This window comes from Corvus moneduloides, chromosome 14 (assembly GCF_009650955.1).
Source record: "Corvus moneduloides isolate bCorMon1 chromosome 14, bCorMon1.pri, whole genome shotgun sequence".
NCBI lineage: Eukaryota > Metazoa > Chordata > Aves > Passeriformes > Corvidae > Corvus > Corvus moneduloides.
The window spans coordinates 5,479,095-5,754,749 of NC_045489.1; the positions used below are offsets into that span (position 1 = coordinate 5,479,095).

Below are 275,655 nucleotides of genomic sequence, written 5' to 3' on the forward strand. Positions count from 1 at the left end.
AATGCCAACTGGCACAGGCTATTTCTGGCTTTTCAGTTTACTTTCCAAAAGAAGATTAAAGCAAATTTTCTCCATGAGGAATGTTTGTTTTTGTACTGTTGAGATTTCCGGGGGGGATGTTTGCGTTCTCATCTTCCAGTGACAAAGAATTCTGTGGGGTTTGTGGCGAGAAAACTCTGCTGTCAAAGGATGAACATCAGAGAGTTAAAATGTTGCTTTTGTGGGTGAGAAAGGCTCCCATTAGCCCCCGTCGGGAGGGTTAAAGTCACTGGTGACTTGCAAGGACCCTCACACCCAGTTCCAGCCTGAGGGTCAATAATGCACCTTTAGGTCTGTCCCATTCTGGAAAAAAATACTAGGGTGAAAGAGTAATTTGGAGAGATTTGGACATAATACAGATTTTCCATCAGTTCTACAAAACCAGGAGCATTCATAGAATTTCCCAGCTCCTCATAAAGGAACCATCAGGAATGGGAAAACGTTTTCAGGCTGTTTTTCCTTGACTGTTCCATCTGAGAGGGATGCTGCACATTCCCTGAGCCGTTGGGACTTGTGAAAGGCTGGAGGCAGAGCTCAAACCCAGCCCTATCTGCCCCATCTGCTGCAGCTCTCGTGTAAAAAAACAGGAAGGGGAAGCAGCAATGGGCTCTATCAGAACAGCATCTCCTGCCAGAGTGGCTCTTTGTTCTCACAGGCTGACACATTGGAACCACAAAAAAACCCCAATCAAGGAAATGCAGCTTTTCAAGTCAGCAGTTCAAAGGTTTTTGTGAAGGCTTTAACATTTTTCTGAGGTGGTCGATCAGGGACTTGGGATGCTTTTCCTGGCACCCAGCACTGCTGGACTCGGAGGTGTTCAATGCCCGGTGCAGCCCATCCCATAATGACACTGGAGAGGTACAAATTCAAGCCTTCTCTTTCAGGAATCCACATGTAGAGTGTGACCAGCTGGTTGCACATGGGTCAGTTCCCGTGCTACGCTGGGTCCTTCACCAACCCAACCACAGCAGAAGGATGGCTCAGGGTCCTTGTCTGGAGGTTGGCCTCACGAATCATCCTTTGATTGCAACATCCTCTCCATTTGCACAAGGTGACAGGATCGGAGCAGGTTTGAGGGTCCCTAAAAGCCCTATTTCCAGAAGTTTTCTTTGGCAGAAGAACCTGAAATGTCTGTCCTCTGTCCCAAAGCTCCCTCCAAACTTGGAGGGGATCAGTTTAGGGTGGAGTGGAACTGCAGCACCAGGAGCTGTGGCAGCGGGGGCAGCCCTGTCCCTGTCCCCACACCCTGTCAGCTCCACTTCCCAGAAAATGCAAACTCTCCCTGTTGGGTTTGCATTTTGAGAGGAAACCCTGTCAGGGAAACAGAAACAATCAGTTATCCCTGATGGATGCCCTTGGTCCTTTCCCAGACTTGTCATCCATCCCCATCCCCACCTCTTTTCCTGGGGAGAGATCAGTGCCTGTGACAGAAGAGCATCATTCTCCAAATGTTTGGGATAACAAGGGTGGGACTGCTGAATGTGGTCTTTGCACTCGGTCTTGGGAACAATTTATTTTATTCATCTCAGTAGAGCAAGAGCTTTATCCCAGAAAATGCTGATTGGAGACCATGCTGAGGGTGTCCAACCATCTCCCCATTTTCTCTCAGTCCTCTTTCCTCAGCAGCCACTCAAAAAGTTGTATTTGTAGTAGGACTTGAAGGGCTGAGTGACAAGGGCTGAAGTTCCCTTCGTAGGAAGTTCCCCAGCTCTGGTCTCCCACAAAAACCAGGGAATAGGGAGCTTTGTCGGCCTCATGGCTTGGGATGGAGCAGCTTCCTGCAGCTGCGAGGGTGGGTCACTCATTAATATCAATCCCTAAAAACCAAGGGGAGATGGGGGCAGTGTTGGAAGTGCAACATCAACTCAGATTCCCTCCGTTAGAGCCAGGTGCTGATAACACCAAGGCATGGGTTTGATCCCTGGATAAGCCATTCCCTTAAAAGCTGGGCTCGATGATCCTTGTGGGTCTCTTCCAGCTCAGAATATTCTGTGATTCTGTGAATTCCCTGTGCTGAGCCCAAGGAACAAACAGACCCACGTTCAGCTGACAATAAGGGCTGATCCACTGGAGAAGCAGCTCCCACTGAGGGACGGGAGCCGTGCAGACTGATACAGCAAAGGGATTCCACATCCTTGGCAAGCAGAAATGACTTCCCCAAATAAGGGGAAGCACAGGAGGAGGGAGCCGAAGGCATCGCACAGCAGCTGCTGACAGCGTCGTTCCTCCGTGTGGTTTTGTGTCACCCAAACGCCGACTCAGGCAGCCCGGGGCGGACTCCGGGCTCGCCTCCGCGCCGGGGGGGATGGCCCTGAGCCAGCACTTCCCGGAGCACAGCGCACCTGTTTCAGAATGACTGCGGGCTGCCGGCCTTCAGGACACAGGATTCATTGCATTGAAAGGCTCTTCATCTCCACTCACACTGGGGGGACGCCTCCAAACCTCCCCTTTCTCTCCGGTTTCCCACCCCTTTGCAGTGGAAGCGCATCCCTGCCAGATCCAGGGGCGCTGTTCCAGTGCACTCCCCTCATTAACCCCCACCAAAAGCTTTCCATCCTCCTTCCCTCTCTTTTTTTCCCTTCTGCTTTCCTCCTGTGCTTTACTTCACTTCCAGGAGGGACATTCCTGGGATGACGACTGAAGCCACGCACATTCCAAGTGGGGATGGCTGAGTCCAGCTGATCAGGGCAGGCAGAGCATTCCCAGGTCTTCATGCCCGATTTCAGGCATCACCACAGTCCTGCTTTTCTGGAGAAATCCTGCAGCTGACATTGCCACTGGGAGTCCCCTGCCGGTGTCACACAGCCCAGCCCACGCCAAATACCTTGGGGCAGGTCTGAAGCTGGGACACCATCCTTATCCCACAAGATTCCAAGAGAAAGGACTTATTTTGGGAAGTCACAGGAGCGGAAAGAGAATGCAACATCGTTAACAAGGTGTTTGCTTCCACACTAAACCCCACCTTTCTGCTCTCCCCTTCTTAAACAGCCAGAGTGGAAGAAGTTGCCAATGCTGGAGGGATTTTTCATTCACTCTGGGAAGCATTTGGGCATTTAGGAAGTTGTCTGGAAGTCCTGCAGTAAAGAGATAAGCAGTGTGCTGGATCAATGGCGTTTGGGATACTTGAGGAAAGGCTCAACTTCTTGGAATCTGGTGCCTGGCTGGAGCTGCAGGAATTTGAGGGCCAGGGGAGAAGGCAATGGAGGGTCAGTCAGCGCTAAGTGACAACCCTAAAGCATGGTCAGGTTTTTTCCAGATTTGGATGGTCCCAGACAGATTTCCAAAGCCTCATTTGTGCCTTTATTCCTTATCCCATTGTCCTGTGGAAAGGGAATCAGAGGTGTTACAGCCTCAGCATCACATTTCTCTTATCAGAACTGATGGGGATCACTTTGTTGGGGTCTTCTTCACCCTCATTCCTCCAGGAATTCATCCATCTGGAGCAGCAGCAGCCTCCTTGATCCCACAGCAACCTCAGCCTGACTTTGCAACTAGAAATTTTCCTGTTCGTGAGAGTGAAAGGCAGAAAAGAAAAGAGAAAAGGGAACCGCAAAAAAAAAAAAAAAAAAAAAAAAAAAAAAAAAAAAAGAAAAAGAAAAGGAGAAGGAATAACTGAGCAGCAAAAAGCAGAAGGAATGGCCAAAAAAGGTACCAAAAAAAGCAGAAGGAATGGCAGAATGGAGTAACAGCAGAATGTGCACCACAAATAAAGCAAACTCCAGAGGCAGCTCCCAGCACAGGAGATTGGAGGCAGTGCAAGGAATTGTCCAGTCTCGGAGGCTCTTGGACCTCCATCCTTGAAAGTCTTCAAAATCAGGTGGGACAAAGCCCTGAGCAGCCTGGCCTGGCCTGGCCTGGATCAAGCAGGAGTTGCACTAGAGATCTCCTGAGGTCCTCTCCTGTTGCAGTGGGGATCCTGCAACACGCATATATCAAACCAGGAGTCCCGTGGAAAGGAAATATATATGGACAGACAGATTCTTGATAGCTGTTTCAGAGATGTTTATTTCTCCAGCCGCATGGCCGGGGCTCTGCTGAGGAACTGTCCCAGTCACGGGACCAAGGGTCCTTCTGCCCGCGCAGGGAACACAAACCAACCCATGGGAACGAGGCTGAGCAGGGGCAGGGAAGCCCCGTGTCTGTGCCCTCAGGGCCCCTCTCCCAGGGCTACACGGCAGGGGAGGGACCCCAACACCTCACCCGTTTTATTTTAATAAAAGGAGAATGAAAACAACTGGATAAACATAACAAGAACAGTTTCAAAACAAAACAAGCCACCCTCCTGAGTCTTTAAATGTCCAAACAGATTCTCTGGAACATCTTAGGGCTGACAGAAGGGAGACAGAATTCTCTGAGCATGCTTTGTGGGGAAACTGAGGCAGGAGAGGGTTTAACTTCTTCCCTCCCCCTTTTCATCCCCCACTCGGCATTGGAAAGGGATTTTTGGGGAAACAACTGGCAAAAGCATGGTTTTGTGAGGGAAACCATGGATGAAAAAATGGATTGGGAATACACTGGGGGTAATAGGACATAGGGTAAAAGGGAAAGGTGGGATTAGGAAAGGGAAACTGTAGGGGGGGCTTACAATGGAGATATTGTCTAACATGACTACGATTTTTTGCATATATACTGCCTTTTACAGGAACACCATCAGGCCCAGTGACCTGCGATGCTTGTAACCCTTTTCTCCCTAGTACAATATTAAATTCCACCACCTCTCCATCTCCCAAGCTTGGGATGCATTTTTCAGGGTTATTCTTTTTAATAGCAGTTCTATGCACGAATATGTCTTGCTGGTTGTCACACCTTGTTATAAAACCATAATTTTGCTTAACATTATACCATTTTACTATCCCTAAGGTCTTAGTTACTATGATCTTTTTCCGAGTGGCTGCTGTTTTTTGTCTCGCTGCGTCTTTGCTCTCTCCTTCGGTCGCTCCCGTGTTGGAATTGTCGGGGCTGCTCGTGCCTGCGCGCTCTTCCCGGGGTCGCGTTCGGGGCTGCGCGGGCCGGGCCGGGCCGCGCCACTCAGCTCTCCGTGCGTCGCCTCCTCTGGTCGCAGCTTCGCTGCCGCTGCCGGGCGCTGCATCCACATCTCGGCCGGGCCCCCGAGCGACGACCCCCCCGCACTCTGCTCCAGCGCGCGTCTCGGCTGGGCGCGGCTCCGTTCCACCGCCACCGCCGCCATTGCCGCCCGCCGCCGCCCGCGTGCCGCCCCTCTCGGTCGGGCATTCACGGGGCTCGCTCCACCACGCGCTGCACAGGACCGGGCGGGCACCGCCGGGTCCCGCCGCTCCTTGCTCCGCCACCGACACTGCGGCTCGCGTGGCTCCGCCCGCGCGCGGGAACTGCCTCGCTGCTGCTCGCAGAGCGCTCGGCGCACGTGGCCTGGGCCGCACAGTCCCTGCGCCAGGACACAGCTGACATTGCTCAGCAGTCTCGGTAACTAAATAATATTCACGAAAATATTCTTCCATCGGCATATATTTTGACTCAAATATTAACTGTGTCCAAACGGTTTTCCAAAAGCCCTTGGTAAGAATTAAATCCCAAGAAACATAGAAAAAGTTCTTAAACAACCATGCCAGGAAGTGTTTCAGTTCTTTCTGAGCTTGAATCAAGCTAAAATTTACAAATCGTTGTTCAAGAATCGTTTTAAGTTTAAGATAAATGTCCATATGCGGCTCTGAGAGCCAAGAGTCTTCCCACGGTTCCTCCATAGTTTAGATACGGAATAGCAAAGCAAAACCAAGAAGAGGAATCCAAAGTTTCCAGGGTTTACTCACACAAATCAGTCGCTTAGGGATCGGGGATCGTTCTGCTCTCAATTCTCCACCATTTGTTGCAGTGGGGATCCTGCAACACGCATATATCAAACCAGGAGTCCCGTGGAAAGGAAATATATATGGACAGACAGATTCTTGATAGCTGTTTCAGAGATGTTTATTTCTCCAGCCGCATGGCCGGAGCTCTGCCCCAGGAACTGTCCCAGTCACGGGACCAAGGGTCCTTCTGCCCGCGCAGGGGAACACAAACCAACCAATGGGAATGAGGCTGAGCAGGGGCAGGGAAGCCCCGTGTCTGTGCCCTCAGGGCCCCTCTCCCAGGGCTACACGGCAGGGGAGGGACCCCAACACTCTCCAGCCTGCATTATCCCATGATCCTGTGATTTGACTGTTTCCAGTATGCTGCCAAGCAGCTCTTGGGAGCTGGACAGGCTTCCTGGGCATGGGTATGTGAGGAAAGGTGGGAAACTCTTGGGAAGGGCAGAGGGAAGAGGTGCATTTCCTTCCCACACATCTTCACTCTTCATGGAGAGCGAGGTCAGAGAGAAACTGCCACATCCACAGCACCGTGGCTTGGAAACTCCAAAAGCTGCCATAAAAATGGAGTTGGGGCAGGAAAATGGCTGGGAATCCTCCCAGCAGGTCACACAATGGCAGCACTGAGGGAGAGCTGGGCTGGGGTGGCTTCACAGCAGGAAAACGTGGCATCACTGCTGCCAACACTTGGAACAGAGCTGGGCAGGCTGAGCCTGGGGACACCAGCACCAGGTGGGGACCAGGGATGTCCGTGAGGACAGGGAGATGTCCATGAGTGACCCACAGGGTGAGTTGAGCAGGGCTGGCTTAGCTCATGGAATCATGGAATGATTTGGGTGGGAAGGGACCTCAAAGCCCATCCAGTCCCACCCCTGCCATGGGCAGGGACACCTTCCACTGGACCAGATTGCTCCAAGCCCTGTCCAACCTGGCCTTGGACACTTCCAGATGCTCCAGTGCCACTTGGAGCTGTTCCCACATGGATAAAGGTTTCTTCCTCCAAAGAATTCCCCACTGCCCCAGAGAAGACAAAAGCTGCTGTGTCCCCCTACCCTGAGGGCTACAGCTCCCTGTGACCATCCACATGCCAGCCAAATCCACTGGGGATGGAAGAATAGAAGAATTCCCTAACTCCTGAGCTAAAGGTGGGAGCAGCATATCATATATCCTCAGAAGAAAGCCAATATAATTAATTGAAAATTCAGGGTGGGACAGCCCACACTTAAAATATTCGAAGTTGAGAAAAGTAATACTTCATTTGATACAGCCTTGGAGTTTGTTTGGTTTTGTTTGGGGTTTTTTTTTTTTTTTTTTTTTTCGGGTTTTTTTGTTTTTGTTTGGTTGGTTGGTTTTTTTCTTGCAAAGCCACAGCTGTTTAAAAAAAGAGAGACAAATAAACTGTATTTTGGGATGCTGGAAGAACAGACTGCTAAATTCATGAGAATTCTGGTTTCCCTCCGATGAGACCAAAATCGAAAAGTCTCATAAAAACTATTTCTAAACAAGGTTGCTAGCTCTGATATCAGAGATGAGCTCCCTGCCAGTTACAAGCAGGAGTAAATTACTCCCAGAACAAAACCAGGGAGGGGACCCCGTCAGTTCACACTAGACTAGGGGGCGTGGGCACGGCTGGGATGCTTTCAAGTGTTATTTCCTAGGAAGGTGGGAAAACTCTGGAAAAGCTGAAGGTTTCGGAGTCACGATGGGGCCGGGGCGGGGCCGGGGGCGGGGCCGGGGGCGCGCCCCGTTTTAAGAGCGGCGGGGGCGCGCCTGGGACCGATCGCGCCCGCTCCGACCCCGCAGCGCTCCGGTAAGGGCTGCATTGGGGCTGCACTGGGGCTGGGGCTCTCGGGCTGAGGGGTGGGCGCTTTGCCTCGGTGCCCCCCGCTTGGCCATGTCCCAGTTTGAGCCGCTCTATATCCCCCGGAGCGCAGCCGCGCCGCTAATGAGCTGCGGCGTTAATTAGCGGCTGATCGCTCCATTCCTGTCCTGTGCCCCCGCTCCGTCCCCTCGCAGAGCGGATTTGGGGCTTGTGAGGGGCGTTTGGTGTTTTGGGGCATTCCCGTCCCTCTCCGAAGGGGGAATGCAGCGCCCGGAGCGTTCCTCGGGATGGGGACGCTTCGTGTTCGTGCTTGGAACGAGCGACAGCAGCGATTTTGTGCTTTTGAGTTGTGCAGTTAAATTGAGTGTAATCTACAGAGATGCTCCGAGGGCTGGAGCCCCTCTGCTCTGGAGCCAGGCTGGGAGAGCTGGGTGTGCTCACCTGGAGAAGAAAAGGCTCCAGGGAGACCTCAGAGCCCCTTCCAGTGCCTAAAGCGGCTCCAGGAGAGCTGGAGAGGGACTTGGGACAAGGGATGGAGGGACAGGACACAGGGAATGGCTTCCCACTGCCAGGGTTAGATGGGATATTGGAAAGAAATTTTTCCCTTTGAGACACTGGCACAGGGTTCCCAGAGAAGCTGTGGCTGCCCCTGGATCCCTGGAAGTGTCCAGGGCCAGGTTGGATGGGGCTTGGAGCAACCTGGGCTAGTGGAAGGTGTCCCTGCCCAGGGCAGGGGTGGAATGGGATGAGCTTTAATGTTCTTTCCAACACAAACCAGTCTGTGATTCTATGACAAACTCTAGATTTATCTGTGCTGCATCAGACTGGGAGAATAGCAGTTGTTTAGGGTTTTGTTCCCTTTGGGAACATTTTCTCATCCATTGCGGTTCCCTTTCACTTGTGCACATTCCCAGTGAGCTGAATTCACCAACACACAAATAAATGGTTTGGTGAACCGTGACTGTAGAAATAAAAAAGTGGCAGAAGCAATATTTGCCTTCAATTCACGTTGCAAATGTAAATATGATTTCCCTCAGCTGGGAAATGCTGTTTTGTGGGATTCTTGTTGTTTTTCACAGATACATTTCTGGATGTGATGTTCTCTCACACTTGAGCAGTTTGATTGTGATCACCAGGTTTCCTTTTGGTTGCAAAACTCAAATTGTGTTTAGAAATTCAATAGAAAACAAGTCTTGCTTGTCTTTTGGACAAATACCTTGAGTCGTTTTTTAAATTGTGGGCTGGTTGCTGGACTTAATATATAATGGCTATATATAATATATATAACTTTATATATTAAAGCATAAAAGGTCCTTGACACATGGACTGGTGGCTTTGTGCAGTCCAGTGAGGATTTTTAATGAACATCACCCCCTGTACCCTCGGTGGTGACAGTCCCCTCACTGACACCTGCTGAGCTTTGGGTCATTTGTGCATTGCAGATAACCAAAGGACTCTTTTGAAAGAGTACAAACACCAAAATAGCTGAAATTTGACTGACACGTGGAAGCCTTGAACATCCTAGAGGGGTTCTGAATCCTGACTTCAGTAAATCCCAGGGACAGACAGAAACTCTAATGCTGCCAAGTTATTTTTATGGATGAAAATACATTTAACAGCAAATTTGAGCATTTTCATGGTACAGTTGTGGGTTGTCATGGCTGATCTTGACCCAGCTTCTGCTTTTGTTGTTGTTGTGGTGTCGTGTTTTTTCAGCTGGCTCTTTTCCTGCAGTTCTGATCTTGCAGCTTTTTCATGGTCTCAGGCTGCAAGGGAGGTTCCACGTTTGAACCATTAGAAACTGAAAATTAATAAAAAAAAGAGGAGAGTCAGGGCTGAACAGTTATTAGGGTCCAGGACTGCTCCTCCTATTTTAAATTCCATAGTGCTGTTGTCACCTTCATTATCCCTCTCTGCTGTTTTACTGAGTAGCTGCCTCAGTTTGTGAGGAGTTAAGAGATTTCCTGGTAATTTAATGTCCTGAGGACTTGGCCTTGAGTTGCACCAGGGGAAGTTTAGATTGGATATTAGGAAAAATGTCTTCAGCAAAAGGCTGGGCAAACCCTGGAACAGGCTGCCCAGGGAGGTGCTGGAGCCACCATATGTGCCAAAACACATGGATGTGGCACATCAGGACATGGGTTAGTGGTGATCGGGGTGGTGGTGCTTGATGGTTGGACTTGATGATCTCAAGGGTCTTTTCCAGCTGTAAGGATTCCATGGTCCTGTGATGCGATTCCATGACTCTGTCACATTTTGTCACTCATAACCAGTTGTTATGAGTGAAGAAAGGTGGATGTAGTGGGGGATGGATCAGATCCACATCCCTTCCCAGCTCTCTCGTTAGTGGGATGACAGGTTTTTTCCTCTTATTTCATTATGGGTACTTATTTTCCTGTGCTGCTTTGCCTCACCTGAGTTTTCACCCCCAGGCCTGACACCATCCCCAGGAGGAGCTGGTGCCTCAGCCGGGCACCATGACAGCGCTGTCCCCCAACCTGTCGTGCCACCACTCCATCGACGACTTCCGCAACAGCGTCTACTCCACGCTCTACTCCATGATCAGCATCATGGGCTTTGTGGGAAACGGCGTGGTGCTGTACGTGCTGATCCGCACCTACCGGCAGAAAACGGCCTTCCAGGTCTACATGCTCAACCTGGCCCTGTCCGACTTCCTGTGCGTGCTCACCCTGCCCCTGCGCGTCATCTACTACGTGCACAAGGGCCACTGGTTCTTCAGCGACTTCCTGTGCCGCCTCTCATCCTACGCGCTCTACGTCAACCTTTACTGCAGCATCTTCTTCATGACGGCCATGAGCTTCTTCCGCTGCATCGCCATCGTCTTCCCGGTCCGCAACATCAGCCTGGTGTCGGAGAAGAAGGCGAAGTTTGTGTGCGTTGGCATCTGGGTGTTTGTCACCCTGACGAGCGCGCCCTTCTTGCGGAACGGGACATACCAGTATGGCAACAAGACCAAGTGCTTCGAACCGCCAGAGAACTCCCAGAAGACAAACCTGGTGGTGATCCTGGATTTCATCGCCCTCTTTGTGGGCTTCATCTTCCCTTTCATTGTCATCACCATCTGCTACACCATGATCATCCGGACCCTGCTGCGGAACTCCCTGCGGAAGAACGAGGCCAACCGCCGCAAGGCCGTGTGCATGATTGTCATCGTCACCGCCACGTTCCTGGTGAGCTTCACGCCGTACCACGTCCTGCGCACGGTGCACCTGCACGCGCTGCGCCTGCGGGGCCCCGGCTGCGGGGACACCGTGTTCCTGCAGAAAGCCGTCGTCGTCACCCTGCCCCTGGCCGCTGCCAACTGCTGCTTTGACCCCCTCCTCTACTTCTTCTCCGGGGGCAACTTCCGGCAGAGACTCACCACGCTGAGGAAGGCATCTTCCTCCAGCTTGTCGCAAGCCTTCAGGAAAAAGATCTCTGTGAAGGACAAGGATGAGGAACCCTTTGGAGAAAGCCAGAGGGAGAATGGAAGGGCAGCAGTGGCCCCTCTGTAAGGAGGTTAAACCTTCCCCTCAGAGTTCTGGTGGGGGATTGAGATCTCAGAACTCTTCCAGAAGATGGGATGGAGGCTTGCAAGCCTTTGTTGATGTTAAATAACTGTGGACAGTCCCTGGTTTGTGGTACTTGGTGGCAGAGCCACTGCTGGGGCTGGGCAGCCCCTGGAACCCCCAGAGCTACATGGGACAGAGCAGCCACCACCAGCAAACTGTGGAGCTGCTGCTGAACTCCCAAAGCCCCTTCCAAGGCTGTATTTGGGCATTTGCTTCGTTCCACAACTCTCCAAGAGCATTAATTCCCCGAGCCAGTGGGAAATGTAAACAAAGCTTGCAGCAGGTGGGGAGCTCCTGACAAACGAGGGCAGAGTTTTCACTGGATCTTCAAACAGCCGCCAAGTTATTTACACAGCGAGGTCGGGATAATTCCTGCCCTGCTCCCAGCTGCCTCTGCATTTTGGTTTTTATGATCATTATGAGTGTTTTAGGCTCCCAGGGCTGTGCCTTGGCTGCAAATCAGGATGGGCCCCTCTCCCACCCCCACCAAGCAGCTCGAGATGCTTTGGTGGGCAGCACATTTGCCAGTATTTTCCCGATTTCTAGAAAAATCTGTGGGATCAGTTGTAAAATTGCAGTATCCTACTGTGCAGGGTAACTCAGGAAGAAGGATAAGAGGGAAACTTATTTCAGTGGGACTGGTCCTGAAGTGATGGCTGCACAATTCAGAGTATCGCTCCAGTTTTTGGGGAAGTTTTAGGTAAAAGTGGAGCTCTGCGTGCTCAGAGTCAGATTTGCCTTTCTCAACTATTGGCCAAGGGTGTTACATTAATAATAAATAAAGCTCTCTCTAGGATGTTTGATCCTGTTCCAGAGTGTTCACCTCACCCACACCTGGCAGCAAAGAGGCAACACGAGGCCCTTGGAAAGATCTTTAGGAAGAGCTGGAGATCCAAAATCTGAGTCTGGATGAGATGTAATGCTGAAAAAACATGGGGCCATGTTTCTTCTGTAAAGAAAAACTTCAAACTCTTAGATGGAGAGAAACATTCCCGTACTTTTCCAGGAGATCTGCAGGAAGGTAGCACTCCTGCCTCTGCTGGAGCAGAGCCTGGCCAGAGATCTGCAACACATCCCAGCAGAAATAGAAATTCTTGTAGGATTAAAGCTCTCAGTTGGAGGAGTTGATAAATGAACAGCAAGTGTGTTTGGATATGGTATTTATGATTATATGGTTACTCGATGTTATCTGGAATAAAGAAAACAGTTTTAGTAGTGAAGAATAACAGTGAGCAAAAGGAGTTTGGCTTGGAGAAATTATCTGCACACATAATTAGAGTGTGAATTCACAGCCCTGGCTCAGAAAAGGCACTTAAAAAACCAAATTCACCTGCAGGACAAATGTGAATTTCCAAGGAGATCTGAAATTCCTTTGTTAAATTTGAAGGATAAAGTGGCAGAGGGCTGAAAGCTGCTGCTGTAGAAGAGAGTTAGAGACCCCATAAACCCCCAGAGGGCAGAGCCAAGAGTTCAAAGCCAGAACTGCAAATCGTTCAGGGAAAGGAATTGGAAGGATTTCCAATTTTTTCAGGGAAAAAGTGGAAGAATTGGCTAAAACTCCTTTTCAGGGGTCAGCATTGAGTAGTCCACTTGTGTCTCAAGGCTTTAAAGGCATTGTGCAACTGTAAATAAAAATCCTCATGGGAAACAGAGTTTCAGAATATGCAGGAATAATATGTCCATTCCTAAAGTTTAATATACTGAACAGTAAAGCTAAATGTGTATATATATATGTATGTATATATTGCAAAGCATTTTTATTGTACCAGAGGTATTTTTTTAACCCTTTGCCTTTTTTTTTATTTGAATGAGACAATGGTAATGGCAAAGGAAATGGCAGCTTTTTTCTTTCTCTTTTTTTTGTGCAATAGGAAAGCCTGTTTTAAAAAACATTCCTGAAAATGAAATGGAAACATTGCAAGTGAAATTTTAATGACTGTTTTTTCTATGGCTTGTTATAAAGTCTCTGTTAAAGATTCTTCTTCCCTACAATAAAATTTTACTTGCACACAGCACCAGGGTGTAATATTTGCTAAATAATAATAATTTATGGTGGTGTAATAAACACTTATAGAAGCACAGATGTTGCTGAGATGTTGGGGGAGTTACTTTGCTCCAGTCAAACTGGCCTTTGCCGTAGCCCAACTTCCCTGGATTCAGGCCACCACTTGGAGCTGCTGTCTGGGGATGTGTTAGCGCCAAAACTTCAAGGGCTTCAAGACTTCTGATGGTCTTGGTAGCCCTTGCAGAGGTGGAGCAGCACAACAAAAAGCAGCTGGAACCTGGATAAATTGGGATTTACAGCCAGAAAACATTTGGAAGAAACTTGGAGGGCAGGGATTCTCTTGGTGAGGGGGATTTTTTGTCTGTTTTGTGTGGTGACACATCACAAATCCAGGTTCCTGCACAGAAAACTCTGCTGAGGAAACCTTCTGAGGGAACGTTTTCTCCTGGGCTTTTCCCAAAGCAGGTGCAGGGGCTGCAGGGGCTGTTCGCTTATAAAGCTCCAGCCCAGAGCGGTGAGGAAGGACTTTGCCATCAGCTGTGGGTGCCAGCCGGGCGATGTCCCTGCCCTGGGGACACAGAAAAGTGCCACCCTGGCGGCACATCCCGGGCAGGTTTTGCTCAGGAGTAGGAACCTGGAGAGAAAGCTGTGCAGAGAAACAGGAATTGTTACTGGGATGAGGCAAGTTAGGAGTTGCGGTGGTTTTAGGGGCTGCGCAGCGTGACAGGAGCTGGGAAGAGGGGACCAAGTGTCACCCTGGTGCAGCTACAGAGAAAACGAAAGTGAATGGGTTGAGTTTTTGCTTGAAACTGGGCTTTTTCTGCTGCAGTTTCTGGTCCGAGGGTGTCCCCTAGTGCTGAGCCACTCCCGGAGTGGCTGCCGAGGTTTCCTCTTTTTATTTAGTCCAGCCCCAGCTCCTCTCCTGTCCTGCTTCCTCTGGTGTTGACCCCCTCGTTCCTCCCCTCCCACCCCTGCCTGCATTTTATTTCACAATCTTTGGGTTTCCCTCTCTGCTTTCCTTTTGGTTTTTCCTATTTTTCAGGATGGATGCTCCAGCTGGGAAAGACACAGCCATGGGAGGACCCAGTGTCCTCCTCCTGCCTTGGGCTCCAACTGCACACTTGACTTTGCCTAAAAACCACTGATTTTCCATAGGATGACTGTCCCAGTATGGATCTGGGAGCTGGTGGTGAGTACAGCCCTTGGGCATCACCTCCTCATGACAGTTCGGCCTGGGTGTGTCTGGGAGGGTTATTTCTGACCAAACCAGTACAGCTGTGGGTGAAAAGCTCTGCCAGACACTGGTTATCTATATGGCAATGGAATGGTCCTGCCTGTCTCCCACCAAAGGAAAGGGAGCTGCCACACAGGCACAGCTGGGAAGTTCAGAAACTGCCCATGGGATGAGCCCACCCTTATTCCATAAACTGCTTCCCCATAAAACTCCTGCAGGATGTGAGAAGCCAACAGCCCTTCAGTTTAATGAGCAATAAAATCCAAGCACTAGCAATAAAGAGAGATTTCCTCTCATTCCCACTCTGAGCATGGTGCCTCCTGTCCCCCCTTCCCACCCCCCCATCCCTGGGCACGTATTTTGGGGCTGGAGGGGCTCAATCCATTCCCACTGCCTGGATTCCCCAGAGATCTGTGCACTGAGAAGCTCTGGGTCCCTTAGCAGGAGTTAATTCTCCAGCTGAATCTTAACTTAGCTTTTTGTTCCCCATTTCCACTGTGGTCTGACATTGGGAAAGGGGTTTCTCCCACGTGGCAGCAGGGAGAACACCAGGCCCTTTAATCCTTCACCTACACAGGGTATGACCTGGTAAGGGGCAAAAATTAAGAAGCAAAAATGAAGGAAAGCCCATCAGATTCTAAAATACCATCAGCACTAAAATGTCTTTGAAACATTCAGTAAGCAATAAAATGTCTTAGAAACATTGCTGAAAGCAAACCCGAGGATGAAAAGCCCAGCCTGATACTTGGGGTTACAAATCCCTCTTGGGATCAGCAAGGTTGGGAACTCAATCCTGCTTCTCCCAAACTCTTAATTCCAGCTCTGCGAGCGGCCACACGTACAAACAGCTATTTGGAATATTTGCAGACTTCACTGGAGGGGGAAATGTGCCCGTTTTGTTCCTGTCAATGTGGTTTCTTACGCTTCAGAGGAAACCAGGCTGCTCCGGGAGCAAAGCAAGGGCCCTTTGTTAGGTCAATAAATACATTCCTATGGACCTTCACCGGGTTGGGGATAGAAGGAGGTAGCAAAATCCCACGATGTTCATCATGAATAAAAACTCCAAGTCCAGGATCACTGCTGCAGGTCTCTGCTGGGGGTGGCAAAGACTAAACAGAGTTCGGTTTGGGTTTGGCCTGTTAAAATCCCTTTATTTGTGAGGAGCATGACTCCCTGGTGATCTGCTTGAGTTTAAATTCAGCAAGGCTGAGGTCACTTGGGTTGCTCCACCTGGAGAAGAGGGGACTGAGGGGAGACTCCTCAGGAGCTGCAGCTCCTCCTGAGGGGCAGCTCCAATCTCTGCTCCCTGTGAGAGGGGCAGGACCCCGGGGAATGGATGGAGCTGTGTCAGGCCAGGTTTAGGCTGGATTCTAGGAAAATGTTCTTCCCCCAGAAGGTTCTGGGCACTGCCCAGGCTCCCCAGGGAATGGTCACAGCCCCAAGGCTGCCAGGGCTCCAGGAGCGCTTGGACACCGCTCCCAGGGGTGCACAGGGTGGGATTGCTGGGGGGTCTGTGCAGAGCCAGGAGCTGGACTCTGATCCTTGTGGGTCCCTTCCAGCTTAGGGTATTTTATGATTCTAAGGCTCCCTGCAGCCCCATGAGCCCCCCAGTAACATCTGCAGGGTTCTAGGACAATGTCACCATGTCTCTGCTGTGGGAATCTCTCTCCACACAGGACAGGAGGTTCCTGCAGGTGTTTTGTCCGGCCAGCCCAGGACGCTGCAAAGGGCTGACTCGAAGCTGCTGGGTTTGGGAGCAGTTATTGCAAAAGGCAGCCTGTGGCTGGACTGTTAGAATTGCATCTGTCCCAGGATCACAGAGGCTTTATTTCCTTTCTGAGTAACCCTGAGACAGCCCCTTCTCTCTGCCCTGTCCTCCCCACGTTACTCACAGCAGGAAGCTGCTTACATGAGTAAGGGCTGGAAAATGCTACACTGCCCTTTCACCACGAATTTTCAAGGAAAGTGGAATGAAAAGTTCCCCCAAACTGGCCTTGAGCCGCTGCCTCCTGTCAGCAGCATCTCCTCCCACAATCCTCACGTCCTTCGTCACCCCGACTCACTGTGCCAGAGGTTCACAGGACTCCAGAGCTGCTTTGGGTTCCTCCTCGCCCTTTCCCAGTGCTCTGGTGGGAAGGGCAGGGCAGCAGCTTCCCTACAAACCTGGAGCAGCATCCTCACCTGTGGGGAAGGGCTTGTGGTCCCCAGCTCCAGAGAAGAGACTGGAGCAAGGCTGAGACCCCTCAGCGAGGGCAGCCCAGCCCCAGTGCTGAGGTGGTCCAGACCTGTCCCGGAGAAGATTCCCAAGCCATGCATGAGGAATCCCAGACTGGGCAGGACTGGAGGGGGGCAGAGGCTGAGCTCAGGTGGATTTTCCTCTCGGGATGCAGTGTGATGACTCCAGTCAGGGTTAATCACATCCTGTGGGAGGAAAAAGAGCCCTCAAGGATGTGAACTAATGGAACAGAGGTGCTGAGGAACGGATGTCAAACCCTGGGGGACAGTCCTGCACATCCTCAGCTCCCAGGGTAGATCCTCCTGGGATCTGTCAGGAGCCTGTTCAGATCCAAATTGTGCCACTCACATCAGCTGACGGTAGAGTTTGCTCCCACTGTAATTAAAACTAAAACTAATCAATAGAATCCGAGGTTGTTCTGATGCACCAGCAGACGTCCCTGGTGCATCTGCCCGTGGCAGAGGACACTGGAAGCACTGGGCAGTGCTGAGCAGGAGCACCCAGAGCCGCAGAAAGTGGCACCAATGATTCAACTCAAATTAAATGTCTAATTATGGTGACTCTCTCCCATGGTGGGGATTCTGCTGATGAAACAACCCCAGCAAACCTCCGATATTACACTGAGCTTATGTAAACTCAGGCACGGATCTCATCAGCCTCCACAGCTTCCAGCGAGGTGCCTGAGCTCGTGGCCTCCTCCACCAGCACTGACCCCTCAGCAGAGCTGTATATTTTGATTTTTCCCTGTTTATTTCTACTGGATGTTCCTCTGAAACAACTATGTTTCAACAAGGACTGCTGGAGGAGGAGGCAGCTCTTACACTTCATACTCAGAGAGGGCACAATTCATGGGTAAAGTGACTCTTAGAAGGAAGCTGAGAAAAGTAGAAATATGGTTGATTAGCCACCAAAGCTAGAAAAACAACACAGCCAGAAAAATACTGCCCTCCCATGAGCCAAGGAGAGTGATAACGCAAAGTTAAAGCTGAAGTTTCTACCCCAAATGTAATTCCATAAATGCTTCATCCCTGCTTTCCCTGGCAAATTGAAATTTTGACAAAATACCAGCTCTTTATCCAAACTACAAGAATTATGTCAATACAAGCTGCAGGGGTTGTAGGGAGAGGGAGAATTTGGGCTGAGAAAATAGTAAATTGGGGAATATTTTTGTTTCTATTTTATGTTGAACTTCAGGGGCTTTTCCTTAAGTTCAGTACAGCGACACCACAGGAGAGCACCACCTTGCCATCCTAGCTCACACAAACACAGTTTGGGCTCCTTTTGGATGGAGAGATCTATATTTAAGGACTTTTATTGATTGATTTTGTTTGATTTTATATATAAATACATTAATAGGACAACCACGGGCAGCGGTGAAAAGGCAACGCTGAGCAAGACCCTGATGTTGGTGAGGCATTTTCCATCCCTTTTCCCAAAGCTAAAGGGGTCAGGGCCCCCTAAGGAGGCGCTGACAGCATTTTATCCATCAGAAGGAGGATTTTAAAGCCACGTAACCTTTGGGAAGAGCAGGGATTAACAAACCTCGCTGAGTGACACCGTGACAAAAGGCCAGCCCTGCGCATGTCCCACACGCGCTGCCCGAGGACGCTGCTGGCACTGTTTGGGGAGAAAAGATGAAGTAACAGCAAAGAGGGGAAGTGAAAAGCATGTTGCTTCATTTTTAATGGAACAAGAGTCCTGTAGTTCTCTCAACGTGTGTTTGTTTTTAGAGAAACTTTTGGAACAGGCACTGAGGTGACGTGTCACTGGGGGAAGGATTTGGTGGCTCTCCGGGGTGACCGGTCACAGGAGACCATTCCCAGGTACAAATATTCCATGTTTGGAGGCTTTCCCCTGGCTCCAGTAGAAATGTTGAGCATGAAAAAGATCAAAGAGAGTCATTCCAAGCTTTTTACTGCACGAGGTGGTTCAAACACATTGTCTCAAGAGGTGGGAATAGGGCAATGCCACTGCTGGAAGCCACCTCATCCCTTGCCAAGGCAGAGGAACTCTGGGATCAGAGGTCCCAAATCCCTTCCTGGCACACAGGAGTTCTCACCCCCCACACAAATTTGCCCTCCTCCTGTTGTGCTTATCTCACCCATTATCTCACCCCTAACAAGTCGGGACTCCTGAGTGCCCTGGGAAGTGACTTATTCCTGGTGTGCAAGTGAAGCAGAGGGGCAGGGGTTGATGCTGGAGCACCAGGCCACTCTCCACCACCTTGTCCAGCTGGAAAGTTCATCCTGAGCTCACCACCAGCTCAGGATGAGCACCAGGGGTGGTGGCCAGGAGCACTGCCCTGCAGAGACAGCTTCAAGGCACATCCCAGGAAATGTCACAGCTCCATACTCCACTTCCACCTCCCTTTATTCCTTCTGCTTTTCTCACAGATGATTGGAAAATTCACTGCTGGAGCATCACAGACAATCCCCACATCCATCCCCATGGATGACCCCAGCTGGCAGCTGCTCCAGTCCCATTTGCAGCCTCTGGAGCCACCAAGTCCCTTCTCCAGAGCAGGGGAATGGCAAAGCCAGCGCTCCTGGAGCAGAGCCTTTGGAAGGGCTTCCCAAGCTCCCCGCTCCCAGCAGCCTCCAGCACCAGGCACAGCAGCAGGGAAGGCAGCGAGGAGGATTTTTCATAGCAAGAGAAGATGGGGAAGGTGGGAAGGGGCCAGTGTGGGGTTTTTTTCTGCTTTCTCTCCTAAAGTGTCCTCGATAATTCTACTCACAGGTTGTCTCCCGGAGATCTGCTCTGCCAGCTGAGAAATGCTCCTCGTGCCACCACCTCACATGGAATATCAGTGCTTGGACCTTCCCTCTGAGGGTGGGAAACCAGATCCATGCCAATCTCAAACTGGAGATGATTACCCCCAAACAAATAAGTAGGTTTGAGTAATGGAGACAACGTGGAGGTTTCCTGGAGGAGCCAATATTTGAATTCTTCACAGCTGCATCTCTGTCTTTTGCTGGGTGGGTTGTTTTTTTTTTTTCCTCTTAGCCTGAAGTGCTCCCAACTGCCTCATGCCATATGGCTGCTTCTTATTTGCATCCCAGACCTGATTCATGGCTCTGCACTGATATATATCAGATATAAAATGCTTGTTGGAGTGGGGAGAGTCCCTTCTGCAGTGCTGAGGACACCGATCCGATGGTGCTCCAGCTCCAACGTCTTCGTGGCTGGAAGAGGAGCCCCCAGTGCAGAGCAGGGGCCCCCAGGCCTCCATCAAGTGAAAAATAAAAAATAAAACAAAAAAAAGGGAATGGAAACAATCATGAGGAATGGGGTTATTGTAGGAGAGAGCAAGTAAAAGAGGTTGTTTGGGGACAGGGAGGAAAATGCCAGATAGGAAAGAAATAGAGCTCTGAAGAGAGACAATGGAGAACTGGAGTGAAACAATTGAAGTCCCATGTGGACAGGGAGCAGGCAGATCATGGAGCATGGGCAGCTTTTCCCGAAGGTGCCGCAGCTTCCAGCACTCTCAGCCCAGGGATGGACATCAAACCTTCCATGCACAGAGCTGAGGGAAATTTTGCTGCCAGTGTGGTGGGAAATGGGTTTTCACTCCCTAAAAGTCAGGTGGGGGGAGTTAAAACAAGGGCAGCAACCAGAAAAACAAGTGAACCTGTGGAAAGGTAGGAAAGCTGCTCCATGTGCTCAGCAGGAAGGAAACAGCCCAAACAAAGGGAGGAGCATCACATTGCACCTGACACAGGAACACTTCAGGTTGTATCAGTCCTCCACTGCTGAGGGCTCACCTGCAGCTCCCCTGGATGTGCCCTTCAGAACAAGTTAAAGAAGAGATCAGGGTTTCAACAACTGAACCCTCAGCCTTTTGTCTGATGGAAAAAATCAATTCCAAATGTGGAGATTTCAATACAGGCTGTAATTTTTGTTACAATTCAGATTTATTCTGCTTGTTTTCTTTCCTTTTTTTTTTTTTTTTTTTTTTTGCCCTTCCCCTCCTCTCTGTTCTCCAGACATTGGCTCTGGTGCCTGTTCTGCTCGCCAAAGACCTTTCACAGCTGAATTCCATGCAGGGAAACAAGCCCCTGCCCACCCCAGGGAGTGAAATCCCCTGTTTGGGATAAAAACAGAGGATTCAGGTGCTTCTGTAGCATCCTGGAAACATTCTCTTCATGCAGAGCAGCAGGAAAGCACATCAGAGATGGTTTGTTAAACAGCTTTACTCTGATTTATAAGAGCCTTATAAATGAACTTATTTTGGCTTTCTCCTTTCATCACCAGAGCGAGGACGAGGATCCTCCAGCTCTAACGTGTTTAAATGATGGTTGTTTTGGTTTCTGAGGCTCTAGTTACTCGGAACTGTGAGCACATTCCCAGGTAAGCAGGCCTGACCCAGCCCTGGTGTCCCTGTGGCTGGGTCAGCTGGAGCACTGTCCCTGTATCCACCTGGGAGCAACTCTGCTCCTGCTCCTGAGCCATCCCGCTGCTGCCATGGCTGCTGCCTCTTCCCTGTGCTCTGGGGGTGTTGCAACACCAGGGAGCGAGGCAGGATGGGCTCCATCCCACAGGAGATCCTGTTTTCCCCAGCAGAACGTTCTGCTCTGGAGCAGAAGCCCCAGCAGGTGCCACGTTGCTTCCCAAGGCCTCTGCTTGGACCTGCCCGTTCCCAACACTTTCTTGAGGCACAGAGTTCTTCAGCCTGTTTGGATTTGGGGTTTTTTTGTCTTTCTTGTTTGCTTCTTGGCTTGGTGCAAGAGTTCTAGAACTATGGGTAAACACAGCCAGTGTTTGGAACTGGACTGAAATGAGATGTTTGATTCCTATCGGGGCCTTTGCTGGATAAATTGAGGAGAAACGGAGCAGAAAGACCTTGCAGAAAGTAGGAAAGGTGTGTGGGAGAGATCAGGCAGGTGTTCCACAGCCTTCTCCTCACGTGACAGCAGCTCCAGACTGGGGCTGAGAGAAGTGAGGAACAACCTCCCTACTCTAGGTTTTTACCATTTACAGGTATCCAGTGGCAAGGTGGGGGCTCCACCCTCCCTCCTGCACAGGAGAGGGATGAGGGTGAGCTCAGCTTTTCCTCCCTGCTCACAGAAAGATCTTCAGTGGGCCAAGGTTTAATTCCCTTTTCCAAACAGCCCCTGCTGTGCTTCCAACCTGCAGGATGGGGCAGAGGGAGGTGTGGGAGCAGCTCGAGGTCAGGACATGCAGTGTTTGCTTGTGGGCTCTGCCACATAAAGAGTGAAGGAATCATAAACCAGGTGTTCCCCAGCACTGAAGTTCATCCCTCGCCACCTCCAGCAGCCATAAATACCGGCAGCGTTTGTTGTGGGCTGCGCGGGGCTCTTGGTTTGGTTTTTATGGTGACTTTGTGCCAACAGGTTTGTGGATTCAGGGCTGATGTTCAGTGGGGTTTTATGGGAGAAGGTCCGTGCCAGGAGTTCCTGGTGTGGAGTCAGGGTTCTCGGGCGGTTCTGGGTCCTGCTTGGAGAAAGAAGCACAGACAGCAAAATGTGGTGTCCACCTCCATCCCCCGCCAGGCTTCCCTGCCAGGCCATTCTAGCCTGTCCATACTGATGCCAAGCACCTGTATTTTCTTCTTAATACACCTCTTGTTTTGCTGTAAGGCACCACCAGAACTGAACCGGGGCTGAAAACCACTGCGAGGGCAGAGAGTCCTGGCCATATTACTGAACCCAGAAGAAAATCTCCAAACTCGGTGTAATTTCTTCCATTAAAATGACATCAATTTTCGTTACACAGAGGACAAAACCGGTCATGGGTGCTGGCACCACCCTGTTCCAGTGTCACCTGCTTGTCCAGTGAGTGTCTAATAGCCCTAAATCATTTCTGCTGCTGTTGATTTGCTTCTGTGGTTCAACAGCAAAGAAACAGCAGCTGGATGGGGCTTGGAACAACCTAGGGTAGTTGAAGGTGTCTCTGCCAATGGCAGGAACTGGATGGGTTTTAAGGTCCCTCCCTACCAAACCATCCCAGGAGCCTGCGATTCCGAGGAACAGGGATGAGGGCACCTGCAGAGGAGAAGGCATGTCCTGGCGACCTTTGAGGAAAACCCCCTCTCCCAGTGCCCTTCAGGCTTTTCCCATTCTGCTGCTTCCCAAACGCACAGCCCACAGTGCTGGTTTGCTCCCTGTGGAGCCGATCCCCCCCTGGAGAAAACACTCGGGGTGTGGAAGGTGCCGTGCCAGCACACAGGGGTGGAAAATCTGCTCCAGCATCGCTGTTTGCTCCTGCAGATGCCAGCGCAGCTCCCAGCAAAGTGCTGCTTGAGGGAAGTTTGTTTGCCAGGCTGCCCTGCCCCGCTCCCTCCTGGAGAGCACACAGCAGGAGTTTGTGTGTAGCCAGGGAAAACCGAGGGAATGTGTTCTGAGGCCGCGCTCGCAGCTCCCAGCGAAGGCAGGCGAGGGGAGGCTTTGCTAGACACGAGTTCAAATAACCAGCATGGTTATTATTGTAGTCCAAGGATGGAAAAATAAACATTTTTATTATGGGCTGGAACTCAAACTCCAGGACGGCTGCTAATCCCCCTGATAAGTGGGGTGTTGGCGTGGAGGGGGGGTGTGCATCCAGGTTTTTGTTGTTCAAGCTCCCCAACCCACGTTCAGACTGGGATATGTTGTAGTTGCAATATTCCTCTTATCTTTCTTTTCTCCCCTCTCTGTCAAAGGCTTTTCTTTTCCACTTCTTTAATATTTTTCTTTCCCCTTGCCCGTTTATTTGTATTAACTCACCTAGAGCAGTTGAATCAGCAAATTAAAAAAATGAAATTGCAATTCCAAATTTTCTAGTGGAAGAATGAGCATGTTTTTGGCACTGCTTCTTGCCATTGTTTTGTAAAGACAGATTCTCCTTAATTCCCCTTTTCCATTTCAGAGCCGGCCCTTCCTTTATAAGCCCAGATTTCTTCCCATTTGTCCTCTCTTTCCTCCCTCCTGACTCATTTCCACTTCCCATTTCTTTTCTCTTTCCCTTTCCTTTCACCGAGTGTTCTCTGATCTTATATTCTGCTATTTTTAATTCCTCCTTCCCAGGCCTGGATCCACCCTCGACTGGATGCCCTCTTCCTCTCCAGACTAAAGGACAGTCTGGGCAAAAATTTCCTCAAAATCCAACTTTTCCCAATCCCGTTGCTGCCTCTGTGTGTGGAACCTGCTGTCCTCACACGGTCCTTGTGGCTCTCCAGGAAATTCAAAATAAAGTTAAAGATGCCCTCAGCCTTGTTCCATGTAATTCCTGACCCATTTAATCAGAGCCTTCCTCCCAGGCAGTTTGGTCTCTGTGCTCCTCACGCCAAATATTTCCTCCCGTGCGGCTTTTCCGTCTGGAACATCCCGCCTCTGCCTCCAGCCTCACCGCCCTTTCCAGTTCCAGCTATAAAAAAACAGCTTTCCTCCACTGTCATCCCGTGGCAGTCTGGGTGTAGGCAGCAAACTTTGGGTCATTTCTTTTCCATGGTGTGGGAATCGTTGTTGCACTTGGAGCAGTTGGAGTTTTAAAGGAGCCCTGGAGCCTGTGGGGCGTGCGCAGCTTTGAGACCTTTCATCCCGAGGCTCACTGGAAACGAGCTCCAACTCCAGAAGTTTTTGCACCGCTTTGCTGGAATGACCAGTGAGCACCTTGTTAGGATATAAGAGCCATTTTAAATGGAAATGGAAGGGGGAAAATTTGATTCAAGGAAAGCCTGGGGGAAAAGGATTTTTCCGCACTGTGTTATTACCTACAAAGGGATTCTTGTCCTTATCAAAGCTGGGGGGTCCAGGAGCTTTCAGAGCAAAGAATGCTCAGCATTCCCTCCCAAGGACCTCCTTTATTCTGGATATCAGGCACAGGACATCACCACAGGGGATCACAACCACCACCAGTCACAACATGTAAGGTTTAGCTGGCAATGGATAAATACCGAGCCTGGGAAGTCAAAACAGTCCTTGAAGTTCTGCTTGCAGCAGCAAAGTTCATTTGGTGCAAAGCGTTTCAGATTTCCAAATCCCATCTGGTGGGTCTCTTTCAGAAGATCTCCCAAAAATTAAGCCCAAATATTTCACTTCAGAATGAAATCCTCAGGGCACTGCAGATTAGGTAGAGCCTGTGGAGTTCTAAGATTCCTGAGATGCAGTGCTGAAGATTCCAGGAATTCTCTCAAAGGTGAAATTATTAACCAACTTTTTGTTCCTAAAGCAGGCCTGCACTCACCGGGTCCTGTGCTGGCCTGGTCTTCCACATTTCCTGAGGTGTTTCCAGACTTAAATGGGAGCTGGAATTAAAGAATTCCATTTGGGATCACCGGTGAAAGTAAGAGTTTAATATCAGGGACAAAAGCATGGTGAGACTCAAAACAAAGGAGCAGATTATTTTTCCCCTAAATCCTTGTCTGAAGGTTTCAATCTATTTTACAGGCAAATTTATACGTTCTTATCAACCAGAATAAAACATGGGATGTGCTGATCCACACTGTTCCACAGGGCAAAGAATCAGGCCAGGAGTCACACGTGTGCTGGAAAACTGTGGAAGGGGCAGAAAGAAGAGGAAATTTCAGTGCAGAGATTTTTTACCCATTATCTTCTTAGGAGGAAAAGGTTTCTCCTGCCTTTTCCACCTGGAATTGGCCATGGATTCAGCTACAAAATTTTGCTTTTCAGATGCAACAGATTTTATGTTCTTTCACAGTTTGCTCTCAATTAGCAGGGAATATATTCATCATTTTATGGGTCGATATGAGTAAAATAAATGGTAAACTTATTCTGAGAGCTTTTTGGCCTTTATTTAACAAGGTAAACTATTAATTGCTTAAAAATTCAGCAGCCACCAGCACTTCTGGCCTTTCTTACCAGGGCCTGCTTGTTGAAAAAGATGGATGGGAACTTATTTTAGTCCTGTCCAGCACAGGGTGTTCATTATGGCAAACCAACTCCTTCCACCAGTCTCCAGAGAGAAATTCATTAAGGGGCAATTTCTTCTATTTGTCATAAAATTTTCTACATTCATTATGAACACATCTAAGATCAATCCAGGGGTAAACACAAGCCCATTCATTTTAAAAGGTTAGTCTTTCTATGTCTATTATATGGATATATATACACACATACACATTTATTATATTGCATATAAATGTCAAGTGTGACCTTTGTCTGCTGTGATCCACGGTTTATGTGGGGCTTGTATAAAAGCACAGCTGTCACATTTATTTTACATCCACATGGAGCTGAATTCCACACAAAATATCCCTGAAATCGGTGCTTTAAGCAAGTTTGAGGCACATTTTTAAAAACACATCAATGGCAATATATTGGTGTAAACTGCTTGGTGGAAATAAGGTGAAGAGAGTAAGATTTATTGGTGCATTAATTGCCAGGGAAAAAATGAATGTGCCAGAGGGGCTCTGCAGCCCAGGAGGGTTTTTTCAGCCCTTGCCCTTGATCCTCTTTGGAGCAGGGCTCGGGATGCTCTGAGGCTGGACAGGGGAATGGAGCTGCCTGTCAGGATACACAGGATCATGGAATAACAGGGATATTCAGGTTGGAAAAGACCCCCAAGACCATTGAGTGCAACCATTCGCCAGCACTGCCAAGGCCACCACTAACCCAACATCCTCAAGTGCCACATCCACAGGGATCTTGAATCCCTCCAGGGATGGGGCCTCTGGGGTGGGATGGTGCCCTGGACAGCCTGTGCCAGTGCTTGACAATGTTTTCCGCAAATAAATTTTTCCCTAATATTCAAGTAAACCTCTCCTGGCACAACCAGCAATGAAACATCTCCTCCTTCTTCTCTTTGCCGGTTCAGTCGGGGTGATCCCCTCACTTTCATGCCGTCACCATGGATGCTTTTCGTGTTATGACACAGTTTTAGGGTTCAGGCACGTGACGCCCCAGGCTGGGAGGTGGAACCCCCCACCCATCCTTGTCGTAGCACGGGGGGGATGGAGACTGGAGACCCCCGAGGGGGCCAGAACGCGGCTCGGTGACACAGGTGGAGCACTGGGCTGACTGGTGGGTGACAAACAGTGTCTGGGGGTGACACTGCCCAAGGGGGGACAGGCAGTGACCAGGGGACGGTGTGCAGGGGTGGCAGTGCCCAGGAGCGACGGGCAGTGCCCGGGGGGGACGGGCGGTGTCCGTGAGGCACAGACAGTGCCCAGACAGGTCACCCGCCCCCAGCTGCCACCACCCCCGGCCCGTCGGGGCCGCCCCCCCGCGCAGCTTTCGGCGGGCGCGAGTGTCCGGGAGCCGCGGATCCGCGCCGGCTGTGGTTGGCGCGCCCGCCCGCCCCCGGCCGGCGGCGGCGCAGGCGCGGTGCGCGCATTCCATGATGGCGGCGCGGGCGGGCGGTGGGCGCTGAGGCGGCGGAGCCCGCGGGGCACACGGTCAGTGCCGGGGGGAGCGCACGGCCACCGCCGGGGGCCGCTCTCCGGGGCCCCTTCCCCGGTCCCCGCTGCTCCCCGGGACGGCGGAGAGCGGCGGTGCCCAGCCGGGGCGCGGTGGGCAGTGCCGGGAGCGGAGCCCCGCGGAGCGGAGGGCGGTAGGCGGCGCGGAGCCGGGCGGGGGCGGCTGGAGGGACAGGCGGGACCCCGGGGACGGGAAGGGTGTTCTGAGGCGGGGGACAGCCCCGAGTATGAGGCAGGTTCGGGGGTGGACGTGGCGCACGGGGCAGGTGGGGGCAGGATCCAGGGGGATCCGATGTCCCGGGACATGGGGCGGGATGTGGTACCGCGAGGAGGATGGGGTGACCGGGATGGGATGGGGTGCTGGTGGTGGGATGGGGTGTGCCTGGGATGGGGTGTGGTGGTGGTAGTGGGATGGGGTACCGAGGATGGGGTAGGATGGAGTGCCTGGGATAGGGTGGGGTGCCCGGGGTGGGCTGGAGTGCCCGAGGCGCATGGGGTGCCGGGCAGGCAGGGCTCAGGGTGTCGGCACAGACGGCCGGGGTCTGTCCGGGTGCGCTGCCCTGCGGGGCGCGGGCATCCCCCCAGGAGACCCGGCGGGTGCGGGGTACAGGGGTTCTGGGGAGCAGCTGCTAACCGGACCCCCGGTGCTGGGGGGGCCCGGGCGGGGGCTCCCGGCTGAGCCTGCCCGGATGGGGTTAATGCCAGCCCGCGCCGCGGGTCGCGCTTCCCTCCGCTCGTTCCCGCTCCGCTCCCCAGCGCACAGATTCTCGGTCTCCTCCTTTCCCTCTCCTCTCCTTATCCTCCTGTTTCTTAGGCCAGGAGGGGCTGCGATGTGCAGTCGTCCCCCCCCAGGTCCCCCCTGGCCGCCCCCCCGTGCTCCCTCCCCGGCAGCCGCTGCCTGCGAATGCCACGTAGCCTTGTAGTTGTTCCCCTTGGCTGCTCCGCAGCTCCGGTCCCAGACACCTCCCCCGGCTCCTCCTGGGCTCGGGGCAGGGGGAGGTCACTCCTGTCAGCCCCTGCCTGGCTGGTGACCATCTTTTGCCCTCCCCCTTCCCGCTGTGTCCCCCCCCCCCGCCTTGGGGCAGCAGCAGTGCGGACCCCACTGGGGCCACTTTGTGCCCACTCCTATTTATGCCTCTCACAAAGGGCTGGGGACTTCAGCAGCGGGTGCTTCCCTTCGGGGACAGTCTCCAGGAGTTCTTTGCCCCCAGACTCAGCAGCCCCTCTACCACCTCAAATCTGAGGTGTTCCTGTGCAAATCTCCGAAAACAGGGCAATAATGCATTGCTGGCAGGTGTATTTGCTCCCTCCAGCAGCTCGCCCAGCTGGTTTCTGAGTTTCGTTTCTCTTCAAAACTTGGTTGGAATTATGGACATCTTCTGTAATTAATAACTGAGGTTTCAGTTTCTCTCCGTTCTGCTGATACTTTATGTCTTCCCTCTGTCCTGTGCTAGTTAAATTTTTTCATGCTGGCAGCCCTTCCTTGCTTTCCCTGCTGCCTGATTGGGAATATTGACACACAGATAAATTCCCCAACAGCCCGCTCCACGTATGGCTGTGGCCTGCGATTCCTGATGTTTTCCTAATGTATTTATCTTTACAACATTCAGTTCAATAGGGAAATACTATCTCAGTCACAGATGGAAAGACTGAGGCACCGAAATATTTATGGCCCAAGGTCACACAGGAAGTATGTGGTGAGGCAGGGAATTGAATCTAGATTTCCTGAGCCTCAGATTAGCATTTGAACCAGGGAAGCATCCTCTCTGTATTTTAAGCCAATGAATTGACCTTGGAGTTAAGATCCAGTGTAGAAGAAAGTACTTTGTGTTTGGTTCAGTATCTCCGTGAGTAAGAAGCAAAGCCCAAGTTGCTTCCCACATTCACATTCCTTCCCTTGGTTTATGTATTTTGTGAAAAAGGATAAGGTGGTAAAATGGGAAAGATACTGACTTTCTCAGGGCTCAGTGTGTGATCATGGGTGTTGAAAAGCAGCCAGATATTACACTCTCCTCTCCTTTTGGGCTTTTTACCTTCCTGTTTCCAAATCTTGGAAAGTTTTGGAGCGTTCTCGTTGTGTGGGAATCATTTGTTCTCAGCTAGGATCAAATAAATCTCTTTTTCTATGGAGCTGAACTAATTCAACTGGATCCCAGATCTCAGTTTGGGATTCTTCATGGAGCAGCCTGTGGATAAACAGAGCTGGTACTGATGGCTCACACACCTCCTGGAGCAAGCTCTTACAAGTGATTCACTCAGCTGTAGCTCAGGATTGTTGCAGCAAGTTTTTGGAAAACCTGGCTTTAGCTGGAATGAAGCAGCACTTTGACAATGCAGTGGAATGATTTCAGCTCCTTGGGCTGGGGATGTGCACAAATACCAACTTTCCCTGCTTGGAACAGCTGGTTTTTGGTGGTGATTTGGTAGTTCATTTTCCTACAGTGGTTTTGAGGAATTGGATGTTAGAATGGTTTAAAACAATAGCTCCTGGTGGATTCACCTTTAGAGAGAATAAAGGTAACTTGGTCTACACAAATCCATTTCCTGCCACAAGCCTTGATCACAAACTGCACCTCTCTTTGATGTTACACTGACACCAAATCTGGATATAAATGTTCTATATGACTCTTTTCATGACCTTTTGTTTGGCATTTTTGGAGGTTGGCATTGGCATTGTGTTAACTGTGGGGCTTGTCCCACCCCTGCCAACAATTGTCATCTTTTATGGTTATTTTTAGGAAGGGTTTTGTGAGTCCTTAAAAAAGCCAAGATTTCATGTGGACCGTGCAGACGGGAAAAATTCCAGCATTCTGCTCCCCCATTCTGCCTGGCCTTGGGTGAATTTCATGCAAATTAAAATGTATCTTTTAAGCTTGAAAGAGTGGCATTTTTATTTGGTGACTTGCTATTTCCACAATTGGGAAACTTGTCAGATTTAGAAGAAAATACGTGACTGGGAAGACATTCCTACAATATTGTGCATCAAAGTCAGGAGCGGGTATGAAATATTGTAAGAATTCCTTCCCTAGTTCCATATTTTCTTAATTTCCTGTCATGATTTCATTGACTCGGAGAAGAATTTTAAAATTATCTCTGAAAGCAGATGAGAAAACCTCAATATTAGTAATCCTGCAACAGGGAAGAGGCTTGAGGAAAAAAATGACGTTTCTCACTTCTAATTTTGGTCTGTCTGAAAGCGTCAGGTCTGAACTCTCAGTATTTAAACCTGGGGTTGCTCAAGGCTCTGGGCTCGAGGCTGGGGGATGTGGGAGCAGGAACCTGTGCATTTTTTCACCTGTTTTTTAGCACATTGTCATGAAGCTTCCCGAGGTCAAGATGGTTGGTTTTCAGCTGTTATCTTTGCTGCAAGCCAGACCTTCACTGAAAAGTTTTGGATTCCTGAGTGAGGAGCACACACTGAACTCTTTATTGCATTCTTGAAGAGCTTATTGTAAAAGCAGCGATAATTTATTCTTTCAGTGGTGCTAACACAATCCTTTCTGTGTATTGACCAGCACAGACAGACCACTGGCTCCCAGCCCTTCGGCTCTTTCAATCCTAATGTAAATCTCCCCTTGTTCCCAGGATCTTGATTGATGTGGAAAATGCCTTCTTTTGCCCAAGATTCACTCTGGGCCCTGATGCTTTATATTCAATATTTTTCCGGTGTATCATTTAAAGTAGTTCAGGAGGAACATTTGTTAGGTTGAGACTTCAGAAGCATCTTCAAGTGATGTCATCGGTGTGACTTGAAGACAGTATCACCTTTTTGGTGAGAAGGACAATGGATTGCTGTGTGGGAGCTTCTCCAGGCAGCCTCAGGAGCCACTGAGGACTGAGATTTCTTGTGGTGTTCCAGTAAAACTGCAGAACACACTGCACCTGCCTGGGCTTTATCTTTAGAGATTCAGGAGGAATTTCTCCATGGAAAGGGTGGCCAGGCATTGGCAGGAGCTGGCCAGGGCAGTTTGGAGTCGCCACTCCTGGAGGTGTGCAAGGAAGGACTGGATGTGGCACTCAGTGCTCTGGGCTGGTGATGAGGTGGGGATCAGGCACAGGTCGGAACTGGTGATCTTGGAGACCTTTTCCAAAGTTAATAATTCTGTGCAAAACAGTATTGGGGATTGACTGATCCCTGCAAAAATTTCCTATGTTTGGACAGCCAAAAGAGGGCTCAGTGTGTGAATATTTTAGGAAGTGTTTTAGTGCTGGATGCAGCTTGAGAAAGGTGATGATTTTTACGTTATTAAATACATCTTCAGTGGTTTAACTGTCTCCTGGAGCTGTTCATGTCCTTCTGCTGGAGCATCTTTAGAGAAGCAGTTTCTAGAATAAAGCTGTGCTGCCCCATAGCAGCAAACTGGGATTGTATTTCCATCTTTATGTACAATTTATGTCTTTTCATGTCCCTTACCAGAGGGTGAACGTGTGCATGACAGTTTAAATTTTGGTATGTTTGATTTTTCTGTCCTTATTGCCGTATAGAGGAGTAGAGCAGATAGAGCAGATACATAGAGTAGGTAACTAAGTAAATACAGTTATATCCAAAGGACTCCCCACTGCCTGTCCCCTCCTGGCTCCTGCTCTTTCCATGAATCTCTGGTGTTCTCTGCACCTTGTTTTCCTTCAGATTCCATGTTTGCCAAGGCACTAACATGATAATGTGGGGTTTTTTGCCTGCAGAAAGAAGCTTGAGGACAGCACACGTTGCTCACTCTGCAGCAGGCACTGGAGCACTCACCAGGAGGAATTCCCGGTCAGGAGAGTGACAACGGTAATTACACAGAATTTAGGATTCTCCCAGATTTTATGAAGTGTTTATTTTCTTATTAAGTCTCTAAGTAACACTTCAAGATGAAATTAATGTATTTGACAGACTTCTAAACTTAGGACTCTTTTTTTTTTCTGGAAGATATTTCTGGATGACTTCTTATCAAATGGAAAAATTGAATTAGGGAAGGAAGAATTGATTGAGTTCTTGAGGTAAGAAGAGTTTCAGGTTCCACAGGAACATTATTGATTTTTTAAGGTGTCAGCCTTATCTCTATTTTCACATTTCTCTTTCTCCTCCCTTCACCCACTTAGCTGGAAGTTTTCTCTTGGAGAAACTTGGAGAATTGCATAATTTGCTTTGGATAAAGACAGTAAATTCTGTTTTTAGCCAAATGCATTTCTTGTGTAGAGAACAGCTGGAGTGGGTGACAGCATTCTGGTAGTGCCTTGCTCAGATCCTTTGGTTTTAGTTGGAAATCATGGAACTGAGTTCCTTGTCATGGAACTGGTCAGGTCATGGAATTGATCTGCTGAAAGAGCAGAAAGGAATCTGTCAAAAACTTGGCGAGGAATGTTGGAAAGCAAAACATGATCAGCAGTTGGATTTCGTACAAGAGATAAAGAAAAAAGTGATAATCATGCTGTATTCCCTGGAGCTGTACAGGTGTTTCAGGAGGAAAATCATTTAAGGAGGTTAAATGCAAGTTTATAAATTCAGATGAGGTTTTTTTAATCTGCTGTTCCATGCCCTTTATTAAAGAACTTCAGCATTAATGTCTTTCATGGAAATCAGTTGCTTTCAGTTCTGCTACGTGGTGTTCGGGTGAGCACTGATGTGTCACTTGGGTTTGTCCTCTCCAGTTACTTGCAGGAGTGAAGGCAGAGTTTAGTGTTTGCATGGGAGGAGTTCTGGTGCTCCTGAAAGACTTGCAAGATGTTCATGTTGGTTTTGAGCACATTCTGCTGTTCCGGGAAAAGCTTTAATCTGGTCACCCAGCTGTGTACTTTTGTCCATTTGGAGAATTATTTTGAGGAACTGTTTAGGTTTGGAAGATATTATGTGAACAGCATTCTGGTGTGTTGTAAAATGTCACTTTGCTTTTTAATGCCTGGGTTTTTTAGAATATGAACTTGATAAAAACTTACATAAACTGTCATCCTTAGGTTTTCCAAAACTGCTAATTTCTACTTAGGCAGTGACATAAAATTGTGATTAAATCCCCAAGCTTCCAGCAGGTTCATTGATTTGCAAATAAATATTCCTAGCTCAGAAACAGAAGCAAATGATTTCAGTGTGTTGCCACCCATCAGCTGAGCTGTGGCTGTGGTTCTGGGCTGGTCCCGGCCAGTCACCCAGACGGAGGGAAGTGTTCCTGCTCCAGCCTCATGGCAATGAGCTCACACTTGCATTTTCCCCTTGCATTTTCCATGAACTAAAAAAATGCACGTGGTCCGATGCCACGAGACTGCTCAGCTGTGGTAATTACAGTCATTTATTGGTGTGTTTTAGCCCTGAGTTTAAGTATAACCTGTTCTGACCGGCCTAATTTGACCCAGTGCTCAGCTAAAGTGTTACAGCCCCAGCCTCTGGTGTTGTGCAAGGAAAAGTCTTCAGCTGCTGTATCGAAATAATTCCTTCTTGCTCAGAGTTTGCTTAATCTGCTCCACTTTGAAGAAATCCTTTGCTTTTGCTGGGTTTTTTTTGCTTGGTTTTGAAGTCCTGGTTTAAAAGGGTTGTGACATGAGAGAGGCCTGTTTGTGCTGCATCCAGCGCTCCGGTGATGAGCAGATCAGAGCTGGTGGAAAATCAGCCTTTGCTTCCTTAGAGCCTGCAGAAACCTGGGAACAAACTCCTGCTTGTGTTCCACCTGTGAAGTCCTGATTTTCCTTCTGGTTTTGGGTTAGACAGCAGCTGACTGCTCTGAGCTGTCTCATGGTAGGGAGCCTTTCCTGGAAATTATCTTGTTGCTGTTGGTTTTAATAAACTGCGTGATTGCCCTCCCTGAGTTGAGTTTAAAGTAAATAAATTGGTGGAGATACAGAATGCAAACATTTGGAAAAGAGCTTTTGGATCACCTCTGTCTCATAGCAGCTGTGAGTGTGTCTTCTATCCCATACTGCTCCCTAAATTCGTGGAGGTATCACCCAGATCTGGCACTAAAAAGGCTCAGGTTTGGTGCTTTCCTGGCTCAATCCCAGGAGGTTTCAGTCAAGTTTGGCATAGGACAAAGCAGAGCAGCCCAGCTCAGGGTGCACTTAAATTCCCCAGTTTTCCTGGTCCTCACTGGAAGATTCTTTAAAAAGCTTTTAGATATCCTTAATATTTATTCCTTGCCATGAGCTGGGTGTTCTGGCTGGAGGGAGGGGCTGGGATGAACCAGGTGCTGTGGAATGATGTGTTCCTGTTGGAGGGAACGTGCCTGCACATACAGCAGCCATTCCTTTGGGTTGCTTCCAGGCTTTCAAATAGAACTTTTCCCCTGGAATCTGGTAAATGGGCAGAACTCCTTTTGTTTTCAGGGAAAAAGTTATCATAAAATGGCTTCGATTTTAACTTCCACTTTATGACAAATTTGTCTTGTAGGGGGGAGTTGTGCTCAGTTATGCAGATCCTTCTCCTGAATTTCACAGCCTTGGGAGCGGGTGCAGCTCCCTGTAGGAACTTGCAGTTCCCAGCTGGCAAACCTTGGCACACTTGGAAATGCTTTGTTTCATCTGCCCAGCTCTGTGTTCCTTCCAGGTGTGAATTCCAGCTGCCTTTTTGCTGACCAGTTCAGGTCCAAGAGAGAATTCCAGGCACACACCAGGGCTTGTGCTCTGTCTTGTGCCTCTGGGCAGAAGTTTTTTGGGATTACTTTTCCATGGACTATGGTGTCTACTGCTTCCATAGCTTCCACGGGATTTAGAGAACCATTTGGATACAGAATTTCCATGGTATATGGTTAGTGTGTAAATATACTGGCTTTCTTCAAGGCCTAAAAAAACCTAGAATAATGTGGCTTTAAATTCACAGTTTTAAACTTGGAAAATCATATTGAAAATAAGTACATTGTTAAATTGCATTTAATAAAGGTTTTTTCATCTAAGCTTGAAAGTTTTTTGCTTTGTTTAGCTTTAAGACATTGAAATGAGCACCTTGGCTTATTCCAGAAAGTGTCCCCTTCCTGACAGGTGGAAAAAAGGTAGTTTTACTTTTTTTTTTTTTTGGTAACAACATTTTTGCAGCTAGAAAATTCCTTAATCCCTTTATTTTTTTAAGTTCAAATAAGAATGAAGCACCTTAATGGTTCAGTCCTTTGAGGTGCTCAGTTCTCTGGAATATTTGTAGAAGCAGGATTTGGATTGGGACAGGAATATGACCTTTCAGGAACTCCTCTGAGTTTTGGTTTATGGGACTGGTCACTTAGGAAGCAGCACACAAGTGCTCAGAATTCAACTCTGCTTTTCTGGCAATAAGAGAAAAGCCATAAAAGAACTAAAACAACGAAGGAAAATATTTATCTAAAAGTTATGTCATGTTTACATTACAGAAACTGTTATTGCCAACTTTACAGGCCTCCTAAATGAATAATTCTGAGGACAGGCATGGCCTTAATGTGAACATAATATTAAATAACAGCTCAAATCAAATCTAATGCACTCTGAGCACTGACAGAGCTTTTCTGCCCAGCTCCCAGCTCTTCCCAGTAGAGTTTCTCTTAGGAAGAGCAGCAGAAAGTTGTTCAGCCCCTGGAAAAACGTATGTACGCCTGGAGGGTGGGCACTGGCCTGTCTGTCCCCGGAATCCTGAGGGATGGAGTTTCAGGCTGGAAAACAATCCTGAAGTGCTGGGGAGGTGCTGTGGGTGGATGCAGGGGACAATTGTTTGATTGCTTTCCTGGCACGCTCCCTCAGGAACCCGATCCAGAGGGATGAGGGAGGGAGGATGAAAGTTGATAGGATCCCTCAGGTCGGTGGCCTTGGTTTGTTGGATCTGCTGTTTGTGGGTGTTTTTAGGGATTTTGATATCAGGGAAAGGAGGGCTTCCATCCCAATCTTAACCCTCCTCCAGGGAGAATTTTAGGAGCATTGAGGCCTGAGAGATGAGCATTAATACTTAATTAAAAATCATTTGTAATTTGGTCAGTGCTGAAAGCAAATACTTGGAGCAGAGTGTGGAAGCCTTGTCCTGTGTGTGTGGAGCTGGGGTGGAATTTTGTTGAGGTTTTTTGTTTTCCTGGGGTCACAGACCTCACCAGAGTCAAAGCCATCCCTGGGTCAGGCTCTCGCAATAGTCACAATATTTGAGCCCATTTGTGGGGTAAATCATGAGGGACATTTTCAGGTGAGCTCTCTCAGTGTTAAGAATATTTGAGCCCATTTGTTGGGTAAATCGTGAGGGACATTTTCAGGCTCAAGGCTGTGTTGCCCTCCTGGCTGGAAGCCAAATTTCCCACAAGATGCTGCGACCTAATTCCCTCGGGGGTCGTTACAAATGATTTCCAGGATTTTAATCAAAACATGGATTTAGTGGGGAACAGATGACTTATGGAGTGGGGGTGGTCCCTCCAGAGCTTGGGTTGTAACTGAGCTGCTGTTAAATCTCTCCTTGCCTTGATCTTGCTCAGATCTCACGTGTGGTCCTGGGGCACAAACTATTTTAGGACTGGGATGGTACCTCCAACACCTTGTTAATGCTGTTTATTGGAAAAGCTTGGGTAGGAGAGGGCAGCTTGGGTCTTTTTTCCCCGATTTTTCCTGCTTCAGAATTGCGTGGGGCATATCTGGGGTTTTTAGGAGTGATAATTAAGGTTGGATCTTTTTGGCAAGGTTATTCCTTAGCCTGACGTTGGGGATGGCTTTGGGTTGGCTCTGTGGTTGTTCTTTCTAACAGCCTTTGGAGCTGAGTGATGGAAAGTTGAACTGACAGAGTGGAGTGTGCGTAAAATACTCAGAGCCTCAGTTTGCAGGAGACCTGGATTTTAAGGCATGGCAGTAACACTTCTTTATCAGAGAACATGGGATTTTTCCTGCCACTTAGAGAAAATAAATTGGCTATACTTTTTATATATTACATAATATTTATAATAATAATTAGTAATTCTGTCAGTATAAAAAGGTGTAAGTAAAGCTTTAGGTGTTTATACAATACTGGTTTTAGTAAAGAGCAGTATGAGAGTAGTTTACTTCAGGCTGGCAGGTTGCATAAGGCACTGAACCTGGAAATCAGGAAGTCTCTGCTGAATTTCATTCTCTCCTTCCTGGACACATTGTTCTTTCTAACTCAGGCATACTGTATTTAAAAAAAAGATAAAGTTGCCATTTAAGTAATATGCTCCTTTCTCATCTTAAATCCAGCACTTACTGTAATGAAAATCCAGCCTTTGGGACAGTTTCTGTCTGGGATTATAAACTTATTTTTCACTGTTTATGAAATCTGTTTGGTTTCTGCTCTGGACAGTGGAATGGAGCTGATCCACTCCTGTCTGCAGTGTTCCTCCCATTTAGTCTGTGTGAGATCATGCTGGAGAGAGGTTTTTAATATAATAGGAAAATAATATGAGACAACAGGAACTTTGAAACTTGTTAAATCCATAATGCTGCAACACATTTGCACAACAGATAATCTCACGTTCTGTTAACAAGACTAAAGGATACAATTCAAATGAAAAAGTTATTTTTTCAGTTTATTATTCTTTTTTTTTTATATTACGATTAAGAAATAAACAACCTCTTTGTTCTTACATGCCCTGCAGTAAATACTTGCAAATTCATTGTTAGTGCCTAAAGAGAAACATGTCTGTAAATTGTAAATTAAAACAGGAATGATGTGTTTATCTTGGAAAATTCTTCTGGCCATAACCTTTCTTCCAGATATGGCTGTGGTAATTTTGATGTTGTTTCTCCTGTGCCATTCAAGTGGAAGTGACAGAGCTGATGTGCTGCCTCATCCTGAGCTGCACACTGGAAACGGCTGAAGGAGGCTTAGGAATACTGGGAGTTCTTCCCAGAAGTTTACAAAACATTGATGGAGTCGTTATGGTTGGAAAAGACCTCTAAGATCCCCAGCTCCAACCATTTGTCTGTAACTGCCCCCATGCCCTGGAATTACTCATCATTCCACTTTGGATCCAGACCATCGGAGACAATTTTAGAGTTTCCGACTGTCTTGTGTGAATCCCTGCTGTTTTCCAGACCTGAGGCGGGATGATCCCATATCAGACAGCCCTCATGAGCTCCCTTTCCTCTGCTCCATCCGTCAGGGAGCTTAAGAGCTGTTTTCCATGGAAGTGGGAGCCCGGAATCAATGAACGCTGAGCGGCTCCTCGGGAGCTGGCCGGGCTCCAGCAGCTCTGCCGGGGAGGAATTTGGGCTGGAGCAAAGGGAAGGCCGATGCTGGAGCCTTCCAGAGGCTCGGCATTTTTACTATGGCAGGAAGTGAGGTCAGGCCCAGCCGCTGTGGATGGGAATTGTTTACTGGAAGGGCAGTCCTGGAGATTTTCTGTTTTTCTTAGAAGCCTTTGTAGGGTGAGTGTCCCTGGAAAATGTTGCCTTCCTTTGAATATGGGAACCATGACCATGTTACATGAGACTGTTGAATTACTCTAGAACACTTCTCAGAGCCCATTTTTACAACATGGATTGGGTTTATTTAGTTCAAAGTATGTTTTATTGGGAAAAATTACCGTATTTCAGCTTTTTAGATGTGTGTGTGTTGAATAATCTTTGAAAACAAAAGCTCAAGCTGTTTAACTTAGAAATGTGTTGCCCGCTATCACTTCCTTCAGCTTCAGGTTTGTTTCTGAGATGATTAATCCCAATTATTTTATTTTTTTATGGCTCTCATGCTCTGTGGGCTGAATTCATCCCTCAGCTCAGCCAGGTTTGGGAATGACCTTTAGCTGATGTGTAGTAAAAACCACTGCAAAGAAATGAATCAGGCCAGAAGTGCCCTTGCAAAATGTAACCTTTCTAAAATTTAATCAGTTTAATTCCACACTGAGTCAAAAATCTCCAGGACAGGGTGACAAAGCTGTAGAGACACCTCTACAAATTCTGCTACTGATTCATATTTAATGAGTCACTAAACTTCAGTTCATTCCTATAAATTACAAAGTTTGCCTGGTCTTTAATGCTTCCAGATGGGATTTTTCCTGGTTTTTTTTAGTTATTTTGGTTTATTTATTATATATTATTTAGTTTATTGTTATTTTTATTTATTTAAGATTTTTATTTATTTAATTTAAGATTTAGTGTATTATCTCATCTTTAATGTCAGCGCAGCCTCTTAATTCCCAGGATTGTACTTTTTTCCTTGTTTTTTTTTCCCCCTGACCACTTGAATAGTTCCTGGGGATGATAAATCCCTCACTGCCAAGAACAGACCACGGCAAAAGCAGTTTGAGCTGCTCTTCCTGAGATTTGATGGAATAAAGTGGACCAAGCAGCTCTTGGATGCAGTTCTCCCTGTGGGTGGGTTGTTCCTTCTGGTCCATGAACACCCCCAGCTGGGTTTGCCTCTCCAAGCTGACTTGGTTTGGGGGAAATCCAAGGCTTTAGGGAAGCCTGGAATCAATGACAGAGTATTAGGGATGATGTGAAACTTGGGAACTCGGGAGTGTTGGTGGAGGAGAGGCTGGACATGCTCTGGTCCCCAGGAGCCCCAGATTCCAGGGTTTGTTCCCAGCATGGGCAGGAGGAAGGGGGGAGTTCTGCCCCTCCGCAGAGCTGCCTCCAGCCCTGGGCTCCCAGCACAGGAAGGATGTGGAGCTGCTGGAGAGAGTCCAGAGGAGGCCACGGAGCTGCTCCAAGGGCTGGAGCTCCTCTGCCCTGGAGCTGGGGGTGCTCGCCTGGAGAAGAGAAGGCTCGGGGGAGACCTCAGAGTCCCTTCCAGGGCCTGAAGGGCTCCAGGAGACCTGGAGAGGGACTTTGGACAAGGACCTAGAGGGACAGGACACAGGGAATGGCTTCCCATTGGCAGAGTGCAGGGTTGAATGGGATATTGGGAAGGAATTCTTCCCTGTGAGGGTGGTTGGGCCCTGGCACAGGGTGCCCAGAGAAGCTGTGGTTGCCCCTGGATCCCTGGAAGTGTCCAAGGCCAGGTTGGACGGGGCTTGGAGCAGCCTGGGATAGTGGGAGGTGTCCCTGCCCATGGCAGGGGTGGAACTGGAGGAGATTTAAGGTCCCTTCCAACCCAAACCATCCTGGGATTCCGTGATGCCCTGACTGGGAGTGTGGATGGAGGTGGGTTCGGGATGCTGGAATCTCCCCTCTGCCCCTGTGGTGATTGTCCTCCACCTTTCCCTTGGGAGCAGCCTTGCCCTGCAGGGAGGGCTGAGCAAGACTGGATTCCCTGCTCCAGGCCAGCCGTGGGAGGGTGTTGGGAAATGGCTTTTCAAGATAGAGCTCTGTCTTTGTTTTGTTTTGCAGGAAATTGTGCTGAGTATGTAATAACTTTTCAGGAATTCTCTTTTTATTTGCCCAAATACCACCTACTTCCTCGAGTTAAATGGACGCTTTGGGGAGGTGAATCTGGGAATTCATTTCCCTGGAAAAGTTTTACCTGTTGAAGTGGGGAGGGGTTGAGTCCCACATTCACTGACTCTGTTCCCTTGGAGGGCAGGGTGTTTTTGCTGCTCTTATCAGTGTTTTCAAGGAATGAAGCAGTGCTCAAAACCCAAAATAACTTGTTTTTTTCTAATCTGTCAGGACGTCCTTCTTTGTCCTCAGTGTTCTGCCACTTGCAGCCACCCCAGCCCAGCTGCACAGGAAAATATCAACGTTCTGAGCCAGGTGAAACTGCCCAAAAACCTCTTTAGATGGTTTTGTTTCTGTCACTACTTCTATTTTCTCTGACCATGTGGCCATTGCTACTAAGACACAAAATTGGCTATTTTTGGAGTTATCATTAACAGTTTAAAACCAATTGTATCCTGATACTCCAAATACTAAATTCTTCCTCTGAAAAATGAAGTCACAGCACTAAGCAGGCAGAAACTGTGTGGAGTTGTCCATGTAAATTAAACCCTCCCTGTGTCATTAGGCAGGAGATGAAGGGTTCTAAAAACCACGGGAATGTTGGGGTTCTGCTCTACAATTTGTCCTAAGGAGAGAATTAAATTCAGCCAAGGCAGGGGACGAGCAGAGAAACTCCGAACCTTTATTTGAAGTTGCAGAGGATGAGCACAGAAACTCTGAACGTTTATTTAAAGTTGCAGGTGCCTTTGGGCCCTGTTTCAGAACACGTTTTTCTGCAGCTGCTTATTTGGAGTAGTTGAATTTCAATGCAGATGGGGTTGCCTTTTGGTAAAGGGGTTTCCCCTTTATTTTAAGTACTAATTTCTGGTTTTTTTGACATTCAGAGATTCAGGGAATTCATATGCATATATAAAATAAAGAATTTTCATTTTGCCTGTGTGTTGTGAATTCCTGTTACGGCTCTTAAGGCTTAGATCCAGCCTCAGAAAATGGGAGAGGTGTAGAGGAAGAAACCTTTGCCTGAATTTTACTGTTCCAGGCAGGGATTTTTAAGTGGAATAGCTAAAATTTGTGTCCTTGGCAGAGGCAATTCCAAACCTGACAAAAAGGAGATTGTGTTATTCAGGAAACAAATAGCATGCTAAGGCAGTTCAGTATATTTATTAAGTGTATTTAGGCCAAACTTGGTACAAATTTGATCTTTGAGGTCCTGTCCAGCCCTTGCACGTTGCAGTGATGTTTGGCTTCTTAAAATTGTTACTGGAGCTGCCCTGGAAAACAATTTCCTTGTGAAAGGAGCTGGGTTTGAGGAAGTCTTGAGGAGTTTGCTGTGCTGCATTTTGTGTCTGTGTGATTGATTGTTATCTCTGATTTTGAGATGCTTTTGCAAAGAAGGAATGGGGGTTTTATCAGTGGATTCCACGAGCTCCTTTGCCTTGACTTGATAACACGGGAAAAATCTGTAATCTCAGCTTTCTTACTGATTTTTCTGTACAAAGTGAGTTAAAACCAGAAGAAATTATATTAATTCTATTTCTCCTATTGTTTCTAATTTGCTGGAAATTGAGACCTACGGGTACAGAATTAAGCTGTTTTCCTCTTTTTTTCTTCCCCAAACACTGCCCTTTCCGTGCTGCTTGTGGAGAACTGAACAAGGATTTGACATTTTTAAACAGCCTGACTTGGTTCATGCACAGATTTAGGGGGGTGTTTCGTGGTTTGCTTTTTATTTTTAAGGAATTGGCCTCTCCTAACCACATTTTGCCTTCTGGTTTATGGGAGGTAATGGGAAAGGAGAAGGAAGTGTCAGCATTTCCTGTATCCTGTTATCTTGTGCTTTTTATGGATGCTGGATTAACTATACACTGAAAATTCCCTACCATTTGGAGCTTGTAGCTTGACTTGCTCTAATGACTATAATTAATTTGTGTCATGTGTATTTTGACTTGCTCTAATTACAGATTATTCTTGGAAGCCCACGACTCTGCAGCACTTTTCCATTCACATTTCTCCATGGTGCTCAGTCAAAGATTTGGGGACAGAGTGGGGTTTTATGTTGTCTTCAGCTTTGTTTTCACCATGACAGATTCTGTATTGGAGAAATTGCATGGTTTGGGGGTTTTTTTTGGTCATCACTAAAATGTAAATGTGCTATGTGCATTAGTTAGCCTAAAGCTTGGGGTCTGGAGTGGAAGCAGTTTAGGAATTTGAAGTGCAAATTTAGGAATAAACTGCTGTATAAATGTAAATTCCTCTACTGTGTAATTGCTGTGCTGAGGTACCAATTCCAGCACTCGTGGCATGGCAAGCTGAATATTCCTGATGATTTAAGGGGAGAATTTGGGGAGAAGGATATTTATTGCTTCCATGAAAGGAGTTAGAAGTGCAAAAGAGGATAATATTGGACTGTTTGGGTGCACTGGGAATATTCTGAGTTGGCAGGGCCCCACAAGCCGAGTTTGTCAAACAAACAGGGAATGATTTAAGGAAGGAAGAGCCGGATCTGACCCTATCCCTGTGTTTTCTTGGAGCAGGTGGTTGAGGTGAGCAGGTGTCCATGAACAATCCCAAGAAATGATGGCTGACCAGCCGCCCCCCCTGGAAGCTACACCTCTGCTGAATGAAGTGCCACTTCTACCTCACATGGTCAACGGAGACAGCATCCAGCAGGCAAGTGAGCCCTGAACTGGGAGCACTGGGAGCAACTGGGATCGTGGCTCCACAAAAACCAGGCAGCTCTGCTACTGATCTGCAAAACTGGGAATGGATGTGGTTCTGAGCACTGATGTCAGGAGTTAAACAGAAGTGCAAATGGAGAGAGGAAAAAATCATTCAGCTCCAAGCCAGGGGACAGGTCTGAAAGGAGGGCTTTAAAATGGAGCTGCACACTCCAAAAATCAAAGGAAAAATTAGGGGGTTAATAAAGGTTTGGAAACTCCTGTGAAATAATGAATAAAGATTAGCAAGGGATTGCAGAGGAAATCTATTACAGGAAAATGAAAGGAAAGACCTTGGCTTCCTGGTTTTAAGTGTCATCATTAATAATTACGGTGCAGTGGTGAAACCTGAGTGTATTTAGTTGAAACTTTAGAGCTTTGTTTAGAGCTTTGTTGAACACAACCCTTCAGAAGTCCCTGGTAGTATTAGACATGCAGGTAAAAGTGGCAGCAGAACAATTTTGAAGCCCAAGTATGTGTAAATGGTCAGTAAATGTGAATTTAGTGTTTGGCAGTAAGAGCTGAGTGCTTTGTACTACAAATACTGGGAGCTCTTCCCATCCTTTGAGGTCTGATAGGCCATAAATGCAAAAGTTTAAATGAGATCTCCTTCAATTTGTCATTGTTGCAGATAAGAAGGATAAATCTGTGTTGTTTTGGTTGTGTGCTTGGAAAAATGGGCTTTATTGAAGAAAAAGTCCTTTTCCCTTTGTGCCTCAGACTCTGGAGATGGAAGTACAATGAGGGTGTCTGGAAATGAGCAAAGTCTCTAAGATGTTTCTGAAGTTCTAGTATTAGAAGGTGAAATTTCAGCCCTGTCCAGCTGGGAGGTGACTCAGGTGGTTCAGGTTTCATGAGGAAAAGAGATCAAGTAGATTTAATTGGCCCCTGTCCCCAGAGCTGTGTGTGTGGGACATGGAGGTGACAGTCACTGGCATTTTTAGAACCTAGAGGAGACTTTGCAGTCAGGTGAGATTAAAGAAAATGGAAACAAAAGTGTTGTGTCGTGGAGATGCATTTGAAGAACAGATTTGAAGTTTAAAAGAATCTTTTAAAGAGAGTCTTAACTTAGAATCTTTATTAATGCAGAGGATTTTTAATTATTTCACTGCCAGTGCTGTGAAAGACGGGGCTAATCCTTAATTGTTGTACAGTGATTTGTTTTGAGAAGTCAGACTTGTGTGTTTGGCCAATTCCAGTTAATCCATTAGTTTCATTTCACTTTAAGCTGAAGTTGGAAGTTTTCTGGAAGGGTTTCTGGTTCCAAAAATGTGTGTGGATAAGGGATAAAACCAGAGCAGTGGCTGATGCTTGGGAACAGCTTTGGCTGTGCTGGTGCCACCAGCCCTGGAGTGGTGCTCGGGACATCTGGAGGCGTTGGCAGCTCCTGGGCTCAGCACTCCCCGTGTCTCACTTGGCTCAGATCCACTCCGTAGCAACACTGGAGCTTCCTGGAAATTTTTCCTTGTTGGAAGGTGGCTGGGGCTGCATTTGCTTCATTAATTACAGTGAGTCACTGCTCTAAGATGTTGCCTGTGCATTCCTGGAATTCCAGGCTCCCAACTGCTGCAGCTCTGTGATTGCAGCACTCAATTGGGATCCTTCCCTCAGTTCTCCTGAGCTGATTCTGAGAACTGGAGTTAATTGAAACATTTTCTGAAGATGTGACACCCTCAGAGGCTCTGAATCTCTTAAAGGATCCCTTTCTTGCCTCTGAATTTTGCCCTCAAAGATGAGCCTTTTCCTGGGGTCAGTCTCTGCCTGTGGAATCCTGGGTCCCCAGCAAATCTTTTTCCTGTTCTTTGTGCTCTGGCAGATCCCCAGCCCATTATTATCAGTTTTCTTCAAACAATTAACACCGCTTCTCTCTCTACCCCAAGAAATTCATTAGCATTAAAGTCATACATTTACTTGTATTCTGAAGTGACAAATCTGCATAAATTTCATTATTAATGCGAATTATGCCACTTCTAAAGGCATTCTCTGCCATCTCTCCTTCTCCTGGAGCCATCATAAAAATTACTGAGTGCTTAAATGGGCTTTTCAGGGGTTTTGGTGGCTTACTTATATCCAGAAACAACTCATCCACCCAAAGAAAATCTCCCCTGTACAAGGAGCATCGATTCTCCCCTACAAGGGAGGTTATGAAAAATAAAATCAAAGATTAATACACCAATATGCAGAAGCTGCAAAAAACCCCAGTGTTAAATAGAATTTACCAGTTTATCCTTGGAGTCTGCAGTGCTGAGAGCAGTGAAACTGTGGTGTCTGGGGAGCTCCATGACTGAAAATGTGGCAACACAGAACAGATTCATTTGTTAATGTCATGTGTAGCTCATTTTGCCAGGAATTAAATGATTTCTTTAGGTCCCGTCTACCTGCTACAACTGTCACTGCATGAATGACATATACTTTGTAAAAATTGAATGAAAGAAAATTATACTGATTTTCACAGCTACTTGAACAAATACATTTTATTTCCATTTTTACAGCAGTGCCAGCTGTCAACAGGGTGGAATTTTAATTGTGTGCTTGCAGTTCTTACCTAGTCAAACCCTCCTTTTATTAAAGGATTAGCTGTGTAATATCATAGATGTTACAATAAAAGTGCAGCTGTCAAAATTCCCCTGAAGCTGGGGCAGGGTGAGGGGATGGTTTGGGATCCCAGCACTGCCAGAGGAGTGAGCCTGGCACAGCTCCACTTGGATTTGTGTGCACAAAGACATGGCCATGTCCAAAGGGACCTGCAGGATGTCACTGGGGGTTGGATTCCTCACACAGTTACGCAGGGAAAACACACACCTGGGCTTACAGGAGCTGCAGGGCAGGGGTGGTGGGAAGAGCCTGGAATGCAGTGTGAATCTCAGGTCATTTATTGCCTCAGTAAAAGCAGAAAAAGCAGTGGGAAACTTGAAATTAGAAGCTTATTTCATGTGTATCAGGTGACGCACTTCTGGTAGTAACCAGAGAAAAAATACAAGGATTTTTTGTCAAAAGTATGAAGAAATCTCATTCTACCCATCAGTGTCTCATCTTCCTTTTTTACTCCAAGGTTGCCAAAGCTCTGTTGTTGTTTGTCTCTGAAGAGAAGGGGTTTCCCCCACAGAGAATTCCTGAAATTTAAAAAGCCCCCAACCCCTCATTTTTGTTTTATTTCCTCCAGGTGATTCTTGTCCAGGTAAACCCAGGTGAAACATTTACAATTACAACTGAAGATGGACACATTCAGTGCATTCAAGGTAAAGAGAAGCTGAAGTCCTGAATCCAGATATTTTGGTTCTAGAGTTGTTCCATTGGTTTTTTTCTGTGATGTCAGATACGTTTTCTGCACTGGAATACATCAGATTTTTCAGTTTGTGTCCAAGCACAAATGAGGCAGCACTGGGAAGCTGCCAGGATTCCCTGCATCCTGCAGATTTTCATTTCCAAAAGCTGGGTTTGCAGTGATCCTTGAATAAGTGTCTTCCCAGGCTCTTCACACATGATTTATATGGCATTTAATCCACAGTAATCTAAACAAATTTCACGGGCATTGGGGCCTCCCTGTGCTGTAAGGTGGGGGAATCATTGCTCCACTCCGTGCCTACAAATTCCTTTTTACCTTCTCAGTAAGTGACAGAAAATCCGAGTCAGGGCAAAATATCTCCTGTAAGTCAAGTTGAATTTATCAGTATTTCCATTTTTGGAGTATTTCTCACCATTTTACATGACATTATATAAAATATGTCCGTTCTGCTTTCATCAAATCCCCTACAGGAATACTTCCCTTGAGCTTAACATGAAAAATAATGTATTTAAAATATTTTTTTTAAAGTTCCTAGATCAGCTTTACTCCAATACATGCATTTGCCTGCATTACTACAGATTTTTAGCTGTCACAAATTATTTATACTGATTTTTGTGCAATTAAAAAGACACTGTCGACCAAAGTGTGGTGGTTGGGCTAAAGCCAATAATCGAGCAGAGAATAGGATGCAATTCCTGATGTTTCAGGCTCCAGGGTAAGCTCCCACCTTTGGAAAAAGGTGTCTCCAGGTGGGAAAAGCCGTGGTTGTTAAAAAGTGGCCCCTTGTCCTCCCCAGGTCCAGCACATGTCCCTATGATGTCACCAAACGGTTCCATGCCGCCGATTTTTGTGCCTCCCGGTTACGTATCTCAGGTACATTTATTTATCCTTCTCTTGCAGTGTGTTTTTTGGGGGGGGGAATTTTATAATGTTTTTGTTACTTGTTGATGATTGTAGCTGTGAAAAAAAGCTGTTTTTTCCACTGAACTCACCAGCTATTTCTCTTTATTTTTGTGGGCTCTGTCACCTCTGTTACTGTGTAATGTTTGATCCGGTTTCCAGGATTTTTTTAATCCTACTCCCAGCAGCAAAAGACACTTGTAGTAACAAGGACAGCTCTGAATTGACTGACTGAGCTCCATGAACAGGATCCGCGTTTATTTTTCATCAGTCCTGTTTGCAGGGTGAAGCTGGGTCATGTGAACAGTCCCAACTGGCTTCAGGTTTTCTATTTTAATATAAAAATCCATCAGAGTTTTCAGTGCCCCTTTCTTTACCAGCCCTGATCTCCTGAAAATCCAGCAAAGCAGCACTGCTGGAGCAGAGTGCAGAGTGTGGTAGTGATGCAAACACTGATTCCGGTGACGTGCCTGGGAAATGAGCAGGGCTCTGGGCTCTCCCAGCTTTGCTTTTCCACTCCCATGGATTTTCCACTCCTGGGTGTTGTTCAGCCACAGCAGGTCAGATCTGTGTGTTGTTACCAGAGATACTCCCAGTTCCCAGTGTGATTTATTTCTAAATTAATGCGCTTTTAAGGGAAATAATTAAAACCAAATGTGGAAATAGGACTCATGTTGTAGTGACGTTGAAAATCAGGAGTGTTCTGAGTAGGTTTGAAACTTGCAACTGTGAGTTCTTGGGTTCTCCAGGCAGTTTCTTTTTGCACACAGCTGCATTTCAGGCTTCTGCTGTTCTCAGCTCTGCAGACCTTGAGGAAAGATTCCCCCAGACAATGTCTGATCCTGTGAAATGGAGCCCTGAGTGCAAACACTGAGCAAAGCCCTGGCAGCGCTGAGCTGCTCAGCCTGAAAACCACATTTATTTGTTCTGTGTTTGCTGTCACGTGAAACCTGCAGGGTTGGGTTGTTTTCCCTTGGTTGTTGTGACAGGGATTGACAAGTTGCAAAGAAGCTTTTAATCAGAGCTTGAGTTACTTGGACTGTTCTTGTCAGATGAGGGGATAACTTTGTGTTCCCAGTCTCTGGAGGAGCCCAGGGGTAGTTCTCTTGGATTCTGCCAAAGTGGAGTGAAATGATGCGGGAGTGAACAGGTTGTGGACTCCCATCCCTGGAAGTGTTCCAGGACAGGTTGGATGGGGCTTGGAGCAACCTGGTGTGTAGAAGGTGTCCCTGCCTATGGCAGGGGGTGGGATGGGATGAGATGAAATTTGAGGTCTTTTCCCACCCAAACCATCCTGGGACTCTGTGATTGTTCAGCACTTTGGGGTGTGAGGCTCAGCTTCTCACAGCTGACTGCCTCAAACTCCACTTTATCCCAGCAGAACATGCCTGGTTTCCATGGAATCCAGTCTGGTGTGCAAACCCCTGCTGTCAGGTGCTGGGTGTGACCTGGAGCAGGGAAATTCCTTGTTAAATGTACAGTGTTTTATGGGATTCTCTCTGGACTCACAGCTGATTTCTCCCGCTTCCCGGCAGGTGGTGGAAGAAAATGGAGTTCGGAGAGTGGTGGTGGTGCCCCACTCAGGGGAATTCCATCCTTCCATGCATCCTCCCCCTCCTCCCCACGTGCCCCATTATATGCACCACCCCCACGCCCTGCTCCCACCCCCCCCCCACCCCGTGTTCCCCGCGGTGCCCAGCGCAGGAGAGCTCCCACCCCAGTTCATCCACCAGCACCCGCCACCACACGTGTTCCAGGAGCAAGGTGAGAGCCCGGGAATGCCCCAAATCCCAGGAAGCAGCCGGGAGGGACAGCTGGGGCTTGGCCCTGCCTCCTCCACACATTCCCAGGGGTTGTGTTATTAACGTAGAGCACCCCTGTGGATCAGGTACTCACCATGTGCTAAGAGTGGTTGTGTAAAGCTTAAATCCTCTGTTTTCAAGGAATTAGGCAAAAGCAGTACCTGATAAATGTTGTCTTTTCCATGCATCCCTACTTTTGCCACTGTAAATCCCACAGGAGTGGCTCCTACCTTTCCCTAAAACTCTGCTCTCTTTTTTTTTGTCATAGCCTTGGCATGAAGTTTATTGGAAATGCGTTTAATTTGATACATGAATGCTTTTTTGGTTTTTTTAGTCCCACTATGGCTGAAAAGTGAACAAAAATAACCCCAAAAATGTCGTTATCCATAGTGGAGGGTGAAGTGCAAACCCACTCCATTTAAAAACTGAACAAAGCAATAAATCAGTGAAGGACTGGGGTTTTGCTGAATTAAACCAAGCTCTAATCCTTATTTTATAACCAAGAGTTAGAACACAAGTTAGACTTAGGAAGACCTTTCATTGTCTCTCAAGCTTAAATTGGTAATTAATTATTTTGACTCACTTTAGGGTAAAACAGCGCCCAGGCTGTGTTTGAAGAATTCAGTTTGGGTCCTAAGTTTGCTTAATTTTTTGCAAATGTGTCTGTAGCAGGGAGGAAAGGCAGCTGTAAAGCAGGATCTGGAGCAGCTGACAGGAGAAAGGCCCAAAAAATTCAGTTTAAAAAGACCCCAAACTCTAAAATCCGTGCACTTACAGGTGACAAAGCACAGGGAAGTTGCAGGGGCTCTGATTTTAGTGATTTTTCCAGCTTGTAGATTCAGATGTCAAATGAATAATACAGAATAATGAAGTAATTTCTCCCTTTGTGCAGAACCTCGTTCCCATGGAAGGACAAACTTCATCCAGAGGGATGAGAGGAGTCTCAAAATGCAGGAACACCTCAAGAAGAGACTAAAGGACAGACAAGCCAGTGGTCACACCAACAATAAACTGAACAGCCCTCCCTCCTCACCACATAAAGTCCTTAATTCTTCCAATGCCACAATTCCCAATGGGAATGGAAAGGCACAGCAAGGGGCAGTTGGAGCACTAAAGCAGAAGCAGATAGGAAAAACAAAGGGCAGTCCAGAGGCAGAGATGGGAGGTAGGTGGCATGGACAGGGGAAATCTCAATTATTTTCTTATTTTCTATAAATCCATTGCAAAACAGGTTCTGAAAAAGCTGGATTTAGAAATTTCTTTGGCTGCTCAGGATTAGAGGAAGCCTGAAATCTGTTATGGTTAGATTTTTTTTTTCTCCAGAAATCATTGTAATACCGAGTTCTTTCATTTGATATTTATCAAATAAGGTCTTCAGGAAGATTTAATTTTAAACCTTTTTACTTCCCTGCCATTTCTGACCCAGGACTTACCAAAATTCCCAGCGAGGATGACCTGTAGGTACTTCCAGAACTTCTGGTGTCGCTGTTTGTGGTACTTTTTGTTTAACTGGGAATTACTTAAACCTTCAAGAAATAGGAAAATTTGAGCAGTTGTAGAGGCTGCAGTTTAATTAATTCTAATTCCAGCTTTTTAATACCTCATGGTTACTAAAAACCTCGTGCAGTGTCATTGTCTTTGCTTTGGTTTGAGACAGTGTCAGGCTTCTTCCAAACTGGGAATGTTTTGCCATAGAAATTCCAGGAAAATACATAAGACGGAGATAAGATCATATTGTCGTTTTTTTAACACCTTTCATTTTTGGAGGAATGTTTCTGTGTTGTCAAAGAAAACCTATTTCTGCCCATTAGGAAAAGATCCCCTTTGTGCAGGATGTACTAAAAGGGTTTTTGTAACACTGTTGCTTTTGGATAGTTGGTGTTTCTGCCCCTCATGCAGCCAAAACAAACAGGGGAAATTAACTTTGCACAATAAGAGCCATTGTTCAAGTCCTAATGAGGCCAACTCCATCTCGTGGTGGCCTTTTGGTAACAGCCTGGGTTGCTCTCAGGCTTTGGGATAATCTGGTTTGTGTTTGAATTGCAGAATCTGACACAGAATCCAAGAAATGTGATACTCACTTGAGCATTGGCAAGCCAGTCGTAAGTATTATCCCTAAAATCCCATTATTTCCTGGGCCTATGCTTCCTATAAAATAACTTGTGTTTTATCGATCCCTTTTTCTTGGTTCTTAATGGTTTATTTTTTTAATAGAGAAGATGAATACAGTTTAGTTGTCAGAGTTTATGGAAATTCACTGTTCCTCAGTTTGCCAGGCTGTAATCCCAGAATATTCCACTGTTGCAGTTTTCCAGAGTATGTGAGGGCTTTACCTTGCAAGCCAGGGGCCTGCTAAACTCTTGGAAGTTTGTCCACTCTTGGAACCATCCTTTGCTCAGCAGAGAGGATTTAGGAATATTGAGGATAAAATTTACACAAATAGATCCTCTTTTTATGTTATTTTGAGAAACTGGAGAGTATTTGAGTATTTAGGGACTTACTTAGGAAGGTGGAGTCTGATGAGGGTAATTTAAATGTCTGTGTTTGATCTTGAGCATGTGTAATGAGCTCTTCTCTGCATTATCCACACAGCAGACGGGTTGTGTTCCTTTACACCAGCTTTTGAGGGGTTTTTTTGGTCCTTTAGTACTTTTTCCTTGCTGCTTCTGACATCTGTACTTAAAGCTACCACAGGGCTGTGTTCCCTTGGGCAGAGAAAATTTGGAGTGTGGGAATTAAGCAGCAAAAAAAGTCAGACAAGATTTTGAGTCTTGAAAACAGAACACTTTGCTGTCCTTTGGATCAGTGGTTGAATATTGTGTGAGGGAGCTGTCAGAAAATGAGGTGTCTGTGCCTGAATCTGATCTGGGGTCCTGCCCAAGACTCCCCAGCTGAACATTTGCTCCAAATGAGTGATGGAAACATTGATACAGGAATTTTCTCTTCCTGCCCCAGTGTGGTGTTGGTTTGGTGTTGGAAGGGAAAGCCTTTAGTAATGAAAAGAGGAAATCATTGCAATCCAAAGAATGCCTCTATATTCCCACTCCAAAGGTAAAGAATTCCTCCAGTGAGGAGCTTCCTAGGCCAATTAGCAACACCATGTTATTGACTAATTAACCTTTTCTTGCAGAAAGCAAACTTACTTGCATTATTTATGCTTTTAATAGGTTTCTGATATACAAGCAAGATCAGCCGTTCTGTCCTGGAATCTCCCAGTTAGTTCACAGAATGGAGAGAGCCATAGTCATAGTCCAGCAGCATTTACATTTGAAGTAGCAATATCCAACAGTGGTAAAAATGGAAAATTTAAATCTGTCTATGTGTAAGTTTAGTTTCTTCCTTTAAGCACAATGTTTAAACCATTAACCAATCAGCAATCTCTCTATCAGGAGCTGTTTGTTGACTTGCAGACCTTCCTACTTCACATGAAATAAATTTTAAGTAATGTCACTAAAGAGTTACGTGGACAGTGGGAAACTTAAATGTGCACTACGTGGTTTTGCTTTTCAATGAGCTTTGAGCCCTGAGGTTTGAGGAAGAGCTGTAACTCTGCTTTCTGTTTGTTTTTGCCTTTTCACAGTGGGGAGGAATTAACAATTACACTTCCTGATCTCAGACCAGCCACTGATTATCATGCCAGGTATGCTGCTGGGGAGGAAACAATGCTTTGGGGGATATGGGAATGACAGGGTTATTGTGGCTTCATGGAAAAGGTGTGACACAAACAGTTAAAGAATTCTCTGAAAACACACCATGCTGTGGACACTGGGTTTGCTATCTAAATTCCCATTTATCTTCTAATTTCATTAAAATACCACCTCATTTTCTTCCCTGCCACCTTCTCTGTCTTCTCAGATTTCTCAGTTACAAACATTTTTCTAGAACAACACTCTGTAGATTGTCGTAGGCTGAAGTCGGTGGTAAATGAAATAATTTAGCCTTGAATTTGGGTCTGAAAGTCTGACTTGTCAGCTTGGTTTACAAAGTTGCTTGTCTGAACTGCAGCAGTGCAAGCATGGAAGTGGGAATGGGCTGGAATGGGAAGTGGGATGGGATGATCAGGAGTAAATGATCCTGACTGGAGGTGTTGGGCTGGCCAGGGAGAGAGCAGCTGGTGAAGCAAACCAGGGGAACAGTGGGAAGAGTCACACAGGGCTGGGGCACTGGAGCAGATGAGAGTAAAGATTCCCTGGAGCCTGCTCTGAAGCTGTGGAAGAGTTCTGAGTGTGGGAAATGCTGGGCACAGCTCCACCTGCACAGTGTGTTGTGTTTTCCAGAGAAAGGGGCAGGACTGCTGCAGACATGAAACAATTACTCTGAAACAATGGGATTTTATGATTTAGCCTGTTCTAGTGCCCATGCTCCTGCACAAGTGTTGGCTGTATTTGAATTTTAAGGTGTTTTTAGCAAAAGGCTCATGTCCAGTCAGGTATCCTGTTACCATTTGGGAACACCTGCCATAGTTTTCATCCTGTATCCCACATGTATCTCAGCACTAAAATATCTCCCTGTGACAGAGGGTAATGGCAGAGTAAATGAAAGATGAGAAATGGGGGTTTGGGGTCAGCAGGTGAACCTGTGTGACCCCAGCACTGCTGTGTGCACACACCGTGAGCCACTGCTTGGGATTAAATTCCTGAAGCTGCCAGCTCTTCCCTTAAATTTCCAGGTGCCAGTGCAACAACCACATCATTAATTACCCTTTGTTTAGAGTTTCAGCAACCAGCAGTTCCATCAAAGAAACCATTTCAGAACTGGTGAGCTTCACTACAGAGAGCTGTGAGCCAGACTGTCCAGCTGCCCCTAAACTGATTAACAGAACCAAAAACAGCCTGAGCTTGCAGTGGAAGGTAAGAACCAAACCTGGGGCTGAGTAGATCTGCTGGATTCCTGTGCAGTGTATTTAAATCAGCTTGGTCAGTAATTTAATGCGTACTGTAGGCATTGCCTTTTAAGTTGCCCAGTGAAGATTGATAATGAAATTATTATTTCCTTCCTCTTCCTTTCAATGTTTGCTGAGTTTCTTGCCTGCAGCTTTAGTGTGACAGAGTTGGTAGCAAGGCTCTTCTGAACTGGCAGAGAGGAGAAAACAGAGCATTTATATCTTTGCCTGAGATCCTGGATGATAAATAGATATAGCTTAATGTTCTTTTAGTTATTCTGACCCATTCAGACTATATTTGTTTGGATGGTTTTATAGATTTTCATTTTTAATTTGACTTCTGATTGTAACCACTATCCGTGGAGACTTTTATCTGTGTTTTCTTGGGTTTTCATATTTTTCTTATGATTTTGCTGAAAAATGGTTCCAGCTAAATGACTTCAGTGAAATTATTTGTATAATCTGTCGTTAGAAAATGAACAAGTTCCCATTTCATGTGTCAAGTGTTGTTTGTGTGAACCCTTAGATTGCTCAGGCAGGTGGTGAGCACACAGTGCAAGGCACAAGAAAAGAGCTCTAAGAATATAATTTGCTTTCTTCATAGAATAAAACCATTCAAAAATTCATATTCTAATCAGAACTAAAAGAAGTAGCACAGCAGCCTTGTTTTAAAAGGCAGTTGGAGTTTATAATATTCAATGTGTAAAAATATTTATAAAAGTACAACCACTTGATTTTAACTCTTTTTTTCATTGTTTCTTTCTTTTCAGTCCTCAAATGACAATGGTTCCAAAATAACTAATTTTCTTTTAGAATGGGATGAGGTAAGAGCTTTTCTAGTACAAAAAAAAAGTCATAATGACATCTGTGGAGCAATTATACTTAAAAATACTCTTTGCTTAGGCACAGCAGCTATTTTGGTGCAACTCTCCAGACAATTTTAAAGGGACAAATGATCAGTGTGAGGGGACAGTGTAAAACTGCCTCATTTGTCATCCAGAGCATCATTAATTCCTGTGTTCTCTATAAATGGATGAGCATTTGGCATCTTTGGGAAGTGTCATGAATCTCCCTTAGCTCTTGAGCATCTTGCTGAGATGTATTACAAAGGGATAAATGTGTTTTCTTCCAAAATGTGTTCTGTTTTCAGCTGCAATGTTCTTATCACCATTTGATCAGATCTACAGTACCAAAAGTAATCAGATATCTCAATCCAAATGCGGTTTATGAGCAAGACTGCTTGGGGTGACAATCAGCAGACTCAGGATAACTATGATACATTAGATTTGGCATTTCCAAGGCCCAGTAATTTCTTTTTGAATTACTGTTAAATGAGTGAAATTACATTTCTCCTGGGAGATGTCCCTGCCCATGGAACAAGACAAGCTATGAGGTCCCTCCCAACCCAAGCCAGTCTGAGATTCTGGGATTTAGGAAGATGTAGAGTGAAGAGGGTGACCTTGGCAGGGATCAGGGAGTGACTGTGGATCCCCCTTTTTTCCAGGGGAAGAATGGCCCCTTCAAGGAGTGTTACTACGGGCACCTGAAGCAGTACAAGCTCACCAGGCTCACTCCCTCCACCAGATACTCCCTGAGACTGGCTGCTAAAAACGACATTGGAATGAGGTAACCAGGAGCCCAGGGGGTACCAACTGATGCGTTTCCCCCTGGATTACATCAGCTGCTGCTCACCCTTGTTCCAAATCTCCTCCCCAGTGGGTTCAGTGAGACGGTGACGTTCGGCACGGCCGGGGTGGTGCCGCCGGCCCCGGCGCCGCCCACGCTGCTGGAAGCGGGGGTGACCTGGATGGCCCTGGCATGGAGCCCTCCTGCAGGAGTGGCCTCGGATGACTCCCTCACCTACAGCCTGGACATGGAGGAAGAAGGCTCTGTAAGTGCTGGGCTTAGTGTGGAAGCTTTGTAGTGCTGAAATAAAAATGAACTTTTTTTTTACCTTCCGATAAATGGTCGGCAAGTATTGCATGGAATTCATGACAGACATGAAGTATTGCATGGGATTCATGGCAGAGAGAGAAAACATTGCATGGAATTCATGCCACAAAGTATTGCATGGGATTCATGCCACAGAGATCAAATATTGCATGGAATTCATGGCAGAGATAAAGTATTGTGTGCAATTCATGGCACAGAAGTTAAGTTCAAGCTAAAAAAAATGGGATTGACCCACTCTGGGTTTTGTTTTATCTTAAAAATCAGTGATTGTCTTCATCCTTATTTTCTCTCTTTCCCAGGGCTATGGATTCCAGCCCCAGTACAATGGAGATGAGCTCTCATGCACTTTAAGAAACCTGAGGAGGAGTACATCCTATAAGTTCAGGGTTTGTATTATAGTTTGTTCCTGATTTCATGTTTCATTCCTAGTTTCCTGGGCTTTGGCATTTTCCAACAAATTTTTTACCTTGGTATGGAGACAGCAGGAATTCACCAGTTGTCTCAGCAATTATGTGTTGTTAGAGCAGGTTTTGGTGAAGTTCAGATCAGATTTTTTGCACCACCTAATTTTGGTTTAAATGGTTGTCTTTATTTTGGTTGGTTTTTTAACAGATTTTTTTTTTTTGATCAGCAGCATGTTTATCCTCATGTATTGTCAACATATATTATTGTCATTAAACAAACCATTGTTTGTCTATTCTGTTCACTCCTCCAACAGCTCTTTGCCTACAACAGTGAAGGAAAGAGCAGCCCCAGTGAGGTGGTGGAGCACAGCACCAAACCTGACCGGCCCGGAGCCCCGAGTAAACCTGTTGTAAAGGGCAAGATCCATCCCCACAGTGTGAGAGTCACGTGGGGTAGGTGCCTTGGGGTGTTTCAGTGCTGCTGGGGTGGGACAGCCTCTCTCAGATTACATGAGAAGGAACTCAGGCTGATTATTTCTCTGCAGGTATTGTTATTGCAGGAGAAATACTCAAGATTACCCAAAAATTGTTTATTTTGGGCCTGTAGTAGCCCAGTGTTGTTTGTTCATTTTAGGGAAGCAGTAACTGCTGTCCTAATACCCTCTGGGTTTACTGTGATGCTGAAATAATTCTTACGTTCACTTAAAAAATAAAAGCTGATACCTGAAATTGGGAGTGTTTTCCCAGTTACTCCTCCTGGCATAATCATGATTAATAATAGGAGAAAAATTGCTCTGAAAATTGTATTGTGAATAATTAAGTACACTGGTTTCTGTTGCTGGTTGACTTTTCTGTTTGAATGAATATGTTCTCTGGAAAAGCTGATAACAAAACAATGCCTTGATACTAAATCTTCTGTAACTTACGGTGTTGATTTCTTTCAGAACCCCCCAAGGATAACGGAGGATCAGACATTTCTAAATACTTTCTGGAAATCTCCGAGGCATCAGTTGGTAAGGAATCACCTTTGGCTACTAATGCAGTACTGAGTCTCCATCCCTGGAGGTATTTAATTCACATTTAGATGTGGGACATGGTTTAGACTTGGATTTTGGAAATGTTTTCCAACCTAAATGACACTTTACTCCCACAGTCACTTCTGTTTTCACACGTGTGTGTTGTGTTATGCATGTTCTCTGCATAATTAATAATTTCAAATTGATTCTGTGGCTTGACTACCTTAATAATTGTGTGAGAGAATTTTCAGGTGGGTTTTTAGAAAGGTTTGGAAGTGTAAAGTGCTTTTCCTTCCCTCAGGAGGGAGGTGGGAGCCCATTTACAGCGGAGCCCAGCGGGAAAACGTCTGTGACCACCTCAGGCCTGGCACCTCCTACAGACTGCGAGTGTCCTGTGCCAGTAAAGGTGGGGAGAGCCAGGTGAGCAACAGGAGGGGAAAGGTGCTTCTGGAAACCATTTCTGTTTATGTTTGAGCCAAATGCTTTGTGTTTGTGCTCTGCAATGACCTGTGTCCCTGGCAGGCCTCTGATGTCACGACTGTCACAACGGCGGCCGTTCCCCCCGGGCCTTGTCCCGCTCCGGCCCTGGTGGGCAAAGCCAAGCCCAAGGAAATCACTTTGCAGTGGGGTAAGCACCAGAGTTTGAGTAAAACACTGCTCTGATTTCAGTCATCCAAATTAAAAATCTTCAGGGGGAAAAAAAGTAAAACTAAAAATATAGAGATGCTGTCCATAGCCTTAGAGGTTTTTTGGGCTTGGGGTGGGGTCTTTGGTTTGTTTTGTGGGATTTTTTTAAGAAGACCAAAGCTTCTGTCCACCTCTGGTAGGGTGATACTTAAGTGAGACTTAAGCAGACATAAATATTTTCCAGGCAGAAAGCTTCCTGCCTGCCCATGACTGACACCTGCATGGCAATTAAAAAATCAACTCTTGTTTTCTTACTGTTACCTCAGTAAAGGAGATAAGCAAAAATTAGTGAAGGTACACTGTTTTGTGAAGAAAACAGGGAAAAAATGAAAAAAAAACCCTGATTAAGGCCATCTTAAACTAATTATCAGTATCTGGGGGGGAAAAGCAAGCTTCATGAAGTGCTTCTGCTCAGATATATGACAAAGAGCCTGCCCTAACAGGGAATTCAGAAGCTAATAGGAAAATCCAATCTCTTTTTGTTTCCCAGGCCCCCCAGCTGTGGATGGAGGCTCTGAGATCACAGAGTATCTCCTGGAGATGGCCAGCTCGGAGCAGGAAGAGCGTAGGGTGGTTTATCAGGGCCCAGCAGCTGAGTTTGGAGTGACCAACCTGCTTCCAGGGAGAACCTACTGCTTCTGGCTCCGGGCAGGGAACAAAGTTGGGGTAACCACTGCACTCACCACATCTCTGCTTGTACACGAGGGACAGGAGTGATGGTGCTGAGGGGGTTTTGTAGCCTGTGTTGTGTGAACCTCTTGATGTTTGTGCCTTTGGAAGTGTTGGATGTGTTACCCCCAGCTCAGGGTCTGCAGATGGTGGGGTGGGAACAGCATTGTGTGGAGAGGGGTGTGTGCAGGCCATGCCAGGTTGGGACAAGGGTGGGATAAATGTTGGTTGCATAAAAGTCTTTGTGAAACAGTCCCCAGCTGCTGCTGGAAGGCAGATCCTGGCTGGGGGAGGGAGGAGTTACACAACGCTGGCAGGGGGAGGATCTCAGATATCCTGTGGGAGCGGGGCCAGCTTCAAGTACCTGGAAGGAATCTGAAACTGAGCCCTGAACTCTGCTGTTTATTTCCCTGTCAAGTGAAAAAATAGTTTGTTTGTTTGACTTGCACATCAGTTTTTGCCCTGGTGCTGTTGCTGTGTTCATACAGTTGTGTTTTCCTGCAGTTTGGCCCCCACTCTGAGAAGGCAGAGCTTTGCACTGCTCCAGGACCCCCTGAGCAGTGCTGCAAACCCCTGATAACCTGCAAAAGTGCAACTTGTGCTGTGGTGTCGTGGGAGGTAGGTGTTGGTGGCTTCCAGTGCCACCCAAATTAGTGTTAGGCTTTTAGAACTGTAGTGACACATTTATGATACACAGAAATGAGAGAAATGGTATGTGTAGAGCTGGAATATTTTAAGCCCATTTCTTTATAGATGTCTGTGTTGGGTTTGTAAACTTTGGGAGTTATTAATTGGAATTTTAACTGGACAAATTGGGTGACATTTAATCCTCCTCATGTTGTGGTAATTAATATATAGTGAATTAATTCTTCTGAGTGGTAAGAGATTGTGAGTCAGTCAAAGTTCTGGTGTGAACTGTGGTGGTGTTACAGCCACGTGTCACCTTTTCACTTCAAGTCCCTTGGAACGGACCTCAGGTTTCAACCCCAGTGCTTCTAAAGGTTGGATTTGGTGATCTTGGAGGTCTTTATCAACCTTTTCTGTGACTCTCCCCCAGTGTCTCAGTGTAACAGAGCTCCCCCTGGGTGCTGTTGGTGTGTAAGTGCAAGAGCTGAGCAGAATTTCTCCCTCACCCCGCAGAGCCCGGCGTGCAACGGAGCAGAAATCACCGAGTACAGGCTGGACTGGGGCCAGGTGGAGGGGTCCATGCACATCATCTACACTGGCCCCTGCCAGAGCTATGAGGTCAAGGGGCTCACACCTGCAACCACCTATTACTGCAGAGTCCAGGTAGGAAAAGCTTTTTGGTGCCACTGGGCACTTGCAGTTTGGGGAGAAACTCCAGCTAGAGAGGAATAAAGTCATGTGCTGTCACCTGCTCATGCAGTAGAGAAGGTAATTGGGAAAAACACTTCCCCTTCTCCCCAGTCCCTCCTCATTCCCTGTGTCTGGAAGAGTTTAGATCCAGTGTGCTGTGAAATACCAGTTGCTTTGCCCTGTTGACATTTTATTCAGGAGGTTTTCCATTCTCTTCCATGTTGCTTTTAAGAACACATGGAAGGCTGTGAGAGCTGTGCCTGCCTGGCTGGGTAACAGGGATTTGGTAACTCCTCTGTGGTGTCTTTCAGGCTGTGAACGTGGCTGGGGTGGGGCTGTTTGGGGACACAAGCGTGGTGAGCACCCCCCCATCCGTGCCTGCAGCCGTGGCCGTGCTCCACTTACTTGAAGAGGATCAGATGGAAATTTCCCCTCCTTTCTCCACGTGCCTTGCAATCCAGTGGGAAGAGCCCTGCTGCCACGGGGCAGAGATCACAGGCTACAACATCGAGTATGGGGAAAAGCAGCTGGTCACTGTGGGGAGAAACACAACCCATGTCCTTGAGAATCTGCTGCCTGACACCCTGTACAGGTAAGAATTATTCTGAAACCACATTTGTAGGATTTAAAAGTCCTTTGAGGGTAGTGCTTTAAGTTTTTAGAGCATTTTTTCATGCAGCTTACAGACTATTTGCTTGATTCACCCTGCAACTCCAAAACTCCTAAAATTGTCACATCCAGACTCAAAACGTGTTGTTGGCAGGAGTGAGATCGTGGTTGGTGTTAAGGTTCATGTTCTGTCTCAAAGCCAAGACTTTAAGGTTTCTGGGTTTAGAATTTTTCATTGGGATGTTCAGGTGTGTGGCCAAAAGAGGATGGATGGACAGGTAAGAGCAGAGCAGGTGTTTCTGTGACCTCAGTCTTGGTTAAAGCTGAATTCAGATTTAATTTCTAACTGCATCTTAATTGCTTTACTGTTTGGAGTTTTATTCTGTACGCATTTTGTTATCCAGCACTTTTCCTGACCATGTGGCTGCTCTCTCCCATTCCCAGGATCAGGATACAGGCCATCAACAGCTTTGGAGTCGGTCCTTTCAGTCATTCCATGAAAGCCAAAACCAAACCACTACCTCCTGACCCTCCCCACCTGGAATGTGTGGTCTTCAGCTACCAGAGCCTTAAACTGAAATGGGGAGAAGGGCCCAGCAGAGCTTTAATTCCCAACCCTACACAGTTCAACCTGCAGATGGAGGACAGGTTTGGCAGGTGAGACCAGCAGACCATGAAGGATTTTGTAGTTTTACCACTTCATGTCAAGTTTTTAAGGTGTTTTATGTTACTCTCCCTTCTGTTTGCACCACTGAGTCATTTGGGCTTCCCAGAGTTTGCCCTTTAGTTTGCAGTTTTGCCTCCCATCTTTCAACCAGAAATGCTGTCAACAGCTTGCACCTCTGCTGCTCGTAAACAGTAAATACTATTGAAATAATAACTAATAAATACCTTGCCACCATCCTCTGCTGGCAGGGTTATTTTTGGACATTCTAAACTAAAGTCTGGTCAGCATATAAGAAACAGGGGATGACCAGCTGTGCTTTACCTGGAAATTTCAGTTTAATTTGGACATTCAAGGGTTGTTCTCTTGATTCAGAGGAGTTGGGTCCTACAGCCTCAGTGGGATGCCCAACAGGGCAGGGGAGAAACTTGGGACACCCGGAATGCAGCATCACTTCTTTGTCCTTAACTCAAATCTGGGTGTTCCACATCTGATACTGACCTTTGGTGATTGCTGGGTAACTCTGTGTGTGTTCTGTGTCCCCCAGGTTTGTGACAGTCTATAATGGTCCCTGTCACACCTACAAGGTGCAGAGGCTCAGCGAATCCACCACGTACCATTTCCGCATCCAGGCGTACAACGACGCTGGGGAAGGAGCCTTCTCGGAGGTCTGTGCTTTCACCACCACCAAGTCTCCACCTGCACCTCTCAAAGGTGAGCTGACACTGCCCTGGCAACTGCTGAAAGCCACTGATGGGCAGGATTGAGTCCTACAACCTGACCCTCAGCCAGTCTTTGCAAGGACAGAGACACAAACTCGCTCTGAGGGGCTTTGTCTGGGTGTGAAAAGGGCCCTTCTGGTGTGATCACCTGCTGCACTGCAGCTCTTCCACCCCTGAACTGAGCATTCCTACCTTTTCCCAGCTGAAAAGGCATTTTGCAGGTTTATCCATTGAAGTTACAACAGTGTGTAGGCAAGGGAGGGCACAGTTAATTCCTCTGATCTTCACTTTTTAACGTGGACATTAAAGGTCATCATTAAAGTCGCTGTGAAGGTCAGTGCTGAGTGCCTGCAGCAAAATTAATTGACTGAACCATGGTTAGGATATAATTTCAGCTCTGCACATGGACAGAAATGCTGGTTTTTGTAGTGACTTGAAAGTGCTGCTCCTCTCTGCAAGCATCATGGGCTCATCTTGGCAGCTCAGAAAGACCCACAAGTGTAACCTACACAGAACACAATAACCTACACAGAACACAATCATCATTTTTTAAGCTCATGTCATCAAATAGAAGAAAAAGAAAGAAAGAAACAAATCTTAATTGCTTAAACTTATTGGAATGAGTTGCCTCTAAGCATGACAGCTGTACATTTGTAGACTCCATTGTTCTTTTTCTAAAACACCAACAAATCACTTTATTTTCCAGCACCCAAAGCAATTCAGCTGGAAGAAAACACTTTTGAAATCACATGGGAGCCTCTACAGCCGATGAAAGGAGATTCCATTGTTTACATCCTTCAGCTTGCTGCTGGCAGAGAGTTTGATCAGGTACCTTTTATGTAGCATCAGGAATGTGAGGGGTTTTTACTGGGAAAAATTATTACAAAAAAAAGATGTGGATATTTCTTGTGGAAGGCATCCCTGCCCATGGCAGAGGGTGGAATGAGATGGGCTTTAAGATCCCTTCCAACCCAAACCATGCTGTGATTCCATGATTTGAAGGTTGAAATTCTGTTTGGGAAGGTGACAGGGAGTATTTTCATTTCAGAAAATGTGAAGTGGGTAAGCACTGGTTTATCCTGTTCTCCCAACAATTCCTTTAGCTCTTGATTCTTAAATCTGCTGGTGTGTGGTACCACTGCCTCTGTTAATCGGAGTCGACACTGGTGGAGGAGCTTTAGGGAAGAAAATGCAGGATGATTTTTTCCTCCTTTCTGAGCCTCCCAGCCCAGGTGAGGCCTCAGCATGGGGCGTGGCAGGAAACTTAAATGAATCATGAATTGGGCAGAAATTTAAGCTGCCGTTTTATGAAGTTGAGTCAAGGAGGGCAACTCCAGGATGGAGCAGGACAGGCAGTTCCAGGTGCTGCTGCTGAGTGAGGTGCTCCTGACTGAAGTGGCTCCTGTCTCCTGCAGGTGTACAAGGGCCCGGAGCCGTGGTTCCGGCTGCCGGCCGCGCAGACGAACTGTGAGTACCGCGCGCGCGTCTGCGCCGGCCGCCAGTGCCACGACCTGCCGGGCTGCCCGGAGCTCTACGGCCCCTACAGCCCCAGCGCCGTGTTCTGCTGCCAGCGCCGCGAGCCGGGCCCCGCCGCAGCCCAGCCCGGCGCCGAGCTGGCGCAGAGCGGGAAGCGGCTGCGCGAGGAGCGCGTCATCGCCATCGCGCTGCTCTGCGGCTTCGCCGTGGTCGCCATCCTCTTCGCCGTGGTCATCCAGTACTTCGTCATCAAGTAGGGCAGAGCTGGCCCCGCTCAGCTGTCTGTACAGAGCTCTCTGGGGTATTTATGGGTAGTTCAATGGAATCCTAGCTGGGAACCCCTCGCTCCGTGCGTTCCCGCTCCTGCTGCTGGCTGCCGGCGAGGCTGGCTTGGCAGATCCTTTCCAAATGCTGGACACAGATTTCCTGTAGAAAGGGTGATCCTGGGGCATCTGCAATCAGGGTGAGCTGTTAGAGAACAGCAGTCAGCTGCCTTACGGTGCACACTGGGGGGATGTGCACGCTCCTCCTCTCTCCCCATCCCAGCCAGTTGGAGAGGGAAGGCATTGCTAGAGCAGTCCTTTCCCAGCACCACCAGAGCAGCGGGAGGCGATGGCTGTTCCATCAGGTTTCGCTGTAGTTTGATATCCATGAAATCCAGCAGCACAAGTGCTTGAGCTTAGAGCAGAACTGCAGAGCCTACTAGAGCATACCACATTTACTAGACTGTAGAAGGAAAGCAGAATATTGACTTAGTGATATTACTACTTTACAGTTATTTTAATACTTGGGATTCAGTAATAATCATTTCGAGTGTTGGAGTAGAGGGTGCCAGGGTTTTTTAGGGTTTTAATCCAAACCAATGCCAGCAGGACGTGGCGCTCTGCCGGGATGCCCAGGAAAGGCTCTGCCCGGAATGTTCCTGCTGTCCTGAGCAGCTTTGGCCCAATCCACATTTCACTCTCAGTGCCTGAGAGAAAAGTAATTCCCTGTGCAGCATGCTCAGAACGGCACAGGAGTTGTCTTTAAGGAGAAAGAGTGCATTTATGATAAATGTTACACTATTTGGCTCAAACTGAGCAAATGTTTTTGTACTATTATTAACCTAAAAAATAAAAAGTTCAGCCTGCTTTGGGTGCCCTTCTAACTTAACCCCAACAAGCAAATTGTACGTGAGAGAACTCTTTTTAGATAACGTTTATAAAATGTTTTAAACTTGCTATCCCAGTGGTAGCAGCTTCACATTCCATGGTTTTCCTGTTGGGAATGTTCAGCCTGCTATGAACTTGTCTGAAACTCGTCCTGGTCAGCTGGGGGATATTTTTGTGGACACTGTGCACTACATTTGACTGTTGTGTTCCATCTGCTTGTGAATCCCTGAGGAGGAGCCTGGCAGCTCCTGGCTCCATTAGGTCAAAGCTTTTGAAAGCTGGAACTCACAAATTTCCAATGTTTCAGGATGGGTCTTGCCAACAGCGTTTGGAATATGCCACAGAACGGTAGATTTTAGGGTATTTTGCAAAGTCTGTGGCTCCACTTGGGCCATCAGAGCGATGCACTTGTAGGTGGGAGGGTGGATGTGACAGAGCTACAGGCGACGTGTTTCCAGTAATTAATTAATCACTTTAAGGGTCTTTCTCCTAGAGCAGTTGAGGAATAACGTTGTGTTAGAGTTTGAGGCATTGTGTTGTATTTCACATGTGGAAAACCTAAATTATGACCTAGTATCACTTAATCCTCTTCACAGTAGATTGATGGTGCAATCTGAAATTAATCTTTTCAAAGTGTACTCTTCATTTTTGTACTCTATTTATTTTGATTAAAAGTCCTGGAAAGAAAAAAAAAAAGTATGTTTGAATGTATTGTTCTACTTGTAGCAGAACTTTAAGTTAATCATTTATTATATCATAGAAATCTCTCCCTCCAGTGTCAGAAAGAGTTTTATACAGATATTAGTCTTTAGTTTGCAGAAGAGTTTACAATCTGTCTTTATTTTCCTCATAGTCTCCCTTTAGCAGATAAACTGCCTGCAGCAGGTCTCCGTTGCCAAAGGGTTTTTCTTAACTCCTTAGAACCAACTTGTAGAGAGGTTTATTTGGCAATAATAGTCCTGATCATTTAAAAGAGAAATTAGGATTGCAGAGTAAGTACTAACAAGTCATGACTGCTAAAAAATGAAATCAAATCCTTTTGTAATTGCCACAAAATGCTTATATTTCCAGAAAATACCCAGGATTTATACTGCAGTAGGGATTTTCCATCAGCTGTTGTCCATTCCAGAAGGATGTACCCTCGTGGCATTAATGTATTTTAGGTATCTTCAGTTTTCTTGTATTGTCATTTTTGAGGTATCTCAAATGTATGTTAAAGCTGCCATGCATTGTATTACTAAATTGTAACTATCAAATAGATAATATATTTAATACAGCCAATAAATAATACAAATGTATTCAAATTTGACTCCGGGCTCCTGTAGTTTTTGGGATTTAGTCTTACTTGTGTCATGTGTGATTTAAGGGGAGGGAACACGATCAGTGTCATCGAGAGCTGAATTAACTTTTCTTCCAGGAAAATGGAGCCCTTGGAATATCACTTCCATTTCCCCTCATGCTGCAGGAAGGACCTGCAATTCCCAGGTGAGGTGGAGCAGTTCTTTGATACTGGAAATTGAATTGTTTGGGGCAGTTTTCCATCATTTTGTGTTGACTCAGGGCCTTTCCCCCTCGAGCTCTTCCCCAGCGTTTGCTGCTGAGTGTGGAATTTCTCCTGATGGTGCCTTAATGAGCTGATGAAGGTAAGATGGGAAAGGCTTTTTTTGACCATCAAGTCTTTCCAAAGAGACAGCTGGACACTCAGCCTGGATTTACTTTCCACTTCAGGAAAGATCAGGGATGAGTAGCTGGAAAACGCTGGGGTGGAGGAGGCAAGGGGAGTGGGGACCAGTGTGAGAGGATCCCAAGGGAAGGCTCTGGGAAGCTGGAAGCACACAGCCAGAGGGAGCAGGAACACCCAGCAGCAGGATCTGTCCTGCCACAGTCCTCAGAAATTCCTCCAGAACCCGGGAATGGGGCTCTTGGCAGAGGCAAGAGAGGTATCAGCTACAAAACAAACCTCCTCCGCCTCCTCGGAGCTCAGCTCTTTGCAGCTCAGCGCTTTGCAGCTCTTCTGCTCCCAAGGACTGCTCAAAAGCCAGTTTTGTGGAGCCAAATCATGTGGGATTGGGGCTGGAAAGGTCAGAGCCGAGCACAGGCACTGCATTGTCTGGCAGATCCCGGCTCTGACGTTAGGGAGATTCCTGCTGCCCTTTCCAAGAGGCAGAAGCTGTGGCTGGGGTTGTTCTTGCAGATTTAGGCACTTGGACACCTCTCAACAACAAAAGCTGTCCGTGTGCCAGGGCTCTGCTTGGCTGCACCCGAACACCTCCACACATCCCATCTGGGAAGAAATCCCCAGTGAAGTTTCATACAATTATGGAATGGTTTGGGTTGGGAGGGACCTTAAAGTTCATCTTGTTCCACTCCTGCCAGACAGGCAGACAGGGATACCTTCCCTTTTCCCAGGTTGCTCCAAGCCCCATCCATCCTGGCCTTGAACACTTCCAGGGATTTAAAATCTATGGGATTTAAATCCTGCAGCCTGAGCAGAGCCACGTGCCCAGGCTGTGCTCCCGATTTCTCCAGCAGATGCCTCCCAGCTGGCCGGCAGCTGCCTGGGATGAACGACCCGCGGCAGGCGGAGGAGTCGGCGCCGGGCCAGGACACGCCGTGGCCCCATTTCCTGTTTTCCGATGCTGAAAAGAACCCCAGTGTCTGAGCAGGGAGGAAGGGTGGCTGCTCTTCCATTGGGCCGGCGTGTGGTGCCCATGGAATGTGTCTGCATTTATCCTGGAGCAAAGGGGGCTCAGGGGGCACCTTGTGGCTCTGCACAACTCCCTGACAGGAGGGGGCAGCCGGGGGGATCGGGCTCTGCTCCCAGGGAACAGGGACAGGGGGAGAGGAAATGGCCTCAGGCTGGGCCAGGGGAGGCTCAGGTTGGACAGCAGCAGGAATTTCTTCATGGAAAAGGTTGTTAAACATCGGAGCTGCCCAGGGAGGTTTGGAGTCGCCATCCCTGGAGGTGTCCAAGGCATGCCTGGACGTGGCACTCAGAGCTCTGGGCTGGTGACAAGGTGGGGATCGGTCACAGCTTGGACTCGATGGTTTTGGAAGGCTTTTCCAACCTCACTGATCCCGTGATTCCCAGCACAGCTGTGCCCCAGAGGACTGTCCATGAGGAGAAACGTCCATGGCCAGGGTGATGTTTGTCTGTCCTGTGGGAACTGGCTCTCCCTGTCTTCTCGCTGCTGCTTTCCTGGCAGAAATCCTGCAAGTAGCTCCTGGTTGTGCTTCCCAGCCTGAAAAGTCACCTGTGGGTGGGGAGGGTGGCACAAGGGGGACAGAAGAGTCTTGCACTGGGTTTAGGGATAAATCCCGAGCCCCGTGGAAATGAAAACCATAATTTTCTTTCCTGCCTCAGGAATAAATGGTGTGACAGCCCACAGCTCCATGTGCTAAGTTCCAGCCTGATCCCAGCCCATGGAAGAGCTCCTCTCCCCCTCTTTCCTAAAACAAGGGGAAAGAAAATGGATTTTATTTGTTGTCTAAGGTCAGTGGCTGGAATTCCTCCTCCCTCCCTCCCTCCTCCCAGGATGTTTTTGTGTAACACACTCTGACTCACGGAAGTCAAATGACTTGGCCTTGGAGCTGCCTCAGCACAGGGATTCTGGTACAGGAATTCTGGCACAGGAATCCTGTACCTGCCCCTTGTGCTGGGTGAGGGTTTTCCAGCTCCTCCAGGTGCTGCTGGAGCTGTGGGGCTGCTCCTGTTCCCCCCCAGCTGATCCCAGCACCCCCAGACCCCCAAACCCAAGTCAGGGTTGGGATGTGTGTCCATCCAGGTTGGCTGATCCAGGAGCTGAATGCCCTTCTGGCTGTGGGTGGGGAGCACCTGAGTATGGCCACTGCTGGAGTGGATCAGGAGGAGCAGCTTTTGGTTTCTCCCTGTCTGAGGAGCTGGGATGGGAGTCTCTAGCACAGCCTCTTCCTCCAGACCTGGCTGCAGTCAGACCATCCTGGATAATAACAACACATTGCAACTGCTTCTGGAACATTGCTGATCCCCTGCCTGACAAAATCACAACAAAACTTTATTTTTGGTTCTGTTTTGCCTCAGAAAGTGAGAAACTTTGACAAAACTCACATGGAATGTACTCTAAATGTCTTCCGAATCCAGTCAGCTGCCATGAAAACCAGCTTTAAAAAGCTTCTAAATTTGCTTCTGAAGTGGAACCTGTTATTTTCAGAACAGTGGGAACAGTGGGATTTAGTTAATCCTGGGAATGCCGGCAATTTAAAAAGTGGCTTCAGAACTGTTAATAAAATAACAAAACATCCCTTCCTGCATCACCACAGGGCAGATGGGCTATCTGCAGCAGAGGGAGTGGGGAAAGGGTCACTGAATCCAGCAGTGATGGTTTGTGCATCAGTTGGCCTATATGAATATTTCTAGTAAAATGAATTTCTGCCCTGCCAGGCCGCATCTCCATGGTAACCGCGCTAGGCCGCGTCTCCATGGCAACCCCGCTGGGCCGCGTCTCCATAGTAACGCCGCCCTCCCGGCTTCCGTAGCCGCGCCCCCGCGTCACGTGGCAGGAAACTATGGAGGCAGCCAAGATGGCGTCCCCCAAGAGCGCCCCGAAGGATGCGCAGGTTCCGCGGGGCTCGGGGGGTCCAGGCGGGACCGGGGGGTAACGGGGGGCTCGGGGGACTGAGGGGTGCCTGTGTCCGCCCCGCAGGTGATGGCGCAGATCCTCAAGGACATGGGCATCACCGAGTACGAGCCGCGCGTCATTAACCAGATGCTGGAGTTCGCCTACAGTAAGCGGGACCGGGCGGGAAGTGCGTGGGGAAACGCCGGGGGGAGCAGGGAGGTGTTGTCTGGAGCAGGGAAGTGCTGTGTGAATCCGTGTTTCCACGGGGGCTCCCTTGTCAGACTTGGTGACCGTGGAGATCTTTTCCGACTGTAATTCTGCGATTTTAAAAAGTAAACAGAGAATCACAAATCCCAGAGTGGTTTGGGTTGGAAGGGACCTTAAGGAAAATCCAGTCCCACTCCCTGCCATGGGCAGGGACACCTTCCAGTATCCCGGGTTGCTCCAAGCTCTGTCTAACCTGGCCACAGCTTCAGTGCCCTCAGAGGGAAGAATTCCTTCCCAGTATCCCATCCAGTTCTTTCCCAGTATCGCATCCAGCACTGCCCTCGGGCAGTCTGAGCAGTACCCGGAGGCCGCAGAGTTTTCAGTGCCAGCTCGGTGGGGTCGGGATCGGGCTGGGGAGGACTTCATTTAACCCGGCCTCAATCCAGAGCCTGTTTCCCCCAGGATACGTGACCACGATCCTGGAGGATGCCAAGATCTATTCAAGCCATGCCAAGAAGTCCAGCGTGGACGCGGACGACGTGCGCCTGGCGATCCAGTGCCGGACTGACCAGTCCTTCACGTCCCCCCCGCCCCGGGATGTGAGTACGGCCAGGACTGGGCGTCCCAGAGCAGGCTGGGACACAGGGATGAGGCCGGGACACAGGGATGTAGCCAGGACACAGGGATGAGCCTGGGACACAGGGATGAGGTTGGGACACGGGGATGAGGCCGGGACACAGGGATGAGGCCGGGACACAGGGATGAGCCTGGGACACGGGGATGAGCCTGGGACACAGGGATGAGGCCGGGACACAGGGATGAGCCTGGGACACGGGGATGAGCCTGGGACACGGGGATGAGCCTGGGACACAGGGATGAGGCCGGGACACAGGGATGTGGCCAGGACACAGGGATGAGCCTGGGACACAGGGATGAGGTTGGGACACAGGGATGTGGCCGGGACACAGGGATGAGGTTGGGACACAGGGATGAGGCCGGGACACAGGGATGAGCCTGGGACACAGGGATGCGGCCGGGACACAGGGATGAAGCTGGGATACAGGGATGAGGCAGGGACACAGGGATGAGCCTGGGACACAGGGATGAGCCTGGGACACAGGGATGAGGCTGGGACACAGGGATGTGGCCGGGACACAGGGATGAGGTTGGGACACAGGGATGAGGCCGGGACACAGGGATGAGCCTGGGACACAGGGATGAAGCTGGGATACAGGGATGAGGCCTGGGACACGGGGATGAGCCTGGGACACGGGGATGAGGTTGGGACACAGGGATGAGCCTGGGACACAAGGATGTGGCCGGGACACAGGGATGAGCCTGGGACACCGGGATGTGGCCGGGACACAGGGATGAGGCAGGGGCACAGGGATGAGGCAGGGACACAGGGATGAGGTTGGGACACAGGGATGAGCCTGGGACACGGGGATGAGCCTGGGACACGGGGATGAGGTTGGGACACGGGGATGAGCCTGGGACACGGGGATGTGGCCGGGACACAGGGATGAGCCTGGGACACCGGGATGTGGCCGGGACACAGGGATGAGGCAGGGACACAGGGATGAGGTTGGGACACAGGGATGAGGCCGGGACACAGGGATGAGCCTGGGACACAGGGATGAGGTTGGGACACGGGGATGAGCCTGGGACACCGGGATGTGGCCGGGACACAGGGATGAGGCAGGGACACAGGGATGTGGCTGGGACACAGGGATGAGGTTGGGACACGGGGATGAGGCCGGGACACAGGGATGAGCCCAGAACACAGGGATGAGGTTGGGACACAGGGATGAGCCTGGGACACGGGGATGAGCCCAAAACACAGGGATGAGCCCAAAACACAGGGATGAGGCTTGGACACAGGGATGTGGCCGTGTCTCTGCAGTTCCTGCTGGACATTGCCCGGCAGAAGAACCAGACGCCGCTGCCGCTGATCAAGCCGTACTCAGGCCCGCGGCTGCCACCCGACAGGTACTGCCTGACTGCCCCCAACTACCGCCTCAAATCCCTGCAGAAGAAGGTAAGGATTGTTCAGGGATTCAGACTTCACCCCTGGGGGGTTGGGAAGGGTTTTGGGATTGCAGGTTTGCGCGCCTCTGGAAGGTGTGGGTGAATATTGGCGTGTGCGTGTCGGTTTGGAGCCAGCGGTGCTCTTTGTCTCCAGGCTGGATTTGCAAATTGTTGGTGGTTAATTTTAAATGGAAATTTTAAAATATGGGAAATTTTAAAACGTGGGAAAATTTAAAATACGGGAATATTTTAGTGTTAAAGAAATACTGCAGAATCCCTGAATCATTGAGGCTGGAAAAGCTGTCCAGGATCACCAAGTCCAACGTGTGCCTGATCCCCACCAGAGCACTGAGTGCCATGTCCAGCCATTCCCTGGACACTTCCAGGGATGGAGACTCCATCACCTCCCTGGGCAGCCTCTTCCAATGCCTGGCCAGCCTTTCCAGGAAGAAATTCCTCCTGCTGTCCAGGAGGAACTGTCAGGTTTAATACCAGGTTGTCAGAGGCTTAAGTCAGGCTTTGGTGTAGCTATTAAAGGGTATTTTTTACTTCCACCTCAGTTGTTTCTGCTTTAGAGGGAAGATATTTCCTTTGCTGGGAAGCACTCATTGCCTCAGTGGGGGGGGACTTTCCTGTTTATTCCAAGCCATTCCCTGACTCCCTGGTTCTCTCCCCACAGGTCTCCTCCACAGCAGGCAGGATCACAGTGCCTCGCCTGAGCGTGGGTGCCGTGAGCAGCAGGCCCAGCACTCCCACTTTGGGTAGGAAACAGCTCCACTGTGGTTTTCCACCTTTATTTTAGGAAGGAAAAACAGAGAGGAATAATTTAAAACACTTTTCAACTCCTGAGGGAATGTAAAGGGGCCTCCTGACTTTATATTGTTTGACAGCATCACAAAGTTAATTTAATAAATTAATATAATGTTTATTGTTATAATAACATTTATACATAAATGCATTACGGATGTTCTGTATTTGTGATAAATCCTTTATTTAAGGGACTATTCAAGAACTTTACTTAAATTTAGGGTTGTTTTCCTCAGTGCCAGCATGGTGCTGAATTAAATAGCACTGGGAAAGATCCATTTTTAAAAGGGTCTTAAAATTTAGGGCTGTGACCTAAAAATTAGTGTATGTTGATAGTCTGGAATTCTGTAGGGCTGGAGTAAATGTGGGAAAATGAGCAAATGTGCAGCTCTGCCTGGAAATCTGACTCCTTGTATCCGATGTCATTGTGTTCCTGGGCATTCCCACTGTGTCTAATAACAGGTGCCACTGGGAAGGAATTTTAGGAGTGTTTATGGATTTATTTTGGTTTGTTTTGGTGGGTTGTTGAATTGCAGGTACCCCCTCAGCCCAGACCGTGTCGGTGTCAGCCAAGGTGGGAGCGCCGGTGTCGCTGGCGGGGCAGCGCTTCACCGTCCAGATCCCGTCCTCCCAGCCCGCTGGGAAGTCAGGTATTCCTGGGATTCCTGGGGCTGGATACAGGGATAATCCCACAGCCACAGGCTGCTTGGGTCGGGAGGGAGGAGCTCATCCAGTCCCACCCCCTGCCATGGGCAGAGACGCCTTCCACATTGCTCTTCCAGGGATGGGGCAGCCACAGCTGCTCTGGCCAAGCTGCTGTGGGAATTGCTTCCCTTCTCCCTCATTCTGGGATCTTCCAGTGTTAATTCCCGTTCCCAGCACAGCAGTGGCAGCCAGAGCATTGCCATCCTGGCTCCTGTTTCCCTCTCCCCCTTGTGTCCTCACCCCTCCAGCACTTCCCCATCCTCCCTCTTGGGATGAATGCCCTGGAACGTTCTGGCAGCACGGCGCTTTATTAGCCTGGAACAACACAGGGAAAACGCAGGGATCACTCCAAGCTTTCACTGAACCCTTTCCACGATTCCCACAGCCACTCCCACCACTCCCACGGTGCAGAACGTCCTGATCAACCCATCCCTGATCGGCCCCAAGAACATCCTGATCACCACCAACATGGTCCCGCCCGGCGCCGCCGACCCCAACCCGCTCAAGAGGAAGCACGAGGACGACGACGACTACGACGCCTTGTGAGGGCCTGGAGCCCTTCCCATGGGACTCAGAGGAGCCCTTCCCATGGGGTCCATAGGAGCCCTTCCCATGGGATTCACACGGACTCCAGAGGGTGGGGATGGGTGGGAAGGCCCCGGATGGGCCGTGGGAGTGTGGAAATAAAGTGGAGAGTGTTTGTAACCCGGCCTTGGTGTCTTGTGCACACACCTGGGGGAGGGGGCAGGGGTTTTTCTATAGCTTTTCTAGGTATTTTTAATATATCATTTATATATATATATATATACACACACACATGTATACATGTATTATTTTTATATATACGTATCTTTCATCTATATGTATGTATTATTTGATATCTATATTATATATATATATATTATGTGCACACAGATGTATTTGTACACTCAAAACTCTCCCAGACAGTTTTCGTATATATACACACATATATATACATCTATATATTAATAATTATATTTATATATCCATACGTATTTACACAGATGAAATATATAGAATATAGTGTATGTATATAGAGAATGCACAGCAGTTAATTATGCATGCACACAAACAGTTCATATATAATATATCAATTATTTCACGTATGCATTATAAAGTATACAATGATATATGCTAAATAATTTAAGCATATAATGATATATTTTATATAATATATAAATACCTTTTGCATATAACATCTGTATCATACAAACACGACAAATACAAACACAAACCACAAAATATGTAGACTATAGTGTAAGTAGATGTAGTATATACCCTAATTAGTTATGCATGTTTATTTTATATATATTTTTATATGTCATTATGTCTACGTTATATATCATAATGTATAATGTAAAGCATGTAACATATATTTAATGATATATATATAAATTAATTTTTCATATATATCATATGCAACACATAAAATATAGAAAATACATAGACTATAGATTATATAGAGAATATACAGTAGTTAATTGTGCATGCACAGAAACACTTCATATACATTATATTTTACGTGTATTTATGTGCACATCATATACAGTTATATAATAATATACTGTATAATGTAAAGCATATAATTATATATTTTATATCCCAATAGATAATATATATCAATATATAATAAAGATACAAATATATAATATATAAACATATAAAATACATATAAATATATATACTAATACATATAAATGTATAATGATGTAATATATATCAATGTCTTTTGCATATAATATATAATGCCTTTATATAAACATCTTTCATATATAATATTCCTATACACTTGTGTTATACACCCACCTATTGATGATTTCTATAGGGCCATATGTTTACATTCTCAGACCCCCTCCCACACCAATGTTTAAGTTGCAGCACTGACTGTTTGCCCATATAAACCAAATGTGGATTGTTTTAATTAACCACCTCCATGCTCTCACAGACCCTGTTCTCACACACTGTTTATATATATATATATATATATATATATATATATATATATTCTGTATACTAGAACTATATTATACCCCCTCATGTTATATTTATGTGTATAAACAGCCACACCTCTAATGCACTGCTCAATCATTTCCATCTGTAACAACACCTCCTGTAGAGCAATCACAGCAGAGTTGAGAGCTGCCCCCATCACTGCTATATTATAGATAATATATATAATATAATTATATAATATATATTATATACATTATAGAATATATATCATATAATATTATATAATAATATACTATAACATACTATACTGTTATATTATATTATATTATCTATAATTATATATTGCCTCAGACACCATCCTCTAACCGCTGTGGGTATGGGATGTGCTCCCATACCAGAACATTATTTATCATTACAAGTTCCATATAGAACCAACCCTCCCAGTCTGGTTTCTGTACAGCTGGATATCCACCCCCTGCACAGGCTCACACCCCTCCTGTTCTAGAGACCAGAGTACATAAATGTATCTATTTTGTGTAATATAGGCAGTATATCACATTATATATTCTATACTAGGTATTGTATAATCCACAATATGCATACAAAGCACAGTGATAATGCACAACAATCCTCACGTTTATCAGGGACAGTTGTCTTTTATACACACACACATCTACAGCTATACCTCTATCTATAGATATCTTACATATATATTTTATATAAATATATAATTTTTATATAAATAATGGCCCTGCTGTCACCTCTGTCCCCTCCCCGTTCCCGGGGGATGCTCCCTCCTCCCACAGGACAAGTTTCCCTCACCACCCGCTGTTTATCCCTGTCTGTTCTTCAGCACAAAACTCCTGACTCAGGATTGAGCCTAAAGAGTGGGATGGAATGGGAGGGCCTGTAGGATAGGATGGGATTTGGGATGGGACAATTGTCTATTAGGGCATAAGCCCTCAGAACTTCCATGCTTGTTTAAATCACTCGGAAACATTTTACAGCTCTCGGGGCCTTTTTACACTTGGAAAGCAGGGAGAGAACTGAAATCCAAGGTGAAGTGGGATTTTGGGAAGGAATTCTTTCCTGTGAGACTAGAGAGGCCCTGGCACACGGTGCCCAGAGAAGCTGTGGCTGCCCCTGGATCCCTGGCAGTGTCCAAGGCCAGGTTGGAGGGGGCTTGGAGCAGCCTGGGATAGTGGAAGGTGGCTCTGTCCTCGGCAGAGAGCAGGAACAGATGAGCCCTAAGGCCCCTTCCAACCCAAACAATCCTGGACTTGCCTAAGGTGGCCAAGGCCTCATCCAACAGGTAAATAAAGACAGTTCTCAGCTCAGGGAACTACAGCCCAAATCCCACATCCCTGTGCATGCCCCAGGGCACAGCTGTATCACCACCCTTGCCCCTGAAGGAGAAAGAAATTAAAAATAAGTTATATTTATCACCTTTTCTTTCTGCTGAGACTCAAAACTTAGGGCTCAGGGCAAGGAAAAGCAGCAGGACCGTGTTTGGGGTGTGTGGACAGAAAGACCTGAGCAGGTCCCAGTGGTGGCAACTCCTGGACTGGTTTTGAGACCAAGTTTAAGTGCAGAGAGCCCAGGGGGGCTGGGGGTTGTTGTGCACAATAATTCCAACTCCAAGCCAGGTTTCTTTAGTAATTCCTTTATTAAAACTACAAACCAGAGTTAAAATTCCTGCATTATTCACATAGGTTAGGTGTCTAAGTTCATAGAATAAGGACAGTCCAGCAGCCAAAGAGGCCAGAAACTGGTCAGCTGAACTGAACTCTGACCAGTTCAGAGCTGCTGGTTTAAGACTTCAGCCAGGGCCTCCTCGCTCCATGGATCTCCCAGGGCAGCTGGAAAAGTTCCTCCAGGCTCCATGAGAAGAAGCAGGAGCAGAGCTCCAGTGCAAAGGCAAAGTTTGTTCAAGATTACAGGTGAAACCGTACCCAGCGTTCACAGCTTGGGAGGAGGGAGGGAACTGGCAACAAGCACCGGGAAAATCACCTCCATTCACTCCAGGAATGCCAGAGGAAAGATTCTTACCCTGCCCCTGGCCCCAACACACAAATATTTACAGAGACATGACCAGCAAGAAGCAGGGTTTGACTCCCTTGCTGAGGGGCAGGAGCTGCTGCTCCAGCAAGAGAGTCCAACTCCCTCAAAAGTCACCAGGAACATGGCCTAAAGGGATGGGAAAGCTCCAGGTCAGTTAAACTCCTCCTTGATGGGGGTGCAGCCTGAGAAGAAGCTGATGTTACTGCTCAGCATCCTCTTCTTCTTCTTCCCAAAGGGGTTCTGGTTCTCCTGGGACTCCTCATCCCTCCCAAGGAGGGAGGCTGCAGCACTGGGAATCTTCAGGAGCACCTCCTGGTCTGTGATGTCCTGCAGGACCTGTGGGAAACAAGGAACAATCTCCAGCATTAGTCACTGCTGCAGTGACCCACCAGAGGCAGCAGGACACAAAGTGCCAGGCCAGCCTCAAGAGTTGCTTCATTTTTTTACTCAAGTCAAGAAAAAGACAAACTTTTGGACCAAATATCAAGATTCAGCAGGAAGACACAGCAGTTGGAATGGTGAGTTCCAATGGGACAAGGGAATTTGTTTAGCTGAGGCAAAATGAGATGTGCCAGGTCAGAGAGCACAACAGCTTAAGGTCACTTTGCACACGGACAGATGTGATTTTACCCTGCTCCTCACTTCCCCTCTCTCCTCGCTGAAAGTGCTGCAGGAAAACTTGGCAAGCCTGTGGCATCATTTCAGTGTGGAAACATAGGAATACAGCAAACTCAAACCTTCCACACGAGCTGCCTGCAGTTGTGCAGAGTTTTCCAGCAGCAGCTTCTCCTCTGGGGGGATTTCCCTCCAAGATCCCTCATTCAGCAGCTCTGCTGTCCCTGCTCCCTGGGAATACCTTTGTGGTTGGAGTGACACACACGGGCTGGAAGAAGCTCTCTCCTGCTTTCACCTCTGTGGGGTCTTCCAGCTTCAAGGACCCTTCTGAGTCCCTTTTGTGCTCCTCGCATGCTGTGGTTTCCTGAGGGGCAGCAGAGGGTGAAGCTCTTGTAGAACATCCATCCCATCCCTTCCCACCACAGCCCCCTGCTCTCTGGCTGGGAAGTATTCCACAGGATGCTGCAGCTCAGGCTAGGGCTCCATAGGCAATAATTAAAGCGCTGTGGGATGTCCCCACTTGATTTCTGAGATCCAAGAGCAGAATTCCCACTAGGAGCAGCTTCCCCAATGAACATCAGTTTCTCATGGACCTTCCTGCTGCTACAGCCCCCTCCCCAAACCATCTCTTCCCTTCTTAAAAATAAATCCGGGAATGAGTCGAGGTTTTGTGTTGTCTGAAGCCAAAGACACAAGTTTAATTTACTGAGTCCAAAAGGAAAATTGAAATTATTTGTCCTCAGATTTGTGGATGAGAAGTGGGAACAGGAAAATCTCTGCTGTGAATCTCCACATGTCTGCGCTCAGTGGCAGAGCCTGGTCCTGCAGTGGAAAATTGTCCTCAGTTACCAGAGAGGCACTAATTAGTGATGTTCACAGAGCTTCAGCAAAGTGCACGTGATCTGTCTGGACAAACTATGCTTGTGTGGGAATTATCCCTTCATCCAGCTCTGCTCCAGCCCCAGTCCAGGCCCTGCAGCCCCTCAGGCACCCCCAGAGCCAGCAGCACTCACCAGGCCGTGGTCCCTGTTCCTGCACGTGGCCGCGGCGCAGCTGCAGCTGTCGGTGCATCCCAACTTCTGCTTCCTGCAGCCACACTGCCTGTTCCCACAGCGGCCCTTGCACGAGCACTGCAAGGGAAGGGGGATCCAGTGGCCAGGATGCTCCTGGAATGCTCCAGCTCCCGCCAGCTGTGGCATCTCAAGGACAGGGACACCCCCAAGCTGCCCCAGAAGTGTTTCACTGCCAGTCCTACCTCCCAGCATAATTCTCTTCCTAATACCCAGAATAAAATCCTTCCGCCTACAGATCCATCTTCAGGATCTATAGGATAAGCACCTCCAGCTACTCAGTGCCTGATTTCAGGTGATCTCAAAGGATCCCAGTTTCTGTGCCACACTTCCACAAAAGGAGGGAGTCCCCATCCCAAACGCCTCAGGAATTTTCTGAGCCAGAGGCTGAAGCTCCAGACTGACACAGACAGATGGAAGCCGAGGCTCTGTCAGGACTGGAAGCTGCAGATTCCCAGAGGGAACAGGGATCCACAACAGGCCATCCCTTTTTTTGTTTGTTTTCTCCCTAAAATAGGCTCCCTGCAGGGATCTGGCTGCTCTTAGGGCTGTTCCTGAAGCAGAGGCCAGCTCAGGCACAGGCAGCAGGACACAACACATCTCTCATGGGAGAGGGTGACTTGGACAGGGAAAACCTGTCCAGGAAGGTGTTGCTGACTGCTGACCTTTGCTGTGTCTGTGGGAAGGTCACAAATATCCTAAGGCACCCAAATAACCCATTTCTGCCACTCAGAGCAGTGGAGACACCACATCTCCCCACTCCATACCCAATCCTTGGACACAGCAAGTGATTCCCCAGCAGACACTGGACCAAGGGCAGCTGGATCTTACCCCCATGAGGTTTTTCCTTGCTCCTTTGCCTGCTTTCCCAGGAAGCCAGTCAGAATCATTCAGTTCCCCAGAGTCAGAGAGCAGCTCCTCCACATCCACCTCGGGGCTGGGTGCCCGGGGCTTGGCCGTGGTCTGCCGGCGGCTCTTGGGCTGTAACACAGGAGCACGAGGGGTTAGGCCACCCAAAAAAAAATCACACTGTTATATTTTATTAATAATTTTTATATTTTAATAAGGTTTTATTTGATTTTATTAAGGTTTTCAGAGTCCCTCAGAGCCAAGAAGGTTGGGGGAAAAAAAAGATCCAATTATCAGGATTGAAAATTCAATCGATTTAAACTATTGATGACAAATCCTTGGAAGTCTGAGTAGTTGTCACATCACGTGACAAAAAACAAGTGTCACACTCCTGTCCAAAGAGTCTTAAATCATTTCTTCCTCCCGGCACTAAGATTTGTCTCTTTGCAAAGCAGCAAACCTTGCTGTGACACACATGCCTTGCTCCACAATTTAAAGACTGGGAACGCTACAGAAAAACAACCTGGGTTGTGAAGGAGGATACAGAGTCAGAACTACAATGAGGAAACAGGTTTGGGGGTTTGTTTGTTAATCAAAAAACTAATGCAGGTATTTGGGTCTTCTGGAAAGGACAGAAGGGGCCACTTCAATGAGCAGAACAAGTGCCTGGCAAAAGCAGCTTGGGACAAAGAAAAAAACCACATTATCAGTAGGCAAGATTAACTCTAGCAAAGAATTCAGGTGCAATACAAACTGTGCAGCCTCTTACTTTGGGTGGAACATAATCAAAAGAAGAGTCTGGAGACTCAGGTGGCCTTTGCTGGATGTGCCGGAGCTTCTGGCCACTGGCAACTTGGAGGAGCAGCAGTTTCTGTCAGAAGAGACAAGAATCAGCTCTGCAAAATCCACAAACCCAACTGCCAGAGGGCTCTGGTGTCTGTACAAGGCTCTACCTGTTTCAGAGTGTCATTTTCCCGGAGCAGTTCCTGGTTCTTCTCACACATCTCCTTCATTTTCTCCAGCTCTTCCTCCTGTTTGTAGGTCAAGAGGAAATTTATTTCCTTGGAGAGAAATAAGAGAAAATCCCCCAGGGCTATTCCAGCCTGCACAGCAACCACCCCATGCAGGCTTCTGCAAAGGGAATACACAATCCTGCTCCTATTCCAGGTATCCCAAAGGATCCCAGCCACACCCAGCCACTGCACCTGGAACTGGAGTCGCTCCTGCAGTTGTTTCTCCCGCTCGTTCAGGGAATCTTCCAATCTCTTATCTGCTGCTTCTTTCTGCTGGAATTGGCTGAGCAGGTACAGAACCTACAAGCAAGTTGGAATAAACAGGAGTGAATTCCTGAAAGAAACACTTGGCATCAAAGTCCAGGCTCAGGGGAACTTCCTGCCACTTCCAGCACAATTCCCCCCTGACCTACTTGAAAAGTGATCTTGTAACATCCTCACTTAAAGTGGGAGGAACGTTACTGAGTAAACCAATTTGCACAGGATAAATACAGGGATTTCTTTGGCTTTTAATGGACCATCTGCAAAAATCCAGCAAAATTTGACTTGATATTCAGCACCAGCTTCCTTTCAGCACATCCCCTTTGCCTTTCTCCCTGAGCAGACCTGGAGATCAGTCCCAGACTCCCAAGATTTCCATGAGCTGTGATTCACCTTTTCCTGGTGTTGCTGTTCCTGCACCAAAATCTGATTTTGGAAGGCTGTCTCCAGCTCTGCTGTGTGGTTTCTCTCTTCCATCAGCATCTTCTGCACGTCAGAACAGCTGGCCTGGCTCTGCTCCAGGCTGCTCTGCAGTTTGCTCTCCTGCACCTTGGAGGAGACCAGCTGGAAAACAAGAGCAAGGGATGGCTTGGGACAGGGATTCCCTGCTGGCACAGGGATTCCCTGCTGGCACAGGTGCTGCAGTATGGAGGGGAAGCCTCCCTGTAACTTCCAGCCACCCCAGGAGCTGGACCAGCCCTCAGCACCAAGGAGGGCAGGGAGATTCAGAGCCAGACACTTTGGAAGGGCAAACCAGGGAGCTGAGGGTGTTGTTCACAGCTCTGAATTCACCTCCCTTTCCTGCAGCACACAAAGTGTTTTTCTTTTCACCCTTTTCCTTTGATTTCCAAGCACCAGGGAGCAACAGGTAATTCTGTCCTTAGTTGCTCTTTCCCTGATCCCACCACACCCCACTTCCTACTCTTCCCCATCACCAGTCTTGTGCAAGTTTTTCCCAGCTCAACACCAATTCCACTGCTCCCCTGACCTCAGCCAGCACTGCTCTCATTTCCCTGCTTGTTCAGGAAGAATTTTTAGTATTTTTCTCTTTTCTTCCACTTCTGAAATTTGTCTTTTCCTATTTGCCCATTCCCATGTAAGTCACCCATAAGCTCAGCTTTAGCTGCTGTCTCCAGACCCTCATCTATTCCACTTTCCCCTTCCCTGTTTTTCACATTTCTCTCCCCAGTAAATAACATTTTAATCCAAACTTGTGAGGGGAATAAACCTCATCCACTACAGGAGAGCTCCACTCAAATTCCTTTGGTTCCTTCCTTTCATTTGTGGCTAAGCAGACTTAGAGCCTTTGCTTTTAGGGATAAAAGAAGAAAAGCCAAGGTTTACCTCTCCCAAGAGATACTTCAGAGCACATTTGGCCTCCAGGATGGTGGCAATGCTATCCCAGCGCTGCTTGGCCCGATCTCCATTGTCTGCATCCAGGAGTTTCTGCTGCAGGTCTGCTATCTGGGCACTCCTGGGGAAGAATCCATGGATTTGGAGTTACAACACAGGAGAAATCCAGGGCTGGTGTCTGGGCTAATGTTACTGTTCCCAGAATACTAAATAAAATAGTTTAAATTGAGATTTTTGCTGCTCAGTAGAGCACCTGGAGCCTGCATTACTCCCCTGGGGAGTTTTGCCTCCACTTCACATTCCCAAATAAAAGTGGAGGTTTTTCCCCCAGAAGTGCTCACCAACAGCTCAAGAACCCCAGTCTAAGTGACTGAGTATTTTCCCCACATTTTGGAAAAATTCCAGCCAGGAAAACCCACACCTTTCCCTCATCATTTCCAGCATCAGCCTGCGTGTTTTTCATCCTCTTCCATCTCCCAGGGAGTTGGGATGGAAAGGAGGGGAGAGCCAGAGGCAAGGCTGTGTGGATGGGCTGTGTGGCAGTGCCTTACCTGAGCTCCATCTCCGTTTGCAGGCTCTCGATCTGCTTGGAGATGGAGAGATCCGTGTCCGGGGCCTGCAGGTCGGCCAGGCAGTACGTGCGCCTCTGTGGGGTCACAGCACGGGTACGGGGCAGGAGCAGGGGAGGAAATCCCACAGTTACAGGCATTCCAGCTGGAAAAGCCTCCAGGCATCTCCCCACAGCTGCAATTCCACTGCTCCCTCCCAAAAGCCTTCGCTAAGGGGTGTGACCCACTCATGTCCCTCACAGTCCTTGAGGGTGGAAAAGCTCCCCAAGAGTGTCGAGAACAACCATTGCCCCAACACTGACAGGTCACCCATGTCCCCAGGTGCCACACCCAGATGTTTTTTGGACACTTCCAGGGGTGCTGATTGCACCACTTCCCTGGACAGCTGCTCCAAAGCCTGACTGCCCTTTCAGGGACAAAATTTTCTGTAATTCCATTAAGCAACAAGTTCCTTCAGCACCTCTTGTCCCTGACATGTCAGAGCACAAGAACATTAACCCTTTCTCCCACAAGGGCAGCCAAGGATGGGCTCCATCCCTATCTCCTAAGGGAACAGGTCAAGTAGGAGTGAGAATAATGAACCCAATATTGCTGAACAGCCAGAGGTGTGGGGTGGGAAAAGGAGAGTTTCCCTCTTACCCGGAGCTTTGGAGGGGGGTTTTCTCCAGCCTCCTTCTTCTCTTTCAGCTGAAGGAGCTCCTTTGCCAGGATTTTCCTGTCCTCCAGCAGGTCTGCCAGGTGTCTTCGAGCCTCTTCAGTGCTGACAAGAACCTCGACTTCATTTGCAAGCCAGCTCTGGAAAAATAACCCCCAAAACCCAGCGGCTGATCTCAGCTCCAGGTCTGAATCCTTCTCCGTGAAGGCATTTCAGAGAAACTGAATAATCCCAATGAAATTCCCTGTTCCTCCTGCTGTGCTCCAGCCACCAAGGCCAGCAGCACCCACCCCAAATCCCAGTTTGCCCAGTGCTGGGATGCAAAAACGCTGCCACCCACTTTGACTCGTGCAGCAATTCCTTCCATGCCCCGATTTTGGGTCTCCTTCCGTTTATCCGCCGCCTCCTTCTGTTTCTGCAGGGCATCCTTGAGGCGTTTGTTGGCAGCTGCTGCCTGGAAGAGATGCCACAAAGAGCTGAACAGGGACTGCAAATCATCTGCAACAGCTGGAAACACGAGGGACTCCCAGCCCAGGGCAAACACTGGGACAGTGACAGCACAAGGTTAATAAATCTCAATTTATCCTCCTTTAACTCAAGGACTCCTCTCCTTGATTTATTTCCTTTGCTGCCATTCCTCCTTTACAGAGAAGATGCTTCTAGGCCTGAAGGTAGAAGAAAACGCCCAAAATGAGGGGTGAAAGATGCATTTCTTTTACAAAGCCATCCTGAAAGGATTTGGAGCTGCAACCTTGTAGATCCACCACCCAAACTCATTTCCCACGTCCTACCCTGGGCATCCACATGGATTTGCCACAGAAGCCTGGGACTCAGAGTCATCTGGTACCCAGAGGTATTTGGCCTCTAAGGAGCAAATTTAACTGGGATGCCTCAAAGGCTACAATGCAGAAATAGGGATTTCTCCACAGAGAGAAAAGCTTTTCTTTCCAGCTTCTAAATTCCTTTAAGAGGTTTCTGTGTATCCTGTTCCATCCTCCAGCCCCACCTAGCAGACTTTAGGGATTGGTTGGGAATTTCCAGGAGATGTTGGCTCCTCACCTCCTCTGTTTTGCGCCGGAGGACATTGGCCTGTTTCTGGAAATCCCTCTCCAGCTTGAGGAGCTCATATTGCCTCTTTCGGTCCTGCAAGGAAAAACAGCTGGAAAAGTCCCATTTTCCATGACAAAGGAAAGGCTGCAGCCCCAGGGTTCCAGCCCCAGCACCGTGAGGCACTGAGGGGCAGGAATTGCTGTGACACCGAACTCCAGGTGTTTGCTGCCCTTTGCACTCAGCCACCACAAGCAGCTGGATTTCATCAACCTGCAGGTCCAACGTTCCTTTGGAAGTTTAAAAACCTCCCATGCTGGGGCCAAACCCTACAGCTTTAAATCCTTCAAATATTGACTATTTTTGCCTTCTGCCTTAGAGCTGATTCACAGCTGTGGTGAGCTTGAAGATCTCCAGCCATGAACAAGTTCAGGTGGTGAAAGGTGGCAGCCACATGAGCCAAGCTCCTCTTCAAAGCATTCCCAGCACTTTTCCAGTGCTTTAACTGATGCTTCCCAGTTAAACAACCTCACAGCACCCCTTTGGAGGGAGGAACAGCAGGAGGGGCTTGTTTGCTCACCTTTTCCTTCAGCTGGATCACTTCCTTGTCCTTCTGCTGCTTCCACTGCCTGAATTTCTCAGTGTCTTCTTTCATCTGACGCATCAGCTGCACCCTTTGCTGCTTCATTTCCTGAAAAACACCAGTGGCTGGAAGAATTATCCAGGATTTACATTCTGAGGAGCTCCAACCTCCATTCCCCCCATCCCTGCCAGGTGTGGGGAGTGGCAGGTAGGAAATCTTAAGAGTGCTCCCAACACAGGACACTCTCAAAGTACTAAAAAACAGGGATTTTTTTAGGCATAAAGGGAAGACCAACATAGGCACAATTTAGGGAAATCAAAGTGGAGTCAAATGATTTGACTGAGGCAAGAAATCAGAAGTGCCAGAAGATACTTTGGACTTCTTTTCCTCCCAAATCTCAGTAGCCACCTGCCTATTGTGGTCATGTAGCCAAGTGAATCTTGCCAAAAACTGCTGTTTTCAGTCTGACTAAACAGAAAGTGGATTCCTGTCTGGGATTCCTGTTTGGGATTTCTGGGACTCCTGCCTGGGAGCTGCTTTGTCTGCAGAGGCTCAAGTCAGAGGTGCCTGTTGGTTACCCTGATCTCCTGGTTCAGTTTGGACACCGTGCGCTCCGTGGATTCCTTCAGCTTCAGGAGCTTGGATTGCTCATTCAGCTTCTTCTTGAGCTCATTGATTTGTGCTTCCAGCTCCTGGAGCCTTTTCCGGCGCCGTTCGCTCAGCCTGGAGAGAAACCACAACAAATCCTCTCCAGCTTCAGAGACACCCCATGAAAAATGTCACCTCTGTCCCCTTTGCTGCTGCTGAAAGCCCACAGGAGGCTTCTCTGCAGCTCCTGGCACGTTAAAGGGACACTTTTACATCAAAAGAGCTTTCACTGATCATGGAAGTGCAAGACATTGGATTTTCTGACACATTAACACCCCCCAGAGCTGCAGTCAGTGCCCTCTTACTTGGCCTGGTTGATGTCCTTCTTTGCCATGTGCAGAGCAAGGACCAGTTCCTCCTTCTCCTTCTGCAAATTGCTGACCTCCAGCTCCAGATCCTTGATATTGGTCTAGAAAGGACAAGAGGAATAAATCTCTAAATAAAAACCTTGAAAAGACACCCTGAGGCAAAGCTTTAAGACAGAGAAGGCTTTAAAAACCCCATTCCTCTGCAGCAGGCACACCTTATCTAAGAGCTGTGTGAGGGTCACAGGGGCTGGTCCAGCACCCTCTGGAGCTTTGGTGTGCCCAGAGTCACTGTGGCCACATCCTGACTGAATCCTTTCAGAGATGGGAGATCCCAGCACAGCAGGGAAAACTGCCCAAGGGAGCAGGGATCCAGTTTAAGGAATAAATAGACCCAAATCAGAACAGGTTCCTTAGGACAGATCTCCTCCCTTCCCTCCCCAGCGTGAACTGGGGAAAACAAACTGAACAAGGAGGATTTCAGCTTTACCTGGTACTGGGACTGAATGGGCCCCAGCTGAGTGTCATTTTGAGACATTTTTTTGGCCAGGGCCTCTTTCAGAGTCAGGGCTTTGTTGAGCTCCAGCAGCTCCCTGGAGAGCTGTGCTTGGCGCAGGGCGTGCTGCGTGCTGAAGTCGTTGGAGGCTCTCTTGGATTCCTGGCCCACTTCTGCTTCCTGCAGGAGACACAGCCATGAGGAGAGGCCAATGCAGAGCTCTTCAACAACATCATCTCTGTTTCTACAGAGCACTTCAAATGCATTTTTATGTAAAAAAACTAAATATTCAGAAACGAGAACAGGTTCCTGACCTTGAACACATCGAGTTTAAAACAGCACAGACAGGAGTGATGATTTATCAAGCATTTGGGCTAGAAAATTAGCAGCAGGGAGCAGATAAAAGTGATGAGGAGATAAAACCGTGCCCCAGTGAGGTGTGCACTGCTGAGCCCCCACTTACACCTGCAGAATCCTGTTCAGAGTTTGGCAGCTCTGCAGCAGCTTCTGTGGTCGCAGCGTTTTCACTCTGTTGGACAGAGAGAAGAAAATTTGGGTGAAAATGGAAATATGAAGTAAAAGGAAGGAAATAACAGACTGTTGGCACATCATGGCAAAGCACAACGTGATTCTCCTCCGGCCAGAACCTCTCTGGAAAGAGGAGACCATTGTCCTCCTCCTGGAGGAGAGGGAGGAAACTCCTCCTTGTCTGGTTGGAAAAGCCATTCCGTGAAATCTTCCCTGAACTCCAGCACTGGCAGCTACCTCCTCACAGGAGAGGACAGAGGAATGTCCAGTGAAGGAGAGCTGAAATTCCTCCATTAGACAAAGCCTGGAAGCTTCTATTCAACAATTTCAGGTCCCTGCAATTTATGTTGTCCATAAAAATCACCAAGTTTACAACACTCCATCCAATTTAGGGATTGTAAATCCATTCTGATCTCCAATATCAGGTCTTTTCATGGAGACTCCTCCTTTCCCCCCCCAGCCAGGAACAGCACAAGTGGCCTTTCTGCAGCACTAAAGCACAACAGGACAGTTTTGAAGTGGATCTCAAGAGTCACTTCATACTTTTAATTCCTGGGCTCCTTGAGGGAAGCTGTTGGAGTGGAATCCCAGATTTCCTGAGTAACTTGGCACAACTACCCCTTCCCTGGGCTCAGCCTTACCTGCAGCTCAGCCAGCACCTGCTGCAGGTTCCGGATCACCTCCACGTTTTCCTTCAACTCCTCATCCTCCACAGTCTCCACCAGCTTCTGCAGATCCAACTTGCACCTGGAAACGTGGGAACAAGTCCATGGCATGTTTGTGTCAGTTTGTGTCACACATGCCAGGGAGGAACAACTTCCCCCACCCAACCTCTGAATTAATTCTGGCTGAACAAACCCCAGCAGATTGGATCCAGTTTATCCCACTAAAACCATCAAATTCCCAAGGATGTTTTTGCAGGAGAAGGGTGTGGGGACACTCACACAGCATGGTGCTGGAGCTGCTCTAGCTTGGCATTCATCTTCTCATTCTCTTGCTCTGTCTAAGAGAAATCAGAATTATAATGAATTGTAGAAGAAGCCAGGACTCAGCTGATTAATTTGCACCAGAAGATTTGCAGTGTGAAAATCAATGCACTGAAAGATCTTTCATGGTCAGGGCCACCAGTTGGGATTTAGCAGCATTTTTTCAGGGATGGACACTGCAGGCAGTAGGAAAAAAAAGCATGGTGGGGAAGGGAGAGCACAGGTGTGCAAACACGATTTAAAATATTAAAATAAAATATTTAAAATGTTAAAAACTGAAAGATTCAGGTCTCCCTTTCCCCATTGAAGTCACAGATCTAAAGGCCAACAGACTCTGGAAGGCTCTTGGTTCTGACTGACTTGGAATCAATGTGAAAGGAAGATTAAAGAGAGATTCCCAATGTGCCACAGGGACAGGAGCTGCTGTTGATTCATTCCCAGCAATTCAGAGCTCTCCTGGGACAGCTGAACTTACCAGGATGATCCTCTCCAGCATCTGTGCTGTTTGCCCAGCAGCCTCACTCAGCCCCTGGCTCAGCTTCTGGTTCTCCTCCTGCAGGGATTGGTTCTTCTCCATCAGGGACTGGAGGCTCTCCGAGGGGGCCAGGCCACTGCAACAGCGAGGCGCAGTTTGGGTGTGAGCATGGCCTGGCCAGGGCTTTGTGACAGCACTGAAGTCACCTCCAAAACAATGATTATCCCCTAAATAATTTACAATAACTAGCCCAGAATGGGGTTTGAGTGGGAAGGATCTCAAAGCCCATCCAGTCCCACCCCCGCCATAGGCAGGGACACCTTCCACAGACCAGGCTGCTCCAAGTCCTGTCCAAGCCTTGGACACTTCCAGAGTGCAGGAAGAACCTCCAAACAGAGGTTGTGAACTCCATGCACGTGGTTTTGAAACATCCCCAGAACACAACAGCTGCACAATCCAACTCTGTCCCAGATTTTGTGCTTTTAAGGATAACGGAGGTGGAGCTGTCCCACCTTCAGGGGTACAGGGGTGAGGAAAAGAGGGATGGATGGGTACTTATTTACACAGAGAAGTATTTATTCAGGAGGTGGTTCCTGGTTCCTCTTTTACTTCCTCCAACAGATTTTTGCAATCTTGAGGTGTTTGCTACAAAATTAAATATCCCAGGGAATTCCAATAAGGATGAAAAAAGAGGGGGGGAAAAAAAGCAATCAATTTATTCTCCCCTCACTCCACAGCACTGCCCAGAGCTAAGGTGATCCAGAGGCTCCTCTGGAGTGGGATAAGCACAGATCCATGGGACATGAAATAACAAATCTTACTTGAGAGACACAGGCAGGGTCCCTCCGTGGGCCTGGAGCAGCAGCACCTGCAGCTGCTGGACCTACAGAGACAAAGAATTATTGCTTGTAAATGTAGCAACTCCATGGATGATGGGTCTTCCTGACTCACCTGCTCTGTAATTCCCACTTTACCACTGCCTGTGGAAAGGAGTGGTGTTGTTACAGTATTTCAAGTGATTTACTCCTCAAATAAAAGGTTCTTCTCTTCCCTCTGGGATCACCCCAAGGAAAACTCTTCCCCTTCCCACTGCTGGGTGCAGGCAGGAGATGCCAGGAGGGCACCAAACCATCTCTGTATTTCGAATTCTGCCTGTAGCCCACCAAGCAATGATTTGTTGGGTGGAAGGGAAATTTAAACCACAGCAACTGCTGCAAAATTCCAAGAAATATCCATATATTCCCCTCCCAGCCACCTCCAGAGACAGAGCAATGCACATTAGGGATATTTTGCATACTTGAGGAGGTTGTGCCTTCCCTGGATGTTTGCTGAGCTCAGAACCAGAGGGATCCCCCAGTACCTGCTGTTTCAGCTGGTGCAGCTCAGCTGCCTGGGGGTCCACGTTGACAATGGGTTTGTTTTTGATCTTCCTGGCCCTGTCAGCGTAACGCAGAGTGTTCAGAGTCTCCTCCAGGTTGGAGTCTGCTGGGCTCACACAGGCAATCATCAGCGTGTGGCTGTTCCCACCCAGGGAGTCTGGGGACGAAGAGAAACAGCATCAAAGCTGCCACAGAGCAACAACGACAGTGAAGTGTCATCATTCAAGGATTCCAACCCCCAAAATGCAGATTAAACAGCTGGACTTTGGTGCCACTCATTACTTTCTCCTCTGCTCAGTCAGTTCTGTACTAAAGGGGGTTTTTAAAAGCCAAAGTTGGGCTTTGAAACCATAGATTTCACCCCAGAAGCCCCAGCTGTTGCCCTAATAATTTCCTTCTGCCATTGCTGTCCTGGTTCTTTTAGGCTTGCCCCTCCCTTCTCCCCTCCAGTAACAAGACCTCCACGAATATCCAGAATTTTCTCCAACTTAAGGAATTATTGGCTAAGAAGAGATCACAAAGCTGCATGAACTTCATCCTTTGGTTTTACACAAATTGGCTCCTTAAAGCTACTGACCAGAAAAACACACATCCAGCCCAACCCACCCCCCACATCCAGCCCAATCCAGGTTTTTAATGAGGTACTTTCAGACATGGAAGATATTGAAGAGCTTTTGCACCAAACGATGTAATTACCATAAAAAACCCAGTGATTTCATTACCAAAGCTGTGCCCAAATTAAAGGGTAATTTCAATAAAATGCATTAGAAGACAAATCCCAGCTACTGAAAAATAAAGACCGGATATTCAGACCAAGAAAACAAATCCCAGGGAAGGCACAGACAGTTGGAGCTGCATTCTGGCTGTGGCACCACCCAGGGAGTTGCTATAATTAATAGATCTCTGCTCCCAGACTTCTCCTCCTCCTTCTCCCCACCAAAAATATGCCCTGGATTTGTCTTGTTTCCTCCTGTCACACAAAGTGCAGGAGAGCAGGACTCCTTTTGAGCCCATCTCACTGCATTTGCAACCTCAAATAAGAGTCCAGGAAAGCTCTGGCTTCAGTGAGGAATTAAATAAATGAATCCCTTTGCAGCAGCAGCTCTGAGCTGTGGGGTTTTCTCCTGCTTTGTTATTTAAAAAGCACCTGTAAATTTAGGCTTTGTCATCATCTTCTCTCACCTTGCAGCAGCCTGGTCAGCTTGGAGTCTCTGTAGGGGACAAACCCCCCCTTTTTATTTTCTTCTCCCAGAGCACTGATGACATTCCCCAGGCACAGGAGGCCTCTGTTGATGTTGATTCCTGCAGACAAAGCTCAAAGTGAGCACAGCCACCTCAACAGCTCCAAACTCCTCATTTCCTGCTCTTATTAAAACTTCAGCAAGGTTAAAAAGGCAGATTAAAGGGTTAAAGAAGCACTTTGCTCTTTTATTAACTCCCAAGTGAGAAGACACCCAAACTCCCCCAGTGCCAGCCCACAGACCTTCTTTGAGTCTGTCTCCCTCAGCCTTGGTCTTCTTTTGTCTCTCAGAGCCAGCAAGATCCACCAGGTGTAGCTTGCAGTGAAAACTGCAATTTCTAGGGCAGAAAGAAACTGTTTTATTCTCCCAGGTAAACTCCCAGTTGGAAAAGGAGCAGCCCAGGAGCTGAAAATTCAGAGAGCCAAAAATGGAACTGCCCTGAGAAGTGCAGCTCAGGACCGCGATGAGGAGATTTTGGGAAAGTCCCTCTTACCAGCTGCACCATGACACTCACTTGTCATTTTTCTTCTTCTGATCAATGCAGATGGTGAAGATGGCATGGGACCTGGAGGACTGGGAATTCATGGCCGTGGATCCCACAGTTCTGGAGTTGTTCCCCTGCTCCAGGCAGGACACGGTCTCTTGGGCACAGGTGACACTTCTTTCTGTCAGCCCCACAATCTGTAGCCAGGAAGGAAACATTGCTCATCCTCTGCTTCCTCTTTGTCCCACCTGGGATCAGAAAAACCTCCCTCGGCCTCAGGCTGTGCCAGCCCATCCCCAGGAATGTGTGTCACCTCCGGCCAGGGGCCTGGAATGGAGACTCCCAGGGAAAACTGCTTCTGAATTTCACTTTGGGAACGTGGAATCACAGCACCTACTCCTAAACACCCCCCAAGTTCCTCTGCCTGCTCCAGAGACAAATCCATGGATATCCCAGGCCAAGCTGGGAGCTGTGCCAGTCACAAGAAGGGGGAAACTGGCAGATGGGGTGAGGATTTGTGTGGATAAAGGGATGGAGAGGCAGCTCCCAGGGACACAAACCACAGAGAGGATGAGCAGGAAGGACTGGATGTGCTCCTTGGCAAGCTGTGCTTTCCCTGAGAATCCATCCCCTCGGATCCCTCTGCGCTGCTCCCAACACATGGATGAGCCCCATCCCACTGCTTTAGGGATGACAGAAAATGACACCTAAACCCCTTCAGTCCCCAGCCCTGCCACCCCCTCCTGCTCCCACAGCCAGCAGGGCAGACCTTGATGCCTTCCTTGGGATCCTCCCGGATGCTGATCGGGGAACGTTCCCGAGAAGGGCACAGCAGGTCCAGGATGTCCTCGTTGTAGATCTGGAAGCAGCAGAGGAGCAGCTCTGGGTTACCAGCCAAAGAAAGGTGCAGTTATGCTGAAATTAGGGCTAATTTGGCATCACATTCTACTCGTTTCCCCTTTAAGGAAAGATGCCTTGGACCAGAATTCTGTTCCTGACAAAACCTCCTGGACTCTTAGGGATTGATTTAATCAGTATCTGTTACCTGAAGGAGGTGACCTCAAAGCTCCCTTTAGTCATAACTTGACAAAAACCAAACTTTTACCTCTAGATAAGAAACTTTGAGGACGAAGTCCCAATCCTGCCTATGCTGTTTCTCCTCAAAGAGCAGCTTGATGACCCTGGGGATGACCCCCACGCTGGGCTCATGCTCCTGGTTGGCTGTGTAGGTGCCTCCCATGGAGTAGGTTTTCCCAGATCCTGTCTGTCCGTAGGCCAAGACAGTGGCATTGTATCCTGGGGGAACAAAGGGCACTTAAGTGAGTCATGTGAGGACAGAAAGCTGCATTTTTGAAAACCACCCTTCCAGAAAATTCTCAGTTTACATCAGCTTAAGTACAGATCACAGTCAGGAACTCAGACGGGGAAAAAAAGGCAATGAAAACTCTGTAAAGCACAGATAAAATGATTATTCCAGTTCTTTTTTTAAGGCTGGATGTTGCTTTATTAGAGCTAAATGGAAACACAGCACAAGTTCTCTGCCACCCCAGCACCACTGCAGCATCCCCAGACAGGATGTTTATCAATTCATTGTGTTATTCTTAAAGAGGGACAAGGGCTTTTTATAAGGGCCTGGAGTGACACGGCAAGGGGGAATGGCTTCCCACTGCCAGAGGAAAATTAGGAAGGAATTCCTCCCTATGAGGGTGTTGAGGCCCTGGCACAGGGTGCCCAGAGAAGCTGTGGCTGCCCCTGGATCCCTGGCAGTGTCCAAGGCCAGGCTGGACAGGGCTTGGAGCAACCTGGGATAGGGGAAGGTGTCCCTGCCCATGGCAGGGGTGGCACTGGTTGATCGTTAAGGTCTCTTCCAATCCAAATTATTCTGGTATTCCATGGAAACTGCCTTACACAGGCAGCCTCGGGAACCAGAGGGCTCAGAGAGCACACCCCACTCGTTTTGTGGAGCGGAGCAGGTTCCGAACGGGCAAGATCTGGGACAAACCTTTGAAGATGCCTCGGACCAGAGGCGACACCGCTGTGTTGAAAACCTCCTCCTGCTCCACGGACGGGTCGAACACGTAGTCGTAGGTGAAGGCCTTGTCATTGCCCACCACGACCTGCGGAGGAGAGGGACGGGGCAGCGCTGGTAACCGCGCCCGGGCTGCGGGATCCCCGGGGAGCCCCCCGAGCCTCTCACCTGCGGCTCCCCGGGCACGAAGGACAGGCACATCTGGCAGCCCTCGCTGGTCTCCTTGGGCACCAGCGGCCGGCAGCGCAGCGCCACGCGCACCGGGATGCCCTTGTCGTCCTCCCGCACCATCGCCGGCCTGCGGGACACGAGCGCCGTGAGGCGGGCCGGGACACGGGGCGGCGGCTCCGCCGGGGGAGCGGGGACGGAGCGGGGACCCCCAGCGGCCCTGCCGGGGCTCGGGGATGGAGCGGGAGCCCCGGAGCGGGAGCGGGGCGGGAGCGGGCCCGGCCTGGCCCTGCCCGGTGTCGCGGGGCGGCCGCGGGACTGACCTGGAACCGCCGCTGCCCGTGCCAATGGCGGCGCCACAACGGCCGCGGTTCAAACCGGGCCGCGCGCCGCCACGGCCAATCACCGGGCGGGGTGTCAGGAGCGGCGGAGCCTCAGCCAATCGCGGGGCGTATCGTCACCGAGGGGCGGGGCAGCAGCCAATCGCAGAGCTGTGCGTCAGGCAGAGGCGGAGTCAACCCTGGGGTGGGGTGGCACAGCGTGAGGGGCGGGGCGCAGGGCGGAAAGGAACCAATCGCGTGCGGGTGCGTCAGGAGAGGGGCGGGGCGAGAGGCGGGCCGCGGCCAATCGCAGCCCGGTGCGGCCGCGGGGGGCGCGTCCCGGCGGCGCGGCCGAGGGGCAGCATGGAGGGCCGGGTGCCCTACGACGACTTCCCGGTGGTTTTCCTGCCGCCCTACGAGAGCCCGCCCGCCTGGGTCCCGCCGCACGAGGTCAGCCCGGGACGGGGGGAGCGGGGGGATGGGCCGGGGGCGGCGGCGGCGGCCGCGGGGCCCCGCGGGCGGGGTTGCCCGGGCCGGCCCCGGCTGAGCCGCCGCGCGTCCCCCGCAGCGCGTCTATCACCCCGACTACAACAACGAGCTCACGCAGTTCCTGCCCCGCACCATCGTCCTCAAGAAGCCGCCCGGGGCTCAGGTGAGGCGGGCGGCGCCGGCCTGGCGCTGCCTGGGCGCGGTGTCGCGTTCCCGGACGCGGTTCCCAGAGCGTTTCCTGGCATAAAGCGCGCTGGAATTGCGATATTCCCGACTGGCAGCGTCCTGGCACAGGGAGCTGCTGTGACAGGCGTGGGACGGGCAGGGTGGCAGATTTCAGGCCGGTGGGCAGGGGGAGGGGTTGTTCCTGAAGTCGTATCTCGGGATGTGGAGCTGCTGGGGAATGGGAGCGGGGGCCCCTCAGGTATTCCCGGTGGCAGGAATTAGAAGAGAGGGACTGGTGCTGCTGCCTGGCTGAGCACTGCAGCACCCACGCCTTGGATCCATCTGGGAGACAGCAGGGAGAAGAGTCCTGGGGAATTGGAAGGGTCCTGGACAGGGAGAAGAGTCCTGGGAAATGGGAAGAGAACTGGGCCAAGGGAAGGGTCCTGGTGACTGCATTTCCCTGCTGGTTTTTCCCACAGCTGGGCTTCAACATCCGGGGAGGAAAAGCCTCGCAGCTGGGAATCTTCATCTCCAAGGTGTGTCCATCCTTGTGCCATTCCCGCCCGGACCCTGCCTGTGCCCGTGGGAGCTGCTGAGCCAACTGGGTGTGCAGGAAGGCTCTGGCTGCCTGACACCCTCCCGAGCTCAGGGCTGGGATTTGTCACAAAGCCATCAGAGCATCTTGCACCACTTCCTGGTCTCTTCCCAGCCGCTGGAATTGCTCCCCGGGGCCGTGTGGGAGGGGAGCTGTGGGAGATCCGCTGCTGCCATCCCTGCTCTCCCTTCCCAGGTGATTCCCGACTCGGACGCTCACAGGGCCGGGCTGCAGGAGGGGGACCAGGTGCTCTCGGTGAACGACGTGGATTTCCAGGACATTGAGCACAGCAAGGTGAGCGCTGGGATGGGGAATCCACCTCCTTCCAGCCTCTCAGCCCAGCACAGAATGTGTGGAATCCTCTTTCCATGTTTTCCAGGCTGTGGAGATCCTGAAGACAGCGCGGGAGATCACGATGCGCGTCCGGTACTTCCCCTACAGTAAGTGCCTGGTCCAGGCACCTGGGATGCTCCTTGGGAAGCAAACTTCCATAAATCCCTGCCAATTCCACCCGAGTTTAGCAGCCCAAGGTCACTGACACTGCTGATTTGGGATCAGGCACCACATCAGGATAATGAGGCCTGGCTTCATCTGCCCACACAGGAAAACTCGGGGAGCAGGAAGGTGGGATGGCTGGGGAATGGGAAAGTTAATTTAGAGCTGGAGAAGTAGCTCATTATCCTTGAATAACATAGGGATGAGCTCTGGCACAAGTGCCAGTGGTGGATATCCCTCCCTAAGGATGTTTGAACTGTGAGTGAAGGGAAGGACTGGGTTAACTCCCAGTGTCTCCTTCTGCACCCATAAAGTTCCAAGATTTAAGGGATTAAAAAAAGGGAGAAGTCAAGCCAAACAAGGATTCTTCATAAAATGGAAAGCGGCCATTAAGAAGAAAAACATGGAGTGGGGGAAGAGGGGATTTCAAACAAATCCTTTTGTTCTAAATGCTGTAAAATCACTTGAAATTACTGGTGGGGGTGCCCTTTTACAGCCAGAGGGTCTCAAACGCTGCCTCCACTTGGAAATGTGTGTTTTCCTGAACATTTTGTGTAATTCCCCCTGGCCATCATCTCCTTGTCCCTCCCTCCCAGATTACCAGCGGCAGAAGGAACGGACAGTTCACTAACAGGGAGCTTCATCCTGCCAAAACCTCTCCACTCCTTTTCCCCAATGTCTGAGATGACACCTCACGTTTCAGCTGTCACTGGAGGCACCACTGTCCTGCACAGGATCATCTCTTTCCCACGTGGAGGGATGCCAAGGGGCTCATTTGGCTGGAAGATGGACGGGGATTGAGGCTGTGCTCCTGGGAATGGGTGTTGGAACAAGCTGGTGTGAAGCGGGTCCTGGGGGGCAGCTGCTCCAGCAGGATCCAGGTTTTAGCAAGGCTTAAATTGAGTGAGTTCTGGGCTGGTTCTGGATCCCTTGATCCTGGATCCTTGGTTGTTGAGCATTCCTGAGCACGGGCATTGTTCTCCAAGAAATCCACCTGTTGCACCCTCTTGTGCCATGGAATTCTTTCCTTCTCTGTCCCACCTCTGCTGTGCATTGCTGGGAACTCCAGGAGTAAAATCCAGCCCCAGTCCGTGCCCAGCTCTGGCTGTTTGTGCCTCTTTGCTGATAAAGACCCCACAATCCAGGGCTGGGATGTTTGGAAATGTTAATTACCAAGGAAACATGTTCATTTTCAACAAATCCAGGGGCAAATGCCTGGTGAGATCATGCTGTAATGGCTTCCGGACAGCCCTGGCTCTGGCCTTCTCTTCCTTGTGGTGTTTTCCACTTTTTCTGTATAAACAATCAATAAATCAAGTACAGCAACCTGAATTTAGCTTATTCCCACTCAGGAAGTCTGGGTGGGGGTTGGGATGGACCCACCCTCAGCACTATTCCAAGGAAATGCTGGGACAAGGCTCGGCTCCAGCCACCCTTGCAGCCCACAGGAGGAAATTCGGGATCTGCAGCTGTTTCAGGGTTTTTTTCCCACTGGCTCTGCTGGAAGTCAGCCCCTGATTAATCTGGAGTGTTCCAGCACTGCCAGGAAAGAGCAAGGCAGGACTGTGGCTGTGGTGGCACCAGCACAACTCCAGGAGCAGAGCACGACACTGAGCCAGGCTGGGGGTGAGGAAAAGATGCTGGAAAAGAGATTTTCACTCTGAATTAAAAGTTAACTTTTCCACCAGGGGAATGAACATCCTGGAAGCCCCTGCAACACCCCGGGGAGGGGAGGGAGAGCTCTTCTATCACCTCTCTGGTCTAACTGGTTTCCCAGAATCTCTGTATTCCATAGGGAAAGAGGAGCTCTCTCCACAGGAAGCTGCAGATACAATTTCAACGTTGAATTCGTCCCTCCTGCTTCAGAGCATTTCCTGGCAGGAGCTCCAGGAAGGTCTCCCCTGCCCTGGGCAGTTCCTCCCAGGGAATGACTCAGGTGTTTTCCTGCTGACCTGGCTGACAGGAAGGAGTGGATTCTTTCCCAGGGCACAACCATGTCTCCGTTATGTTAATTAGCAAAGCATTAAGGCCACCACAGTCCACTTCACCCTCCAGGACTCAAGCAGTTCCTGATTCCTGGTGGGAAAACAACAGCTCCAGCAACGTTGGATTTTTTTCGTGACTGACAAAACTGAGCCAAGAGGCACAAATTTATAAAATCATGGAATGGTTTGGGTGGGAAGGACCTTAAAGACCATCCAGCCCCACATCATGCCATGGGCAGGGACACCTCCCACTATCTCAGGCTGCTCCAAGCCCCATCCAGCCTGGCTGGGGACACTTCCAGGGATGAAGGGAGCACTGCCAGGGGTTCAGGCTGCAGTGACTCCCCGGGCAGGGAAGCAGCACTGGCAGAGGTCCTGCAGGTCCTTCTGGAGCAGCAGGATCAGTCCCAGGCATGTTGCAGGGCAGGGCTCAGCTGAGGGCTCCTCAGGGCTCTGTGCTCCTGGCTCCCTTCAGATTCATGTTTGGATCCACAGGGTCCTGTTGTTATCCCAAAATAGGGATCCTTCTTCCCAAGCTTTGCTAACCTTCCCCAGGGCTGAGGTCATTGAAGCATGTCCTGCCCTAACCCTCAACGAGGCAATTCCGCCCACAAGCCACTTGTCCGTCCGACACCTGGACATCACTTCCAGCTCACTGGCTGCTCAATTTCTTGGATTAAATCTTTTTTTGCTGATAAGGCTTGAAAATAACAAAAGATCAAACATCAAAGAGACTTCCTGAGAAAATCATTACCTATTCCACATTTTCCAACATGTCAGCAAAGACCTTTCTCCTCCGTCCCTTCTCCCCCTCCTCCATCCTTTCTCCCTCCCTCTTCCCTCTTTCTGCTCCTCCGTCCCTCCTTCTCCATTCTTCCTCCCTCCTCTGTCCTTCCTCCTTCTCCATCCCTCCTCCTCTTCCTCCTTCTCCATGCCTCCTCCTCCATCCTTCCTCCTCCTCTGTTCCTCCTCCATCCCCACTCAGGCCAGGAATGTCACAGCTCGGAGCAAACCCGTTTTAGCACCCCAGCCCCAGTGTGGCAGCAGGAGAGCGCAGTGTTGGTGAAATAACTTTATTTATTTAGTGATACACTGTGGCTGTGTCACACAGTCCTTACTCAGAGTTACAGTCACACTTACTCGCTACAGCTACAGGACAGCGGGGCCGGACACACGGCAGGAACACATCCAGAAAAACAGTGGGAAGGGAACTATTGGATTCCACTAATTACCCCCCGCCCCGGAACTGGGGTCTCCCCCCTCCCGCCCCGTCCGTGACTCGAACAACACGAAGGGACAGCAGAGCTGCCCGTGAGGAGGGACAGCAACACCTGTTCTACAGACACGGACACCGACACCAGCAATTCCCACAATGGGCTATGTACAGGGAATGGGATCAGCTTCCCGACGGGGGCGGGGAGTGGGGAGTCACATCCCAGCTTCCTCCTGCAGCCAGCTCGCCCGGACACGAAGGGACTGGGGCACTCAGTGACCTGCTGCCAGCCCAGGGCTGCCACATCCCAGCCCGGGGCTGTCCCTTCCTGCCCCCAGGTGCCCACACGGTGTCAGGGACCGAGGGACACCCTGCAGGGGAGGGGAGGGGAGTGTCACTGACCCCCAACCGTGGTCACACCGTGGTCACTGTCCTACCCCCAGCATCCTCTGTGTCACACAGGCCAGGTGGGGAAAGGACAGTGAAATTCTCCTCTCTGCCAACTGACAAACCAACATCTGGTGAACCCAAAACCCCAAGAAATCTCTGAAAAGCTCTATCAATTAATGCAAAAGCAGGGGCTGGGGGAGAGGAGGCAATTTCCAACCTCTAAGGTTGGGAAGTGACAGCAGAATTCCCTTCAGCAGCGTCCAATCCTCCAATCCTCCACCCATTGTGACAGGAATTCCCTGCCACTGCTCCCCTCAGCTTTGGCAAAGGTTAAAACTCTCCCAGGAGTGAAACAGCTGCTGATCCCATCCCAGAGCATCTGCTCCAAGGGCAGAGGCAATGGGAATGATTCCAGCAAGCAGCAACCTGGGAATGAGAGTGGAATGTTGCCCTTCCCTCTGCTGTGGCTCTCCTTCTCCACGTGAAGCAGCTTCCGTGAGGAGGAATGGGAGAACGGAGACCAGGGAAGGAGCCTGGGGAGCATCCATGACTCCCAGGGCAGGTACTGCCCCCGCAGTGATGGATTCCAGGCCACTGTTTGCTTCCAGAGTCCCTGAGGATCTCTCCCCACCCAGCTTCAGGCTGCAAAGCCTCTGCTCCCTCCTCCTCCCCCACATCTGCAGCCAACACTCACCAACATCCTCTGGATGGGAAGAAATTCCAGCCGAGAGGAGCAGGCTCTGGGATGTTCCTGCCACACAAATGGGAGCAACAAGGCCAAAGCTCTCAGAGTTTGGGGCTTTCCGGGGCCCTGTGTGACACGAGGGGCAAAACTGGGAAGTTGTGAGCAAGAGTTAGCCAGGATCATCCACGGAACGGAGAAACCAGGGAGCTAACGGGGTGTGTGCCCTGCGGGAAGCAAAGCCTGGGAACAGGGAACCTGCACAGTCCAAAAAGGCAAGTCCAAGTGACCGGTTTAAGGAGCAGCCTTTCACCAGAGGAAGTGGGGATGCAGGACAGGGGGCTGGAGAGGGCAGGGGGAGGATGCAAGGCAGGAGGGAAGGTGGAAAACCCACCCCCCAAAGCTTCATTTTTGTCTTCCCTAACTCGGCAGCTTTTCCATGGCATTCACAAGATACATCTGAGCAGGGAGGCTCCAGGTGGGAACAGGGGGAGAAAGGGAGGAAGAGAGAGAGAAAGGGAGAAAGTGTGAAGGGCACCGTGGTGCCAAAGTGCTACAACATAAAAAAATAAACTCAAAAGACAGGACACTCATTCTGCACTCAGGGCTCAAACCATGCAGTGAGAGGGGCGGCCGGGGCTGCTCCCCACCAGCACACAGGGATTCGCTCGCTTAGGAATGGTTTTCCAGCCCCAGAGGGGTGGCAATGAGCGGGATGTTCTCCGGGGAGCCCGGCCGGGCGGGGGTGCTGCTGGCAGGGGCTGTTAGCAGGAGCACCCGCTCTCCGTGACTGGCTGCTCGGGGGGCTTCTCTAGTTTGATGTCAATCACTGCAGGGACAGTCAAGGAATCACCCAGAACAGCATCTGGAAGGGTTGGTTGGTGTCTCTTCATGGCCTGCCTGCACAGGGTTAACTGCAAAGCCAGGGACATGGTGAGACCTTTCAGAGGATGGAGCCCAACTGGACAGAAGGAGTAACAAACTCTGGCATTCTAAAACTGCAAATTCCAGCCTCAGATCAACTGGAAAAGCAGAACTTGTGCTGGCCATTAGTTGTGTACATTCGTATCTAGCCCATAAACAGGGTCACACGATCCCACCATGGTCTGGATTGGAAGGGACCTTAAAGATCACCCGGTGCCACCCCCTGCCATGGGCAGGGACACCTCCCGTAATCCCAGGGTGCTCCAAGCCCCGTCCGGCCTGGCCTTGGACACTTCCAGGGATCCAGGGGCAGCCACAGCTTCTCTGGGCACCCTGTGCCAGGGCCTCACAATCCTCACAGAGAAGGATTCCTTCCCAATATCCCATCTAACCCTGCCCCCTATCAGTGGGAAGCCGTTCCCCCTTGTCCTGTCACTCCAAGCCACTGTAAATATTCCCCTTCCATTCTCCTTGTTGGCTCCTTCACATCCTGGAAGGCCCCAGTGAGATCACCCCAAAGCTTCTCTTCCCCAGCCTGAACAATCCCAATCCTCCCAGACTTTCCTCATGGCAGAGCTGCTCCATTCCCCTGCTCATTTTGGGGCTCCTCTGGACACACTCCAACAGCTCCATGTCCTGTTTCAGCCACATCCCTGCAAAACCCATCCCCACAATATGCCAAAGAAAGTCAGTAAGCCCAACTTAACACCAGATAATTCCAATTCCATGGGAAAGCAAGGATACTGTCTTCTTTGCTCTTCTCTGGTGTGCTGTCCATCCCAGGTAAGGCAGCAGCCACACGGCGGAAAAGCTGGAAAGCAGCAAGAGAGAAGCTCAAGGCTTGTCAGAAAAAATTCCCGTTAAAAACATTGTTTTACAGCAGGACTCGGAGTCTGAGTTGTATAAAGTCATTAAGGGGGTACTTCAGCAGGCAGTGATCAAAAATGCCGTGAGAATTTTATGCAGGAAATTTAACAGGTTTGAAAGAACTTATTTTAAAGAACTTGTTCAGTACCTACAAAGCCCACAGTTTTATTTTACCTGGTCCTGCTTGAAGAGAACATGGAATTAATTACTAACATTCTTCCAGGGATCCATGGAACTCCCTCCTGCACTCACTAAACACTATTTACCATGTCCAGCCTCTGCTCGTGCTCACAGGGTGAGCACCTGGGGATTTCTGATCACTCACCTGGCACTGAATATTCCCCTGTGGAATAACTGAGCTTTTACAGCCCAGCCCTTCAGGTCGGTCCTGCTGCCAAACAGCCATTCCTGAGCTGGTTCCAGGGAGCTGCAGTTACACTGGCAAGGCTGTGCTAGAGCTGGGAAGGGCTATTTATCCCCAGAAAATCCAGAAAATGGCTTTGGAAAATTTCTCAGTGTTTGGAGCTCATCCTGCTGCCCTCACACAGCACAGACACTGCCAGGCTGCTGAACTCTACTGCACCAAACACCAGAGCAATCGCTGCTGCTGAGGATTTTCCTCCTGGCAGCTTGGCAGGGGCTCCTCAGCCACCCCTCCAAAGGGTGTTCCTTGGGAAACCAAGGTCCCAGCGAGCTGCTGGAGTTTGCAGCCTTCAAATCCCAGCTCTCCCCACAAACACCCGCTGGGCAAAGAAGGCAACAGGAGATAAAATCAAACACTAAAGAGGGTTTGATCCAGACCAGCCACAAAAACCGAGCCCAAAGCCTCCTAATCCCACTGTGAGGTTGCACCAAGCTGCTGGTGTGCAGCAAACTCCTGAGGATGTTTCCCAACTCCCTCCAGGGCTCACAGGTCCTTGTTCCAAACTCTGTCACATCCAGAACAATCCCTGAACCAGTGGAGATGGGAGTCACAAGCAAGAGACAAAGGGCACAAGCAGAAATCTGAGAAATTCTGCTTAAAACAAAAATGTAAAGGGTTTTTTTTTGCTGTTTGGTCGATCAAACACTGGCACCTGGACAGTCCCTATCCTTTGAGATATTCCAAACTCAGCTGGAGTCAGCTCTGAGCAGGAGGGTTGGAAGGGAAGATATCCAGAGATCCCTTCCAGCCTCAACTCTTCTAAGATTTCCAAGATTCTCTGGCTGGCAAACAGAAGGAGGAACTTCTACTCCAGTGCATCAGCAGAAACAATTCTCCCCCCTGATGTCAGCAGTGATTTCAGCAAACAGTGCATTGACTGTGGACCACACCAAACCAAATTCCAGCTGATGGGCTGCACAAAACTATGATTTTTCCCCTTTCCCATCCCTCAGCACATTCTGGAGTGAGTTCTCCTTTCTTTCAAGGTTTAGCTTTGACAGGGAATCATTGACTCAACAGGAAAGGAGCTTCCACTACACAAACCAAGACAGGGGTTGGCATTAAACAGGAGGAAATTCCTGCAGGATCACAAACCCCACCCTGGAGCAGACCCAGAGCAGTGAGGGACAGATTCCTGGCTGGAGAACAGCACACGGATGTACCTGTTTGACATTGTACCCAGTCTTTGCACTGGTCTCAATGAACATCACATTCAGCTCTTTGGCTCTCTGTTCCCCTTCCTCTGTGGTGATCTGCCTGGAAAAGGTGGAAAACGGAGACACAAGGAACAGGAGGAAGAGTTAGAGATGGCCCTGAGTGAGTGGCTGCTCCCCCTCCAAGAGGCTACAGCCCACCTCAGGACCCTCAAGGCTGCACTACAATCCAGCTCGGAGTGAAACCACCTCAGGGAAGCTCCCCAGGGAACACCTGGAGTTGTGGTAGATGAGCAGCACAGGATGAAGCTCGTGCAGAACATCTGAGCCTCATCCACAGCATTCCACAGAAGGAAAAATCCCCACACCGAGACAGGGAATTTCTCAAACCTGACAGAGAGAGTGTTGTGAGGTGACACAAAGGCTCCAGAAAGGCTCCAGCAGCAGGGACAGTGCAACAGCTTGGGAATAAGCACCTGGAACTGCCCCTCAGAGCACCACCCTGTGTCCCACTAAATCCTGCTTCAGCACTGCTCTCAATACACAGCACATCTAGCTCTTGGGCTTTTCCCTCCCCATCCTTAACAGAAACCTGTCTCCAGCAATGGGAACAAATCCCAGAGCACAAAAACCAAACCAAAGCAAAAGAGTTCAAAAATGAGAGAAAGAAAACTGCAGGGAGAAGAAAAACAAACAAAAAAATAAACCAGCCACCAACTGAAGCAACATTGAGAGGAATGAAAAACTCAACAGGCTGCACTGAACAGGAACAGAGCTATTTTTAGTGCTGCTTTTCGGCCTCAGAACTTGCCTCATCCCCGGCTTTTATCAGAGGATGAATGGCTCCCCTGTATTCTGCCTCAAAAAATGTCACCTTTGTGACACCAGTGGTGGCTTTGTCCAGCCTTACAGGCCCAGAATTTCAGCCTCACACAAATCCAACTTCCTTTGAAAAGAAAGGCAAGGCAGCTCCTGTTCCTGACACCCGGATATTCCCTTCCCCATCATTCCAAGTGCCAGCCCGGGAGTGCTGTCACATTCCCCTCCTAAAATACGAATTTCCAGTGCTGCACGAACTTCAGCTGCAGCTGCTTCAAACCATTTTCTGGTACTTTGAACTCTTCCAGCAGTGCTGGGCCAGCTGTTGTGCACCATCAGGAAACACTCCAAGGCTGAAATGATCCCACTGGGCTTTCCAGTTTCACATGAAACTGGACTTTGACAGGAATTAGAAATGCCAGGTTACTCAGTCAGGGAGCTGCAGTTATTCCCAGCTCCCAGAAGGGCATGGGAAAGGCTCAATGGCCAAAATCCAGAGCTGGCTCAGGGAGAACATCTTGGATTTTGCTTTTGTGAATGATTTCACAGACAGACCATGAGTTCATCACACATGGAATTCTTAAGCAAAATGAGCTGGACATACTTTATTGCATTCCTGAAGCCCTGAGCACCAAGTTTTAGGAATATTTCCAAAGTGCAAGGCATAGGACACCTCAAAATGCTTCCCAGTGAAGTGGGAAAAGCCAAGTAGAATTATCCCTGCTTTCCCTGCTGGGGATGAAAACTAAAAACCTGCATGGCAAACAGCCAGGGATGTAGGGGATGTTGGGACACAAAACCACCAGAACCACAGGAGAAAATATACATCACAGCACATCCTGAAGGAATGTTCAACTGCAGGAGTGAGTAAAGCTGGGGCTAGAATTTAAAATGTGGGAATGTCCCACAATGAAACACTCAGATCACTCTGCCCATCATCCCAAGAAACAGAGTGAACAATGATACTCAAATAAAAGTGCAACATTTTGCTGAGAAAACACGAATTTCATCTATAAATTGTTCTCCTTTGATCAGGAAAGTCTTGTGAACAGCCAAAGGAAAAGGATTTGATATTTTAAGACTATTTTGCTGTGAGATCCAGGTGTTTCCCTGTGAGGTGTGATTTTCTTCGCATCAGATCAAAATCCCCTGTGGTTCCAACCCCTCACACATCCCCTGACACCCAAAGCCCACATTTTTGGGGTGTGTGAGGCTGTTTCAGCTGGAAGGGTTGGAATTGCCTGGTTTACTCCATCTTCCCTTTGCCAACTGCTTCTGGCACCACCCACTAGAATAAAAACCTTCCCTTATCTCCACTGCTCCTGATACCTTCCTAAGGAACAAAAATCTCTGAAAATATTCAACAAAATTATTGTTAAATCAACAATCCAGAGAAGGATTTGAAATAGGAACACAAAGTAAAGCCTGTGCTCTTCTAAGAACCCATTACATCGGTTATTTTGGTTGAAGTGCTGGAGAATTAAGAGTTTTAAAGCGAAACATTTTATGGCACCTCCCAAAACATTAAGTCTGTGTCATTTTAGGAGTCTAATTAAACTTTTGGGTCTCTTGGGGAAGTTTAGGTTTTGCTGATCTGGCTTCCTCACACACATCCACAAGCTCAGTGTGTGCTATGTGTGTGACATGAAATTTATACCCAGAGAAGTTCGTACTTTTAGATCAATCCTACAAAAGTTCATGCTGCATTTTAACGAGGAGAAACTGTCATGAACTTCCAGCTGCACATGCAGAGAGAGAGAGGGAAATTAGGGAAAATCAGCTGATTTCCTCACTTTTGCAGGCACCTTTTAGCCTTTACCTCAGTGTGAAAATGAAAATCAGACAAAATACCCCACTGAGAAAATGCTGTGGAACCGCTTAGGTAATTTTTTTAGGTGGGTTTAGGTGAGTTTAAAACTATTTGTAGGAGAGAAAAGGGAATAAGTTTTGCTGAAACCAGAAATGTGAATTTCCTGACAAGTAAATGATGCTGTGTTTAAAACCAAGCCTTGTTTCAAGCCCAGACTGGCCCCAGTCCCTCTGGTGGCTCTGGGCAGGGCAGCAGGGCCCAGTTTGCCCCGTTACCTCTTGTCTGCCAGGTCGGTTTTGTTCCCCACCAACATGATGATGACATCACTGCCTCGCTCTGTCCTGACATCATCGATCCACTTGGAGGTTTGCTGGAAAGAATTCAAGTCTGCAGGGAAGAACGAAACAGCAAAGCTGAGGATAAAACTCCTTCAGGAGAGGGAGAATGCTTCACTTGTACTCAGGTGCTTCTCCAAACCTCCCCCCCCCCCCAAATGATTTCCCGCCCAGACGGAAAAACAAGGAAGGGGGGAAAACATTTCTGATTTTAATGATCTTTGCAGAACTTGTGGTTGTAACTTCTCAGTTCTGCTCGCATGGGGTGTTTCCAACAAGGCCACAGCAGAGCACCGCTGCCCTGGGCTGTCACAGGGCCACACTCACTTGTGATGTCATAGACCACGACAGCGATGGTGGAGTCGCGGATGTAGCTGGGGATGAGGCTGCGGAACCGCTCCTGCCCCGCCGTGTCCCAGAGCTGCAGCCGGACCTGCTGGGGCCAGCCCGGCCCACCAGGGAGAGGAGAGAGAGCAGGAAAACCCTTTAGGGAAAAGGCCACTTCCACAGCCAACTGCAGCAGCTGAGGTGACCTCATCATCTCGCCCCAAATCCAACCACTGCAGAGCTGCTTCCCAGATCTGTTTGTAAAGGGCTTTAATTCCCTCCTTTGCTTGCCCAGAGATCCTGCTACTCCCAAACATCTCTAGGATTTGGCTACCACCTCATTGCTGGGGGTAGCCAACAGTACAGCACTGATCTCCCAGGATTATGGATGGGAACTCCACAGGACTCGTAGCCTGGAGCATCTCTGATCAAAGCTTTTGGGGCAACCCCCACAGGACAGACACCAGGCAGGAAAACGGCATCCAACCTCCAGCACGGAGCATCCAGATGATGGCAATGGAGATTTTCATGTGAGATTAAAGCAATGGTAACTTAAATCCCAGCAGAAATGAGAGCAAATGTTACACACTGCAGGGTTCAGGTGGTGCAAAGGGCATCGGGTTCTCCCTTCCAGAGCAGCACAGGAGTCACAAAGATGCTGGGCCAGGTAGAGTTTGACCCCAAACACAAACTGTTGTTATTATATACTATTATATATTATTATATATGACAGCTCCAAGGTCTGGGACCTGCCTGGCTGAACCAGCACTGCTCAAAAACCCCCAAAATGCTCCAAACAAAAAGCTTTCTGCACTGGGAGTGCCTCCCTTTCCTTCACCCCACAGTGCCAGAAAACAGGATTGCTCCTCACTCCCAACAGTTTTATGGAGGCAGCCACCGGTTCCCAGTTTACAGCCAGGAAAAATCCCAGCAGGGAGGCAGAGCACTGGTTAATGAGGCAGCCCATCAAGGAAAAAGCAACTTCTCCAGGACCAATGATTGCTTGTTTAGAAGAGGAAGAGAAGCTGATAAAGCACAGGGCTGCAGCCAGATTCAAAACATCATCTTATCTACATCAGGGAATGTCGAGCTGATGCTCTGGGGCTTAAGGAAGATTAGGGTTTATAGTTAAAGCAATTAGCTCTTGCTTCATTTTGAATGCAGGTTTGATTACAGGAGCAGAAGTCAGGGCTCTTCTCCACGCCAGGAAACTCAAGGTGACAAACTGTGAGCACCTGGGCAGTGTCACAGCAGAGCTGGAAGATCAGATTGATCCTGACAGCTCCTGGACTTCCCAAGCTTCCACACCCTCCCTGGACAGTGCTGTTACACTGGGATATCCACCATGAACATTCACCCAGGTGGTGACTGAACCACCCCAAACCTTCAGACTCACAGGCACAAGGCAACTGGAAGAAGCACCACAGAGCTGGCCCAGGTAATTCGTTTAATTTGTCATTTGTGCAGGGTGATGCTCTTTGAGGGAAGGTCTCCAGTGAGCAGGAACCACACAGACACTCCTGAGGTGACCCAGGTTTGCTGCATTTCTACAAGTCCAGGTTTGTGTGCACCCATCTTAGAAGGGAAAATATAAATAACCACCGTGGGACACCAGGAATGAGCCCAGCCTCGCTTAGGAACAACCTTCAGGAGAGGCCTGAGCTGAGTATGGACTCCCCCCATGGATCTCTCCACCTGCCTTTTGGGATGTCCAGCACATCAACAATAACTAAACAATTTCCTTGTGCCCCCCAGAAGTACCTGAGCATGCTCCTTCTGCAACACATGAGAACTTTAAACCTCTCTGTCACTAAGAGCAGTGAAAAAATGAAATTATCTGCAAAGATCAGCCCATAACTGAAGAATGATGAGATCAGCTGTCACTTAATTACTTCTGACATGGCTGGGAGCTGTTAAGAACAGCCTGGACTGGCAAAATGTTGCCAGCTGCCTGGATAAACAGCATCCTGTACCTGTACAGTGGGAAAAATGATGCCAAGCTGTGCATCCTGCCCTGCTGCCTCAGCCAGGAGAGTCCCCAGCACAGGCCACCACCTGCACATCTCCGTGCTCCCCACACAGGCCAGTTTGACATCATTTGCACCAAACCAGGAACTCCCCCAGAATTCTCTCCAGCTTCAGGACTGGGAGAAAGACCAGGAAATTATTTGCCCTGAATAGTGAGGATAAATCACAACCTATTGTTTGCTAAGCACTTCAGCTTAGCAGAGTGAAACAAACACCTGGTCCTCATTCAAAACTTGTTGGTAAAAGAATAAAGCTGGGCCAGAGCTTTTCCACCTCCGCTGTTTTCTTTACTGAAATTTATATAAATCCTGATACTGGAGATTAACAAAACCCCCACCAGATCAAGTGGGATCAACAGCAAGGAGTTACAATGAAATAATTCTCTTCATGATTTCCTATCTTGTACTAAAACATTCATGTCAAGAGTCACAGAGAATTTCCCTCTAAGCTTGTTTGTTCTTTAGAAATTGTGGTTGTTGCATCTCTCCTCTTTCAAAAGCTCTCTCATGAATCTCCAGGTCTCTTTTCCAACTAAATGGGAATCTTGAATCCTCCTAAGTCACTCCATGGCTTCTCTGTTTAAAAGGGTCTTGTCCTGTTTTATCTACTCTGACAACGTTCCTTTGCTTTGGCACCTGAAGCTGTTACTTGTACAACCTATCTCATTACCCAGAAATGAAAAAAAAATTAATAATTTTGAAGTTAAAAAAATAAAAAACACAACAGAAAAACATAAAGCTTTCCAAAGGCTACCAACAACCAGCACAGACACAGGAATTCCCAGTCCTGGGAATGAGCTGTTTTAGCTCTTTTTAGGTACCACCACCACTTCCAGAGTAAAGATATGTGTTACAAGCAAGGTCCCTGCAGACCCTGGGCTCGATACCTACTTGTGATGTCAAAGACAATGAGAGCCACAGCAGAGTCACGGATGGAGCTGGGAATGAGGAACCTCTCCTGGCCGGCTGTGTCCCACAGCTGCAGCCTGATCTGGGAAATGGAAAAGTGTAGGGGAAGGGGAAAGGGAACAGCAGGAAAATGGAGAACAAAACCAAAACTCAAGTGAAATAAAAACAAATAAATAAAAATAAGTTGCAAAGCAAAACTAAGGCAACAAAAGGAAAGTTCAAATGGAACAGAAACATGAAAAGAGGCAGCGACACTTCCTGAGGTCTGGGAACATCCCTCCCTCCACACACCCGGGAATATCTCACACATACCAACACCAGAAACCAGGAGAGCCCTACAATCCCTCCTCACAGCACCTGCTAACGAGGGAAATGCACAGGCAGGCCTCAGGGATCCTGCCAGAACAGCCACACGAGCAGCTGGCCAGATGTGGGACTCCTGCCCCTACGGACCACCTCACCCTGGTCCGGATGATCCCACTGGAAAACTGGAGGTGGTGGAACACAGAACAGTGACCACCCTCCAGGCTGACTTCTCCTGCCCTGCAACCCAACAAGGCTGGGAAGATACGGACACACAGAGAAGGAAATACTGCTCGGTCTTTCAGGAATGAGGGGAACTGGCACATGGATGTGGCTCGTGACAGCCAGGACTGAGCATGGGGCTTCTGGTGGCTCCAGCTCACTTTATGCCACACATACCAGTGCTGGGAATGTCACACAGCTGCCCTTCCTGGGAGATGGTTTTGAAGAATCAAATGTATTCCACATGTATTTCATGGAATCCCAGAATGGTTTGGGTTGGATCTTAAAAGTTCATCCCATTCCCACCCCTGCAATGGGCAGGGACACCTTCCACTGCCCCAGGTTGCTCCAAGCCCATCCAACCCAGCCTTGGACACTTCCACAGATGAGTATCCCTTCTGCTGGCTTGTCCAGGCCACGTTTAGAGCTGAGTGACGGAGCACAGGTACAATTTCAGGATGCATTATTTGCTGTAAGGCCACATCAAATCCACCAAAGCACACATCCCAGCTGGAGGCTCAGCATTCCTCATTTCCAGCCCAGAAATCAAAGCCTATTGCAAAATCCAGCATTAAGCACATCTGAGAAATTATTCCAGTGTCTGAATTTTCCCAGCTTGTTTGCTTGTATTTGTCCCTCCTCTTATCTACACTCCACACCTCTGTTATTTGAACAGGCTTTGTGGGCTCTGTGGACCACTTACACAATCAGGAAAGCTAACAGCATTCCAACATTGGCAGGAAAATGGTATTTTGGGGATAGCAGGGCAGCAGGTGAATGGCATCCTGACTTACACAACCATGAGAAACCCACAGCGCTACAACAGCACACAGGCATCCACAGGTGTCAAGCAGCATTCCCAGGATCTCTGCCTTAAACAAAGGTTAAGGAAGGGCTTTTCTAAGAGTGAATCATTGGTAAAATGGCAGAGAAGCTCTCAGGAAACGCATCACACATGCTGGGAAGAGACTTCTTTGAAGCAGGAGGCCCAAAGCTCCACACAGAGCGTCCCCTGCTCCCCACAGCTCTGTCACACTCCTCACACAGCAGTAAACTGGGAAAAAGGCAAATACTGGCAAAACATGAGCAAACCCACAAATACTGAGAGGAAATCCAGGAGAACGGAATGAGGAGTCTCTGTGCAAACAGGAATCTCATGCAGGCTAAATCCTAAATTGCTTTATTGCAGCAGGTCAGAGCTGTGTTATTACTCGGAACACCAACTCCTTGGCTTTTTATTGGCTTCAGGACCTGCACTGGATGATCCATGTGGGTCCCTTCCAGCTCAGAATATTCTGTGGTACCTGAGGTCTGCTCAGCCCTTTGTATCCTGACAACCCCAGAGGCAGAGTTGCAAATTCTGGGAGCAACCCACACCTAAAGCAGGTACACACAACAGGCAGCACGATCCCTGGGGAATGGCAATTATCTGGCACCAGTTTTCCATGGAAGACTTTGACTTCCTCATAGGGGTATCAGATCTTGTACCAGTGATGGGATTCAAGCAAGGCTGGCTCTCAGGTGGCTGCTGGGGGATTGCAGCAGCTGCTGGAGGAAGGGCCAGGGGGAAGAGCCCTCCCAGCCATCCCACTCCCACCCCACTCACCGTGCGGTCCTCCAGGTACATTGTTTTGGACAGGAAATCAATTCCAATGGTTGCCTGGAAAGAGGAGAAGCATTAGGAGCTGTGACTTGCCTTCCAGCATCCCCATCTTTCTGCACAAATTTTCAGAAATGTTCACAAACTTCTTGTGAAGCTGGTGAAGTGATTTGCCTTCAATCGCCTTCAATTGAGATGATAAAACCAAAGCAATCTGGGGATCTGCACCAGCTGCATTTCACAGCGTTCTTCAACACTTCTCAGCTCCACAAGAACCTCAGAGTCTGGATTTTAACCTCAGACATTCCTGTATCTCCACACAGATCATACCTGAGCTGGCAGCTCCTTCTAGCCTGCCCCAATTCAGTCTGGTAAGAATTATCTTGTTAGAAATACCCAAAAGGTAGAATAAACGAGATCTATAAAATATGGGCAACTGAAAGCTAAAGAGCCACGTTTATCCAGGCCTTTCCACTTCAGCATGTGCTTCCAGTGACACTCAGCAGCTTCATTTCCCTGGCAGGTCTGCATCCACTCCCATTCCCATTGCTCCAGCAATTGCAGCACAAAGACATTTAAAATAATGCACTCAGTTAGGTGCACTCCCAGGCACTTCAGTCAAGGAGCTGTCCCGGCCCATCAGAACCCCAGGAAAGAGGAGAGAGCTCCTGATGTAACAGATTTGAGCGTTTTAGGTAGATTATCCCCACTCTTAACACACACAGCTTGTGCTGGGAGGGTTCCAGCAGAACGTGGACCACTGGATAATTGGAAAAGAGCAACACAGTCGGTTTTGGGAGGGAGAATTTATTTCTGGGAGGTCTATTTTCCACCCAGGCCATGGTTTATAACAGCTACAGTAAGCAATAAATAAATCTATGAGAGCATCTTACAAGAGTCAGGAAAAGAATGGAAGCACAGGAAAAGAAAAAACACAGGAAGCACAAGAGGATTCAGTTCCAGTGAATGACTTGTCCTCAACTTCAAATCACCCCAATCTAAACCAGTAACTCTTTCAGGCTGAATTAAAAGAGGAAGCCCCAACCTCATCTGCTTTACAGATATTTGATATTCCCCTGAAATATTTCTGAGTGCCTTTGATGCAATTAATTCTTCCCAAAATCTTCAGGCCTCTTACACATCTTCTGCTTTTCATCTGCAGCCTCTTCATCCCTACCCCCTCTTTGCCTGCCAAGACTTCCCTGGCTTTTCCTATCTTTAGTCCTTCAGTCAAAAAATAGGAATAAAAAAATTGAGAGACAAAGTATACCAAGCTGACTTCTGGCAGATCCATCTACACACTCCAGACTCAACTATTCCAACTTAAATGGAAGCTCTAAAGATAACAGACACCAAGAATGTCAGAGGATGTTGGCATTTTATTCATTCCTCGTCTCCTGAGGCTCCCATATCCATCACCAGAAATCCTGACTGTCATCTTCCCATAAAACAATGTTCTCCCCATTTTCCTCAAGGTTTCTCACTGGATCTATCCCACGTCCAAAGGGAATCTACCCCACATCCAAAGGGGATCTATCACCCATCCAAAGGGGATCTAAACCTTGCTGCCTTTCTGGACACTGCGCTTCCTGACATCACACTGGATGCTTTCATTTAATCATGAAGCTTCATCTCCATTTCACGGCACATTTTAACCTCTCATCTGATCTTGAGCTGACATCTCACAAAGAAATGGTCTCCCAGGCATCCATCTGAACAGCAGGGAATAGATTTATGCATATATATATATATATATATATATTTAAAAAGCAAATACATACTATCACATACCTGGTATGTATTGTCAAAACTGTCATACATAAACCTGGTGATCAGGGAGGTCTTCCCAACTACAAGAGAAGAGAAAAATTACTTTCAAGCAGCAGTGGAAAAAAAAATTAGCACTGCTTTGGGAGTGGCACTGATCTGACAGCAGCTGCCAATCTCAGGCCATTCCAGCTACACCTTCCTGGGAAATAGCCAGCTGGAAACTTCATTCCCAAAATGACAGAGGCAGATCAACCTCTGCAGGTCCAAAATTAATCATGGAGATAACCTAGCCCTCAAATCAGGTGTGTGGATAACAAGGAACCAGTTGTTTGCTTTGGGCAAGCAGTAAATCTGCTTTGTTACCCTGTTCTGCTCCTTATGTAATCCCCAAGTCTGGGACATAAACATCAAAACAAAGCAGGTGATACCCCAGATGCTGTTCTGCTGCCTCTGGCTGCATGGAAAAACAACATTCCACACTCCCACCCTTCCTTCGTAACAAGATTTTAGATACAGAGCAAACTCTGGTGGCTTGCTTCAAAACTTTAAATTTACATCTCCAAATACCATCAAGAGACAAAGTGCAGAACTGACAAGAAGTGAAAAACAAAGATAAAGCTCCAATTCTCGCTCAGGAAGCTGGAGGAAGCCAAGAAAAATGCAAAGGACGTGGATGGAAGAGGAAAAAGGAATAAATTGCCGCAAAACGTTGTGAAATTATGAACATTGGAGAGGGTTAAAAACAGATTAGACAAACGCGTATCAGCAGCAATGTCAATCCTGCATTGGAAAGGCTGGCAAATTAGAGAACTTCTGGAAAACCCTCCAGTCCCAGGCTCAAGGAGAAGCTGAGCAGTAACAACCCAGGGATGGTTTAGATTGGAAGGGACCTTAAAGCTCATCCAGTTCCACCCCTGTCATGGGCAGGGACACCTTCCATAGCCCAGGTGGCTCCAAGGCCCCTCCAACGGGCCTTGGACACTCCCAGCGAGAAACACCACGATTCCAAGGAAAACACACAACTCATCCATCTATTCCCGGGGAAGGGGCACAAAAGGGAGGCCATTTGAGGCAAAACAAAACCCCCGCGGGTGGAAGGGAGGCCGCGGCCAGGGGGGCAGCGCAGCCGCCGGGAGCCCCCGCAGCTCTGGGGCCGCCTCCCCGCACGGGCTGCGGGCGCACTGCGGGCCCGGGAGGGCGGAACGGAGCCCCGGCCGATGGGAAGGGCCGGGAACGGAGCCCCGGGCCCCGCCAGCCCCGCCCGCCGAGGCCTCAGGCAGGGCCGCCCCTCCCCGAGCCCTGGCACGGCCCCGCCAGGCCCGAATCGCGTCCCCCGGCCCGGGCACGGCGCGGCCTCGGCCCCGCACGGTCCCGGGCGCTCCCCCCGCCCCGCCGGCCCCTCCCGGTTCCGCCCGGGCCCGGCCCGGCGCTCACCGCTCTGCTCGCCCAGGAAGACGAGCTTGAACTTCCTGAGCGGGTTCCCGAAGTCGCCGCCGCTGCCGGGCGCGGACATGGCGGCGCGGGGGGGCCGAGCGGGAGCCGTGATGGGGACAAGGAGACAGCGCCGAGCGCTCCGGTACCACCGCCCCGCGCGTCACCTCCGCCGCGTCACCGCCGGCCCGCCCCGCGGGGAGGCGCGTTGCCATGGCGACGGGAGGCGGGACGGGACCATGGCAACGGCGAGGGCCGTGGTGCCGGGGAGGGCGGTTGCTATGGCGACGGGAGGGGGTTGCCGTGGTGCCGGGGAGGGCGGTTGCCGCGGCGACCGGGCGGCCTCCGGGGCGAGGATGCTGCGGCTTGCAGCGGGATGTGCCCGGGCTGTAGCGGGGATGTTGTACCGCGAATGGAGCCGGCTGTACCGGGATGCACCCGGCTGTGGTGCGGCTGGACCCCGCTGTACCGGGGATGGTTGCAGCAGAATGGGTCTGGCTGTACCAGGGATGGTGGTACTGGGATGTACCAGCTGAAGCGTGGATGGGCCCGGCTGTAGCAGGGATGGGCCCAGCCGGGACTGGCTCCACCAGGTCCTGCATCACCTCATCCGCCCCTGCACAGGATGCTCCCCCCCAGGCACAACACGGAGCCTGCACCGGGCCACCGGGTGGGTTTATTGGTATCAGTGTCACAGAGCTGTGCACAGCACGGGCAGGTGACAGCCACGCACTCGACTGGGGCCATCGCACCTGCCCTGTCCCTGTGCTGGTACCCATGGGAACAGGGAGTACCGTGGGGCTTTTCAGCGTGGTGGGCCCGGGATGAGCTGCAGCAGCTCTCACCACCACTACCAGGGCTTGGAGTAGGTGCCGGGAGCCTGGGGAGGAAGGGGGACCTATGGCGACTGTGAGGGGCTGAGGGGGCTGTGCCAAGTGTGGCACAGTGGGGACACTACAGGTGGCTGCAGCCCAGACTGGGGCGTGGGGGGCTGGCAGCTTAACTCTCCTCTTTCTCAGCTTCCTCCTTCTCATCTTCATCATCCTTCTCTCCCTTGAGCTTCTGGCGAGCAAATTCCTCAATGACAATGTCCTCCTCGCTGGAAGGGAGAGCAGAGCACAGTGAGCCCGCAGGAGGGGAAATCCCTGCTGAGCCCAAACCCTGCTCCTAATGGGACAACGCAGTGGCCACTCCGCCCTGTCACCCCCCAGGGAACACTCAGGTCACTGTGAGGCAGAGCCTGGCCCCAGCACACAAACCCAGGCCCCATCACTGTGAGCCTGCATGACCCAAGGAGCTGGGCCTGCAGCTTCTGGTGGTTTTTAAGACAATATTTTGCATTTCCAAGGGAAAAGAAGGAAAGGAAAACAAAGAGCTGAGTTACCTTCTGGAGAAAGGTGAGCAGCGAGTGACAGCAAGGGAGAGCATAAAGTGAAAAGTAGGGGAGAAAACAGAAAAAAGAAGTCAGCAAAAGAGATCCCAAAAGCTTGGAAATGTGAAATGATTTGGCAAAACCTACATGGAGCCATGGTGGGTACAGACCAAGAGATTTGCATGACAGAAGTTTAAATAGTCTCACTGAGCTGGGAAAAGGATGGTGTGAAAGGGATAGGTGTGAAAGCCTGGAGCTGCAGCCTGGTTTTCCAGGCCCCAAATCCCAGTGCTCGTGTCCTGTTGCAGGGTGTAACCAGACCCGAAACCTTTGGGGTTTTACAAGGCAGGGCCGTGGCTGTCAGGAATGGATTTGGCACTGCAGCTTCCCAGCTGTGGCTTCAGACGGAATAAGCTGATGTGGGAGGAGAAGAGGCCTCTGGTGCTGGGGAATGGGCAGGGGCAGAGGGATGTGACTTCCAGCAGCCCAGGGATCTCTGTGTGGGGACCAAGACCATGGGGATATTGGGTCCAGTGGTGGCATTTGTGGCTGGAAGACACTGCCAGCTGCTTTTGAGGGACAGGGCAAGGCCTGGGCTTGCAGCTGCTGTGGTGGCAGCAAGAGTTGTTGTCAAATAAGCCCTGGAAGTTTGCAGAACACATCCCAATCCTAGGATTTGATCCCTCCTGCTGCCTCTGGGAGTGGCTGCTGTGACGCAGGCTCAGGGCTTTGAGATCTGGGTGGTTTAATCCAAGGATGTAACCTCAAGCTGAAATGTCACATCCATCTGTGATGGATCTGTGTGGTTTGTGTGTTAGAGGGAACGTCTCTTTACCTGGGCTTAGCTGTACTCCAGTGAAAAGCACAGGGAGAAAGGGATGGGGAGAGAAAAGTTGTGCAGGTTAATACAGAAAGGACATTTCAACTAACAGCTCTCCTTAGTTCTTGTGTGTTTTCCTGGAAAGAGGAACACTGGGAAGGGTGCTATGGGGAAGACATCTCCCACCCTGCTCCAGGACACAGGGTGGGTGCAGCACAGCTGGGAAAACTGCTCCCACCCCGCTCCAGGACAGCTGGACAGCTGTGCCCATCCCCTGGGAAAACTGCTCCCACCCCGCTCCAGGACAGCTGGAGCTGTGCCCATCCCAGAGAGGGCAGAGCAGGGCCCTTGGCAGCTTCCCCCTGAACCAGAAGTGCCTCTTCCCCGCTGATTTTCAGCAGCATCCCACACGCAACTCACTGTCTTCAGGCTTCGGGTGCATGAGGATGACGGGCATCTCCACCCCAACATCACTGGAAGGAAAAGAAGCTCAGTCAAGGATCCTGCCCAGCACAGCCCCGTGCTCAGCCTCACAGGCAGCCCCCCTTACCTGGCAGTGAGATCCCCCAGAATGCTGTGGCAGCAGGAGAGAAGAGACAGAAATGAGCCAAGGCAGAGGAGGGGAGGTGTTAGACTGTGCTTTATAATGAGGTGGAAGATGGTTGATAATAGGGGTGGTGGGGTGGGGGTCAGAGAGCAGCCCAGTGCCCGCAGGAGAGCAGGGCAGGGATGAGGGGGCCCATGGTGTGAGTCCTCTCTCATTTCCCTAGGGTACAAAATCCCCCCCAGCACAGCCCAAGATGATGATCCCTGATTCCCATGCCCACAGAGCCTCACCCTCCTCGGGACACCACCAGGTTGACCTTCACTTTGTAGGACACCAGGATGCCCAGCACCTCCTTGTCCATGCCAGGTCTCAGGCTGTGAAAAAGGCAGAGGGGAACAGTGAGGGGGCAGTGCTGCCTGCAGACCCCATCCACTCCCCCCTGGCAGTTCCCAGGATTTATCTGTGTCCTGCCCTACATGGGATGTGCTGGGGATTAGCAGGAGAGGAAAACAGGAGAAGAGAGGAGAGGGCACTTGGGTGAAGCCACAGAGCAGCTTCTGGAGGCCCCTTCCAAGATGAGGCCCAGCTCTGCAGAGGGATCCAGGAGCTTTGAACAACACTGGAGCTGGGAAGCTACATCTCTGCTATGGGATGGAGAGGTGGGTCTGTGACAGTGTCACAAAATGCCTACATTTTCCAGCTGGATGGGCTGGGCTCAGGGGCTCTTGGTGGGAGCACAGAGCATCCTGAACAGGGGGAAGTGAGGGGAAGGTGGTGGTGGGGGGCAGGGGGAGCCCACACAGCCCTTACATGGTGGTGGAGGCCAGGTTGGTGTCCTCGTGCTTGAGTTTGCCATCGAGAGCGAGGCCTCGCTTCTGGCGGTTGGACGAGAGCAGGGGGGTCAACGAGTACGTTTTGGTGAAGGTGGAATTGGCGGCCACAGTCTCACTGGAAGGGTGGGAGAGGAGAGCTCAGAGCCAGCCCCAGCCTCGGGGGGCTCAGCATCACGGCAGGCACCTGTGCAGGGCCAGCCCTGCCCTCCCACAGCTGCTGGGCCATTTCCTCCTTTCGTTCCCTCCTCTCTTTCCCCTCTACAACCACTTCTTTTTTCTCCCCGCCGCCTTTGCTCCCTCCCTCCTCATTCTCAGCGGGGCAGAGGCTTTGTCTGGCCTCAAAAATGCAAAGTGAGGAGATGAAGAAGCCTGGGAGCAGCTGTGCACCTTCCCCAGGGACCTTCCCAGCCACCACCAGCTTGTGCTGGGGGGACGTTGTCCACAGCCTTCCCTCTCCTCTGCTTCCTCTGCACCTGCACTTCTAACCCAGAGATTTTTGCTGCTTGGTGTGGAACTGTGTCACATCCCCTCTCCCCATCACTCGCCCATCCTCCTCCTCCTTGTTTCTCTTCCTCCCTCTCAGAGATGCCACATCACCTCCAGCCCCTTGTCCCTTACTTTATCTCCTCGATGCACACAGTCTTCATGTATTTATCCAGGGAATACAGGACCACGTCTGTGATCTGATCCACTGGGGACAGACAAGGGGGAGCCATGTTGGGGACGTGGCAGGGGCTCACAGTCCCCATCTCTGACAGTGATGGGTGCTGGGACATGCCCCTTCTTCCCCCTCTCACCTGCAATCTTAATTTTTTTCACAACCTTGTTGGTGGTGTTGTTGATGTTGACAGTCACATTGATGGGTTCTCCGTGGTAGTAGATCTGCAATGGGAAGAGGCTCAGTGATGTGACCAGAAATCCTGGTCCCTGGCCTTGGGGGGACAGTGTCCCTACTGACCTCCCTGTCCAGGGAAGCTTCGAGGTGCAGAGGCTTGTCTGACATCATGAACTGCCGGGTGGTCTCGGCTCTCGGGGCTGGCCCCGTCTTCGTCGGGGCGAACTGGACCTTGCGGATGATGAGGCGCACAGAGTTCCTGTGGGGACAAAGGTGGCACCCCCAGTGTCCCCCACAGCGTCAGCAAGGCCTTCAAGGGGGCACAGGGACTCTTCGGGGACATCACAGGGTCTCCAGCCAAAGGGTGCAGGTTTCAGCTGGCTCCTAGGACATGACACGGGGACCACTGCCCCAGTTTCAGGCAGACTTCCCCATCCAAGCACAGTACAGGCTGACAGAAGGTCCTCGGCCCGACCCCTGTCTGGTCACCCCAAAAAGATCCTGTGGTTTGGTTTTAGGGCCATGGAGCAGGAAAGGGATCCCCTGAAAATACCTTTTGTGAATTTTCTCCTCCAGATTTTCAGCACAAAATCCTTTGACCTCGAAGTCCACGCCACAGGCCTGGGGGAACATGTATGGTCACTGAGCAGGAGGGGCTCAGAGCTGCCTGAGCTTTAGGTTCCGTTCCTTTCCTTCCTTCCTTCCTTCCTTCCTTCCTTCCTTCCTCCACTGCATTCCCAGAGATCCTGGCGCTGACTCCGGCCATCCTCCCTTCCCACCCCTCACCCCATGGGCCATGAGAATCAATTCTCATTTTTAGCACCCCACAACTCAATCCCCTGCCAGGGAAGACAGTCCAGGGGACACAGGCTGGGGGCAGCAGTTCACCTTTCCCACATCATCTGGCCCGGGCTGGAGGGTGATGGAGCAGGGCAGGTTGGTGGCAATCTGGGCAGAGAGAGAAAAAAGGGAATAAAGGGCGTGTCCAGAGCTGAACCCCAGTGACACCGCGGAGCCATGTGGCCGGGAGGGGCTGACCAGCCCCTACCTCAAAAGTGAAGGGGTAGGCGTTCTCCCCGAGCTTCTTCATCAGCTTCTCCTGCAGAGGAGTGAGGGTCTTGGGGGCCTGGTCCGGCACGGGCGGGTACAGCTGGGTGGTCAGCACGTAGATGTCCTTCCTGAAGGTCAGGCCGATCACATCGAGGTCATCGCGGCCGTAGCGGAAGGCGCAGGTCAGCGTCACATACACTGAGCCAGGGAGGAGGGGCAAGGGTGGGATGGAGGGAAGGCACAGGGGGTAAACAAAGAGGGAAGAAAAACTATTTCAAAAACTCTTCAGCAGAAATGAGACTTCCCAGGACCTCAGACACTAAATATGAACAGGATCCCTTGTGTCCTTTGTTGCCATGGGCCCGAGGGACAACGAGCTGTAGGTGACCTGGAGCAGCTTTAACCTGAGCACAGTCCCAGGTTGCTGCTGACCTTTGAACCGGTTCCATCCCCTTCCCCCACGCTGTATTTCTGTATCAATACCTTTCCTGTCCTTTAGGTACTCCGGGTCGATCAGGCAGACACCATCTGCAAACAAGCAAAAGGAGAAGGACCGGTGAGCTCAGCTGCCTGGGAAGATCTTTGCTAAAACACAGCTTTTTAAACCCAAATAATCCACGTTGAAGGTGACTGAGAGGACCTGCTACCAAGGGGGATGGTGATGCCTCCTCCAGCATCTCCACCAGCAGTGTGGCTGGGTTGTTTCGCAAAGGGGCTTTGTCCCGTTCCCCACTACTCTTCCTAAGGATACTTGCAGGAAAACATGGCATTTGCTCCTGCTCCTCCTGCTCTACCAGCAGCCCCCAGCACTGGGACTGGTCTCCCCAGCCTCTCCTGCCTGTACTTCTCCCTCAGTGCTGGGCACAGCCCCACTCACCTACAGAGTCCACTGAATCCACATGATCCACAAAGTCTCTCTTCCCCAGGTAGAGGGAAAGCTGGAGGCAGCACATGGGGAAAGGGAGGGAGGAAACAAGATCGTGTTTGTCATTGAATTGGCCCAAATTTCAAAGCCCTGAGTTGTGTCGTGGGGTTTGTTATCAGGTTGGACCAGAATCACCTTTACGGGGTCCCATCAGAGTATTTTTTAATGTCTGTTTTGAGAAGCCAGTCCTGCAGTGACATTGTGGCAGGTCTGAGAATCAATCAGGTTTCAAAGGCAAGGCAGACCCAGCCTGGATCCTGTGGGTAGATCCAGCCTGGAGGGATCCCAGCACAGCCTAAACCTTGGGCTGGCCACACGAGGGGACAGGGCACACAGACTCACCTTGCTGTTGGGGCTGGTCTTCTTGAAAACCCTGTGGAGAAAACAGAGACGGATGTTTGGGAATGCCTTGGACAAGGCTGGATGGTGCACAGGGGGATGACGGACTGCCCTGCAAATGTGCTGCATCCCCAAGAGCTATGCCAGGGTGTTCTGTCCCTGGGGAAATCCATGTCCTGCAAATTCAGAGCCAAACCCACCTTGTGTAGCTGCCCCAGGATGTGCTCCTGAGCTCAGGGTGACCATGTAGGGGTGGGTGGATTTTGTGTCTTAAGGACAAGTGAGAAAGACCAACACAACAGAGAAGGGGCTTTGTTGGCTCCATGACAGCTCCATGGGAGCTCACATTCCAGCCCCTGGGAACAGCAGCTGGGGGGAGCTTGGGTCTCACTTCCTCCCTCTGCTCCTGCCCTGCAGTGCCCTGCTCCATCCCAATTCCAGATAAATAAATCAATAAAGATACTTACTTTGCTCCGTCTGCCATTTTAAGTCAGCACAGGAATCTCCAGGTGGAAGTCTGTGGGGAGAAACAGGGAAAGTGCTGGATGAGGTCCTGGGGAAGAGGCAGCCCCAGCCATGGCCACCATCCAACATCCTGCATGTCCCAACAAACTGCAGAGCCCTCGGGCTACGGTGCTGCCACCTTTGCACAGCTCGGGAGCTCCAGGTTGGGCTTTGGAGTGGCACACAGGAGCTGAGCCAGCTCCTTGTTCCAAGTCAAAAAGGTGATGGAGTGTGAGAGAAAAAGGGAGAGTGTTGCTCCAGAAAAGAGGGAGCACAGCGGTGATTCCCAATGGAGCAGGTTCAAAACTAGGAAAGGCAAGGAAATGAAAAAAAGGCCTTACAGAGTCTCAGTTATAAGAACTTTTCCAGTATGCTGGAAATTGTCAGTCATGGCTCAGTGGTAGGAATGGGCTTGTTCTGTCCTGTCATCCAGAGGAAAGTGAGGAAAACACAGGGAGAAAGGTCAAGGGAAGCTCAGCTGCCCCATGGAAAGAGGAGTCTTGGGGCACGCAGTCCCTCCATCCCCATCCCTTTATGCTGGGAGTGGGGCCGGAGCTGCCCAGCCTTGCCCAAGCTCTACTGGCTCGAGCCTGTGTCCAGACGGAACCTGTAAAGATCCCACTGATCACCAGCTGATTCTCGGGATATTGGATGGGATGAGCTCAGCCTCTTAGGGATAGACAGCTCTGACACGAGCACAGCTTAAGCCCCGGCAGGATTTTAAGCCCCAGGGGCACGTGGACAGATTTTCCTCTGTACACAGCCACAGGAAAGCTGGTGAGAGAGAAGAAATGGCCATGGGGGTGAGGGGATGAGTCTCTTCCCCACGGGAAGACAAGGGAGTAGTCCCAAGCTCAGGATCTTTGAGGCCCTTGGGTGCTGTAGGATGTGAAGTTTGGGAATCCTCGCAGGGTGAGATGGTGCAAAGGGAGTGGGAGCAGAGCTTGGCCCCTTCCAGACTCTGGGAACTGGGGATGAGGCAATGAAAGGTGGAGGGGAGAAGAGCTCCTGCTCTGCATCTCCCAAGCCCCAAAGAGGGGACTCGGACCCTCCCTGGCTGGGCTCAGCTGTCCCATACCACTATCCAACCCTTGTGCCATGTCCTTTGGCAACACTGGAATCCTTTTTGTCCACGTTTTTCAACCATAAACCACCCTCCTTCCAACCACAATCCAGCAGCAGTGTCCCTGCCCTGAGTGTTTTCCAAACCCTCAGAACCCCGAAGCACTGGCAGGGCCCAGGCAGCACTCACCTGGCAGGTGGATGGACAGACAGATGTTCTCCTCTTCCTCTCCCAGCACGTCCCAGTGCCACCCAGTCACTACGGGCTGCTCCCAGTCCTGCAGCTTCTTATATCCCCCCGGGCCGTCCCTCCCCTGGCATCTGATCTCGCCCACTCAGCCCTGGCCAGGGGCGCAGGGCGGGTGTGTCTGTGTGTGAGGGCTCCGTGGGAGAGGGACTTGCGGGAAGAATCCTATTAGTTGATTAACTGGGGAGACGCTTCATGAGTAAGAGTGGGCTATAAATACATCTCTTGTTGGAGCCCTGGGAAAGCAGCTTAGGGGGATTGGCAAAGCGGGCTTAGGAGCAAGGTGATGGTAATTGAGGTGGAAGCTCTGCTCCTGGTGAGAAGGGGTGTGGATTCCCACAGGGGCTCTCTGCAGCTGCTCCCGTGGCAAGGGGAGATGGGCCGGGCCTGGGCATGGGGTTGGATGGAAATGGCAGAGAAGGAGGGACCGGCCTGGAGTTCTCCCTCCCTCACACACCTTTCTGGCTGGATAACAGATGGATGGAGGCACAAGCAGCTTCCTGCATGGCCAACATGCCCATGTGGTCAGTCACCTAGAGGTGACCTGCTGTGGCCCAGGGCACACAAGACACCCTCCCCACAAGACACTGTTGTGCAAGATGATGGGGTGAAGGCAGGATTCACCCTCCCTGAACCATGAGGGAAGGACCAGCCACCCCTGGGGGTGGGACACAGAGCTGCCACTGTCCCCAGCACAGCCTGCCCAGCCCAGCGTCATTTCGTAACTCCCAGGCTGGCCTGGCCTGACCCGATTAGCGCATCATTAACTCCAGGTTTGCTGCTGCAGAGAGAAGACTGTGGAAAGCCCAGAGTGGCTCTACCTTATGGCTGCCAGGCAAGAAGAATTCCCACTGCAACCCCATCCCAGCCACAGCCATTGTGTGGGATACCCCTCCCATGGGAACGGTCGTGGGACTGGCTCTAGGGATGGGGCACAAGGACAGCCCAGGGCAGCTACAAACTGCTCCAGCAAGGCCCCACTCATCCTCCTCACCCCCACCATCCCTCAAGCCCTTCCTTTGGGGCTGCGCTTGGTTCTGGCTCAGCCCCCAGAGCGGAGCACCAGGATCAGGATATCCCTGCTAGGAGCTGTGCCTCCTCCCAGGACCCTGCATCAGCTCAACAACCTCCATCACCTGGGTACCAACTGCCCCCAAACACAGCTCACCTGTTCCCCCATGGCCACTGGGAGCCACTGGGAGACACCCTGGCATGTCAGCCCCAGCAGCCCCACTGCCAGGGCTTTAGCTGCCAGCACACGTTCCCCGGGGCCAGGACCTGTGATCTCTTTAATTGCACACAGGAGAGCTGCTTAGGTTCCAGATTAACGGGCACTATTTCTGCCGCAGTCAGGGGGACACGTGAACTGTGACCTTCACACTGGCGGGTGAAAGAGGAAGAGGAGGAGGCAGCCCCACCTGGACACCCTCAGCCTGGCCAGGGCCCCCAGCACTGTGCCCGGGGCATCTAATCCTGGGTTTTGTTTGTGGCTCTTCCTTACGCTCTCAATGAGGGCCTGTGATGGGGGCCGCTCCCCAGCTCTGCAGGGTCTGCACAGTGAGGTGAGGATGGAGAGCAGGGCTTGTTACAGGCCCCTTCAGCTCAGCCTAATCCAAACTGGGTGGATTCAGCCCTGCCCAAGATGAGGACCAGATAATTCCCCTCCCCAAAACAGTGGGGAGATGGTCAGAGCCCACATCCCTTCCCACGTTCATGCCGTGCTCCAAACCAAGCACTGCGGAAGGAAGAGGGGCGCAAAATAATAGGGAAATGAAAGAGGCCTTCTTCCTTTTTCCTGTGTAAATGAATGGCCAGAGGTTCCTCTCATCTCCTTATCCCACCACCCCTCCAGGTGCACGTACTGTGAAGCACAGCTCAAGGAGCCACTTCCAGAGGGGCAGGACACCAGTGGATGTGGGTCTGGTGTAGGGTGGGGGGGGGCCTGGCTTCATCCTTCTGTCCCAAGGGACAGTGCCCTGGAGTGTCCTGCCTTCCCAGGGAAGGGCCATGGGGCTTCCTGCATCCACAGGCTCTGGAGGGAGCCTTGGTGCAGCCAGAGCCCCTCAGCAGTCTGGCCCCAGTGAACTCACGTTGTCCTCCCAACCTCACCTGTGCCCAGGTGCTGGCACAGCTCCCAGGTGCCTCTGGCACGGTCCCAGCTCTGCCTCTGGCACTGCACACCGCAGCCACCTTACATAAACACTCACAGCAGGCTCTGCTGATTTCCCAAAGCCCCTCAGAGCTCCAGGGCTTCCTCCCCTGATCCGGATTAAGCGGCGTGGATGGCATTAATCGGGAGACAGGCTACTCCGCACCTGCCAGGAATTACTGCCGTGCTGTTAAGCAACGGGAGCGAGCAGCACTGGTGGACTGGGGCTCCAGCAGGATGGGGGTCTCCAGCCCCACACAAAGCTGCCACCTCTGTGTATCCCCACGGCAGGTGCTGGGCAGAGTTGCACCTGCTGCTGTGTGACCAGAACCACCAGCCCAAAACCAAGCAGGTGGCCCAACTTCTCACAGGCCTGGCCACAGGTTCCTCTTGAGGCTGGGAACGCAGGAGGAAGCCTCGCAGGGGGTTTTGGCACATCTGTGCTGGTGGGCTGGGGCAGGAGGGGGGGGCACCATCCCTTTGCATTGGCCCAGGGCTGCAGGGATGTGCAGGGGTGCCAAGGGTGGTGGACAGCCAGGAGCGTGGCTTGGCTCCATCCTCATCCTCCTCCAGCAGGACTCTGATTCTCCAGAATCTCTATCCCCCTGGAGCTGCCAGGCACTTGGACAGAAGACGGTGGCTGCTGCTCATCTGTAATTAATTGCTGCTAATCACCCTGGCAGCTCGAGCCACCGCACGCGTGTGGCCCCGCTCCCGCCCGGCCACGAGGAGTAAAAGCTCTGCGGCTGCACCCAGGAGCTGCGGTGCTGTCCGAACCCTGTCCTGCTGGGAAAAGTCTCCCTGCTTCCCGACCCCTACCCGGAAGCCCCTGACCCCCAATTCCCTCCCACCTGCAGGCAGGGCACACACAGGTGGGGTGACATGAGTGCCACTGTGGGTGCCCGGTGCCCGCAGCAGCTCTGTCTCTCTCTGCCAAGGGCAGAGCTCGGCCCCAACGCAGGCAGCAGGTCCCCAGGAGTGGGCCGCCCAACCCATGCCCACCGCCCCAAACACATTTCAGGGGCTTTCTGCCATCCTGCACCACTGGCAGTCCCTTGTCCCAGGGTTCTGCTCATCCCTCAGTCCCGAGGAGGGAGAGCAGCGGGAGCCGGTGGAGGCGGAGCGCGCTCCGGGAGCGGCCCCGCTGTCCCCGCCGTGCCGAGCCCGCGGGGCCGCTGCCTTGCCCCGGTAGCGGGGCTGGAGGAGGAGCGAGGAGGCCGCTCCCGGGGCTGGGGAGAGCTGGGCGCACGGAAGGAGGAAGAGCGCGGCCGCCGCGGTGCCGAGCGAGCAGCACCGAGCGGGGGAGCCCGGCCCGCGGGACGGGGACCGAGGGCATCGCGGTGGGCACTGCGTGACCCCGAGCTGCCGCCCCGATGGGCAGCGTGGCGGGCAGGGGGCCGGTGTGACGCACCGGGGGAAGCCCAGCAGCATCAGCGCTCCGCTCCCGCTCGGCTGAACCCCAAAAGCTCAGCTCGCTGCCCACAGCACCCCACAAGGGCCACGGGAGCCCCGCACGGCGTCTGTGAGGGACGGTGAGTGTGTCGGGTGAGGTCGGACCCCCGGGTGCCACCAGCGTGGCCTGTCCTCGCCGTGCACCACGGCAGGATGGTAGCCCAGGGCCACCTTTCCTGTAACCCCCCACAGGAAGGATCCGCTCGCTGATCTGCCCCCGTGTTCCCTGCAGGCTGGAGCCTCCGTGATGAGGATCATCCAGACCTCCAGCCTCCCCCAGCTGCCCCCCTGGTGCTCCTGCCACGCTGCCTGCCCGCAGGGTTCCCCGTCCCTATGAGCATCACCTCGGTGGCTCCCTGTCACCCGCCGAGACCTGCAGCCAGCACCGCTCTCGGGTACCGGGGGCCCGGTGTCCCCACGCCACCCCCTCCTTTACCCGCCCCAGCAGCCCCCGTGACTGCCAGCAGCCCCTGCTGAGCTGGATGTGGGGCTGGGGCGGGGACACGGCGCAGCAGGATGGCGGCAGCAGGATGGTACCACCGCGACATCAGCCAGGTGGTGGCCGAGGGGCTGCTGGCCAAGGCCGGGCGGGACGGCTCCTTCCTGGTGCGGGACAGCGAGTCGGTGAAGGGGGCATACGCCCTGTGCCTCCTGTGAGTCCCTGCCCTGCTTCTGCGTGTGGCTTCTGTCTCTTGTCCCTTGCCTGCCTTCGTCTGTGCCTCTCCCTGCGCCAGGCACTGCCACAACCTCATGGAAGGGCCACCTGCAGGGATGCCAGTGGGGTGAGCAGGGTGGCAGCTCCCTGGCGCCGGGGTTTTGAGTGATCCCCAGCTCAGGCCAGTAGAGAACCCTGTGTCCTTGGGAGCAGAATGAAGGTTGGGCCCGCAGCCCTGCCAAGCACCGTGGCTGCTGAATGGATCACCCCAAATTCAGGGCACATTGAGCTGTTTGGAGCTGCCTGCTGGCCTGTGAGCATCTCCCATGCTGGGGCTTTGGGGCTACAATCCCCAGTATGGGGGCCTCTTGCCATGCCTACACCTGGAACCAGGTGTGCAGCCCCTGAGAACACTGCTGCCTGCATCCTTCCTGCTGCCTGCACCCTTCCTGCTGCCTGCACCCCTCATGCTCTGCCCCCTTCCTGCCTGCTTGTCACACATCTGTGTGGGCAGGTTTGGCAGGATGCACCTCCTTTCCTTCACTGGCCTGGCCCTTTTTGTGGGACAAATTGTAAATACATGGTGCCAAAGGGCACCAGGCATGCGGGGCACTAGCCAGAGTCCAGGTTGGTGGCACAGGGTGGTGGCACAGGCAGGGATGTGCAGTGGTCCCACAGGCAGCATGGCAAGGGCTCTGTCTGGCCAAAAGCCACGGAGCCATGGCACTGTGGGTACCCCAGTGAATGCTGCTGGAGTCACGGCTGTCCCACGCTGTTTGGAAGCAGGGAGACACTGCACATCCTCCCACAGACCCCGAGCTGAGGGTGATGATTTATTTCTGGAAATGCTTGCTCAGTTCCTCTCTCTGTGGAGGGGATGGGGTGTTTGCCTCAGAGCCGGGCCCCCAGCACTGCCACGGTGTCGTGGGCAGCCGGCGGGGGCCCCTCACCTGCTCTTTCCAGGTTCCAGAGGCACGTCTACACCTACCGCATCCTCCCCGATGACGAGGGGCTGCTCTCCGTGCAGGTGGGTGCAGGGGGGGTGCACCCCCGGCCCCGGGCGGTGCCTCGGAGCTGGGCGTGGGCAGGATGCAGCTGCGGAGGGCCCGGGGTGCTCGTCCCCGGTGCGGTGCCAGCAGCCTGTGGTTTGTTTTCTGCACGAGCTGCAGGATGCGGGCGCTTCGCAGCCACTCCTTCAGCTCGGGGCCGTCGGAGGCTGCCTCCCGACAGCACAAAGCATCCTGACACTGTCCCTTCCTGCCACTGACCTCATCACTGCCTGTCCCCACGGGGTCTGTCCTGGCCTCGCTTCCCCTCCTCGAAGTCCCCTCAGGGTTTCTTCTGGTCCCCAGCCCTCTGCAGCTGCCCTTTCTGTCCCCTAAAAGAGCATCCTGGGTGTCCACAGGGAGAATGCCTGTCTGCTGAAGGAGGCCGATGCCCCCATGCTCCTCACCCCACGGGTCCGGTGTCCAGCTGGCACTTCCAGCTCACCACGGGCACATTTTGGGGGACAGACCCCCTGCACACGGCAGGCTGGGGCTGCCCTGGCAGAGGAGGGGATGTGATGGTGCTTCCCCTGCTCTGCCTTCCCAGACCATCCAGGGCATCCAAGCCAAGTGTTTCCGCACCCTCCCCGACCTGATCGGTACCTACCAGAACCCCAACAACGGGCTGGTAACCCCGCTGCTGCACCCCGTGCACCGGGCGAGGCCGGACGAGGACTCGGGTGAGCTGGGGAGGGCCCGGGGGCTGTGCCAGGCTGGGAGAGGGGAGGATGCCGCTGAGCTGGTGACTCTGCCCACAGACGGGGAGGATGCCCGAGGCTGGGGGCACACGGTGCCGTGTCCCGGCGCTCCCCCCTCCAGCCGGACCCACATCCCGCAGCAGCTGCACCAGAGGCTGCAGGAGCAGGTCCACAGCAGGTAACGCACCCCTGCCCGCTCTGGGCGGTGGGATGGGCATGTCCAGGGGCGATCTTTATGTCCACCTCTCTGCCAGCCCGGCCAGTGACTTCATGGGTTTCATGGCCGAGTACCTGACCCACCACGTGCAGCTGGACCTGGAGGCTCTGTGCCACGGGCACCCGCAGCTGCGGCACCTCAGCACCGCACTCGCCACTGCCTGCCGGGCACTGCACAGGTCAGTGGTCTGGGGACAGTGGGGTTGGAGCGGGGACACTCCCCGGGGCCACCCACCTTGTCCCCGTCCCCTTTCGGTGGCTGAGTGTCGCGTCAAGGCACGGAAACGCCCACACCGCCTCTCACCCGCTCTCTCCTCCTCTGCAGTGAGATCGACTTCACGCTGGCAGGTCTGGAGACCCTGGCCAGGGTGTTCGACCCCCCTGTGTCCCCTCGCAGCCCGGCCAGGGAGCAGGTGAGTGCCCCTACAGACCCCAGGGACCTCCACATCTTGTGGTGCAGCCCGGACCCACAGCGAGGAATCCACAGGTCCAGCGCCGCTGTGCTGCTCCAAAAATATCCATCCTCCCCCGCAGGGTTTCCTGAGCAGCGATCCAGACTTGGAACTGCTCCTCAACAAGATATCCACTGTCAACCAACTCCTCTCTTCGCTGGAGAAGAAGGTGCCTGACCCAAGTCGGAGGCACAGCTACCCCTCCCCTAAATTAACCCCTCTGTCAAACCGAGCTCTGGCAGCAGCACAGCCCAGGGCTCCCCGCTGGCCCAGTGCCCCCAGCACAGTGCCCGTCTCTCCGGCAGGTGCTGAAGTCGCTGCAGGAGACGGTGACAAGGCACAACCTGGCACTGCCCAGCGTGGCCGTGGCCCCCCCACCAGCTGCCAGGCCCCTGGCCGTGCAGAACTTCGAGGTGAGGCTGGCAGTACGGTGGGACCCCAAAGTCACTGCTGGGCAGGGCAGGTGTGGGCACAACTCCGGAGCCGTGCCCCTGTGTGCAGGTGAAGGTGGGGAAGTCCCAGCGTGCGGCCCTGACGGTGGACGTGGAGTTGGGGACAGTGACCGTCACCAAGCGGGGCAGCGGCTCCCCGGAGGAGGTGATCCCACAGGATAAAAGTAAGGGGCTGCTGCATCCCTGCTGGCTGCCAGCAGGATTTTTGGGGCTGTAGGGTTCCCTGCACAGGCCTGATGCCACAGGGATGGGCCACATGCCCCCTCACACCCCAAACCCCCATCTCACACTGCCCCGTGGTGGGAGGTGGGGGCCACCATCGCCCCCCTGACCCCCTGACCCCCTTCAGTCCTGCAGCTGATCAAGTACCAGAGTGTGCAGAGCAAGGTGAGGCTGATGTGTGCCCGTGACAACCAGAAGAGCGTGAGCAGGGATTTCATCTTCCCCAGCGCGCGGGTGAGCGGCACTGGCCATGCCCACGGCGTGTCCTCGGGGAATATGAGGCCCGTGGGAATATGGGACACAGCAAATCAGTGGTCTCAGGGCTGAGACCACCCCTGCAAGCCGGTTCCTATGCCTGGGGGTGATGTCCACCTGATCCTGGGGTGCTGTGCCTCCCGTCTCCCTAAGACACCCTCACCACCCCACAGAAGCGAGAGGCCTTTTGCCAGCTGCTGCAGCTGATGAAGATCCAGCATTCCAACCTGGATGAGCCTGAGCTCATCTCAGTGTATGTCGGGACATGGAACATGGGTAAGGAGCCAGGAGAAGGTGGCCTTGTCCTGGGAGGCTGCTGTGGCTCCTTGTGAGCCTGGATGAGTTTTGGGAGGTGTCCCAGGAAACCTCAAGTCTGAGCTGGTCAGTGGGAGGAGGAGGCTGGGGAAGATGCCAACCTGGCTGCTTTGGGCTTTGTCTGTCCTGTTGTGATCCGCTCACTTGGAGGGTGCTGGGGGTACAGAGGAGCTGGGCTATCACGAGAGTTTTGGGCTTTAAATCCCAGCAGCAGTCTGGGATGCACACGGCTGATCCATGGGGCCGGCATGATGCTTCCCACCCCTGGCAGCTCCTGGAGACAGGCAGGGCCTGTGCCGGAGAGGAGCTCGGGAGCTTGGCACGTCCCCTCTGTGTGACCCGTGTCCCTGCCCGCAGGCAGCACACCCCCACCCCGCTCCCTGGCCTCCTGGCTGACCTCGAGAGGTTTGGGGCGCACGCAGGATGAGACCACGGCCTGCATCCCCCACGACATCTATGTCATCGGCACCCAGGAGAACTCCCTGGGCGACCGCGAGTGGGTCGAGTTCCTCTGCGCCTCCCTCAAGACCCTCATGGCCATCGACTACCGAGTGGTAACGGCGGGCACAGCCTGGGCCCCGGCAGGCCCGGGGGGCTGGGCACCAGCAGCCACTGCCCCATGGCTCCTACCCCAGCCCTCAGGTCCTCCCCCACCCCAAATCACCCCAAATCTGTGCCCCACGGACTCCATGAGTGCCATCCCCAGGAGTCAGGGATGGGTTGCTGACCTACCTGCATGTCCAGCCCCATCCCCCGTGGCCGTGGGGCAGGATGGGGGCCCGGCAGGCTCACCCCCTGCCCCACCACAGGTGGCCCTGCAGTGCCTGTGGAGCATCAAGATCATGGTGCTGGTGAAGCCAGAGCACCTGCGGCGCATCAGCCACGTCCACACCTCCAGCGTGAAAACCGGGATCGCCAACACACTGGGTAGGGATGGGATGGGGCAGGGAGAGGACCCCGAGGGAGGGGACAGCCTGAGGGCCAGGACAGGACCTCTGGGTCCCCCCAGAGCTCAGTGGTGGCGCATCCCTGCAGGGAACAAGGGAGCTGTGGGCGTCTCCTTCCTTTTCAACGGGACCTCCTTCGGCTTCGTCAACTGCCACCTGGCCTCTGGCAGCGAGAAGACCCACAGGTGATGCAGGGACGGGGAGGATGGGGCTGCCCCGGGGCAGGTGGGTGTCTCAGGGTGCTGGAGGTGCCTTGAGGAGCTGTGGGGCTGTCCCTGTCCCCAGCTGGCAGGGGCAGAATGAGGGTGAGGTGTCCCCGGGGTGGCTCACACGGTGCTGCCGTCCCTCCTGCAGGCGTAACCAGAACTACAGTGACATCTTGCACTCCCTGGCCCTGGGGGACAAACGTCTGGGGGGCTTCGACCTCACCCTGCGTTTCACCCACCTCTTCTGGTTCGGGGACCTCAACTACCGCCTGGACATGGACGTGCAGGTGGGACCCCAGAGGCGCCAGGGCGGGGCCAGCGGGGGGAGAGGAGCCCCGGGGGTCACCATCCCTTCCCCTGGCACAGGACATCCTCACCCACATAGTCAAGAAGGATTTCCAAGCCCTCCTGGCTGTCGACCAGCTTAACCTGGAGCGGGAGAAGAACAAGGTGTTCCTGCGGTTCAGTGAGTGTGGGGACAAGGGCACTGCTCCTCCCACTGGGACAACGGCACCAGGTCCCCACAGCCCTCCCCAGCTCTCGGGGGTTGCCTCTCCTGGCACAGCCCTGCACGAGGTGCCCAGAGCCTGGGAGACTTTGGCGTGCACCAGGCCAGGGGTGCCAGCCATCGGTGTGAGCCTCCTGTGGGGACCATGATACCCTGTGGGGACAGGCAGGGACCATGGTCCCCGTGCCACCTGCGTGTCATGATTACAGGTGAGGGTGACATCTCCTTCCCTCCCACGTACCGGTACGAGCGGGGCACCCGGGACACCTATGTGTGGCAGAAGTCCAAGCCCACAGGGGTGAGTTCCAAAGGCTTCCCACCAAGCAGGACATCTCTGGGGACAGGGACAGCAGGGTGCTGAGGGGGCTGTCTGGTGATGCTCAGTTCCCACATCTCCATCAGCCTGTTCCCTCCCAAAACAAGGTCTGGACAGGAGGGAACTCACTTTTTGGGGTGCTGGGATGCTGGGCTGGGGGAGCCAGACCCGAGAGGCCACTGAACCAGCTGCTTTCCCCATTTCCAGGTGCGGATCAATGTCCCCTCGTGGTGTGACCGTATCCTGTGGAAGTCACACCCGGAGACCCACGTGGTCTGCAACTCCTACGGTGAGTGAGACCCCGGGGACAGAGCAGCCAGGGATAGCTAGTGCTACCCAGGGCCCCGGGGCTTGGGGGCTGTCTCCCAGCTGCCCCTCCCACCATCCAGGCTGCACCGATGACATCGTGACCAGTGACCACTCACCTGTCTTTGCCACCTTTGAGGTGGGAGTGACGTCGCAGTTTGTGCCCAAGGAGGGTAAGGGCTGGGGTCTATCACCCCCTGGGCCAAGTTTGGGGTGAGCCCCGGCACGCTCTGACCTGCCAGGACCTGCCTGCAGCTCCCGGCTCCAGCCCCGAGGCGCTGGCCTGCATCGAGTGGGAGAGCATCGAGGTGATCCTGAAAACCACGAGCCGCAGCAAGTGCTACATCGAGTTCCACTCCTACTGCCTGGAGGGTGAGGGGGTGCCTGAGGTGCAGGGGGTGGCTGGGAGGGTGAGCTGGCCTGGCTGGAGCTGTGTCCTCCTCTGTCCCCCACAGAGATGCAGCGGAGTGGGGAGAACACCTTCCAGAACTGTGACATCCCCGGATTCCTCAAGCTGGGCTGGTCCTCCAAGCATCTGCCTGTGGTACGCAGCCCTGGAGCATCCTTATCCCTCCTCTTCCCCATCCCTCTCACAGGCTCTGTACCCTGAGCCCCATGGGGGGCTGGAGCTGTCACCACACCCCAGGGCAGAGCCACCCTGTGCCCCCTACCCTGCAGCAGCCTCCCCAGAGCACCCCCTCTCTGTGCACAGCTGAACCCCATCCTGCCCGACCTGGAGTACCTGGGGGACCAGCACCTGCTCCTCAGCATCAAGGGCGTGGAGAGCTGCGAGTCCTACGGTACGTGGGGATGGTGACACTGGGGCCACCATGGTGGCACGGTGGTGCCAAGCACAGCCCCCCAGGTTACAGCCGGCTGAGTGTGAAGTTGGCAGCTGGAGCTTGGCAGGAGGGACCGTGGCACCCACCCCGCTCCGGGTGCTGCTGCACACGGGGGGCTCCCGTGCCCCCCGAGCCCCGGGCGCTGACGCTGTGCCCGCAGGCGAGTGCTGCCTCGCCGTGAGGTCAGCGATCGGCACCACGGCCCAGCAGTTCGAGACCTTCCTGTTCCACCGGGGCGAGGAGACGGGCTCCGTGCGCGGCTGGATGCGGGTCCGGGTCCCCCGGGGCCGCTGCGGCACCCGCGAGAGGCTCTACGGTAACGGCGGCCGCACGCAGCCCCCTCCCGGTGCCTTGGGCTCGGGGACACCCTGGGCCACGTTGTCCTCTGGCCCCCGGCCGTGGGGTGAGGCCAGACCGCCCTGTCTTTGCAGAGTGGATCAGCTTTGAGGAGGATGATGCTGAGCCGGCGGCAGAGGCCCCGGTGTGCCCCAAGCCACGCCCGCAGCGCCTCAGGTACCCCGGGTGGGCTCAGCCCTGCCGGAGCCCCAGAGGGGGGATGCTGAGCCCTTTTCCTCCCCGTGCTTCGCAGGAGCCGCCCCCGCAGCCTCCCGGAGCCAGCCACCGGCTACACCAACCCCGCCTACTTCATCTTCGAGGGGGTCCCCAACGCGTGGCTCCCGGCCCCCGGCGCAGCCCCCAAGAAGCAGGCGGAGGGCTCGGCCGGGGGCCAGCAGAGCCGGAGCCCCACTGGCCCGCGGGTCCCGTTGCCCTCAGAGGAGGAACCGTGTGGTGGCCGGCCCCGCTGTGGGCCACCGAGCCCATCCCGTGGGCACCCACTCAGCCCCCCCAGAGTGGGCCACCACAAGAGACCCAAGTCGGCCGTCCTGACGAGGGACACGGCGGGGCTGGGCGACTGCTCGCTGTATGTGGCCACTCACCTGAGCCAGCTGGACCAGGTGTCACCGCACTGCAGGGGGGACAGACACGAGGTCCCACTGCGCCAGACCCACCCCGCCCTGGAGCCGCCGCCGCGGCCCTGCCGGGAAGCGCCGAAGCCCCTGGGGAAGCGGGGAGGGCTGGGTGCTTTGGAGCTGGAGGCTCAGGCTCCTCCTCCCGCCGACCTGCAGCCTGCCAGGATGCAGTGACAGCTGTGCCAGGCCTGAGCACCCTCGTGCCCTCGGCAGCTGCTCCCTCCTGCTCAGCCCTGCTCAGACGGTGTTCCCGGAGGACTTTCCCTTCAGCACAATTCCCGAGGCTGCTGCGCTGGTTCCTTACAGGATTCCCTTTGCTATCACTGTCCAGAATAAAGCGTCAGGGACTTGGGTGCGTGTTTGCACACCTGGTTCTGCGCAAGGGCAAGGAGGGAAAGTGCCGAGGCAGGTGAGAGAACACCGGCTCCCGGTGTCCTGGATGGTCCAAGGAATTGCTCCCCACCTCCTCCTGTTCCATGGGAACCCTGCACACCGACGCCTCGAGGTTGCCCTTGCCCGTCGCAAAGCTCTCGGTTGTCACCGCCCTTGTCCCCTCCGCTCTGCTCTGCCCGGCACAGGGAGCGGGGTGCTCCCCAAAAACATGGGGACACCCCGACCCGGCAGTGTCCCGGCTGTGCGACACCCGAGGTGGCCCCGACTCTGGGAACACGATGCCCGGGCTGGCCTCAAGGTGGCAGTGGCCACCTTGTCCTCAGGATTGCCCCTCAGGGCTGGAGGCCAGCGGGACAGCGCTGCGGGCTGCGGGACCCAGCGGGGCAGGGGGGCTGCCCTGGGGCGGCCGAGGGGCCACGGGACCCAGGGATGGGGGGCTATGACCCTCGTGGCTGAGGGACCCATGAGTGAGGGGCCGTAGTCCCCATGGGCTGAGGGACACAACCCATGGGTGAGGGACTATGGACCTCGTGGTTGAGTGACCACGGCCCCGTGGGTGGAGAGGAATGTGGTAGCCACGGGCGGGGGGACACGGTGCCCGAGGATGAGGGGCTATGCCCTCGTGGTTGAGGGGCCGTGATCCTCCTGGGGAAAGGGCTGTGACCCCACGGGAGAGGCCACCATGCCCCATGTCCAGGGGCTGCAGGTGGCCCAAAGCCTGCGAGGGCAACAGAGGGATGGGAGCGCAGTGGGGCTGAACCCTGCGGCAGCTCCTGCCTCCGCCTCCGCCCGCCTCCAGCCCTGCCTTCCCTGGGCACTTTGCTCCCGGCCGCGGGAAGCGGGCACACTCGGCACGGCAGGGCACGGCCAGGGCCGCCCGCAGCCCCCGGCATGGCCCTGTCCCGCGTGGGGAACAGGCTGTCCCCGTGGGGGCCCCACTCCTGAGAGCCGCCCAGGTCTGCAGGTGAGCCGGGACAGCCCCTGTTTGGTGACAGCCGGGACAGCCCTGCCATGGTCACGCAGTCCCAGCTGGGCTCCGGGGACGAGGGACAGAGGTGGGATCTGCAGGGCTGGATGCGTGCAGGGTGGGGTCAGCCAGTTCTCACCAGCCCTCCGCCACCCTCAAATCCCTCTGTACAGCCTCCTCTCTAACACGCCGCCTCCTTCCTCTGTCACCGAGGGCCTTCATCCTCCCCGGTGTGGCCCCCTCCTCTCCTTCATCCTCCTCTCCATCCCCCAAATCTCTGTTTCCTCATGGGCTGAAGCTGCCCTGGTGCTGCCGTGGCTCAGCCTGACACCGTGGGCTCCTGCCCCTTCCCAGGGGGACAGGGACAGCCCAGCAAGGGTGGAAGGGACCCCTCACCCCCACCCTGCCCAGGGTCACCTCGGGGCAGGGGATGGGGTGGACAGCGAGGGAAATGCCCGAACCTACTGGTGTCCCCGGGGAGGTGTCCCGACAGAGCGTGCCTTGGCTGCTCTTCCAGGCGAAGGGAAGGATTGGAATTAGGTCACATCCCCTTGTGCCGGGGCTTTGGCTGCATCAACCACGTGGTGATTAGGGACAAGGGTCCTTTTGCAGGATGTTTTGCATAATTTCCCCTTGTTTTGCAATTTCCAAGGGCTTAGTCGAGGAGAAAAGCCCTGTTTTTCCCATGCTCCAGCAGCAGCCAGTCCCAGGCTCACCCATCCCTTGGCAGCTGCTCCAAAATCCGCTCTCAACTCCCCTCTCCGAGCTCCTGCCTGCTGCTCTATGATCCCCAACACCACGATTCCCATCCTGTCCCACCAGCAGGGCTTTGGCTCTGGGGCAGAGTCTGCTCTGGTGTTGTTCCTCTCATTCATTTTATTGGAGCCTTTCCAACATCTCCATGAATCCCCAGGGCTGGGGGAACCCTTGGATGTCACCAGGACTGGTGCTGCCAGTGGGGCCAAAGGACCGTTCTGGCTGGGCACGTCTGCAGGACCAGGAGCTGGGGAAAAGCTGCCATTCCTGTGGCAAGGGCATCACGTGCCCTCAACGTGTGCCCCATGGCTGGCCCCTGCCCCTTCCCACTGGCCCATGGCTACTGCTGTGTTTTCCAGGACCCCTGGCTGCTTCCTGGGGAACACCAGGGGCCAGTCCATAGGCACCATGGGGGGATGTGTCTGTCATGGGCAAGGGATTCCCCAGCATTCCTTGTGGATCCACAAAATGGGCAGAACAGGAGCACCACCTCTTCCTGCAGCACCTTCCATCTCCCTGCTCCAAGTCCTCTTCCTGCAGGACATTCCATCTCTCCAGCTCCACGTCCTTCTCCTGCAGTGCCTTCCATCTCCTGCTCCAACTCTTGGCTCACACCTCGATCCCTCCTCAAAAACCCACGGCCAAGGATAGTTTTGCTTGGAATGTCTGCAAGGAATAGGAATGGGGCTGGTGGTGATGTGTCCTCAGGCTGGACTGATGTGAATCAGTAATTTCAATCACTGATTTTAGTTGTGACTAAGATGAGGAAGCAAGAAACCTGTTGAGATATAACTTGCCAAATGTCATCTTCTTCTGCATTTCTGTTTTTTCGGGGGTTATCCTCAAAGGAATGTGCTTGGGAATGGTTAAATCCCACTGCTGACTGCGCTCAGGCTGTATCAGCTGCCAGAAGCTGGGTGCCTGTGCTCTCCTCTGAGCAGTCCAGCACTCCATAGCTGCTCAGGATTTTTCCCTATGCATTTCTCCCACTCGATAGTTAATTTTTATTTACTGTCTTCTCCATATCTTAATTGTTTGGTGACCTGTGTCAGGGATACTGATTTTGGACACTGAACCTGCAGCAGCTCCACTCTGGTCAGGCTCAGGGCTTTGTGCTCCCTTGCACTCAGAGGTTGGAAGAGGAAATTGAATCTCCTGGTCCCTCATGTCCTCAGCAGCTTGGGGACATGTGGCTGCTGGGCCAGGACCACCACTGGCACCTCGCTTGCAATCTCAGGTTTTCCTACCGCTTGTTTTCCCTCCTGGCTCTGGAAAAACAAACCAAGTTGTTCCCCACTGTTAATATTTGATCAGGACCTGCCTGTTGCTCTCTGAACTCATCCCTGTGATAACGGCGGGAGCTGTGGCGGGCCGGCAGCCGCAGGGTGTTGGATGTGGGCCTGGAGCTCAGCCCGCAACTCAAACAGAGCCCCGGGAGCGCCGCTGGAGGGGCCCGGCCCCGCTGTCCCATCTGCCCGCTGAGTCATTTATGAGCACCTCTGTCAACCCCGGGTGTCTCTGCAGGCAGGGCGTGGCAGGGATGATCCCACAGATACACCCTGTGGGATATTCCTGCTGGGAGAAGCCTGCTCATCCTCACGGCAAAGGGAAAGGGGAGGGGGATGATGAGGGAGCCAAGGGATGAAGGAGCCTGAGAGGACATGTCCTTCCACCTTGTAGCACCAGCTCCAGCCAACGTGCATCCCTGAGCTCCGAGTCCTCCTCTGTCCTGGTGCCTGTCACCTCCTGGGTGAGCTCTGAACAAAGGGAGCTAGAAGATGCTGCAGCATTCTCTCCATCAAATATGGTTTTGGCTACACCGTCATCTCCACCAGCAGCACAGCAGCTCCTGCTCTCCCGTTACTCATGCAAGCATCCATCCTCGGATGGATGGAGGAATTGTTTCACCAGGAATGGTGGAGGGTGTGGTCAAGGCACAGGCAGCCCTCACCAGTCCTTTGCTGGACACCATGGTGGTGGCAGAACCTCCCTTTTCCCTCGAGAGTTCTGAACTTTGACAGCTTGTCCTCATGCCGACTTCCCAGGAGTTCCCAGATCCCAGCCTTTGATCCTAATGCTTGCAGGAGGGAATGTCCTGCCGGCCTTGTGAACTTGCTCTGCCATGAGCTGGGACATGGCTCCAGCAGCTCCTCTCCACAGGGCTCAGTTCATCCCTTCCCTACGGACAGCACCCGGCGGCTCCTCGCTGTCCAGGGACACTCTCTCCCAAAGGCTCCTTTAACAGCCCCTGCAGGACTTCTCTGGGTCACAGCATTCCCCCGGACAAGCCTTTCTTCTCCTCCCGCCTTTCTTCTCCCAAGGAGCCCTTCGGGAGCAGCGGCATTGTCAGGATGGTGCCAATTAGGCTGCGGCAGCTTCCAAGAGGCTGCGCTGGCCCCGGCCGGGGGCTGCTGGTGCTCGTCAAGGTCTCATTGTTCGGCAGCCGTGGGGCTGTGCCCGGCGGGGCCGGCGTGGTGCTCTGTCCCCGGGGCGGAGCTGCGTCCCCGGCCCGCTCCCGGCTCCGCGTGGCGCAGCCGCCCCTGCGCCGGCTCAAAGAGGTGATTAACGGGTGATTAATGGGTGTCAGTGCAGGGGCTGCGGAGGGGAGGCTTTGCCGAGAGCCTCCCCGGCTCCCCGCGAGGCCCGAACACGCGAGTTGAGAAAAACCAGAGAACCATCAAAGTGGCCGGAGCTCCTGGAGGGGGAGAAAATCTGGCAGCTTTGGCTCCCTTCCATGCTTCGTGCCTGACAATGGTCAGGATCAGTGACTAGTGTGCTTTTATGAACTGCTCCCTAGGTCTGGCTGGCAGAACATGGCTGCTCCAGTGAGGACGTTCCCAGTTGCCCTGTGGACACCGACGCCGGCTCCCTGGCTGGGAGGGAACACCACGGCAGAGCCTGAGACAAAGTGTGTCTTCAACGAGGAGTTCAAGTTCATCCTGCTGCCCGTCTCCTACAGCTTCGTCTTCGTGGTGGGGCTGCCCCTCAACTCCTGGGCCCTGTGGATGTTCATCTCCAGGATGAGGCCCTGGAATGCCACCACCACCTACATGGTCAACCTGGCCCTCTCGGACACGCTCTACGTCCTGTCCCTGCCCACCCTGGTCTATTATTACGCCGACCGCAACAATTGGCCCTTCGGGACGGGGCTTTGTAAGATCGTGCGGTTCCTCTTCTATGCCAACCTCTACAGCAGCATCCTCTTCCTCACCTGCATCAGCATGCACCGCTACGTGGGCATCTGCCACCCCATCCGCTCCCTCAAGTGGGTGAAGACCAAGCAGGCCCGCATCATCTGTGTGGCCGCCTGGCTTGTGGTCACCATTTGCCTCATCCCCAACCTCATCTTTGTCACCACCAGCTCCAAGGGCAACATCACCCTGTGCCACGACACCACCAAGCCCGAGGAGTTCGACCACTATGTGCACTACAGCTCCTCTGTCATGGCCCTGCTCTTTGGGGTGCCCTTCCTGATCATCGTCCTGTGCTACTGCCTGATGGCCAAGCGGCTCTGCAAGTCCAACTTCTCCAGCCCCAGCCTCCGGATGCCCTCCTACAAGAGGCGCTCCATCAAGATGATCATCGTGGTGCTCGTCGTCTTCGCCATCTGCTTCGTCCCCTTCCACATCACCCGCACCCTCTACTACACCTCCCGCTACTTCCAGGCTGACTGCCAGACCCTCAACATCATCAACTTCACCTACAAGGTCACGCGGCCCCTGGCCAGCATCAACAGCTGCCTCGACCCCATTCTGTACTTCATGGCCGGGGACAAGTACCGGGGGTGGCTGCGCCGCGGGGCTGCCCAGCGCCTCCGGCCCGTGCCCACCCTGGACGTGGCCTTGGTGTCACCCTTCACAGACAACGTCATGGATGGCAGCCACATCTCCAGTGGCACCCGAGGGACCGGGACCGCACGCAGCGGAGGCGGGTGCTGAGGGGATCCCGTAACCTCAGCCCTGGGCTCCAGGAGTTGCAGCCCCCCAGGGCCCCGTGTGGGCACCCCCAGGTCCCCAGACCTGAGCTGCCCCTGCCCAGCCCCTCAGGGCTGAGGGCTGGAGGTCATGGGCTGGTCCCAGCCCTGCCCCGGGATCCTGTGGGAGGAGGGTGCTGGTGCTGGGCAGGGCAGGAGAGCCACTGGGCACTCATGGGAATGGGAAGAACACTGAGGAGGCTCTTTTGGGGCAGCAGGCTGGTGTTCCATTCCAGGACACTCCTGGGGACACAAGGGGCTGACAAGTCACTAAAGAGAAGGGACACTGGTGCCTCGCTGTGCAGACACAGCTCTTCCAGATGACTCAGTGGTGACACGCAGGGACCAGACTGAACCTGGGGACAGAGCCCATGCTGGGCAGGTTGTCAGAGATGTCCCTGTCACACTGCTGGCCTTGGCAGAGGGGGAGGGACATGGCCTGGAGCACTTGCTGCCCACCACCCCAAATAAAGGCCTTTCCCCTCTCTACACTCAGGCCTGGTTCTCCCTTCAGCACAAGGAAGGGACAAGACACTCACCCTCACCCCAGAGAAAATCCACTGGGGCAGGCCCAGAGGGATGAGCCGGAGCTCCTGTGGTTACAGGAAGGTTCTTGGGAATTTCCCTTTATGGGTGTTTGCTCCTCAAATGTTTACCCAGGCCTTTTGTTTGACCAAGTGCCTGCGCAGAGCGGCACTCTGAGATTGGTATCAGTGCTGTTGACTCTCCCACGCCAGCCTGGCAGGGATGGGACAGGGACAGAGCTGTCCCCACATGGGGAGCCCCAGGAGGGGCTGTCCCCATCACATCCTGCGAGTCCTGCCAGCCTGTGCCTAAGAAAGGGGCACCCAGAGTGTCACTGGGGTGTCACACCCCAGCCACTGCACCAGTCACACACAGCCACATCCCACAAGAGCTGTCCAGGGCAAGGAGAGGGCCCCAGGGATAGCACATCCCAGCCCCACATCCCTGTCCCACCCAGAGAGCCCTTCACTCACCGCTGAGCAGAGAGAGCAGGAGACCTCCCTCCTGAGCCCAGTTCAACCAGTAAGAGCTGCCCCTCACCTCCCATTATATCCAACGTGGCCCAGGTGCACCTGGGAGCTGCTTGGCTGCACCTGAGCAGTGCAAGGGCCCTGCCAAACACTGCCCCAGCTGGAGATGGGACTGCTAAGGAGGGGACATGCTGAGTGACAAGGGCACCCACACGAACAGTGCAGGTGTACGACCACAGCGCTGCCAATCCCAACCTCTGGAACACACACAGATGGTAGTTGGGAGGTTGGAAATCTGTATTGGGTATGGAGATGGCAGGAAAGGCTCATCTAGGGCCACGTGGTCCTGGCTCAAGCCACATCCACAGGTCCCCAAGTCCAGGAGTGTCCCCCTTCCACCCCAGGGTGGGCTGTCCCCCCAGGCTGGTCCCACTCATCATCAGGATGCCACCCCAAAGACCCCACATCAATCCCTGCTCCCATGAGAGCCCCTCCCTCAGCTTGTGGTGACCTGGTTATTCCAGGGGGACCGTGCCCATTGCTGGCCCCAGCCCCACACCAGCCCCTTGCAGGGGACAGCTGTGTCACCCACAGCCCCTCCAAACCCCTTGCAACGGGGAGCCTTTCCCAATCTCCCCCTCGCTTCTCCCTCTCCTCCCACCTCCCGCTCAGGTCGGAGGAGCAGAGGCCCAGAGTGGGGACTGTCCCCCGCATGTCCCCCATGCCAGGCTGGCCGAAATTCCCCCTGCAAGAGCCCTTGTGAGCCAGGACGGGGCCGGCGCTGGTGGCACTCAGAGGATGTGCAGCTCGTCTGACTCGGACAGCCCATACTTGGTCTTGTTCTCCTTGAAGAGCTTGAGCAGGGCATGGATGTAGAGCTCGTGGTACCGGTCCACCAGCTCCCGGCTCGGGTTCTCCACCTTGGGCACGGCCACCGGCTCCCCCACTGCCGGCAGGAGACGGGTCAGGATGGTGGCAACACACCCGGGTTGTTGGGGACACAACCCAGGAGATGCCTTCCAGCACCACCCACTGTGGGGTGTCCCCTTACCCCCCGCCCTGGGGACCCCCAGCCCCGCTGCTCACCCACTGTGGTGATGGGTCTGGAGAAGGGCAGGAAGCCGTGGGAGCGGCCGGAGGTGAGGCCACGGCCGTAGAACAGGCAGGGAGCGAAGCCCATCATCTTCTGGAAGCGCCGCTGGATGCTCCTCATCCAGCTGCCCTCCTCAAAGACCACCTGGCGGAAGAGGTCGTTCTCCCCAAAGGAGAAGGAGGGGACGAGGAAGGCCCTGAGGAGGGGACACGGTGCGTGGTGACGGGGTGCTGGGGACTCCCGGGATCCGCGAGGGTGGCAGTGCCGGTGACCCAGCCGTGACCCACCCGTGCCGCAGGGCCATGCGGACGAAACCCTTGCGATTCTTGAGGATGAGCGTGGTGACGCCGGGCCGGCAGGACAGCGACTCGGCCGCGCCGCCGATGACGATGGCCACGGCGTTACCGGTGCCTTTCTGGGACAGCAGGTACCCGATGGCACGGCGGGTCACCGGGCACAGCCCTGCGGCGGGACGGAGCACCGGGGCTGTGGCACCGCAGTGCCCGGGCACCCGACAGGGACCGCCGAGGGTCCCCCCGAGCGATGGGAGCTGGTGGGAGCAGCGCAAGGACCGTGCAAGGGCTCCTCCTGCTGCGGGCAGGGAGCGGGCAGGGGGGCGGGCGGAGCGGTGAGGGCAGGGTGGGCACAGCGGCGAGGGAGGGCACAGGCGGGGTGTAGGCAAGGTGCGGGCAGGGTTTAGGAGGGGTGCAGACAGGGTGTAGGCAAGGTGCGGGCAGGGTTTAGGAGGGGTGCAGACAGGGTGTAGGCAAGGTGCGGGCAGGGTGCGAGCAAGGTGAAGGTGTCGCTCAGGCACGGTGCAGGCAGAGCACCATCCCTGCCCTGCCTGCTCCCGGGAGCACCATCCCTCCCGTATTTCCCTCAGAGGGATCAGCCCCCTCCCCCGCACCCCCTTGCCCATGGGCACTGCGGGCAGAGCTGGGCAAGAGAGGGGCGGGCAGGGGCTCGAGGCAGCCCCACCCGAGCTGGGCAGGGCAGGCACCGCTCACCCCCACTCATCAGGTACTCCCGAAACACGGGCAGGCGGAAGTTCCCGGCCAGCGTAGTGAGGAAGGAGCGGATGCCCGGGAACAGTTCCTCGAAGCCCGTGGAGCCCGTGATGAAGTTGCAGAAGGCGCCGACGCAGAGGATGCCGTGGGGGTGCGAGCCGATGATGTAGTTGTGGCTGGGGGAGAGGTCGTGTGTCTTCACCAGCTGCGGGCACAAAAAGCGTCACGGGGACGTGACGGTGGCACCGCCTTTTGGGTGGTCCCATCCCGTCCCGGCCGTACCTTCACGGGGAAATAATCCCGAAAGTGCTTCCACACGGTCCATCGCCGCAGGCACGGCAGCCTCCTGCCACCTGCGAAGCCGGGAGGGGCCACAGGAGATGACGGCCAGCCCAGCCCAGCCCAGCGGGCAGCAGGATCCCAGGGAAACGCGCCCCGCGGGCCGCTGCATTCCGCTTCCCACCGTGGTGCTGATGATGGGGGAGCGGGGGGAAGGAGCAGGGCGGTGCTCCCCGTTTTCTGGGAGGAACCCGGAGAAAGGCGGACCCCACCCCCATCATGCTGCAAAGCTGGAGGAAGGGGGGACACGGCCACCCCACCTTTCTCCGGCGTGTCCCAGTCGAAGATGATCCACGCCAGGTAGAGCACGGGGACGAGCCAGAGGCTGGTGAACAGCAGGTAGATGAGGAGCAGGAGGCTGACGGTCCCTGCGGGAGCCGGGCAGGGGGTGAGCGGGTGTGTGGCCCCCCTGGGGACCCCCCCGCAGCCCCCCACTCACTCACCCAGCAGCAGGAAGCTGAGCACCCACTGCAGCACGGCCAGGAGCTGGAGCGCAGAGCGGACGTCGCGCTGCGAGGGCCAGGGCACGGCCAGCAGCGTCCTCAGGGCAGTCTGGATGCTGGCCCGGCTGCCTGCGGAGAGGGGGACACGGCCGCCGCCCAAAACAGCACGGCTCGCACACGGGCGGGGCCAGCGGGCTGCCGGCCAGCACCCAGGGGCGCCGGGAGGGAGGTGGGATGGGAAGGATGAGCAGCTGGGTGAGGAGGGATGGGATGTGGGGGGTGGAATGGAAGATGCTCATCCCCAGGGAGCTCTGGACCATTCCAGGAGGTGGCCCTGGGCAATCAGGGCTGTCCCCAGAGCAGGGGACACCTGGGCACCCCCAAGCCCAACAGCTCCGTGCACCAGCGGGGCCGAGAGCAGCGGCGCATCCCGCTCAATGCCCAGTTCCCCAAGGACAGGACCATTCCCGTGCCATTCTTGGTGTGCTCAGGGTCCCAGGGGATTTGGGGATTTCTCAGATGGCGCAGCAGGGAGGCACCACCCCCAGCAAGTGCCAAGGCCAGCGGCAAGGCCGAGCCAGGGTGGCCGGGGGTGGCCATCCCACTGTGTCCCCACAGGGACACGCCGCTGGCAGCGCAGCCACTCCGCTCCCCCTGCCACCCCTTCCCTCCAGCCGACCTTGGTGAACCATTAACCTCCCTGGGCTGGGAGCCAGGATCCAAACTCCAGGTGCGGCCCTGTCCCTGCTCCCTGAAACGGGCCCGAGGCGCCGGCCCTGCCAGCACAGCGCACCTGGCCAAAGGTCCCCCACGCCGAGACCACCCCAGTGTCACAAGAACCTTGTTTTCTTGGGAAAGCAACCCCAAATCCGCATGTTGGCCAGAGAGGTGATCAGGGGGACATGGCAGCAGCCCTGTTCCTGTGGCTCCCCAAGCCAGGGACCCCCGGATCAGAGGAGAACCACCAACCACTGAATGAGGAAGCTGGTGGAGTTTCAGTTCTTCCCAGCTCAATCCAAACCAGGAATGGGACAAGTGAAATAAATTAAACACTGGAGCCATCTCTGGCCCATGGGGGATTTTTCCAGTGAGGAATTATTGTTCCTTTCTCCCATGCAGCATGCTGGGCTCTGAAAGATCCCTTCCACCCACTCTACATCCCCCAAATCCCAGCCACCTGCAGAATCCAGTCCCTTCTTTTTCCCAGGGAAGACACAGAGTTCTTCCCAGCAAACTTGTGCCCACCAAACAGTTGCTTTTTAACAACCTTCTCCCAGCTCCTATTCCAAAAGTTCCATGGAAGTCCAGAGCACAGACACAGAACACCCCAGGGCTCTGCTGCCGGCCCCATCCACGGCAACAGGAGCCTCTGCAAACCCAACACTTGGAATTTGCAGGAGCATCTTGTGTGAAACATTCCCAAATGTCATCCGAACTTTCATCCCTGTGGAGCAACTGTGCGTTTTCCTGTGGAGTTATCCCCAAATCGCTCCCAACACCCCCTTTCTCCTCAGCACTCCCAAGCAAGCTGACAGCAGTGACCACCACCAGCTCCCCACATTGCTGGAGAATCAGGAACCATCCCAACCCGCTTTGGGAATCTCTTACCGCTGAGATTCTGGGAGCAGGCTGCGATGATGGTTTTCATGGTGGCAGGAGCGCCGTGGTGCCGTGGCTGGAAAGGTGAGTTGGGCAATCAGAGGGTGCCGGGTTGTGTGTCCAGAGGCTTTAACCAGGTGACCAGAGGGACCTGCTGAGGGGAGGGGACCTGCTCCAGCTGGGATTAGCAGCACGGAGAGGAGCTGGAAGGGTCACACCGAGGGTGAGGCGCTGCTGCTGTGCTGGGTGGTTGCCGCTCCTTGGAAAATCCCGGCTGCCGGTGCTGGCAGGGGCTGAATTCCTCTGGGAACGGTACTGCTGCATTCCCCTGGGAATGGTACCGTCCACGCTGGGGTATGTCACAAACACTGCCGTGTGACAGCCCCAGAGCCACCCAAAAATATCATCCCGAAGCTGCACAGCCACCAGACGATTCCCGCTGCTCCCAGCCCCAGGATGGGCACTCTGCCTCCAGCCCAGGAAGCCTGGAGCGCTATCTGCAGAGGATTGAGGGGAAAAATGATGAGAAAGGGAAAGAGGAGCAGCAAAGAGTCAGCACTGAGGTAGGGCTTCAGGCCAACAGCCCAAGGAATGGTGAGAATCCACAGGGAGTAAGTCCCTGAAGCTGCTTCTCAAGATCCAGCTCTCCAGAGGTGCTCCCAGGAATTGCTGGCTAGCATCAGTGCAGGAAAGGGATAAACACACCCACAGGGCTGTGGTGGGAAAGTAAGAAACGTTTCCTGGGAGATTTGGAACCCACAAACCCCTCTTGTGAATTGTAGGCACTCAGTACCTGGGAGTAAGGACCGTATTCCCTGCAGGCTTCCTGGGCGAGGATCAATTCCGAGGACAGGGATTGCAGCTCTCCTGCAGCCCAGCTGTGCCCAAATCCTGCTAATTGGAAGGAAAACCCCCAAACTGTCACAGAATCCCAGTGTCCCAGGGTAAGGAGGCACCGTGCAGGTGACACTGCTCCAGGTGACACAAAGCACCAGCCAAGTTTCGTTTTCCATCCCAGTATTTTTACCAGGTTTGGAACAAGTCCATCCACAGCTACCAGCCCATACTGGGCACTTCCAGAGCTTCCAGCTGTGATTCCTCACCTCCCTGCACACACCTGCCCTGTGCCAGCACCCAGTGACAGGTGCATCCTGTTCTCCTCCAGTCAGGAATGGTGCCAGAGAGATCCAGAGAGTTTTTCCCCCTTCAGGGGTTGTTCTAGAGGGTTTCAAAGCACATTGACTACTTTGTCTTGGAATATGGCACCATTTGTCCCAGTTCTGTCCCTTGTGGGCCCCATGAGAGAGTCCAGGGTTCACCCTCTGGAAAAGCTCCGGATGAAGAGCAAGGGAATTTCACAACAAGAACGAGGCAGCACAAAGAGAGTTTATTTTGCTTAAAATAGAGAGGAAAAAAAAAATAAATACATCCACCCACAATACAAAGAGCAGTTTCCAAATCCATGGAGCTCCCCTTGGAGGCTGCCTCCACCTGGGAGGGCAGAGGGAGCCTGACCTTTTTGGAGCTGCCCCTCAGAGCTCTGGGGCACCCCCCAGCATGACCAGTGCCCCCAGTCTGACACGGAATGCGAACCAAAGCAAGGGGTCACGTGTCCTCCTGCCATCCTGTCCCCTGCCCATCCAGGCAATTCCCGGATGCTCCACCTATGTACACTGTATTCCCTCCTCCCTCTCCAGGTTGCTCTCCCAGGATCTCCAGGCCCTGCTGGCAGCCAGAGCATCAGCCCATGTTGTGCCTGTTGCCGTAGCCCCGGGGATGTGTGTCCTTCCAGTCGTCCCAGTCCCGAGCTTTCCGAAGAGCTTCTTCATCATCCTCCTCCTCCTGTGTCTCCTGCTGCTGCTTCTGCAGCTCCTCATCACTTGCACCTGCTGGAGTGGAGGGACAGGGAGGAGATTCAGGTTCCTCAAAGCCCTGCTGGAAGCTGGGCTTGCCAGGCAGCAGGAGTGGGAATCATGGAATGGGCTGGGTCACAGGGGATCTTAAAGCCCATCCAGTGCCACCAGGGACACCTTCCACTATCCCAGGTTGTTCCAAGCCCCATCCACCCTGGTCTTGGACAGGCCAAGCACAGTCTAACCCAGTTGTTTTCCTAATAAAGCTTAAATTCTTCCACAGACAGGGGTGTTCCATACCCTGCACACATCCCTGTTCGCCCAGCCCCTCAAGAGGCTTCCCAAATCCCGTTCCCATCTCTGTTCCATACCTGGAACCCTCTGAGGGGTGGACAGAACTCCCTGCCTCTGGCGCTGCTCGTACCAGTCATTCACAGTCATGGAGGGCACCGCGGGATAGCCAGCTCCAAACACCCTGCAGTGGGACAGAACCAGGCAAAACCAGGCAATGGAATCCCCTGGAATGAGCAGGAGCACAGGCACAGGGCTATTCCACGATCCAATCTGTGCTAAGGATATAAGGATGGCACAAGGAGGGCTTGAGGAAGGCTTTGGGGTGAGCCAACTGTGGCCTTCCCATGCCTGAGGTAAAGACGGAGAGGGCAGGGTTAGGTGGGATTTTGGGAAGGATTTCTCCCCTGTGAGGGTGGGGAGGCCCTGGCACAGGGTGCCCAGAGAAGCTGTGGCTGCCCCTGGATCCCTGGAAGTGTCCAAGGCTGGGCTGGACAGGGCTTGGAGCTCCAGGAATAGGGGAAGGTGTCCCCAGGACACCCCTGGGAACTGAAGCAGATACATGGAAAGCTCAGGATAAATCATGTCCCAGCCATGACAGGAAACCTGGTTTCTATCCCATTCTGTGCTTCAGGTGCTGAAATTCCTGCATGGATTTCAGGGTGCCACAAACAGAAATGCAGACATGAAGGTACCACCTGGATTTCTGCACTTGATGGAATATTTCAGACTCGACATGAGAGTCCTGCCTCAAAGTGTGGTTGGATAATCCCAATCCATACCTGGCCTGAGCAGCATCCCGGGTGAGGATGAAGGGTTTCAATGGAGGTCTGGCTGGCCGGGAAGGGCCGCGGAAACCTGCTGGAGCCTGGGATGCAAACAACAGTCACCAAGGAATTGTGGGGATGAGAATTCCCCCTCTGCTTCCCACTCCCAAGTCATTAAAGCTCTGGTAGAGGAGAAACACCTCAGTTCTCAGAGCAACACCCCAGGATGGACAATCCAGGCCTGAATTTGGTTTAAATCAGGAATTCCAACTGTGCCTGTACAGGAATCACTTCCTGTGTCTCTGTGCCACCTGCTGGGGTCAGAGCAGAGCTGCCAGGGCTGAGCTCAGAGCAGAGCACGAAATGTTGTTCATTGCTCCAGTGGAGCATTCTGAGCTCGTCATTCCACAGCATCTCCAGGACACCTCGGAGGAGCTGAGTCCCGCAGTGCCAAAAATGACCCCCCCAAGCAGCCCTGCCAGGGGGCTGTGCCAGCACATCAGGAGCCACTGTTCCCAGCAGACATCCCAGGTCACAGAAATCCTGGACACAACATTCTGCACAGGGATTGCAGTTCTGGGGGAATGTCATTCCAAAAGGGCTGTAACACCCGGACACACTGCAGACCAGGAGTGGAGGCTTGACAGAAACCACAAGGGTCTTATTTTAATTCCCCAATTCAACTGTTCTTCAGAATTAGGGATCTGCAGAAGCCAGGAAAAGCCTTTGCACAGCCCAGTTCAGCTCCGATATTCCAAGCTCCAGCATTCCAGAAGGCCAGGACTGTGAGAAACATGTGGCAGCAGAACCCAACCCAAAACTCAGAATTCTGAATGAAGGAAACCCCACCAGCTCACGTTGTGATCGAGCCCAATTCCAGCTGGGAAGTCACTGAATAAAACTCCAACTCTGCCACTGAATTCCTCTGGGATTCATCCCACCATGCCCATCCCACAGCACCCAGATTCCAGGAGAGCTCCCTCACCTGCCTGGCTGCATCCCTGCTCCTCAGGATCACCAGCTCCTGCTCGATGCTCTCAGTCTCCTCCAGGCTGGTGCCGATCCATTTCTGGATCTGGAGGATGTAAAACTCCCGGATCTGATCCTCATCCGCCGTGCCGCCCTCCACGGAGCTGCTCATGGAGGCCAATTTGTTTTCCAGCTCCTTCTTCTGTTTGTATCTGGCTCAAACACAGCAAAATCAGATCATGGAATCATTTTTCTCCGGCCCAGCCCAGCCTTGGAGTCTTTACCACCCTTTCTAAGAGGTTCAACAAAATTTCATGGAGGTTGTGCTGGTTCCTGTTGGAATTTCAGCCTCTCCTGTCTCTTAAAAGCAGCTGTAAAATGACATTAAATTCAGAGGGGCCTCGATGGTTTTATTCTTCTCCCAAACATTGAGGAATCCTTGGAAACTGAAACCTTCCTGGTAAAATTAGGCAAGACTGGAAACATCAGTCTCCTGGAGAAAGCAGGACTGAGAAAAATCAATGGAATGGCTGGTTTGAGTTGATTCCATGTCACACAAAGAGAATAAAACACTTTTCCAACTTCTGTCTCAGGTGGTTTTGTGTGTGCAAGTGGTTTTTTTAATATAATTTTGGCTTTTTGACCTATTCAGGAATTAGTTATTAAAGGGGAGAACTCCCTATATAACAAACTTCCAAGCTAAATTTATTTTTACTTTTTCAGGAATTAGTTAGTAAAGGGGAAACTACTCCTGTAGAACACTTCCAAACTAAATCCTTGTGTCCTCCTTCCCTCAGTTATTGTCACCTGAAGAATGAACAATAAGAGCCAAGAACCTCTGGGAGATGAGAGGACAAGGAGCATAAAAGAGTAATTCTAAACAAGAAACCATTCCCAATTAGAATATAAATTGTGTTTTTGTATGTTTTTCTACCCAATTTAAGCAGGTCCAGCCCAGTTTGGACCTCCCAGTGTTGCCACAATGAGCAATTCAGTGGCCAAAATCCCAACCAAAGCACCAAAGGCACCAACCACCTCTTTTTTAAGCTCTAATGAACCCACTGGTAGGAAATTACCGGTTTGGAAGTCTTTATGCTGCCAGCAGTGATTAAATAACTAATGGTAAAATTAATTATTAAAGATTAAAGAGCTAATTATAGGTTTTTGAGCAGTTTTTCCTCAGAGACCAGAAACTGGAGACTCTGTCCCTCTCCAGCCCTACCTATTAAACAATGAGCTGCATCTCTTAAAATAAGCATTTGATGATCAAATTATTCCAATGCCCAGGGAAGCTCTTCCCTGTCCAACCCTGCACTGCCTCAAGCTCCCACTCCTCCCAGACCCATTCCCAAAGCCCTTCCCACTGCACAGAACCCACCTTTCAATTTTGGCTGTCCTACTCATGGCCATGGCCACCAGGTTGGGCTGGGCGGGGTCCCGGGGGGCCGAGGGGCTCCCGGCTCCCTCCTCGCTGGAGGTGCCGGGGGCCAGCTGGAAAGATCCCAGCCCGTAGTTCCTGCAGAGCCGGAGGAAGCGCAGGAAGTGCTCCCGGGCAGTCTCCAAGTGCTCCCTTCTCCTGCTCAGGTCCACCTGCTTCAGCGTCAGGGCTCCCAGCAGCGCCGGCAGCAGCATAAATTTCAGGTCGGCCGAGGCGATTTCCTCCAGCTCCTCGTTCTCACTGCGAGGGAGAGACCAGGGAGTCCAGGAAAAGGAATGGAGATGGGAAATGGGTTGGAGTCATCCTGTGAGGGGCGGCTGAGGGAGCTGGGGGAGCAAAGGGGGCTCAGGGGGGACCTTGTGGCTCTGCACAACTCCCTGACAGGAGGGGGCAGCCAGGGGGATCGGGCTCTGCTCCCAGGGAACAGGGACAGGAGGAGAGGGAACGGCCTCAGGCTGGGCCAGGGGAGGCTCAGGTTGGACAGCAGCAGGAATTTCTCCATGGAAATTTCTCCAAGGTCAGGCCTTGGCAGGAGCTGCCCAGGGAGGTTTGGAGTGCCCATCCCTGGGGGCGTCCAAGGAAGGTCTGGAGGTGGCACTCGGTGCTCTGGGCTGGTGACAAGGTGGGGATCGGCCACAGGTTGGACTCGATGGTTTTGGAGATCTTTTCCAACCTCAGTGGTTCTGGGATTCTGTCCCGCTCCCGCCCTACCTCTGCCCTGGCCGGGGACCCTCCCTGTCCCCCTCAGACGCGTCCCCTACGCTCACCTGAACAGCTCCAGCTGCGCCACCATGGCCGCCGCCCGCTGCAGCGCGTCCAGCCCCTGTCGCACCTTCTCCTGCACGGCCGGGGCTCCCGAGGAGGGCTCGGTGCTGGCCTCCAGCTCGTCCCAGAGCCGCTGTCCCAGCGCCAGCAGCTCCGCCAGCCGGGGGCCGCCCGCGCCCGCCTCCGCCATCATGGGCCGGGAACGGCGCCGCCGCCACTTCCGGCGCGATCCGGAGCGACCGTACCCGCCCCGGCCGCCATCTTGGGGAGGTCACTGCCATAACAACCACGCAGGGCGCCATCTTGGGGAGGTCACTGCCATGACAACGAGGGGCGCCCTCTTGGGGAGGGCACAGACACAGCCGGGACGCGGGTGCCGCCATACTGGTGAGGGCAGGCCGAGGGGCAGGGGCCCGGTGGGCGCCGTGATAGCCCCGGTGGGCGCCGTGTTGGCCCCGCGCTCGCCCCGCGGCCGTGGAGCCCCCCGGGACCCCCGCGGCGGGCGGGCACCGCGGGCAGGCACGGCTCGGCGCGGCCGGGGCCGCTCACAGGCCTCGAGTGCCTCCACTCTTTTCCCTGCCAGGTCCTGCCTGGCGCACGGACTCGCACGGGTCCTGGCAGGGAGCACTGGGATGGAGTCTGGGAAAGTGGGAAAAAATGTGGATAATTAAGATAAATTGGCAGAAAATATTCGTTTTCCTGCTGTATGAAAGGCGTATACAGTGGAGATCCTTGATAGTGCAGTGCTGGATGTCAATAAATATACATTTATTTGTTTAAGCACAGCACCTTCCTATTCTTCTCTATTCTTTCTACAGTACAAGTGGGACATGCGACCTTTCTCCTTTCTTTTTCATCTATTTCGCTCCTAAAATCTCTAAAATTCAACCAGGCATCAGGCAGGTTAGGGTTAAATCTGTGTTTTTGGGAGCAGGTTATTTCCCTTAGAAATGCAGGTGATTGACCTGTCTGTGAGCAAAGTATGGATGTAGCAACTACTACTACTGCTTGTTACTGCTGAGTAATTCTAACTCAGCCTCTGAGGATGACTCAGTTTATGATTTATTCTGTTTGTTTTCTTCATGCCTGTGTCAGATTGAGCAATAAATTGTTACTCACAGAGCCCAGGAGCGCTGTGGGTCCTCAAAACCTGTCCGGCCGCAGGTCTGGGCTGATGGGAGGATCTCCTGGATATTCCCAGCGGGATGGCAGCCCCAGGGTGCCTCATGGCCACGTCAGTGTCTGCTCTGCAGAGCAGGGAGTCCCAAGGCTCCCTCCTCACCGGAATGGCTGCCCAGCCTGGGAGAAATCAAATCCTTCCCTGTGAGGGTGGGGAGGCCTTGGAATGGAATTCCCAGAGAAGCTGTGGCTGCCTCATCCCTGGGAGTGTCCCAGGCCAGGCTGGACGGGGATTGGAGCAACCTGGGCTAGTGGAAGGTGTCCCTGCCCATGGCAGGGGGTGGGACAGGATGGGCTCTGAGGTCCTTTCTACCAAACCATCCCAGAATTCCATGATTCCAAGGGACGGAGAGCTGCTTCTCCTGCGAACCCCCTGCAGCCCCTTTCAGAACTGACCTTCCAGCTACACCCAAAATTCCTCAGGCTGCAGCTGGATCCCCCTCGGGTCTTATGGTTCTTACTCACCCCTGTTTGTCCCCGTCCCTCAGCTGAAGATCCCCACACGGACAATCCCTGTTTTTGTTTGTCGTCCTTAGAGCACCACAGCACTGCTGAACAGCCCGGGAATAAAAGAGAACAGAGAGGGAAGGGTTTTTCCTTAAATACGGGCGTTTACTCATGTGTGTGTCTTGTGGTGCGATGGTGCACGGACCAACCATCCCAAAGGTCACAGCAACATCCCCCAAATATTCCCAGCACTGCAGGTTGGACGGGGCTTGGAGCAACCTGGGCTAGTGAAAGATTCCCTGCTCGTGCCAGGGGGTGGAACTGGATAAGCTTTAAGATCCCTTCAAACCAAACCATTCCAGGATTCCCTGATTCCGTGAGATGCTGATCCACAGCTGAGCCCCTTTCTGGGCTTTCTCCTCCTTCTGGCTCAGCTCTGTGAGCAGCACAAGGGAAAGCAGGTGCAGGTCCTGATCCACATTCCGGTGGGAGCTGCAATCCAGGGCTGTGTGGAAGAGGTATCCCTACATATCCTTGAACACAGAGTCATCCTTCCTCCAAAGTACTTAATTACAATCAGTTTGTTGCCCTTGCTCAGGTTACCCTCCTGGAACGAGTTATGCAGTATGAATATTATAATATTCAATTATAATATTATAATAGTTAACGAATAAAGAAATAAAAGGAAAAATAAATATATCAGTGTTTTAACAGCAAAATCAAAAGAATCCATGAAAAGCACTCGCCTTCCTCCAGACTTTGTTGTTTGCACAAGTTTGACCAGCAACAAATAACCACGTTCACACCAAGGTTACTCCCTTAAAACCCCTGGGACAAACGCAGGGATCATTCCCACCGCATCCACCCTCTGGCTGCCGGTTCCTGGCGGATGCTCCCAGCCCTGCAGATCTCACATCCCTGCTAATTCCAGGTGCGGGCCCGGATCCCAGCTGCTCCCATGGGGAGCGTTGTCACAGAGCTGTCACCCCCTGCCAGCCTGACCCTTTGCACTCTCCAACTAATTCCGGCGCCTTCCCATTTCCCGCAGGATTCCGCCTGCACAGTGACACCTCCAGTCTTTTCCCAGCTCTTCCCCGTCGGGCTTGGAGTCAAGGAGGGAGAGGAGGAGTGGATTCTGCATATTCAGCACTTGACCCTGCCTTTTTCCCAGGCAGAAATTCCAACGGGACCTCTCTAGGAGGGATCCCGACGGCTCCCCTGGGCATTCCTTGCTATTGTGGCTCCTCTCCTCTCCCCCAGGCGCTGCGTGTCTGTAGTTACCAAATGCAAATCACATTTCCCACCCTCCTGGCTGGAGTTCTCCACAAGATCCTTCCCGGTTTTTTATTCTCCTCTCACCAGCTCGTTTTGCAATGCTCGGCGGAGTCCGCAGCCCCTGCCGGTGTCACCTCCCTGTGATCTGGGATGCGCTGGGAGGTGGATGGAGGGAAGGCACCGAAGCAATCCTAGTTTAGTACCCGCAGCCCTCCGGACACAGAAACTGCGGCAGTTTTGCAGCCTGGCCGCTACAACTCCTTTTCCTGAGGAATGCCGGGCACTGACCCCTAATTGCATTTTAAAGGAAAAACTCGAGATAGCTTTCGGCCTTGGGCAGCTGCGGTTTTCCAGGCGCTCTGGGAAGGGAGATGGCAGCGGGCAGAGCCAGTCAATGGCACGTTAACAACTGATAACGAGGGTTAACTCCCTCCTGGCGCTCCCTGAGCTCGGGCTCAACTTCCAGCCCCTGCATCCTCTCGAGCCACCTCCGACTCCTTCCCTGCTCGCACGGAAACCTGGAGCACATTAAGGGGAGGGGATGTTTTACAAGAAACGCTCATGAATTGATTCCGTGACCCAGCAGAGACCATTAAAAATGATGGAATGGATATGGAAATGAGTAATCGCCCAGCTGGTCTCGGGCTGAGCGCGGCCAACTCCAGTCAATGGGAACCAAAAATAAAGTGGAGCTGCTGGAGCTCTCTGGGAGCTGCAGGAATCCACACAAAGATTCCCATCCCATTTACCTGTCCTCCTGGTGCTGTGGAGTCTCTCCAGCACTTGTTTGGCCTCACCCTTCCTCTCCAAAGGCTGCAAAAGCAGGAATCTCATCCCATCCAAGCTCTTGGCCAGAGAGCCAAGGGAAATGTGGGAGCCCCCATCCCTGACTCCCAACCCCTTGCTGTTCACACACACCCTTGGCTAGTCCAGCCCGCATTCCCAAGGATCAGAAATTAACCCTGGACTGCTGCAGTTTCCAGCACCAGCCCTGAATCCCAGGCAGCCAGTTCCCAGGCAGCTGGAGACCTGAGGCAGCAGGGGATAAAACAGGAGCTGAGGCTGGCAGGGATCTGTAATTAAAGGCAAATCTAGGCCAGTGAGAAGCAGAAAGTTGAAAGTGAGCTGGTCCTCAGATATGTGTACGGAAACGTATGGACACAGGGATACAGCCTCTCTTTCTCCAGGACCAGCTGGGAAGGACAGGGAGGAAAGACTGTCCTAGAAAACAAGGCACAGAGAGTTATAACATATTTATAACATATTTATTTAAAACCCCACACCAGAATCCCGCTTACAGGAAGTACAGAGGCTAAAGGTTCTTTCTTGCTTCCCCAAGGCCCTGGAGTCGTGTCCCCTCTCCAGGCCAGAATTCCAACACACCTGGCCCTGAGGGGTGGAAGGAGTGGGCTGAAGACCTCAGTGGGCCAGAAGGAGGGGCAGGAAGGACAAGCCATGAGAATTTCACGTACTGAGTGAGTGGGCTCCCACCTCCGACGTGGGGACAGAAGCTACAGTGATGCCATGGCTGGGCTGTCAACACATGGTCAGGTGTGGGTTTGCCAGGTTGCCCAGTTTTGGCAGCCCCCAGGACCTCTCCTGTCCCTGGTGTCTCTGCCATCAACAGAGCAGCACCATCTCCATGCAAATGAGATGCTGCAAAGGGCACTGGAGCAGTGTTTTCCCCTGAGGAGGAACATCCTGGATGAGCCCACAGCAGAATCCTGTTCCCAAAGGAGCTGCCCATGACCCCCTCACCCGAAGCAGCATTCCATCCCTGCAGCCTTGTCCCAGTGGATAACTCCACCCCTCCCATCCATCACTCCTGCCTTTCAGGCCGCTGTCAGAATCCTCCTGCAAAGGGACAATGGCAGCCCAGGGTCCCTGTTCCCCCAGGAGAAAGGGGCCTGTGGAATGATCAATGGCTTCTCCCAGCTTGAGACAGAGGGCTGGCCACTGACCAGCTGCAGGAGGGCAGCTTTGTCCTGCCCTGAGGTCTGGGTTGGAGGGGACCAGAGGCTTCCTAAAATCTCTCAGTCTGAGGTTTTCCACGAGAGACAAGGCTTCCTGCAGAGCCTCCTCCTTGCAGGGGGCATCCCTTGGGATGGGCTCCTGGTGTCCAGCTGTGCCTGGTAGGTGCCAGCATGAGCTCTCCTCCTTATTTGCAGACGTGTCTCTGCAGGCTGCGCCGGCAGCGCTTGCACACCACGGAGCAGCACCAGCGGTAGCGGCAGTGGCAGCGCTCCGTCACCTCCTCCGTGTAGGTGTTGTAGCCACGGCCACAGCACAGCAGGTCACAGCTGTCACTGCCCACGGAGCTCCTGTTGCACGGCCTGGGGAAAGATGTGGCACCTGGGGACCTGCCCTCCCAGGCTCTGGCCTCTCCCAGAGCTGGCGTGCCCAGAGCAGGAGGCAGCAGGGTCATGGATCATGGAATGGTTGGGTTGCAAGGGACCTTAAAAGATCACTCAGTGCCACCCCTGCCATGGGCAGGGACAGTTTTCACTATCCCAGGGTGCTCCAAGCCCTGTCCAGTCTGGCCTTGGACATTTCCAGGGATCCAGGGGCAGCCACAGCTTCTCTGGGCACCCTGTGCCAGGGCCTCCCCATCCTCACAGGCAGGAATTCCTTCCCAAAATCCCATCTAAACCTGTCAGTGGGAAGGCATTCCCTCTTGTCCTGTCCCTCCATCCCTTGTCCCAAGTCCCTCTACAGCTCTCCTGGAGCCCTTTTAGGCTCTGGAAAGGTCTCTGAGGTCTCCCTGGATCCGTCTCTTCTCTAGGTGAGCACCCCCAGCTCTCCCAGCCTGGGTCCAGAGCAGAGAGGCTCCAGCCCTCGGAGCAGCTCCGTGGTGTCCTCTGGACTTGTTCCAACAAGTCCAGTTTCTGTCTTGTGTTGGGCTCCCCAGACCTGGACCCAGCAGTGCAGGTGGGGTCTCACAAGACAGGGATTCAGAGATTCGGAGATGCAGGGATCTGCTGCAAGCTCACCCCAGCCCATCCACGCCAGCTTCCCAGGCCGCTCAAACCCAGCGGTACAGGCACTCCTGGAATAAAAGGCTGGGTTCTTCCTACCTGTCCTGTGTCCCCAGAGATCCCAGCTGCGGGTTTGGGGTGCAGTAGTCGGGAGAGTTGATGAGATAAACAAGGTCCATCTCTGTCACTGGCCTGGCATCCCCTTCCTTGGGGATCAGCTGCTTCCTGGGCCCCACGAGCCGGTGGGTCACCTTGAGGGCTGCCAGGTACCTGGATTTGAGGTCAGAGGCGATTTCATCCAGATCTGGCAGCCCTTTCCAGCAGGTCTTCACTGAGCAGGAGCCTGAAACCCCGTGGCATTTACACCTGGTATCCAGGGAGTCCCTGAGCACCTGCAGAGCACAGGGAAACAGGTGAGTTTGCCTCTCAGACCCCAGGGACTGACTCCCAAGGACACCCATGGGAAGTTTCAAGGGGTGGAAGAGCTCAGAGCTGAATATAAGGGGGTGATCAGGGGCTCAGCCCTGCTTCAATCCCTTCTGTTAAGAACCTGATCCTTGGAGAACTTCCCATGGGAGCTGACAGCAGGGTTGGGGGCTTCCCAAGCCTCACCTGGGGAACAGGAGTGGATGGAAGCAACAAGACTGCATGATCTGGGGAGCCCAGTGGAGAGGGGCAGGAAGAGCCGTGTTTCCAGTAAGAAGGGTGGAAAGAAGCACTGGGAGTACTGGTGTGAGGTGTCAGATAACTGGGAGTACTGGTGTGAAGTGTCAGATGTGCTGGCTGTGGAAAGGGTGTGGGACGTCTGGGGGTGAGCAGCAGTGGGGGGTGTCTGCTGACACACTTTTTAACCATTTAGTTGCCTCCCGATGTTCAGGACATCCCAAAAACCTGGCTGGCATCTGCTGCCTTAAATCAGGGACCTCTGCCCCTGCTGCGAGGGGTGCTGGGCTCCGTCTGTCCCAGGGGGCTCAGCCCCTCTGTGTGACCCACTGCAGAGTCCCGGGGGGCTCATGCACCCCATCCCAGACTACAGCAGCCCTGGTGGGCTCCATATCCCCCACCCCATCCTGCAGAGCCCCGGGGGCCCCGCACCCACCGCCCGTCCCACGGCTCCGTTGTGCCGGTTCACCGCCCTGAGCCCGGGCGTGCCGCCGGTGCCGGCTCTGGCGGAGCCCTCGGTGAAGGCGGCTCCGAGCTGGAGGCCGTGGCTCAGGTTGTCCCCGCAGCCGCCCCAGCGGGAGCCGGGCGCGGGGGGCTCGGAGGGGCCGGGGCCGCAGGAGCACAGCGGGAGCTCTCCGGAGGCGCAGGAGCGGGCGATGCCCTGGGCCACGGCCGCTGCTGCCAGGGCGTGCACGAAGGCGGCTTCCCGGGTTCCTGCGGAGAAAACAGGGGTATTTCCTTCCTCCCCGCCCAGCCAGACTCCTCTCTCACACATCTCACAGTGCAAGGAGTTTCTTTATTTCACCTTGCATCAGGATAAACCCGAGGCCTCCCCATTTTTATATTTTAACCTGTGGCCCCCCCTATTGCACTGCCCGTGTCCAGGCTGTATCCTCACCTCTTCCCCCGCTTCTTTCGGAGCCCTGGCAGCTGTTTGAAATGGAAGCTCCCGTCTGTCACCTCCCCCAGATGGAAGTTACGCAGGATTAACACCGCGTAAAGGCAGGATATTTACTCCAAAACAGAAATCCAAGGCAGAAGCCACCCGGGAACGCGCCGCCAGCCCGGGCTTCCCCCGGGGCAGAGCGGGAGCGGCGGCACGGCCGGAGGAGCATCCCTTACCTGTGAGCAGGTCGCGGCCGAAGCTGGGGGCACGCTGGATGGAGGAGCAGTTCCACCTCATGTCCGCAAAGCTCTGCTGGCACAGGGCCTGCGTCCGGCGGGCGGCCCGGACGATGCTGGGCATCACCTCCAGGTGCCGGCGGCACAGCTGCAGCTGCTCCGGCACCAGCAGCCGGCAGTGCTGGCTCTCGTTCCAGGCCACCCCGCTGCCCGCCAGCCCGCTGTGGGGAGAGCTGGGCGTCACCGAGGGGTCACAGCGCCCCGAGGGACCCGGGGGCAGCCCCAAGGAGGGGGAGATCCCTACTCACAGCCACTGGATGGCTGCGGAGAGGCCCAGCTGGCACAGCAGCGCGGTGGCAGCGGCGGCGGGGCGGCCCATGGCCGGGAATGGGGCTGGGATGGGGACCGGGACAGGGACTGGGAGCAGGGCTGGGGCTGCTCGGCCCCACCACCTCTTTTGTAGCAGCGGTGGCGGCGAGTCCTGCCCCCCGGGGAGGGGAACAAAGGCGGTTTCGGTGCCATTCACAGGGTTAGGGACAAGGAGGGGCTGGAGGGGGGTCCAGCTGTCATTAGCAGTGACCGTCGCCAAACAGCACCTGGGAGGGGGTTGAGGGACCAGCACTGCAGGATGTTCCCCCAGCGCTGCCAAGGCCAGCACTGCTCATGTCCCCAAAGTGCCACATCCCCACGGATTTTAAATCCCTGCTGGGATGTCACTCCACCACTGCCCTGGGCAGCCCTTTCCATGAGAAATTTTCCCTAATATCCAACTAAACTTCCCCTGGCACAGCTCGAGGCTGTGTCCTCCTGTCCTGTCCCTTGCTCCCTGGGAGCAGAGCCCGAAGCCCCTGGCTGCGTTCTCCTGTAGGGTCAGCACAGGCCCAAAATTTTTATATTTTTTTCTTATTTTCTTCACAAAAAGCTTTAAAAAGTACATTTTTCCTTGACCCAGAGGAGTGCACATCCCTGAGCTGGCACAGGCACCAGCCCTGAAGTGCAGGCAGGAGCTGCCCAGGGTGCCACAGCCAGGGCTGGCACGTGCCTGTCACAAGGTGCATTTCTCAGGATCTCTCCCTCCTACAAGTACAAAACCAAAAGTGCTGCCTGATGCCAGTGAGGAACCAGGTAGGTTGGGATTTTCCCAGAGTGGGAGGTGACATTTGACACAAGCCCAGCTGACCTCAGGTCTTGGAAAGGGTCACAGATTGAAACCCACTTTTGAGGCTTTCAATTTCTCCCTGGCTGTGCTACTTCCCCTCTCTCTGGAAAGTGCTTTTCCTTGACAGAACTGAACTGGGAGTTGGTTTTCACCCCTCTGTGACCTCTTACCTTGGCAGGACATGCCTGGATGGTTGATCATTGTCCCCTCGTGACCTTCCTTTGACTTAGGATCGTGTGCACTAAAACCGGCACTCAGGGCTTGAGTCATCCTTCCCAAACTATTCCCTCGGGATGCAAAGGCCACAGCTCATTGTGCTGCAGCAATGGCCTTTGAGGAAGGGTCCCAGGTCACTCCCAAATCCTGAGCAGTTACAAGGGGATTGGTTAAAGGGTGGACAGAAAAGGAGGAACACAAGGATAACCCAAGTCTGTATTCCCTAAACACCAAATCCCGTGTTTTGGGGTCTGTCCCTTGTGGCTTCCAGGTAAACATCTCCTCAGAGCATGGATGGGGTCTCGTTTTGGGACCTGGAGAATCTCCAGGGTGTTGCCAGGACAACCCAGGGGTTGGATGGCAGCTGGGAAGGCACCTGAGTTCCCAGGAGGTTCAGAAGCCATGAGAGTGGTCAGGAAAAGCTGCTGGAGAGCAGGAATGCAGAGAGGAACCACTCCAGGATGGGCTGGCAGGAGGGAATTCCCTTTACAGGTGATGGGAGCTGGGATCAGCACCAGGACAGGGGGGCTTAGTCCCACCCCATCCCTTGCTTTGGGATGGGAGCTCACCCTGGGGACTGGGCAAGGGGAGCAGTGCCAGAACACTGTGGAACTGTGCCCCGATGCCACAGGCTGCCACCTCCCACCAGAGGTATTTTTACCAATCCCTCTTCACAGGAAAGTTTTGCAATGACTGAGTAGTAGGAAAAACACAAACCCTTCCTTTTAAAGCAAAGCCAGCCCTCCTTTGAACGTCAATTCCTCTTTTTAGATCAATCCTTGGAACAACCGGAGGGTGAGTGCTAAAAATACCCCTTCCTTCCCCTCCCAGGCTGGGCTGGCTCTGTGGGAAGGAGGGAGGCAGGAGGGGATTCCCAGCCCAGGAGAGGCTTCCCTTCCTCAGCTGGGGCTTCACTGGCAGCAGGGAGACCAAAGGAGCCAGGAGAACATTGGGAAAGGTCCCTTCCACCTGCCTGGTGTTGGCCATCCTGGGGACACAGGGAGGGGACAGCTCCAGGAGGGGCTCAAGGGGCAGAGCTGGTGCTGGGTCGGAGCTCCTGGCATGAGGCTTTAGTGGAGGAACAGCAAAGAATTGTCCTGGATGGCCAAAGGTTGGTGTCCCTCACTCCTGGGACTCGGACAGGGGCCAAAGCAAACACCGGTGAGTGGTTTGTGACCCGTGTGAGCACACGGTGTCCCCATGCACCATCCCAACTCCCCATGGCCTGTGGCTCCCAGGCTCAGACGGGGCTCCAGAGACCTTCCAGGGGTTCCCCTACCACCAAAGTGTCCCTGCAGAACCCGGTGACCTCGGCTCCCCACCCTCACCTACCGACCGACCCCGTGAGGAGCCACATCCTTTGCGTGGAGGCTGTGCCAGTGTGGTGACAGTGACGCAGGGGGTGGTGGCACGTGGTCATGTGGCACTGACGTCCCAGCTCCTGCCACAGCCCAGGGGCTGGGGGTGAGATTCCTGCTGCTGGTGGACACTGGGAGCATCCCGTTCCCTCTGGAGCCTGGGGACAGTGGGACAATCACCCTGGGTGGCAGGAGCCTGTCCTGCCGTGGAGCTCTGCTTTCCTTCAGGGACACCGTCCCCTTCCTCTTTCCAGAGCAGAGCACAGGACAGGTACTGGGAACAGGCTGGGGGTGGCAGGGACCTGATCCTGCAGAGCCGCCTCCCAGTGTCACCTGTCCCCACAGCCACACAGAGTCCCAAATCTGGGAGCAGGGCCAGCGGATCTGCTCCTGCTGTGAGGATACAACACGAGGTGACACTTGCCTGTGACAGAGCTGCCCGTGCCCCCAGCAGTGTCCCCGTGCAGGCAGCCCAGGCACAGCTGGGAGCGAGGATCCAGCTGCAGAACATGTGGCAGCATCTGTTCCCCCCCAGCCCGGGGAGGTGACACTGCAGGGCTCTGCAAGGCCGGGCGGACCCGGGGGAACACGTTCCCCATCTGCCACAGCCCGAGGCGCCTCGGGATGGAGGTCCCAGCCCGGCCAGAGGCCCTGGAGAGGAGGAAAAGTGTCATGAACGACACGCCCGGCCTTGCCCCCGGGCTGGGAAGAGCTGCCAGGGGAGCTGTGCCAGTCACGGAGTCGATGTGGCAGGGAGGGATAATGGGAAGCAGCCCTGCGGATGGGAGGGACACAGGGTGGTGTCCTGGAGGTGCCACCAGCCTCCCAAAGCCACAAAGAAAGCGCCACACTCACCAGGAGCACATCCCAGGCAGCCAGAACATGGCACGAGGACGGGCCTTGATGAGATCCAGAGGATTTGGGACTGGGCACTGCATCAATATGGGGGAAAAGAAAAGAAATGGTACCTCCAGCAGCCCTCTGGAAGGGGATGTACCTTCTGCTGGGTGAAAGGAAGCCTTATCTTCCTTATCTTATCAGCATGGGGGAGGTCTGGGTTAATTGAGGCTCTGTCTGAACACAGAGGAGGAGAAAGGGCTCTCCTCGCTCTGCCATGATGGGGTGGCCTGAGGAGAGAGATAGGCCAGGCACTTCCCAAGATATCCTTCAGCTCCTGCAGCACATGAAGCTCTGGATCATGTCCAGGGAGAAAAAAAGAAGAGAAAGGGGAAAAGAAGCACTGTTGTAATTGAAGTGAGTTGAGGGAAGGTAATTTCCGCCCGGGTTAGTGAAACGGCTCGGTGGAAATTTCTGATAAAAATCTATTCTTCTTTGAAAATGCAGATCCAGAGAAATGTGAAGGCTTTCCACTGGAAAGAATGAGTTTTGCTGGATTTCTCAACCAGTTCTCTAGAAAATTTGTCAATGGTCACAACATTTTAATCACTGCTGCTTTTTTTGTCAGACCAAAATTTACACTCCCGCCACCCTCCAGCCTGACGTGAAAATGCAACATTTTTGGCATCGCCGCTTTATTTGTTCAAAGTTTAATATTCTACAGATCTTCTGCCCTCCTTTTGGATCAAGAAAACACTGGAGATGCCAAGACATGCCTGGGATAGGGAAACCATTTCGCCTAAAGCACGGGAAGCTCCGGATGAGGAGCAGCGCAGAACTCAGGACAGACCCCGGATTTCTCTTGGCCTCGTGCTGGTTCTGGGGACACAAATGTGCTTTCGTGCCACCTCGTTGTCCCCTAGGCCAACACAGGCTCACCCCATGCCCTGCTGCTGGCCAAGCTGTTCCTGGGGCTGGGAGAAGGGGACATTGCCCTCGGATTCAATTCTTGGCAAATCCATGCAACCACAACCTGGAATCCCGTTTTTCTTTGAGCTGGGAAAGCACACGGACATCAACAACAGTGATAACCCAACACCATTGCCCTGGCTCATTTTCCACACCTTCACAGCCCCTCCTTGGTCTGGGAAGTTCCACCGCTTCCCCCCTTACCCTGGGCTTTACACAATCCTTAGGGTTGGAAAAATCCTCTAAGATCGGGTCCAGTTATTAGGGAGCCTTTTCTGTGGGGAGAAATCAGCCCCAGGATTCTCCTCCCTCTATTTTTAGTACCTTTTTCAGCAGATGCTTCAATCCCCAGAGAAATTTCCGGATCAGCAGCTGCTGTCCCCAAGTGCCACTGCCCCGAAGGGGTCAACCCCCGCCAGCTGCTGCTCCGCGGGGACACGACACTGGATAAACACGGCTGGGGACACTCAGGATGCCCAAGGCAGCGCCTGGCACCGAGTGCCGGCAGCACATGGTGTCCCTGAGCACCCGGTGGTACGTGGTGTCCCCGCCCGTCCCCAGCTCCGAGCCTAACGCGAGGAAGATGCCGGTGGGAGCGGCAGCACAAAGGGCAGGACATCTCCTGGTGACACGAGTGGGAAGCTCGGCCTGGGGAGGGGTTAAACGAGGAGCAGAGGCCACAGAAATGCACCAGAAACACCCAGTGAAGGCACTTTGGGCCCTGAAGTGTCCCTGCAATGTCACCGAGTGCTGGGGCAGGAGGCTGGCACGGCATCAGGGATGTGCTGAGCTCATCCACCTGCTGTCCCAGCACTTGGGGGGCACTGGAAAAGCAAATCCCTGCCCCAGGGGCAGTCTGAGCTCACCTGGGGACACTGGGACAGCAGGTTCCTGCCCCAGGGAGCTCAGGTGCCACCCGAGGACAGGGGACACAGTGCTGGGGAGAAGCCCCAGGTGGGCACAGCAGCTCCTGGGACACTCCATGCCCAGAGCCCAGCTGGCTGCAGCTCCCCAGGGACGGCAGCTGCGGACAGCACTGGGGACGGAGCCGGCAGGGGTGGAAATGTGGGGGCCACCAAAGTCACCATGGGTCCTGGAGCTGGGTGCCCAGCAAAGGACAGGAAGCTGAAGCCCTGACATATCTGACACCAAAAATGCCCTATTTGCTTCCCAGTAAAACCATGATAAACTTGAAAGAAAAAAAAAAGGAAGAAAATGAAGTAATTGGGATTTTAAGTAACTTCCAAACCCTTTTGTTCCCACAGCTCCAACCCACCAGGTGTGTGTGGAGGTGACTGGGCCCAGCTGGGGACTTCCGAGGCGGAACCAAATGGATGTGAAACGCTAGAGTTCACTGCAGCCTCAGTTTTATACTTCCTGGAGCTGGCCCAGCCCTTCAGGTGCTCCCACTCTACCCTGGGAAGCTGGACAGGTCACTCAAGGGACAGATGGACAACACCACACAGTGACAATCCCACTCAACACCTCCTCTTGCTGCCTTCCCGAGCTAGGGTCTGAGCCCCTGGATCATCTCTGGCTTTGGGGGGTGTTCAGAGGGTGCCAAATCCATCCAGGACCACAACTTGGGCAGCACTGACCCCGTGCTGGGACCAGCTGCCTCTGCCACTGTCACTTCGGGGGTCCTGGCACTGAGGGTGGGACATCTTGCGCCAGCCAGGGACAGCACAGATTCCCACTTGTCCCATTCCCGCTGTCCCAGTGCGTGAGGACAGGGTGGAATTCCTCCCAGCATCTGCAGCAGGGAAAGGCAGCAGAGAGATGGGCAGAGTCCCAGAGATCCCCCCCTCCCTTCCCCAGCACTGTGAGCCACCACCAAGCACCATTCCCATTCCCACTCTCATTCCCATTCCCTGGCTGCTTCTTCCTGGAAAAGGGAATGCTTCAGGAGCAGCAGCAGGGATTTAGTATAGCTATTAAACCTTCTTAAAGGGGCTACTGGGCAAGCTGGGAAATAGCCAGGTGGCCCCAATGGAGACAATTCCCATCCAGCTGAGCGTGATGTGGAGAAAGGCGGGTGATCAGTGCAGCCAGCCCAGGGCTTGGCTTCTTGTGCTGAGTGATGGGAATGTGTGATGGCACCCCAAATCCCATGTTTAATTCCTGGCAGGGATCAGAGGGGATGGGGGAATCTCCCTTCCGGAGAAGGGGAGGTAGCTCAGAGCCCAGCACCCTCCACGCTCCCGCCACTGGGTTCGCAAATCCCGCAGGTACCAGTGAGACCTAAACCACAATAATATTATTAATATTAATATTATTAATAATAATTAGAGTTCTGACCCAGGGCTGCAGGTCTGGGCTACACTTTGGTGACGCTGTCAGGTGGCCTCTCCTCGGCTGGCCCCTCTCCTTTGGGATGGGGCTGGGAGACTCCCACCCTGTTGCTCCCGAGTCCTGCACATTCCGAAGCCTTCTGCCCTTTCCTCAGGAGGCAGAAAGCCCAGGCACCGAGGAGGGAAAGGCCCATCAGGGCCACGAGCAGAGCCAGGGAGGCAGTGCCCTTGGGCTGGGGACAGATCCAGTGGGGAGTGCCGGTGATCCTGGCTGAGATATTCTGGCCGTGCTCCTGGAAGGCACAGCAAGCTTGGGGCAGGTCCAGCACGGCCACGCTGGCGGCACGGAGCGCGTCCAGCCAGCCCAGCGAGCAGCAGCTCCAGGGGTTCCCTGCCACGGACACGGCCCTCAGGCTGTGGGACCAGCTCCCGAGCTTTCCCAAGGTCTGCAGGTTGTTATCCCGAATGTCCAGGCTCTCCAGCGGGGAGCAGGAAAGCCCCGAGGGCAGCAGGTTCAGGCGGTTGCCCGACAGGTCCAGCACTCGGAGCGTGCCCAGGCAGGGCAGCGCTGCCTGGCTCTCGTCCATCAGGTTGTCCCTCAGAGAGAGCTCCTGCAGGGACAGCTCCAAGCCCCCCAGCGCTCCCGTGGGTATGGACAAGTCCCTGTTTCCTGACAGGTCCAGGGAATGCAGCAGGGTCTGGTTGAAGGCGTAGGGCTGCAGCCTGGAGATGTTGTTCTTGGACAGGCTCAGGTGCTTCAAGTGAGGCACGTTGTAGAAGGGGGTGCAGGTGTCTCCGGGGGCTGACGTGTGAGAATCCACTCCCAAATCCCTTCCCTGGTCACTCACCTGGCTCTCACAAGGCTGAAGGCTGTTGGAGCCCAGATCCATGGATTCCAGGTGAGGCAGGGAATCGAAGAACCAGCGTGGCAGCACGCGGAGGGCGTTGCTGTGGAGGTCCAGCGAGCGCACGGACAGCTCCGTGCCATTGGAGACAAACTCCCTGACCACATCCCGGAGACAGTTCCTCGCCAGGCTGAGGCTGTGCAGGGTGCCCAGGCTGTGGAAGAAGGAAAATGGGAACAGCTCCAGGCGGTTGTTGCTGAGATCCAGGTCAGCCACGTGTGGCAGAGCGGCCGTGGGATGCACCGTCCTGTTGAACCTCTGCATCTCCTTGTAGAGCAGGACGAACTCCCTGGGATGGGGTGAGCCTGGGAGCAGGGAAGCAATGAGGTTGTTGGAGAGGTTTAAGTGTGTGAGATCATGGGCTTTGGGGAGCTCTGGGAACGAGAGGAGTCTGTTATGGCTCAAGTCGAGCATTCGGAGCAGGTAGGGCTGCGCTCCCTCCTCGGAGGAGAACAGCTCCAGGGCGTTGTGGCTGAGGTTTAAAACTCGCAGCTGTGTGAGGCTGAAGCCAGAGATACAGTGCAGGGAATTCAAAGCCAAGTTCAGCACCTCCAGCTCTTCCAGAGGCTCGAAAGCTCCCTCCTGGATCTCCATGATGTAGTTGTTGCTGAGGTCGAGCTGGCGCAGCTGCGGTGAGCTCCGGAAGGTCCCTGCCAGCAGCTTGGTCATCGTGTTCCCGGAGAGATCCAGCACCCTCAGGCTGGTGAGGTTGCTGATGTACCAGCTGGCCATGTGGCTCTCCAGGTTATTCACAGACAGGTCCAGGACCTCTATATTCCTGAGCAGATGGAAAGCTTCCCCGTTAGCCAAGTAATTCCGGTCCAGGTGGTTCGATCCCAGGAGGAGCGAGTGCAGCCGAGGCAGCCGAGCGAGGGCGGTGGCTGACACAGCTTCCAGCTGGTTGAAGCACACATCCAGGTACTCCAGCTGCCCAAATCCTGGCATGGTGCTGCCTGACAGGTTTTGAATGAAGTTGTTGGAGAGTTCAAGGTACTTAATTCCTTGGCCAAGCTCCTTGGGAAACTTCCGTAGGCCAACTCCTTTGCAAGACACCTTCATGGGGCTCTGTGGAGAGACAGGAAAGGTGGGAATGAGGGGGGGCTACAAGCCACAGCTCCAGGTGAGCCAGCAGCTGGCCAAGATGGGCAAGAGAAGCGGGAATGAGCACTGCTCCCCCTTCTCAAGCCCAGCTGGTCCAGAGCATCCCTGTTTAGGCAGAGCAAGGGCGCTGTGTGGGCTCCACCTTTCCTCTCGCCCTGGTTTCCTCTGGAGCTGGGAACCTGGATGGGGAGCAGCTGATTTCTTTCTGGGGTGACAGAAACCTGCTGTTCCCCATCCAGGCTCCCAACTGCCTCACCAACATCCACGGGAATCCCTGCACTCCATCCTCTGAGCACCTCAGGCACGGCAGGGATCTGGGAGCATCTGGATGTAGGGGACCACCTCAAAGGAGCTCGAAGTGGGAAAACAGAGGAAAAGCTGGGAAAGTTAAAGAGATGGAGGCTGGAGGGAGGTGAGAGCCACAGGGAGGAGATCCAGAGGGATGCTGGCAGCCCCAGCCACGCTGCTGGAGCCATCCCAGCCCAGGTGCTCCTTGGAAAACAGCCTTACCTGCTGGCACAGCGCGGGGCTGGGCCTCGCCTCCGGGCTAGCCCCGGCTCTGAGGATGGCCGAGAGCAGCCAGAGCAGGAAACATTCCCGAGCAGCCCAGAGCATGTTGGGCTGCGGGCGCCGCCAGCCCCGTCCCGCTCCTGCGGCGTCGCTGGCAGGCTGGGCAGGAGCCAGGCTCTGTATAAATAGGCTCCAGGATGGGATGGGGGAAGGAGATAAGGCATGTGGGTGTTCGTAGCTACGGAAGTGGGAAAAGAAAGACATCAGCTCGCAGAGGGGGAAAAAACGGCACAAAGCCACAGGGAAGGGAAAGAGAAACGGCGGGATGGGGAGGAGGCAGCTCAGGTGACCGGCCGGACCCGCTGTGACATCAAATGCCAGCAGGCAGAGGTGGCACGTAGGAAAGCTGAGAGGGTTTGGGGGAGTTTCCCTGTGCCAGGGACAGGCTGTGCCAGCTCCCGGGACACCAGGGGCAGCTGGCGAGGGCTCTGCAGCCATCCTGAGCCAGGGACAGCTCCTGGCTGTGGGATCACCTGACTGTCACACCCGGGCGGTGGCATTCCCTCCCCATCCCAGCACAGCCCAGCCGAGGGGACTCTGCCCCTCTCGGGAAACAACAGCTTCCCAGGGCTCGGCGCCCCTTCCCAGCGGGATGTGCAGAGCTGGAATTCCCCTCCTCCTCCTCCTCCTCCTCCTCCTCCTCCTCCTCCTCCTCCTCCTCCTCCTCCTCCTCCTCCTCCTCCTCCTCCTCCTCCTCCTCCTCCTCCTCCTCCTCCTCCTCCTCCTCCTCCTCCTCCTCCTCCTCCTCCTCCTCCTCCTCCTTCTTCTCCTCCTGCTCCTCTCCCTCCCCAGGGGTCTGCGGTGTGCAAGCGCTGGGCTCCGCGCTGCCACACCCCGTGCCCCACCTGGGCTGCCGGCTCACCTCCTCGCCCAGGGCAGGAACCAGAAGGGAACTGTCCCTGCGGCAGCTCCAGGTGGGATCTGTGCACCCGGAGCTATGCCCCACCCACAGAGACTTTTTTTTGTGGTGGCATCTCCTGGTCCTTGTGCCGCCTAGTGCTGACACACTCCTTGGGGACACGCCCCCATGCTTCACGGGGCACTCTCCAAAATGCACAATTTGGGTTTTTTTGGCTCAGTGTGGCCAATTCCATGTGATGGAGCGACTCAGGCTGCTGAGGGGTTGTCCAAGGATGTGAAGTTTCAGCCATGGAGCTCATGCTCTAATCCTGGAGGTGTCTGGCAGGAAAAAAATAATATATAGACATAAAATACATAAATAAATAAATACAGATTATATATATATATAGAGAGAGAGAGAGAGACACAGTTACACATCTGGAATGTTACCCCTCACCCTCTGACAGCTGGCGTGGTGGGGGACACTTTGTCACCTCAGGATGTGGCTCAGCCTCGGGCTGGCCGGGTGTCCCCAGCATCCGGGGCAGGCAGGACAGCGGTGACAGCCCAGGGACAGCGTTTTGGGCTGATGCCCCGCGGTGCCGGGCTGCAGCTGTGCGCACACAGCACATCTGTGCAGATGTGAGCTCCTGCCAGGGAAACACCGACCTCTGGATGACCCCCCCGGCCCTCCCGAAAGCGGAACCGGCCCCGGGGGCGCTCCAGCCCCGGCATGTCCGGCCCTGCCACGCCCGGGGAACCCCGGCCTGTCCCCCTGCACCCCAACTGCTGGGCATGGGGCTGCGCAGTGACACAGCCCCTGTCAGCAGCTGAAAGTCCCTGATTTGGATCAGGGACTTCTGCAGAGAATCCCTGGGCATTTGCATCCCGAGGCTGTGAACTCCCTTCGCGGGAGCACCGGGCGTGAATCGGACCCGGCAAACACCGAGAGGCTTTTCTTGGATCACGGTAACGGCAGAGTGAACCACACGGCCTGAACAGGGACAGATCTGCTCTGAAACCAGCTCTCCTGTGCTTCCTGGCCTTCCTGCCCTCCACGCTGGCTCCCAGGGCTCCAGCAGGATCTGTTGGAGAGATTCCCTGTTCCCCCCGAGGCTTTTGTGGGAGAGGTCTCCAAAGGATGTGAGGAACGAGTAGCAGGACTGAGGTGTGGAGGGAGCAGGGACAGAACCACCCACCCAGGTCACATCCCTACCACGGGTGATGGGCTCCAGCCTGGGTGTTTGGGAGCAGAAGGATACCTGGTTATCCAAGCCCATGGGATCTGCCCTTCCTCCAGTGCATTCCCAGGGCATTGGGAAGGTGACTCCTGACTGTCCCTGATGAGGGGACAGTGCCTCTCCCACCCCTGAAGGATGGAGCTGTCCCCTCGCAAAGCACAGCCAATGCTCTGCTGTGCCCATACAGACCTTCCATGGGAGCTCGTGGTGTGGCTGGGAAAGGACATCCCACTGGGAACACTGAGAGCAGGAAAAAGCTGGATTTGCCAAGGCCACCTGCAGCCAGCTTTTCTCTGCTCTCCAGCTCCAATTCCATGTCTCCAACTCACACTTCGGTTAGTGTGAGCACCAGAAAAAGCCTGTTAAGACATTCCATCAAGGAATTGCTCCCTCCTCCATCCCAAGCATGCACCAGAGGGAACTTCCATGCAGGAATTGCTCTCTCCTGCTCTCCTCCAATATCCTGAGCACACACCAGAGGGGACAGCAACACTCCAGCATTTTACAGATCCTGCCAGCGGGGGACGAGGAATGCAAACTCCACGTTATTCATGGCTGCCCCCAGCCTTGCTGCTCAGGCCTGTTCTAAAGCGATCCTGTTAACGATTTGCTTCATGTTCTCACTGCACACAGTTGTCCCGCTTCATTCTTGTCACAGGAACATGTCCCTCTTAATCCATTTGAAAGGAAAGAAAACCACAGAGCCCAGTGAAGAGCCCCCAAGGCTCTTGCCCGTCCCACATGTCGAGGCTGAAGGGAGGAGAAGCCACTAAAAAGGCAGAGCAGCCCATTTGTCACGCAGTTGTTTCCCGAAGCGCACGGCTCCTGTGAATAGCGAGGCCGCGGCCAACGCCGCTGCCCCGAGGAATTTTTGTCTCCCAAGAACTGCAACACTTGGCAAGGGACACCACTCGCTAGGGGTGGAGCCAGGAATGCTCCAGGCAGGGTGGACCCTCCGTGGCCACAGCACAGCGCTGGGACATGTCCCTCCCACACCCTGCAGGTGACCATGAGCCACCCCTGCATGGAGCCATCCCCGAGATCGTGGAATCACAGGACTGGGCTGGAAGGGATCTTAGGGATCAAACAGTTCCACCCCCTGCCATGGGCAGGGACACCTCCCACTGTCCCAGTTTGCTCCAAGCTCCATCCAACCCGGCCTTGGACACTTCCAGGGATCCAGAGGCAGCCACAGCTTCTCTGGGCACCCTGTGCCAGGGCCTCACCACCCTCACAGGGAGGAATTCCTTCCCAATATCCCATCTAACCCTGCCCTGTGGCAGTGGGAAGCCATTCCCTCTTGTCCTGTCACTCCAGGCCCTTGTCCCAAGTCTCCAGCTCTCTCCAGCTCTCCTGCAGCCCCTTCAGGCACTGAGGTCCCCAAAACCTTCCCTGCTTCTGGCTGAAGGTGCCACTTCGGGACTTGTCCCGTTTCCACACAGGCTGCAACTTCACTCCCCTCCTGAAAGCACAAACAGGCTCTGGAAAGAAACACAGGGAAACAAAACCCAACCAAGCCGAGCAAGTGTGAGCCAAGGGCTGACACAACAGAGCAATTTGTGCCTCTGCCTCAGCTCCAGAGCATCTTATGGCTTTAGGTCTCCCCAGCTGAGGGGAGGTAACGGGACAGCGTTGCTCAAGAAGCCAAAAGAAACAATAGTGTCCCAGCTCCTCTATTAGTCACCAGAAATCGAGTTATGACTAGACTCAGCAGGGCTCAGAGAAAAGAAAAAGTGGTGACTTCATGCTGGACCAGATTTTAAAATCCCATTTTTTTTCCTTTGCTAAAGTCTCCATCACCATTTATTTTAGGTAGGAGGGTGCCAAAAGGAAAGGGGTGGGGGGCAGAAGGCTAAAAACCACATCTAAAAGCAGGACAGTTGCTATTAAAACAGAAAAAAAAATTTCCTGTTTGAATATTTTATTCTTAAACATAACAAACTTCCTCCGAGTGTTGTCACAAGTACTTGTGGCTGCTCTACGTGGCCCGGTGAAGCCTGTAGAAATGTGTTCTGGTTTGCAAAATATTAATTAAAAAGAACAAAACAAAACCCCCCCCCCCAAAAAAAACAAAACAAAAAAACAACCAAAAAACCAAAACCAAAATACCCCCAGCCCAACTCAACTTGCTGTAACAGCAGCAGTACTTGCAGGCAGCCCCCGCTGGGGCAAGGTTACCTCTGGGATAAGGGCAGGAGCTGAAAGGAGCAGAGGCCTGGACCCGGGAATCGGCGTTTTCTTTGGGATTTGGTGGTTTCTGGAATGTGGAGGCAGTTTGCTATCTGCTAAGCCTGCTCTAGTTATTCCTCTTCCTCTCGCACTTCCTGCTTTTGCTTCCAAGCTCTAGGTCGAGGCACTTCTCCTCCTCCTCCTGAGGATGAATGTAAACACCACTGACCCTGTCTCACCCAGCTCCCCTCGCCCCCGGCCCTTCCAGCTCCCCCTGGGAAGGCAGGAAGCCACAACCCCTTCCTGGCTGTCGTTAGCGTGCACAAGCAGGAGCCTGGCTGGGATTTTGGGACAGGAGTCCGTGTCCTCCCACTCCCGCCTGGGATGCTCTCGCCAGTGCAACATCCGAGCAGAGCCCCCAGCTCTCCCACCAAGCCTCGTGTGAAGGTCACAGAGCAGAGTATCAGTGCAGTAATACTTGAAATACTGAGACAAGGCACACCCAACAGCCTTTCCTCCTCACAACGCTCTCCCCACCAGCGTTTCGGTTTGATCCGAGTCTCCCCGCGAGTCACAGAGGACAGTTGTGCTTCCTGCATTCACATATAGGAATAAATAGCTCTGGATCAGTTTCCTTTATGGCCGGATTACAGAACCCCTGAAATACTGATACGCTTTATGAACAGCAGCACTGTGCAGTTCCGTGGGTATCCCTGGCCACGCCAAGTTCCTCTCTAGGATGCCGGTGCATCTCCCAGGCGGATGGCCCCAAAGAAAGTCGTGTGCTTGCTCATGTTGATGGAGATGTCAGCGTGCACCATCTTCACGGCGATCTTCTGCCTGGCTTTGAGCAGGCACACCCCGGCCGTGTAGCAGGTGTTGAAGTTGGTCTTGCCGGTCTCGATGCTCCGAGTGCATTGCAGAAAGGGCTTCTCGTCCACCACCACCTCGTAGCTGGCGAAATCAGTGAAGTTGATGTAGTAGACCTGATGTGGGGCAGGGAGAAGAAAGGCGTCAGGGATGGGATTGGGGTGTGGGGAGCAAGTGCAGCGTCCTGGGGGTGTGTGCAGCCCCTCCTAGCCCCAACACCTGCACTCACAGGCGACTTGTGCGAGGCAGGAAGAGCCCCAAGCTCACCAGGAACTTCTTTTATTCCGTTTCAGACTGGCCCAAGCATGCAAAACCCCCTGAATCCATGTGCCTAAGGCTGAGCTACCATCCTGCTGACTCCAGGGAAGGGACGCACCTGCACAGAGCGATGCAGGGCTCCCTGTGTGCTGCAACAGCTTCTCATCCCACACACAGACAGACACATTCCACTGAAGGCCTCTTGCACTTACCTGGCCAGTCCTGCTTCCTGGTGCCAGGAGCCTCCTTTAGTGGTGACATCAGAACTGCCCTAAGGTGCACTGGGAGCTGCCTCCTGCGTAACTGGACTCGGTGCTTGCACAGGCACGAGCTACTACAGGGAAAAGGCTCTCCCAACCTCCACAGCTTGGAAGGAAATCACCTCACAGCGTTTCTACTGATTGAACTCCCTGATTTCCAAGGCCCTGTAACTCCACTTGTCCTCACTTAACCCTCTCCCACACTCTGATCCCAAAGAACTGCAGGAGGAAGACCTGTCCAAGGAGAAGTCAGTCTCAGGGAGATGCTTCTTCCTGAGAGAGGAAATCCAGCCCTTTTGGAGACAGGAGCTGCCTGAACACTGAATCCCCTTTTTTTCCCTTGGTGGACCACAAATGATGAGGCTTCAGTGGCCCAACACTGTGGCCAGCAATCAGCATCAAGCACTTGGGAAACAGTAATACTTTGGCCCATGTGGAGTTGTATTTTCTGTCCCCATCCCAACTGGACAGATGTCACCAGTTCCACAGAAGAGCACCTGACACCCATGGCCCACTTCATCCCAGAGCCGGTGCTGGGGTGGAGCTACACGGAGCAGGGTGAGGCAAACGGAGTCACCTGGGCTGGAATCTGGCCAAACCACCTGGGCTGGGAGTCCAGAGTGACACAGCTCCAAAATAACCCCAAATGACCAGCGTTCGGGTCCTTTAAAGCGCTGAGCTCAGCGCCTTGCCTGCAGGGAGGTTCGGAAGGCTCAGGGAATGACCGCACAGATAACTGGGGGGACAAGCCCGGGACTGGCGGCTGTGGGGTGTGCTTTCAGTGACTAATCCCTGGCGGGTGGTGTCCCGGCGGTGACAGGGGTGTGACACTCCTCCCCACACCCATCCTGAAGCGGTTACAGCTCCGCACGAGCTGTTGGCATTTGGTTGTTGTCTGGAGCCCTCTCGTGGTTCATGCAAGGCTTCCACCGGAACACAAGAATAGGAGGAGTTAGCCTAGGACCGTACTCACTTCTACCTGACTATAGATGAAGTATGTGCCGTCCACCAGTACCTCCAGCTCCCCACTGCGGGCATGCAGCTTAAACACCTTGGGGTTCAGAGTGATGCGAGACCAGTCATTGAGGACTCCACCTGAAAGATCTCAGTATGAGAAAACGGCGGTCACTCAGTACCCGTCAGGAGGAACAGCGCAGGAGCAACACAAATACAGTCACAGCACGACAGAGAGCAGGGAAATTGGAGAGGGAATCCCAGGATTGCACGCTAGGGAGTGGGAGCAGGGACTCCTCTCTAGCTCTGAGCACACCACGGCTTGTGGGGTCGCCTGTCCCTCCAACCTTCCGTGTTCTCATCCTCAAACCCTTGTGCAAGGTCTGTTGGGCTCTGCTCATTCCAGGGCTGGACACAGACCTGCCTCCTCCTGACCCTGCAGCCGAGCTTGTTGGATCCCTATTCTCTACTGTGTCCATGGGAATGGTTACCAGGGAACCACCATGGAATGGGTTGGGTTGGAAGGGACCATCAAGATCATCCTGTTCCACCCCCTGCCAGGAGCAGTGACACCTTCCACTATTCCAGGGTGCTCCACGCCCCATCCAACCTGGCCTTGGACACTTCCAGGAATGGGGCAGCCACAGCTTCTCTGGGCAACCTGTGCCAGGGCCTCACCACCCTCACAGGGAGGAATTTCTCCCCAACATCCCATCTAAATCCACCCTCTTTCAGCTTAAAGCCATTCCTCCTTCTCCTGTCACTCCAGGCCCTTGTCCCAAGTCCCTCTCCAGCTCTCTTGGAACCCCTTGAGGCACTGGAAGGGGCTCCTTGGAGTCTTCACTTCTCCAGGCACACGGAGAGCAGCTTAGGGCCACACGATTGATTTTAATTCTGGTGTTCCTTGACTTCACCATTCCTGACTTTGTCATTGGGATAATTTTAACAAACCCTTTGCCATTACAACTCCTAAGGTTTTTAAAAACAAAAAGGAAATTGCATCATATCACAACACAGAACCCCTAACTGGGGTCCCTCAACACAGTCAGGGATTTATGGATCCACCACCCAGTCCTCTGGCACCAGGATAACTAGGACAGACCTAGGGACAGACTTTGCTGGGAGCCTCAAACTGAGCCAATCTCTGTAGGTGCCTCAGTTTGTCAAATTCCACTCTCTTCCTCCCAGTCTCCATCTGCCTCTCCTCTCCCTGCCCCCAGCTGGAGCTCGCCAGGCTGGCAGCTGGACAGCATTCCTGGCTCCCAGCTCTGGATTGTTCCCGAGCAGCAGGGAAGGACACTCACAGGGCATTCCCGCTCTTAGAGAGCAGCGTTCCCTCTGGAAACCCTCAGCATTCCCAGTAACGAAGGGATAATTGCTTTCTGAACGTAAGCAAACAGCGTCTTTTCCCTCACATTGTTCCTGGGAACGGGCGGTTTCCTTTTAATTTTGGGGAGCTGTAAGCACACGTCCCTGTCCATGAGAAATTCCAGCTGCCGCTGCTCACGCCTGCCGAGAGGGAAAGCTGCCTTCCCACAGAAGCAGTGGCCAGCCCTCCTCATCCCATGTGTGAGGCAGGAATTCGTGGACAGGGATCCTGCAGCCCCTTCCTGCTGCCCCCACCCTCGGGAGCCGCGTCCCTCCCAGTCTGGGATTGGGGTAAGGATGGATGGATGCGGTTCCTGAGGAGCTGCATGTGGGGACTCGGGGAGGGGACAAGGCAGCTCCTCTCCAGCACAGCCAGAGCAGGGAGGCAGGAGGTGATGAATGAGCCCCAGCTGTTGGCAAGGAGAGCAGGAACTTGGGGAGAATTTGGATGAGGATCCGGGAAGGAGGAGGAGGAGAGCGAGGAGCTAGCTGCCTGCGATGGGAAGTGGCTCGGCCGGATCTGGGATTCCAGGCTCTTGGTGGGGGCAGAGGTGCTCAGGGGATCCCAGGAAGAGCTGGTGGCTGGACACCTCCGTGTCCTCACACCACTGTGCCTTCCCTGCCTTAAATTCCTGGGAAACTGGAGGAAAATGGGCAAGTGGGGATGCAATGGGACAAGGATCCACTGAGGGCTTAAAATAGAATGGGGGGAAAAAAGGCCTGGTCATGGAGGGGCTGGGGAGGCACAAGGTGTACCTGGAGGTCAGGGAGAAGGGAGAGTTAGTGGGATGGAATTACTGGGATGTACAGAACAAGAAAAATCTGGGAGATAACAGGAGCTCAGGGGAAATGGGGATGGAGACTCCACAATAGACTCTTCTCAGGGGGTCTGGGCAGGGGTATTGGAAGGCAGGGATGGGCAGGGATCATCTTGGAGCTGTGTCACGGGATGGATTGGGATCCAGGTACGAGGCCATGGGTGCAGGGAAAATCTGGGAGCTGTGTCATGGGATGGACTGGGACCCAGGAATTCTATGGGTGCAGGAGGGGCTCTGCCCAGTACCCACAATTATCAAGAGATCCTTACCATTCTTCACTTGGATTGCTGAGCCTTGGCCTTGGAGATGGACCACAGCTGGCTGCAAGGGAGAGCACAGGGATTGAGGATTAGCGGGAAGCATCGCACCAGTCCACAAAAATCCCCCCCAAAGCTGGGTTTTCCCATGGAAAGATCAACCCACCTGGATGTCTCTGGAGCTGGCCTTGTCTGTGGCACCTGCAAAAGGCAATTCCACATCGTTGAAGAGGAAGGTTGAGTGAAAAATCCCATAAATAAAACTTCTTTTACCCCAAAATAACCCTTAAACCCCCTAACAAATAAATTTTTTTACCCGAAAATAACCCTGAAGCCCCCATAGAAATCACTTTTCTTACCCCATTATAACCATTAAACCTCTGTTTTAAGAGGAGGAGAGGTATGGGGTGCAGGTAATATTAAAATATATAAAATAGAAATATTAAATATTAAAAAATACTAAAAAACACATAAGGAAGAGAAAGATTCATCCAACATTTCCCTGTTTTATTCCTGGCATATCTGTCCAACCATCAAAATTCTTCATTATTCAACAGGCTTCTACTAGAAGGAAAAATTGCACAACTCATTCCCTGATCCACAGTGGGAATAAAACCTCTTGGCTGCCAGGATGCCAAGTTTCCCTCTGCAGGTCATTCATTGCATCCCCCTCCCTGGGAGCCAAATCCTAATTAAGGAGGAGATGCCTGTGGCAGCACAGCACAGAGCTGAGGGGCTCCTGCTGCTCCTGGCCATTTAGAGCCATGGAATCCCAGAATCCCACAAATCCACGATGGTTTGGGTTAGAAGGGACCTTAAAGCCCATCCAGTTCCACCCTGTGCCAAGGGACACCTTCCACAGGTTGCTCCAAGCCCTGTCCCACATGGCCCAGGACACCCGAGTCCTGCCCCAGGCCGTTGTGCCATCGCATCCGTGACACCTCCGGCATTCCCAGCTCAGCATTCCCAGCCTGGAGCAGAGGGCCCGGACGGATCCTTACCTGAGGGGCCCTGCACTCCGGGTGGTCCCTGAGGGCCCGGCGGGCCAGGGGGGCCAGGCGGTCCCATCACGGTTGTGCCTGGAATTCCGGGGATGCCGGGAATGCCGGGGGGACCCTGCGGCCCGGGAGGCCCTGGTGGCCCTTGGGGACCGTTGGGCCCTGGAGGACCAGCCTTTTTACCTGGAAAACACAAGGACAGGCATCACCTGTGGAGCTGCAGGAAATGGGGGATTGGGGATGGGTCACTCCTGGCTGCAGGCAGGGATGAGGAGGAGCCTCAGGACAGCTGGGGTGGGTGTCCCACAGCTCCACACCACCAGGACAATGCTGCCAACAGGGCAGGACTGGGTCACCACCCTGCAGGCTCCTTCCCGTTGGGAATTACATTTAAACGAGGCACCGGGGCTCTCCAGGGCCTCCCAAGGGATGGAAGCTCAGGGGGTCTTTTCCCACAGCTCTGGTCACAGCTCTGGTCACTGCTCGCAGCACGGGGTCAGTCCTCAAATCCCATGCCCTGGAGCTGGTCACATCCCTACAGATCTGGGATGATCTCTGGACACGGCCAGGATGCTCCCAGAGCGCGTTCCAACGCACCCAGCCCAGGCTGGAGTGCTACAGTCCAGATGAACCACTCCACAGTTACTCAGATTGCTGGGTTTTGATGGAAAACCGGGATAATCCTTCCTACCTGTTGCACACTAGGATTAAGAGATGATCCCCATGGCTCGGTCTCCCTCCAGAGGGCAGTTCAGAGCTGAACTCCAGCTCCACTCCAGCATTGCTGGAGGAGCCCCTGTGCTGCTTGTTCCTCAAAATAATTCAGTATTTTGGGCTTTGGATGGAGGGAGGGGCTCGGGAAGGACTGAACCCATCCAGGGGATGGAAGCACTGGAGAACTGTTACAATCATAGAATCCCAGACGGGATTGGGTTGCAAGGGACCTTAAAGCCCATCCAGCTCCACCCCTGCCATGGGCAGGGACACCTTCCACTAGCCCAGGTTGCTCCAAGCCCCTGTCCAACCTGGCCTTGGACACTCCAGGGATGGGGCAGCCACAGTCTCCCTGGAAAACCTGTGCCAGTATTTTACCAGCCCTGTGGTAAAAACCTTCTTCCCTACCATGATCCTCAAACACCTCACGTGTCCCAAGCAAGAGAAATGGCACAGCCACATCAGGAGTTGACTCCTACATACACAGAGTGGGATGAAACAAGCTCTGCAGGGAAAGCCTGGTCCCTGCTCTCCTGATTTTCCATGTTCCTGACAAAAATGATGTTCTTTTGATGTAGTTTTTAAAATGCCACTTTGGAACAGCTTTTCTGCCAAGGAGCATAAATGGAGCAAAATCGCTTCAATTGCTGCCACAAGGTCCCCAGTAGGACAGAATTAAACTCGTTTTTAGATGACAGCGGCAGTTGGGATATGAAATTATGGTTGTTGGAATAGTTTCTGAGTACATTTATGTACTTGTTTCTCTACTAATATCAATCTTTGTAATGGACAGAAGTGTCAGGAAAAATCCATCTGTTTTAGCACAGGAGTGAGAGTCTCTGGATGGCCACTAGCCAGGAGCAAGGGCACAAGGACATTAGGGTGGGACAACTGTGGGCGTAATTGAAATGTGCAGAAAATGAAGTTAAAGCAAGCAGGGGTGAGTAAAGTCACACTGGTGTCCTACAAGAAGTGAGAAAAGGCTTCAGGGGACAAATGTCCACAGCAATATGTCTGTCCAGATCAGCAGCCATGACTTCCAACCTGAGCTGGCCGCAATCCAGCCTTCCTCTAATCCAGTACTCCTCTTCCTCGGGATGATGGCGTGCTTTGGAAATGATCCCCTTGAACTACACCCATTTTCCCTAAATCGCACCAAACTCCTCTCACTGACACCCCCCCAATCCAGGCCATCCCAAGGGAGGATTGCAGACAGGGAGCTGGGAGTGCTGCTGCTGTCACTGCAGGCTTCCCTTCCCAAGAGGGATGCACATCACAGCTGGTTTAACTCATCTGCCTCTGAAATCTGCTCTGCTACTCAGGGAGCTGCTGCTTCAGCAGTGACACAACTGCTCATCCCAGCGACACATTTCTGTGCTTTCCCCTCCCTCAAGGCATTTCAACCACTTCTCTGCATTGACAAACCTCACAAGACAAAAAATATTCTATTTATTATCTGACAGCTCCCTTATCAGGTCTCCAAGGAGGGTCCCAGCACCCAAATCCCAGCCTGCCAAGTCTCCCGTGCCCGTACCCACAGGCTCCGAAACTCGGAGCAGGCAGAAGCAGGGAGTTCTCCAAAACCCTCGCTCATCAAACAATGAACTGCAACTCTAAGAAGAATTAAATGTGACAATACCATAAAATTAAGCTACTTTATACAGCTGTATGCAATCCAGCTCCACGAGATCCCCCTGCCCCTCTGGAATTGCTCCGGAGGCTGCAGCCATCAGTTGCTTTTTGTTGGGCTGATTGAAGGCGGGTTGAGCTTTGTTAGGACAAACTTCTCCAACGTAAAATTTTACGCTGCTTCTCAGAGCAAATACAAATGAAGTTGCTAAGTGTGGCCTGTTCCCACCTCTCAGCTGCAGCTCTGGAGTTTGCATCCAAGGATTAAAGCCATTTGATGTGCTATTACAGTAGCACGGACATGGAAAACTCGGCTGCTCAGATCCTTGGCTTCACTCAAGCTCCTGGTAGTAAATGTGGGACCCTAAGTGTGGGATCCTAAGTGTTCCCAGCAGTCCTACAGAAACAAGGATGACATCAGGAACCCCCCAAACAGGGCTGCCTGAACAACCCAAATCCCAGCAATCCTTTGCAAACTGCCTAAGGAACAGCATCAAGTCCACAAAACCCTGAGGGCTGAGCAACACCCAGAAGGGGCTCATAAAATGGTAACACAAGGAAAAGTGGGATGCAAAGTGTGTCCACGCTGAGTTTGGTGGGTCTGAAGGAGAATCCAAACTGCAGGTGGGCAGGATTGGGATGAATTTTGTCAGGGCTGGCAAACAGCAACAACTCCTGGTATTTGGCACTGACTCAACTCAACTCTTCAATTGGAGAACCTTCAGGATTACTTCTGTACAACATAATTAACTTCCTTCAGTATTTAGGGAAGTTTTAAGGGGTGCTTATGGGTGTTATTCCAGCCTTTCCTGGAGAGGGAAGCTGCCTTTGGTTTCTCCCTTGTGTTTGCCAAAGAGAATTCACAAAGCACAGAAAGGAAAATTCAGTTAAAACTCAAACTTACCCTTTTTCTTGTTTTTCACTGAACTTGGACCTATAAAAGGGGGAAAAAAAAGAAAATTAGTGAAATTCAGGGATCATTTCATCAGAGAAAATCCCCACTGCCATTTTGTTTTCCAAGTGGACAATGCAGGTACTTGTGACCCATGCAGCAGCACAGGAATGGCCTCAGCTGAGAGCAGTAACCCAAATTTCAGAGCCTCACAGAGTGGTTGGGGTTGGAAGAGACCTTTAAAGATCATCTGATCCAACCCCCTGCCGACTCCTTGTGAGCCAAGTTGTTTAAAAATAAGAATAAAACCCTAAAAAACCACAAAAGCAAAGAATTATTCTGAACTGGCTGTTTGAAACAATGGGAACCCAAACCTCCCGAGCATGGAGAGAAAATATTTACAGTGAAGTTGAGAAATGACAGGACTTTGTGAGCAGAGGCTGAAGTGTGAAACATGTTCCACTGCTTCCCCAAGAATTCATCACGAGTGGGAATGAACTGCAAAAATCCCCAAATACTCCCTCGCTATTCATCAGGGAAATCCCTCTAAAACCTGGGGTTTAGCACAGCAATGACTGAAGTCAGCTTTAACTGAGATAAAATTATAACCAATTGAAGGTAATGAGGGTGCTTTGAGTCTGAGGGGGTGGGGAAAGCTAAATTCCCAACAGAAGAGCCTTTTTCCCATGCATAATTAGAGGAAAGGACCAGAGAAATTACCCATCAACCTTACTGATCCCTTTCCAACAGGAATATTGATTTTCCTACATTGTGCTGTTGGGTCATGGGAAAATGATGGTGTTATCTATAAAGGACATTATCTCTAAATGGTATTATCTAGAATTTTAGGGAGAAATTCTTGCCTTTGAGGCTCTGGCACAGGGTACCCAGAGAAGCTGTGGCTGCCCCAACCCTTGAAGTGTCCAAGGCCAGGCTGGTCAGGGCTTGGAGCAACCTGGGTTAGTGGAAGGTGTCCCTGTCCATGGGGATGAATGAGCTTTAAGGTCCTTCCAACCCAACCCAACCCAGCCCATTCTATGATTCTCTTATCTAAATGACAATTTCTGCTAATTTACTATTTTTAATAATATTTTTATAGTATTTTTTATAATATTCACAGGTTGGACAGCACGTGGGTTCCTAATGACGCCATCCCAGTATCCCACTAGGAAGCCACACCAGACTGCAAAACCTTTTAGGCTGGGCAAGCAGGTTCCTGATTCTGCACTTCTGAGCCCCACCAGTCCTTGCTGTAGCCACCAGCCAGTGAACAACATTAGAAGAAGAAAAAAATCCCATTTAAAGATCCCAGCCCATCCCAACCCAGCAAGACGCGAGCGGCTGTGCCTCGGCAGCCCTTGGAGTCACGAGAGTTTATTTCATGTTCCATAGATCCCACCATTAGCACCAGAACCAGAGTGAAAGTACAAATAGCTGCGGCCAGCCAGACACATTTGGGCTGGCTGGATCCAATTAGCTTCAAAGATGACTGGGAGGAATGAGAACCACATGGGATGTCAATGTTCGCAGTCTATATTACAACACACGCATCTGTTCCAGGCACGGCAGAGAGAGATGTTATGGATCTGCAAGTGGAGCTTTCGACAGACACAAAAATATTCCTGACACGAGGGGGGAAAAAAGCCAGGCTTATTAAGCTTGGGAGCTTCTGAGTCTCTCTGGGGTTTGCATCTGTTCGCCTCCCGAGAGCAGGGGGGGATCGTTTAATTGGAGTGCGGAGCTGAAGCTTCTGATACAGCAGAATTTCCCTTGGTTTTGCTCAAAATGGGAAGTTCATGAGCTACTGCTCCATTTAGGCTAAAATGGTAATAAATTACTGAGTCTAAGCTGAGGGCCACCAAAATTTCAGATCAGTATTCCTCTCGGAACTAAAGGTGCTGAGGCACAAGGCTTGAAAACTTGGCTTGATGGATGTTGTCCCAACATTGACGTGCAGAGGAGAAAAATGGTAATTAAAAAATCCTTTCTGCCAGGGTTTTCAGAGGCCACAACCCAATATTTAAACATTAAACTTGTTAAAATATTTTAAAACACTTTTCAAAATATTTACACTTGTTAAATGCAGTGGTTGAACACACAGATAATATCATTATAATATCATGGATGCCCCATCCCTGGAAGTGTCCAAATAGCCAGGTTGGATGGGGCTTGGAGCAACCTGGCATAGGGGAAGGTGTCCCTGGCCGTGGCAGGGGAACAAGGTGAGCTTTAAGGTCCTTCCCACCCAATCCAGCCTGGGATTCCATGATATATCTGACCCACTGGTTACCTCTTAACTGATGGTTAAACACCTACAAGTTAAGCAAACCTGAGTCTTTCCCAGACCCTTCTCCCACAGTGCCAATCCCACCTCCCCATCCCATTCCTCCAGTGGAAAGGCTTCAAGACTCAAAGCCTGTTATCCAACCCACGTTTATTTACTGTAGTTTCATGCAGGCCTTGATTCCAAGGATAGTCTCAGAGAAAACTCTGTTTTTTCCGCTCCAAGATGTGGATCACAGGTGTATCCACCGTGTTCCTCCACTGTACAGGCGTATAAAAAACCAAATTACAGACTATCTTCTGCTGCTCCAGAGTCTGCAGACCTGCCACCTTCATGGAGAAGGAAACTGGTTTGACTTGAAGAATTCCTGACTGATCCATGTCTCCCATCCCTGATTTCAGGGACTTTGGCCATGCTGCAGTTGAGGATTTATTCCAGTCCTGATGGGATCCGAGAGCAACCCAACCTCTCAGCTGTTCCCTGGCACCTCTTTGCCCTTCTTTACAAGAATAACCTTGAGTGCACCTTTCTGCTCCTCATGCATGCCTTTCCATATCCATCAGGAATGTCCTAGAGATCCAGATGGTCCTGTCTGCTGGGATTGAATGCGACAGACACCCAAGCACAGTTATTCTTCCCGATTTCTGTCCTTCTTCCCACTAACCCCACCTCTCCCACCCCCTTTCCACATGCTGTCTGCTCTCCTTTGAGGTCAAACCAGGCCCAGACCTTGGGAAGTCCATCCCCTTCTACTTTTCCCATCTTTCAACTGGAATTAAATTTATGTTTAAACTCTGATCCCTCCTTGAAGGAGCTGTCAGCTCTGTTCACCCCTTGGTTTAGGGTGAGGGAGGTTGGCTGGAACTGTTAATACAGAAAAGGATTGGGAGAACAGGACAGGCTGGATGGCTTTGAAGGATAATAAGCATGGAATGAGATTCAGTCATACAAAATATACAGTCCTATAAAATATATATACATGGGAAATAATAAAAGTGTTCTGGTGGATGCTGGAGGACACCTGCACATGCTCAGCTGCTGCTCCCCAGCCAGGCAAGGCAGAAACACAACCCTTAAATGGAAATAGCTCTGGAAAACATGGGGAAATCCTGCTGCCACTCGGTGAAGGAGTGACGAAATCCTAGGAGCAGTGAAGTCAATCCTGATCATCTGATACAGAAAGATGAATTGAAATGAGAAGAATTCCACACAAAGGCTCCTGGGAAGGGCAAGAAGTGGCAAGTGAGCTCGCCTTGGTGGCCATCAACACTGGGAAAGGGGGGAGAGCACCACTGGGAAAGGCTAAAGAATGAGAAGACCTGCAGGGCTTCAAGGACAGTGCTGGCACATCCAAATTGCTCCCCGAGACCACTGAGTTGGGAATGAGAAGGCTCCCAAGGAGGAGCACAGGTCTCGAGGGGATCTTCTGGCTCAGAGTGAGCCCTCCTGTGTCACAGGTCACAGCTGGAAAGTCTCACCAAAGTCCATCAGTCCCTTTGGAATGTTGGTTTTGGGATTATTTTTGCCTAACCACCGAAACCATCGCTAGTGAAGCTGCCACTTGAAACATTCCAGATATCTGATCTACTCCTACCATTGATATTCCCTTTCCCTGGATTTCCTGTAGGAAAAGCCCCTGACTCTGCTGCAGTAACTCGGGCCAGCTGAATCCCTCATGAGAGGACGGGATTCCCCCAGGAAAAGTGGGAGCAGGAATGCTGCATGCTGGGCTCTGGACACCCCGGCTGTGAGCAGCGCTCCAGAGCTTGACTCCTCCAAAAGCTGATTTTCCACAGCTGCTGGGAAAATAAAAGGGAAGGACATCAGAAAAGGAGGGAATGTCAAGCCAGCAAGAGTGGTAAACTTGGAGGGAAAGGTACAAGCAGGAAAGATGTCTCTATATGATGACAAAAGACCCTCAACCCAAACAGAGCCACCACAAGTGGAATGCTCCGAACAACTCCAAGCCACTCCAAGGAATTCCAAGTCCCTTCTGGCAGAAGCACTTTGGGTTCAGATGCAAACATCTCACTTGAAGCTGAGGAAAATATTTGCAAGAGATGCGTTTTTGGTGTGCAAACCCCCAGCTGTGGCCCAGCCAGCAGCAGAAGACATCTCCCCATGCTTCAGGGAGCAGGTTCCAGCCCCAGCTCCTGCAGCCCTACCATCTGCTGGATCACTTCCAAGGCCTTCAGAAAAATCCCAGATGGTGATGCAACTCAAGGATATTACATGTGACATGTTTGCTCTTAGCAAGATTAATAGAGTTGACTTTGCCCCCCCTCCAATCTCTCTTTCTGCACGCTACACACTGCTATGATTTACTATAAATACAGAAATACCCCAAACTTCTTTAGGACATCTGCTGATATAAATAGGATATTAAAAAACCCCTGCCTTCCCTTATTAGCTCTGTGTGTGGATTAACAAGAAATAGTTTAAATTCCTGCCAAACAGTTCCAACTGGTTTTATGGACGGGAACAGATCTTTGTAATTACGCTGATTTTATATCAAACCTATAAAAGGTTGACCATTATAGGAATGCGTCAAACAAAGGATACACCTAAGGAGGTATTGAATGTGCTAGAACTCCCAGCTGCCAAGAGCAGGACAAAGCCATGGAGTGCCACAACCATGTTCTAGCAACATCATTTGATTCTGGACAGAACATTAAGTGATGTCTTCAAGGTGTTTATCCAGTTTGGGAAAGGTACATGGCAGCAGCCACCAGTTTTGGGTATGCATCCATCCATCCGTCCATCCATCCATCCATCCATCCATCCATCCTTCCATCCTTCCATCCATCCATCCATCCTTTGGAGATCGTGCCAACCTGTTTTCAGCATGCACTGGGAATTACTGATCCTTCTCCTATTTGCTAGCACTAAGTTACTGTGGAATATCCTCAATCTTCTTACCTAAGTGTGACTCTGGTTTGGGGACGTTAAGATCAGATAATTCAACTGAGGCACCTCTGTGTTTCTATCTCCATTCTGCCCTGGGAGATGAGAGGATGCAGGTACTGAGGAATTATCCTCATCCCAGGTTACAGATCAGAGACAAAATCCTGATGGTTAACGAGATGTCGGCATCATCCAGAAACACCACATCACTTCTGACTCCTTCAGAAAATAAACATTAAATCATTAAGTCACAAAATCATGGAATGGTTTGGGTTGGAAGGGACCTTAAAGCCCCTCCCTTTCCACCCCCTGCCATGGGCAGAGACACCTCCCACTAGCCCAGGCGGCTCCAAGCCCTGTCCAACCTGGCCCTGGACACTTCCTAGGATAGGGCAGCCACAGCTTCACTGGGAAATCTATTCCAGCCCCTCACCACCCTCACAGGGAAGAATTCCTTCCATATGTCCAACCTATGTCCCCTCTTCCAGTTTGCACCTGTTTCTCCTTGTCCTGTCACTACAGTTCCTAACAAGGAGTCCCTCTCTGGCTGCCTTGTAGGTCCTTTCAAACACTGGAAGTGGTGGAATGCCCATTCCTGGAGGTGTCCAAGGAAGGCCTGGATGTAGCACTCGGTGCTCCGGGCTGGTGACAAGATGGCATCAGTCACAGCTTGGACTGGATGATCTTGTAGGGCTTTTCCAACCTCAAGGACTCAGGGATAAGTCCTACCCATGAACCAACCCCTCTATCCCTATTTGACCAATATTGAAGGTGGAAAGAGCAGCTCAGGTGTTCTTTGAGATTCCAGGCGATGATGAACCTCCTGCCATCCAGGATGTCAGTTTTCCCAGCGAACAAGAAACCTCCAGAACTCGGCTGTTGCCTTTCCAGCACTGGTGCAGTGACATTCACTTCATTCCCATGGGTAGGAGAAATGCAAAGCTTTTCAAATATTTTTAAGTGTGGGGTTATTAATGCCAGATTCCAGTGGATTGGGGAAAGAGGGATGTTAGCTCCCAACACATGTCTAATCTAGAACATGTGCTTTCGGGGGAGGTTTGGAACCAATATGTTTTCAACATTTTCAGGAAATTTGGTCTATCCAGATGAAAGCTTCTTGGACCCTACTGAACTATCAGTCAGTGATACAAACACTGAAACAAGGAATTTTCTCCCTTTTTCCTGAAAAGAAAGTGCTTCTTCACCAACTCCAGACAGAAAGCAACGGGGCTTGAAGAGCAGCTTTGGGATTATAACTCCAGAATATTTAGAAAATAGGATAAATGATGAATCTAAGGAAACATCCCAGATGTAAATCACATCCTGTGCTACCACGGAATTCTGGTGTGTCTTCCCAGGGTGGTTTTTTGATGCGGAAGGGGAATCTTCTGCTGAGAGTGGAGGAAAGGTGCTGCCCACACTTACAGGAACCCAAGTCAGGGGTGTGAACTAGAAGTAATTTCAAAAAATCTGAATATGCGGAAAAATGTTTTGTAAGGGAATGGGGAGGGAATTCATGGCACAAAGTAGGGGAAGGATGAAACACCACTGTGGGATGTGTGAGTCCATAGGGCAGAGCCCAGGGCACTCCAGCTCTCCTCAGCCACCACTTTTCCTTCTCACCCTGCTTTTGTTTCAATCTTGTTTTAAAACTCCTCAAAATTCACACAGGAACACAGCCACCCTTAATGGTCTTTGCCTGGTGACACATTAAATTGAGATGGTCCACAACAGCACCCCACAAAGCAGCGATCCCTCCCTGTCCTTCATCCAGTGGGATCTTGGTCCCATGCCATTCCCAGAGGACCATCCCAGCCTGCTCCACCTGCACAACACAAGCCCTGAATTTTAGGAGCCTTTGCTTCATGTCAGCCCATCCCTTTGTACAGTGAGAGGCTGCTGAGTCCCCAGAAATGGCTCGGGGCCAGTGACACTTGTGACCCCCCAGCTGGACTGAACTGCCCCAGCCCAAAACCAGTCTCCGCCAGCCCAGGAGATCAAGGAGTTTGCAGCTCATTTTGGACTCTTCTGAGGCACTCCCTTGGCTCCATCCAATTTTTGAGGCAATTCTTCATCTCTTTGATGGACTTTTCATGTGTCTCCAGGGGAAGTGTCCTGCAGCGAGGTCACTCCTGGGGCTGCTTGGCCACAGGGTGTGAGAAGGGCTGGGAATCATCTCTCATGTGGTGGCTTAGGGATGAGAGTGGCCTTTGCTGCCTCCCTGCTCCTCTCCTCACATTCCACCAAAGGACAAACCTCCATCCATGTGTCATCCAGATGAGCAGATGCTGCTCCAGGAGCTCCATGGATCAGTAGCCTGCTCCCTCCCCATTCCTCTGATCCCAAACACCAGCCCCCAGTTCAAGCTCATCGGGCTGAAAACAAACGGAGAGAAGTCACAGCTCATCCCTGGAATCCCTGGAGCGACACGAGATGCCAGAGAGCCGCAATCTCTCTTCTCAAACAGCTTCAGACCACGTAAGCTCTCATCAGGAACAGGTTTTTTTTTTTGCTGTTGAGAAAGTTTTTTTTCTCCTGCCAGTACTCAGAGATTTTTGCTCAGTTTGACAAAACCCAGGACTCCTCAGGGAATAATTTGGTGAAGCTCCTAAGGACAGTTAAATTCAAATTTACAGATAATGCCAACAGTGGCAGTAGGTTGTGATCTAGTTCATCCTGATCTTTAATCATATTCAAAGGAAAAAAATCTGATCAGACGATCAGAACTGAAGTGTGAACAGGACACAGACCTAAAGGACAACCACTCAACAACCTGATTTTTGCTCCAGGTAAACGGGACATGGGGAGCAACCCCCAGCTGGAAAGGACAAAAGGAGCAGGATGAATGAGTTGTGTTCATGCATTCCACAGGTTTTTCCACCTTCAGAAGGATGATGGGGCTCAAAGGGCTGTCCAAAGGGAGGTGAGGTAGAGCCCCACCAGCCCTGTGTGTCTCCTTCCTAAGGGCTTTTTAGCATGAGGAAAACTAAAGGTGTAGGGTTGTAGGAGAAGCAGGATGGAACAGCACCCGTCCTTTAGCAGTCTGTCAGCTCCACTGTTGTCATCTCTGCCACGATGCTGGTCCCATTTAGGAGGAGAGGCTGGATTCAGTCACCTCCTGGGGTTCTCTCCACCCTACAACCTCACCTCTGCTCTCCAAAGCCAGACTTTCTCTGCTGAAAATCCCTCCTCACTTCCTTGAGCAAGGCAGACGTGTCCCTGCTCACTGCAAGGGGAATTTCCAAGGCTTTACAGGACACAAGGAACAACCAAGGTGATTTACCTCCTCCATCCTGTCCAGATCCACCTTGGGATCAGTGGCAAGGCACCAGGACAGGCTGCTGGTACCAGAAGGCTCTAAAAAACCAGCTCCGGTCTCTGAGTAGGTGCAAGAACACCACAGCACAAATGTGGTCACGAGCAAAGACAAAATCCTGCTCCCAATTAACTCCAGAGCCACTGTTGCTGGCAAAATCCTCTTGCACTGCCTCCTCAAAAACACAAAAGGCCAATCAAACAGAAATCTCCACCCTCCTCAGCTCCGCTCCCACATCATCAGTCCCAGCCAAGTTCCTGGGGTTCACACCAGAACCTGTGGCCATCATATTTCATTTTCCACCCTCTGGCTGGCTCTGGAAGGAGGATGCGATGTGCCTTTTGTTTCCCTTCAGGCATTTCGGTTGGATTCCAAGTGCAGAGCTGACAGACAACACTCCCAGTTCTAATTTGAGGATCCCAAGGCTTTTTTTGGCTGCTGGCTGGAGTCACCAGGCTGATTTTCTATCCACCACTGCACCCTCTTGCTTCCTCTATCAATCCCACATATTTAAATCCAACAATTTGAAGCGTAGCGTTACAGCTGTGTTTTTATTTTGTTTGTTTTATTCGGTTGTTGCCTAACACAAAACACTCTGACATTTTCAGTCACATCCCACTAAGATAAACAACGAACATATGTCATGAATTCCAGCAGAAACGATTCCCAAGTGGGGCAGCAGCAAGGTTTGAAGCGGGAGTACGAGAGGCTCTCCCGAATTGTTTGCTGGATGTTTGAAACGAGCTCTTCCCGTGGTTATCCATAAGGAATCGAGGGCAGGTGGGAGGAAACCTCTCTCTCTCACTGTCCCACCCCTGCAGAACTTGATATGTTTTTCCTCCTCCCATCCATAATCCTGCCTAATTGGACGGAAAACCTCCATGGCATTGAGCAGCTGCCTGAGAACTGATGGTTTCATTACACAGAAAAATGTGGGATCTGTATCCAAGGATCTACCCATGTGCATCCACACATCTTACAGTGGGATGAACCTAAAAACGGGGAAAGGGGAGGGGGAAAAAAGGGGGAAGAAGGGGAAAAAAGAAGGAAATCCAAGAGAGATCCCACCACTTGTGGGAGGATTTGGATGAATTTGGTAAGCGGTAAAAAGAAGGGAAAAAAGTGGGAAACAAGGAAACCCAGGAGAGACTCTACTGCTCTTGGGAAGCCCAAATGAAATCCCTGCAGCAGCTGGGACACAGGGAATGCTGCCTGGCTCAGCCAACCCTTGCATTTCTCCATTTAACCACTTCCCCAAATCCTGCTGGAATTAGTGGGATCAGATACAACTCCAACAATGTCTCCACAGCCAACAAAGCCCTCATGAAAACATTCAACCTCAGCCTCATTCACAGCTTTTTCCCTAAAGAATTCCTCACCGGAGCTCTGCAGCTCTGCGCCTGTCTTTGGGCTGGTGCAGCTGCTCTGTGACAGCCGAGAGGGCTCCGGTGAGTGGCCGGAGAGGGCACAGTGAGGACAATCACAGCTGCCACCACCACAGCAGCAGCTCCAGGTTTGGCTGTTCACAGAATCCCAGGATAGCTGGAAGGGACCTCTGGAGATCATCCAGTCCAAGGCAGGGTCACTCCTTGGAGCAGCTGACGCAAGAACATGTTCATACGGGTTTGGGATGTCTCAGAGAGGTGGACTCCACACTTTCCCTGGGAAGCTGTTGCAGAGCTCTGCCACTCTCATGGAAAGAAGTTCTTCCTTGTGTTGAGGTGGAACTTCTTGTGTTGTAGTTTATGGCCATTGCCCCTTGTCCTGGAGCCTGGCACCATCCTCTGACACCCCTTGGAGATACATGTATGGATTATGAGATCCCCTCAGCCCTGCCATGACCCCCAGCCAGAAAAACAAGCTTACTCATCCCAAAATCTGCAGAAGAAGGATCCCTGTGGTTGCTGGGGCAGGACCTGAGGGGGGCCTCAGGTGGGGAAGGTGGATCTGATCCAGCTCTGCACCAGTTCCTCCACTTGGAGTGACCAGACAGGCCTGAAGCACGTGTTGAGCCTGCAGAACCTCCCTGGCTGAGGGCTTTTTCATCGAAATCAAAGCTCAGCTGCAAATCCTCCAGCAGGGAGACAATGGAGCCTCTCACGCTGCGGGAAGGGAGCAGCAGCTTCCAGAGGAGTCCGGCATTTCCAGCGCTCGGTGCAGTTCAGCTGCACTCAGGGCTCAGCTGCAGCCACATTCCTGCCCCTCTGGAACATCTGTTCTCCTCTCATTAGTGCTGCCCTGTTTTGTAACACAAGGAACTCTGTGAGATTCCTGAAGCTCAGTGTTTGACCCGGGGCGTTCCGAAAAGCCCCGGGGTCTCAGGAGTGGAATTCAGACGGAATCACCAGTCACTTCCAATAATGTCGCTCGCTGCTCAAAGCACAGCTGGAAAAGGAGCTGAGCTCTGGTCAAGTTTAAGCACAGCCCCTGGGAGCTCAGAATCCACCCACAAGTGCAGTCAGGGCAAGTGTCTGAAAGTGCCACCGAGGTGACAATGACCAGAGAATTCCTTCTCATCCTCAGCAACTCCAAATCTCCCAGTGGCCACCCCACGGCCTCATCCCAGCCAGGGAAGGACAAACACGCCCAGAGCAGTGCCAGGGATGGACCAGATCAGCAGCACCTCATCACAGCTTTGTAAACATCCGAATAATGAAGCAGAGTTCCTTCTGGAACAATCCAGACCCCAACTGGAAGGGCTGCTCAGAAGCCAGGGGGCAAAGGGAGGTTGTGGATGGGTCAGGACACACCGACCATTATTCCACTGTGAGCTGGGACAATTCCTCACCCTGGACACCACACAACTGGGCTTGTGCCTCTCCCAGCTTTTCCTATTTAACATCCAACTGGGACAGCAACATAGCAGAGCTCAGTGAGGAATTCTGGGCTCCAGCAGTTAGAGAATCATGGAATCATAAAGTGGTTTGGTTGGAAGGGACGTTAAAGCTCATCCCATTCTGCTCCCTGCCATGGGCAGGGACACCTTCCACTATCCCAGGGTGCTCCAAGCTCCATCCAGCCTGGCCTTGGACACCTCCAAGAGCATCCACAGTTTTTCTGAGCAACCTGTGCCAGGGCTGGAACTGACACCTAAACAACACTCTGGGTTTTTAGGGGCAAGACTTTAAACAGATCCCTGTTATCATAAGCCTGGGAATAATACAGAGATAGGGATATGTAAATAAGATGCAGCCTTAATTTCATCACAGTAATAACAAATACTGACAGCAACATCCCAGGAAAGGGATGAATTTATCCCCAAAGATTAAGACATCACATTATTCCCAATTTCTCCCATTCAGGGGGAAATCACTGAGAAATTCTGGGGGAAATCAGTAAGAACAAGCACTTTGTGGTGAGCCTTTCCTTCTGGGAGTGTCTCCCGTGCTCCAGGATCCAGGAAATGTCCAGTATTTACTGCGTGCTCATCACCATGGTTTCAGAGCACAATAAGGCTCTATCGCCCTGCATCCATCTGTGTTTCTGGGAATGCCGGGGCTTTGGGAATTGCACGGGGCCAACACAAAGGCACCCATTGTTCTGGAGGCAGAGGGACGAACCTGCCCTTTCCACAGGAGAGGAAGCCGGCAGGAAAAGTTGCTATTGTGAGCTGGATATTAAAAAAAAAACCACGGAAAAAAAAGTCCTATTGCATCGTCAGTGCTGCCGGGTCGGGAAAGGGGGATGGCTGGGACAGGGCACCTGTGGGACTGGGGGCTGTCCAGGGGGAGCCAGGCACCCCCAGCCAGGCTGGCGGCCCTGTAGCCACTGGCTACACCATCCCAGAAACATCCAAAATCCTCCTAAACCCACCCTGAAAGCCAGGCTGGCATCAGCTACCTGCTAAATCACCCAGAAAACATCCAAAATCTACCCTAAAACCACCCTAAAACCACTCCAAAAGCCAGGCTCTGGTATGACCTACCTGCTAAACCATCCAGAAACCATCCAAAATCTACCCTAAAACCACTGTAAAACCATTCTAAACCCACCCTAAAACCATCTTAAAACTACACTGAAATCACCCTAAAACCACTGAGCAAGTCCTAAGAGGGTGAAACTGGACCCACGTAGCTGGAGCATCAGTTCCAAAGCTCCAGGTAGGAGCAGGGATGGGGAAGAGCTTTCAATTCCCCAGCATTTCATTTTCCTTTCCAGCCAAAGCCATTTGCAGCGCTGGAGTTCTCCTCCAGGACTTTCCTCGGCAGGAAGAACTGCCAAAGTAGTAGGAACCAAATTGTTGTCAGCTTAAGGCCAGCCATCTGCTCAGCCTCTTCCCAGCTGCCATGCTCCCAATCAAAGCCTGGAGAACAACCCCTGATGTTTCTCACCAAGCTCAATATGAAAAAAATCTAGGAAGGAAAAAAAAAAACCAAACCAACAAACCAACAACCCCAAACCCAAAATGCGAAAAAACCCCAGAAATCAGGAACGCAGCCCGGCAGGGATCTAACTGGGAACAGAGATGAAAGTAGGAGAAAAAGAAACTATTTTATTTGTTTAAAACAATGTTTTTTAAAGAGTCCTACTGACATCTGCTTTGTAAATGCTCTGTCATTATTTCTAACCTCCAGAGCACGGAATTGTCTCTGGAGTTACAACCATGCTACTCCCAGATTTTGGCTTTGTTAGCAAAGAGCCAGCAGCATTTTTACTGGCACTCTGGGAATAGAGATCTAACATTTCATACCCAGTTTATTTAAAAGTGGACTAATTTAACATCCTTGATGGTTCCTTTTAGCACAACTGTTGCTAATTAGCAGCTCCAGAATGATTTGCTCATCTGGGAGCAGTGGCGGTTCCACGGCGGCATAAATACACCAGGGCAAAAGGGAAGGAGGGGGAAAGGAGAAAATAGGGAAGAGGCATTGGAGAGGGGCAGGTTTTAGGGAATTAATGGAAATGAAGTGGCAGGTGGAGATGGGAACACTGAGGAGAAAAGAGGCAGGAAAAATAGAGTGGAAAAGGATAATCCTGGGCCTTGAGAAGCTGGAAAAATTGGTGGCAGGTTTTAAAGCTGTGCAGAAGTCAGGTTTGGTGACATGGACTGGAAAGTGGCTTCAAGATGATGATCCCAGGACTGAGATAGGCACCAGCCCCCAGTGATCCCCTGGGATGCCCCAGGGCTGCAGGGATGAGGAGAGGGACCTGGGCCAGGACACAACCTCGGCTGCTTTAAGTGGCCCCAGGGCACCATGGGTGCAGAGCCACAACCCAAAATTAAGCAAAGTCAACCATAAAACATATCAGGGGTCAAAGGGCTGAAACTAGAGTCCTCCAAGGAGGAGCCCCTGAAATTCCAGAGTCATGTGGGGAGTGACAGGATCCAGCTGATGGCTTTGCACACAATTTTCCTTGCATTTTTTAACAACGAGGCACCAAAGCAGCTTTGCTGCTCCCATGTTCCATCCCTGTGGCTCCGTGCTCTGGGCACAGCCAGGGCCATCACCCTCCCCTGGCTGCACGGAACCAGCTCTGCCCTGTCCCAAACCTGCCTCTTGCACAGCAAAAAGGCTTGAAAGCAAATCCTCCAAAAAGAAAAAGCTTTTGGGAAAGGAACCATGTTCTCCCTGATGTTTATAAATCATCAAAGCCAGCCCCTCGTTGGTACCAGGATGAGCAGGACTGGAAGAGCTGGGAAGGGTCGGAGCAGCCTCCCTCCAATCCCAGCCTCCATGCTCGGATCACTTTGGTCTTTCCCTGCATGTGTAAAAGCACTTGAAAGTTCATAAAATTAATTCCAGACAAATATTAGCAAGGCCTCAAGTGGAAAGCACATCTCCTTCCTTCTGGGAATTTATAGTTCAGCCACTTTTATCTTTGGGAGGCTCTTTGGAGATCAAAGATTTGATCAACTTTCCCTTTGCAAAACTCACGAAGAAAATGGTGTTATCAGGACCATGACATGATTTTATTTATTAGTTTAATGATTCATTGCCCTGCTCTGACAGCAAGATTCCTTCACGCAGGTCTAAAACAAACAGCCTGAGTTCCCCAAGGCCGTGGCTCTGTTTGCTTCTCGATTTTATGGTTGTTACAAGGTCAAGCCCCGCCCTGACAGCTCCCACTTGTTAAATGCAGCTCTAGAACCACCATGGGCAAACACAGGGCAACCACTTGCCAAAGCCAGAGGGACACAACCTGTCACTCTGGCAGTTTTCCCCATCTCCATCACCTGTGGGGTCAAAATCCCTGATTTTCAAAAAGACACAGGTAAGAGTCACAGGATCAGTGAGGTTGGAAAAGGCATTCCTTGGACACCCCCCGGGATGGGCACTCCAAACCTCCCTGGGCAGCCCCTTCCAGTTCCTGGCCACCCTTTCCATGAAGAAATTCCTCCTGATATCCAACCTGAGCTTCCCGTGGTGCAGCCTGAGGCCGTTCCCTCTCCCCCTGTCCCTGTTCCCTGGGAGCAGAGTCCGACCCCCCCGGCTGCCCCCTCCTGTCAGGGAGTTGTGCAGAGCCACAAGGTCCCCCCTGAGCCTCCTTTGCTCCAGGCTGAGCCCCTTTCCCAGCTCCCTCAGCCGCTCCTCAGGCTCCAGCCCCTTCCCCAGCTCCATTCCCTTCCTGGGACTGGATAAGTGGTGGAAGTGCTCTGCATTTCTGGAGTGGCTCAACTCTGAGCATCCAGGGAACAGCAAGGAAATCCGGGAAAGGACTGCCAGGCATGAAAGGCCAACAATGGGCACAAGGGTGATGAGCAAAACCCTCGTTAGACACCAACCTTGAGCTACTCTTTCTCTCCTCAGCAGCTCTCTGCACATCTGGCAAGGCAGAGGCAGCCTGAGGGATGAAGTTAATCCCTCCCAACATCTGCCGGCAGCGCTCCGTCGACACTGCTCGCCTCCAGTGGGAACTTGCTACTACACAAGTGACTTGTGAAGACACTGGGATAGATTTCAAGGAGACTGGGAAAAGGACTGGGACGCTGCCTGAGCCATCTGAGCACCAGAGAGACACCGGCTCCAAAATTGATGGCCCACACTGGGCTGGAATCACTCAGGGAGTCTGTACCAAATGCATCAGACTTGTCAGCATTCCAGGGAAGAGGAATCCAGGGAGTTTCACCAAGCTCTTTCTTGGAGCAGAGCCACAGGGAAATGCTTCTCCACTGTGAAACTGCGAAGGTTTCAGGGGAGATGGGAAACTCACGGAGCTGGGCTGGAAAACTAGAATGATAACGGAGTCAGCACTCGGGCTTAGCTGCACACAGACCATGGCTCCATCAGTTCTGTCCTGCTTTCCCTGGCATCCAGTCCTTTCTCCTCTCCTGTAAAAGGGGATCTGTGCTTTCCTGCAGTAGGGAAGCACAGGAGCTCTTCCAGGAGTTCATGCTCCTGTCTTTGTGTCATGACAATGATGGAAAGCCAGGACTGGAAATCAAATTCCTCACAAAGAAATCAGGAACCTTTCTGCTCTTTTAATCCAAGCTTTGTACAACTTTGCCTTCCCTTCACACGGGCTTTGACCCCACCTGAGACTACACAGCAACGCAAAACCCCCTTAGAGCAGTCACCAGTTTGGGATGCAGATGTTCCCAGCCGTTTGTTGGATTGTGAAAAGCTCCTTGATGATTTTAAGCAAAGCTGGGTGTGCAGGACAACAAATAAAGGCAAACAAGTACAAATTAAAGCCTTAAATGATCACAGTTTGAGGAGTCAAGGATGGAACTCCTAAACAGCATTCATTCACACAAGCCCTAGAGTTGCAGACATCAGAACTCCTGGAATTCCGCATCTGGGAGGGAACCAAAATCAGGGAGAAGCTGAGCAGGACTCACCGTCGGGCCCTTCGCTGCCTTTACTCCTTTTATTCCGACGGACGCGTCTCCCCTCTTCTCCAACGTGCAGCTTCTCCTCGGGGTGAAAGAAGTTCAGCAAGGCCAGCTGCAAGAAAAGGGACAAGTTTAAACATCTTTGCAAGGCTGGTCTAGCCAGGCTGAGAGATTGGAGCCTAAATGCCAAATCCTTCCCATCAGGGATAGAGCAGGAGACGCGAGATGGCTGCTCACGGATCTCAGCTCATCCCAAGGAGATGTGTCCCCTCGGATGCAGTCTAAGACTTGGGAAAACTCCTCCTGAGGCGTTTCAGCACGGAGAACCCTTCCCCCAGGAACAGGGGACTGCAGGCCAGGGCTGCAGGGAGATCTATGGCTGGAAATAATCAAACACCTCAAAGGCCGATGCGATAATTCCTAATTTTTTTCTGCTAAACTTGCTCAATCCTGGAGCTCTTTCTCCAGCATTACTCACTGCCAGTAAGTTTTTCCTCTCTCAAGCTCTCCTCTGCAAGCCTCATTAGCTACTGAGATTCAAAGGTCTTCAGGGACCTTTAAATCCAACCCAATATGCCACATAAATTAACACTTTAAACATACAGCAACATTTGTAACACGAGCTTTGCCAAGAGGCAAAAATTTTATGTAGCGACCTCTTATTCAGCAAAAAATTGCTGCTGCCTTAAAAACTCTTTAACAGATCAACATCCCCACCCAGAAATTGGAATTCGGGGTTAGAAACCAGAATCCCAGCTCATCACCAGCGGCGTTTTCCTGTTATTTCCACTTCATAAAAAAGGGAATTCAAAGACCAATTAGGGACCAAACACCTTCTGTGCGTTACTGCATCCAACAGCCAGGGCTGCTCCGACCAGGATGGGGTTTTCTTGCTGAAGGAACCCGATGGTGGTTATTTAAGCTGTAAATACACAGCAAAACCAAACACAGCCCAAGATAAGATCCAGGAGGCTTCAAAAAGCAGCCCCACAGGTTATCGAGCTCATCATTGTTCTGAGAACAAAACCTGGGGCATCAAAAGCATCTTTGAAAGGGCAGAGGAGAACAAACACCTCCCCTGAATTGCCGGGCTCGTTAAGCTCCAGCCCATAAAAGTCCCTATCAAGAGCAATAGTCGCTAAAGGCCCTTGGCTTTTCACAAGCCCCAGGGCTCTCACCTCCCCTCTCCCTGAGCATTCCCAAGGTATTTCCCAGGCACAGCTCCCCTCCCAAAGTCAGCATCCCAGGCCTCCGTTCAGATTTTACATCTGCATTTTACTTTATTCCAACAAGCTCCGGTGCAGTCTCACAAATGGAAACGGTTGGAAACTCTCTGGTTTCCCAAAAAGAACCCTCCAAAGCGTTTCTCAGATTCCCAAACTGTTGCTATTTCCTTCTGTCCCTGTGCAGGCGGGTCTGCAAAATTCCTGGGTGTTTGTCATTGCAGTGATGCTGTAGCTGAAAGGAGCCCGAAACCCTGTGGGATGACCTGGGATCAGCTTCCCGAAGTCTCCCTACCAGGCTTTTAAACATCCCTAAAAAAGCAACGAAGAGTAAAACTTATCTGCCTGAGGGAGGCCAGTTACAGGGTTGGATGGAGAGCTGAAGGCTCCCGTTTGCAACAAGGAGAAAAGGGCAAGAACGCGGGGCACAGCTCCCTGTGCCCACATTCCCAAAGCTCCCACATCCCATTGCACTGCCCCAGGTGTGGAATACCGGAGCAGGATGCTCCTGCAGGCACCACCAGCACCCTCTCTGACACACCAGAGCAGAGCAAGGCATGAAAACAAGTGAATTCTTCTTTAAACCCCTTATTTAACTCACACTGAAACACTGCAGCACTAACTGAAGGAACAAATTGCTTTATAATTCAGGTGAAAATGTCAATGAAATCCTCAGCGTGGCTTTGGAATGCTGTTATTGCCTGGATTTTCATTGGAGTTTTACAGAATGCGGTGAAATAGAGGCTGTTCCTCCAGGCCGAACAACCCCAACTCTGCTGCTCTGCTCCAGGTTTCCATCTGATGTCACTTGTCACTGACCACTCCGAAAAACACTAAATTTTGGCTAAAAGTCATCTGTCCATTAAGCTTTGTGTTTCTAGTCAGAAAGAGAAATGACAGTGAGGGTGAGTGATTAAAACACACCTTTTACTTAGGAAATAAACCCATACAAGCAGCTTGTGACACTAACTGTGACCACAGCAGCTGCTGCTTTGGGACAACTCCCATGAAACGGTGTTTTCCGGGAGCAGTGACACACCAGCACTCCACACTCAACCTGGGAATGGACACAACCGGTGTGAGCAGAGAGAGGGGCCTATCCCTAGGGAACACCTTCCAGAGTGCTTTGAATTATGCAAATAATGGCACTGACCCTCCAGTGACTGGCAGGAGGGGTCAGGGGTCTGGCTCGGGATGGAGGGAATGCTCAGATCCCTGGCAAGGTCAGGGGCAGGGAAAGGGTGACCAAGCCTCTTGCAGCCATCCAAGCTCCCGAAGGCCAAGTCCCTCTCTGGGACTCAAGGGCTCTGTTGTTCCAGGGCTGCAGCTGCCCGAGGTCGGGGGATGCTCGGCCGCCGGCTCGGCCATGAAGGGCCCGTCTGTGTCCGGCTGGGAATCGTGGCCGGCACCGCTCGGATGCTTTTTCCATTCAGCCCTCACGAGATATCAGTAATACATTGGGAAGAAATTCCTCCCTGTGAGGCCCTGGTACAGGTTGCCCAGAGAAGCTGTGGCTGCCCCTGGATCCCTGGAAGTGTCCAAATAGCCAGGTTGGATGGGGCTTGGAGCAAGCTGGGACAGTGGAAGGTGTCCCTGCTCGTGGCAGGGGGTGGGATGGGATGAGCTTTACACTCCCTTCCCACCCAAACCTCTGCATCACCCCTGGGCTCATGGGGCACCCTGGCTCTGGCACCTTCTGGGGAATTCTAAAAGGAATTCTTACCTAGTCCATGATTTTACCAAAACTCCTCATCCTCAAAGTCACAGAGAACTGATTCTCTCAGCCTCTGCACTTGTAGAGCTGGAGAATTTTTGAGGAGTCCAGCACATGCAGCTTCTTTTTTGGGAACAGGTATTTTCCCTGCACAGTCTGAACAATCCCCATTTCCCTCCTCCTCCAACCTAAAGCCCTCAAATCACCTTTAATTTTAGAAAACAACATGGGTTTAATCAAGAGAATCACTATAGGATGCAAAAAGGTCAAAAAGCCAACACGGGAAAAATCCCAGGGGAAGCCATTCCTCAAAATAACCTGGGAAACAATAGCGCAGGCACCGCTCGCCAGAGGGAATCGGATCTGCCTTGGTTTCTCTGGGCAAAATAAAGCAAAACAAAGGCACACAGAGCCAGTTTTCCCTGCAGAACCTGCCTGGGAACACTGGACAAAGCTTCTGGAGGATGGATGCCAAGGGAGCACAGTGGGAACTCCCAAAATAACGGGGCCTGTGGTCACTCAAACTCATTTGCAGGATGGACACTCCACACTCTACGCAAGTAAGGATAAAGAAAGAAAGGCATTATCATTTTTCATAAAATAAAATATTATTTGTCCTGCCATTCCAGGCCCTTGCCAAAAGTCTCTTGAAGAGCCACTGGACACCAAGGGAATGTATTTCCAATGGTCAAACAGCTTGAAGTGGAAAAATACAACCCAGCTTACACAATGTTGCACAAAAGGTGGATTTTGTCCTTAGGCAAAGTTGGTAGGAGGAACAAGAGTCTCCCTCCTGCAAAACTGGGAAAAACACTCAAACCTTCAGGTGCACGAAGCCTTTTGGGTGAAATGTGAGAAAAACCCCAAAGATTTTCTGCCTCCAACAGCTCCCAATTCCTCCTGACAAAGCAAGTCCAGCCAAAGATCTCATCCAGAAACCCACAGCTCAATGTCTTAAAGCACCTGAGAAAACAAGCATGAATTCACCCACTTGCACAAGTGTTGAACAGGATTTTTAAAGTCAAATTCCCTCTTCCTTTGCAGTTTGGGAGATCATCAGTGTGAGGAGCCTAAGAACCAGCCCAGGCTCTGCTGCAGCATTCTCTGCAAGCAATATTGTTGTTTTTCTGGTGCTCTCAAGTTCAGCCTGTGGTTCAGAGGAGCAGCTACTTGAATATCCAGCCCCATTGTCCTCCAGAACTTCGCCTCTGGTCACACGTGGTGCAAAAAGAAATGATCAAGTAGATAATTAATATTCCACCAGCCCAGAAAGAAGCTCGGGGAGTAGCTTCTCTTTATTGAAAAGAAACCTCATTCAACATATTTTAAGAATTGTTTTTGTCATCGTTTCTTGCTCCTCATAAAAATGCAAGGAGCAAACGAGGGAACAATTCCCATTTCAACGTGACAGAACTTTGACACCGTGTCTTGTCTGCAGGACAAGCCACAGCCCTGCCTGCAAAACTCACAGAATGTGATCAATACCATGACGGGGAGCACCAGAGGTAGAGCAGAGATGGGATAACCTGCACTACCCACCTTCCTCCCCAAACCTGGTATTCCCAGCTGGCTGTGGGAATCCTTTCCAGGGCTCTGGAGCGGGTTCCTCACCATAACAAGCCCCCTCCATCAGCTTTTTCTGTGTGAAGCTCCAGTTTGGTCCTCACCTTCAAGGTGCCCAGAACTCCTCTGGTCCCTGTTGCTTCATTCCTCTCATCCTTCCCTCCCAACTCCAGCCACATTCCTGCTCTTCCAGCTGTTCATCCTGAAGCCCAAGATCCCAGAGGCATAATGCTTCACCCTGGAGTTGATAAGAAATCCCAACTCCCCCTCATTCCAATCTGCACCCAAGGATCCTCACCAAGGTTTTCAGACCCAACAGGGACCTTCAAAAGCATTTGCCACCCAAAGCTGTTCTATAATCCAGAAACACCAGTGATGCTAAGGAGCTTATCCAGGTGGGAAGTTTGGCTGGGAGGAGGGATTGAGCTCTGGTCCAGGCAGGAGCTATAACAGCAGAGCCACCTCCATCCCAACACTCATGAGGAGCTTCATAAAAATGACAACCAAGGACTCGAGGGAGTATTCGACCTCTAGAAAACAGAAATGACCTTGGTCTTGGAGGTGGACCATGGAATGCCATGGATTGGGGGCACAGCACCTGCCAGCAGGCAGGAACTCCCATCTCAGCACATCTACACCCTGAACATGCCACCAGTGCTTTTGGGAACAGGATCTGAGACGCTGCCAATCTGCCGAGCATCCCTGTCCCCAGGTCGAAAGCGTCTCCCAAGGACTGTGCAATCCCACTTTGGAGAAGGCCAGGGAATGACACTAGGGGTCTTCCAAGCACTGCAGTAACAGACTACCATTGGAGACCAGTGAAAGAGGAGGGAGCAGGTTTTCCCAAGATTTTACTGGTGTTTTACCTTCATGACCCAGAACAGCCACTGTGTTTTGCAGCACAGAACCCTAAATCCAACTGCCAGTTCTCAGTCCAAGCCAAAGCGATGGACACAGGGAATTAACGGCCATCTGAACAATTAACACACCTTATAAACTTCCCTTCAGAACCAGACCCTTCCCAAAACCTTCCCTTTCCCTTCCTCCTTTCCACGTGGAACAGAGCTTTAAGCAGACCTGTGACAGCAGTGATCACATCCCACAACTCCAAGTCTGAACAGGAATTTCCTCCTTTCCTCTAATCCAAACCTTTCCCAGCTCAAACTCAGCTTAGTTCAATAAGCAACATCCCAGATATTTACATTTCCACCACTGATCCAACTGAACATACCACTTGACTTTTACTTTCAATCAGCTCAGGGAACCTGGAGCAAATGCAGGTACACCTGGAAGGTGAGAACATGGCAGAGGTAGCAGGGGGGTAGATTTGCTTCTCATGGGAGAAGGAAGGTTCTAGCATTCCTTCAGCACAGAGAGAATAACCTATGGAACCCTTAGAAACACTTTCTGTCCTAAACCTCCATAGAAGATTTGCTTGAGCACAAAATGGAACCAGGTCCACAGTCTAAATCCCTGGATTCCACACACCCCACAACCTTCCCTGACTGAAGGAGCATCGCAATCACCAAATTTGACCCCAAACCAGCGCCACCTCAAGCCTGGAAGAGCACAATTTGTTTAACAAGGCTGTTTGTCTGTGCACTTGGCTAAGACACCTTTCCCTGGAGCTGCCTTGGGCTGCAGGGGAGCTGGTGGCTCCCACAAGGGCTTTGATGGGGGGACAATGCCATGGAGGTGGACACGGCTCCAGCTGAGCGACGGCTGAGGCTTCCCCTTCCTTACACCTGCTGGCACTGAAGGGAAAGCTCAAACACAACCCAGATGTGAGGAGAACAAGGTCAAAGAGGAGTTTAACACCGCACATGAAGACACCTGCAGTGAATTTTTTACTGGTAGCAGGAGTAAGAGATTCCTGCTGCGGGCTCTGGGTCCGGCACGGCAGAGCCGTGGGAAGTTCCTCGCTGGGAACAGGCTGGTTAAACGCAGAGAAGGATCAATGTCAGCAAGGTAAGGAACTTAAATCAGTTCCTTTTGCCTCCCAAGGAAATCAAATTTAGCTGTGAAGCAGCGCCAGGCAGGGATCTGCTGTCTATTAGCAGGAATTCTCAGTTTTTCACATTTTAATTAGCTATTGTAGCCCTTTTCAGGCCCATTTTCAACCAGCTGGGCCACACCCCCCTCCAGATGGAGGTCATGGGCTCTTCTCCTGCATTCCAACAGCAATTCCTTCCTTATATGAGCAGTTATACTCCCAAAATATTCATGCATTTCATAAGACATGGCATACACTTGGGTTGGGGGAACCCAACCCTCAGCAATTCCGTATCAGCCATAGTTCCTCCTTCTCCTTTCTCTTTCTCCAGCTGCACCTTTGCTCTTGCTCCTCATGACCTGGAGCTTCTCCAGCACACCCAGGAGAACATGAGGTCAACAGCACAATCCTCCTCAAAGCCAGAATCCCTCTTAAAAATATTCCCCAAGTCAGGAGCTGCTCCAGCAAAGAGATTCAGGACTCTGCTGCTTCTCTTGGCACACCTCTGTTCCCTGCAAAATGAAGTCCTGGACTCTTTCCAGCCGAAAACCACCCTGGGGGCTCCTCCTTAGGTGAAAAACTCCTTTTGGCAGGTTTGAAAACATCTTTAGGAATACCTGGAAGGTCCTGATAGCCATAGCAGGAACAATTACCTCAACTGCTTCCACAACCAACGTAACACGGACCATAACGGGCACAGGGACCACTCCCAGAGGATGCTTTGGGTCATCTCCACTGAAGGTGCTTCTCTTCCACTCAGCTCCTTCAACTCCCACCAATTCCAATCGTTTCTCATGAGACAGGACACTGAAAACCCAACATCTGGGATGAGCAGCTGATTCAATGAACAGTCCCCTCTTTGAACCCATCTCCAAAGCAGACAAACACTCCAGGTGACCAAGCCACCTCTTCCTGCAGGAGGTGACCAACCACATCCTGCTCTAGAGCCTTCAACTGGGAATGTGGCTGCAGGACCCAAAGTTATGTCATTTTTCAGTTCTCTGGTATTTTTCCTTTTATCTCCATTCTACACAACCCCATTGCCTGGGGCGGGGCCAGCTGCAGCAAAGAACTGGTTTGGATGCACTCATGGAGATGGATCCATACGGGAGAAAGTTACAGGAGAACGTCTGCCAGACACTGGAACTGATGAACGTCATTCTGCCCCTGCTCTCAGACAGCCCCTCCCGTCTTTTTGTGGGGGGAATCTTCAAAAATCTTCATAAGTTTTAAATCTTTTTGCTGTTCAGATAATCAAGCTATTTAAGGAGGTATCCAAGGCCAGGTTGGACAGGGCTTGGAGCATCCTGGTCTTGTGAAAGGTGTGCCTGCCATGGAAAGGGGGTGGAATGAGATGAGCTGTGAGGTCCCTTCCAGGCCAAACCATCCCGGGATTCAATAATTCTATGATAAAGTTTTAAAAACATTTTTCCTTGCTCCATAACAAACTCAACACTTCCTGTCCGAGCGCATTTATTCCCCCTTTTAGCACAAGGGCTTTAAAATCTTCTTTTCTCAAGCTGGATGTTAAATTTGGCCTTCAGCGGGGATTAATTTTTATGACATTTTATTGGAAGAAGAAAAATGAAAGGGAAGGAAACAGGAGGAGGGAATCAAGTAGTCCAGAATTAAAATGAAAACAAGTCTGCTGAAATTGTAACACTCATGAAATAATGCATCCATGAAATAATGTGGATAAACAGTCCACTGCAGCAACTGGGAAATAATCCAGTTATTACCCAGCCATCCACTTTGAGGGTGAAGCTTTTCATGGCGATTCCCACACCTGCGGGGATGCATGGAACTGTGGTGGGAGACAGGGACTGCCTGGTTAATTCTATACAATAATCTGCTCAAATAAATTATGCTCTGTTGCCTAATTAATCAGATCCCCTGCAATTAACGTCAAGGAGCCAATGACCTCATGCAGACAGGATTAAGAGCTCTGCAAGGCTCCGTTCCGGGCACAGCCACGGGAACAAGTCCCCGCAAGGCAGGGCTGGGTGCGGTGCCAGAGATGCTCCTTCATGTGGGAATTGCAAAACTCCGGATCCTACAGGGACTCCTCGGAAGCAAACGGGACACAGCATGGGAATGGGGGGAAGAGGAAATGTCCCCTCGAGCTCTGGATCCAGGGAGCACCAAGGGACTCCTCAGCACGTGGCACCGCAGAAGCTGCCTCCAGATAAACACCCTGCTTCCCAAAAACTGGATTATAGAAACATGGAATGGTTTGGGCTGAAAGGGACCTTCAAGACCATTTGGCCCAGCCCTCTGCCATGGGCAGGGACACCTTCCACTAGTCCAGGCTGTTCCAAGCCTCATCCAAGCAGGCCTTGAATATTTCCAGGGTTGGGGTATCCACCTCCTCTCCAGGCACCCTGTGCCAGTGGTGCTACAAACCACCCTCATTGAAAAAAAACCCTCAAATTCTGCTGCTGTTTAGTCCCCTCCTGGCCTGGCTTCCCCTGCCTGTGTGAGCTCAGAAGCAGGAATTGAGGACACCTGGAGCAGCTCCCACAGCCGTAGCACCCACGCAAACCACCGGCATAAGGAGAAAACAACACCCCAGCACTTCTGGGATGAATCCTTCCAGAAGCAAACCTGTGGCAGCCTGACCCACCTGCCAGCTGTGCCATCTCCTCGCCCTTGGAATGTGCTCTGGGATATGTGGGCAGCTGAAGGACTCAGAGAAGGCACATGGGATCCCTGATGGCTCCGTGGAGCACGCCCAGAGCGGTGCCATGGGATCGACTGTGAGCAGCAGGCTGGCTCTGCCCCACCATTCCCTGTGCACTGGAACAGCACAACCCTGAGCTATGAGGGATGAGCTGGATCAGAATCGTCAGGATGTGCTGTAGAAACTCCGGGAAAGGCGCTGGGAGGAGTTCAGGAATGTGAGCTTTCCACAAGCCGCTATCTCACAGCCGGTCCCAGCACCGTGCGCATCCCCGGCCGCCCCAGGCCCAGCTTTGGGGCTGCCAAACCCAGCTCCACTTGCTGCTGCAAGCACCAGACGGTTCCTAATCAGAACAACATTCCCTACTCCCTCTCCACATGGCAACAGCTCCGTTTTCCATCCAAACAACCCATCCCCAAGCCCCCACGGCCTGGCCAGCGAGTGCGAGCAGCTGGCACAGCACGAGCAAGTGGCTCTTGAAGCTGAGCACAGGAATTCCATTATCTTCCCAGCAAACAAACCTCAACCAGGGCATTCCTGGGTCTCTGGCTGCAGGTGGGAGCCACGGCAGCCCCAGAGCAGAGGCAGAGGTGTGAGTTTGTGCAAGCCAAGCCTTTCTGAGCTGGGCTTTGAAGTGCAGAGCCCGACGCACGTCTTCAAACAGCGCCCGAGGCTGCACAGCAGCATCGGCTCAGCGGCTCCCGCCATGCGCCGCAGCCCGTCCAGATGTTTCCAGCCAGGCAGCCAGGCCAGCTGCTGCACAGCTGCCTCGTGTCAGGCTGAGGCAGCTCTTGGGAGGGAGCAGCGCTGGGGAAGCGCTCGCTCAACATCCCCTATGACATGTTCTGACTTTGCGAGGCTGAAAGCAAAAGGTTTTGTGCTGTCTGAGTTGTTTGTTGAGAGGAGTTTAAGTAAGGAAAGCAGTAAAGGATTTAATATTTCAGCTCCTGGATGCCTCTGCAACAGCTGCTTCTCCATTGTATGGACAAACTGAGGCAGTGGGAGGTTAAAAAATAGAAGGTTTAAAAAACTGGAAGGTTTAAAAAAAAAAAGGAGCCAGAAAAAAAATTTCATGGACAGGTCCATACCCAGCAGCTAAAATGAGGCTCAACTGGCTTGGACTATTTGGAGCTGGCCAGCAGCTTTTGACCCAGGAAAAGAGACAATTCCAGCAGCACAGGACAGGGAATTCAAGACCACAGGATCCCAAACTGGTTTGGGTTGGAGGGAGGCTTAAATGTTCTACCCCTTGCCAAGGGGATATCAGATCAGGTTGCTCCACGCCCCATCCAACCTGGCCTTGGACACTTCCAGGGATGGGACAGCCACAGCTCCTCTGGGAAACCTATGCCAGGGCCTCCCCACCCTCACAGCCAGAAATTCCTTCCCAATATCCCATCTAACCCTGCCCTCTGACAGTGGGAAGACATTCCTCCTCCTGGCGCTCCAGGCCCCTCTCAAAGTCCCTCTCCAGTGTCCCACAGAACACCAACAACACACCTTGGGGTGACACATGAGCTTGGGGTCTCCAGGGCACTCCACACACTCACCAGTAACAGGAAATGCTGCTGTGGTGAAGGAAAATTAGGAAAACAACCCCCTCCTGCAGCCAGGGACTATTTTCCTACTTCTCTGTGCGAGATGAGCAGTGACATTGCTCGAGGCTCAGCATAAGAAAAAAAAATAAAATACTGTTTACAGACAGAATTTTGCAACTTCTCCAAATGTCATCCTGGGTCATATTTTGCCTGTGATGGGGACACAAAACCTGAGGGAAACTCCAAAGGCTGTGGAGCCCTGGGGTGCTCCCCGCGGCTCCCGCCTGGACACGGACATGGAGAGGCAGCACCACGTGCTGGAGAAGGACCCACAAACCTTCTGAAGGCTTGAAACTGAAGAGGGATGGAAAATGTTTAACTTTTGCCAGGAAAAAGTATCAAATATATCCTCCTAGGATTTTTCAGACAGCTTGGTTTGGGTTTGTTTGTTGGATTATTTTGGGGTTTTTTTCTTAAGTTAAAACTGGTTTCCTAAATCATCCCGGACAGGCAAACAACCAGGGACATCACACAAGTCAATACCCAAACAAAGATAAGTCCACTGGTCAGCTTTTGCTACAAATTGAGTGGATTAAACCCTTTATTTTTCAATAATGACCAGCCATGCTGCCTGCAGAGCCCAGGAATGTCAAGGGCAGGATTTGCCTAAAATCCCATTCCCGAAGAGCAACAACACCAGGGACCAGCTGGAACCACCACTGTGGGATTCCCCTGGGGTGATTAGGTCATGATATTTTATTCCCTGACCCCTGGGATCAGCCAAGCCGGGAAAGGCTCCCACAAAACAGCTCCAAACGAGAGGGATATTTTACCATAACCTTAAATAAACAAAAGCAGAGGAGAGAGAGGAGATGCTGCCGGGAAGTACAAAGGGGAACTGTAAACACAACAGCAGATAAAGCAGATGGATGTTTGAAACAACCATTTGCACTGGAGAAAACACATGGGATCCGTCCCCAAGCCCGCAGGGAATGAATTTACTGCAGCTAGAAACCACGTGCTGCAGTCAAATTTCCATTTATAACCATTACCTGCTAAGCCTGAAAAACCCACAAATAAAATCCAGGGCAGAAGAAATTTGTAACGTTACAACAGGAAAAACCAAATGACTGAGGATCCCATGTGGAGAGAAGGATACCGGGAATGCTGCTGCAGAGAGCTCGGGGTGCCCAAGGGCAGAAATGCATCTGGTGGTTTTAATTCCCAGAGAGCTCGGACATCCAGCACCCAAAGGAGAGGGAAGTGCTTGGTCTGGATCCCATCAACCTCAATTCTGACTCTCTTTTTGTTTCTCCTGCAGAGAAAACAATTTGATTTTTACAATTAGCCTGGAGAGGTGCAGGGTGGAGGTGGGAAGTGAGTGAGCAGAGCAGGAACCAGCCTCTGGTGAGAGATCTTCTGGAAGTAGCAAAGCACAGAAACTACCAATAAAACAGCCTTATAAAATGGATTATTTGGGAATGACACCACCATTTAACGATGGTATTTTGGTAGCAGCTCCCATTCCCCCAGCAGCACCTTCACCTACAGCTTGTGGCTGAATTTTTACATTTAATTAATTAAAGAGTGGCCAGGGAGGCAGGAGGAGAATGTATTGCTTTGGCCCGGAGTCAAATAACAGATGCACACACTGGACTAATAGAGACACACTCGGCACTACTGGAATATGCCAGACTCCCAAAAAAGCCCATTCCCCACTTCTCTTTGCTCTGCCTACACATGGCAGCTCCTCACACGGGGCTGGGATTAAAGGGGGAACATTTCACCAATGCTGGGAAGGGATCCTGAGGTGCATGCGTGATCCTAGAGAAATTCAGGGAATTAATGAGCAGCCTCCCCTCATTCCCAGATGCTCCCATATATCACCAGGCACGGACAGCACAAAGTCAGACAACTTTATGCAGCAAGGTCACCTTTCAAAAGGAGAAGCCACCCAAGGCCTCTTTCAACTTTTAGAGTCGAAGAAAAAAAGAGAAAAGGAGAAAGAACATCTAAAAGGGATGAAACCCCAGGAGCACAAGCTGTAACCCCCTCAAATTCACCTCACTGCTGAAAGACAACTCCCCGTGGCCTGAGCGTGCAGAGCTCCCTGCACCTCCTGAACCTGCTTCCTTGTGGGATGCCAAAAGAACTGTCAGTTTTGCATTCCCAGAGGAGAGGAGGGATTTCTGAACCAGCTGTCTGTGTGCAGACACAGCTCCAGCAGCAAGTCCCAACACCTTCCCCTCCGGCCCTGCTTTCTGGCCTCACCCACAGCCGTCAGGGGCTCTTTGTCAGGCCCCGAGTGTTGACAAATGCTGTTCTGCACAACTCCCCACAACGGGAAGCAACAAAAGGCTGGGCTGTGTTCCTGTGGATTAGCTGCTCTCATCCCTCTAGCCAGGAGCTGTGCCTGTTCTGTGTATTCATGAGGATAATTCCTTAGCCAGGCATTAGGCAGAAAACCGAGGGAAAGGTGGCAACAGCCACAACAAACAGCGGCTGCTCATCACTACCCTGCGCTCCAGCAGAGGCACGAGGAGACCAAAAGTGGTCTTCGTTTCAAGTACAGCCTCAAGCTGTGCCAGAGGAGGTGCAGGTTGGACATCAGGAGGATTTCTGCACGAAAAGGGTGGCCAGGCCTTGGCAGGGGCTGCCCAGGGAGGTTTGGAGTGCCCATCCCTGGAGGTGTCCAAGGAAGGTCCAGACGTGGCACTCAGAGCTCTGGGCTGGGTGACAAGGTAGTCACAGGTTGGACTGGATAATCTGGGAGAGCTTTTCCAACCTCAGTGATTCTGTGAAATGAAAAAGCAGCACTTACTGCAAGCAGAACACTCCAGGCAGGGAATGTGTAAGCAGGCAGCAGTGGAAGCTGCTCCTCCAACTTTTTCCTTGTTTAGCACCTCCAGCATCTCTCCTGAACCCTCAGCTGTGCTGCAGCTAAACCACCCATGTTCCAGCATCTCCTCTTGACACCAATGCCAGCTCCTATCTTTTAGCAGCAGTTATTCACTGACAAGCAGATTTTGAGACACTTCTCACGTGGTAGTGGAGTCTTTCCACCCACAATCAGGGCAGTCAGCTCTTCCCATCACAGCCAGACCAGGAAAACTCTGACCCAGGGAAAAGGAAAATGTACTGGCACAACCTGGGTCACAAACTCTCAAAGCCCAGAGCACAAGATCAGAGTCCCCAGAGTGGTTTGGGTTGGAAGGGACCTTAAAGTTTATCAAGTCCCACCCCCTGCCATGGGCAGGGACACCTTCCACTATCCCAGGTTGCTCCAAGCCCTCTCCAACCTGGCCTTGGACACTGCCAGGATGGGGCAGCCACAGCTTCTGTGGCTCTGTGTCCACGGAGATGTCCATGGCCATGGCACCTCCCCTGCAGAGGCAGCTCCCAGCTCATGGGCTAAGGATGGACAGTGCCCCTACCCCAAAATCTATATACAATATATACATAGAAATGTAAATAGAAATGTAAATAGAAACAGCAGCCTCTTTACCAACACTTCCCAAAAACTGGTACAAAACCAGTATAAAACCAATTCCCCCCCAGAGCAAGGCTCCGCTTTCCCATCAGCAACACACACACAACCCCCCAACACAAACATAACCAGAGCTGAGGCCATCACTCAAGCCTGGCTGATGAATAATGTTGGAAATAATCCCTTTAATAGCAGCTCTGCTCCCCATTTCCCTCCTGTCCCTGCCCAGACACGCTCCCAGGCTGAGCTGCTCTCCCGGGCTCTGATGTGCAGACACAGAATCCCGCACTCACAGGACGGTTTGGGGTGAAAAGGACCCATTTGGGGTCACCTTTGTCATGGGGCACATCACCTGACCAGGGATAGCAAGTCAAAAGTTCAGTCTCCATTGCCTAAACCAAAAAAATCTCACTCCAACCCCCCCCAAAACTCTGATAACATCGTTCCCAATGTGTCATTTCCAAAGAAAAAGAGAAGCCAGGAACTGACAGCAAATACAGGGAGAATCTGTTCTTAAAAAACACTGCTAGAAAAAACAAATTTCAAATTCAAGTCCTGTGCCTCCAACATGTAACAGCAGCTTATCATGTTACCAAAACCCTCTAATTTGAAGTGAAAAAGCCCTCAATCACATAATTATCAAACTGCAGGCATTAAATTCCGTGTCTTCCCTAATTTCACAACTTCCCTTTTGTTAATCACTGATTAACACCGCAAACCCCAGCAGAGGGCCCTACCTTGCCCTTTACACTAGAAAGCAACCGAGAAGAGAGGGGAAAAAGCTTTATTCCTGCTTCAAAATCTCCAGTTTGGCCATGACAAATCCCTCCCAAACCAGCAAAGTTGTGCTGTTAGCAGGTGCTGGCACAGCAAGATGCTTCTTCTTCCCAGTTTATCCCAAAGTCAAACAACCGTGCTAAATTAATTCTTATTTTCTGTACAGCCAATGCTCAGCACCTGCAGCACCTGGTGGGTGAAGGGCTGGATTTCTCCTGGCAAACCAACCCAAGTAATCAAATAGGGAATAAAAATAATCCTAAACAAGACACGAACCTCATGGATCCTTGAGCTTTTAGAGGTTTAGTCGGGAAAGAGTGAGAAGCAACCAGTGGAGCAATAGGAGGTGGAGGTAAAGACAGAAATGCTCTAGAAGAGAGAATAAACCAACATGGAGAACACTCTGGTGCAGTGACAGGAATTAATTAATTAATTTAAAAATTGAGTTTGTGCATGACCTGCCCAAGAAAATGTGACTTCCAGCACTCTTCCTCGAGGTGTTGGTGCACGCCAGCTTTATTTCCTTTAAAAAGTTGCTTTTAGTTCACTTATCTCAGTTTTTCCATGTCCTCTACACAGGCAGGTCCTTGGTGGTGGTTTTCACCCTGATCCAAGAGGGATTTCAGGAGGAAATCCAGGAGGAAAAGCCACTTTATCGAACTGCCCAGGGGCTGGCAAAGACCTGAAGCTTTCAATCTGTTCCATCACCACCCCAATTTTCATCCTACAAACCTTTGGGACAGAGCTTTTTTGACCTTTCTAAGCTTCAAAACCCAACCTGTTGGGGAATATCTTCTACAGCAACGCCTCACTGAGGAAATTTTGGACAAATCCCTTGGCATGCAGAGCATGAACCTGTGGATGACCCTCCAAACCCCAACTCCGCACCTCAAAGATCCAGGGAGAGACACAGATGTGTTAAACTCTCACAGTTTATTTTCTGACCAGAATTCCTGCTGGATCAGCTCCCAAGAACCCACAGGGTGCAAATCCCGGCAGCCCCGACGCCAGGGAACACGTGCTCCCCCCCACTGACGTCTCCAGCAGCTCCATCCCAGCTCCTGCACCACCCCAAGCCTCGGTCCCAGACGCTACAAATTAGTTCTGACTATACAAATCCCAGCCATAACACCAAACCCCAAATCCCAAACAATAGAAGGGAATCTAAACCTCACCCAGAGACCATTTGCTCACAATATAATTTTTTATAATGTTTGCTGCATAAATCAGAGCAGAAATGGCCTGGGTTTGATGACTTCATTTGGGGGTGGACACGGTGATGCCTCTTTTAGTGCCATAAAAGACTTTTCCAGAGCCACCTTGTGTGCTCTGCACCAAGAGGGGATGTACTGCCACCGGAGCCCCTGGAAAATGCCTCCAGCCCCTCAGGAACGGCCGGGACAGAACACAATTCCCAACCCCTTCACCCACAGGTCAGCCTCAGCTTGACTGTCCAAACGATCATAGAATAATCCTGGAATGGGTTGAGTTGGAAAGGACCTTAAAGCTCATCTCGTTCACACCTCCCACTATCCCAGGTTGCTCCAAAACCTTGTTCAGCCTGCCCTTGAACACTTCCAGGGAACACTCCCATCAATCTGCCTCAATCCCAGCCCCACAGTGCCTCCAAAACAGTTGCCAGAGCATGGAAAAATGGAACAGATGGACAGCGAAGCCACCATCGCTCCTGCACGTGTGCTGCTGGCATCGGCTGATGCAGGGTTTCGGGACACCTCTCCCACCCAAAACAGTTGAGTTTCCCTTCAGCAGCCTGGTCCAAGTGAAATCCCCGCTTTCCCCCGAGCTGCTCCGGCAGTTTGGGATGCCTTTTTTTCATTAAATCCCTCCTTCCAAGCTGAGAGCTTTTCCTAAATTTAATTTGAGTGAATCACTTTCTTGCCAAAGGAAAAAAACAAATCAAAGGTTTATTCTGATGCTATTGAATTCAATGCCCGCAAATTTAATTTCTATCTGTACTTTTGTTTAAACATTTTATGGTGTTAATTACAACAAACCATGCAAATTAGGCTGCCAGTGGAATAAAAGGCCTGTTCTAACAGATAATAAATAGCTCTCAACCATAAGCTCATTAAGATGCTGTTCAAGTGCGTGCTCCGACTCCCAGGTTGAGATCAAAATCTGCATCCTAAAAACAGGAGGATCTTTGGGGCAGCACAAGCTGCTGGCACGGAATGTTGCATTCTTTCCAAAGGAAGATCCTGGAGCAAGAGGATGGTCTGAAACTCAAACCCTCTGGGTCTGGTTTGGGGCTCCAGCAGAGCTATTTCAGACAGGTACCATGAATCCTACACACTATTCCTGATTATCCATGAGCATCTAAACACCACGCTTGGTGCAAATAAATTTTTTTTTTTGATTGAATCGTGGACATCCTCCAAGCCCTGCTGCCCTGATCCCCCCCCTTAAATCCATAGGGAAAACCAGCCAAAGTGTCAGACACATCCCTTGCAGTCCCTGTAGGAGAAGCTCAGCACCTTTCTGGTCTTTCACAAGGTCCCACTTTGACCACCCCAAAGGGGGTTGGAGCCCAACATGGAGCAAGGAGATGCAGGAGGGATGGAAAGACCCGAAATGGTTCTGCCTTTACAAAACCTGGGAGAGATTCCATGGACACGGAGTGAAGTTTTCCCTGCCGGCTGCAGGTCAGCCTCAGGATACGCAGGATTTTGAGGACATCTGGTTGATCCTCCCCTTGTGATCCAAGAGCCTGGGAGAGAGGAAGGTTTCCTGCCAACGCACTTGTGGGCCTGATACGCTGCTGACACGGAGCCAGACAGGACTTACCACTTCCAAGCAGGAGCAGGTGATGTGCTGACAGGAATCCCAGCAGCCAAGGCAGCCAAGGCTTCACGGGACCCTGGTCTATCCCGGGGCAAAAAGCTCAGCAGCCATGGCACATGGACAGCAGCAGATCCCACAGGGATGTGGGAATATCCTCCCACCCAGGGGCAGCCCAAGGGGCAGCTCCAAGCCCTCACTCTGCAGAGGGATGGCTGCAGCCACAACCTGGGAGGGATGGGGAGATCTGGAAAGGCATGGAAATATGGGCAGTGAGCACGAGGAGAAGCTTTTCCTCACAGGGAGTGAGACAGGAATGTGAACACCTCGGTCTGTGCTCTGGACCTCACCACCCTGAACTGGGATCCATCTCCAAACTGGCCAAGCACCAAGATCCTGCCAGTGCTCCTTTCCCTCCTGCCTTCTGGAAGGACGCCAGTCCTAATGCCAGACGGAACTGTCCTCCTGATCCTCATGAGACGCAGCCTCAGCCTGAGGAACGTCCCTTTACTCTGGGCTCATCCAGGGAGGAGGATGTGGAACGTCTCCATACTGACAGCTCCCAACATTACAGTCCCCATCCCACTTTCTGCTGGAGGCTGGGTGTGTCTGGAGCTCAGCTCAGCAAGGACAAACAGCTTTGATGCTCAGAGTTTGCTCCTACAGGGAATTATCCCTCCTCACTACCTGGGAAATGAAGTCATTAAAAACACCAATCATTAATCCAACAAGTTTATCCTTAACACCACCCCTGGCTGTTCTATGGATTCAAACCATGTCCTACCTAAGGAAAAAGATGGATTTACCATGGAGAGGAGACCACCACTCACAGCCCCTTCAGGCACCACCTCCCTGCTTTCCTCGGCAGAGAAATCCTGGGCAGAGCACCTCCAACCACAGATGTTCCAACCACACATCTGGCACATCAATGGCTTTCCTCGATCCCTCTGCATGGACAGCGACTCCTTGATCTCCTGATTTAATACGGATTTCAAAACAAAGCACAGGCAGGTGTTTCCCTCCACAGTTGGGCTCTTGGCTCTGTTTGAAAGGCCAGAAGAGCTCAGAGAGCTTTAGGCAGAGCTCTGACTGGAGCTGGTGGCTCAGGGCCGTGCTCAGGAGATCCAGCTGGAAAATGTTGGCTCAGCCAACTCTGCCACTCTGCCCACGAAAGCTCCTCAGTATCAACATCTTCCCATTTATGAATGGGGTGAAACTCTCCCCAACCCAACCATCTCCTGCTGCTCTTCAGGGCTTTCCTGTGTCCAGAGGAGAGAACGGAGCTGGGGAAGGGGCTGGAGCACCAGGAGCGGCTGAGGGAGCTGGGAAAGGGGCTCAGCCTGGAGCAAAGGAGGCTCAGGGGGGACCTTGTGGCTCTGCACAACTCCCTGACAGGAGGGGGCAGCCGGGGGGATCAGGCTCTGCTCCCAGGGAACAGGGACAGGGGGAGAGGGAACGGCCTCAGGCTGTGCCACAGAAAGTTCAATTGGATATTCGGGAAAATTTCTCAGGGAAAGGGCTGTCCAGCCCTGGCACAGGGGTGGAGTCTCCAACCCTGGAGAGGTTTAAAAGCCATGTGGATGTGGCACTTGGGGACATGGGCTAGTGGTGGCCTCAGCAGTGCTGGGGAAGGGTTGGACTCGATTCTAGAGGGCTTCTCCAACCTGAATGATCCTGTGATTGTCTGAAGCAGAAAATGAGGCCAAATCCAAGGAAAAAGGGGGCTTTGAAGGTGAGCTGGATGCACAGAGCAGCACTGGGCCCTTCTGGGGCCACTCAAAGGTCTGGAGAAGGTTGGGGCAGATCAGGCCAAGGGTGCATGGAGGGGTGAGATGCCTCCAGCTCCCATTCTGGAAACATAAGCCTCATTTATCCTTCTGGGAAAAGTATGGGCAGCCCGAGAGAGGTCTGGTAGGTTGGAGCTACAAAAGAGAATGGCAAAACAGAGCCGAGAAGGAATTTTCCATTCAGCATTAATTAGTTTCCATTAACACCCAATTCCACAGCTCACTTTCAGAAGAAAAGCTCTTTTGTTCCACTTCCAAGGGCTGAAAAGGGCAGTGAAGGGCTGAAAATGCTCCTCCCAGAGAAAGAAGAAATATCAGGGTTCATATTCCTGATATTCCTGGGGTTTGAAGATGTAGGGAAGTCACTTAAACGCAGAGTTTGGTCTCCTCCTGCCAAGTTATTTTGTCATCAATATAGGAAATTCCAGGGAAAAGCAGCAACCCTATGAGCATCCTCAGTACTAAACTCCTTCCGTACTTTAGGATAACTATTTGCAAAGAGTCTTGGAATGGTTTGGGTTGGAAGGGATCTTAAAGCTCATCCAGTTCCACCACTTGTCTTGGGCAGGGACACCTTCCATCAGACCAGGTTGCTCCAAGCCCTGTCCAACCTGGCCTGAAACACTTCCAGGGATACAAAAGGAACGTCCCAAACTTGGAACAAGGAAGGAAATCCAGTAGGATCAGATTAATAAGGAAATAAACAGAAAGGTGACTCTGCCCATCTTCCCTAAAGACCAGCATTCCAAAAACTGAAAAGAAGCAAATGCTGAGGGTTTCCACCCCTCATTCCAAACCCTTTCATGCTGGATTTGAGAGTTTTTCAGGGATTTCCAGCTATGTGCAGTGCAGGGGATGGGAATCTCCATTTCCAACCGAAGCGGCAGCAGCCGAGCCCGGGCACGAATAAAGAGGAGCAGGGAATGCTCATCCCATTTCCCAGGCAGCTCCCAGAGGACAACACGGCAACACAGAGCTCAGAGCCCCTCGGGTGCCCCCCACGAGCCTGAAGACAACGTGGGGCTGGAAGAGGCAAATCCTCAATCCCTGGGTGCCCCCCATCCCTCCCTGGGGCTGGAGATGCCCCACGGGGAAGGGGGCTCAGGAGGGACAGGGACATACAAAGAACAGCTCAGGAAGGACAGGGATGTACAAGGAACGGCCCAGGAAGGACAGGGACACACACGGAAAGTTTCCACATCTGCTCCCACAGCCCAGGCACATCCAGCAGCTCCCACTCCCTCCAAACCCCGGCATGGGGGGCACCCCAATCCCTGGGCACCCCTGGAAAGCCACCAGGCACCACATTCCCTGCTCTGCTCCCTCCAGCTTGGCAGGTTGCACGTATCCCTGTGCTTCTACACAGCTCAAAATCTGCTTTGTTAGGGGTTTGGGGTTGGTGGTTTTTTGGTTTTGAGGGTTTTTTTTAATACTATGTTTAAAGTTGTATATTGTTCCAAGGTTTCCTTGTTTCATGTCATTGTTTGTTACTGTGTTTGAAAGTTGGCACATATTTGTTCAATTAAAGATTTATTTGCACTATTTGTTGAATAAAGATTATTCTTGCTAAAAGCTAAATAAAGTTTCATAAAAACTCACACGTCCCATAAACAAAATACAATGTCCTTTCCAAAAAAGCGTTGCACAAAACATTTCAAAATCACTCAATTCATTAGACAATAAATCCACACACAAAATAACCAGGCCTTGCCAGAATACATCATAAAATCTCATTACAACACTTTCAGGCCGGGGCTTCAAAGCAGGAACACAAAGGCTCCACCAACCCCTCGGCCTTGAAAAATCGCCGGCGGCGTGGCCGGAGCGAGTCCCTGGCACCTCCTGAAAGCTTTGGCACCTCCAGCAGCACCCATGGATGCCAAATCTCTGCCTCCCGGCCGCTCCGGGTGGCTCCCAGCCAGCGGGGCCCCGCCCCATCCCATGGCCCCAGCGTGGTCGGAGTGGGGGTCCTGGGCATCACACTCCAGCTCTCCCAAACCACGGGAGCAGATGGAGAGCAAGGCTTCCCAAATTAGCACCACACCAGCCCCTCTCGGCACTAAAGCAACAGAAGGAGTTTCCAAACCTGTGGATCCATCCAGATCCCAGCTGGGATGGTCAATGACCACGTTGGTGACGGTGACAGTTGCGAGGTGAGAAATAAATCCTTGACGTTTGAGATGAGGTTTGGGGCAGAAAGTGCTGTTACAAAGCAGTTAGGGAATTCCAGCCATGGAAAAGCATCCCTGGACTCAGAATTGCTTCCAAAGGAAAATGGCAGCCCTGATGGTTTGGTTGGACCTGGCACCATGGCAAAGGCACCAGCAGCACTGGCCTTTGTCACCCCGAGGGCATCTCAGCCTGGCACAGAAGAGTACAGTGGCACTGCCACTGCCACCTGCTCATCACACCAAAACTAGGATCATGGAATATCCTGAGTGGGAAGGGACCCCCATGGATCACCAAGTCCAGCTCCTGGCCCTGCACAGACACCCCAACAATCCCACCCTGTGCATTCCTGGGAACATTGTCCAAATCCTCCTGGAGCTCTGGCGGCCTCAGGGCCATGCCCATTCCCTGGGAAGCCTGGGCAGTGCCCGACAACCCTCTGGGGGAAGAACCATTTCCTAAAATCCAGCCTAAAGCAGTTTCAGGTAAACATTCTCTGCCCCCAAACCGAAGCTGTGCCATCACACACAATCCCTTGTCCCTGAGCAATCCAGGTCCCAGAGCACAGGAACATCCGGCTGTGAAAAACTGGCATTTCCATTTACAACTCCACAACACCTTGATTCTTCCCCCAACCAGAATCTGGACTTTGGAGAGGTTTTGGGGTTTGTTTCCCTGGGTTTAAGTGCTGAGGGCTCCCAGAGAGCAATGGCCATGCACCAGCTGCGCTCCCTCCGGCACAAATCCCAAACTTTATGGATGCACTTATCCACTCCCCTCCGAGCAACAGCTGTCCATGTGGATTTGGTTAGTTGGGAGCAGCTACTCCACAGCGGCGCTGGAAGAAGCCCCCTGAGCCCAGGAGCCCTCAGTAAGTCCCAAAGGAAAGGGATGATGGAGCATGAAAAGTGATGGCAGTGCCCCAGCCTGGCCTGGCTGGGTGTGACAGAGCACCCAGGCTCTGCTGAGCAAGGAAAACTCTGGAATAACACTAGGAAGAACCTGCTGAGAGAGAGGGATGAGGCTATGGAATCGCTTTCCAAGAAAAATGGAAGCGGCGCTGGCTCTGCTGCCAAACAGCGAAGGGGAAATTCAGGAAAGGACAGAAAAGGGGGGTGGGACGAGATGATCCTTAAGGCCCCTTTTGACCCAAACCATTCCGTGGTTCCACGATTAACAGAGACCACAGCACGGATGCCCCATCGCCTGAAAACCCAGGACACATTTTCCACCTGGAAAAGCTCCCTGACTTCATTAAAATCAGCTGCTAAAGCTCACGCCACAGGAGGAAGGACAGGGACAAAGGCAGCTGAAGGACAAAGACCCTTGAAATGGGTCTTGGTGAGAAGATCCGAGGCACACAAAGGTTCACAGGGTTAAAACTCTGCTTTTTCCTGCCTTTTCAAGCACATAATCACTTGCTTTAGTTGCTAGAGATGCCTCCCTCCCAGTTCTTGGGGAATATATTGTCTCAGCAGGCAGAGGGGGATGAACTCATCGTGGTTTCCCAATCCTGACCAGGGGCTCTGCGAGCTACTGGCAATACATATAATAAGTTATTATGCAAATAAAAACTGGACCCGGCCAAGGGAAATATGCTGGCTCTTCAAGTCCCATCTGCATCCCAGCAAGGATCTCAATGAACTTTAAAATCCTTATTGTCACCACAATGGGCAATATTATATTCTAGTTTGGATCTGTTCCTTCGGAGCATTAGCTCTCATTTGGAGATATTTTTAGATTTTCCTATCCCACTCCTCATTATGAAACACTGAGCTGCAGATTGATTTATTTCTTAAAAGCAAGTTGCTGTTTTCCCAATAACAGATTTAACAAATTTGTTCCACCTGTTCAGCTATGCTTCCAATGTCTTTTTTGTGGTTTCATTGAAGTTTTTTTTAATCCAAACCTCAAAGCCTCTAAACTCAGCATTAAAAGACAAGCTCAGCATCATCACTACCACTCACAATTCAAATGCTGCTCCAAATTACTGCAAGCTTTCATTTGTAAGTCGATACAGACACCAAGATTATGGAGCTTAATGGCTGTGGGCACAAACACACGCTCTTCCAAGGGCATTCTCCTACTGGAAATCCTGCCTTGGTGGAGCAGGGACTCGCTGCCTCAGCCCCTCCATCCTCCTCCCTCACCCCAGCTGACCCCAGCCCCCGATGGTAAACAGAGCTACTGAAACAGAAATTAAATCATCCTGTATATTAAATACTCCTATATTCACCAGAGCCCCTCCAGTCCAGTGTTTTCCATCATTTTATGGAGGAAGCTGTGGCTGCCCCATGCCTGGAAGGGTCCAAGGCCAGGCTGGAGCAACATGGGATAGTGGAAGGTGTCCCTGCCCATGGGAAGGGGATGCTCCCATCTTGACCCACCCCACTGCTTCTAAGAACAGTTCATTTGCTTGAACAACCTCTTTTTGTGCAGCCTTAATTCACAAGTGACCATGAGAGAAGTCTCAAAAGAATAATTTTTAGCTCTCCCAAACCATTCCTTGGCAAATATTTTAGGAGCAACATTTCAGGGCAGCGATTTCCTGGTGGGTGACGAGAATGCACAGGTGTGCACAAGAGCTGGCCAAAAATTCTGCTTCATTTATGTGCAAATGGTTCCGTTACGGAGATTTCAGGGGGAAAGAAGAAAACAAGGATCCTGCAGGGAATAACCCAAGTTCTTCCAAACAGAGCATGTCAGCACTGTGCAGTGATAGCAGAAACCTGAGAATAATCATGGAATCATTCAGGTTGGAAAAGCCCTCTGAGATCGAGTCCAACCATTCCCCCAGCACTGCCCATGTGCCCAGGTGCCACATCCAGCTGTTAAATCCCGCCAGGGATGGGGACTCCACCACTCCTGTGCCAGGGCTGCACAGCCCTTTCCATGCAAGGTGTCCCTTGAAGCCTCTCGACCAACAAAGCCCAACCCTGCTGATCTTCCACAGATGCAACAATCGGCACCTCCTGAGCAGCCTGACAGGTTCCCCTTCCCCATGGACAACAACTCTGTCAGATCTTGGCGGAAAAACCCACGAGGGGCCCAAACTCAGCCAGCCCAACGAGCAATTCCTGATCTCCAACACGAGCAGCGCAATTCTCTGGATGTAAAGATAAACTGAGTGACTCTTCATCCTCCTGCAACTCCAGCTGCCACACACATCTCCACTGGCTCCCAGTCAACAAAGCTCCTTAAATCACTCACCCTGTGGGGTGAAGCCATGGCTACACCAAGCCCAGCTGAACCAACCAACCTAAAAGCCGCCACAACAGAAGCTGCCGGGGACACAGGACCAACAGGGCATCGCAGAGAACATGGCCAATCTCTTCCATCTCTAAACCACCATAAATTTTCCCCACAGAAGTTCAAGATCTTCAAACCCAGAGAAGTGGCCTTAAAAAAACCCCAAACATCCAAGCAATTGCCCTGGGTTTTGTTCCATCTCAGGCGCCCGTCAGGCTGACACGTCCCAACACGAGAGCCCAGAGGCCAAAAGGGACACGGGGACATCCAGCTCAGCCACGGCTCCTCCTGCTCTCAGACCTCTCCCCGGAGCACAATTCCCACCACAACCAACCTCTTTATCAGCAGGAACATTTCAGTTGGGTCCCTTTCGGGGTAAGACCAAAAGTAGAGACCAGGGAAGGCAGATTTCTGGAGCAGCAATAATTCCAGCTCTGTTCTGGGGACGGCGGGCATATTTCATGGGAAGATGTCAGCTCCTCACATTTAATGCTGACGCTGTCATTTGCCCTTCAGCGAGAAGAAAGGCATGTAAGCAACACAAACCAAACTGAAATTTCCCCATTGCAAAGCATTCCTGCCAGGAATCACAATCCCAGTGTCATGTTTCTTATGCCCTTCCTTCCACAATAGCCCTTGAAGGCCGCACTTCCAAAGTTTTATTGCTCAGAATTCCACATGCCAGAGTTCACAGAGCATCCTGGACACCCTCTGGACCAGTTTCAGGCCAGTGCCTTTCTGTATCAGAGTGAACTCAAGGGGAGCAGCTGGATCAGGACCAACATTACCACTTCGTTCCTGATGTTTTGTGTCTAAGTGCCCCGTGTCTCACAAATGCGGTTTTCCTTCATTCTCCAAACACACACAACGACCAGGACACAGGGGCTGGTGGATGAACACGGGACACAACACCCTCACAGAGACATTTATTCCCATTTAATTCCCCTTTATTACCATTTAATAATACTTCAGACCAATTCCAGCCCCAGCACAAGGGGAAGCGCAGCTGGGGTGGGGGCTGAGATGACTTTTGGGGTCCCAGGCTGCCCTTCCCACAGTCAATTTTTACTGCCCAACCCAAATGTTCTCCTTTAGTTGTTTCTAACCTACCTCTTCACCAGCCTCTAAGAGCCTCACAGAAGTTAAAAGTTAAAACCCTTCCAACACCAGTGTTTTTAAAACTCTGATTCAGGCACTATCTCACCACACTTGGCTTCGCTCCAGTTAACCCCTAAATGCCAAGGAGTCAAACAAAAAGCAAAAATCATTTATCTCCAAGCTGCATCTGCTGACAAACCCCGAAGTGGGGTTTTTGTTGCTATTGTTCTCCAGGTTTGGGCTTTTTGAGCACTTCATGATAAGAAAATTGTTCGGTAAATATGTCAGGAGCCCTTCCCTGTCAGCCGTCATCGCCTCAGGGTGTGATTGCTGTTCACAGACATCAAAATTTTTGCTATTTGCCAGATTTCAGAGAGCAAACTTGGATCCCCTGGGAGATACCTGGCGCTGCTCGTGTGCACCAGCAGCAGGAATTTTTAACTCCTTCAGTACCTGATGCACTTGAAGCCACATGAGATCTTCACAGGGATCTGACTGAAGGGTGGCTGCTCCAACCACCCCATGAACCCTCATTAGCAGAATTATCATTTATAAATTGGGGTTTCAGCATCTTCAGAGATGGGAAAAAAATTTTGAGTCAGAAGGGCCCAAGAGAGAAGCTCATGGTCAGCAAGGTGGGCGGACACCAGCCCAGGGGTCTCTGGGAATCTTCCCCTGAACCCATCTGCACAAATCCAGGCTCAGAAAGCCTTTTTTAGAAACAAGCTCTTAAATATTCCAGCCCAAATCCCCCTGGTCCAACATTTAGGTACCAGACGAGAAGAACTTGAGTTATTCTCAGCTTAATGTGACACCCAGCCTTCACCTCAGCAATGGGATTGCAGAGGGACCCCACAGCCCCCGTGTGAGGTGCTGCTGTCTGGAATGGGGTGAGGATGGAGGGAAGGGGATGAAAGCATCGCTGGGAACCCCAAATTCCAGATCACTTCCAAACAGCCCAGTTATTCCGAAAAGCAGGAGAAAAGCTGCCCAGCAGCATAGGGAGGAAAGAGTTGACAGCTCCTTGCTACATCCAGCGTCATTTTCCTTGGCAAATCCAGGCTGTTGTTGGAAACGTGCGCCAGACGCCGGGATCGGAGCTGAGCCTGCAGGAGCAGTGCTTGGGATTTAACACTTGGAAGACCTCAGCTTCCCAGAGCTCGTCCTGCAGCTCCATCCCAGCCAGGACTCGGACACAGCACGTCTGGAGTTGCCCAAGGACACAGCACATCTGGAGTTGCCCAAGCCCCGAAGCCGCATAGGGGAGTGTGAACGACCTGCCGAGCACCTGTGTTTGAAGTGAAACCCTGCTTTTATTAGGAATGTACTGGCTCCCAGCATTCCTGGCATTGGCACAAGGATTCTCCTGCCCCTCTGCTGCTGGTGCTGAGCCCAAAATAAGAACCAGCCCCTGGAGACACGCGGGAGATGCACCAGACCGAGTCTGCAGTGCTGGATTCCATACAGGGGATCCAGGGATTACATCAGACAGCATTCCTGCGGGTGCTGAGCATGGAGGCTCTCCCATCTCCTAAGCAAAACCCACGCTGCCAGCAAAAGGTTGGGTTTTTCTCTTGGTTTCAGCATCTCACCACACACAGAGGCCAAGCTCAGCTGAGCCAGGATTAGTGCTGAGCTCCCAAGGCTCAGATGAAGCTTTCAGTTCAAGGACTTTTCCTGCACACATTCCCTTTCCAGAGAATGAACCCCAGGATGGGTTGGGTGAGAAGGGACCTTAAAGCCCATCCCATCCCACCACCTGCCATGGGCAGGGACACCTTCCACCAGCCCAGGGTGTTCCAAGACCCTTCCAACCTGGCTTTGGACACTTCCAGGAATGGAACAGCCACAGAACCCGTGCCAGGGCCTCACCACCCTCAGAGGGAAGGATTCCTTCCCAATATCCAATCTAATTCAACCTTCTTAGTTTAAACCTGTCACCCCTTGTCCTTTCACCACCAGGTCCTGCACAGCCCAGGAATCCGTGCAGGAGCCGTGTTCTGAGCCAGAAAAACTCCTGTCAACAACATAAGAAAACCCCAAGTTGGCAGTAAAGATAATGCCCAAAAGAAGATTTAATAATCCTTTAAAACTGACAATTAACAGCTTTGAACTTTGCCTTCCTGCCCCCCCTAGAAGAAAAACCTCCTTTTGACCTTAAAAATCTGCCAGAATTTACACTGACAGCACACAGAGGTAATTCCTGGTGGCTTCCCTTGCCCTTGGATGGGATCTCCCCTCTTCCCAGCAAGAGTTAACACCCCAGACAGACGGAGCAAGCACCAACAAGCCCATCCACAGCCCCAAGGCAGCCAGCTACTCACTGAGTTCATTATCACTCAAAAGATACAAACAGCTGCAGTAGAAAACCCAACTCTTTCCTTCATCCTGCTCTCTAAATGCACCTCATCAGCTGCCCATCCAGCGATTCCTTGTTTGATCCCATTTTCCCGCCATAGGTTACGTTTTATGGGAAAACGTGAGAATTCAAGTTTTCCAGGCAGAGCCTTCCTGCAGCCACAGGAACAGCAGCAACTGCAGTGAAAAATTAAAATAAACCCCTCATTTTTGAGTCTGAACTGTTCCATCCTCTTGGGCTGGCAACAGTTCCAGCTGCCAGCTTTAAATGCCTTATCCTATTTTCTTATCCCATGGGAAAATTAGAATAAAGTGCTGGTTAAGGGTAGCTCAGCAACTTGTTTGCAAAGTTGAAGGAAATAATTGCTCCAAAATGATTTCCTGGATTAATTTCACAGAGCCCAGCACGTGGAGAGGACTGGAAGAATCACAGAGGTCTGTTTAGGCCATTAGTGCCTGCCCCACATCCCTGGCCCCACACTTCCCTGGGAAACCCGGGGAAAGCCACTGCTGCCTCATGGATCAGAAAATACAAGGAAGAATTCAAATATTTAGTTATTTTTAGAAAATATAAATATTATTATCAAGTAAGAATGACATTAAAAAATTGGTATTTGATTTTTTTTTCCTGGACAAGGCACTCTGATCTTCTCAACTCTCTGGGAAGGAATGCCAGCATTATCCAATTAGAATAACAAATGGAAAAGGGAGAAGAAACAACAGGGAAGATGCACTGAGAAGCTGTGGTTGCCCCATCCTTGGAAGTGTCCAAGGCCAGGCTGGAACAACCTGGGATAGTGGAAGGTGTCCCTGCCCATGGGCAGGGGATGGAATGGGATGAGCTTTAAGGTCCTTTCCCACCCAAACCACGCTGGGATTCCGGGATTAAGCAGCACAATGGGGTCTGTGCAGGACAACCCGACACAGCAGCTTTCCAACCCTCCCACCTGCAGGTAATTTACAACCACAAAGCCTGTACCTACTCCCAGGTGGATTTTACTTCCAGTGCCAGCTCATGGAACACCGTCCCTGTCTCCCCCCTCCGACTGCTTTGTGCCTGGGGAGAGGCTGAAAGCCCAGAGGTGACAGGAATTGCAAAGAGTGATTAAAGGACAAAGGCGACACTCAGGGACAGCACCCCGCTGGCCCGGCACGGGATTTAACCCTGGTGTCACACAGGGATGCGATTTAACCCCTGGGACACCAGGAGGGGAGCCAGGAGGGGTCTGAGCTCCCAAGGGCCAAGCCAGAGGCAGCTCTGGCAGAAGGCGACTCTTCCCCAGCCCTCTCCTCCTCCTCCCTCCTGGGAGCATCCAGCAGCTCCCAGCCATTGTGGCCATGCCCTGCCACAGCAGCAGTGACCTCAGCCCCGTGCAGCACAAAGAACCCCTTGCACTCTCCACCACGGCAAAGCCACATGCACAAAGTCACTGCCACAAAGCCACCGAGCAAGCGGCTCCCACCACGGCAAAGCCACGGAACATGGACCCTCTCCATGGACATAAACCCACACACGATGGATGTGGACCCTCACACCATGGAACACAGACCATCCCCACACCCCACAAACCCTCCCCATGGACATGGACCCTCACACCAGGGACACAGACCATCCCCACACCCTCCCCACAGACATGGACCCTCACACCAGGGACACAGACCATCCCCACACCTCACGGACATGGACCCTCACACCAGGGACACAGACCATCCCCACACCCTCCCCACAGACATGGACCCTCACACCAGGGACACAGACCATCCCCACACCCTCCCCATGGACATGGACCCTCACACCAGGGACACAGACCATCCCCACACCCTCCCCACAGACATGGACCCTCACACCAGGGACACAGACCATCCCCACACCCCACGGACATGGACCCTCACACCAGGCACACAAACCCTCACCACACGATGCCACCTCATGTCACGCAATGCCTGTGGCTGCAAAGCCACACAACTCAACCCCACACTGTGCAATGAACCCCAAACCTGACGGGATCCTTCCAATTCAGCAGATCCTGGGATTCTACTGCAAGAGCCATCCCCAAGGAGCGCATCTCAGCTCCATCCCCAGAGCTGAGGTGCGGCCAGGCAGGAGGATGCCGGCAATTCCATTTGGAAGACGTTACAGGGCTGGCACCCCATCAGCGGGGTCCTGCATCATTAGGACTTTGCACTTACAACAGCGTTTCATTTGGGCTTAGGGAAAGAGCTCGTTTCCATCCACACCCATCTGGGAGTGATTATTCCCGCTGTAGTAGCATCCAGGCCCGACTGGCATCGGCACCATTAGCACACAAACCCAGAGTTTAACGAGAGAGTGCTTACCACTGCAACCGCCCCATAAAGGCGCTTAACCACGGCAAAACTGCAGCCAAATCTCCCACTTAACCACGGCAAAACTGCAGCCAAATCTCCCACTTAACCACGGCAAAACTGCAGCCAAATCTCCCACTTAACCACGGCAAAAGTGCAGCCAAATCTCCCACTTAACCACGGTAAAAATCGCATCCAAACCTCCCTGTAATTCCACGTTCGTGCACAATGGATCCTGACAGATTACACCTCTTCAGAGACACACTTCCCACTTACTCACTGCACGGAGTTTACTCAGTGCTTCGCATCCCCCAAACCCCCCACGGACCGGTACCTTCTGCAGCCAGACACCTCTAAAAATAACAACCTCCCCAAGTGTTGAAAGATATTAAAATATAAAGCCATTAACATATAATAAGACTGGAATGAGAGCTCCGCATGCTCTGAAGCTCTCAGGGTTTGGCTTCCAGTCAAGAAAAATATATTGGATTAGTCTGAGAGCAAAATTAGGGTGGTGTGCAGTTTAATTAGCATTACAAGACACTACATGTGTATGGGAGAGCAGAGAAGATTTATGTTATTATGTGGTAAGAAAAATAATGTTAAAAGGTTAAAATAATATGGTGTTGATACAGCACTATTTACTCTGGGGTTAAGGGGAAGATAACTTTGGAATGCCACTGAATGCTGTTAAAAACCCAGGTTTGAGGGTTCGCCAGGGAACTCATCGAAAAATTGTGGAAAAACCCTGCAATTTGCTCATGGATCAGTCAAACACTTACTCTGGCAACAACATTCTCCGTCAATGAACTCAGTAAGTGCTGATAAAACATCCTGGTCCTCACAAAAAATCACAGTTTTTATCCTTCATGGAATGAGCAGAAAATAGAAATAAAGGAACGCCAGCTTAGCTGTGGAGGAGACTGGGGAGCAGAAGGAAAGGCACCCTTGCAGCACCATAAATCTGGGAATAAGGACTTTGGGAAAGTCCTGATTGAGTTGAAGATGCCCCTGCCCGTGGCAGAGGGTTTGGACTCGATAGCCTTGAGAGGTCGCCTCCAACCCAAACCCTTCTGTGATTCCTCAGCTCCCAAGGACCAGCTGGGCTGTTCCCACACAGCCAAAGGTTTCTCCTCAAACCAGGAATTCACCCAACAGGACACGAAGGGATGCACCTCCAGCCCTCTGGAAGAGCTCCCGTTGTATTTAATTTCCCAAGGGATGCAGCATACCCTGCAGCCACTGCCACGCTCCTGCCACTCTGCAGCATCTCAACAGGAGGAGTTCTGGACTGAAGCCAAATTTTGCATGGAATAGTCATAGGCACAGCAGCAGGAATATGAGAATTTGAGTTGTGAATGAAGGTAACCAGAGCCTGACATTTGCCACAGAGCTCTGCTGGCTCCCTTTATTGCCCTCTGAGAGCTTCCTCCAGCTACAAGCACGGCCACAAAGTGGAATTTGAGAGAAAACCCACCATGAGGCACAGCCCTAATCACCATCTTTCCTCTGCACACACCCAGCCTTTCCCTAACCCGGGATCAGAGCCCCTGAAATCCCAACACATGGGCCCTGAACAGGGATTTAAAGGTCCGAGCCCACAGAACCCTGTGCTTCTCCAGGAGCAGCCTTTCCAGCACGAGCTCTGCTCAAAGCTTTCAGCACGTTGGGCAGGTTTCAGCTGGGATACAGGAACGAGACACAGGGATGAGGACGCATGGATGAGCTCCAGGTATGCTCAGGGCGGGAGAAGCCTCTGAAGCAGCTTCAACACTTTTAGAGCCTTTGTGCCAATCACACCAAGTGCTGTCTCCTATTCTGGAGCCAGAATTGACAAAAAAGGGCAAAATAACTACAGTTTCACAGTGGTGAGGGAAAAGAAAGGAAGAAATTCCCCCCTGTGAGGGCAGTGAGGCCCTGGAACAGGGTGCCCAGAGAAGCTGTGGCTGCCCCAGCCCTGGAAGTGTCCAAGGCCAGGTTGGACGGGGCTTGGAGCAAACTGGGATAGTGGGAGGTGTCCCTGCTCATGGCAGGGGGTGGCACTGCATGGGCTTTGAGATCCCTTTGAACCCAAACCATTCTGGGATTCCATGAAGGCAATGCCCAGGTCAGGAATGCCGATGTGGGCACTGCTCCAAAGTGGGAACATCCCTTGTTAAAAAGGTGCAAAGTGGAGACTGAGAACAGACACCTTGGCACCGGGAAGGTGAAATGCCAGCAAGCAAATTGCTGCTCAGCACATTTTTTTGGATGACTCAGCAGCTCCTCTCCCTCCCCCCACCAGCTGCAAGTGCCTCCACAATTAGTTTGACAAAACAGACGGCATTTGATCCAATTCCCAGGCTTTGGCAGTTTTTATCCCCATCTTGGGACACTCTCAGGGCACTCACTTCACCCAGCATTGGCCAAAACCCAAGTTTTGGTAGAAATGTGGCACGACATGGATTTAGTTGGAAAAAAAGCATGGGAATGATGCTCTGCACAGCTCAAATATAGCAAGGATGATTGGATGATCTTTTGACAGCAAAACACGATTTAATTTAGGCCCAAACCCCTCTAAAGGGACACAGTGTCCTGATGTGGATCTCTGCGAGCAGAGCCCGCCTGACAGAATCCCTCTCCCATCCCACAGCACACCCATCCGGAGGAATTATTTGGATTTTATACCACCAGCCAAGGCTCCACCACTCCCCAAACCCTCTCTCACACCTCTGAGCCACTGAAGAGTCAACGAATTAAAGCAGCTCTAACAAACTCCTCATCTCGCAGCCAACGTGGTGATGCAACACCCGGCGGGTTCTGGGACAAAGATGTGGAACTACAATGCCTCAACCTCTGCCATGAAAATCTGCCCTTCTATCCCAAATGAGTTACATATTTGGATACCCTGTGAGATAGGGAAGCGGGGCGTTATCGAGCTGCCGAATCTCACTCCTGTCATGAGGTCATTTCTGGCACGCAGCCAGGTGAGGTTTCAGCCAAAATCTCAGCACTGACCATCGCTCCCCATGCTTTCCCCCACACTCCTCTTCCTCCTGCCTCAGGTCAGGAAGGGGGGGGGGGGGACAAAATAATTTAAAAATAAAGAAAAATGGGTCAGGAAGAGGAGTATCTTTTGGGTTTAAATCAGCTTGTACAATCACAACACACAGTCAGCACTCGGCCTCTTCACCGAGGACACCTCAGCAGCTGAAGGACTTTTGAGGGCCACATGACAATGGCCATTGGGACGTCGGGTCCCCCTCAAATGAACCCTGACTCTGACCATGGTCCCCAGGAGAGAAATGCCATTGATCACATCTCTTGAATTAATTATTTAGTAATTTTGGCCTAATTTATGCAACCATCACATGTATGGGATCACACTTTGGATTTATCAGCAGTGCAGTTTAGAAAAGCTGCCAGGAACCCCACTCGTACCCCAAAGCTTGATGATAAATTGCTAAATAAAGCTGTTTGCAAAGCCCTCGTTTCACTGCTTTAATCACTGAAGGGATGCACCCACAACACCCCAGGACACCCAAAGTGCTTGTTTTAGCTGCACATCGACTCAAGGCAGAAAATCAGCGAGAAACGGGTGAGCAGCACCACTAAAAATCCCATTAATCACACGTTGTCACAGCAGCCGTTCCCAACCAGAGTGGCTCGGGACGCTCAGCCTTCCTTCCCCATGTCCCTACTACCAACAAACTCTCTCTCCAATCCAACTGCTTCAATGTGCCCCAAAGAATATTTCATCTCAAGCCTGACAGGCCAGATGTAGAATAAAGAAATAAATAATTAGCGTTACCTTATCTGGAGTCCGTCAGCTGCAGCGAGCGACGCTTGGAGCTCCGTCCGCATCCAGAGACAAATTATCTAACGCTGTAATTTATGAATGCCTCAAGTATTTGCCCTGGTATTTCATTATACACTCGCTGGAAAGAAGAGCTCGAAAGCCTAAACAGATCCAGCACGATAACATGAAAGGCACTCCAGCCGTGCGCTATTCCAAGACAACCCAGGAATCCCAGCACGACATCAAACTGCTCCGGCTCCCTCTGTGTTGACACGGCTCGAGGGGCAGCGAGGGGAGAGCGCAGAGCGATGACCCGGGAGCTCGGCTTCCCTCCGGTTCAACGCTGAACTTGGATTTATGATGGGAAGCTGCGGGATCCAGGCAGCGAAGGAAGCGCAAGCCCGGCTTTCCCGGGGGCAGCCGAGGCCGGCGCGGCGGAACGGCTCCCGCTGCCAAGTGGGAGGAAGAGTTCCAAACTCGCCGCTTTATCAAAGCTATTTTTGTCCTTCCCCCCACACACTGATAACCAGCGAGGCGAGGACCGCTGGGGTGCCGAGGCAGGGCTTGGCATCTCCCCCGAAACCCCGCTGCGACTCCGCGGCAAAGCCACCCGGCACCTTGGGGGAGCGGGCCATCCGCTCGGGAGGCTCGGAGGGGAGGAAACTCCTTCCTCCAGCTTATCCTGCTCGCAGCGAGGTTTCGTGCCTGGAAAAAATGAGCTAAGTTTGCGAGCGGAGGCCCCAGCTCCGCTCCGGCTCTCCCAGAGGCTCTCGAGACAGGCGACCCCCCCAGGGGCTGGGGACACCGGCGGGGACAACCGGGAGGCTGCTGCCCACCTGTCCTGCGCAGGCTGAGGAGCTGCTGCGGGGGGGACACTGAGGCATCACCCAAAAGATGTACCTGGGTTGGGGGAGAGTTGAAATCACGAACCCAGCGCAGGAGGAGGAAGGGAGGGGAGCGAGCGGAGGCCGTGCGGGACCGGGACCCAGCGCCCACGGCGGGTGCGGGGCCGAGCCGTGCGGGGCTCCCCGGCCGCAGCACCCCGCGCCCGGGGGGTCCCCGCAAAGGCCGGGGCAGAGCCGCTGCCCCCGGCCAAGGCTGGGCTGTCGGGACACACGGCGGGTCTGTCGCGATAGGGAGACGGCGGGCAGCAGGTGGAGCGCAGGCTGCCCCGCAGCCCGTCACCCCCAGCCCCGGCGAGCTCCCCCCACCCTTCACCCCCGCACCGCGAGCTCGGGGCTCTCCCCCTTTTTCCACCAAACACCCCCGAGGGGCCGTTCCGAAGCGTCCCGGGGCGCGACACCCGAGCGCGGGGATGGAGCCGGGGGATGGCCCCGAGCAGCGCAGAGCCCCCGCGGTCCCCCCGCCCCCGGCCGGACCCACCTGCTGGCGCCGCTCCGCGCCCTCGGCCGCGCGCTGCGGGCGGCCCCCGGCCGGGGCTCCGGGCGCTGCCGCCGTCCCGTCCCGGCGCGGCGGGGCCGCGGGCTGCGGGCCGCGGTCGCGGCGGAGCTCGGAGCGCAGCTCCAGGTAACAGCCCAGCGTCAGGACGTGCAGCGCCAGCGACAGCGCGAAGAAGCCGAGGAAGAGCCGCCAGCTGCCGCCGCCACCGCCGCAGGCGCAGCCGCGGGGAGCCGGCGCCGCCGCCCTGCGCTCCGCGCCCATGGTGCGCTCGGGCGGAGCGGCGCGGAGCGGCCCCAGCGCTGCTGCTCCCGGGGCGCGCCGGGCACCGCGGGCTGCGCGGCCGGGCCGCCAGCGCCCCGCCAGGGGGCGGGGCCGGGCCGCGAACGGGGCGGGGCGGGGCGGGAGGGGGGCGGGGCTCGGCCGCGGCAGCGCCGCCTCAGCGCCCGGCCGGGGGGCGGGGCCCGGAGCGGGCAGGGGCGGGGGCTGGGCGGCGGCAGCGGCACCGCGGGGCGGGGTTATGTAAATGACAGGGCGGGGTCACCCTGGCGCGGAGCCACGCCCCGCTGCGTGTCCTGCGATCCCGATCCCCGTCCCGATCCCGATCCCTGTCCCTGTCACCCTGGTGATGGGTGGGCCCGTGCTCAGTGCGGTGCAGGAGGGCCCCGTCCCGATTCCGGCTCAGGTCCCAGTCCCGGTCCTGATCGCAGTCCCTGTCCCGGCCCACATCCCCGTCCCGATCCCAATCCCGGTGCGCATGGACCCGATCCCGGTCCCGGTGACCGCAGTCTCGCCAGTCTCTGTCTCTGCAGCCAGCGGAGGATACCAAACGCCACCGACCCCGGGCACGGGCAGCGCTGTCTCCGCTCTGCCGGGGACACGGCCGAGCACGCTGTGCCCAGGGGTCTGCTGTGTTTTGGGGCGGCTGTCGCTGTCTTCTCCAGCTTTTTAAAGATTCATTCTCAGTGCTGGAAACTAATGGAAGGTGGAAAACAGCCTGGGAAAGAGTGAACCAGAGAGAGGAGTGGGTTTGGAGAGGGAACCATAGAATCACACCTGGCTTGGTTTGGAAGGACCTTAAAACTCATCAAAAGGAGTCGGCAAAGCCTGTGCTGGTTCTGTTCCCAGTCAGTGGGTTTAATTGATAGCGAGAGGGATAATGAGACGAATAAGGTACTGCGTGATGCTCACAGGCCGCCAGGAAATTTGAACTCAGAAATTAGAAATGATCTGAACAAACTCGAGAGGTGGCCTGAAGAGAAGTGAAAGGAAAGAAAGGATTAAATAAAAGGTGTTAATGGCAGCAGAGGAGGTGGCGCTGCAGAGGAGGATTCCAGCTGCTTTTGGAGGATCAGATAATGCAGAGCAGCTCAGCAGCGCCGGGAGACATCAGAGCCATCCCCAGATCTCCGGGAAGGGCCCAGCACCAAGGACTGTCGCCAGCACATCCCTGGGATGGGCTCCTGGTGAGCTCCCCTGGGTGGGCTCCGAGAGCTGGGTGGTCCCATGCCAGGTCTGTGGTCCCAGACCCTGGGGGCAGGGTGAGTTTCCCACAAGGCTGTCCCTTCCAGGAGAAACCCTTCCAAGTCCTGGAACACATTGTCTGGGAATTCGTGGGGTCTTCATCCTACCGATCACAGCCATAAAGGATCCCGTGGTGGCCTTGTCCTGCCTTTGGGGAGGAGGACAACCTCTTCCAGCCCTTCCTGGCCTTGTTTTCCTCCAGTAGGGTTTTTTCCTATAAGTCCCGTGTCGTAGACATGGAATTCCATGAGAGTCTCTGTTTTCATTTAAGAAAGAAATGTTTCCCTAATATTTGGGAAGAACAAAACTGGAAGCATTGAGCTTCCAGCTAACAATTGAGGAGCAAAAAGCGAATAAACACAAATGAACCCTCTGTTCAAAACCCTGCAATTATTTTAGGAACATTCATAATTATTTGAGTGCTTAGGGTTGTTACTGGTTTTCATAGAATCACAGAATATCCTGAGTTGGAAGGAACGTGCAAGAATCATCAAATCTAACTCTTGCACCACCAAAATCCTGGTTTTCAAGATGAAAATCCCAACCCCAATCCTACATGGACCTACCCACACTCCTCGTCCCATTTTCCAGTCATTTATGTTACTTTGAAGGTGAATTTTAGCGGTTAGGTCAGCCTGGGGCTGGGTCAGAGAGAAGATGTGAGCTCTGCATTCCTGCCTGGATCTCATCGGGGATTTAGGCCAAATCCTCAAATTGAGGGATTTCTGCCTCCTAGAGCAGATCAGCATCCCACTAATTAAAAAGGAATCCCATGTGATGATGGAATTAATACGTAATTAATGAGTGGGGAGTGGGATCCCCACACCTGGACCAGTCGAGCCCCACAGCCCATGGTTGCTGTTTCTCCAGGGTTTTATTTTAATTCCTCTTGTTCCGAGCATTCCTCCCCTTTTTCTGCCATCCCTGAAAAACTTCATTACGTGGATGAAGAACCTCACAGCTTTAAGTTGTTTTCCATATCCCGCCCACGCTCCAATGGTCCAGGAGAAGCAGGAGCCAGAGGGTGGGGAAGGTGCAGAAGGGGCAGGGATCCCTGGTGCTCTGGATGGGAAAATAAAGAGCAGTTGAGAGGGTCCTGGGGAGGGTGGGCAGAGGCTGCAGAGGAGGGGAACACACAGAGGACGTGTCTGGAATGACTTTTTCTCTTGATTCCCAAAGTTGCTGGGTTTTTTCCAGCATCGCCTTCTCATCCCAGCAGGATTTAACCACAGGTGGGAGGAAACTGCTGCAGCTTAGGAGATCTCCCTTCCCTTTGGAATGGGTACAACTCTCTGCGCAGCACAGGGCACTCCACGGCAGCTCTGAGTGCCCCTCTCCATGTGAATTCCACAGATCAGGGAATCTTCGTGTGATGTAAAGCAGCTTTGAGCCCACTCCCCATTTACATTTTGGCAGCAGCTGCAATTCCTGCAGCGGCTGCAGAGTCAAGTTTAACATGTGTGACCTAAAAGCTTTGGAATTCCTGACTTTCTTTTGAGGAAAGCCATCCCTTGCTCTCTCAGTGATGTTCTCAACAACATGAGTACAATAAAGTCTCCTAAAACCTGAAATCCTGGCGCTCCAACAGCACATCCACGGGTGTTTACAAGCCCTTAGGAAGGAGAATCCTGCTTTATAGAGCCTCCATCCAGCGCTGCAATCTCAATTCCTCTTCCTCAGTGAGATCCAAGATGTACCATACAATCTGCTTTGCTTTAGGCTGTTTTTTCAGTAACTGTGAGCTCTGTCCATGCAGGAAAGGTAATTATTTGTGTCCAGCTGCTTCCAAAGGGGCAGGGATTGAGCAATATACTCATCTTGTAAGAGTAAGATGTACTAAAGAATCACATTCATGGCTTTTTTCCTAGCTCTGCCAGGGACTCTTCCAAGATTTCCCCTCTCAGGCCATCAGTGTCTCTCTGATCATTCATCCATCCCTCTCATCTCACTCCGTGAATTCTCACAATTAACATTTAGTTGCCCAGAGAAGTTGTGGCTGCCCCTGGATCCCTGGCAGTGTCCAAGGCCAGGCTGGATGGGGCTTGGAGCAACCTGGTCTAGTGGAAGGTGTCCCTGCCCATGGCAGGGGGTGGCACTGGATGGGCTTTTCACAACAACAACAAAAAAAAGCTGTATTGGCTCTTGCTGGGCTCATTTTCACATTTCTCCCTGCACTGCTGATTTTTAAGGAGCAGCAGCACTTTGACAGCTCATTTTCCTGCATGGACCAGCCTTTGCTCTGTTTTGAAGGAGGATGAGGCCTGGCAGCCCCACGATTCCATCCCGGAGCACGCGGGAGGAGGTTTGGCCGAGGAGGCCGAGCTCAGCCTAAACACAACTTCTTGCAGAGGGGGTAAGGAAGATGCTGCTCTTGGTTCTGTTGTATGTTTATTTATATGTTATTTGGTGATAATGAGAACCAAATGTTTGGGATCTATTCAGTTCTTAAACTTTTATAGACTCATTGTCTTGATTCTCAACTGTGCAGCCGTCTCCGAGCCCCTGCCTCCCCCGGAATCATGGAAGTGCCGTCGGTGACCAGGCTCAGCTGTGCTCTTACTCATCCTGGCTGGAACAATGATATTCCACACCATGTTATTCAACCTCCCCAGTGCCTCCTGGCCCCCTCATCCCGACCCCTCGGCTCCCACATCCCGGGTCAGCGCCGGAGCCGGCCAAGGCATTGTCCTGGGGGTGCCACTTTCGGGCTGCGCTGGTGCCAGGGAAAGAGGATACGATCTGTGCCTCGAGGAGCAGACGTGATACATGAAAGATGCTCTGCCAGAGAGCCCAGAGCCTGCTCTGCCCCTCGGATCACTCACCAAAAGGCAGGGAAAAGGAGGAGGAGGAGGGAAAGGAGGGAGCTGCACCCTAACGCGGAGCCTGACGAGGGACCACGGGGAGGGGGCTCCTCTCCCTGCCCCTTGGCAGGGGCTTCTCCCAGCTCCAGCATTCCTGGTGCCATGGTCTTGTTGAGTCCTGGGTTGGACTCAAAGATCTCAGAGGTCTTTTCCGACTTAATTGATTCTGTGCTTTTCCAGGCCCGGGCGCACAGCTCTGGATTTGGGGCTCCCTGGGAAAAAGGTGCCATCCCACAGAGCCACACCCTGTCCAGGTGGGACACCCCCGAGCAGACCCCTCCCCACCTAAACCGGTGCCTGCTCTCGCAGCACAAGGGTTTGCAGCAGCTTTGCCACACCCTGAGAGCCCTTTCCAGTGCCTAAAGGGGCTCCAGGAGAGCTGGAAAGGGGCTTTGGACAAGGGATGGAGTGACAGGACACAGGGAATGGCTTCCCGCTGCCAGAAGTACATGGGATTAGCACCGTATTGCGGGCACAGGAAACTGGAACCCCAATGTCACCGCTTGTGTCTTCTCCAGGCAGGGGGAGTTCTGGCAGGAGAGCTCCTGGGAATCCCCTGCCCCGGGTTTGTGGCCCACTGTGCCCATTTCAGCCTCTTTGGCTTTTACTTCTCTCTCTTTAGAGATGTAAGTTCCATGGATAATGATATGAGCCTAAAGGTGTAATTTCTGCATTAAGAGAGACAAATATAAAGTGACCAAAATCCTTTTCAGAGGGAACACGGCCACAGTTCCAGCCCCAGCATGGAATCCCAGGATGGTTTGGGTGGGAAGGGACCTTAAAGCCCATCCCACCCCCTGCCATGGCCAGGGACACCTTCCACTAGCCCAGGTTGCTCCAAGACCCATCCATCCTGGCCTTGGACACTTCCAGGGATCCTGGGGCAGCCACAGCTTCTCTGGGCACCCTGTGCCAGGGAAGAATTTATTCCCAAAATTATATCTAACTCAGCCCTCTGTCAGGTTGAAGCCATTCCCTCTTTTCCTGTCACTCCAGGCCCTTTTCCAAAGCTCAGCTCTGGTCTAAACTCAAACTTTAAAGCATTTTGGGTGAGGCAGGGCGAGACCAGCGTAAAGAACTGAAGCCCTGGCTTTAAAAAGGGTAAATCCAAGGAATTCATATCAAAGCAGGAACAGTCATAAGGAGAACATATGGAAGTGTCTTTTTCTGCTCACAGTGATTGGAAACTGCACGCCCAGGCCCTGATCCAGCTACAGGACCCCACATCCGGGGCTTAGTTTCCAGGTGACCCGGGATTTCAGCGATTTCCAGCCTTGGGATTGTTAATGTGAGATGACAGCAATAACCAGGGAAGGAAAACCCCACGTGTTTGTTCTTCGCAGCGTGCCAGCACTTGTGGATTTAAGTGAGGAGAAAGATCACAAGGCTCAGGCAGAATATCCTCCAGAACACAGCCCTAAAGCAGCAATTTCCTCTGCGGAGCCCATGTGAGATCAAGGCAGGATAAAGCAGTCCATGTGAGCCTGGCTGAGGGGATTTGGGAAGGGGCAGGAGCCATTTGTTGGGGATGGAATAGTAAAGATTAAATTGGGTGTTACAGAGGGACCTTTCCAGAGGGAACAGCTCCATTTGCCTTCACCTCTCCTCCATGAGAAGACTCCTGGCTTTGGGAATGCAGCATTCCTAAGCTAAACCTGCTGATAGGAACATGTGCGTTTCATCTCGGAATGAATAAAAAAATGATTGAAAAAATAGCAAACCCTGTAATTTTGGTGAGGAATAATTCCCGGGCGATTGGAGGCAACGCACTCTGGGATGGAAGGGCCGGTTCCTCTGGATCAATGGGATGGAAACATCTGCTTTATCTCACCAAGATCTGGAAAGGTAAGAGCTGACAGTTCTTTGTGGGAATCTTTGCTATCTCATTGTATATCTAAATTACATTTATTGATGTCCAACGTTGATGTTTCGGGAAATTCTCGTGGATCTCACAACCTTCTGTTTCAAATTCACAGTCTTCCACCACTCAAACTATTATTATTTTTACCAGTCCCAAGGGTGTGCTGGAGTCTCTTTGGTACAAATTAGAGAGGCTTTTATGAAAAACTCACAGTTTATGGAACAGAGGTTCCCGTTGGCTTCCTGACCCCGAGGTAGTGACAGCTCCCACCGGAGCCTCGCCCACAGTGGGGGTTTTAGCACCGTTCCCAACACGGCTCGAGAGCTGACACGGGGTGAGGAACAGCAGTAATTTCCCCCAAGAGGGACCAAAAAAGCCAAATGTTGACAAGTTTATGAGTACAAACATGTCAGGGGATCTCCTGGCAGCGAGGCTTTGCTCCAAGCCCATGCTGGGTTTACCTGGGGTTGGTTTTTCACCTGGGCTGGGCTCCCAGCTGTGGGAGAAGGGATTTGGAGGAGACAGAACCCATTCTGCAAGGAACAAGAGTGGGGTAGAAATGACCCAAAGATCCCAACCCAAATAATTCTATTTAAAAAAACCCCAAAATCAACGAGTTTTGGAGAAAAGATCAAGCAACACAGCTGAGGGACAGAAGAGGGTGGTGGGAAGATGCTGCGACTGGAGGAAGAAGAGGCACAGAATCCCAGGACTTCCTGAACTGGAAGGGACCCACAAGGATCAGAGTCCAGCTCCTGGCCCTGCACAGACCCCCCAGCAATCCCACCCTGTGCATCCCTGGGAGCTGTGTCCAAATGCTTCCGGAGCTCTGGCAGCCTCGGGGCTGTGTCCATTCCCTGGGGAGCCTGGGCAGTGCCCGACACCCTCTGGAGGAAGAACCTTTACCTAAAATCCAACCTAACCCTCCTCTAGAGCTCCAGCCATTCCCAGGGTCCTGTTCCAGGTCACGGAGAGCAGAGATTGGAGCTGAGTGTGAGCCCTTGGTAAGAATTCCTTGGAAAAGGTGACAGTTCAAGTGTGAAGGGTAAGCAGGAAACCCGAGGGAGGTGAAGACAGCAAACCCAACCCTCCCCAGCTCTTTCCCTTCAAGAGCTTCACTTCACTGCAATTAAAGCTGAATTAATAAAGACACGGATTTTTCAGGGAAGAAAACACATCGGTGAAACCTCGATCTTCCTCAGGTACCAAAACAGATCCAAGGCTGTGATCCAAAGGAGAAACCAGGAAAAGCAGAGCAAGGGAGAAAGAAATCAGCCAGCAAAACCCATCTGGCCCACAGCATCCATGGAAATCCACACAAACCCACCTTCCACAGCCCCTCCAGGCTCTGCTGGGGCAAAGGGGGCTGGAATGAAAAATTAATTGTAAGCTCTTACTTAACACAGATCTTGAGACAAAAAGAAGAGAACAAAGGAGTCCTCCAGGCAAAAAATGTGGAAAATGACGATCATTAATAACGTCAACTCCTCACTCCAGGATTTTCATCAGTTGGCTGAGGTGGCATCACATTGTCAAGTCACAAAAGCCATAAACACACCCAAAAAACCTGTTTGATCCCAGAAAAATAAATGCAGAACTCACCAACATGAGGAGCTCCAGCTGGAGTGTATCCAGAATGTCCAGACTTGGAAAGGCCTAAAATCACCCTGGAGCTTCCTGGTAGGTGGAAAACACCCTGAAACTGCCTTCCTGAGAGGAGGAATCCTCTCTTCGGGATTCTCAATCTCCCATGGTCAAGCGTTGGTGTGAAAAAGAAGGATCTCAAGCAGATTTTTAGAGTCATGTTTCTGGATTTCCATGAATCCCAAGTTCTCCCCTGCTCAGGGAGGATGGAGAAGCTTCAGGGGGTCTGAAATTGTTCAGAAATACACATGTTTGAAAATGATCCTTTTCCTTTTTGATAACCCAGAAAGCAGGAGCTGGTGTGCCTTCTATTAAACTATAAATAAAGACATAAAAAAGGAATTCCTAATCCACATCCAGAAGGGCTGGGCTTCGAAATCCAGACCCCACCCAGGATTTCAGCATCTGGAGAGTCCCATCTCGCACCTCAAAACATTCCCAGGCCTGGGCTTTGATTTGGGTCTGCAGCCCTTTGTGCTGTTTTCTCAGGGGTGCAGCATTTTCCAGGCTCTTTCCAGCAGAAATCTTTCCATGCTGCCCATTGCAGTTTTTATGGAGTCACGAGGCAAATTTACAGCTGAGAAACTTCTCCCTGGCTCCGCTGCCTCCCAGCTTTGATGTGCACAGCCCTATAGCCACGAAAATTCACATCCACTTAACTCAAATCCCTGCTAAGCAAATCCTCGGGAATCAGCACGTTCCTGGGTGGATTTGCAGCTGCTGCAGCAGTTTGGGCACCACGTGGCCACCAAAACCCTTCCCTGGGAGCTCAGGAGTGGCATCACTGCTCCCCAGGCAGGTTGGTGGGAAAGAGAGATGGCACCAGGATTGCCGGGACACGTCCTGCCAGCAGCATTCTCAAAGGAAAAGATCCCAAATGCTCTCCTGAAAAGGCCAATGCTGCATCCCAACACTGGCTACCAGCCCAGGCCCTTGCAGGACACTTTTGTGTAGTTCCTAAAGCCCAGCTGGGCCCCAGGGCTCTCAAACTGGGGCAGTTTAGGGCACACCCAGGAGGAACCTCTCTGGAACTGGGAATCGCCTGGGCTGCTGTAATTGCCTGCAGCAGGACAACCTGGGCCACCCGAGGCTGGCTGGGGACAGGCTCCAGTGGGTGCTTTCCTGTCTGGGGAGCCAAACACCTCTTCCATCCTCTCTGGGCACCCTGTGCCAGGGCCTCCCCACCCTCACAGCCAGGAATTCCTTCCCAATATCCCGTCTAACCCTGCCCTCTGCCAGTGGGAAGACATTCCCTGTGTCCTGTCCCTCCATCCCTCATCCCAAGCTCCTCTCCAGGTCTCCTGGAGCCCCTTTAGGCACTGGAAGGGGCTCTGAGGTCTCCCTGGAGCCTTCTTCTCTCCAGGTGAACACCCCCAGCTCTCCCAGCCTGGCTCCAGAGGAACTCCAGCCCTCGGAGCAGCTCCGTGGCCTCCTCTAGACTCGCTCCAGCAGCTCCAGGTCCTTCTGATTTTGGGGTTCCAGAGCTGGAGGCGGCTTCGCAGGTGGGGTCTCACCTGAGCAGGGCAGAGGGACAAAATCCCCCCTTCCTGCTGCCCACACTGGGGAGGTGCAGCCCCCTCATTATCCATCCCCAGCCCCCCTCACTGTGACCCACCAGCTCCCCAAATTCCCCCTCCAGCATCCCCCACTCTGTGCCCTGGTTTTCCAGCACAGCTGGTGCCTCCCCCATTTGCCTCCTGCCTCAATCTGCTTTTTAAAAACATTTATTTCCATCCCCATCCAATTTCTTCCCCTTTTCCTGGTCTTCTTTCCAAACAGAGGGTTTCCAGCTTGGGATGGGGATGGCCACAGTGTAACTCCAGAGCTTTATCCCGTGGCCTTTCCCAGCCTGGCACGCAGCGCTCAATTTGGAGCGCGGTGTCCTCGCTCTGTTCCATGCCGAGCTCTGTTGTCCAGAGGAATTAATTCCAGATCATGCGTGGGTGTGGACTTCAGCTGGGCAAAATTTGGATACCCTGGTTGAGTCATTATTGTCTGATGAATCTCTTGGTGACAGCCTTCGCCCCTATTGTTCTGAGGTGAGCCCCGTGGCAAGAAATGTGAAGGCAAGAAACAAAAGAATATAAAGAAAGGTTACGAAATCAAATTCAGTTAAGGCAGGGTTATTGTCCCTCCATCCCGCCTCTCTGGCCTCCAGTTGGGATTGGATTTGGCAGGAAAACAACCCCCACGGGACAGCGGCGGGGTTTAGGGCAGGTTCTGAGGGGAGCCCGTCCCCGTGGGACCCTGGTGGCCCCAATGACACAGCAGAGACAGGGAGGAGGAGTTATCATCAATTTTTAACATTTTATTTCTTTACTGGGTTAAACAAGGAGCAGAGAAAACCTCGGCCCCAAAATACAACAGAACTGAAAGCATTACAGGTACAGAGACTATTGAACACAGAGAGTAGTAGGATAATATTTTAATACAACTGAATTATAGCATGGGATTGTGTTTTTGTTGGGTTTTTTTCTGTTTGTTTTTTGTCAAACCAGTTTGGAAAATAAATGTAATAGGAACTAGTGCAAAAAAGTTCTAAACATGAAGCACAGTGTATAAAATGGCATAAGAAAACTGTCCCCTCGAGGACACAGTCACTTTCTTATGACAGAAGGGAGAAAGAGAAACAGAAGGGGGGTGGGAACAGAGGGAGGGTCTGGGAGGCGGAGGAGGAAAAGCTGGAAAGAAAGAGAAATTGGGCCGGGGGCTTAGAAAGGATACTTTGACTTCAGCAATGTTGGTTTGTGTTTCACCACCACGCACTGGAAAAGGACCTCGTTGGGGCTGGGCCGAGCTCTGTCACCACCCACATGGCACAAGCACTTGAGAAGGGTTCGGGCACCACCGGCCTGGGCTCTGCAGGGGTTGGGTCCCCACAGATCCCCCTGAGGCTCTGGGACACCCAGCCCAGGGCAGGGAGCCCCAGCTCGGACATGCTCCAGAGGGAGAAGGGCATGGGGGGCTGGGGTCTCCTCCTGCTCTCCCTTCCCACACCCCTCCTGAACGTGGCACTGGCTCCCTCAAGGACCAGCATGTGGAATTTGTTCCCAATTCCCACCCCCGTGCTCGGACAGGAGCGTCTCCCTTTTGAAGGCGTCCTGAGGCTGTGTCCAAACAGGAGGCTTGGAGGAGCTGGATTCAGGTGGGGTTGGAAAAGAAAACCAAACCAAACCTCCATCAGAGGGATGGCTGGGGATCCCCAGGAATTCCTCCCAGGCAGCAGCGTCTCGGGTTCCCACGGGGAAGGTGTCCCTGCATTCCCAAGGTGTTATCCCGGCCTGCTCAGCCAGGCTTTGCTCCAGCCTCCACGGAGCCACCCAGCCTCCTGCCCTGGAGAAACTGGCTGGATGCTATTTTAAGCAGAGCTGGTTGGAATTCCTTACAAATTGCTATTCTCTCCCAATCCGCTGCCGCCCGTTCCAACTGTGCGAGCAGAAAAAGTGTGATTGATTTTTTTTTTTTTCTTCGTTTTTTTTTCTGGAAAATGAAAGGTTTTGTGGGAAAGGGCTGTTCTGGATACATTTCTCAATTTGCAAAAATAAAAAAAGGAAAAAAATTGGTCATAATGATCAATCTGGCTTGTTTTGACAAGTTTCAAAATTTAAAAAAATCACTGTCTGGCTCTTTTTGTCTTTTTGTTTTGCAACTCAGGCATGTCCAGTTCCCAAATACGTTTAAAAATGGTAAAACCAACCCCAAATTTCATAAGCCAAACCTAATTCTTGGGGTTTTTTTGTTGAGTTTCAGTTTACAACAAGCGGAGTTGTCGGCTTTCTGGGCTGAAAAAGGATCATCCCGAAAGGCTAAAAAGGCTGGAGACTGCTCCTCGCCTTGCCTGGAACACAAGTCTTGGAGACATGGAGCAGGAAAGGGTGGAGGGACTGGGCTCAGGAACTCACCCATCTCCTGCCCAGGCCATTGAGGGAGGCTGAGAGCTTTGATAAAACCCCAACAACTTCTAAAATTAATTATTCCTTAGTTTTTAATGATCCTCAATTTAAAACGGTCCATCCTCCACCAGAGCATTCCCTCTGCTCCCTTCCTCCTTCCTCACAGCAACATGCAGGTCTGGGAGGTCACCCAAAGAGCCACCTGGACCAAGGACACCCAAAAAGAGCTGCTAAAATCCTTCCATTCCCAGAATAAAATGGACTCATGGTGGGAGCTGTGCCGCTCCAGGGCTGCGGTGATCCAGGAGCTCCGAGCAGGCTCCTTCTGTGGGAGAAGAGATGATTTTGGGGTTGTGTGATGGTGGCACCTCCAGCTGGGATGCCACGAGCTGACTTTTGGGCTGAAGGAGATCCTCAACATCCAACCTGAACACCAAACATGGCCCTCCCCAACTTTTCCAGCATAATTTAAGAGAGGTTTAACCCCCCAGGGAGGGGAGACCCCAGGGAAGCACAAAAAGCTGACACACAGATCTCCCCACCTGTCTTGGGTTGTAAGAGGTAACCAAAAGACAGGCGGGGCAATGTTCTTTATCTTCTCGGTGAGTCAGCCCTGGTTACACCCTCTGGGGAAGCAGCAGCCACTCCGTGGGGGGCTACCTCTGCTCATGGGCTATCGGGCTCTCACGGGATGGCTCAAAGAATTACATCAGCCCATCGTGGGATGGACGCTCCGTCCAGGGGGAGGAACCGAACGTTCCTACCTGGATATAATCTGAGGCTTGGAACACCACAGCAGCACTACCGCTGCATTCCCAGAGGACAAGAGCTCCATAACCACCACTGGACCTCCAGAGAAGGACCAGGTCTTTCTACAGGATCAGCGCTGTGACAGAACCACATCCATCACTCCAACAGGACTGCAGCCACCATTTAATCGGGCTGCTACCAGCACCCTGCCCGACAGGGTGTCAGGTTGTACTCTGTCAGTGTTTCTGTATGTCCTGGGTTGCAGTGTATTCTATTACCATCCTCATGAGCTGTTGAAATCAGGTGGGGCAGTGTTTCCTTGCCTCCTCCCCCCAGACTATCTTTCTGTTAATGGCCCATCAATGTCCTGCCGCATGACTCCCAGATAACTCCCTCCGGACCATCTTCTGTTAACGAGCCTAATCAACACTTGGCCTCATGACTCATTACCCCATTGTGAGATGCTCCACCCAGAGGGAGGAACCAACCATCCATCATGGATATAATCTGAGATGCTGAACACCAGAGGCAACCCTTCCACTGGCTTTCCAGAGGACGGGGGCTACACAGCCACCACTGGACCTTCTGAGGAAGAGCAGACCCTTTTCTACAGGATCACCGCTTCAGGAGGACTGCAGCCACCATTCTACCAGACTGCTACAACAGGGACTCAGGTTGTATCTTGACTGTCAATTTGAACCAGTGTTTTCTTTTATTTTTTCCTTTTCTTTAATTTCCCCATTAAATTCTTATTCTGACTTGGTGCCCCCCACTGGTTTGTTTTCAAACTAGTACACTGTACTACTGCCTTTATTTTAATTTTCCTATTAAATTGTAGTTCTGACTTGGAATCTCTCGCTGGTTTGCTTTCAAACTAGGACATTTTTGGCGCTCAAGCAGGGTACTCCTGGTAGTGTGGCCGAGGTGGAAGATGGCGAAGCACAGCATTCTTTCCTTGCTGAGCGTTTATGCCGAGGAGTCAGACCTGGAGTCGGACAGCAAGGCCGGCATGGCGGGGAGCGATGGGGAAGTGCCCACAGGAGAGAAAGGAGGCCTGGTCTCAGCTGGGTATGGAGCAGACGACTTTACCTGCCTGGATGGGGATGAGGAAGGGTACAAAGAGGAGGATGATGAGAACAGCAGGCAGTCAGAACATGATGATTCAGAGACTGAAAAACCTGAGCCTGGTGACCTAAAGAAATTCCCAGAAGTGGAGGAAAGAGATCGTCAGGAGCTGGTTGTTTATTTTTCAGAGGGAGTGCAGAACATGTCTCTAGATGAGATCAAAATCGGTCCTGAGCCTCCTGGCAGATGTTCTAACCAATTGCAGGATAAAATTCAAAAGCTGTATGAGATGAAAATGAAGGAGGGCATGGACATGAACTACATGATCCAGAGGAAAAAAGAATTTTGCAACCCCAGCCTCTATGAAAAGCTGATCCAGTTTTGTTCCATTGATGAAATCGGTACAAACTACCCGAAGGACATGTTTGATCCTCACGGCTGGTCAGAAGATTCATATTATGAGGCACTAGCTAAAGCCCAGAAGATTGAGATGGACAAATTGGTGAAGGCCAAGAGAGAACATGCAAAGATTGAATTTGTGACTGGCACTAAAAAGGGTACAACAAGAAGAGCTGCTTCCACAACCACCACAACATCCACCACCACTGTGGGAAAACAAGAGGAGCCCAGAAGAAGAGTGATATGTGCCGAGGAAGGATCTCACAGAATGACTCATAGAACACATCATCTCATTGTGAGATGCCCCGTCCAGGGGGAGGAACCGAACATTCCTACCTGGATATAATCTGAGGCTTGGAACACCACAGCAGCACTACCGCTGCATTCCCAGAGGACAAGAGCTCCATAACCACCACTGGACCTCCAGAGAAGGACCAGGTCTTTCTACAGGATCAGCGCTGTGACAGAACCACATCCATCACTCCAACAGGACTGCAGCCACCATTTAATCGGGCTGCTACCAGCACCCTGCCCTACAGGGTGTCAGGTTGTACTCTGTCAGTGTTTCTGTACTACTGCCTTTATTTTAATTTTCCTATTAAATCATAGTTCTGACTTGGAATCTCCTGCTGGTTCGCTTTCAAACTAGTACACTGCCCCATTGCTTTTTGGCAGAATCCAGGAATGTTTCTGTCCTGACTTTGTCTCCACCAATCCCTAAAGGTATTCCTTTCCCTGGCAGCAGCAGGAATGGGATTAGGATGAATCACAAGATGAGGGTAACCTGGGCTATGGGACCTCACTCCCTTTGGCTCTGTGGAAATCATGGAATCCCAGGATGGTTTGGGTTGGAAGAGACCTTCAAGATCATCCAGTGCCACCCCCTTCCATAGGCAGGGACACTCCACTATCCCAGGTTGCTCCAAGCCCCATCCAACCTAGCCTTGGACATTCCCAGGGATGGGGCAGCCACAGGGTTTCCAGGCAACCTCAACAACCCATCCCAAACCTCCATGGTCGGTGCCACCAGAGACCAGGAGGCACCTGCAGAGCTCAGCATGGGGACGCTCCAGGGCCTGGCCCCAAAAGATCCTGCCCAGAAGCAGCAGATATCTGGGATTTTCCCTTTATTCCCTTCCTCCAGGCGGCAGCCGAGCATCTTCCAGCCCCGCCTGCAGCCCTGAGTGGCAGTGAATGAACTGCCCTGACATCTCCTCTTGAAGCAAAGCAAAATGTGTTGAAGAAAAACCAGTTCCAGATGTTTTCTCAGTGTTGCCAAGTTACTCAACATGTTCTGCTTTAGTTGTCGATGCTTTCAAAGCGATTTCCCTAACTCCGAGCACGAATGGTGAGGGCTCTCCCTGGGAATCTTCTGCCTGGGGCTACCATGGATCTGTATTTTCATAAGAAAAAGACTCAACTAATGATTAATGTTCCCCAGAGGAAGCGGGGCCTTTCTTTGGGATTTTTCTTCAGTTATTTTTAATTAATTTGTACAACTGGCAGCTACATGAAAGTGCAAAACCCGGGAATAACGCTGGACCCAGCACCCTTTGCTCCTTCTCTCTCCCCACACCTGGAGCTTGTGGAGACAACATCATCCCTCACCTCTCTGGGGATGAGAAACCCCCCCACCAGGGAGGAATCACTGCTTCCCACTGGGAAGTTTCTCTGAGCAAAGAGAAGTTTGTCCACTGAAGGAAAAGCTGAGTTTTACATATTAATCCCAACACGGGGCACCTTCTTTAGGGAGAAGAGAGATCATTGGACGAGAAGGACAAAGCCCCTTGCGTGTAAGTTCCTGGTAGGATAAATCATTTAGAGCTGGTTTCCAAGGTGGCTTTGGGAATGTGGAAAGCATTTGGGATTCCAAAGGGCCCCTGCTCTGGTGGACACAGGGCTTAGGGTGAAGCATCCCTGGATGCACAGGGCAAGGAAGTCCCTTCCCTTCTTATCCAGGCACATTCCCTCCTTTTCCAGGCATATTCCCTCCGTGTTGTAATAAAAATAATGCCAGTGGTGTTAAGTGAGACAATGTCACCGTCTGCTTCCCGGGCTGTTCTCTTGGAGAGCAAAGCCAGAGTGCTCGGGGATGGAGGATTAGGAGGTTGTAATGTCAGACCAAAGGCAGGAATTTTATCCGACGGGCTCCTGATGATGGACTGCTCCATACATCGCTTCCAGCTGCTCCTGCTCTGGGAACAGCCTTGTCTGGATCTGTTTAAGGAGATTGGCAAAGTGTTGAATGCAGCATATGGTGCCCTAAAACCTCAGAACTTATTGACAGCAGCCCAGACTCGCTAAAGAAAAGATCTTCCAAAGCCTCGCTCTGGGAAGACTCAGCACTTTCCTCCCACTTGCAGCAGGTAAATCCCATCCTGTGCTCCCAGAGCGGATCCGCATCCTGTGTGCTCCCTCTGGCATCTCGTCCTCCTGGGAACACCCCCCAGGCACCACAGCCTGGAAAATGCATGGATCTCCTGCCCTGGGGGCTTCCTCGCTCCTGGTGAATGGAGCTCAAACCTCCCCAGTAGCCACTGCAACCACCCCAGTTCTGAACTGACTCCACTTCCCGATCCACTGGGATGCAGCACATGCTCCTGGCCTCCCGAGGGAAGCCTCCAGCTGGTGTTAGGGAAGGTGAAACCATTTCTCACAGCTCCCAGGTTCTCCCAGCAAATCCCTGCCAGCACCCCCTGAAGATGTCTTGGGCTGTTGGACCTCACTCCTGCAACTCTGTGGAAATCATGGAATCATGGAATGGTTTGGGTTGAAGGGATCTTAAAGCCCATTCTGTTCCACCCTCTGCCATGGGCAGGGACACCTCCCACTGGACCAGGCTGCTCCAAGCACCGTCCAACCCGGCCTTGGACACTTCCACAGCTTCTCTGGGAATCCCGCATCACCCATCACCACCCCCAAGCCTGGCCTGACGCTCCATCACCAGCAGACACAAGGGCCTTGGGGCAGGGAGAAGGACACACATCCCACAGGATGGTTCCGGATCTGGATCTGGACGTGGTGCAGGGACTGAGGCCGGGCCACGCCGTGCCCACCAGCGCTGCTCAGTGTCACACGACACAATGAACAGGGCCAGTGACTCAGGGCCACTTGCTGACGCACCACACTGGGCTATTCTTCTCTCTCCCGATGAGTCGCTCCAAGATTGGACACAGCCTATCTCCGAGAGAGGCGCCTGGAATTAGCTTAACTCTTGGCAGTACAGGAGAAATCTAATTTCCTTTGGGATCCAGCTGTCTGGAGGCTGTGCTCCCTCCCCTGGCCTGCCTGGGAGCTTTTGCTCCTTGTCAGAGCAGCTCCACAACCCACTGCTCACAGAAAACCAAGGAACTGGATCCCGGTTTGCAGAACTGCTCCATATCCAACTGCTCTGATTGGTGTAAACTAGGCTGAAATTATGTGGATGTCATGAAGAATAGTCAAATGAGGGACATCCTACTTTTTTGGGTGTTCAGCAAGGGAATCTGCTTGGGAAACACTCTCCATCTTCCATGAGCACCACCTCTCCCACCCCAAAAACACGGGACAATGGGATCACAGGCCTTGTCTCTGCAGGACTTTGGGAACAGGCAACTGGTGGTGTGTAAACATCACCCCAAAGCTCTGAGATTCAAGTCAAAGCAGGAATCAAACATTCAGCTGCTTCTCAGAGCCTCTTTGGTCTGGAAATGGGCTGGAAACGTCAGGAAACCTGTGCTTCCCACGAGATGCCCGGTACTTCCTTCTTCCAGCCAGGCAGGAAGTAGCTTTGCTCATGGGGCTCTGCTCACAGGGCTCTGCTTGGTTTTGCTTCACCTCAACAGACTAAAAACCATAAAACTCCTACAGGTCATCAACTCTGGGACTTCTTGGACCCTCACAGGGATCTGGGATCAATTTGGGATGCAGCAGGACATTCCTCCTGCTCCATCCCTGTCTCCTGCAGTGACCCACGCAGGGCTCTGCTGTAGGTTCCTGACAAGAGCCAGCCTGGAAACAGAGGGACCATCCCAGCCCCTCTGAGAGCAGGGGGTGGGTTCACACCCAACTCCTGACCTCGTGCTAAAACACCCCCTCTTCCTTCCCTGCCCACACCCAGGACAAATTCCAGCCCCTGGTGCCTGGCCCGGAGGCACCACCTCGCAGTGTCCATGCTGGGAAACAGTTCTGGGGGGGGGTGGAGAATTGGGAGTTTCCTAGGAAATGATGTGGGGATCAGATCCTAGGGATCTGATGTTTGTTTGGGGCTGAATCCCTGGATATGCTGAGCTCAGGTTAAAAACCACCCCAAGTGAGCCGAATGAGGCTGCACCAGCCAGCACCTTGCCCGGCCAAGTCCAGCTGGGCTCCCAGAAATTTCCGGATCTGGGAGCATCCATGGATTGAAACTATTCACAAAAATGCTCCTCCCTAGCTGGGCTTTATTAGTGCCTCTTTGTGTGGGAGACTCTCCCTCCAAGCCAGATTTCTCCAGCCCGTTTGCCCAGTCCTCCTGCCATCCAGTCAATGATTTGTAGCTGGGAAGCATGGAAGGATGCCTCTGGGATTTCCTGCATCCAACTGTTGCCACGTGGGATCCCTCTCCCTCACAGCCTGTGTGCCGCTGGAGTCACATCTCCCCAGCTCCTCACCAAGACAAGTCCCACCAGCCAGGAAGGACAACAGAAAAGGTTACACCAAATCATCAGGACACTTGGCAAAGTGGGACGTGGGAATGCTGGGAACATCCCTCCTGCTCCATTCCTCCTCCCTCTCCACCTCCTCGCATAAAGGAGCGGGAAAGGCCAGGCTGGAGGAGCAGCTGGGATGCGGTGAGACCAACCCCGAGCGGTACCACAGTGCAGTGTCACAGCGTCCCACTCCTGTCCCCAAGCGCCATCAGCGAGGCAGTGCCGTGCTGAGGACACTGTGCCCCACCAGGGTGGTTCTGCCCCGAGCTGGTGGCTTTTCCCGGGGACAGGAGTGGGCCAGGCTGTGCCGGGAGGTGCTGCCCCTCCGCCTGCTCCCTCGGGATTCACAGACCCAGGAGAAAAGGAACGAGGGCTGGGCCGACTGTCAAACCTCGGCACGGCACGGGCAGGGGAGGCGCGGGCGCCCAAGGCACTCGCGGCAGCGGCCGGGGGACACTCGGCAGTCCCATGGGGACACCCCTCGATTCCAAGGGACCCCTCCCCTCGGTCCCCCCGCCCCCGTGCCATTCCTGCCCGCCCGGCGCCTGCGGGGCCGGGAATGCTGCCCCTGCCCGAACCCTTCTGGCGCCGGGTCCCGCAGCCCTGTGCGCGTTTGAGACTCTTCACCACGGGGATGCCCCGCGCGAGCAGCTCTTGGGGGATGTGCGGGGGTGCGTGTGCGCCACCCCCAATCCCGTGCCTCCCATTGGAGGAATAGCATGTGCCCCCCTTATGGAAAAAGATCTGGCGTTCTCCTTGGAGGTCGGCTCTGCCCTCCGCGTCACTCGTCCCGTGCCACGCTCTCCTCCAGGGTGGGCGGGGCCTCCAGGCCGAGCCCCCCGGCGCCGCCGTGCACGCTCGAGAAGGACACCATGGTGTGGAGGAGCATCAGGACCAGCACGCACAGTCTGATCCTGCTGCTGCCGAGGCGAGACCCCGCGGAGACCGGCAGCAAGGACGGGGAGCGGGGCTGGTGGTACTGGTGGTGGTGGTGGTGGTAGAGGTGGTAGTGGTTCTGCCGCTGGTGATGGAGGTGGGGGTCGTGGCGGTGGAAATGGAGCGACTCTGACGCCGTGGATTTGGGGGATGTGTCCTCGTTGCTGTCTGGGGGGTGCTCGCAGGAGTCCCATTGCACCTTGCAACACTTGGCCTCCTCGTCGGGCAGCTGGTTCTCCAGCAGCCCTGCGGGAAGGAAGGAAGCAGGAGGAGGGGTCAGCGCGACACTGAGGATGAGGCTGCGGAGGGAGCGAGCCCTGGTGCGTGCCAGCTGTGGGATGGGCACATCTGAGAAGCAGGACACGCAGACACCCCCTGGGACTGGCCCCCAGCATGTCTGTGAGCCTGCACACACCAGCAAGGTGAGCTCAGGGCTCCCCAAATCCTGCTCAGAGAGCTTCAATATCCCCACCCTGCTTTAATCCATCACCTGCAGCTCCTTCCACGCTTTAGCTTTCAGAGGTAGGACTTTCACCTCCTGTGCTGAGATGTTGCTGTGGCCCCATTAACCCCTCATCCTGCACCCTTGGGACGGCCACGTTTTGGCATCAGGCAATGCTTCCACACTGCCCCTCCTCCCACTCCGCCCCACAAGCCTTCCAAACGCAGGAAGTGGCTTGGAAATTCCCCAGGGCTCACCATCACCCCCCTGTGCCCAGTGTGAGCCCAGCCCTCCTTACCCGTACAGATGAAGCCAGGCAAACCTCCATAGATCAGCTCGTCATTGTCCGGTAACACGAAGGGGCACCTGGTCTGCACCTCCAGGCAGTATTGCTTGCATGGGATCCGCTGCCGGCACTGCTGCTGGGTCACGTTGAAGTACTCGGAGCACAGCCATGCCTTGTAGACAGCCTGGGGGAAATCATGGAGAGGGACACGTCACTTCCCAAGTACTGGGATAGCTGGAGTGTAAAAGGGGAAGGGAGAGCTCCCAGCTCTCGTGGGAAATGTGTGTCGGGGTCACTTGTTGAACAGCGATGGATTCAAACAAGCCACTGGAGTGTCACAATGGTGGAACACGTCTATCCAGATAAGTCCACAACAAAAATAAAGCTAAATAACCACATGGAATCATGTCCCCTACAGAGAGGCACCGTGACAGATCCTGCCAACATCAGCGACCCAAGAGCTCAGTCCGTCACACAAAAATTCAAATGCTCCGGGGATGTCCTCATCCCCAAAACACCCCAGTGCTCCCCAGGGCAGGAGAAGGACTCATGTCTCCTCTGAAGTGCCTTGGTCCCCACCAGCTCTGGATGTGGGACATGGGACAGCAAAACACATGGTCCTTACTGGAAATTTCCTGCTGGAAAAGCTGCTGGACAGAAGCAGATGGGATGCAGCACACGTAGCAGCTGCACGTCAAGCTTGTCCCTCTTTGCCACCAAGTAACACTTTCCTCACCTTCCCCACCTGGTCCTGGGAGAGATTCCCGATTCCCTAACATCTGGAACTTCTGCTGTGCCATTTCTTTTGGCTCAAAGGGAAAACTTTTTCATTTCCCATGGATGTTCTGGCACTGGGATGTACCAAACAGCGGTACAGGTGCCTCCATGTGCTCTTTTCACCTTCCTGATGCTTCCAGCTGTGCTTGGCAACATTTCCAGAAGGAAGAGCACCCTGGGGCTTCAGCTGTGACTGCAAGGCTGTGCCACATTCCCTGCCTCTCCAGCCTGTCCAGAACTGGGTTTCCCTCTTCCCTTCCAGCCTCCGTGTGCTAGTGCCCATTGCAGACAGCAGGGCATAGCCCAGACGGCCTCAGTTACAACCATATTCCCAAATTTCCCTCATCTCCCCAGCATGAGGCACGGGGGAAGTTGTTTGTCTCCACTGGCTGTAGCAGAGAGGGAGGGAGAACTCCATTTCTCCTGGAGTGCATCATCCATCAGGCTGCAAAAAACCCATGGCACTTCCAGCTCATCCATGAACTCCTGTGGGCACAAGTGACAGCACCACGGTCATTCCACGACCACATCCAGCCTCCTTTGAAACCAGCTAGAAAGGGCTCCCTGTGATTCAAAGGGAATGAGTTTCCCTCCTCGGCATGCTTGGAGAAACCCCATGCTCCTCCTTCCAGCTGCATTTTCATTTTCTGGAGGCTTTAAACCCATCACTTCTTTGTTCCCCCGTGTTTTCCAGAGATCCTTATCATCATTTGTTTGGCACACGGTGGTGTCTCAGGATTACAGCTGGTTGGGAAATTCTTGGCAAGTTATTTTAGTTTGGCTTTTTTTTTTCCCTGGAAAATGCCAAATCATGAAACCCAGAATTTTCACAGCAGTGTGTTAGCTTTGGTGAAACTTCCATCCCAAAAAGTTTAATGGGCACCAGAACACAATTTTTGGAGTGAACATTTTGGAGCAGTCCCCAGTACTGTGGCCAGGCCTTTCCCCTGGGAGGTGGGAATGCAGGTGCTTGTTCTCCCTGTCCTGTTGGATGTTAATTACTGAGACACAGTGGAACAGCTCCAGAGGAGGGAATGACTCTGCAAACAGAGTGTGAGGACACAAGCAGGAGGGTTTTGAGGCCTGGATCTGCATCCTTGAACACATCATCCCTGCAAGTGTCCGGGGCCAGGCTGGATGGGGCTTGGAGCACCCTGGGATACTGGAAGGTGTCCCTGCCTGTGGCAAGGGGTGGGACGGGATGCGTTTTAAGGTCCCTTCCAACCCAAACCATTCCACGACTCCATGATCTGCCTGAGCTGATTCCCTAGAGCTGAGGAGGAAGAGGCCGTGCTCCAAATGGGCCACAACCCCCACTGCAACACGTGCCCTCCCTGATGGCCTCTGCTCCCTTGGGGACAGTGTCAGGAGCAAGGGGACACAGGGACAGCAAGGAGGACACAGCAGGACCCCTCAGTGGGTGGCGCATGGCCCTCTGCAAGCCCCGTAAGCTCTTCTCCATTGGGAAAGCAGGACCTGTCATTGCTGGAACCTCAACAGGATGTAAAGGAGGGTTAGAGAGCTAAGGGGACAGTGACACTTTACACTGATGGGACACAGCACCAGGGGGGTGTAAAATGGGCTCCAAAGCACCCACTGACTGCCCAGGATTTATCCAGACAGGACACATCCTTATTCCAATCTGAGGACTCGACAAGTCCTTGCCTGGACACAACGCTGTTGTTTCCACATGCTCCAGACACACTCCAGCGTAATCTGGATCAAAACAGAGGGGGGCCTTGTTAATTACCTTAATTATTTGGGCTGCCTTTAGAGCAACAAGGAGAGGGTGTCCTGAGAACACCCCGACCCTCGGAGCATCCGGCAGCGAGGGGCTGGAGCAGCTGCTCCTTCCCCTGGTGACCATTCAGGATTTTGGACAGCTGGTATGGAGACTTGCTTGAATTTGAACTGGCTAAAGTTGGGCAGGATGAATTCCCCCCAGTTTTCAGGATTAAAAGCCAGATGGATTAACTAAACCACAAGCAGCCTGTAGTTTAAAGGGGAATTATGACACACAAGGAGCTGGATGGGCATCACTGGTGTGCCCAACCCCATCTGGGATGGACACCCTGAATCCATCCCTCCAGCTCAGCCTCTTTCCCAGCCCTCATCTGCCTTAGGATAAACATCTCCATCAGTGGGACTTCCTCGTGTTTCCCAAGGAGGTTGTTTCACAGCACTTATCTTGCTGCCTACAAGTTTTCCTTCATACTTGACCTACATTTTTCCATCCAAAAGTTCACTCCCTTCAATCATTCCCTCCACCATTCCCTCTCCCTGCTCCGTGTTTACACATCTCTAATATTTGCAGATGTCTCACGCTCCCCCTTTAGTCACAACTCAGGCAAGCTCGGCTGATTTACTCGCTCCCATCTCCTGCCAGCCTTCTTCCCAGCTCCGACCCTCTCCCACGCTGCTTCCCAGATCCCAGTCACATCCCAGCTCCCACCTGGGCTCACGTGCAGCTCAGCATGGAGGGTACACTGGGTGCTCCAGCAGAGGATTGTGGGTGTCACCTCAGCTGTCTCAGCTCCAGATTTGGGTGGAAAAGGCAGCCGGAACAGGAGATTTCCCAGAGCTTTGTAGGAAGCTGCTCAGGTTCATCCCATTCTCCCATGGAAACACAGCTGGCACAAGCAGGCTCTGCATGGATCCACAAGTTTTCCCCCTAAAATGTTTGTGCTGATTCCCATCAGGGAATCAGGCAGAGGGTTGGGATCACAGACATGGGACATTCCATGAATTTAATGAAAACATGGAAGGAGAGACTGCAAGGAGCTGGTGATACCACTGGGGAGGGCAGAGTTGGAGCACTCATCCAGAACCTGAACCAGGATTCCCTGGGTGCCTTCTGCTTTTCCTTCCCTTTCCAGGGCACCCGTCTTCCCTGAGGGAAGCACTGATCCCAGCCAGTCCTTGCCATTCCCTTGCTGCAGATCCTCCAGGTGCTGCAGCAGGATTTCCTGCAGCTCTGCAGGATGGAAACTGCCTGTGTGTACTCAAAACCAGAGACATCCAAGATCTGCTGGTCCAACAGGGCTCTCCCACTCAACCGGGATCAGGCTGAGACACAGGTGAATCTCCAGGAGATCCCAGCATCTTCCCCTCAAGCATCCACAGAGATCCATGTCACAGGCAAGGAGCAAATTCCCTGGGATGCTCAAGGTTTGGTATCTCCAAGCTTATCCCACACAATCTCCTTTGTTCTGCTGTTAAAAAGGACATGTGGGAATTTAGGACAGGAAGATATTTATTCCCTGCTTAGATCAACTAGGAAAGCTCCCTGGTTTCCATCCTTGCCCTCTCTGGATTCTTCAGGAAGCGGGTTGGGCTGCAATCAGTGTTCCTGCCATTCTGGTCTGCCTTTTGGCAGATCTCCAGCCTGGCCAAGTAAATATAAGTGACCTGAACTCCAAATAGCTCCAGTTTGGTGCCCTCTTCCTGCATTTTTAGCTCAGAGGACTGGCTGTATGACTCCAAGAAAGCACACAGAATTTGGCTAGCTAGGAAAAGAGCCAACTTCAGACACCCAATTTATAGGGAAGGAGGAGGACAGCCTATCGGAATTTTGCAGGTGGGATGAAATACCTCATCATAAAAGACATTAAAAAAACCCCAAATGAATTGGATTTCCAACAGTGAATTAAGCTCCCTGTCTGCTCACACTTCCAGCAGGATCTGGAAGCAGCAGCCAGAGGGACAGCGCTTTCACAGGGAATTCTGTGCCAAATGGGAGTTCTTCCCTGCCTGCACTACTCCCTCTGTCTCCTGTCAGTACCAGGACAGCATTCCCCACCAAACAGCTTTTCCAAAGTCTTTCTGTTTCTTTAGGATTTCTGTACAAATTTGGCTACTTCAAGGCCAGGCCAGTTGCTGGCAGGATGTTGGAAACACTGGCACCGCCTGTGGAACCATCCCAGCTACATTTTGAGAGAACCGAGGAGCAGGAACGGAGCAGCATTGTCGGGACACACCACCACTGCAGAGGATGCAGGGCTTGGGATAGTTTGGATGCCCACTGGGAACGCCAGCTGTAATTAACACAATAAACTGTTGTTTTCCCATCTGAACAGGAATCAATGCTCGGGAAGTTTCCCCAAGGAAAATCCTGCTAATGGCACAAATGTAACAAACCCTTCTCCTGAATTAGAGGCAGGGGTTGGGACAGCATCCCCAGCCCAAAATCCACTTCTCTGGAAGGGGGAGATGCAGACTGAAATGGGAGGATAATGAAGGCAGAAAGGGAAATAGGGAGTTTTTCCCTACAAAGTAACTCCCAGAAGGAGAACTGGGAGTGTGCTTGGACCAGAGGTGAGGGTCAGTCTGGAAGCTGGACTCTGCCATCATGACTCTCCTCCTCTCCCTCTTCTCACTGGGTGCACCCAGCTCCAAGCAGGGATGGGAGGAGAAATCCCTGCCTGTCCCCCAGCCTGGAGCAGCCCACTCCCCTCCCAGAGCAGTTCCTGGGACTCGCAATTCCATCCTGGCCTGAGAGGAGCATCTGGAGTGGCTGTGCCTCATTAATCTTGGACACAGGGAAATGAGCACTGCTAATGAGCCGCTCGGGCAGCTCTCCAAGCTCTGGCACATCAGGATGCAGCGCGGGAAGCAGGACAGGCTCGGGGGGAGACAAGAGCCCCCTTGGATGGCAGAGGATTAAGGGAATGCTGAGGTCCAGGGCCAGCCAGGAGGAGTCACAAACACATGTGCAATGTCCAATTACCACTGTATTCAATTAACTGGGACAGTAACAATGTGGAGCTTTAAACCAGCTTTCTTAAGGCTTTTTAAAAAATTCTCCTTGCTATGGGCTGTTCCAACATCATCTCTGGAACAGCCAATTTTTGGTTTCTTTGATAGTTTTAGAGCTGTTATCCCTGCCTTGACACATTCACATGCTCTGGGTTAGGACAGGGGGGAGAAAAACACCAACCCAACCCTAAACTCCCAACAGCTGGGCAGGATTATGGGGTTTGCATTGTTTTTCCTTCATTTTTAATATAAAGTTGCCTTTTGCCTGGCGATGACAGCGCTGGAGCTGCAGCTCCTCCGTTTCCCAACCAGGGGAGCCTCTGCCCATTGTACCCAGCTCCAGAGGGCACGGAGCGGCGGCTGCGGTGGGCACTGGGACAGGGCTGCCAGCAGGAATGCCTGGGCCATGGATGGGGATAGGGATGGATGCACGCCAGCTGCAGGGAATGGCACTGGTGGGAATCCTGACCAGAGCGGGTGTTCCTCAAACACCACTGGAAACTCCACATGGAGCTGCTGGGCTGGCTGGCACGTGCCCATTCCAGGCTCTCCACCGTCCTGCAGCCTGCCCCTCTCCAGGGTTGGTTTTCCCAGAAGTTCCCCCCCAGCCATCCCATCCATGACACCCGCCTGCATCCCGCTTGTTGTGTGCTGTTCCGGACACAGCGGGGTCCGGATCCACTGACCAGGCTCATCCTCAGGGATGGTTCTGGGCAGTGGAACATCCCCTGTGCTCCCAAACTGTGGCTTCCCACCCACATCCTGCAGGATCAGAACATATCCCTTGACCTCAGTGATGAAGTCACTCCCAAATTACCGGGAAGAAAATTGTCAGAGCTACTTACTCACCATTCAATCACCTCATGAAGCAGCTGATAAAGCTTAAAACTTTTAGTTTTCATTTTAAAAATAAGGCATTTTAGCTTTAATTCCCAGATCCTGGATTAAAGAGACTGTCTGAATGCTCCTTATTTTAGAGGGAAAAGGCCCAAATTTCCCCCTCCAAGCCACTCAAACCCAGTCTGAGACACATAACGCCCCAAGTGCTCATTGTTCAAAACGAAGAGAAAACAGCTTTAAAGCGTGACCCTCACACACCTGACACACTCAACACCCAGGTAACAGCTGTCACACTATGTCACGATATCAGGCAGCTCTACACGTGCCTTGGGAAGAACTGGAGTGGGAAAGGATGGGAGAACCAGCACCCCAACCTGTCTCTGCAACCACATGCACACCGTCAGCACCCACAGGTAATGGGCCAGGGGGTGGCAGTGCCAGCTCCCAGCTCTGGTAGGAGGTGGCAGTGCCAGCTCCCAGCCCTGGGAATGGTCTCAGGGGACAGACACCACAGTCACAGTCACCTCCTGGCTTTGCTCATCTGCTCATGGCAGCGAGGGCTGCCGTGTGCAGAGCCCAGGGAAAAGCCTGGTCTCATCCCAGCAGATGCCACATTCCCCTTGGAACAAACCCGGGAGGGAAGAGCCTGTGCTCGTGGCTGTACCAAAGCAGGAAGCATTCCCTGGAAGAGCAGAGCTTGTGGACTTGCTTTGGACACCTCTGGCAGCTCCTGTGCTGAGGGGCAGAGCACGTGGCATCCCAACATGGCCATGTGCCTGCGCCTGTTGATTAATCACAGTAATTAATGGCACAGCTGGATGAACAGGAAGGCAGTGACCACTGCCAGGCCCTCCTGCTTTCCACAGCCACTGCCTGTCTCCATGCGTGTCACAGGTCCATGTCCCTGCCCAGCAGTGTCTGCAGCCCTTTGCCTCCCACCACAGCTCCCACTTTTCCCAGTACAGGTTGGGATCTGGCCTGTCCAGCCACCCAGCCCTGCCCAACCACTCCTACAGCCCCCAGCCCACTGCAGGAGGCTCTTGATCTCAGATCACTGCCAGAAAACATCCCAATTCCCATGGAATATTTCCATTTCATTATCAGACTCCACCTCAGGGTAGATGCATCCTCTCTCAAAGGGGGGTGAGCACAGGGTGACAGTGCTCTGCTCACAGATGTGAGCTCTCATCCCAGCATTCCTGATGTCAGTCTCCTGTTCAGTCCCCCCTCCTCACAGCCTGGGTGTGTCCCCTGTACAGGCAGTGCCTGGGACACGGTGGCCCAGCCATGGTGGGCTGCCCGTGGGCACTGCTGCCAGACCCCAGGCACAGACAGTCCCTGTCCCAGGATCCCAGCCCGGGAGCACGGCGAGGCCAGAGGGACCAGCATTCCCAGGCTGCTGTTAATCCAGGCTGCCACTCTGTGCTCCCCTTTCAAGAAGGGGTCTTGGCTGGGCTTTAGAGAGGAGAAGAGCAGCTGGTCAGGAAGGCAAGGCCAGATGGAGTGTGGAGGTTTGTGTGGGAAAGGGGTGGACACTGGGAGACAGAGACAAACAGCTGGTGGCCAGGGAGAGAGCAGCTCTCCTTGGCATCTGGAGGGCTCTGTCCTTGTGACACCACATGGCCATGCCCCAGGGGGGAAGGAGGGAGATCAGGCCTGCAGTTCCAGGGCCTTGCCACACTCTGAGGAAAGAACTTCCTCCCAATATCCCATCTAACCCTGTCCTTTGGCAGTGGGAAGCCATTCCCCACGTCCTGTCCCTCCAGGCCCTTGTCCTTGTCCCTCTTCCAGCTCTCCTGGATCCCTTTTAGGCACTGGAAAGGGCTCTAAGGTCTCCCTGGAGCCTTCTCTTCTGCAGGTGAACACCCCCAGCTCTCCCAGCCTGGCTCCAGAGGGGCTCCAGCCCTCGGAGCAGCTCCGTGGCCTCCTCAGGACTCGCTCCAGCAGCTCCAGCCTGGACAATCCCTCACCTGCCAGCCCCCAGTGAGGCTGCAGTGACCAGTGGGTCAGTTAGCAGCCCATCCTACCAGCCCAATTAGTTAAAAAAGTAATTAAAGATCTCTGCAAAACTGAAGCTGAACACGATGGAGTTGGGGACAGAGGGAAAGTGAGGTCCCTGCAATCCGTTAGGATAGCTTGAGGAATTCACTCCCATTAGATCCTGCTGCAGCCAGGGGCTTAGCAGGATTCAAAAGTGGATTAAACATTTATACAGCTAATGAGAACATCCTGTTACATTAGATAGGATATAAAAAAATAAAGGCGAGACACTTCAGTGCCACGAGCCATAAATTACCCACCAGTGATGGGGGCGAAGGAGAAGTTTCTTTGCTCATCCCCCTTCCAAGGAAGTGGTGAGGTTGGAAAACTGTTCTCAGGATGGTGTGAGTGTCCAGCCCAGCAAGGGCTTGTCACAGCAGAGCTGTCTTGCATCCAATGCCTATGGAAGGGCCCAATCCTGCACTCTGCCAGGAGGCCCTTGCACAGCATCCCATGAGGTCCCACTTGGCACAAGTGGGAATGGGACAGGGTGTAAGGCAGCAGGAGGAACCTGGTCCCTCATGTCATCCTTGTGCACCCCACGGAGAGGGGCGAGCAGCAGGATCTGGCCCATCCCAGCTCCCTCATGGCGCAAGCAGAGGGGAGACAGGAGCATCCTGCCTCCTGGGCACCTTCCATGGTCACAGGGAAGTGCAGTTTTCCATGCTCACGCTGGGCCTTACAGCCACATCAGCTTGTGCCCACAGGTCCCTTGAATGCAGGCAAAGATGATTTTGAGATGCTTATCAGCACTCCTGGCAGCTCCTACTGCTGGAGACACACAACAGGCCATGGCTCATGTCAGACCCGAAAGCCACAACCTCTGGTTTTCTATCCCTGGCTCAACACCACTTGCAGAGATCTCCCGCTCCCTTCCAGAGGAGGAAAGCCCCAGGATAACTCTCAGTCCCTGTGGTGAGCAGCAGGCAGGCGCTCCCAGTTGGCATCACTCCTCAGGCAGCCAATCCCAAGGGATGCGCTACTGCAGGGAAGCCCCATTCCTGCTGCTCTCCCCTGGAGCAAGCCCAGGACAGGCTGAGGCTCTCCCTCTCCCTCTCCCTCTCCCCGTCCCTTTCCCTCGTTATGCTCTGCAGAGTGGAAGTGCTTCCCCTGCATTCCCATGAGCAAGAGAGCCGTCCCAGGACCATGCTCCGAGTCAGGTTGGCATCCCAGAACCCCTGGTGCTTCCTGACAGTCTAATTTGAATGCGAGAGCAAGGAACGACGACAAACAAACAACACGGCACGGCAGGAAAACACTGCTCCTGCACACACAGGCAGAGACCCCTGTGGACTCCTCCTCTCCACATCCAGCTCCATGGAAAATGACATGGAAGACAACCAGCTCCGAGGAAGAAGACACTGAACACCAAGAGCAGGTCAGAAAGATGCCCAGGTCTGAAGAGGGTTGAACTCATTACATTAAAGACAGAAACACAGCTCCTGCTCTGCCAGCACTGTTCAGTCCTTCCCAAACTACGCCTGTTCAGAATATTCCAAGAAAGTTCCACTTGCCTCCTCTCCCTCTGTTAACCACCAGCAGTAGGGAACGCTTGGGTGCCTGCGGGCACAGGGTGGTCCAGGCTCCCCGGTCTGGGCAAACCCAGGAGCTGGCACACCCCTCACCAGGAAAACCCCCATCCCAGCCACTTCCAGGCCACCTCTCCAGCTCTACCTTCGCTCTCCCGTCCATCTGCAGCCTCCACCCACCAGCAGCGCTGCAGAGCTGCCGTGCAGTGATAAGATTCCAGCCGAAACATCAAACACGTGTATCTTTTACTCCTGAGAGGATGAGCAGGGCAGGTGGCTTTTCCTTCTCCAGCCAGGACCAGGAACACCGGGATGCTGGCGCAGGCAGGGCTCTGGAAAACCAACTCCTTGCCAGGTGAGGCCATTTCATGCTGCTTTTTTAACAAAGTGGCCACATTGGCAGCATCTGGGGGACTCCTCCTGTGACACCCCAGGAGCATGGCTGGGAGAGAGGCCCCAGGGAAAAGCCAGGAGCTGGGAAGAGGAGTGAGACTGAAGCAGCCGAGCCATCCCAGGCAGGCAGCTGCCAGCTCTGCCTGCGGGAATGGGGCTGGAGCAGCGTGGACAGATGGCTACTTCTTGCCCAGGCAGCCTCTGTGTCTCATTCACAGATCTGCTGTCCCTGAGTCATTGCCCTTCAAAGGACAGCAGAGCCGAGCTCCTGCGTGGAGCCAGGCATGAGTCGCATCCTAATGGCATCCCGGTGACAGCAGGAATAGCCCCTGGCAGCCAAGTACATCCTGCCTCTGCTGCCTGCCTGCCTCCCACCCTGGAGGGCAGCTCTGGAGCCCGCAGCAGAGAAAAAGCCTGTGGGACATCCCTAGGGACAGGCCTGGGGCCATGGGATGTTTTGAGCCCTCTCTGTGTGTGATCCTTGGCACTGCCAGGTGCTGGGGTCAGGCCAGGCCATGTGTGATCCCCGCTGGGCACGAACGGCTCCTTTCCGGATGGAAAAGAATCCTGCCCTCAGGCAGGGACCAGGAGAAGCCCATTGTGAGGGCAGGTCCAGCTGGGTTCAAGCAGACACACTGTACATCCTCTCCCACTTCCCGGCGCTGGTGTGGGGGGGTGCTGCCTCCTCTCCCTGGGATGCACGTGGGGCTGGAAGTCACCATGGCACTGGCACATCCCTTTGTCCACGGGGAGCACGAATCACTGTCTGGTAGGAATAGCAGTGTGGCAAGACAACCCTGATCTGGACCACCACAGGCAGCCTGTGACAATGGATGTGCACAGCAAGGGGGCTGGGGGTTGTACTGTTTTCCCAGCGCCCACATTTTGCCGATATCACCGCACGCGCTGCTGAGCTCCCGACTCCCAGAGCCTTCCCGCGCCCCACAGAGCAGCCAGATACTTTCCATCTCCAGCTGCTGAGGTGGCATCTCTGAGGAGCTCCTTCCACCCTGCTGGTGAAGTCCCCGTGCCCAGGGATGGGCACACATGGAGAAGAACCTGGGCTTGCATCCGGCACTGACGGCAGCAGGCACAGCTGGCAGCACACGGAGCAGGAACCGGTGCCGGAGCCTGCGGCACTTGGAGCTCTGCTGGTGACAGTTTGATGGAGACAGATCTCACCCTCCCTCGCTGTCCCTGCACCACTTGCTGATCTGCCTGTTGCTCCAGGGAGACCTGCTGCTGCCTTGGGGAACTTGCGGGTTTTCCCTGCAGCACCACTGACAGACACGGGTGAGGACAGGCAGACAACAAGGACTGACAGACAACCAGCGCAAAGGAGGCAGCTGAACACCACCCAAATCCCCCATCAATCCCTCCCATTCGCACCCTTTGCTTCACTCCACAGCACCTGTGTGGGTCCGGCCTCCAGCCCATCACACACTCCCAGGCAGCTTGAGATGTCTCAACCCCAAGTTAAACTCAGGACTGTCCAAGCACCATCTGAGCATCCCCATTCCCTCCTGGCTTGCGGCCCTCCCAAAAGACCCAGGTACCACTGGTGCATTCCTGACACCTCTACACCTTTTTTTCCACAGGGAAAACTCCTTCCATCAGTTCAGTTTTCGTTTCTCCTCTTTTCCAAGCCTTGATCTCAGTTTTCAAGCATCGAGGAAGTAGCAGACACAAGGCACTGGAACCGGGCTGTGCCAGAGGCTGCAGCCACAGCACCTGCACACCAAACCCACCTTTGTTTGGCCCAAATTCTTTATACAACTGAATCACATCTTTGCACAGGGCTGCAAAAAATTCCCTTTGCTCCCACGGAATGGGTGGGGAACACGGAGCCGCACACTTGGCTAAGCTCGTGCATGTGCTCCTGCTCAAGCTGCCAAATGACTGCGCTGATCTGCTGGAATTACTTTGGAATTCATGCTGGAACCTTTCGTCACCTCATGAAACGCCTCAGTGGCCAGGCTGGTTCTGGAGGAGAAGCTCTGGAGCTGACACGATGTGTGGGAGCAGCTCCTCCCCTCCCAGGTGCTGCTGCTCCTGGTGCACCAAATGCTCAGAGGGGACCAGGTCCCGGGTGCAGCTTTGCAGTCACCCATGCACAGATTCTCTGGAAGGCTCATTGCTAAAGCAACTCCCTCAAAAAAGCACAAGGTTTTGGTGAAACCACTTTTGCTGTGGTTCTCAAGGGACCTTCCCTCCGTGCAAGGAGCCATCCAGGCTCAGAGCAGGAGTGCACCAGGTTGAGCAGCATTTTGGATAAGCCAAGCCCAAATAAACTCGACTTGAGCTACTTTTGTGAAGGTAAAACGCTGCTTTGGTTCCCCCAAGAGGCATCCCTGGCACTGGGATAACCCCAAGACATGGTGTTCCCAAAGCTCCTGGCCCCAGTAGGCTTGGATTTCCAGAGGATGCTCCACAGGGAGGGATGCTCTGTAGGGATGCTGATTGCTGATGCTATTCCCAGTTAAACAAGAGCCAGAAAACAGGACCCCAGAGGGTGCTGAACCTGGGCACTGGGGATTTTCTCCCTGTTCCACGTGGGCTGTGCCAGGGGTGATGCCAGAGCAGGAACAGCCTCCATTTCTCACCACATCACTGCGCACCTGCGGCACAGAAACACCAGCAAAGCCTTGGGAGCGAAATCCTGCCCTGCCAGAGGTACCAGGAAAACCAGAGGTGCAGAACCAGATCCCACAGCCACGGGCCCATGTGCAGAAAAACCTGATAATCTAATCACATCTGAGATGCTACAGGTCCTGTCCAGCCTGTCAGGCCCCCTCCTGCCTGTCAGCCCTTCTCTCTCCACAGCTTTGTTTCTCGAAGCCTAATGACTCCTTAATTCTGCGGGCTTTGTCCCATAGATCTTGATTTGCCCCGGGGCCGGTGGGAGGGGGCACTTCTGGGAGCTGTTGGGGCGGGAGCCAGCACGAAGAGCTCGGCCTTGGCACGAGCAAAGCTCGCATCTGGCGTCTGAGCCAGAGCAACACTGCTCTTTTCCTGTTTGGAAAGATAGGAAAAAGGCACAAACCAGCCCTAAGCATCCCTCAGGGCATTGCTTTGGAGGGACTGCGATTTCCTCCTGCACTAAGTCCTGCAAAGCCTGGGCTGACAGTTTGAGTGCTGCTGCTGTCCCACATTTCCTGACGGCTGTTCGAGTCCAATATCCATGTCCCCAGGTCATGACCCCCTCAAACCCCTTTGGAGGACGCTCCAAAGTGTCCCCACAACTGCTCAGTGCACCAAGTTCATTGTGCCTTGCAGTGACAAAGGGTACAAGTCACACAGGAACAGGTGAGATGGAGGTGGCTGGCAGCTGCTCCCAACTCAGTTAATGACTTTTCCCTCTTATGCTCAGAAAAACACAGGCGTTCTCCACCTTTTCTCCACATCATCCCTACCTAGCACCGTAACACACCAGCTGGCAGGCAGATCCTCACAGCAAGAGGTGAAATGTGTTTGAGAAGATGGACCTTGTTTGAGACCGTGTGGACCCACTTCCCTCTCTCCCTCCTGTCCCACAGGATGCCAGAGCCCCTGTCCATGAGGGTCCCTGTGGGAGCCAGACCCCCAAAATCCCACCAAATGGGAAATGCAAACAATAAACCCCAGAAGTGCATCTTCATGGTTCACTGTCTCTCAGCCACAGGGGATTTCTGGGGTTAGCTGCAAGAGTAACAAGTAAAACATTTCCAGGGAATGATTTGGAAGCTGATGGGAATAACAACATATGCAGAAGGTGGGATCTGCCCAGGAATGATCCCCAAGCAGAGAATAAAAAGGAAGAGTATTACAGCACTGAGTAATCTCAGCATCTGAATTACACACGGACCCCACCATTTCATGGGATTCCTATCTCCCAGGGAGACTTTGGTCCAATCTTCCCCAGCCTCCAGGCACAGACAGATCCAGGTTTGGGATGCTTAGAATGCTGCTTCCCCTCCTGGCAGCACCTGCCTTTCCCCCCCAAACATGAGCACAGCTCTCAGGATGATTTATTAACAAGGAATTATGTGTCTCCTGAATCCAATCCACAACACTCACACACTTCCAAATTTTTAGCTCGGGGTCAAACCTGCTGCTGAGGAAGGAACTGGCAGCTCTGATTGGGATTTGGTGTTGCTGTTTTTTGAAATCAGATGGAATAAAGAGCCAAAATCACCGGAGTGGTTGGGCTGCCACAGAGCTCCCTGTGAGCTGTCTATTGAGCCACACTTCTTAGGGACTAAATTCCAGAGGGATCCGTGGCTCTGCAGAGGGGAGCTGTGTGCAGGTGAGCTGGAGCTGCTGTGCTTCCCCATCTTCAATTTTCCAGCTGCTGTTACGGAATGGCAGGGATGCAAATGGGAAGCAGCACTAATTCTCCATGCACAGCCCTGCTCCCATGGTCCTGTGTCCCAGAATTATCCTTTAAATCCTGTTTCTCCAGCTCCAGAGTTCCTGCAGCCAGAATCCTGCTGTGAGGGCTCTGCAGGAGCTCTTACACTGGCCAAGCTGCACATTCCAGTCTGTTTTCCTCCACTCTTCTCCTATTTTCCTGTTATTTGCTCTCAGATGTTATCACCATCGAGCAGTAGCTCTGCCATTCCTCACAAACAGGTATTATCCAGCATCTGGACAGGAATTACAAACTCACACTGCTTCAAAAATCCTGCCAGCCACATTTTTCCAGGGCAATGAGTAACTGCAGTCCCTGCTCAGGTCCAGAGGACTCGAAATCAGGCCAAAACTCGCTCGTCACCACAATGCTGGAGGGGTCTGGCACTAGTCTCAATTCACAGATGGGGAACAGCCACTGAGAGGAAAAAGCTGAGTCTCATGGATGTGAAAGGCTGGAGTAAGGCACCTAAATATGGAGTGAATGGCCTTGAATTAAGCAGCCTGATTTTCAGGAGTGACCAAAAGGATGGCAGCTGTGAGGGCTCTGGTGGGAGCAGCAGACTCGGGCACTCCCACGGGAACTTCCCCACAGGTGGCCCAGAGGAGCGTGCACAGGTTGTCCCTGCTGCTCGTGCCTCCTGTTGCTTCCCAAGTGCTGCCTGTGGAATGCAAGGCTGGAGCTCACAGATGCTCTAGGGATGCACTGACACAACACGGAACCAGATCAGAGGGACGAGTCCTGCCACTGCCTCCAGTTCTGCATCTCCCAAGCACATTTCCTGCTCTCCCATCAAGGATGTTAAACCCAGGCACACTTAATGGAGACTCATCGAAGCACAGCTCTGTTTCTACATACTGTGGAGTCCCAACATAACGATTATTTTCTCACCTCTTTCACTTTTCTCTCTGGGTCTCCCAGCAGAGATGGAAGCTAAGCTTGAAGCTGGAATGTCTGTGCTCCACCAGACACAGCACAGGGAGACCCTGATCCTGCTGGGCCCCTGGGAGCAGGAGCAGCACAATGGACAGCACCGAACTCCCTGCAGAAGCGGAGCGGCGGGACCAAACTGCTCGGAGCAGGCTGAATACTACGTCCCTTGGAAACCACAGGGGGAATTTGGGCAAGCAGACTGTAATTACCTGGCTTGGCCGGGGCCCAGAATGCCAGCACAAGCTGCTGCTCAAATCCAGCTCCTCACAAAAGCGACCCTTGTAGTGGCCAGGATCTCACCAATGTGCCCTTGGTGTAAGACACCACCTCAGTGTCCCAGAGCTGCTCTTGCTGCTGCTCCTGCACTTTCCCAGGGCAAGAACATCACTCCAAGAGCTGCCCTGCAACTCCAGGTGTCCCTCAAAACTCCTGTCCCAGAAAAGGAGCAGTCAACCCAGTCATACTACCAGGGAGGAAGCTCTGCCAGCATCCCTGTGGGGACACTGCTGTCACACACCTCAAGACACAGCTCCGAGAAAGAGAAGCAGGTTTAGCTATGGAGACCATTGCACTTCCCAGAAGTGACGTCTGGAGGGAGCGTGCACAGGTGAGCCAGGCAGCTCGGAGCAGGTGGAAGCTGGAGGCACCACAGGCTTGTAAGAACGGAGCATCCAGCAGAACCACACTGGGGGCTCTGATGGAGATCTGACCACAACTCTCATTTGGGAGAGGAGATGGCTCCATGCTGAGGCTCAATCCCATTGATGCTGGGGGGGCAACCAACCCATGGGCTTTCAGAACATGGACTGTACCCTGGGGCTGGGGACAGCCAGTGACACTGGGGGGAACACCAAGCTGGGAGGCACATCCCAGCATGCCTGCACCAGCTCCCTGGGCAGAAAGGGCGGAAGAGCTGGAAAAGGGCTGCTGTGTATAGGGAAGGGGCCCTGGCACCATGGTTCATCTCAGGTCACTGCTGGTCTAATGACAGCCAGGCAGAACCCTGGGCTGTCCGAGGAACAGCAGCAGGTCTGAGGCAGAGGTGAGGGGCCCCACACCTGTCCCAGCTCGGCCCCTGTGTGCACAGGGGTGCACATGGAAAGGGGTGTGGGTGAGGCTGGTAGGGATTGGGATGTTGAGAATGAAGTGCTTGGATTGAGATGGCATGTCAGGATTGCGGTGTCAGGATTGAGTGCTGGGAGTGGGATGTCATGAGCTGGGCGCTCAGATTGAGGTGTTGGGAGCAGAGTGTTGAGAACAGAGTGCTGGGAGTGGGATGTCGGGAGCTGCCTCTGTGTGCACAGGTGTGAAGGGATGTGGGAGCGCTCATTCCAGCCAAGTCCTGCTGTGCCTTCTCTGTCCCACCACCTGGTCCCAGCCTTCTCAAGGGCTCCAGACTTGTCCCACCACCACTGCCAGGAGAGGTTTGGGAAGCAGAGGGAGACCTCAGCCTGTGGGTAGGCATGGGAGCAGGGAGACCGCGGTACCCCCACGCTACCAAGCCCCGTGGCCCAGCTCACCCCAGACGCCCCCTCGTACCTTGCAGTCTGTCAGGCAGGATCTGACCGAGTACTCTTCCGATTGCAAGTACTTCTCCAGCAAGAGGTCGAACTCCTCGTATTTTTCCTGAGCGTGTTGGTCCAGCCGCTGGTACGCCTGGACGCAGCTGCTACAGGCCTCCCCGCCCAGCGCCCCGGCCGCCGCCACCACCAGGTCCACCATCAGGTTGTCCAGGCTGCAGTCCAGGCCGTCGGGGCCGGCCATCTCCCGCAGCAGGTCCCAGATCGTGTAAGTATCACAAAAGGAGAGGTTGAAGTTCCTGAAGTAAGCCTGCAGGAAGGTCCTTTTGGAGGAGGGCGAGGCGAAGAAGGGCGCGGCGGCGGCGGCGGCGGCGGCGACGGGGGGCGAGCGCAGGGGCGCGCCGGGGGCCCGCGGGCGCTGCGGGGCGAGCAGCCGGGCGCACGCCGAGTCCAGGTCCCCGCGGGCGGCGGGGCAGGGCCCGCCGGGGCCGCGGCTCAGGTTGCCCAGCAGGGCCTCGCAGCTGCCGCCGCCGCCGCCGCCGCCCGCCGGCTCGGCCGCCAGCAGCGCCCGCGGCCCGCGGCCCCGCGGCCGCTCCCGCGCCCGCAGCTTGGCCCCGGCGCAGAGCCACAGATGGTCGGAGAGGAGCACGGTGAAAAAGAGGAGCGAGGCGAGCGACAGGCGCCATTTCTGCGCCCGCTCGGGGTCGGCCACCGGCTTGTCGCTGCGGCGCGGCGCGCAGCACACGGCCCCGCCGGCGGCGCCCCCGCGGGGGGACATCCAGGCGCCGCGGATCATGCCGGGGGCGCGCGGGCGCCGGGCGGGCAGCGCCGCGCTGCCGCCGCTGTCACCTGCCCCGCGCCGCCGCCATGCCCGCGCCGCCCCCGCCGCGCCCCGCCGCCGCCGCCCGCCCCGGCCCCGGCCCCGGCCCCGGGCATGCCCCGGCCGCCCTCACTCGGCTTTCCGCTTGCCCCGGCGCGGTGCCGGGGCCGCGCCGCGCCCGCCGCCGCCGCCGCCCGGCCCCATCGCCCTCAGTCTGTCGCCATCTTCGGCCGCGCCGCCAACACCTTGAGGAGCCGCGAGCGCTGCGCCTGCGCGCTGCCCCCGCTCCGCCGGCACCGGCACGGCCGCGGCCCGGCCCGGCCGGCACTGCCGAGGTGCTGAAGGACAGCTCCGATCGGCCGCGCCGGGCCGGGACACCCCCGCACCCGCACACCCGCCGCAGCCTCGGCGGCAGCTCCGCTCTCAGCCTCGCCCTCGGCCTCACCCCCGCCCTGACCGTCACCTGCACCCTCATCATCACCTCATCCGCACCGTCAACCTCACCCCCTTCCCACATCCTCACCCCCACGGTCATCCTCACCCTCATCCTCACCTCACCCTTGCCATCATCTTCACATTCACGCTCACCCTCATCCTAACCCTCACCTCACCCTCACTCGAATCCTCACTGGAATCCTCACCCTCACTGACTGGTCCCATCCCAATCCCCGGTGTCAACAGGTGCCAGTGGAGAGGGGCTATGGGGGCTCCGGCAGCAGCCACAGACACGGTGCTGTCCCCTGAGAGCAGAGCCTGGTGTCCCCTCACTGCCCACACACCCTCAGCCTCACAAAGAGCCCCCAATGATTCAATTTCTGAGGGACTGGGATAGAGCTCTCACCAGGCAGCAAAAGCACTTCCAGGGACATCCCTTATTTGTGTCCCTCAATCCCTGTTGGGGGGTTCTTGGTGTGGTTAAACCCTGAGGGACCATCAGCTCCCTGGGAATGGAAAACAAACAGAGCAGCTGAGGGAGCTGGGAAAGGGGCTCAGCCTGGAGCAAAGGAGGCTCAGGGGGGACCTTCTGACTCTCCACAACTCCCCGACAGGAGAGTACAGCCGGGGGGGTCGGGCTCTGCTCGCAGGGAACAGGGACAGGACAAGGGGAAACACCCTCAAGTTGCACCAGTGGAAGTTTAGGTGGGATATTAGGGAAAATTTTTTCACTGAAAAGATGGCCAGGCATTGAAACAGACACCAAGAGAAGCAGTGAAGTCGCTGTCCCTGGAAGTGGTCAAAATCATGTGGCATGTGGGAACATGGGTTAATGGTGGCCTTGAAGGTGCTAGGGTTGATGGTTGGATTCAACAGTCTCTGAGAGCCACTCCAACTTAAATGATTCCATAATTTTATGGACATGAAACCCCAGTGTACACAGAGCAGAGGGCAGAGCCTGCTTGGAGGCTCCTACTCCATCCATGAAACCATCCTCACCCTCGGGCACTAAGCTGTCATTGGGACACGGTTCGGGTGTTCCTGTTCCTGGGGTTTTCCTCAAGTTCTGTCCCAAAGTGAACCAGTTCCTCCAAGGCCATGGGGTGCTGGAGCTGGTTACCCAAGCTCCCTCAGGAGAGTGGGATCCTGCAGGCACAGGGAAAGACACTGGAGGCT

General features: G+C 52.3%; 15 protein-coding genes, 1 long non-coding RNA gene and 1 pseudogene across 27 annotated transcripts; 8 read left to right on the forward strand and 9 right to left on the reverse strand.

Annotated features, from left to right (window-relative positions):
• The first annotated feature begins 7,624 nt into the window (after positions 1–7,624).
• CYSLTR1 (cysteinyl leukotriene receptor 1) lies at positions 7,625–13,270 on the forward strand. Its single transcript, XM_032124264.1, has 2 exons — positions 7,625–7,671; positions 10,116–13,270. The coding sequence occupies exon 2, from the start codon at positions 10,161–10,163 to the stop codon at positions 11,196–11,198; it is 1,038 nt and encodes a 345-aa protein (XP_031980155.1). The 5' UTR covers positions 7,625–7,671; positions 10,116–10,160; the 3' UTR covers positions 11,199–13,270.
• A 13,737-nt stretch (positions 13,271–27,007) lies between these two features.
• LOC116450873 (fibronectin type-III domain-containing protein 3a-like) lies at positions 27,008–65,896 on the forward strand. Of its 3 annotated transcripts, none has more exons than XM_032123780.1 (27): positions 27,008–27,081; positions 31,786–31,876; positions 42,867–43,002; positions 46,213–46,288; positions 47,132–47,208; positions 48,771–48,999; positions 49,930–50,202; positions 51,084–51,139; positions 52,205–52,359; positions 52,618–52,677; positions 53,749–53,887; positions 54,690–54,743; positions 55,424–55,545; positions 55,636–55,810; positions 56,172–56,258; positions 56,591–56,729; positions 57,221–57,289; positions 57,594–57,712; positions 57,815–57,920; positions 58,470–58,645; positions 59,153–59,266; positions 59,789–59,938; positions 60,277–60,557; positions 61,019–61,231; positions 61,786–61,952; positions 62,667–62,788; positions 63,376–65,896. In XM_032123780.1, the coding sequence occupies exons 3-27, from the start codon at positions 42,907–42,909 to the stop codon at positions 63,691–63,693; spliced, it is 3,573 nt and encodes a 1,190-aa protein (XP_031979671.1). In that variant the 5' UTR covers positions 27,008–27,081; positions 31,786–31,876; positions 42,867–42,906; the 3' UTR covers positions 63,694–65,896. The 3 variants fall into 3 exon arrangements, with proteins under 3 accessions (XP_031979671.1, XP_031979673.1, XP_031979672.1); XM_032123781.1 differs by lacking the exon at positions 27,008–27,081 and adding an exon at positions 27,120–27,236; XM_032123782.1 differs by lacking the exon at positions 31,786–31,876 and having other exon boundaries at positions 27,043–27,081.
• A 3,177-nt stretch (positions 65,897–69,073) lies between these two features.
• TAF9B (TATA-box binding protein associated factor 9b) lies at positions 69,074–73,633 on the forward strand. Its single transcript, XM_032124263.1, has 7 exons — positions 69,074–69,183; positions 69,270–69,351; positions 69,855–69,991; positions 71,296–71,430; positions 72,100–72,181; positions 72,764–72,877; positions 73,318–73,633. Exons 1-7 carry the CDS (start codon positions 69,133–69,135, stop codon positions 73,476–73,478), a joined length of 762 nt encoding a protein of 253 aa, XP_031980154.1. The 5' UTR covers positions 69,074–69,132; the 3' UTR covers positions 73,479–73,633.
• A 2,915-nt stretch (positions 73,634–76,548) lies between these two features.
• Positions 76,549–94,125, reverse strand: KIF4A (kinesin family member 4A). The gene is made up of 31 exons (XM_032124218.1): positions 94,045–94,125; positions 93,722–93,851; positions 93,527–93,641; positions 92,630–92,820; positions 92,294–92,383; positions 91,555–91,721; positions 91,283–91,377; positions 90,982–91,101; positions 89,781–89,956; positions 89,242–89,303; positions 88,421–88,556; positions 87,904–87,962; positions 87,601–87,706; positions 86,895–86,960; positions 86,426–86,611; positions 85,936–86,039; positions 85,561–85,705; positions 84,980–85,090; positions 84,412–84,495; positions 83,693–83,806; positions 83,337–83,492; positions 82,680–82,774; positions 82,120–82,249; positions 81,169–81,339; positions 80,707–80,814; positions 80,455–80,532; positions 80,271–80,372; positions 79,484–79,633; positions 78,596–78,712; positions 77,824–77,946; positions 76,549–77,303 (listed from the first exon to the last, which is right to left on the reverse strand). Exons 2-31 carry the CDS (start codon positions 93,842–93,844, stop codon positions 77,118–77,120), a joined length of 3,666 nt encoding a protein of 1,221 aa, XP_031980109.1. The 5' UTR covers positions 93,845–93,851; positions 94,045–94,125; the 3' UTR covers positions 76,549–77,117.
• Positions 94,126–94,352: 227 nt separating this feature from the next.
• Positions 94,353–97,117, forward strand: PDZD11 (PDZ domain containing 11). Its single transcript, XM_032124236.1, has 6 exons — positions 94,353–94,491; positions 94,610–94,693; positions 95,175–95,231; positions 95,486–95,584; positions 95,670–95,730; positions 96,382–97,117. The coding sequence occupies exons 1-6, from the start codon at positions 94,405–94,407 to the stop codon at positions 96,414–96,416; spliced, it is 423 nt and encodes a 140-aa protein (XP_031980127.1). The 5' UTR covers positions 94,353–94,404; the 3' UTR covers positions 96,417–97,117.
• A 1,710-nt stretch (positions 97,118–98,827) lies between these two features.
• On the reverse strand, positions 98,828–115,171 carry RAB41 (RAB41, member RAS oncogene family). 4 transcript variants are annotated; one of them, XM_032123673.1, is made up of 9 exons: positions 114,981–115,171; positions 113,568–113,626; positions 111,783–111,836; positions 109,634–109,733; positions 106,716–106,844; positions 106,329–106,440; positions 103,434–103,527; positions 101,724–101,790; positions 98,828–100,884 (listed from the first exon to the last, which is right to left on the reverse strand). In XM_032123673.1, the coding sequence occupies exons 1-9, from the start codon at positions 115,057–115,059 to the stop codon at positions 100,820–100,822; spliced, it is 759 nt and encodes a 252-aa protein (XP_031979564.1). In that variant the 5' UTR covers positions 115,060–115,171; the 3' UTR covers positions 98,828–100,819. The 4 variants fall into 4 exon arrangements, with proteins under 4 accessions (XP_031979564.1, XP_031979565.1, XP_031979568.1 ...); XM_032123674.1 differs by having other exon boundaries at positions 109,634–109,728; positions 114,981–115,070; XM_032123677.1 differs by having other exon boundaries at positions 106,716–106,821; positions 114,981–115,070.
• Positions 115,172–115,633: 462 nt separating this feature from the next.
• Positions 115,634–123,625, reverse strand: ARR3 (arrestin 3). Of its 2 annotated transcripts, XM_032123671.1 has the most exons (18): positions 123,455–123,621; positions 122,166–122,215; positions 121,702–121,732; positions 121,312–121,372; positions 120,918–120,962; positions 120,433–120,632; positions 120,273–120,332; positions 119,938–120,005; positions 119,508–119,643; positions 119,347–119,431; positions 119,168–119,240; positions 118,527–118,664; positions 118,007–118,090; positions 117,720–117,743; positions 117,590–117,642; positions 117,185–117,194; positions 116,362–116,364; positions 115,634–116,076 (listed from the first exon to the last, which is right to left on the reverse strand). In XM_032123671.1, the coding sequence occupies exons 2-18, from the start codon at positions 122,180–122,182 to the stop codon at positions 115,977–115,979; spliced, it is 1,188 nt and encodes a 395-aa protein (XP_031979562.1). In that variant the 5' UTR covers positions 122,183–122,215; positions 123,455–123,621; the 3' UTR covers positions 115,634–115,976. The 2 variants fall into 2 exon arrangements, with proteins under 2 accessions (XP_031979562.1, XP_031979563.1); XM_032123672.1 differs by lacking the exon at positions 116,362–116,364 and having other exon boundaries at positions 123,455–123,625.
• Positions 123,626–126,852: 3,227 nt separating this feature from the next.
• Positions 126,853–135,872, forward strand: LOC116450826 (phosphatidylinositol 3,4,5-trisphosphate 5-phosphatase 2-like). Of its 3 annotated transcripts, XM_032123670.1 has the most exons (26): positions 126,856–127,192; positions 127,345–127,765; positions 128,731–128,794; positions 129,361–129,493; positions 129,572–129,689; positions 129,766–129,906; positions 130,053–130,140; positions 130,262–130,348; positions 130,485–130,592; positions 130,681–130,795; positions 130,981–131,087; positions 131,282–131,384; positions 131,781–131,977; positions 132,233–132,350; positions 132,459–132,555; positions 132,725–132,863; positions 132,943–133,042; positions 133,294–133,382; positions 133,608–133,689; positions 133,790–133,879; positions 133,962–134,078; positions 134,162–134,250; positions 134,419–134,506; positions 134,709–134,864; positions 134,980–135,061; positions 135,138–135,872. In XM_032123670.1, the coding sequence occupies exons 2-26, from the start codon at positions 127,629–127,631 to the stop codon at positions 135,691–135,693; spliced, it is 3,201 nt and encodes a 1,066-aa protein (XP_031979561.1). In that variant the 5' UTR covers positions 126,856–127,192; positions 127,345–127,628; the 3' UTR covers positions 135,694–135,872. The 3 variants fall into 3 exon arrangements, with proteins under 3 accessions (XP_031979559.1, XP_031979560.1, XP_031979561.1); XM_032123668.1 differs by having other exon boundaries at positions 126,853–127,192; positions 131,781–132,350; XM_032123669.1 differs by lacking the exon at positions 128,731–128,794 and having other exon boundaries at positions 126,853–127,192; positions 131,781–132,350.
• Positions 135,873–136,731: 859 nt separating this feature from the next.
• Positions 136,732–142,099, forward strand: P2RY4 (pyrimidinergic receptor P2Y4). Of its 2 annotated transcripts, none has more exons than XM_032124058.1 (2): positions 136,732–136,876; positions 139,316–142,099. In XM_032124058.1, the coding sequence occupies exon 2, from the start codon at positions 140,449–140,451 to the stop codon at positions 141,571–141,573; it is 1,125 nt and encodes a 374-aa protein (XP_031979949.1). In that variant the 5' UTR covers positions 136,732–136,876; positions 139,316–140,448; the 3' UTR covers positions 141,574–142,099. The 2 variants fall into 2 exon arrangements, with proteins under 2 accessions (XP_031979949.1, XP_031979948.1); XM_032124057.1 differs by having other exon boundaries at positions 140,433–142,099.
• Positions 142,100–142,878: 779 nt separating this feature from the next.
• Positions 142,879–147,200, reverse strand: LOC116450994 (diacylglycerol O-acyltransferase 2-like). Of its 2 annotated transcripts, none has more exons than XM_032124056.1 (8): positions 147,094–147,200; positions 145,486–145,614; positions 145,303–145,410; positions 144,986–145,056; positions 144,704–144,908; positions 143,984–144,158; positions 143,690–143,892; positions 142,879–143,549 (listed from the first exon to the last, which is right to left on the reverse strand). In XM_032124056.1, the coding sequence occupies exons 1-8, from the start codon at positions 147,131–147,133 to the stop codon at positions 143,395–143,397; spliced, it is 1,086 nt and encodes a 361-aa protein (XP_031979947.1). In that variant the 5' UTR covers positions 147,134–147,200; the 3' UTR covers positions 142,879–143,394. The 2 variants fall into 2 exon arrangements, with proteins under 2 accessions (XP_031979947.1, XP_031979946.1); XM_032124055.1 differs by having other exon boundaries at positions 145,486–145,680; positions 147,094–147,198.
• Positions 147,201–148,449: 1,249 nt separating this feature from the next.
• Positions 148,450–153,375, reverse strand: IGBP1 (immunoglobulin binding protein 1). The gene is made up of 6 exons (XM_032124059.1): positions 153,170–153,375; positions 152,343–152,642; positions 150,981–151,176; positions 150,011–150,096; positions 149,309–149,412; positions 148,450–148,973 (listed from the first exon to the last, which is right to left on the reverse strand). Exons 1-6 carry the CDS (start codon positions 153,358–153,360, stop codon positions 148,825–148,827), a joined length of 1,026 nt encoding a protein of 341 aa, XP_031979950.1. The 5' UTR covers positions 153,361–153,375; the 3' UTR covers positions 148,450–148,824.
• A 3,944-nt stretch (positions 153,376–157,319) lies between these two features.
• Positions 157,320–161,604, reverse strand: LOC116451094 (protein Wnt-11b-like). Its single transcript, XM_032124232.1, has 5 exons — positions 161,137–161,604; positions 160,829–161,049; positions 160,143–160,420; positions 159,143–159,435; positions 157,320–158,401 (listed from the first exon to the last, which is right to left on the reverse strand). The coding sequence occupies exons 1-5, from the start codon at positions 161,205–161,207 to the stop codon at positions 158,227–158,229; spliced, it is 1,038 nt and encodes a 345-aa protein (XP_031980123.1). The 5' UTR covers positions 161,208–161,604; the 3' UTR covers positions 157,320–158,226.
• Positions 161,605–164,979: 3,375 nt separating this feature from the next.
• Positions 164,980–170,838, reverse strand: LOC116451093 (transforming growth factor beta activator LRRC32-like). Its single transcript, XM_032124231.1, has 2 exons — positions 170,175–170,838; positions 164,980–169,628 (listed from the first exon to the last, which is right to left on the reverse strand). The coding sequence occupies exons 1-2, from the start codon at positions 170,670–170,672 to the stop codon at positions 167,685–167,687; spliced, it is 2,442 nt and encodes an 813-aa protein (XP_031980122.1). The 5' UTR covers positions 170,673–170,838; the 3' UTR covers positions 164,980–167,684.
• A 3,381-nt stretch (positions 170,839–174,219) lies between these two features.
• EDA (ectodysplasin A) lies at positions 174,220–235,995 on the reverse strand. 2 transcript variants are annotated; one of them, XM_032124173.1, is made up of 8 exons: positions 235,702–235,995; positions 199,787–199,892; positions 183,515–183,544; positions 180,271–180,450; positions 179,436–179,470; positions 179,282–179,333; positions 176,852–176,976; positions 174,220–175,470 (listed from the first exon to the last, which is right to left on the reverse strand). In XM_032124173.1, exons 1-8 carry the CDS (start codon positions 235,978–235,980, stop codon positions 175,219–175,221), a joined length of 1,059 nt encoding a protein of 352 aa, XP_031980064.1. In that variant the 5' UTR covers positions 235,981–235,995; the 3' UTR covers positions 174,220–175,218. The 2 variants fall into 2 exon arrangements, with proteins under 2 accessions (XP_031980064.1, XP_031980063.1); XM_032124172.1 differs by having other exon boundaries at positions 176,846–176,976.
• On the forward strand, positions 181,252–184,687 carry LOC116451049. The gene is made up of 3 exons (XR_004243075.1): positions 181,252–181,350; positions 184,146–184,148; positions 184,676–184,687. It is a non-coding gene; the product is annotated as an uncharacterized LOC116451049 (long non-coding RNA).
• A 13,175-nt stretch (positions 235,996–249,170) lies between the features above and the next one.
• LOC116451086 lies at positions 249,171–250,059 on the forward strand (annotated as a pseudogene).
• A 1,057-nt stretch (positions 250,060–251,116) lies between these two features.
• On the reverse strand, positions 251,117–274,024 carry FAM155B (family with sequence similarity 155 member B). The gene is made up of 3 exons (XM_032124000.1): positions 273,244–274,024; positions 256,060–256,231; positions 251,117–255,565 (listed from the first exon to the last, which is right to left on the reverse strand). The coding sequence occupies exons 1-3, from the start codon at positions 274,018–274,020 to the stop codon at positions 255,165–255,167; spliced, it is 1,350 nt and encodes a 449-aa protein (XP_031979891.1). The 5' UTR covers positions 274,021–274,024; the 3' UTR covers positions 251,117–255,164.
• Positions 274,025–275,655: the final 1,631 nt, after the last annotated feature.

Excerpts from the sequence above, each read along its gene's own strand:
- CYSLTR1 (XM_032124264.1), top strand. The coding sequence starts at position 10,161 with ATGACAGCGCTGTCCCCCAACCTGTCGTGCCACCACTCCATCGACGAC.
- LOC116450873 (XM_032123780.1), top strand. The coding sequence starts at position 42,907 with ATGATGGCTGACCAGCCGCCCCCCCTGGAAGCTACACCTCTGCTGAAT. Across the intron at positions 55,811-56,171 it reads ACATGGAGGAAGAAGGCTCT|GGCTATGGATTCCAGCCCCA; the intron begins GTAAGTGCTGGG and ends TCTCTTTCCCAG. Across the intron at positions 58,646-59,152 it reads GGGCAGGGAACAAAGTTGGG|TTTGGCCCCCACTCTGAGAA; the intron begins GTAACCACTGCA and ends GTTTTCCTGCAG.
- TAF9B (XM_032124263.1), top strand. The coding sequence starts at position 69,133 with ATGGAGGCAGCCAAGATGGCGTCCCCCAAGAGCGCCCCGAAGGATGCG. Across the intron at positions 69,184-69,269 it reads GCGCCCCGAAGGATGCGCAG|GTGATGGCGCAGATCCTCAA; the intron begins GTTCCGCGGGGC and ends TCCGCCCCGCAG. Across the intron at positions 72,182-72,763 it reads GCCCAGCACTCCCACTTTGG|GTACCCCCTCAGCCCAGACC; the intron begins GTAGGAAACAGC and ends GTTGAATTGCAG.
- KIF4A (XM_032124218.1), bottom strand. The coding sequence starts at position 93,844 with ATGGTGCGGGAGGACGACAAGGGCATCCCGGTGCGCGTGGCGCTGCGC. Across the intron at positions 89,957-90,981 it reads GCTGACCAGGCTGCTGCAAG|ACTCCCTGGGTGGGAACAGC; the intron begins GTGAGAGAAGAT and ends CTTCGTCCCCAG. Across the intron at positions 80,533-80,706 it reads AGGAGCGACTCCAGTTCCAG|GAGGAAGAGCTGGAGAAAAT; the intron begins GTGCAGTGGCTG and ends ACCTACAAACAG.
- PDZD11 (XM_032124236.1), top strand. The coding sequence starts at position 94,405 with ATGGAGGGCCGGGTGCCCTACGACGACTTCCCGGTGGTTTTCCTGCCG. Across the intron at positions 94,492-94,609 it reads CCTGGGTCCCGCCGCACGAG|CGCGTCTATCACCCCGACTA; the intron begins GTCAGCCCGGGA and ends CGTCCCCCGCAG. Across the intron at positions 95,731-96,381 it reads CGTCCGGTACTTCCCCTACA|ATTACCAGCGGCAGAAGGAA; the intron begins GTAAGTGCCTGG and ends CCTCCCTCCCAG.
- RAB41 (XM_032123673.1), bottom strand. The coding sequence starts at position 115,059 with ATGTCCGCGCCCGGCAGCGGCGGCGACTTCGGGAACCCGCTCAGGAAG. Across the intron at positions 106,845-109,633 it reads CATTGTCTTTGACATCACAA|GTGGGCCGGGCTGGCCCCAG; the intron begins GTAGGTATCGAG and ends CTCCTCTCCCTG. Across the intron at positions 103,528-106,328 it reads ACCGACCTGGCAGACAAGAG|GCAGATCACCACAGAGGAAG; the intron begins GTAACGGGGCAA and ends CACCTTTTCCAG.
- ARR3 (XM_032123671.1), bottom strand. Across the intron at positions 120,963-121,311 it reads GGATTCAGTGGACTCTGTAG|ATGGTGTCTGCCTGATCGAC; the intron begins GTGAGTGGGGCT and ends GCTTGTTTGCAG. Across the intron at positions 117,643-117,719 it reads CTGGGGGATCTCACTGCCAG|TGATGTTGGGGTGGAGATGC; the intron begins GTAAGGGGGGCT and ends TTTTCCTTCCAG.
- LOC116450826 (XM_032123668.1), top strand. The coding sequence starts at position 127,629 with ATGGCGGCAGCAGGATGGTACCACCGCGACATCAGCCAGGTGGTGGCC. Across the intron at positions 127,766-128,730 it reads GCATACGCCCTGTGCCTCCT|GTTCCAGAGGCACGTCTACA; the intron begins GTGAGTCCCTGC and ends TGCTCTTTCCAG. Across the intron at positions 131,088-131,281 it reads TCATCTTCCCCAGCGCGCGG|AAGCGAGAGGCCTTTTGCCA; the intron begins GTGAGCGGCACT and ends ACCACCCCACAG.
- P2RY4 (XM_032124058.1), top strand. The coding sequence starts at position 140,449 with ATGGCTGCTCCAGTGAGGACGTTCCCAGTTGCCCTGTGGACACCGACG.
- LOC116450994 (XM_032124055.1), bottom strand. The coding sequence starts at position 147,133 with ATGAAAACCATCATCGCAGCCTGCTCCCAGAATCTCAGCG. Across the intron at positions 145,057-145,302 it reads CTGGGACACGCCGGAGAAAG|GTGGCAGGAGGCTGCCGTGC; the intron begins GTGGGGTGGCCG and ends CCGGCTTCGCAG. Across the intron at positions 143,893-143,983 it reads CGCATGGCCCTGCGGCACGG|GGCCTTCCTCGTCCCCTCCT; the intron begins GTGGGTCACGGC and ends TCCCCTCCTCAG.
- IGBP1 (XM_032124059.1), bottom strand. The coding sequence starts at position 153,360 with ATGATGGCGGAGGCGGGCGCGGGCGGCCCCCGGCTGGCGGAGCTGCTG. Across the intron at positions 151,177-152,342 it reads AGGACAGCCAAAATTGAAAG|ATACAAACAGAAGAAGGAGC; the intron begins GTGGGTTCTGTG and ends TGTTTGAGCCAG. Across the intron at positions 148,974-149,308 it reads CACCCCTCAGAGGGTTCCAG|CAGGTGCAAGTGATGAGGAG; the intron begins GTATGGAACAGA and ends CCTCCACTCCAG.
- LOC116451094 (XM_032124232.1), bottom strand. The coding sequence starts at position 161,207 with ATGGGCCGCCCCGCCGCCGCTGCCACCGCGCTGCTGTGCCAGCTGGGC. Across the intron at positions 159,436-160,142 it reads ACGGAGCCGTGGGACGGGCG|GTGCTCAGGGACTCCCTGGA; the intron begins GTGGGTGCGGGG and ends TGTGCTCTGCAG. Across the intron at positions 158,402-159,142 it reads TCTCTGGGGACACAGGACAG|GCCGTGCAACAGGAGCTCCG; the intron begins GTAGGAAGAACC and ends ATCTTTCCCCAG.
- LOC116451093 (XM_032124231.1), bottom strand. The coding sequence starts at position 170,672 with ATGGCTGCAGAGCCCTCGCCAGCTGCCCCTGGTGTCCCGGGAGCTGGC. Across the intron at positions 169,629-170,174 it reads GCCCCGCGCTGTGCCAGCAG|AGCCCCATGAAGGTGTCTTG; the intron begins GTAAGGCTGTTT and ends GTCTCTCCACAG.
- EDA (XM_032124172.1), bottom strand. The coding sequence starts at position 235,980 with ATGGGCGCGGAGCGCAGGGCGGCGGCGCCGGCTCCCCGCGGCTGCGCC. Across the intron at positions 199,893-235,701 it reads GCGCGGAGCGGCGCCAGCAG|CTGGCCTTGCTGAACTTCTT; the intron begins GTGGGTCCGGCC and ends CTTTTCTTGCAG. Across the intron at positions 179,334-179,435 it reads CCAGCTCCAGAGACATCCAG|CCAGCTGTGGTCCATCTCCA; the intron begins GTGGGTTGATCT and ends TCTCCCTTGCAG.
- FAM155B (XM_032124000.1), bottom strand. The coding sequence starts at position 274,020 with ATGATCCGCGGCGCCTGGATGTCCCCCCGCGGGGGCGCCGCCGGCGGG. Across the intron at positions 256,232-273,243 it reads CCTGCCTGACAGACTGCAAG|GCTGTCTACAAGGCATGGCT; the intron begins GTACGAGGGGGC and ends GATTTCCCCCAG. Across the intron at positions 255,566-256,059 it reads GCCTGGCTTCATCTGTACGG|GGCTGCTGGAGAACCAGCTG; the intron begins GTAAGGAGGGCT and ends TCCTTCCCGCAG.